Consider the following 278238-nt stretch of genomic DNA (forward strand, 5'->3'; position numbering starts at 1 on the left):
GATCAGGAGAGTACCAGTTTCCTGCATGAGAAAAAGGTAGGCTCTGGGTATAGAAAAATTAAATTCAAATACTCTGTTCCTTTTAAATGTGCACCTAAACCAGTGAGATAGCTCTCTGAAAAATGCTGGAACCTCATTTAATTAGCTATCTCCTTCACCACATTTCTGTAAACTCTGAGGGTAGACAAAAGGTCTCTTGCGGTGTGAGTTGGGAAGGGACCTGCACCCTTCTCCCTGCTAGCCTTGCAACACAAGGACAGTCATCGCTCTTCTCTGTCAAAAGCTCTAATTCCTAATTTAGGAGGTAATTCTAGTGCAAATTAGTGCGCCTTGCAGATAGAATTAGAGTCTGTGTGATGATTTGGAAAATACAATCAATTTACTCCAATTGTTTGTACATGTCAGATCTCTCCAATAATGAAGAATTTACTTCTCATGCATGAATACAAACAATGAGCTATTAGCCATGCGAGATGAGAGAGCCTGTCAGAAACAACAATCCCGAGATGCGATGTGCTACATCAGGGAGGTTATGCCCACGTCTGTGCCGTAGGTTTTCATGCAGCAAATCCTGCCGTGCGCAGAGGCTGCAGGTTTGAAGCGCTGAGTGTGTGAGGAGGGTGATTCCTCCTCGTTAGGGGATGAAAAGCTACTCCCCTGTCCAAAACGATGTGGGAGGAGAGTCAAGGGAAAACCGTGTGGGAAGGCTCTCAATCCTGCTGCTACAGCAGGGGAAGAGAATCCAGTGCTGGGTTCTGGGTGGCACAGGGGGATCGTCTCCTACCCCTGCCACTGAGCTCTGCTCTCGCAACGCGGCTGGAGCGGCCCCGTTACCCGGCTGTCGGCTTCTCCGCAGCTCCTGTGCTCCCCGAAGACTTTCTCTTGCCTCTGGAGCTTGTAAAGAGTGCCGCTGTGCAACACCTTTTGAAGTCCCATTTGGGCCTTTGCTGATGCAACTGCTTATTAATAGTGTAGGTGTGGTTTTTCTGTGGCAGTAAAACATTTTCTGAGATTTTTGCCCTGCGTGGATGACAGACGGGTTCAAAGAGCTATGGACTATTGCCCAATACGGTGATTTACATCAGCAGAGTGTGTCCGGTGCTCCTACCTCTTTTAGAACTCTTACAGACTATCCCTTTGGTTAGAGGGTAAATGGAGAGTGACAGTTGATCTAATCCTTAATTTCTCTTCTTCTCATGGTCTCATCTAAACAAGGTTTTTTTAGGAAGGAAACAATATGCACATTTCATTAAATTCATTTCAATATCTGTTTAATTGTGAACGCTCTCTGTCAGGCTATGAGATGCTTACTGCTCCTTGTGAATCATTTGAGCTAACAAACAGGGAAACTGAGAAACTGGTAATGAGTTTCTGAGCACTAAGCCTTCTTCAGCCTCCTGCTCATCTCCCTCTTCCCTCAGAAACTAGCTCTTTTGCCTGGCTCCAGGAGCCAAGGTCTGGCAGCCAGACCGCCTGATTTCTTTCCAGCACAGTTTCAGGTCTGATTTTTGGCTTTGGGTAGTTTCTAGCCCCTTTCTGCCTGATACTTCCCCATAGTTTCTGCACCCCCAGAGTTAGGTGGATAAGTACGCCATGTAAAACCTCATTCGTGCAGTGTTGTGCTGAACTGCTTGCTGCCTGCAACCTGGATTACTTGCTGTTGTTTCCAAAAGGGCAGTTTGGCAGGTCAGTTCTTCTTTAAGTCAAATGACAGGGAAAAGAATAATCTTAAGTCTTAGTGTCTCTCAGAAGTCCCAGGCAGTTACTATGCAAACTTCCTGCCGTGCTGCTGGCTACGTGGTATTTTTTCCTGAGTGGTGGTAATATGGCAGCTTGTAAAACGTGGTCAACCTTGCTCCTCTTTAGAGACGCGGCTGTGGAATCTTGGCTTTGCCGGAGAAAGGCGGTTGCCAGCAAAAGGTTCCCTTTAATCCCCATGATGCCTACTGGAAAAGGTGACTACTTTATCAGGGGCCCATGCTGGCTTCTGGGGCTGGAGGCCGGGATGCAGAGATCACCTCTGTGCTGAATCCAGGTAGGAGACTCCCGTGGCTGTAAATTACTTAGGCATGCAGATGTTTCAGCATATGTATCCTATCGCTGGGGCCAGCCATAATGCTGTGGGAAATGTATGAGATGGTAAAACCTACATTATCTGGGATTTAGGATGTTTGCTTTGCAGAACAAGGGATTAGAGAGAATAGAAAGCTGAAATGACCATCTGTCTGCAGAAAAAGGATCCTGTGAATTAAAATTTCCATGGTCGTTTTCCCTAATCTGCTTGACTTTATTTGATATCTTCTATCAGAGCTGGTGTCCTTGTGACCCGAACAGTAACATAGTTTATTTTCCACACGTGGAAGTTTTCTTCTACTTACATCTTTCTACAAGGAGTTGCAAAGTATGCATAGAAAGCATTTACTTATTTGTTGCTCTTGGAGTTTCCCATTGTTTGCAGCCCTATATAATCTTAGTGCTTCCAGCACCTTCTGTCTCCAAAGAATGACAGCTGTGAGTGTGCACCTGGTTTTTGTATTGCATCTACAACTAGTATTGAAATGCAGTTGCCTCTGGGGCGGAATGACTCATGCTGTTGAACCAAATCACTGCACGATAGTTTAGATCAGGAAGTAAGTAGTAATACTATGTGCTTATATACTAGACTTGTCAATTTTTGCAATGTGATTGTGGATCTAATGGTATTTAATGTTTCTCTGTAGAGCCTCTCTTCCTGGAAACATAGGAACCTTGAGCTTTTGTTTTTAAATAAGTTTCTAGGCCTTGTGACTATAGAGAAGAAATCTGGAAGTGTATTAAAAGTGTAGCCTACAGATTCACAATCCAGAAAGCTGAAAGCCCCAAGCTTATTAATTTTAAATCTCATTAATTTTATGAGCAAATTATATTTCCCTTAAAATAGCAGATACATACTACCTGCAAAGAGCCAGCAGATCCCTGGTTCTGGGGTGAAGCCGTGCCCTGTGAAATGCAGAGGCCTCTGCTCACCTAACATAACTGATACAGAGATGCTTAAAATCTGAACGAAATAAAGTTCTTTTCTTTGTTTTCAAACCTTTCCTTGCTCTCATTCTTTGGTGGATGTAGTTCTGAAGACAGAGAGCCTGCCAGCGAGAGCTTGATTCTGGGTATCTTCAGCAAGACAAAGAGGTTGCTGAGCACTAATCAGCGTTGGCAAAATGGCTTGCAGTTGTGCTGGTCTTAGCATGTGCTCTCCGGAGGCTCACAGGTGTCTTCAAACACACAAAATAAATTAGGGTTCTTGCCCTCGTGCAGGCTGTTTTGTGGCATAGGAGTTTGAGGGTTCTTTGCTATACTGTGTTTTCCTTTTTCTTTTCTTCTCTTTCTTTTTTTGTTAATTTAAGCACAAACCAGCACCGCCACTTAGCATTTCCTTGTTTACAGCAAGGTGAGTCGTATTTACAGTGCTGGGGAATTTGTCAGGAGCTGCATTCTGCTCATCATCTGTTTCTTCCCCATTTCAGAAAGCAATTAGCAGGCGAAGCATGTGAATAACAAAATGTGCTGGAAGGGGCTGTTCACCCAACTGTGCCGAACGAAACGGCTGCCTGTCAGTTGCTGCAAGCGACTGACAGCTCTGACACCAGGGTACAACCAAGGTCCTGTAAACAGAGATGCCCTGGGCGGGCAAGTCAGCAGAGGAGAGAAGAAAGAGATCCACATGAAATAGCCACTGGACTTTAGGGTGCTTGAGGACACTGTCTTGGGGCAAAGAGTGGCAATTAAGGGCATATACTGTAGAGCTTGGTCCTTCTTCTTTCCATATAAGCCGATCAGTTGCACACGCAGGCTTTTAGCAGTGTTCTGAGCTGTTACTATCTCAGGAAGAATAGGGGAAAAACTTTTGTGCTGGCACTTGCTACTTCAGATGCAGCCCGGGCTGAGATAGCATGTGTGACTGGCGTTTTAGCCAGGGGAGAGCTAAAAGATGCAGGACAACAGAGTAGTGTTTCATGGACATTTAAAAAGAAATAATCTACATGTGTAAGTTAATGTTTTACTTCAGTTGCATGGGACGTTTCACTGCCCTTGGAGTTACTGTACTGAGTTTGGATGTTGGATTCAATCAGAGAAGTGTGAAGCAGAGGGATTTTAGTCTGCTTTAAGTGCAAGTGTCTGTGCAAACTTAAACATAGAGCTGCTCCAGACTTTTCCATTATTCATGTATTAGATGTCTTGCTCTATGTATTGACTTGGTATCTCCAAAACTCAGCTTCTCCTCTATATGTGTGGCTTGGGAGAGGGATGAGATTACCCCTCTTGTTTTAGAAAAGGAGCATGGTAGGGCTTGTTGAGTTGTAAGACTGAAATATGTGTATGGTCTTTGTCCAGAGCTGTGCAAGTCTCAGAAGAGTAGGTCAGAGCAGTGCCTGGCAACCGTGAGGCTTGGGTTTCATTACTAACCTATTCTGGGAGCTTGAGCACACTGCAAGTCTAAAGCTTGCCCTTCTCGCTTTGCTTCGTGGAGATAGGTCTGGGCAATGAAATTAATTTTTTGCAAAACACTCAGGTTTTGGACAGGCCCTGTTTTAAAACAGAAAATGCTGTGTCCCCAGGGTGAGGGACCAAAGGTGAGGAGAGGAGACGAGAGGAGAGGAAGAGCATCCTCTATCCCAGGCATTTGGATACTTCCAAATATTTTCCTTCCATCACAGATTTATTGTGACGTCCTTCAAGTGAGTAGGTCGCCTGAAAAGCAGGCCCATTTCATAAAGATTTGCATCTATCCAGCTTACCATAAAATAATAATCATACCATTTAGAATATGAAACCCGTCAGTATCGCCTGAGGGTAGATGCGCCCTTGAAAAGGAAAGTTAAGAGTGTTTATTCAGAGCAAGAAGGCGGCAGGGAGGATGGAGCTGAATACAGGCAACAGCTCCTGAGCCTGATGCTTTCTGACGGGCAGTGGCTATTCCCTCCATCAGCCAGTACCTGCGGGAATCCATCAGGCTTCCCACCTGAGGCCATGGTGTAAGGGTGAGCAAAGGTTCGCCTACAAAGGCAGCACTGTGAACAACCTAGGCACAAGCTGGCGTGTGCGTGCAACTTTGTGGGTGGATCCAGAGCTTGGTCTCAGGAAGGATACGGACTGAAAAACAGCCTTCCCAGGAGTGGCTGGCGGCAGAAGCCCCCTTTGGTTAATCCAGATGTGTTTATGGCAGTAGTTTCCCTAGGGGGAGCGCCACTGTACATCATACAGGTTAGAAACGATTGTCTTCACCAGGCCATTTCCCAGTAAAGCACTGCACTTTCTCCTTTCATTGCAAGGGAAAAATGTTATTCCTGTCCTGCCTGTTTCTCAGCTGCTGGTGGAGAATGCTCGCATGTCTCGGAACTAATCAGGGCAATATTGAATTTACCTGAACAGGCGTGAGTTGCTGAACTGTCACAAGCAGCAAAAACATAGCATGGTGTCTTGGTGCTACAGCTCGCAGGCCTGAGGTGAAGCATCGTGACCATCGAAGCCTCTGAGCCCTGCTGTTTTGATTCTTCGTCTTAGGCTGGCGTTGAACAGCTGCATTTGTTGGAACAGAGATGGGAGGAGAAACTGGGTCAGCGTCGAACACAGCATTAAAATGGCTATTTGCAGACACAAGTTTGTTTAGTTCTAGGGACACTTTGGGCCAGTTTGAAAACGTCCTCTGTGTGAGGGGAGCCCTGTGGCCCAAGGAGGAGTCCAGATCTCGTTCCTGTCTCTGCCATCGTGCCTGTGTGAAAGACGCGTTGCAGCAGCTGTGCAATAGGGCTTTGAGATTCAGCAACAAAGTGGTTATTTAGAAGTGAGATGTTTGTTGTTTTTATAATAGTGCATTCCTTTGAAATGGTGGACTCAGCTCCTTGGCAGAGGATGCTGCAGGATGTGAATGGCACACACAGCCCGCACGTCCGCAGACACCGCGGACATAAATGCTCTACGTGCTGGAGACGGCCCGACTTGCAAAGCTCAGATCCGTATTCCTGCAGGAAGAGTGCGCTTGTGCGCGCCTGTGCTTGAGTCCAGATGCTGTGCCTTTTCCTGCCTGTGCGTATGTCATCGGTGTATGCGGTGAATAAGATCGCTCTAAGTCTGTGTGCTCCTGCAAGCACCGTAGTCCTTTAGGTTTCAGCCAGGGCTTGCTTTCCTTCCTGAAAGGACTTGGGCAGTCCCTCACCTGGAGTGTGGTCTGTTCATAGGTGGAGCAAGGCTTCAGCTCGCTTTTGGCTGGTCTGCTTTAGGAGGTTTGTCTCTGTCTTTCTAGATGGGAACGAGTAGCTGTGAGACAAGAGAGGAAAGACGAAAGGAACATCAATAATGAGTAAATGTTAAATTTCTGTTTAGGAAGAGGCTGTTTGGTAAGTTGGTAGCCATTTAAACAACACTCTTAATAAAATACAGCCTCAGAAAGGCCAGTTCAATTCCGTGCCATACATGGATTTGCAGTATCTAAGATGGATGAGGTCTCTCCTCTGCTTTCACGAGAAACAATCTATTTACAGGGTGAGGCTGTCAGACCTGCATGAACACTGCCAAACTTGGCAGATCTGCAGAATAAGCTTTTGTTTGGTTTGTATTTCTAGCTTCTTCCTTCAGCCAAAGTGGCCCTGCCTGAGCTGCAAGCTTTTTTTCTGAGAAGCACTAGACGGTCCAAAGACGGGCCCTGTTCTTGCCTGCCAGCTAGTCCTGACTGATGCTGTATGTGTTTGGCAGTGTGCTCTGTGGGATGGCTTGGAGCAGAAATGAGTACTGCAAAGGTGTTGTTGCTTGAACGTCCATAGAGAATCAAAGCCTGATTTCTCTCTTTAGCTGGGAATTAGTTCAGGGAGTGACTCACTCTGCTGTTGAAGTAGCTCGTGCTGCCTGCAGGATTATCCTGGTTACTGCAGCTTGGACTCCACGCTTGCATTGTTCCAGATACTCAAGTGAGTGGCACTTGGCCTTATTTAAAATTTGTAATTGTAGTTGCTTTTTCTTCGCCGCTTGCTAAGCTAATGAGGTGATCAAACAGAGAGGCGAGAAGATCCACTGGGAAAAGTCAGAGAACTTTCATGGCACTGCCAGAATGCCAGAGCTCAACCTAGTCTAGCTTGTGGCATCATTTTTTACCAGGAGAGGTGGAACACCATGAGCTTTGTATCTACTGTCTGTAGGAGATTAATGTTTCTGTTCCATTGGAGCCTATGGCTCAGAAATAATGACCTGGTGAGAGGCACACCAAAATAGCGCATGGAAAGGTCATGATAACAATTACAGGAGAGTAATAAAAACAATTAAGCATTCACAGCAGCTTATTCCTTTGTAAGGGTGGAGATAGCCATTGTAGAGAGGAACAGAGGTCATGCTATAGAAAGATGATGAGCATATTCGATGTGGCAGGTGATGGATTCCCTGACTTGAGCAGGGTAAGTGTCCTTTTTGTCTGTGTTCAGGGTGATGCAGGAGCAGGAATCAGCATAGATTATGAAGAAGCCTTCCCTCGCACCTGCTCTGAAGGCTCTGAGGCAAGAAGCTGCAGGACTTCTTTATGCTGCGGAGGGAAAACGAGCATCTGCACCAAATCCCTGCGGTGGTACCAGTCCTCTAGGGAGAGAGAGCAGCGGCAGCATGCTGGAGCTTTCAGCATCCTTAGTGTGAAGATGCATATCCTCTGTGGCTTCAGCATCTAATTCTGCTGCTGCGATGCCTCTCCATTCCTGGGCTGAATCTAGTGGGTTGGGAACATTCCTAACACCAGCGGCTTTATCTGCCACGCTGCAGGCTTCTTCCTCCATCTCTGCCAAAGGGTTTGTAGCCTGCATCCTCTAGGATGCGAAGGCAACGTTTTGCTGCCAAGGTGATGGTGTAACTGAGATTTAAGACCTGTGTGTGTGCAAAACCCTGCAGTGTTTGAAATGGAAGTGGAAACAGTCATCCTCAATCTGTTTTTTTGTATGATTCACAAGGGGACTTCTGGGCCTTGAAAAGAAAACGCGTATCCCATGCCAATAAAATGTTGCAATGCTTACTGGTGCATGAACAGTGTTTTCAGTGCACGATTGATACCAAAGCACTGGGGGGGTGTGCACATCCCATCAGCTTCATCAAGGACAGTGTTGTTGCGGTTGAAATGGGTGAGGAAACAGGCTCAGAGGTAAGCGCCTCGCACATTTGGTGTCAGCGGCAGAGCTGGAAATAGGACCCTGGTGCTTTGGCTCTCAATCCTCTGCTAATCACAGCACCGGAGGTGGAATGAAAGCCTTCTCCAATCTTCTACTGCTAGTGCCCAGGGCTCAGAGGCACGTCTCCTCCCTCCTGGAGTGTCTGGAGCCGAGGTAGGGATGGAGGGCTGTCAGTACTGAGGCTGGACGAACTGCTTGTGCTGCTCATCTAGGAAGCTGTGGGGATGTTGGCTGCTCTTGCCAAGTTGCAGGGACTGGAGCAACGGTCCCTGCTATTAGCCCTGGACTGCTTCCGTTTAGTTCTCTGATTCTATCAGAAAGCAGTGTGTTTCGCTCCTTTTTTGTTGTCAGTGGCGGTGGGTTTTTTGTTTAACAGAAATTTTGCCTTTGTTGCCAAAGCTGCAAGTAGGGCTGGGCCAAGCGGGGAAGTGTAATTAAAGTTTGCTCAGACAAAGGCGTTTGGTGACGAGATGCAGTGTTGCTGAATCCACAAGGGGCACAATTAACTGATAAGAGTAAACTAATTGTTATTCATATTAAATTAGGGCACAGGTGATTTGGAAAATCTATAGACACTCCCATATGCTTTGCGATTTTGCATTGCAGATTATGGTTTTATAAGGCCCTTCTGGGATTCAGATTATAGAGGCAAAGTGTGGAGCTGTATCTAAACTGAACATATTCTTTCCTGATTAACTACATGATAAAAACATAAATGTGCACATCAGAGGATTTATCACTGTGTTTGCATATTAATTTTTCTTTTCCAGGCATGAACACAACAGTTTTTTTATAGATCTGAGTGATTCTGTTTAGCAGCAGCTGGGTAAACCCAGACAAGGTGACATGATTCCCATGTTGTCACATAATAGTTTTGAGATGGAGGTTAATAGCAGGGAATGGGCATATGGTAGGAGATGGTGAGATATTTGCTGCTGGTTCTTTTGTGCTGTGCTGTCATGATCTGAATATTTGTAGGCAAGAGGCAGCAGGGCCATGCTCACCCTGGCAGGGTGAGGTGAGGTTGCAAAGAGGTACAGTTTGCCTGCACACTGCACGGGAATGGCAGGCTACTCGAGCTTTTGGAACAATTCTGCATCAGGCTCTGTTGGTTTAAAAGAGCTCTGAAATGAATATTTATAAACGGGACATGAAAAAAGAGTCTAAATTGTTTGTGTGATCTTGGGACATGTGAGATATTATGATTATTTATGCGCTTCTATGTCTCGCTTTATCAGTTCGTTGTGTTGGAATCCCAGAGTGTCACCAGCTTCTCTCGAAGGAAGTTCTCTCTCAGTAAGATCCAAAGCTGCCTGGTGAAGCAGTGGTAGAAAATGTGGGGACAACAGCAGGAAATGGGGCAGAGCATGTGTCAACAGCGTGGCTAAAGTATTAAGGCAGAGAGAAGTGCAGTCCTTTGGCTTAGACATGGTGGTAAGTCTCCTGAACCCTAAAAACAAAAAGCGCCTGTGACTTCTGTCATATGGGAGTCCCCGTTTGGGGTTGTCTCACTTACCATACCGAAAGACCCAGCAATAATTCCAGCGGTGCATGCATGCTCTTGCTTCCTCTTCTCTCTTCTGGTCTCAAGCTGTGGCATCCAGAGCAAAGACAAGAGTTTCTGACCTGTATGGTGGGGGGGTGGGGGGTTGTGTAGAGGGTTTGGAAACAGAGTTTAATTACAAAGCAGTGTGGAGAGAGCTGGATTGCTGTTTATGTTTGTTTTCTAAGAGGGTGCTTCCCAATAAATTAAAATCCCTCAGAGAACAGTTTGGATGTATGTGATTTAGCACCGCCTGGGTTGCGCTAGTCTCTGAACAATCTCTGCCTTGAATTCTGGCCAAGATAACGATCAGAGAAAGGCTATAGCTGGACAAGGAGTCCAGGGGTTATTGAATCACTCCTGCCAACTCCCAGCAATGTGCTAAACCATTTCCTTTTAGATGTTCCCCTGAGTTAGGTTTACATACAATGGGTCTTTAGCTCATGAAGAGTTTCTTCCAAGATGTTAAGAAGCACCACTCTCCAAGGGGAGCTCCGTGCAATGTGTGGCTCTCCTTTCCTGGTCTCTGAACTGATGCAGGCTCTGTCTCTCTCAGCAGTGCAGGGAAGAGGGGTCTTGCGTTAGGCTGAGGTATCTTTACTGGAGGAAATCCCAGTGATAAAATGCCAGGCTAGGGCTTAACTTGTTTGCTGATTTGAAGGGGAGAGCACCACCTGCTGATACCTCACCACGGCTTTTCTTTTGGTCTCCCCAAAGCTTACTCTGACCTGTTCCCAAATGTGCTTTGCATATATCTGTGAAGCACCCTGAGGGCATGCTGAATCCACACGTCAGGGTGTATAAATGCCCTCCATGCTCCTACAGAGCCTTGATGGGGTGAAACAGCTCCTGCAGGCAGTGCTGCCAGGAAAAGAGTGTCTCCCTGTCTTGGCTTCAAGGTAAAGACGGGCCGTACTCAGGGACTAGTTTTCCTCCAAAGGTCCTTTTGGATATTCATCCTATCAGGTGGATCAGTGCCCTGCCTGTCTTCCAAAGCCTGTTGTTGGTGTCCGGTCCCATGCATCTGTCTGAGGGCACTGCCCAGCTGGGAAATGCTGCGTGATCAGTCTGTGCCTGTCCACTGCTCACTTGGAGGCTGCTTGCAGAAGTCGAGCTGGGTGATGAGGAAGCATCTCTGATAGCTTATGTAGGTGAAGCCTATGAGATAGAATGTTTGAGTGGAGTGTAAGGAGATTTTGGATGGGATGACAGCTTCTATTGTTGCTTGCTGTACCTTTACTAGAAGAAAAAGAAACCTTGGCTTCAGAATAGATTTGTCACAGAATTATCTGCCAGTTTTCCCCCCACTGAAACCCAACGGAATAAAAGGCTGGTAACTGCTCTCTGTAGCACAGCAACAAGGGCAATAGTTGCTGGAAACAAGTCTGCACAAATAGCAGAACATGTTGTTCCACCCCATAAGAAGCTTATGCTCCGCTTGAAAACCTGTTGGCCTCTGTTTGGCACTTGGAGAATAATAACTGGGCGAGTGGGTGCTTGCTGGAGGATCTTTTTGCCCAGTATGCACATGTCAACCAAAGTAGGAGCAAGGATCCTTTCCAGAGTATGGGATGGACAGTGGTACTTAAAGGGAGCACCATAGATAGGTTGAGGGGTTTTGTTCCATGGAGGGTTAACACGAGTGGTTAATTTGATTTGTGGTTATGAGCAGCTACTGCTCAGCCCTGCTGTGGGAAGAAGGAGAATTGTCTAAGGTTGGCGAAGGGGCCAAACTTTGAGGGTTTTTTTCCTCCATGACCTCTCCCAGACCCTAGGGTCCCTCTCATCTGCATGACAAGGTAAGTGGGACTATCAAATGAGGTTCTCCCTTCCTAGTGTCAGGCTGGCTCCGAAGAACTCAGGCCTGTCATTTCAAAAACTGACCCATCTCTTTCCTCGTCCTGTTTCTGTAGATAGTCGTATCTCAAGTCCGGCACCACAAGGCGGTAGTAATCTGGAGCCCAGCCTACAAGTGGAGGAAACCCCTAGAAAGCCTGAGGCGAGGTAGTTCCCATGTTCAGGCTGCCTGAGGCCTGAAAACAAGACAGCTCTGCTGGAGGGAGTGAAGCTGTGATTTGGGGTAGCAGGGGAGGCTGCCAGCCAGGTTAGACGGGAAAAGTGGACCACATCAGACCTTGGGTTGCTCCAGCTGCTCTGCTGCTCCCTCCCAGCAGCCCAGCACCGGGCTTGTGCGTGCTCCGCTGAAACATACCCTGCTATTTGCCGAATATCTGCCCTTACTCTCTTCCTTTTGCCCTGCGCTGCCTTGGCTAATGAGGTTATTGTTTAGCCGGAGAGAGGCATCCGCTCGTGTCTGTGCCTGGCTGCAGCGTGGTTCCAAGCAGAGATCCTCCTGACAGTGCCAGATGGCGAGCTGCGAGCAGGGGGAAGAGGGGGAAAGGGAGCTGCAGCTCTGTCCCTTCCCAGGAAAAAAGCCTGGTGGGAGTGTGTCTGCCCCGGCTCTGCTGCTGCGTGGCTTTGGAGTCTGGAAGGGGGAGACGGAGCACGATCAAGGAGTGGGCCTTGGGATGGCTGGGGCAGGCAGAGTGCGTCAGGCTGTGAGCATCTAGTTTAGGTTTTCTTGTGCCTCCAATCCTGTGGTAATAAACCTAGCCAGAAGCACAGCTTTAATATTTAAAAAATGACATTTAAGGTATTGAATATATGCTACGTTCTCCAGAAGAATATCTATGTGTGTGTGTGTGTTTGTGTGCACACGCTTGGGGCTTTGTTTTCCTTTTATAGTGGATTGTTGTGTGTATGTATTTTACTCGGGGTATTCTGTGCTATAATAAGAAGGGGGAGGGAGCGGGAAAATACTGTTCTGTTTATATACACTGCTGTCAACAGCGATGCTGCGTGTTTCAGATTCGCATTCTCTGTGAAGCACTCTGGATTCCAGGCAAACAACACCCTTCCCCCTTTATCCCGAGATCCTTCGGGAGGATTGTCTGAGCCTCTCCTCCCATACCCCTCTTGCTGGCAGGCTTGCCCTCTCCTGGAATTTGGCTCTGGTGAATGTGGCACACTCCATACCCAGCATGCAAACAAGTCGATATGCTAAGGTTCAAAGGGACAACCTTGGAAAATGTCAGAGCAGCGTCTCTGCACCATTGTTCTACCGCTCTGATCACAAAAAGGAGCTCTGAGTGAGTCAGGCTCTAATTTTCAGTTGGGGGGGCAGGGAAGGGAGGGAGAAATGCCTCTCTGTATGTCTATGTCCCTCCTGAGCGTCTCTGACACTTCTCCCGATGCCTTTCACCTTTGCGAGTCTTCGGAGACACTGATGCAGGGCTGAGCCTGTAATGTTACTGCTCACCCATAATATTTATAAATCTCAGGTGTAGCACATCTCTGTTCCCTCCTCCCTGAGTTTTTATGTGTTTAGGTTTTGTGGCAGGAGCATTTTTATGTCTCTTCTCCCTCGTTTTCCCCTCTCTCACCCAGCCCTGAAATAGTCAATGAATGTGCCCTTTTTTATCTCTTGATATAGGCCTCAAGGGACAGTTCCTTCCTATCCATCTCCTGAATGCCGTAACAGCAGGTAGCCTGGGACATGCTGGAAAAGCGCTGGGTCTGAATCCGCCCTTTTGATATAAGTGGACATTATGCATTTTTAATACACATAGAGTTCAGTGAAACCCTTAGTACTAGCTGAATTGGCACAAAATTCCCAGACAAGTAGTCTTTGGAGCTGATCTCTCCCTAGGTACCTTGCAGAAAATGAGACCAAGGACAAAAAAGGCCATGTTCCCTTTGATTGCAAGAACTATTTTGCAGAGGAGGTGGCCGAGCAGAAGCTAGCCCAGCTGTGCAGTCTCTTTAGCTGTGCATGAAGGATTCTGGATTGGCAGTCCCTGTTCATCCTTGCTCATCCACAGAGTAGGCGCAGCTTGAGGGGAGAGGCTATTACAAAGGACCTTCCTTCAAGCATCACCCTCCGTGGGCAGTTCTTCAGCACTGGCCTGGAGGCATCATCTCGCTGGTTTGTCCAGTGCAGGCCTTGCCAGTCTCAGCAAAGCTCACTTCCACCTGAGGCAGTGGCTTGGGGCCATGCGTGCAGTCCTCCGGCTTGCTTCACTTCAGGAGGAAAGAGTATGGGAGCTGCTGTCCCTGGCACGGTGACGATGCAGTTAGGATTTGTCAGTGCATCTTGATGCTTGCTAATTTGTGGGTAATGTTTTGACTTCCAGACTACATAGCAGACATCCCTGCTCCCAGGTACCCCTCAAGATGCACAAGTTAAAACTGGGGTCTGAATGCTATAGGTTCAAAACAAAAAGCCCAGGGAAGATGGTGGGAATCACAGGTGAAGATCACTGAGATTGCTCCATAATATGGACCTCAGCTCCCTGAGTACTGAATCTTTTCACAGTAAGTGGAAGGTTGTGGTTTTGATTTGTTGTTCCTTTTTTTGGTAAAGCGTAAGTAAATCTGTCTATACCTCCAGGTTACCATGGCGCTGTAACCTTACCAGATCTGGAAGAGAGGGAGTAACAAGGGAGTAGCTGTAGCTGTGGATCTGTGCGTGTCCACTGTGGAACATGTAGCCAGGAAGAGATGGTGGTATATGGAGGGGGTTGACCTGGTTGGAAGCAGGTGAGCAGGCAGCAGTAGCAGGACAGGTAAAAGGCAACTTGCCCCCAACCTCAGGACTGAATTTTGGCTCTTGTTAAACTATACGGCTGTGAGCGTGGCATTCAGAGACATACGTGGTGTTCAGCCTTCTCAGAGAAATCTGCTGCTGAGCATGAGTCAGCCCTGCCTGGGTTAACTATTAAAGGGCAGTATCAGAAGGTAAGATCTTTACTCTGCTCCTCAGCCCCTTCAAGCCCCTCATCCTCCAGGTGGTCCCTATGAAGGGAGGGAGTATCTCTAGGGTCCTGCAGGTCACAGAAGTGTCCTGTCTGCCCGCTGGGCTTGGGGCAATTGTCCCCAGATTAGGGACAGCCCTAGTGACACCCAGAGCCTCCTTCCCGTGGGGGGGAAGCACGTTCCTGCTGTCCTTTGCCCAGTGCCAGGGCCCTTCGTCAGCTGCCAGGATGGACGTGGGGATACCTTGCTGTTGGGGTAGGGATGGCTGAGCAGGGCCGTTGAAAGACATGGTGCTAGACAGACGGGGAGTTGCACGAGATCTAACGAGTGTTACCCACTACTTGCAGAGCCCAAGTGGCTTCAGCTGGGGAGCCATCAGTCCAGGCACGGAGGCATGCATGATGAGGAGCGGAGGGTGATCCACTAAAGTGGGCGTGCAGAAAGCGGAGCAGAGCTCAGCTTGCCTTCCTGAGAGGCTGGAGGGGAACCTCGCTTTCCACCTCGCATATGGTCACTGCTTTCTCTCAGAGAGGTGCTGAGCCGCCTCGCCAGCAAGACCCTTCCCTAACGCCCAGCACTTCCTAGCCTGACACTTTTCCGTTTGCCTGCTGAGCTGGGAGAGCATCCCCCCCCAGCCTGTGGCTGCAAACTCGGTGGGTGATGCCGTGGAGCAAGGAGAGCAGGAACCAATTCCTTAAGGGGCCATCTCGGAGCCTTCCTCGGCTTTTCCTCCCGTCGCAGGGAGAAGTGCCCCTGCCTAAGTGGAATAAATTGGTACAGACCATTAGCAGCGCAGGTCCTCCTCTGGTAGGGAGGAGGGAGGGGACTGTCGGCACTGCTCTGGATACAAAGCAGCCAGCCACGCTCTGGCTCCTTCCTCCCGCACCCCGTTGGCCTCCTCCTCCTCCTCCCTGTTTGCACGCTCCCTCCCTCCCTCTCTTTCACTCTCTTTCTTTCCCTTAACGCCACGCTGCAGAAAGGCAGACCTGGGGAACCGGAGGTCCACAGAGGCAGTGGAGGAGGAAGGAGCTCTCCAATGCTGTTTCTTTGCAAGTGAAACGAGGAGGCAAAGAGGCGATGAAGGAGTGTCTTGCTTGCTGCCTGGATTAAGAAAGAATACATAAAAAAAAAAAAAAATTAAAAATTCCAGACCCAACAAACGAGGAAAAAGGGAGGAGAGAAGGAGGAGGAGGTTGCTGGGGGGGAGCCCACTCTGGTGGGTGAAGAGCCGCTTTGAATCGTACCCCTGTTCCCAGGGATTAAAGCATGAATGGGAGCAGCTTCCCAGCCACGATGGAGAGAGAAGGCGGTTCAGGCTATGGGAATAAGGTAACTCTTGCTTCTTGCAGGCATTGCATGGCTGAGCTGAGCAGGACAGAGATCCTTTATGCACAGGGCTGGGGGGTGGTGGTGTATGTGTGTATGCAGAGGCAGGGAGTGGGAGGAAGCAGGGAAGACTCAAAGCGATTTTTCTACCCCTCCCAGTGTATTTAAAGAATGCAGAATGGGTCCCGGGGGCTGCAGTACTGGAGATCACTTTGCCCCCCCCACCCCCCCTTTTTCAGGCTGGGTGCCTGAGGACACCAAGCTGCTTTGCCGGGGGAAGGCTGGCTGGGTTATGGGGAAATATGCCCGTGTCTCGCCTCCAGGAGCACTGTGCTCCCAGCCTTGCCCTCCCAGACCTGCACCTGCTGTGGGGCTCCCCTCGTGGGCTTGTGTGCGGCTGCGTGGGGACTACAACAGCCCAGTGCCCTTCCATCCCACCGGTGCATCTGTGCAGAAAGACGGGAGGGAGGTGAGAGGCGACTGAGAGTTGCTTTTCTCTTCCCTTGGTCATCCTGTGCCTTTTCTTTGCAACAGAAAGGGATGGGATTTAGGAGGAGGGGGAACTGAAATCCCTTTCATCCGTGCCAGCAGTGGTGAGAGCCAACTTTGAGGCTGCTTAAAGGGAAAAGCTTTCTGAGTGCTATCTTTTGGAGGGATAGGAGATGGCCAAGCGATGCTTTGCCATCTGAGGAGTGATCTCTGTGTGATGTTATGTTGTGGGAGTGGGTGGGGATGAAAAATAGTGATTATGGGGGAGAAAGTCCGTGGTGATCGATGAAGCTGTCCACAAATGATGCTTTCCTTTTCCCTGCTGGGCCTCTCTCTGACTCAATTCCTGGGTCTCTGACCCTGAAGGTCCTAATTTCTCTCAGTCAGACCAGAAAGCACAACTTCAAATAGTATTGGGAGATGGTTTAGCCCAGATGTTTGGGAGTGCACTGAGGAGAACCTGATGTTTACAGCTGCGGAGCCCATATCCAGTTAATCCCAGCAAGTAGAGGTCTTGGCTGGGCGTCCCTCACTATCTTTGGCAGGATCTTGTTGTTGCAATATCCATTTGTTCTTTGCTATCCGTCAAATACCCCCTCCTCCCCTTGCCTTCAGGAGCTTCTTGATGGGTCTTGGAATGGGTTTAGGCAGTATTTGCTTTGGTTACTTAGATAATGACGTGTCACAGAAGTCCCCACTTAAGTGCACACAGTGCAGAAAGTCATGAGCCCCAGCGTGCCATCAATTGACATAAGAACTTGTATATGCATCTAAGGAGCTTATGGTCCAGTGTTATGGACTGGAAGAGACTATGCAGTCTGTTGCATAGGTCTGTACGCACTTGTCTAAATTGCTAGTGTCCCTGACTATCTACAGTGAGGTGTCACCAACTGTGTATAAAAGAGTGGGGTTGGGTGTGTTTGTGCGTGCGCAGGAATATGGAAGAAGGGCTGTGTAAAAGCACAGTGGAGCTTCAAGCCCTTCTTTTGTTTTGTGAGTAATGCTTGCTCGTATGAGGAAATTCTCCTAACTCACCCAAGATGCATCTTGCTTGCCTTGTTCATGTAACTAGTCCTTCTCTGTACACAGATCTCCAATGTGAATGAATTGACCAAGATATGGCTAGAAGGTGACAGTGGCTGGGATTTTTTGACTTACCTGACAGAGTTGGGAACAAAAAGGTGTGGAAAAATGGAGGCACTTGGGAAAAAAGGGTAAAAGATCTTCTTTCTGTAGGTAGCACCCAACTCTGTTTTCCGTGTCAGCTTCAAAGCACTGAGGAATGTGGAGGATGTTCTGGTGAAGGAGTTGAATAATTAGACAGTGAAAAAGAAGGATATTTCTCCCAGGAGGGTTAATTCTGTGACAGGGGCCAAGAGCTTTGGAAATGGCCAAAGTCAGCAGGACAGTGGATCCTACTAGAATGGGAAGGTAGCTGACCAATCATTTTAGTTTCCTCGTTGATTATGTATGGGTGTGTGAAAGACAGAGGAAGAAAAATGAAATTGGTGATGTTGGCTCTGAGTACTTTCCCATTTCATGCAGCTGACTTGTAAATCCCTCCCTGCACGCCCCATAGGCATTCCACTTCTCCAGCAGAGGACTGTGGAGTCGTTAGCAACGCAGTAACAGCTTTAATGAGAGCTGGCTCCCTCCAAGCCAGGCTGATCGGAGGAAGGTGCAGAAGAGGGGACCCAAGCCTCGTGTCATTTCGGTTCTCTAGGACGGCAAAGTGAGAGGGTATCGGTAAAGGTGTCCCTTCACACACACGTGTCAGCAAGGAGGGAAAGGGGGAGAGCTTTCCCACTCGTTAGTTGGCATCCCAATGTTTCCTGACCCACTGAGGTGGCTCACGGTGGAGAGTGAATGCAAAGTGGGGATAGTGCCCCAACCCTAGGAAGGGTCTGTCACCTTGGATGTGTCACAGGCCTGATGCAGTGCCACTGGGGCCAGCAATTCTGTTCTCCTGTGGCTTTGTCCTCATCAGGGCAGTGTCCTAAGGAGCTCCAACCAACTACACCGATGCCTGGATTTGCTCTCTTTCCTCCCTTGACCTGCAGTGGTGTTCTGCATCTTTCTGGCTTTTGCTCTGCAATTATGTGTCTTCTGAGGCAAGAAGAGCACCAAGCACCTCCAACGTGCAGGGCCTTGTCCATTTTTAGCATGCTCACAAATACTGCATCTTTCTGGCAAACAATTGCTGTTAGCAGGGAGGTCTCTTCTAAGCTGACAAAGAAATCTTCCAGTAACGAAGTGTGAGCACACGCTCTTCCCTTGTGCGAAGCTGGCTGCTCAATGTCAAAATAATGCTTTCTGAAAGGAAAACAGTGTGTCTGCCCTTTTAATCTTTTTCCAGCACCCTCACGTTGCAACAGCAGAAACCTTGGGAAATTAAAAGAACTGTCTTTTAAGGGACACTAGGGCAAATGTTGCAATTCATTTTTTAGTGTTTCTTGGAGACTTGCCTTTTGCAATGCTTTTGCTCTCTCTTGCCCTTGTTCTGTTTCTACTAGCTCAAACAAAAGTTGCACAAAAGCAGTTTTCTTTCTTCAAACAAAACCCAGTGGGCAGATTTGAATCCATAGGAAGACAGGATATGGTCCTTCCTTGCATCACTGTGCATTTTGTCTTGCAGGGATGAGCAGTGCCAGAGGCTGCCTGGCTTCCAGGGCTGCTTTTCATATGGGCTTACCAGCAAGATCTCTGACTTCTGGGGACCTGCAGGCCTTGGTCAGCATCTTTCTCTGTGGGTGATGCCCTCTGTGGCTTTCTCGCCCTCCACTTTTTCTGCAGCCCTCCATTACATGCAGTAGCCTTGAAAAGTAAGGTGGGCTGTAGCTGTAAGTCTTGCTTGGGGGTATGGCTGGAGGTGCATTTGGTGTGGCCTCAACGCACCCGAAGGCAAAGCATCTTCTGGAAGCAATAACATTGGAAGGGCCCTCTACAGTGTCTTTTTCATGGGTCCTTGTTCTCTGTAACGTGTTGTCTTTTATGCTTTGCTTGTGGAGATCCTGAATTGGTTACCTGCTGGTGTTTTGCTTCTCTGCTGGAAAGAGAAGCGATCTTTGCCAAGCATAATGTCTGAAGAGTGAGGATAGATTCTTCCTTTTTCTCAGGTGAGACCCCACTGTTTGTGTTTGCTTTGGCAAGTTGACGTCAGGGCTGGATTCACCTTCAGAAGCTAATAAGGGCTTTGCTGAGTGGAGATCACAGGGTGTGGCCCATAATTAATCTTCATATCCTGATCTAGACACATGGCCCACCCCCAAGTGCTCTAAGTAATACAGTGTATTAGTCACTATGGAATATAACTTGGCAGTGACAGCAGAATAAATAGGAAATGCTCAAGATCCCCCTCCTGCCTGGATCTGAGCTATTTTCCTAAAGATGGGACAAAAGCTAAGCTTCTGTACAAGGCTTCCTGCTCTTCTTGTGCTGTTCTGTAAGAGCAGGGGATGTATTAGCTCTCAAAGGGTGTGTTAATGCATTGGTCACTGCTGGCCCAGCTCCACCCTGTCCACTGCCCTGGAATACTATTTATTGTTAGTTCCTGACATGTGGTTTGATACTCCAGAGTCCTTGGTTCTGTGAACATCTGGTCTCTGCACAGGAGCATACTATGTAAGTAAACAGGATGGACAAAGAAAATACTGCATGCTTGGTTTTGATGGAAGGGTACCCAAATGCTGTCAAGGGAAAGGCAATTGGCCTGTGATCACATAGGGAGTCCCCTGGCAAAGATATGGGAACCCAGGGAAGAAATTATGCCAGTTAGAATGGGACAATCTTCAGAAAGGCATTAAAAAAGCCCATCTCTGAAACCTCAGGGGGAGGGATTTGCATCTTCACATCATGATTGAGAATTCTCTCCGTTCAGCTCTGGGCTGTTGCAAAGACATGTGTGCACTGCAGAGCTCACAGAAGAGAGATGTCTGCTGATCCCCGAGTTCCTTCCACAGTGTCTGCTGGAGACTGGTTATCTTCTCTGAAATAACAACAGCTGGTGCCCTGCTAATGCAATCTGGAAAGTAGAGTTCAGACTCTGTCCTTCCATTCCTGCCTTGTGCAGTCTAGATCGGTGGGCTGGGTTGTCAGAAGAACTTGCTCTTCTGTGCTGTCTGCCATCTGGGAACTCTCTCAAAGCCCGGCGGATAGGGAACTGAAAGCTGTAGCTCAGAGAACAAAGTCTGCTTACCCCCCCAGAAAGGTGGGAAACCCTTTGTTTAAGTGTACTGAAGATGCAGATGTCGGCTTGTGTAGGTTCAGCTGCATAGTGAAGAGAAATGGGCATTTCCAGGGTGCAACTAATCTCATCTGAAGGCATTCATCTCAAATAGGCCAAATGAATTCTCCCTATTGATTGCAAAAAGAATCTAGACGGCGGGCTCTGCTGGGGGGATCTACACCTAGGGCACTGCAGGGGTGGGTGTCTCCCACCCTAGAGCCCTGCGGATGGGCGCTGCGAGGCCGGTGCAGCTCTCATCTGACCTTTTGTGAGTAGAAATTCACCTGGAGCCAGACGTCCACAACTGCAGCTGCGGCACAAAGATCTCCTCCCGGCCAGCTGCAAGGTCTCGCTCCTCCAGCCTCTTGAACGCCGCGCGTCACGTTGTGTGAGCGGCAGAGCCCCAGTTTCTGCAGTGCCGCAGCTCGCTGTGGTTACAGGGGCCAGAGCTCGTGGAGAATGAGACACGCTTCACTTTTTGACAGGAGAAAGGGGCATGGGATTTGCCTCAGCTGCCTTCCCGGATGTCATTCTTAAATGCCCTAGCACAGTTCTTTCCTCAGATTTGGCACCTGAAAGACAAAAGAACGCTGATCCAGAAGAAATACCTCGACTCTGCTTCACCTTCCATTCAGCTGGAAAGAGACCAGGAGCAAAAGGATGGGTGCTGATGCTCTGCTCTGGATTTCATGAATGGATGAATGTAGAGACGCAAGTGGGGATTTTGAGGGGATTTGGAAGCCTGCTCCAGGATTTGTCTGGCATGCAAAGCGTTTATAATACTTCCAGCATTATCATAACATAATGCCAGCATGATTCGGGGCCCACTCCAGCTCTCAGTGAATAAAAAGCGTAACTCTTACCACCATCAGTAGGAGAAGGATCCCACTTTTGATAAGTTGTAGTTTTGCATAGCCCATACTCTTCCCCTGTCCTGGTGGCACAAAGCGAGGGCTAAGATGCTTTTGTGTGCTGCTGTGAATGAGTGGGTCTGGTTCCATACGTGTGTGGGTGCTGAGCAACCTGCACGAGTAACAACACCTTAGAGCAGCGCACCGTGGCCTCTTGCAGAGAAACGCAAGTTTCAAGACAGTAGAGCGGGTGCCTGGGTTACCCCCACACACACACCCGAGCTTGTCTGTAAATACCACCTTGGTGCTGAAGCATTCTGGCTGAATACCTTAGATTTTGTCCTTCGTTTTTCCATCTGTTTAGTGGCTTCTAAAGCTAAAGGAGAGATGTGTACCAGTGCATTGCTCTTAACGCAGGTGGCCCTGTGGGTGCCAGGACTGTACTTATTGGAGGCTGCGTGAAAAAGTCAATGGGGGAGTCCAGCTTCTCAGGGAATGAGCAAAAGCCAGCAAGCGATGGGGAATGACATTGCTCTGGCCACACGGGACCAGGCTAGATGATCTTCAGTGATTATTCCATCTGAATCCCATAGACTGTGACACGGAGAGTAAACGTTGAGCTCTGCTGAGACACCGATGGCCCTGCAGCGCTTCTGCCTAGTGCATCCAAGTGAGCTTTTTCCAGCTTCCGCTCATGTCTTCCCCATCCAACCACAAAAATGTAGTGCCACCCTTGTACTGATGCAACAGTCCTATGGTAGGAATTAGTACTGTGGGAACCACTGTCCCAAGGTCTTCGGCCCATCCCTGCACAGGAGAAGCACATCAGAGTGCTGTACTTTTTTGGGTGCTCCAATGCAGGATTTGGGGCCTTTTTTGCAGTCTGCACTGACGTGCTCTGCTCATTTTTAGAACGGCTGCGGGTGCTCACAGTGCAACAAGAGATGCACTGAGCGTGCATGCTTCCTCCTGCCTCCTTCTCTCTGTGCCTGCCCAGCCAGCCTTGCCTGTCATCAGCAAAGGAGTAGCACCTACGGAAAGATTTTCTGTATGTGTAGTTGAGGGGCAATGCTGAAAGAAATCATTCATACTGTCTCATTGAGCATAGGAGCCATCCTCCAACCCGGGGTAGCTATTACACTGTCCTGAGCAGTCCGGCACTGCCACATTCAGATTGACTTGATGGAAGGGACCCGTAACTGCTATTTTGTGTGAGCCCCTGTGTGCCTGCTGTAGCTAGACGCCTCCCTGGTCCGTGAATAGCTCTGCAGGGGCCCGTGACAACATGCCACGTAAGTCACTGTCCTCCTGTGGGCACCACAACACTTCCCATGCCCTCCTTGTCCTGCCATCCCTCTGTCCCTGTGGGGAACTGTAACTGCAAGCCCAAGGGAAAGGTTGGAGTTTGTGGAGTGTACAGGAGGTGAGCTATATTGTGCCGTAGCCATTAACGAGGTACATTAACCAGATGATGAGGGAGAGGCCTGACAGGGTTGTTAACTCCTGTCCCTCACTGTAACAAAGCTGTAAAACCCTCTGGAGGGATCAAAGCAAGAGCAGCTTTGCACTCTTCTCACTTTAGTCCAGGCTGAGAAAAGAGCAGCTTTGCAGGAGGAATTTTGTTAGAGACTGGGTGCGGTACCTGGAACCTATTTTGGCTCATGAATAAGTTGATATTTCTTCTGAATAATAGATGCACATGACGGTTGCTGAGAGGCAGATCTGTGAGTAGGCTGGGTCTCTGAAGGAGGGAGTGAGACATATGGAGTAAGCTGCAGTCCTGTTCTGAACTGGGAGCTTGCTGGATGCCGTAAGCCTGGCAGGACTGTGCAGGGATGGCATTTGGATAGTAAACCCGGGTGACTGAGGCAGAGAGGTCTTTTCACATCTCCTGCAGTCGGTCTCTACCACTGCCTAGCTCAGGCTCTGGGGCCGAGGAAGGTAAATATTTGTAATGATACCATTTATCTGTCTCTGTGAGGGGCTTGGTGTGACTGTGCGAATGGGAGGAGAATGGTGCTGTGATTAAATCCTAGCACAGTTTATGGTGGGGGCCAGCAACCCATGACGTGTGTCTGCCAGGGCAAGTAGGCAGGTTTGGGACAGCACGAAGCAAGGCTGGACCCTGAGACCTGTGGCTTTTTTTTGGGAGGCAATGGCTGTGCTCAGATTAGCAGGATGCTTTAAGATGCTGCCTCACGCAGTGGTACTGAGAGGCAGTCTCTTGCTTCCTTGAGAGACAGCTTTCACCTGACTTTCTAGTGGCACGTTTTGCTTCTAATTTGGGAGAGAGAAGTATAATCTGGCACAAGCCTGCCACCCTTGAAAGGCTGCCAGCCAGTTTATGGCACAATGTCTGCATGCTCCCTACAGCCTTGGTGAGATACAGGAATATTCTGTCCTTCCCTTCCTCAGCTCTTGCAGTAACTGCAGGGATGCAATGCCCCAGGAGAGGCCGACTTTGGCTGTGGGGTTGTATGGACATTCAAAGGTTTATTCAGATGGGCTGTGATCCACTTGGATGAACGGCAGCTGGTTATGGAGATTAGAGCTACAGAAGTCACTACTAATGAATAATTCTTCCAGTGTCTTTCTTATAATAGTGGCACATCCACAAGGCATGACTCTAACATACTCATTTTCAGAGAGTGTGCAGCTCCTGGAATGACCTCCTGTGAGGGTTTGGAAGTATTTTGTTTCTCTTTGTCAGCTAGATGAGCATCATTTCTGGCATGATTTTTACCAGGAAAAAATGGCAAGTGCTACAATTGGGAGCATTTAAAAGATTGGGTGGAATCTGAGTGGTAAGGATGGGGGCCAGGACAACTCTACCTGCGTGGGAAGCGGTTGGCGTGCACGTGAGGTGTCTGTACAGTGGTAGGCTCTTCGGGCAGCGGGAAGGATGCTGATAGATTCGTATGCGCTAGCTCGGCCTGAGCAGCGAGATTCAGGCGCGGCAGGAGATTGTTAAAAGAGACTGTGAAGCAATGTGATGAGAGTTCAACTCATTCTTGGGTGGCTCAGTTTGAAGTCACATCTACCTTAGACAGGAGTTAGTTACTCTAAGTTATTAGTTACTTTAGCTCTGATATTCTCCAAGTGCAAGCAGCCAGCATGCAGCCAAGAGTATTGTGAAGGGGGCCTGGCAGGCGTAACTGTGAATAAATTTACTCGAGGATGAATCCCTTGGCAGCAAGGTGGAGCTGTCTGGATCCTGGAGGTGTAGATACTATCTCTGCCTCCAGCCTGGCAGACTAGCCTCAGGAAGAAGCAAAAATGGCAATAAAAGGTGCCTTTCTATAAATAAAGGCCAAAGGATGGTAGGAGGGGGAGCTGCCAATTTCTGCCCTTTGTGGAGGAGTAACTATCCATGGCATTGTGAGAGTGCTGGGATTATTGTCACCACAACCATGTGAAGAGGTGTGGGGGTCAGGAAGACATTGCATGCTGTAAACGTATCGCTGCTGAATACCTTTGGGGTTTTGCAGTAGCAAGACAGGTGTGTGGAACGGGTGCTTTGACCTGTGGAGCAGGGGGACCTAAGCTGTCTCCTTGCCACTGCCCCGTCCCCTGGCTTTGGGAAATTTGACGGCTGTGAAGCCCCTGGTGGCAAAGGATTTGTTACAATCCTCTGAAGCTGTCACCCCACACATACACCTCCCTTCTTCCTCCAATTTATCTTTTAATAATGCTGCCAACATTATTTCTCATCGCTGTCTCGTGCACTCTGTGCTCTGCCTGGCAGTCCTTTTCGTCTCACCCAGGCAGGCATCTTGTACCATAACGCTCTAATGGGAAGAGACTCTGGCTGCTGAAGTTAATAACTTACCCGACAGCCTGAGTCATTCTTCTTACAGAGCAAACTGCGAACTATGCAACAATCCAATCCAGGGCTGAGACCCCAGTCTGTGGGGGGAAAGTGGTTGCAGAGTAGGCGAGTGTTTGCATTCAGGTTGGGATCAGCACATGCACCCTTCTGCTGCTAACACTGTGGTGCACTTTTGGCTTGTAAATCTTGGGATGCTTCCCAAAGCGGTGTTACATTGGGAAGATGTGGGAAAATGGAGGATCAGGGCATCCGGGGAAGCCTGTTCAAAAGGGAGCCTGCAGAGGAGGCAGAATGAAATGAGGTCTTCACTCTGCACTGAGAGAAACAGCACATTCAGGAAGACTGAAAGAGGAAATTCTTCTCTTTTTTGTCAACATGACAGCAACTCGGAGGAGCAAGTGTGCCGAGATGTCCTCACAGACATGCCGCATCCCTCATTTTCATAGCCTGCACTCTGCGTTTGTCAGGAAGCCCCAGTCCCTCGAGCTGCAAAAAGGCTTTAGAGCCACAGGCAGCACTGAGCCCTTCTGAGTGCAGGCAGCTCTGATTTCTCCCTCTCTGTCTCAACCATCCTTACTGCTCTGGCTCATTATCAACTGAGTCAAAGAGTTTAGTAACTCTTGTTTTTAAAGATTAGTCATCTGTAAGAATGACATTTGAAAGACTGACAGTTTCAATCAAATGACAAGGGCTGCTCTTGTGCTTGATGATATTTGTTTAATTAAAAAAAAGGTAAAATCAACCCGACTAATTAAGTGTTGTACCTTGAGATACAGCCTAGGAAAGTACAGATGCAGTCCTAGTCACGTGAGGAAGCTACCAGGCTGCCATCGCGTGGGTTGGACAGGCCTGAAGGGAGTGCGATGGGTCAGTGCTGTAGCTCTGCTGGTGCTCTCCTTACCCTGTTCCCTCCTTGGGCAAGGGATGGCCTGCCTCTCTGTCCCTGCCACGCAAGGTTGGTGACAGTCATAATAATAACGATGTAATTTGCCTGGTTGATTTGAGATGCACTGTAATTACTGCATGATTACAATATTCTTAGAGCAGCCATTACAAAACCCTCCACTTTCTCAGAACTCCCCAAGGGCTTGTCTCACTCCTCACCTTGCAAGTAAAACCCTGGAAGGGAGTCTGTCTGTCCATGAGCTGTGTCTGCATCGCTCTTTGTGTCGGATTACACGTGCGTGCTTTTAGCCACTTGTAGGTTAGAGTTCCCTGGTGCTGAGACACTCTGCATACCACAGGGAATATTTCCCTCTGTCCCAACTAGTTTGGTGGCAGGATGGTGCTTGGCCAAGCAGGTCAAGCTTTTGCAAGTGATGAAGATGCTTTTGGAAATGGCAGGCGCTGGTGAGTGCTACTGGGGAGCTGGGCAGCAGGGGGAGGCACTCGTAGGTGCTTGCGAGGACTTACTGGTTCACTGCTTTTTTGAGTTGGGCTGTGGAACTGTTGGCTTAATTCTGTCTCCAGCTTTTGTTTGGCTTCTCCACTTCTCTTTCATATGGAGAAGATCTGGGCTGGGTTTGGCCCTTGGGTGATTCTAAAATTAGGAGAAATGACCTTCCCCAGGCATGCACACCAGGCTGCCAGATTGGTGTGAGTTGCACTTCGCCAGCACCTCAGGCATCGGTGCTTGTGCCATTTCTGTATTTAGCCTGTGAACTACATGAGCCTTGTGATTCGTGTCCAAAAGTAGGCAGCTATTTTCATCTCACCTCTAGAGCAAGCCGAGGTGCAGGTGAGCCAAAATAACTGAGCCGTAAGGGAAGCCAGAGTCAGAACCAGGCTTAGACTAGACGCTGGACAAACTGGTAGATGTAGCCCTTGCCTAACCCACTAAGAGACAAAACTAAGAGCCAAATCCCACCTCCCTGGGCAATGCTGTAATAACTCTGGGTTTATTGGATTGGCATATGGGGGGTTTATGCTAATAGAGGAAAAGAAATCGTTTCTTTCCAAATGCCTCTCAAATGGAAGATGAGCCATGTTGTTCTGACACGCCAAAGGTTCCGAGGCAGGCAAAAGCCTCCGTGTTCGCTGTGGAGAAGGGAGGTGAGGGAAGAAGGATGAGTGTGTCACGGGAAGCCCTGTGTGCTTCCTTTCAGCAGGCACAGTAGGGTTAGGAGACCCTGCCGAATTTCGACAGGAACCAGCAATTGAAGGGAGATAGTTTTAAAATGACCTTCCTGTTTCCAAGGAGAAAGTTGTGTAGGTTTGTGGCTGTGCTAATGGACTGCGGAACTGCAAGCGGCCATTGATTGTGTTGCAAGCTTCTGAATTATAGTTGGGCATTTGCTTTATCATCCCAGATCCGCCCCCCCTTCCCTTTCCACGCTGTAGCATGAAAGAATCAATGTTAATCCCTCAGTCCCATTAGTGACTTTTGCAGAGGTCACAGGCTGTTAGTCTCTCTCTGCCCTGTTTGACCACCCAGCACTGAGCAGGGCTTAGGATTTGAGTCTCATCTCTTTAAGGAAGTCACCTAATGGGGATGGGAGCTGGCGGTTTTCTCTGTGGGTTGGTGTAATGGTTTTGGCTATGATTTTTTGACCAACTGCTAACTAGGGAGATGAGAGAGCTCTGAGCGCCGTGCTGCATCTTTGCTAGATCCGTCCCACAAGGCCATAGGACAGAAAAAGTGCAAGAAATACTTCTGTGGCTCAGTGAATGACCCTGTCCCTCCAAGCACTGCTGCTACAGTGTAAATATATTTCTGCAGCATTGGGGTATGCTATGATGCTGGAGGGTTTGTTGCTCAGGCAGCAGCTAAGAAGGATTCTTGCACAGGCTGCTTGAGTAAGGTGCAGCAGCTAACCTGGGAACCCTGGCCCTGTTGCAGGCTTGTCTGCAGTGAAAAGGTAGTTTGCGATAAGGCAGAAATTTATATGTGAATTTATAGCCCAGGAGCTCATCGCCTCGAATTACCTGCACGCCTGCTCTTAGTGCCTCCGAAATACAAAGCAACTAATTCCAGGCTTCCCCAGCTGCCTCGTGAGCAGCACGTGTTGGAAGTGGCGTTGTGGGGAGGAGTGCGGAGGAGATGCCACGTGTGAATTCACAGCGTGCTGTGAGCACTCTGCCTCCCCTGAGCAGGAACAGCACCGTCGTGCTCCCACGGCAGTAGGTGCTCTTCGTTGCCTGGCCGGAGCACCTCGCAGCTCCCGCAAAGCAGTTTTTACTTCGGTGGCGTCTTCAGGGACTTGTGCTCACAACAGCTGGTGTTTTCAAAAGTAATGGAGGGTTTGGATGCCTGCATATTTTTTTTCCTCCAGCCTTCAAAAAAAACCACCTTTAAGATACTTGATGTTTGCTATTGAAAAAAAAGAAAAATTACGCTTTTGAAAACTAAATCCCTTTTTAAGGTGTTTAGGGTGCCCGGTGGTGGCATGCTGCAGTGGGAGAGGGGTAGCTTCCTCACCAGGTCTGCAAGGCTTCTTTTTTTCCCCCTTTTTAATGCATTAGAATCAGGTTATTAATAACTCTTTTTAAATAGAGCAGGATTTTTTTAATGTTTCTTTTTTTCAGGGGTAGGGAAGAACTCGGTAATTAAAAGTAAGTGCTGATGGCTATGAAGCTGGGTCTCAGGTACGGAGCTGGTGAGCTGCCTTCCAGCTGATACTGAAACGTGTGTGCCACGTGCTGCATGCCCTGACCCGCAGCTGAGTGGGGCGGTGGGCCCTGCTGCGCTCCCCCCGGCGAGTCAAGAGGCAACGGTGTGTGGGAGATGAGTAGTCTCATCTCCAGGTCTGAAATTGGGAACATACTGCAGAGCCAGCTGGGAGATAAAATTAGAGCTTGTGGCTTGCTGGGCACAGCTCTTCGTGTTTGATGGTCATATTTGTGAACTTTCCCAGGTGCCAGTGGAATGGGAGGCAGCCCCCAGCGTGTCCCGCCAGCCCGGGGTTCTAGATGCACCCACAGAATCCTACACCCTTAATTTAGACAGTATTTAAAAGCCTGGGGCTTCTCTCAACCACTAACAACAAAAGCTATGAATTGCATGGCGGTGAGGTAATCTTTACTACAGCATTAGCAAGCGTCGCAGTCTTTCTTCTGACAGCCATGTCCCTTCTTTCAGCACCCAACTGTGTCACGCATGTTCAACTTGTGAGGCTTCCTTGGGTAGGGGGAGAAAGGCAAATCCACAGGGAGCCTGGTGTTAGCTTGACATGCTTGGCTCAACGATTCAGGCTTGCAGATCCTGAGACAGGGGCCTTGGCTGGCCTGCTGGTTGTAAAGGTGAGGCTTGGTCGTTATGGCCTGCTGCCCCTCTTACATGAGGCATCACGTGGAAGCGCGTGTCTTCAAACCCTTTGGACAAAGCATATGCAAAGCCTATTATGGAGCTGTGGAATTTAGTCCAATCATATTGAAATTGGGTCATCCTTTGTTAATGTCACTTTTTAAGATCTATGGAAGTCAGCGGTGCACAAAATATTCAGTGCAATGCAGACCACAGAGGTGGAAATAGAGAGTCTGGAAATATGTCTGTTTCTGACGGTGTTGACTTTGTCTTAGCTGAGCAAAGGGGATAACTCAAGGTATCGTTGTGTCACCAGTTCGAGAAGACTTGATGGAGAAGCCCTTAAATGAGCTAATTGCTGGAGCACTCTTCTCCCAGCACTCATTCAGCGTTCACCCACAAGCAACCTTAAAGAAAGTCAAACAGCTCTTCGTGGGTGTCATCAGCATTTCCTCTAAGAAAACAACTCCCAGTTGTCTTTCTATTTTGGAAGTGGGCTGTAAGTCAAACAGCTTTTCAACTCGATAGAGATGCTTTTTAAAAACCATGTGTGAAGTGGAGCCGTTTATCAAAAAGTATTGGGTGCTGTAAACGCTTTCTCATCCAAGACCTGAGTCAACCCACAGCTTTCCTGGCTTGAGAGAAAGTCTGGACCAAGCGTTGCCAATCCTGACTGACAGACCAGTGCAACCTCTGAAAGCAGTAAGGGCAGCGCTGCCTCTGCCACAGACAGGATTACCTGTGTGGCCAGGCCACGACTGGCGAGACTCTCCCAAGCACCAAGGACCCACATCAGCCTTGCCACTTTCGGTTGCCAAGCCCATGACCCATTTGTTGCTTCTGCCTTGCTTATCCCAAGAAGATTGCAAAGCCCAGGTTCAACCCTGTTCAAAAGCGCTGTAATCAAAAGGATACCTGCCCCTTCCAAGGCATTCCCCGGGGTGTCTCTGGAGCAATGAGGAAAGGGAGTGCAGTGGCTGCAGCTAAGGATCTTCAAGAAATCCCACACAGCACTTGGGCACTGTGGTTATGATGGCAGTGTAAGAACCTGTACGAGAAAGCAAACGCATTTAGAACAGCACATTAAATCTTTTAAGGATTTAACAGAAGATCTGCCTTGCTGTTGGAAGCAGTGAAATCTTGGGACTAGGCAGTGGCGTCAGCGTAAGAGCAGTGCCATCACATCTCCTGTCCTGTTTCTAGTTCTGTCCGTTTCTACCGGCATCTGCAGAGGTGGAGCAGCACGGGGGGAAGATTAACCTGGAGAAGAGAAAGTTTCTGATGCTTGTTAAAATTTGTCTGAAGCTCTGAAATTCAAGGGTTTATACGTTTTCCAAACTGGTGGGTGGTTCATTCTAATTCTGGATATGCAGTTTATTCACATGCACAACTAATCCTTTTTCGAATCCTGTTAAGTTCTTGTTCTTCTTAGTATCCTGTGGCAATAAGTTACAGAAGCTAATTGTGCTTGTGTTGAGCTCTGTTGATCCATTTTGCTCATGCTTGCTTTAAATTTTAAGTGTTGTTCTGAGAAGCTTGGTTAATATTATTTTTTCCTGTGAGATAATCTATGTTCTTGATCCCATTTGTTGCAACAGGGCTCAAGGGCTCGGGACTGCAAGGGGAGCGTAGGTCAGGTTTTGCTTCAACTGTTGCAAGGTTGGGGAAATTCTGCAGTCTCTGTGCCTCAGTTTCTCTAACAGCTTGAAAAACACAAGGAGTGGCCGCTGTGTATGTAGCCAAGGCAAGTGTAGTGACAGAACTAGGGTTTGCAGGTGAAGCTGGAGAAAAGTATTGAGTGGAAATCAGCCTCCTTAAAACTAAGCTTCTTTTCCAGGCTTTCCCAATATTTCTGAATTTTCCTTTTTTGTGTGTTTAAAAAAAAAAAAAGAAAGAAAGAAAGAAAGAAAAAGGGAGAACACATTATTTCTCTGGTTTTGGCCACAGGAATTATTTTAATTTTTTAAAAGAAGGAAACAACCGCTGACTGAAGGGATGATGCAAACCCCCACCCTCCCTCACGGACTCAGTCTGCATTGGCTCAACATTTTTGATTCCCGTGGATGAATCCTAGCTGGCAGATTGGTAATGGTGGTCTGAAACATTTCTGAATCATTCTCCCTCCCGTTCTTGACTTGCAATTCAAGCTTCGTGTTGTACAAATCCGTTCTAGCTCAAGGGTGGTGCATTGCCCCTTGCAGCATCATGCAGCCTTCTGGGAGGGCTGGGCTGCAAAGCCTCTGTCCTTTTCTCCTGTAAATCAGGAGAATCTGAGGTTGAAGTTAGCACCCCTGATTAAATCCTCGAAGAACAAGCAATTCTGCGTGCTCATTACTCAGTTCTGGCTATGTTCTGCTTAATAACTAAACAGTAATTAGCTCCACGGTTTTGCTACTATACTTACAATCGCCCCCATTAAAGTTATGGGGGTTTTAGGCAGTAATGGCTTACAGAGTAATTAACGAGCAAGAGGCTTTTATTACTACCTTTATTTTTAGCCTGTGCTTTACAAGCCTTTTCTGCCAAATACCAAAATCTTAGACAGAGGCTTGTCGTGCCCGTCCCCTGCCGTGCAGGGTGGAGAGGAGCAGGGCTGCGTACGGAGCGCCCGGAGCCGGCCACCAGCGTGCCCGCGTGTGGCCACGGGGAGCCCAGTGGCAGAGCCCTTGTCCCCAGCCTCTGCTGTGCTGTGTGATCAGAAGGGAGAGTTGTAATTACCCTGTGCCTCAGTTTCCTCATCTGAAAAATGGACGTGGCAGTGCTGCGCTCACACGCCCGCAGTTGTTTTCTGTGCGAGACGACTGGCTCGGGCGTGTGAACTTGGATGTAAATTCGGAAGGGGTTTTGGGTCACGGGGGTTGTGGTCCAGGTGCTCGGTGGACTGACATGGGCTGAGCAGAGGGACCAGCTCTGGCTTGTGCATCATTTTTCAGCAGGGATCAGAACCAGTTGCTATTGCAAAGGTGAAAGAAACCCTGTGTTTAGTTTTAGGGGGTACTTCGCCCAGGGGGAAAAGCTATTAGTGAGAATATGCTTTGTATCCTGAAGTATGAGTGTTTATTTTCTTTGTAGAGCTTTTGTTGTAGGATTTGGCTGTGTGTCTTTGTTATTTCCTGGCTGTTTTGTAATACAAGTAAGTGTTTGGTATGTTTGTTTGGGGTTTTTTGTGTGTGTTTTTCTTACATCTAGACAATATTTTTACTCCAGTGACTTATGTGTATATACAAATTCAACTCAAGCAATTCTTTAGTTTAACATGTTCTAAATCACTTCTGTTCAATGCGGGAAAGCCAAGGAGTAATGACGCTGGGGCTGATCAGCCCCAAAGGAAGAAAGAAGGTAAAACTCACTATAAACCAGATTGCAGATCAAATCAGTGTTTCCTATGGTAAGTGTCAGAAGTGATGCCAATTAAAAAAAGAACTTTCAGCATTTAATAATCCAGCACGTTACTAACACATGGCTCCAGGATTTATTAAAGCTTTTTTATTAGATGAGTGCCCTTTTAATATTGTCATGCCTTGACACCATTGCCCTCTGCCGGAGGATGTGAAATCTCTTTCACCATGTGGCATAGCCCTTCTGCTTGCAGCATGTCAAAATACATTTCTGCCAAGGAAAGTCTTTCCAAACTATGCAAAACACCTTTGTTTTAGAACTATTTTAACCCCCAAAACGCTTAGATTTGAGCTGGTGATTTGTGTCTTTTCCCTGATTTTTCAAAACTGAAAACCGGAAAGTATACTTTCTGTAGTGGAAAAGGGAGTTTGATCCTTTTAATTAATTCATGTTTAAATTTGTTCCTCCTCCTTCTTTTCCCTGTGGAGGAGGAGATAGCAGAAGCCTAAAATTGACAATCTGAACAAAGCCAGGTTTTGTTTTGAACGTTTTCAGTGGGAAAAGGAGAGTGGTATTATGATGGGGCAGGGGTAGAGTGGATGCCATGAAGAGGAGCATAATTTTCCCCAGACTAATTTTTGGCCAGCCTCACTTGTGCCATAAGCAGCAACAAAAAGTGTCATTTGGCTTTGGTAGTAAGGGATTTTTTTGGATGCAGGGCAAGGCCTCTGTCTTGGGCTGTGAAGCTGTGACTTCTCTCACCAGCAACGTAAAACCGCAGGCGACCGTGTATTTCCTAGCTGATGTTGTTCACAGGAGAAAGTGGATTTCACCTTTTGCAGCTTTAGCATGTGACGGTGAGGTGGGAGCGTGGCTTTGTTACGCTGAGAACTGGTATCACCCTGCACCAAGGCCCTCCGTTGCGTTAGCGTTTTGAGAGGGATCCATACTTCGCCTGGATCCAGATTTCACAGTGCTCACAGCAGCCCCGAGTGAATTCTTACGACGTCCTTCATTCAGGCTTCTCAGGGTCATCAATAAAATCCAATCGCTTCAGGAATTGACAGTGACCAAACGTCTTTGCTGCAGATCAGAGTACGCGGCACGCCGTGGGTGCCGACGGGCAGCTCGGGGTCGGGCTGCGGTCTGCGGCTCCGCGTCCCCCCCCCCCAAGCCGACCATCGCCATCTGCGATTCAGATCCATACCGGGACTGTGTCCCTTTGGGCATGTGGAGCGCGCTGTATGTAGGGAAGGGAACGTTAATTACAGCCGCCGCGCACGGGGTATCTGATTCGCATCTGCAGCCCGCAATTGCCGATGGCGCAGAAGGGGCTCAGCGCTCGGCCAGCCCCAGAAGGACATGGGGAGGATGCGTTCCCACAGTGGGGACCGCCGTCCCCGGGAGCTCTCGGCTTGCCAGCCCGAGCAGAGCTGCAAAGCAAAGCCGACAGCTCTCTCTGCTGGGGCACAAGTGGGCTGTGTTGGCCCCTGGCAGCTGGAGCACCAACGTGACAGATGATTGACCAGGGAGCTGCTAAATGCTCTGTAGCAAATTAAAAGGAATCGATGCCGAAGAGACCAAGGCACAAATCGGTGGAGCCCGTGTTGAGTGGCTGGAAATCAGAGTAGCACCCCAGCCCAAAGGTGCCCATTCTCCATCATACGAAGCCCAGGGTCAGCCTGTCCTAAGGGAGGATGCTGACAATTCGAGTCCAGCTTGGCAGGAGGCAAGGAAAAGGCATCTTTAAGGTAAGAGCACTGTATTCGGAGGAAGCTGCCCTTGACAAACGGGGCATTTGATGCATGCCAGCCCACAGTGGCAGTTTGCCAGATGCTGTGAATTGACTCTGAGTGGCTCTTTTAGCAGGTCCTTTCCTCCCACCCCCTCTCCAGTGGCAGAGTCCTTTCCTTGGTGCATTTGCCTTCACTAAGGCACTTTAGTAGGCAAGGTGTTCAGTCTTTTCAGAGCTGCCCCTTACGGCTCTGCTCTACAGGGATGCTCAAGGGACATGTTCTGGATGTATTAGAGGATTCAAAGGATGCCAACGCTCAGCATCCTCTGTTCAGGCACTGACAGCAACTGCAGGGACAGCAAGGATGAGGCCAGATGCTCTTCCCTGAGGGCACTGTGTGCTTTGGCGGTGCTAGGCCAGCGGGATTTCTCTGGCTCTGAGAGCTGGACAGGGTTGCAGCAGAAGGCTTATGTTTGCTGGAATCATTCCTCCTCTTCCTCCCTGGTTTATTTTGTTTGGATGCGGCTGCTTTCTCCAGTTCTCAAAAAACCAGGGACAAATCCACATTGCTGGGAGATGCTTCCTTGAAAGTCTGCAGGGTGTCCGGCTGCACAGAGCATAACCTTGGGCTGTGAAAAGCTTTTTCCTGCTGGTTCCTCATACTCGACTGCAGGAAACCCTGCTTTCTGTAGAACCAGCTGTGTTCGGTGGTTGGTTTAGGAGTTTGTTGTCATTTCCTCCGGAGACCCTTCCAGAAGACTAGCTCCCTCTTATCACCCTCACTAGCTGCAGCTTGCCCTGACCCACCACAACCTCCATCCGTACCGCTTGGCCCTTGCCCTTCTTAAATGCCGTTTGCCAGCACATCTGCTGATTTCGTCCTCTGACAAGGGTCTCCTGAGTGAGGCTTTGCCCCCGTGCACGGTGCTGGAGGAGGGCGGGTGCACGTGAGGAGGATGGGTCCCCAGCTCCGTAGATGCTGGCACTGTGATCTCCGGCACAGGTTTTTGTATGGGAGGTGACAGGTCTCTCCCTGGTGAGAGAGCTCTGAGTGGGGAACTGGCTGTTTGCTGGAGTTGGCTGGAAATTTTTTGACAAGTTGCGCTTTTGTATGTGTGGGAAAAAACGGATTCACTGGAACTTTTGTTGAGGGACATTTACATGTCCCTTTTAAGGACAAAGGCCAACCTGTGTTTTCCCTACCCCTTGTTTTCCCTGGTAAATTATTACCTCTGTGATTGAAGTGCTAATTCGGAAGAGCCAGGTTCTGTCCAGCAACTTGAATATCGCTTGCTTGCACCTTAAAAGGACAACCCGCTGGTTCTTGGAACCATTTCACTTCAAGTCTTCCACTGGGCTCAGTGCCGGAGGCTGACTGTACAGCCCAGTGGTCAAGGCATGGCCAAGGGAAATTCAACTCAATCCAAATGAAGCTAATCAGGGATTTGAACCTGTACCTCTCTATGAGAGATGGTTGCCCCACGCAACCAAGAAAAAGCAAGCTCCAAGGGTCTCAGGAAAAATATTTGCAAAGTAGCATTGTATCTACAGCCCAGGCTTGAGGAGCTCCCCTCTGATTTAAGGAGGGGATCTGATAGTTTCCAGGGCACTGCAGTGTCAGTGACTGACCAGCCAGCCAGCAGCTGTGCAGTGGGAGATCAGTGCTTTTTCCCAGAGCAGACTGCTCCCTGCCTTCGACTGCAGTATTCGCTGGGCTCTCCCTTATCTGCAATGCAGCCCTTTTAGCAGTGGGCTAATGCATTCCCCCACATGGGAACAGTGGTACTAAACTGCTACCCATGTTTGCAAACTGTCCACCATCCGTGTCCCTGCTAAGTGATGTACTTTGCTCGCCAAGATACTCGGATAAAATACAGTCTGCTTAAATCTTGTATGTGCTTGTATTGAATCAAACTAAGCTATTGTGGCAGTTTAATATACTCCAGTCGCAACACCTCCGAGATGGAAGAAATGAACCTGAACAGGCCATTGGAAGCCTGAGTTAAAACTGGCTGCATCAAAGATGCCAGTGGGATGGCCTGAGCTGAGGAGATGACAATGACAGGCAAAACACAGGGTCACTACCTTCGCTGGAGCTATATTCCCAGGAGCGTGGGCGCAGTCAGCTTGAGTGCTCTGCCTGGCGGAGGGAGAGCTCTGGTGGGTCAGAGCACTTGCTGGTGTCCCAGGCAAGTAATGTGGTCATTATGGTCTCTGCAGCACCGAGCAACTTCTGCTTGGCTGAAGCAAAGGCCTTGCTTGGCAAGTGGATGCCAAGGAAAGCAAGGCTGTGGACACCCAGGAGTCACCTCTCCCTGGGGGGGGTGGGACACAGCTCTGTTGCTTACTGCCCCAGTTTGATTTGCTCTTCTTGAGGAGGATCTGTGAAGTCTGTGGAGCAGCTCCCTAGCATTTTTCTCTGCCTACTCACCTTTGCTCTGTGTTGCAGGTTTCCTTCCAAAGGAGTCCCTGAGGTTCCTGCTGGCAGCTCCAGCAGTGTCCTGTAGAAGTGCCCTCCTGCTCCTGGTCCCAGCAGCTGAGGCCCCTCCAAACCTGCTTCTGCAATGGGTGGGTTGTAAGCACTGGTAAGACCTACGAGTCGTGTCGCCTTCGCTGCTCTCTCCCTCTCTCGCGTTCTCTCTCTCTGTCCTTGTTCCTTCTTGCCCATTTATTTCTGTTCTCCATGTGCTCTGCTGTTCTGTCTCTGGGGTTTTCACTGTCAGGTAATGAGGAGCTGTGGGTCCAGTCAGTCTTGGAGATGCCGAAGAGACGAGACATCCTGGCTATCGTGCTGATAGTTCTGCCCTGGACGCTACTAATCACCGTCTGGCACCAGAGCACCATTGCTCCACTGCTTGCAGTGCACAAGGGTGAGAGAAATCAAACCAGCCCATGCCAAGTCTGTGCATCCCTCCCTCGTCCTCATCTCCTCTCTCATTTCATTTCTCCATGGCAGCCATGCTCATCTCAGCTCCCAGTCCATGCTCATGCAGAAGCCTCCCCACTTCTGCTGTAGGAACAGCCCAGTGCTCATAGGGGTTCTTCAGAGACATCAAACTCCAAGCCATGGGATGTGCTTACTGCACTTGGAGAGCTCTTTATGGCTGTCCTGGTTTCAGCTGGGATAGAGTTAATTGTCTTCCTACTAGCTGGTACGGTGCTATGTCGCCACAAGAGAATGGCCTGAACCCAGAATCAGTCAGAGTACTGAAGGAGGATGCGTTTCTTTGTTCTGTGATGATCCATAAGAGAGGAGTCCCTTCCTGCTGGTCTTTGCAGCATTCTGCACACAAGTTAGTCCGGCAGGAGAGCTGCAAAAAAGAGAGAAAACAAAGCTGCCACTTGAGACAGCTGCTCTGGGAGACATGAGGCGAGGAGCACTTTTTAAGTGTCCTCAGGAAAGCAGCAAACTGGTGCTCTTGCACTTGAAGGAGAAGGCAAGAGCCAGCACGTCACCTGATTGTTTGGTGGAGTTACAGTGCTATGGGAGAGTCAGCTTCCACGCTACCTGTCACACAAAGCATTAAATAGAGCCCTGGCCGAAATCAGATGAGTGCAAGGAAGTTCTGAGGAATCCTCTCTGGCCAGAGGGGTCCTAGTTTTTATCCTGCTCTTGGCACAGCAGCAATATCCAAGGGCTGTGAGAGCTCTTGGGGGCTGGAAGAAGCCACGCTGCCTACTGAGGTCTTTGTTCTTGGTTCTGCCCTTCTGCTGAGCACCAGAGCAGGCAGGTCAGCTTGGGGAGGCTTGTCTGTGGGGAAGAAGGCCAGCTCATTTTCCCTCTCTGGTCCCTTTCTCTGGGAGATTCTCTCCCCTTTTCATTTTATTTTTCGCGCCCATGCTCCACTGCTTTTGCTGAGCAGTCTGATTGTGCAGTTTGAATTGTCAGAAGTTCAGAGTCTGTCCTGAGCAGCTTTACTTTCCCCCCCGGAGGACTGACAGCCGCCCATGAGGCTTTGGGCAGTTCTTAAGAGAAAAATGTCTGTGGTGCCCTCTGGAAGGTGGACAGTGTTTCAGAGGATGAGGGATCTGCTGGGCTTTAAAACAGGACTTGAAAGACTACTGAGAATACGCTGTCTGTATACCAGTTATATTCAATGCCCTAAAAACGGGGAGCTGTTTCTTGTGAATGGCCACGGAGGCTGAAGTTACAGCGCAGAGACTGCGCTGCTCTGACTCAGTCCTGAACTTACCGATGCCCTTGGTAAGACAATTCCTCTGCCTCTGCTTCTCTGAGCCCCCAGTGGAAAATGAGTGGTGATAGAGACCAACCTGAAAGCTTTTGGGAGAAATCATTTTGTTCTTTTAATGCGTTTCCGAGATCCTTTGGTAGCAGGTGCTGAAAAAGGGATGTGCATCTCTACGCTAGCGAGCGCAGAACAGCAGTGTTTACATATGCCAGGATTTACAGCTGAGGGTTTGACCTGCAGGGGTTTGCAAACTGTCTCGAGCACCACCGACCTGGCTAATTACATTTGTGTCTGTGTCCAATGCATTTTGCAGGTTTATTTTTTAATTGATTCCAGTGTCCTCTGCTTTCAGAGAGCTCTGCTATGTGATGCTGATGTGCTTTGCCTTACATAGAGCCTGACACCAACATGCGCGGTACACCTTGTCCCTGTCCCCCCCACCAGATATACACCCTCCCTCCGTCAATGCCACGGAGTACGAGGCCTTCATTTGGTTCAGGGCTGGTATCAAAGTCTATGGTGCTGGAAGAGTAGCATGCTATGAAAAAAAACATGGGTAGTACCCTGCTGGGTCAGATCTAATGTCTGTCTGTTCCTGTTCTTTCTCATCTGAAGTTCCTGGTAGTAGCTGGTTTTGCAAACTCTGTGGCTCAAAGTAGTATGTGCCCGCTAGAGAGCAGCTGGCTTATATCCTGAATGCAGGTGCCCCTTCATCTCTCCCAGTTCCTAACTGTAGACCATGGTATTCCTGCGGGTCTACAGTGGTACAGCAGTGTGAAAGTCACACCCTGGAAAAGTCACAGGTGCATGAACTTTTTTTTTCTTCCTTGAGCTGATCATGAACCAGTCTCTCTTTGCAAGGATTTTATATGTGTGGATCAGTGTATCCTATATATATATATATATATATATATATATGCTGTTCATTGTTCACATCAGCACTACTGAATGGGCTGTTATGTTCAGAGACTGGTAGGGTCTTTTTGAGGAGAGGTTAGTCAGAGGCAGGTGAAAGACTCTGCAGGAAAAAGCCCACAGTTACAGCCTTTAATTTCTACTCTCCATTTCTGGATTGGAAGTGTGTCTTTCCCTGCGTCTCTGTGCCCCACCCCAAGCCTGTCAGGAGAGCAGTGGGGTACTGCAGTATCGTGGCCAGATGATGCTGTTGGGGGAGCTTCACTGACTTGGTATTTTCCACCAGTTAGTTCCCTGCCTCCCAGTCCAGGTGCTCCAGTGCCTGAGTGCAGAGCCGTGAATCCTGTCCCGCTGAGCGTGGTGCCCAGAGCACTGGAGCTCTTCAAGAACGACAGACTGTCAATCCATGTTGCTGTTTTCTTTATCTAGATCTAATTGCTGTACAAGCCCGTCTCTTCTGGGTGCTTTTTGAAGTTGCTTCTGAGCACTCAACTGCAGCATTGTCCAGGGCTCTCAGGCCTTGTTTGGAGCCAGTTTTCTAACAGCGGGAAATCCTTTTCTCATGTGTGTTTGTCCCTGATTCCTTTATTTATTTGTGTACTTATTTATTAAGCCCTCCATCTGAGCTTGCTTCCTTTCCTCTGAAACCATGAGGGTGACCTGCTATTAGCAAGCAGCCTGCTGGCTCAGTCAGGGGGTATTGGAGGACTGAGTCCATGCGGCTTTTTCTTCTCTCTCATACCCGTGCTCAGATGATGGTGGTGATTCCCGGCGTGATCTCGCTGCAGGCTTGGACTCCAAGGAATACTGCTTGTCGGACCGGGACATTGTGGAGGTGGTGAGGACAGAATATGTTTATACCCGCCCACCCCCGTGGTCAGACACCCTTCCCACCATCCACGTCATTACACCCACCTACAGCCGGCCCGTACAGAAAGCAGAGCTGACACGCCTGGCCAATACCCTCCTGCACGTCCCAAACCTGCACTGGATCCTGGTGGAGGACTCACAGCGGCGCACGCCTCTCATCACCCGGCTGCTGCGGGACACGGGGCTTAACTACACTCACCTCAACGTGGAGACACCCCGCAACTACAAGCTGCGGGGAGACATGAGGGATCCCCGCATCCCCCGGGGGACCATGCAGAGGAATCTTGCCCTGAGATGGCTGAGAGAGACCTTTAACAAAAATAACAGCCAGCCTGGGATTGTTTACTTTGCCGATGATGATAACACCTACAGCCTGGAGCTCTTCGAGGAGGTAAGACGCTGCTGGGGGGGCTCCCAACGGACTGAACACAGCAGATAGGCACGTGGGGTGGAAAAGATGCTGCGTACTGAGCTGAGCAGATGCCGTGTACATCCTCTCCTGAGCTCTGGACCAGGTCTTGTCTGTAGAACGGTCCTACTGCAGCTGTCCTGAAGTTTTCTCTGGGGCTTGGTTACTGCGCCGCAAAGTGTGTGTTTCCTAGAGTCAAAGGCATCCTGTGCAGGAACCCCAGTTTATCCTGTGGCGTGTGACCAGGAGGCACGTAGTTTTTACTGTAAAGGAAGCTAATGAGGAGCTGCCTTCCCCTGTGGGGAGCCCTGTTAGGGTTGGAACATCACTTGCTGTCCAACGTGCCTGTGCAGAAGCACGTGCCTAGCTAAAGAAACCTTAGCCACCCTCCTTCCATGCCCCACCCTGGAGGAGATTTCCAGCTGATTCCTGACCTGATGTTATCCACCTTTCTTCTCCTCCACTCCTATGTATTGCACTTGGCTGTCTGTTAATTCATGTTTGTTCTTGTTGGAGGAGTCCCTGGGGTTTCTCTTCCTTGCTTGCTGTTTGCATTTGTTTGCTCTCATCCCAGAGCGTCCATTGGTTTTAACCAGTATTTATACTATAGCTGTCAAGAGCCTGGCACCTGCTCTGCACAGATCCCCGGCCGAGGTAGCAGTGCCCTTTCAGAGTTACGCCTGAATGGTGTCAGCACAGTCATAGCGCTCGCAGGACATCTTGTTCAGAGATGCTCTGTGCGGTTGCCTCTGGCTTGCTGCACACACGAGGAGCGTGCGTTTGTCAGTGCTTGCTTCTGCTCTCAGAAAAGTGGTGCCCTTTGCACGCTGCCTTGGAGAGGGCTGTCTCTCTGCCGGGAGACATGTGCAGCACTCGCCTCTGGAGCTCTCCCTCATTGCAGCATCAGGGGACGGATGCTCTCTCAGGCTGTTGGAAGTAGGCAATGGGGCTGAGATCTCAGCCTGGAAGTTTGGGGCTCCAGGGGCTGTGATGGCAGGCTGAATTTCAGCATGTCCTGACAGTCCGATCAGGCTTGAGCCGGGGAAAATTCCCATGTACTTTCCCACCGTTGCTGTTTGTTCCACTCCTACTGGGGCTCTAAATGAACTCCTGTGCCTTTCCCTGTCTGCAGGCATGCAGTGGTCTTACAGCGCCAGGTACACTGTACCTCACCTGGCTTCCAGCTCAGAAATTACTTGTTCCCTTGCTCTCCTGAGGCCGAGCTCTTGCAGCAAGGGACAAGAAAGGAGGATTGCCTCCTTCCCCACCAGTTGCTAGTTTTCATACCAGGGATCTCCTATTTATTCACTCCATATATGCCCCCTTCCCCTTCCCTGATGGCTTTCACTTGAGCTTGGATAGCCACAGGAGTGTACACAGTTTCAAAGCTGAAAGCAAATTCAGACTCAATGTCTTTCTTCCACAGTCCCCTTTGAGGCTTGCTCTGGCAGCATCTTGAGACAGACGCTGCACGTTAATAAAGTAGAAAGGGTTCCTTCATTCACCCCTGTGCTTTGCTCGTAGAGGCTTCTCTTCTCTGATATGTAGCTGCCATTAAGGTCACATGGAGCCAACGAAATGTGCTGCGAAATGCAGAAGACACGCACTATTGCTCCCTGTGGACAGGGGCTGCCGTTAGCATGTGTATAATGCAGAAGGGCAAGTGCCAGAGCTCTTCTGGTCTCGTTTGCAGTAATTAGCAGTGATGAGATTAGCTCTGGGAGATCCCTGATCTAAGAGACTAGGCTGAGAGCAGAACACGAGGCTGAGCCTGCCAGCACAGCAGGACAGGGCACTGGGGGGTGAGTGGGCAGACTGGCATTCAAAGCATCTGCATTGGCAAGAGCAGGCATCTGAAGCGTCCCGGGATGGCTCCTATCTATTTCTGTTGACTCGGCAGGGAGTAGAGGCATCCAGCATTGCTCCACTGGGTAACAGGAGCAGCTACAGAGCACTGTCCTCCATGCTGGGAGTTTCTGGAGAGGCTGCGCATCTCAGCTGTCCCTGAGGTTGTGGGCTACAGCTGCAGTGCCTCATTCTAAAGATGCTTTTAGCCTTACTGAGGCTCAGAGGCTGAGATTGCAGCTCAAACTCCTTAGCTTTCAGAGAAAGCACCTTTCTTGCTCGATATGCCACTCCTGCATTACCAGGTGGCCTTGGACAAGGTGCTTTCCTCCTCCGTGTCCTGATTTCCCCAGCTGTCCATGTGGAGGACTGATGCCCAGCAGCTCTAAAGACCTTTGGACAAAAAAACACTCTTAAATCTCAGTTATGTTTATTATCGGCAGCTTTGTTTTCAGTGCTGAACTCATGCTTGGTTCCGTGGCTATCCGTTACTATTGCTATTATTAGCTGCCACCTTCCAAAGCACTTTGCTCCTCCAGCTCCAGAATGTGCATCCTTGTACAGGTGAGTAATGAGCTCTGCGGCTTGGTCCGAGCCACGGAGGGTGCCTGCGAACCTAACCCAGGCTCTTAGCTCTAGGGTTTGGGCTGAAGCTCAGGGGCATTTGTTTCTTGCCGGACAGTGAACAAGGTGAAGTCATTCTGCTGGCGTGCTGGTTTGTGTGTTGGAAGTCGCGTGCAGCCGGTCCTTCCGTGCGCACCCACCGTACTCTTCTCTTTCCTTACCTCCAGATGCGCAGCACCAGAAAGGTGTCAGTGTGGCCAGTAGCCTTCGTCGGTGGCTTGCGCTATGAGTCACCCAAAGTGAACGCTGCAGGGAAGGTCTATGGCTGGAAAACTGTGTTCGACCCCCATCGCCCCTTTGCTATAGACATGGCGGGGTTTGCTGTGAACCTCAGACTGATTCTCCAGCGATCTCAGGCTTACTTCAAGCTGCGAGGAGTGAAGGGAGGCTACCAAGAGAGCAGCCTGCTCCGGGAACTAGTGACCTTGAATGACCTTGAGCCGAAAGCTGCCAATTGCACTAAGGTATGGTCTCTTCCTCGTACGTGGGTTGTAAGGATCCAGAGGTAGGAGAAAGTCCGTTCAGTCACTTGTCCTGTGCGTTTGAAGAGAGCACATCCCCATTGCAAGGGAGCTGGGAATGGGCAATTATGTATTAAAATGTGTGGAGGGCAGTTACCTTTTGTGGTTGCAGGCTGCTAGCGGTTGCCATAGGCCTTGAACTATGGAGTCTTCTCTCCCCTGTAACTGTTCCTCTTTCTTGTATTACCTCTAGAAAATATCCTTATTATTTTCAAGGTGGGCTTACCTGTGGCCTTGCTAATCCCCTGGATCAGGGAATTCCATAGGTGAAATGTATGTCGGTTGGTTTACGTGAATTCCTGAGGGGGGCTTTTGAGTACTGGTACTCCTGTGATAAGCCAGCATCCTATGAGATTTGGCCCCCTGGAACCCATCTGAGCTGTAATCCAGGAGTACGAGCCACGGTGTTTCCCGGCTGCCGGGAAAGACTGTTCACACAGTCGCTGCCTTCCTGTGAAGTTGCCTTCTCCCTCTTGACACCTACGCAACATCGCTGCAGTTGTCCACAACAACCTGGATCTTTCTGTGCCAGAGATCATGTAGAAATGTTTTAATGCCTGGCATGTTGCTCTGAGCTCTAGAAGGCTTCCATAAAGCTTCACTCTGCGGGGGGGTTACTGCTATCAAATGACTGCTAATTATTTGACTGTACACATTGCCTAGGAGCCACCAGGTCATGGAGCAGGACCCCTATGTGATAAATAACGTAGAAATTCAGAACGCGATGATGGTTCTTGCCCTAAAGACTTCCCAGCCTAAGATGAGAGACAACAGATGGATATCTGTCTGGAATGACAGGGGAGCGTGCGAGACACAATGAGACAATGCTGGTTAGTGTGACAGGCATCAATCATAGCACGTCAGCAATGGAGGTGCTGTCAAGTGCTTTTGAAAGCTTTGTGAGTGGGTCCACTGAGCACCTCAGGCATGGAGGGAGGTCCCTCTGAGATCACAGACCCCTGTGTAGCACTTTCATGCCTTTGTCCGTAATAGGCACCACGCAGTCTGCTTTAGGGAGGTTTTGTTGTTTAATTGTCCCAGGGGGATTTTTCTTTTTTTACAAATGAGCTGTTACTGCCGACAGACCCAGAGTTGGACCCAAGCCTCCATTGCTTTTTGGGATAGGAAAAAATTTTGAGTAATAACCTTTGTCTTTGCTTTCCATCTGCACTGCTCCACCAGCCACAGCCACGCTAAAACAAGGATCTCGATGTTCAGCAGTGCTCCGGCAAGGAGTCTGGGGATAAGGAAAAGGAGCTGAGGGGGAGAAGGAATTTTGTTTATTAAGTGATACCTGCTGTGCCTCATTTTTTAAATCTCCATGTGTGTTGTTATGGCTGTCCAGCACTGGGATAAATAACACAGATGGTCTCCCAAGGGTGGGAAAAGAGATTGGATTAAAATTAGACCTCTTATCTTGGGCACTGCGTGCCCTACTAGCTAACAAAAAAGCACTGGCTGGAAATAAATGTGTTTCCAACAGGCCAAGGGAGATGCACAGGTTGCTTTTAGGCTGGTGTACAGAAGATTAGGGGTGTTTGCTTCATGGCCAGCTATGCAATCTTTGGTATATTGTCCCTGCTGTAAATAACTGTTTGAAAGAAGCTGTGTTAAGAGGCTGGGGATAGGAAATAATGGTTGTGGAGGAACACATGGAAGAAGGAGAGGATGGAAAGGGTTGTTTCCAGGCAGGAGGAAAAAAATGGTGCTGTCAGGCAGGCTGCTGTGTCGATGCTGTCACACAAGAGCTGCAGGTCAGAGATGGGGAGGAAGCAGGAACTGCTGGCCAGGATTTGAAGCAGACTGCATTTCTTTTTTGGCTAGGCTGTGGGGATCTTACAAGCGTCCTTGTTGTGAACTGAATGCTGTCTGCTCCTGGCAAACTCTGAGTGCAGCTTTGCGGGTTGAGCTTTGCCTTTCTGCTTTTAGCTGATGCCAGCAGCCTCCATTTCCCAATTGCTGTTTTGCTCACCCGTTTGACAAGGAGGGAAGTCCAGACAAGCAGCAGAGAAGGACAGAAGTCGGCTGCGGTCTGGGGTCCTCTTGCCCCAAGCTCAAAGCACAGACTTCTTTCTCATTGTGCTAGTGTGCTCCAAGCAGTTGTTATGGTTTGCTTCTGTTAAGCATAACCATACTCCTGCTTTGCAGTGAGATTTACATTAAAAATTATGATGTGCTCAGATAGAGTCATTAAGGAGGGATCAGAGAAGTATGTAAGATAAGCATAGACATCTGTTCTCCAAAAATGCTGCCTTCCCTGTGTGCACTGCTGGTATTTGTAATATTTATCAGAATTCAGCCCACAAAATGCACACTCCTGCAAAAAGCTTAAGCTTTGGCCAAAGACATATATTCTGCTTATTTTCTCTGATTTGGGAACTGCCCAAAATGAAGGAGAAAATTAAGGAAGTCAGTATTAATTGCCAAGGAGAAAGGAGAGAATTATCCTTCCTTAGCAGGAGGGAAGGGTTGGTTTATACTGGAGTCGTACGGAAACAAGGCTTCGCAAGCGTGCTATGTATTTCTGTGTTCTGCTGCTTCTGCATTTCCACATGCACACCCCCAAAGCAAACCGTACTTTCTTCAATCCGTTGACACAGGATAGTGGTCTGAGATTCTGTATTCCCATAAGGTTGATGTAACTGGGACATATTCTGCTCCCCATTTTCTATTAACACCTGAGGTAACAAGCTGCACTGTGCTCAACCAGGGAGCCCTTAGAGGAGGGAGACTTGGAGCGGCCCCAGCTATTGAAAAAGCCTCAGCGTGGGCTGGCACAAGAGGACGGACCACAAAATGCAAGGTCATTCTCCAGGGAGATAGGCATAGGTACGTTTCTTTGGGTGAGACAGGCTTTCATGCACTCGGGTGGTCTTGGTAGCAATCCACTGGGATTGAAGTGGTGGCTAAAAGCAGTCATTCCTCCTCTCTCCTTATCTCGTGGTTGAGTAAAATCTGAGATTAAATCTGCGGGTTAGCAGCTCAGTGTTTAGGTGGATGTTGTGAAAGGGAATCGGCTGGCAGCTTTGCGCTGGGCTGGGAATGGCTGTCTCTGAGCCTTAGAGGTGCTTGTGGGCACTATTAAATGCCACAGTCGCTATAACAGGTTGCTATCAGACACAGGCTAGAGACCGGGGAGCAAAGAGAGCTCTCCCAGCAGTACCTGAACCCCGCACCAACACTGTGGCTACGGTGGGTCTTGGAACTGGCTCTGGGAGGGGAATAAGTCCCTGTGTTTATGGAGGAGACCAGCCAGGAAATTGCACAGCAAAAGAGAACAGAACTGGCTACTTCGCGATGTCACAGGTGTAAAACAGCTAAAACTGGCTCAGAATGGGCAGGAGAGAGGGAAAATGTCAGCCTAAGGCAAGAAAGCTTGAAAAGGAGTACTTTGCTTCCTCCTGATTTTGTCCTGTGGTGCTACATACAGCAGGCAGGGGAATCGGCTTCACGAGCTCTTTATTTTCTTTGCCTTGCAGGGGCTGAGCAGCAGGGTACGGATGGAGAAGATCTGTCCTCTTTGGGGTTAGATTGTTCCTGAGATTGGGCTCCTCCTTTCATGTGGGTTTGTGACCAGTGGTTTGTGGTGAGCTTTCAGTATCCTGACTGCTATGTGACGGCACTTTGTGGCTTAAGCTTCACACGCACACCAGTGAAGACATCAGTGCTCGAGCTGTTGATTTTTACAACAGACATGCCGAACTCAGAGGGTTTTTTTGGCCTTGTCTTGTCCTGATTAGTCACCTGAACTGCTGTGCCAGTGCCATCCCCTGTACCACAGCTGAAAGCTGCAATTTCCATCAGAGTAGTTCGGGAATTGCAGCACGGTCTGCCTGCACTGCTCCATGGTAGACCCTCCGATCTGTGCTGCAGCTGCAATAGCTCAAATTAGACCGCTGTAACCTTTTCTTCTCTTGTGGTCTTCTGTGTTCCGCCTATAATACCCATCATCACAAAGCACAAATCTTTGAGTTGATGTAATTGCACAGTTGAAGATTACTGTTTAAGCTCTGGCTCATTTAATAGCAGTGGCCACAATTCTCTCGACATATGAGAAAAGCAAGAGTTATAGGGAGAACCAATGGATGTGCTTTTGGGAGAAGAGCCCACAATGCTTAAGAGAGCCTGCAGAAATTTGGTTTTGCACAAGCTGGGAGGAAGCAAATCTGTTGTTTCAGCTTGGTGTCTCTTTTTCTTCATGTCGTGTAGTCTCCATTTCACGTAACGATTACTGAAACCCTCCATGGAGGACCTGTGTGCTTAAAATCCTGTGACCCCCTCCAACTGTAGGTGGACTTGCCTGTTTGCTTTTTAATTTCCTGTTAGAAGACAATGAAGAAGTCTGCTATGGAGATGAATCCTTGTAATGTCTTAGATCTGTTTTGAGCTCTGTGATTCTGAATGGCAAGGCTGTAACTGATTGGAAGTGTTTTGAAATAGTAGAGATTTTTAAAGGAGACTCCCTCAGGTGACCTATATGAAACCACTGTTCAGGGAAAGTGAGATACTGTTTACTCCCTTGCAAGTTGTATTTTTTGCAAAAGCCAAAGCTTCCCTGAGGCATAAAACATCACACCGCTTGTGGAAAAAATCAAGCAATTGGCTGAGAGGAAAAGCAGGTGTTTCTGTACGAAATGGTGATGTCCCTCTCACCTTAAAGAACACAGCATGAAAAATGGTGGAAGCTGCTGTAGCAAGCTGCAAACTCTAAAAATTGGTCCATTTTAGTTAATATAACTGTCTTTTTGGTACTTGGCTGTAACAATGCAAAAGTGGGATCCAGTTTAAAGAAAAGCTAATCATGCAGAGTTGTGGTCTTCTATTTATGGAGTATGTAGTTAGAGTTGCTTAAGTGCGAGTCCCATTCCCGGCAGAGTGCAGCCCTCGGCCATCAGCAGGGTTGAGTTTTTATGTGTCAGAAGTGGAAAGAACTCTTACCTGTTCCTGCAGGAACAGGTAAAGATGGCTACAAGATTTTTCTAGCACCTGGACTACATTAAGGTTTATACATTCTGTTGGATGAGGAGCCCATAACTGATGCTTGCATAGCACTGAGCGCCACTTGTACAGACCTATTTGGTTTTGCCTTTTCATAGGAAAGTAACGCAGTAATTGCAGCAGTGTTGCTGCAGTGGGTGAGCAGGACTATAATAAAGGCTAACTTTGATGAGCGGGCTCTGAAGTGGTTGTGGGGGAGTGATGAAATGGTTTTTTGGACCCACTCCAGACAGCAGTTGGTCTCTACTGCCTTGGTATTAGCAGGTGAGATTTAAGCCCCGCACAGGAGGTGACTGCTCACATCAGAGACAAATTTGGTCAAACAGCTTCTTGGGAAGGTGGGGGTGCTCCTGTTTAACCAGAAGGGTTTGAAAAGTGCTTTGTTCATCCTTTGGAAACAGAACGTGCCCTCATTTTTCAGAAAAGCAGGGACTGCGTATGAAATGGTTTGCAGATATTTGGATTAAATGTGCAGAGTATTGTCATAGCAACAAGAGGGAAACCCCCACAAGGTAGGAAATATCAATGCAAACAGGTGAAGGGAAGCGGGAAACTGTAGCTCTGAAGGGATAAAGCTGCTCCCAGCAATTCAGGTTGTAGGAGCAAAGCAATGAGTATAATTGAGTCTAGTGAGGGGAGAGTATTTTAAACAGCTTCCAGAACTGTCTGTGCCAGCAGTATATAGCACAGCTAATAGAAACTATTTACCTATAATACTCCCCCCTCTAAAATTGTTATACCGCCTCTTCAATTTATATTTTTTTTCTGTTCTCCTCCACAGATGTTGATCTGTATTAAACTTTGCTGCTAAGACCGAGGAAAGCTTTTAGTAGAAGCTTCAGTTCTGTTTTAAGCAAGTTGGAGAGGGGGTTGAAAGTGATACAACCTATTGGACCTGGTACAGAATAGTGGATGGCAGCATGGGGCCAGCATTTCAAAGGAGATGCGGATGGGGCTTTTGAGGTGATATGGTAGATTAATGCTTGCTGGGTTATGAAAGGGCTGTGTGCAGCCCAGGGCACGTGGGAGGAAGAGAGTGTTCTGTAACTACCTCCTGCATCTTGCAGCTCTGAGATGGCAGAGGTTGCAACTGAGAACTGGAGTAGCAGTAAGTACTTCACAGATGAGCGTCGCTCTCATGTCTTTTTAGGGTCTTGAAAGAATTTAGAAGTGAAAAATAAGTCATAGTGAGATTAGGGAGCAGACTGATGTCTTCCCTCCAAAAATGGATTTTCAGAGGTGCACTGAAAAATTAATTTTAATATTTCACACGACCAAAGGCAACGGTGATGACTGGAGCAGCTGGTGGTACTCAGTTTAACCGCCTCTTCCCTCTAACGCATGAGTCACTATGTGACCTGAAGTGGCAAGAATTTGCATTTCCACTCTGAGCCTAGCAAGTAACTCCCACGCTGGCCAAGGGTGTAGCAACATGATAACCAAGAACCAGAGTAAGGAACTTGGTCGGTGAGGAAACACGTATGTGATTTTCTGGTTATGAGGGAACTGCCTTACATCATTGAAAAGGTTGATGAGCCTTTCGAGGAAGATGGTTGATAACTACATGGAAGGAGCAGGTTAATGTCCCAAGACAGTACACTGTAAAATGGGTAATTTCTGTGCACTGTGCATTTTGGATAGCAGTAGGCCTGCCTAAATTAAGTTTTATGCAAACCTCCTTTCAGCTGTGAATGCGCCATTAGGTTCCAGGGTAGATGGTTAAATTGCACTATTGATTTAATGTGCAAGAATATTTGTTAATGCAGTGAAGAAGTGCAGCTAATGACTTCTGTTGGCTTTTTCAGATTTTAGTCTGGCATACAAGGACAGAAAAGCCTGTGCTGGTGAATGAGGGGAAGAAAGGATTCACAGATCCCAATGTGGAAATCTGACTGTGGCAAGGCTGAATGGAGACCAACACCAGGTAAGAGCTCACATTTTTGAACAGCAATGAGAAGCAACAGTAAAAAAGGAAAGTACTAGACAATGACAGGGAAAAGCTAAGAGCTCTTTTAAACGTGCTTTTTAATTTCTATTTGTCACATCTATGACCTTCCCTCACTGCAAAGCTTCTTGAGACCATTAGTTAATCTCTCTTTTTGTATCTTTAAGAGAAGCTGCTAAAGGGTTTGGGGGGGAAGAAGAGAAATCCAGGGAGTGAGAGTTTAGGCAGAAGTTACATTGTTAAAAAAAACCAAACCCTTGTCTAAGCAAGAAGATTGCCTTCTTAACTGGACTAATATAGCTAAAGCATAAGGGTGAAGGATGCGGATTCATCCACCTGCAAACACCTGAGGAAAAGCTAAAGCAGTATCAGTGAAAGCATTTTTAAGTCAGGCAGAAGCTTTCACTCAGGGAAGAGTTTAATTTGTATCCACATCAAAGCCACACAAAGTCAGTGACAAGCAAGGGAGTGTGGGGATTAAACCCCACAAGAGGTGTTTGTTTACCTACGGTGAGCATGTAGTGTCTTCTTCAGTGGAAAGGAGGAAAGAACATGCACTTTGATGGCTGACATCCTGCTCATTTGTTCATGCCCTGGCTTCTCACCTTGAATTACCTGGGCACCCTGGTGCATTTAGTCTTCTGTATTTCCAGAGTGCACTCTGCAGGTGGTTTGCTAGATTAAAGGATGGGCTAGTCGCTTGTATCTGCACCCAGACTATGTTGCTGCACTTCGTTATTATGGGGAAAAAAAATAAACGCTCTACTCCCTTTAAATGGAGTGTAAACCAGGCCTGGAAGGGAGAGAAGGTTGCTGCTTGTTCTCTTTTCCTCTTGAATACAGAGAAGTAAGCAGCAAAGGAAAGGGGTAGATTTGCTCAGCAGTGGTATATTTTTAACAGTAATGAGCTCTCTTATAGCACATTCCCTCAGGCTAACTGGATGGAGCCCTGCCTGCTGCAGTGGCCTGCCTTTGCGGCCCGTTGGCAGGACAGCAGAAGAAAGTCTGCACTGCATATTATCGGCGCTATATATAGCGGCTTTGCAGAGAGGCCATAGCTCTTCAGCGCTGTCACAACTGCTTTTCACCAACACCCAGTTGCCTAGCAGCAGTACTCACAGATCTGCAATCTGAGATGGGTTTTGGGATAGTTCCAAGGGGTGGCAGCTAACTGCAGTGAGGCAGAAGGGTAATATACATGCTGGTTGTGTCTCTGTTGCAGAAGATTTCTTCATGCACAGCCTGCAAGGTTCCTCTCCACAGCATACAACCAGCCAGGACCTCTGCTGACTTCCAAGAGTTTTAGCATACTGAAAACAAGCAACACTGCATACATAAACTACCCGGATTCCCCTGCCCTTCCTCCTGGACTCGGAGCAGAACCAGACGCTCTGGAGGTGGAGAAAAAGCACAGAAAATACAGGACTGATGTCAGCTTCAGTAGAAGACCAGCTGCCTCGCGAGACGCTCAGTTTGGGAGAAGTGCATGCAGGGCACGATGCACTGAAGACGTGGCCCAGCTGGAATGGTAGTCGAGACTGAGGGGGCTGTTTTACAGGACCTGAAAGCGAGGGTGAGAATGCCCACGGGAGTGTGTTGGCCCCTGGTGACTTGTTTTTCCTGAGACACGTGTACCTTGTGGCTATGTGTGCAACAGCCTAAGCAGCTCTCTGTTCGTGGAGGGGACAGCTGCCTTCCGAGATGGCACCTTAGCCCTTAATTTTAGACCTACTTTAATCAGTGTTTATTACGCTGCACAAGACAGGAAGGTTTCGGGGAAGGGTGAAGAGCAAGGCAGGTTAGAACAAACCCATTAAGTATCTCTGTTCTCTTTGTATTCCCTCTCCTTTCCCTTCATTAGTTTCATGGTTTGGAGGGCACTCTGACATATACCTCTATGTTCATAGAATCATAGAATAGTTTGGGTTGGAAGGGACCTTTAAAGGTCATCTAGTCCACATCCACCCCCCCACCCCCCCCGGTAATGAGCAGGGACATCTTCAACTCAATCAGGTTGCTCAGAGCCCCATCCAACCTGACCTTGAATGTTTCCAGGGATGGGACATCTACCACCTCTCTGGGCAACCTGTGCCAGTGTTCCACCACCCTCATCATAAAAAATTCCTTCCTTATATCTAGTCTAAATCTACCCTCTTTTAGTTTAAAACCATTACCCCTTGTCCTATTGCAACAGGCCCTGCTAAAAAGTTCTTATAAGCCCCATCTTTCTTATAAGCCCCCTTTAAGTACTGAAACGCTGCAATAAGGTCTCCCTGGAGCCCTCTCAACCTTTCTTCATAGGAGAGGTGTTCCACCCCTCTGATCAGTTTTGTGGTCCTCCTCTGGACCCGCTCCAACAGGCCCCTGTCTTTCCTGTGCTGAGAACCCCGGTGCTGGATGCAGTACTCCAGTTGGGGTCTCACCAGAGCGGTGCAGAGGGACAGAATCCCCTCCTGGCCACACTTCTTTTGATGCAGCCCAGGATATGGCTGACTACCTGGGCTGTGAGCACACATTGCCGGCTCACACCCAGCTTTTCATCCACCAGTACCCCAAAGTCCTTCTCGGCAGGGCTGCCCTCAATCCCTTCATCCCCCAGCCTGTACTGATACTGGCGGTTGCCCTGACCCCGGTGCAGGACCTTGCCCTTGGCCTTGTTGAACCTCATGAGGTTCACACAGGCCCACTTCTTGAGCTTGTCCAGGTCCTTCTGGATGGTGTCGTGTCCCTCAGGTGTGTCAACCGCACCACTGAGCTTGGTGTCATCTGCAAACTTGCTGAGGGTGCACTGGATCCCACTGTCTATGTCACTGATGAAGATATTAAACGATACTGGTCCCAATACGGACCCCTGAGGGACACCACTTGTCACCGATCTCCACCTGGACATTGAGCTGTTGACCACCACCAGTTGACCACTGTTCCTGGATGGAGTTATGTTTACAGCATGTGGTTCCATTCATCCATGCTAAAATAATTGGAAGTAGGTTTTAATGAGACTGTTGTGGCCATACACTGTAATACTTCATCCAGGCTCAGATCTTGGTTCTGTTTAGCTCTAATTTCATGAGCATTAGCTGTGGGATTCTCTGAAGGGTGCTCCTACATCAACCTGAATTTCCACTCTTAAAAAATAAAATTAACTGCTTAAAACAAGGGATCGAATGTTAAAAGCTGATGGTGGTGCATTTACCATTCTACTGGAATGTATCCTTCAGCCCTAGCCCCTTTTTCAGGGCCATGCCATACTACTGCAGAGCTACTTGCGTGAAAAGCCATGCTGGAGCAGTTCGAGAGTTAACTTCTGATGGATAGAGCAGCACCCTCGTAAAGGGGATCCTGTGCTTAGTGCTCTGTTTCTTCAGCACTCGGCTCGAGGTAGGTTGAAAAACTATGTAGAACATTAGTCACCTCTTACCTGTTCTGTAACATCAAAGGACCTGAGATAGCGTTGATGAAAGGGTGTTCTCCGATGAAATTGTATTTTGCTTCTCAGCGAGATACAGGACTAAGCAATGCAGAAGAGGAACCTGGGTGCTACTACCTTGGTTGACTCCGTATTTGAGATGATTGACAAACTTGCTGAGGAAGAAATTGAGGTACAACAAACATACCCCTTCTCCCCGCCTCCAGCCCCTTTAAAAATCACCAAACTTACATCCCCCTTCATAGTTGTTGTCAAACCTTTGATCAACCCCCACTGTTCTAATTCTTTCAAAAAGGTCTGAAGCACAATTTTACCTTTGAATTAAGGGAAAACGTAAGCCTGGAAATGGACGTGGTTATTTTTAGCCCTAACATATAGAACTATTAAAATGCTATAGATTGGATTGTTAGCTTCACAGTGCAGAAGTCTCCCCTTGAACTAATGACATTGTGTACTTCCTAATATCTTTTAAAAAAAAAAAAAAATAATTTTTTTGTAAGTTATTTTCTCCCACTGTATATCAAAACCATTGGGGAAAAGTTTCATTCTTTAGTTCCCAGTCACAGAAGCCTTGCTATGTAGCCTTTACAAAAAGTTCCTTTAGATGCATTGGCTGAAGCGCTACTTGGATAGAAAGCATTTGATGCTACTGGCCACTGGCTGCTCTATGGGAACGGGTATTGTTATCTTGTATTAAAACAGTAGCTCTCTGCACTCAAGCAGATTTTTTCTGTTATTGTACTAGCTTTCCAAGTTCACTTCAGTTTGCAAACTCTAGAGTGGAAAGAGACATTTTTAAAGGACTATAAAGTTTTCATACCATTTAAATAGTTTCCAACTGATGTCCTCTCCTAGCTGCATGTTTTGTTTCACTAATCTTAATTCCAGTCCCTACTGGGTTGCAACCTTCCCTCCTTGGAAGGAAATAACTTTCAGAAAAACGCAAAGGATTGAGTCCTGAACACAACCCTGCATACATGCTCCACTCTCCTTGAAGTTGGTCACACGAGCCTGGGCCCTTCCAACTTGCACAGGGGCTACCGTGGTCCTTGGGAGCAGAGATACGTATGTTCAGTAAGACCAGCTCTGGCCAGGATGGACAGTTGCACTGCCTGTTCTCAGTTTTAAACAAAATGTATTTAAATTTGTTAAATAAAATTATGGTTTCTAAGAGCCAGAATACCCCGCAACTCCATTATCAGAGACAGTGCACATGTTTGGTGTTTCTCTCATAGCCTGAATCCTCTGGTTACTGGAACAGAAAGCAGGGGCTGAGCGACTTCTCGGAGATTCTGAACAGATTTGCAGCTTGAATTTGATCTCTTCCTCTCCCTAAAGAGATGGCAGCTCCTCAGTGACTGCGGAGCTGGTGAGTTAAAAAAACACAAGTCATGTTTTTCTAAATGCTGTGTTTTTCTGTTTTGAGGGACAAAAAGAAAGAAGAAAACAGGATCCAAGATCCCAAGATTTCACAGCAGGTTTAACTAGAAAGTACAGATGGGCTCTCCCATGTATGCAACCCCTTTACTTGTATCCCAACCAAAAATCTGATCCCTGCTCATTTTACAAGGGGGAATTTCATCTTTAGGTGCTTCACAGTGAGAGCAGGGCTGGAGGGATGACTGGAAGACTAACCTGTCCTTTTCTCCTCCTGCACCTCCTCCTCAGAAATTCTCATTCCTGCCTGGCCTGAAACGTGATGATATATTTGATATAGGACAAAACACATAACACTTTTTAAAACTTTTTTTTTCCCTTTTTGAGAGAGAGACAACCTCCATAGTAAAACTTAGTGGAAAAAAAAGCTTTGATTAAAGTCATTGGACAACCAACTTGACTTCCAACAAGTGAACAAGTAATGGCCTCTTTGCAGAGTAAGTTGCTAAATTCTGCCTGGAAGCACAACAAAATGGTTTTCCACACCTCGTTACTCACATGTTCACCAACTATTTTCTCCCTATCTAATTATAAAAGCAAGGAGGCCAGTAATAACACATTTTTAAAGTCACTGGAGAGCTGAGCTCAGCTTTCAGTTCAGATGGCTTCAGTTCTTTCCCTCTCTCTCTCTCTCTCTCCCCCTCTCCTGCCTCCAGCACCTTTTTACTCCCCCGCATTCACCAGACGGTCCATAACATCATGCGCAGCCATCCAAGCTGTGGGTCCTCAGTAGTGCAGGGAGATGAGCTTCCGCATCCATCTATGAAATAATGGACTCTGGTTCCTTCAGGGCCCATTCTCTCTTCTGAACTTACTGCCAAAGAGCAAATCCTTTACCTGGGTCTAGTGGAAATTAACATGCCCAAGTGCCTGGGCCATCATGTCCCCAGACATGCAACCAGGAATATTCAAGATGAACCAAACATGGGAAAGAAGCTCTCATCAGTCCACATACTGGGTCCTTCCTAAGTAAGGTATGTCGACAGATTGTATTATCCGTCCTGCAGTGCGTTCTTCAAAAATGACAATCTGCAGAAGAGAGGGATATATAAAGTTCTTCATACAAAGGCTGAGCTACTTTAAATATTTTTAGGAGGAAAAGGCATACGATCACAGCAGGGGAAGGAAGCATCATTTAAAGAAATCAATCAATATGTGAGTCTGAACAGTGACTGTGATTCTTCTTCAGCACCACATGATGCAGAAAATGAATCAGCATCAAATCAGGTTTGTCTTGATTGTGAACTCGGTGCAGTGCTTTGAAGTTTAGCTGCCATCATCATCATGTCTTAATGGTTGTCACAGCCATAGTCAGCTTTAGAGCAGCACCTTCCCTAATTTTCACAGATCTTAGGAAATAACAGTCTCCTTCCTCTTTATTGCGCTGGTTTTCAGCTAGAGATAGGTAATTAATATAATGTGTATGTCTAGCTCTTTGGGACATGACTCAGAGCAGGATCTTTAATAATACAAACAAGCAAAGAAAAATCCCACCAAAGCCTCTCACCTCATTGCTCCCTTTCCATAACCAGGGGCCAGGAAGATAGAGTGTTTCCTGAGGTCCGATTTTCCAGTAGCGGCCCAGGTTCTGACCATTGACAAACACAACTCCTTTTTCCCAGCCCTAGAATCAAGACAGTACACAGAATTACTGATGCAGCTGTGTCACCTAGTTAGCATCCCCACAGGAAACTAAGTCTACTTTCACACTTGCATCCTCTCAGGCCACTTTCTGCAGGTTTTCTGCTTGCTTTCCCTGTGCAACTCCCTGAAGCCATAACATTTAAGTAAGCCCTGTTAAACAGGAGTTATCCTTAATGTACTAGGATAAAGCTTTCAAAAATGTGCAATTCATGATTTCTGCTTGTACAGGAAACTTCATCCTTTTGAACAGACGTATCTTTACTTCTTCCCAAGCATAGAGTATCTCTCCTCACCTATTTCCCAGGTGAAAGAAATACTGTATTGCTACTGACTAGCATAATTTACAACAAAGCATAAATGGAAAAGTGAGCAATACAATAATGACTGGCATGAACCTTGGCTCTAAAGGAATGAAATTGGAGGAGGAAGTTTAATAATAGTTAATATCTCATCTTAAGTTCTATGCAAGAGCTAGCAATCTTCCACAGAAGGAAGATGTGAATGCTAAATCTCATGCCCTGTCTACAGAGAAGTGACTTTCCATATCACATGGAGGAGATAGGGATAAAACTAGTGCCTCCTTTATTTTTTGTGCCCATTACTCCTCTGCAACTAGAAAAGAAATAGCATTTGTATGTCAATAAAAAAGACTAACTGTTCATTAGGAGCTTTGCAGGGTCAGTATTGCACATGTTTTCTATCAGGACCACTACAGAGTGAACAGAACTACCTGCCAGCTTGAGAACAGTTCTACACCCTCAAAATAATTCTCTTTCTCCAAGATCAGAGGAAGACTACAAAACTACAGACTACAAGACAGAGCTCAGTCAGACATATTACACAAGTGTCTCTCTAACCAGCTTTTTCAAAATCTTGATCAAGCAAAAATAGGGGGGGAAAGCAAAATAGGACTTACCTGTAGCTTCAAGAAAGTGTCCTGTGGCTGATGCTCTATCCACAGCCTTCCGCGAAAAAAAGCCGGACCGACAAAGTAATCTGGGACTGCACTCCATCCAGCAATATGTCGCAAGCTGTAAGAGAACGACCAAACGCAGTAGGGAAGCACCAGGCAGCACTGAGAGATGCAACACTGGTCTCAAGATCATTTCAAATCACTGCTTACAATGGCAGATGGATTTTGTTAAAACAAGGTTGCTATTTCCTTGCATGCCTGAAATGTCAAGCAGTTGCTTTTTAGTGGTAGGTCCTAAATACTCTTCATGCTGCAAAGGGATGAAGTGTTTATCTCCAGTAAACATTCAAGGCAAGCACCTAGCTGATCTCTCCCCTCCACTTAAGATAAGTATACTAGTGGTACGTCTCAGTCTTCATTATCCTATGCTTGCCACATCACTGATGGGCCAATTTCTGGTACAAGAAAAGGATATGTGGGGCTATCACCATCTCTAATACTTTACAGAAACGTAAAAATGTCTGCTTCACATTGGCTGCTGAAGTGCCCATCCTCCTTCAGATGCGACAGTGCCATGGTGCAAGTTTTAAATGCATGCGGCTAGCACAGGCTCAGGGAAAACCTGCAGGGTTGATAGGATTCAAAACAGACATTCCTGCCCACGTTCCTATCGAGGAACGTGAACACACCATTACAAGTTTGCAGTAATTAGGGGCAATCTGGCATTATTTCTTACCTGTGGCAACAATTCAGGAGCAGGGGACAAACACAAGAAAAATAAGGAGCAAAGAAGTCCCACAGAAGCCTTCAGCTTCTGTCAGAACATGTTCCTTCTGACCCTTATGAACTGCACCTCTTGGATTCAGGGAATTTATTGATCCAGTGCAGCTTGACTGCTACTGAATTATTCAACTAAAAGCCTATGACAATTCCTTTCACAATACCATGCGCTCCGTCCTCCTACGCAGTGACTGTAAGCTGATTGTGTTTCACTGCTACTGGTCAATTGCCAATAACTTACTGTAGCATTGACTAATCTTGCTTTTGTTTGGGCATGGCAGTTCACTTGCTTTAATGTTCCTCACTGGAAATACTCTTCTAAAACCCTGCAGTCAAAGGTTATTGCGAGTTACCCCATCAATAAGAATCCTTCAAGTAGCCCCCCAGCACCTGTTAAGATTGTCCTTAGAGATTTAAAACTGTAGACTTTTTTTCTTTTAAAAGCCATTTCAGTTTAACATGGCCTCTCTCTCATTCCTACATGAAATGCAGGAGCTGTGATATCCTGGGGGATGCACATGTGTTACTTTCTGGTATTAACAATATAACTCAAAACAGTCTCTCTGGATCATGGCCAGAGTCCATAGGGCATCTGTTGCCTTAAACGTTTGCTAAGGTTTTCTATATCTACTAACAGAGGCTCCTTGACTTATCCCTGCTAGATTTCTGTTTCAGTCTTTCTTGAATTAAAGCAAAATAACTTAAAAGACAGGAAGCCATCTGGACTTGTTAATGGACTATTAGTAGCTTCCTAGAATTAATCCGTCCCTTGCGAGTTTGAATTACTAAATATATCAGCCATATAGCTAATTTCAAGAAAGACACAAACTTCTCCGACATGGGAGTGTGCTGGGACCCACCCCTTTGGGTAAGCCATGCTTTTACTTACCCCATCTAACCGTGCTGTACAGGCTATGAGGAAGTCTTCAAATCCTCCACAGTGGGAATACATTTCACCTCTGAATAATGGTATGAATAAAGTGGCACCATTTTCTGCACTGTTTCGGGCAAAGGTACCAGCAAGGAACTTATCGGTGCAAAAACCCACCTACCTACTTTCACCTTGTGCTGCCTTTCTGATACATTTAACTGCCACCTATTAGATTTTGTACTGCTGGTAAACAGTTGGTTTCAAATGAGGAAGAAATATTTTTAAATCCCCCAAACCTCTTCATGAAGCCAGGTTTCATCTCCAAACTGTAAATCTTGAAGTTCCTCAAGGGGGTTTTATTCAAGAAGACGTCACCAATTAAGCCTGCAAGAGCAATGGGGGTAATGAAGAGTTGAAAAACAGCTAAAGCTGATAGATTTTCCTATTTGAATGCGAGGAACAGCAGGAGATGGAAAGCAGCCACATTCTGCAATGGAATTAGAGTCCATATGGTCCCATTGCTCATCCAGATTGAGTGGGGAACATTACTATACTTTGGCCTCTCCACTCTCTCCTTTGCTTCAACTCACCAAGCCGTTAAACACCCTCCAAGCAGAAAACATTGTTGGCACACGCAGCAGATGGAGTTTTGTTGTTATTGTTGTTTTTTAGTTAGCTGTCCGCGTATAGATTTTTTTTAAAGCAGTAGATCAGTTACTTCTCTAATAGGCCCAGCAAAATATAACATGGGCAAGCACTAATGCCCAGTGCTGATCCACTGCTTTCCATCCAAGGATCTAAGACATTTCAATAAGTAATTTACCTTTAGCACTCTCTTGTTAGATAGTGTTATTCTCCCTGTAGCAGGCAAAGCCTAGGTCCTAATCTAGCCTCCTCATTATGGGACTGCAGTTGAGACTGCCTAAGCAGCGCAGAGGCTTTATGCGCCTGTTCTGCAGTAAAATAAAATTAGTAGAGTCACGTGCCTAACTCCCTTAGTCTATTTTGTATAGTTTTTGCATACAGATCCCCACTAAAATAGAATCCTGGGGTTTCAACCTCTTCCAGCTCCAGAGTTTTGTGTGATAGACGTCAACATTTTAGTAAATTCTGCTCAACAGGATGCAATTGATTCCTCCTGATATTGTGTGAGTTTTTAAATGTTGTGATCCTCCCCTATCAAACCCCCAGGGGAAAACACAGATTAAAAAAAGGTATTTTCCTTCTCTCACTGTGAAGTAACATGCTCACAGGGCAAAAGAAAGGGTACCCTAACATCACCTAGCAAATCTAGAGCAGAATAAGATCCATTGATGGCCTTGGGTTTAGTTGTACCCCTATAAAATAAGAAGCCTTAATGCAAACCATCAAGCAGTGACTATTTTTCATGTATGATCACTCCAGACAAGGGGTGATGAACTGTGTTTTTTGACAAGTTCCTTCTGTCACACCATTTCCCACCGACTCCCAGATGATAGTCTTGGCTAGCACTACGACAGCTGTATTGGGTCTTCAGTCTGGTTCTGTCTAAAGCACAGTTCTACAGCATTTAAACTCAGAGAACTATCTAGGAGAGTTTGAGAACAAAGAACTTACCTTTCCTCTGGTCATTCAATGCCAGGCCATAATTGACGCGACCGCGGTTCTCTACCAAGAGTCTTAGCTGCCTGAATCCCTGTTAAAAAAAAAAAAAAAAAAAAAAAAAAGGAGCATCAGCTGGACCAGTGTGCAGCATGTGCTGTATCAGCCACAATGTTTGGTTAACAGAAGTCAGTAGACGTGTTTAAGAGGGGAAGTGGCACCAGTACCTTTGCCAGTTACAATTTATCTGTTTACTTTAAAGTTCTGGATTATGTGACAGAACAGTGTCCCCGTATCTTTCAGCTACTACATAGTTATGCCACTGAGGAATTCTCAGCCTTTTCATAAAAGTTTTCTTTTTTTTCTGTTGAATTTTTAAGTACCATTTTGTTATCACCCACAGAGCCAGAAATGGAGTTTGACATAGTACAGGCTTATGTCATATAGCTCTCCAACAAGTCATAAGAACTATTAGTATATCCACTCACTCACCTACTCCTAGGAGCCATGCACAGCTCTGTTGATGTGCATTCAATCAATATACTAGTCTTATTGCCAACTTCTGCCAGGGTAAGACTACTCTCAGAGCTGAAGAGAGACATTTCCCCTCATTTCAATTGAGACCCAAAAGGTGCAAAAGCCCCCAAAGCCCCTTAAAACCTGCTTTGTGCTAAGGAAGATGAAGTCTACATGGACTTAATCTGCACAAACAGGGTACCGGTACTCGGTGTCTACAGTTGTGGGTGTGGCAAGGTGGCTGGCAAATTTTGTGCAGCAAGGACTACAATGACTTGAGTTTTCTCCATGGAAAAGTATTAAAAAAACCACTTCTCAATCACAAATAGTAACTTAGCAGTGAAATCACACTGTATTTCACTAGTGAAATAGTGTCTAATTAGGGTATAACCACCATTCCCTGTGTCAGGCTACCGTACCAGCTAGTTAAATGGATTAGGTGGGAGGTGCCTTCTTGACAGCTATGCCTCTTTAGTGGTCTTGGTTCTGTTATCCATACACTATTGCTGTGAGCAATCTCCAATTAGTTACCTGTCCGTCAGGAAGGGAAAGCTCCACTGTGTTGTAGTCCAGCTCACCAACATACATGGTGTTAACAAACACCTGCAGAACAGAGCACAAGAGAGTAACTTCTCATCAATTATACTATCATCAGTTGTTGCATAGGTTACTGAAGTTGTATTTGGGGAGGAAACTGTCTCTACTTGAAACTAGAGCTCAACGTCCACAACTGTGTCACTGATTCGGTCTAGGTGGGGAAAAAAAAACCCAACCCCACAACATTTCTCCGAACATTCCGTATTCTGATGTTTAAAGATATTGTAAGTTTTAGTAGACTGGAACCTCAAGCTGATTTACAAATGATAAGGGTTGGAGCTCAGCTGAGAACTGAAGAGAGCGAATCACACTTCTAATCTAAAACTTCACATTTTCCTTCATGGTCAACCCATTTCCTGCCTAGCTGCCAAGACCAAAGCATTTACAGCTGACTGAAGTTAGTCACAGTTGCCCTCTGCTCCTTACCTGTGCTCGGTCACGGACATGGTCCCTTGAATGCAGATGTCCACCACCAAAGATGACAGTCTCGTAGAGCACATATCCATACGACTGCCCACTGCTATCATTTAGGTGCAGATTCTCCATGTTAATAGGAAACTCTGACTTAATGGGCTGCAAAGGAGAAACAAATTTAACGGCACAAGTGGCCTCTCAGCATTGATAGGCCACATAGAGGCAATTTATTTAAGATAGGTGTTCCACTCTGCCACAGGTTACATTTACCCTGTCAGCCTCCAGAGGTCTGTTCCAACCTGAATTACCTTATGACTCTATGAAAGCTACAGCAATGAAGACAAGGTACCAGAAAAGGGAGCCAAGGACTTGCAAAACTGGAATTCCGAGAGAACAGAAGTAGCAGTAAAAAAGGTGAGATGAAAGATTTGCCTCCTTTGCATATCCTTGATGAAACATTCCCCAACCTTATCCTTGTGGGATAACAAGCCAGTGCACTAATCACCTTTTCCACCTAAGAGGTGATGCCTTTTAGTACTGAGATGCATTGAAATTGGTGGTCCTACCTGTAAAAGAGATGGTAACACATCCCAGAGAGAGATATATTGATGCAACAGGATTGCACCATATGATGCCTTGCTTTCAATCATGGGAGGGAGAGGAAGAGGCTGGCCTGTCATGCAAAAAGAAAGAGAAAGATGGAACAACTATTTCAGATGCAAAAAGCCAACACAGATTTAAGGCCCCTCCAGACCTCCTTTGGTCCTCCCTCCCATCTTTTGGAAAAAGCACCCAGCCAAACAACCAACCAGAGTCACAGGGCTCCAGCAGAAGGGCCACTTTAAACAAGTCTCTGACTTAACACTCTAGGTAGAACAGTATTTTGGTTCTTGGATTTATAATTACCAATGATCATGCTGAAGAGTTGTCGAAGCTTGAAAAATTTGGATGTATAGTCTCCAGCCTCTGTCAGCACAGCATCGTAATCTGAAAAAGAAGCACATATGTTTTAAAAAACATACAGCAGCTCTGGGACAGCCTTCAAGTACACTGTCATCAAAGAAGTAAAAGCCCAAGACACAATTTTCTTGGCACTGTCTATATTATGGAAACCTGTACACTTTCATCTGTGTGAATGTAGCTAGACAACCACAGAGTTGCTTAATTTGGAGAAGAGCCACTCACCAAGGAGCAACGTACTTTTAGTGATGTAATTTGCACGTATCCAGAATTTCACACAAGATAAAGTCAACGATTAACAATTTTAACAAAGGGCTGTTCGGATGAAAAGAGCTTTATGGTACAATTTGATGTGGTAAAATTAAAAAACAGAACTGTATCTTGCATCACCATCCTTCCCTAGAAAGAAGAGCCAGCATGGAGAGAACATGAAGCAAAGTCATCATCTGCAACTTCTATTTCCAGTTCAGAATGAGGGGATCCTCCACATCCTGGAATGGGTCTGGAAATAGGAAATGCTAAAGTAAGCCCCGTTTTAGACAGGCATTTGCTTCTAAGCTATGTTCCTAGTCGTCTCTCCATGACAAAGTGGTTGTACTGATCATTTCTCAATGAAATGAGAATTTCTCATCTCTCAATGCTTCTGTCAACTGTAACTAGCCCAAAGGGTGGTCTGAGCTGCAGTCTCACAATTGGTGCACAGGCAAGGCAATAAAAGAAAACTCACCATAACTGGTGACATCCGACTTGTACTCATCAGCCTCCAAAGCACCGTTCATGAAGCCAAAGTTGGTGCCTCCGTGAAACATGTAGAGATTGATGGATGCTCCTAATTTGAGGATGCTTGCTACAGTATTCACCATTTCTGTAAAGGAAGGGCAGTGCCAGGAAGGCCACAGACCAAGAAGCTAGGCTAACACTCTTCCAGTAATTCAAAGTAGACACAAACATTCTGGTCCTTGTCAGTCAGTCACGCCTGTGTAATTACAGTGATTTGTATTGTGATTTGTATTTTGCCCTCAGTAAGGGCAGCACATCTACTGACATACCAGCACGTATTAATACATTCAAATATACCTCTCCTATAGGTGAAAAAGGGTAAAAGCTCATGTACTTGAGCAGGAATTTTGCTTTTAAGCAGAAGAGTTGCAAGGACTACTCAATCGGACTCTTAAACTCAACACACTAATGACCCAATTACAAAGACAATTGCAGGAGGATGCGAGAGTCATTAAAATACTCTTACATAGCTCTGTTTTCACTGTACTTTAGATGCCCTGCAGGTTCTAGGGTTGGTGGGTTATATTTTTTTATACTAGTCTTCCTTCCTAATGAGCTTTTAAACTATAAAAAACCATGATACTTTTCAGAAGGTGCTATACTTGCAAGAGGCTTAAGTTCACCATATTCCCACAAAAGGTAAAATAATCCTCTCTTAATGAAGACTGTTTATTCACTAGACAAGTAATGCCGTTATGATGGAGGCTTCACAACACTTGTGACATTTTTACAAAACATAAAGTCTTCACAGGATTTAGATTAGCTCAGGAGGTGAAACAGATGATTTATATCACTGGGCTGCATTTTTAAAATCCACCTAGAGGAGCATGAGGCTATCTCTAATACCGAAGATGTTTGGCTCTCTGCACACCCCATAGAGTCCCTCTTCGAGAAATAAAAAGAAAAAAAAAAATAAATGTTTTTTTTAAAAGAGCTGCTGTTTAGTAACACTACTGAAGAAAATCCAAGGCACAGCAATGTGACCCACTCACTGAGAGATTATTCATTTACAAAGACTCACACAAAGCAAAGGTTACACCAGGACAGAAAATTTGAAAAAGTTGTATGTCATTTTTCCATGACTATACGTGGCACTCACCGTCTGCATCAAAGACATAGTGAGGGCCTCCCCAGTTATCAAACCATCCTGTCCAATACTCCATCACCATCTTTGGCTGATCTCTCTGTATCAAAACAAAACCAAAGAGTTAAAATGGAGACAGGGCAGTCTTGCACTCATCCCTATTTTCTGGAAGCATTGTTCAAATGCAGTTTGGTGACATCGTTTACAAGAGTGTTTTCTTCTCAAGTTGGCATTAAAAAAAGCAGCTAAGGAGTTCTGAACGAGTGAGGAACAAGATACTGTGGGTCAGCAATGCCCAGAACAGGCAAGCAAAGCAGAGAAGTACTCTGCTGGGCACAAAGCAAAAACAACGGCACACAATCAGGTAATACCAAACAGTTCTGGATATTGTTGTTTGGTAGAGCTGTAGCGAAAAGACAAACCGTCACTGTTTAGCTTCTGCTAGAAATACACATTTATAAATGTCTGCTTATCAGCTACGCCACTGCCAGCTGAGAGTTTGCAGGTGCACCGCAGCCAATGCTTGCCAAGGTAGGAACAGCAGACCTTAGTGGCTTAATGCCTTTTTAATGCCGCATATGGTGTTGGCAGGAAAGAATTAGCCTTTGCAGGAATTAGGTCTTCATTAAAAAGGCTCTGCACACAGAGCAACTGCTTCCCATTTGTCACCGCTTGCCAGCTCCCTTAGCTCCGGTAGAATTCCACCCAGCCCCATCACACCAGACAGGACAACATGTGCTCAGCCTGGCTGGCACTCCCTCCTCATGGTATTTATTTCAAGTCAAGGCAATCTTGCCCCTTATTTGATCAGGGTTTTATCTGATGCCACATGAAATGGCCAAGGTAAGTGGCATTAAAGAAACTTGTGTTTTATTAGCGGAAAACAACTGCAGGTGCCTGTAATAATCTAATTGTTCCAGGTTCAGACCAGCTCTTGGAAATATGTTTAATCAATCCATCCCCAGTAAACTAGTCAAAGAGTTTTATCGCCCTCTGGAATAAGAGATCCTAACAAGGAAAAGGCAACATAGCTTCCAAATCCTTATGAATATGAATGACAGGCTTCCTATCTTGTAATCAGTTAAGTGTGGCAAAGGAGGAGATCCTATTATTGGGCCATGTTGCATTTATGTATTCAGTTGGTGGGGGTTTCATTTGCAGGGTTTGGGGAATTTTGTAAGACCTAAAGAAGGTGAAAGCACATGCAGCATCGCCTCTTTTGCCCGTACAAGACAGAAAAACAAATTAAAGTGTTAGAATTCAACTTTCAGCATGCCAGCAGCAAGGTTTCCTTTCACAGTCCAGGCAAAAGCCAAGGGAAGAGATCAGAAGAGAATCGATCAGGGCCTGGGGCACACGTCAGTTGTTCACATCTTTCCAGGCTGACGTTTGGAGCAAGCAGAACAACAGGGATAGAAGAGGACCAGGGATGCAAAAAGAGAACCTGTCACTAAAAACCAAAACTTGTTATTCCCTCACTACTCCCTCATCACAGAATCGAGATACTTTTTGCATCAAGTGTTCATTAGGCAATTCCCTACCCCTGATTCACATATCTGACAGCACAGGGGGTTAAAGATGCTCAAGCAACACACTAAATTTGAATGCTTTTCTGCAGTGAGCACTGCTGAATGCCAGGTAGGCTGGGCTGCAGAGAAGGCAGGAAGAGTCTAGGACTGCACTGTGTGAAAGCTGTTTTGTGAAGTCGCTGTGGAAGCGTATCTAGAATCAAAGCGTTCCTCTGATCGGTTCTGCTGCAGGTCCTAGCAGAAACAGGACCAAATGCCTACTCGAGCCAACAGTCTCTTCTGCACAGCATGCCATTAATACAATTTCACGTATCTACACTGAATATGAGGTATTGAAAATGACTGAAACACCCATCACAGCGTACCCTGAAAGAACTGCAGTAGATCAGCACCCTGCATTTGAAGACTACAGTTTTCAAACATGCTCTTGGCATCCACAGCATCAGGATAAATGAGTTTGGGAAAAAGATGATTGAACTTCAAGAGAGAGGTCTGACAACTGCAAAGTAGGATGCTACTGGGTATTAACACTTGAAAGTGTGATGAAATCTAACCCGTAATGGCTAAACACAGGCGGCAGGACACAGCTGAATGGAAAGCCTTTAAGTAGGTGCTGGACGGCACCATACTTAAAAACTTCTTTACTTTCCAGAGCAATCATCATAAGTATTTTCACTGATTCCAGAAGGATTTCACCTAATGAGAAGGAAGCCCGAACATTTGTTCAAAAAAGCCCCACACCAACACACAAAACCAAAACAGACTATCAGTGCTTCATTTCTAATGCTGTCCTGGGAAACCTAGATGAACAAAGTTTTTCTGCATCTTACCTGTACCGTGTCCAGATATTTCAGTAGCCCGGGTTCCAGTTTCTGAAAGTTAACAGTGGCCAGTGCTATTGGGAAAATAAAAAGTTGTTATTAATTTAGACAGCTACAAAATGCTTAGGGGACCACCTCCTTAGGGATCAGCCCAGCACAAGCTCAGGGGGAACTGGAGCATCTTCTGAGCCACCAATACAACCTCCTCAGAAATTTCCTATCGAAGTCTTCACTTAGTATGCAGAATCTAACTGGACCGCAGCACACAGTGGAATTACTTGCAGGCCATCTTTTTAGCTCTAATGTTCAGAGATACTAGAAAGAGAGAGCATCAGAGCAGCTCATGGGGTGACACAAGCTTTAATTAGAGGCTGTAAAGCACTTGGAGATCCTCAGATAAAAGGCACCACATAAAGGCAAACTTATTACTACAAAGTCATATCTGGATGCCACACTGATCTCCCAGGCTTTAGCTGCAGGAATCACTACCCAGGCAATATCTTACAGCTTCTCATGTCTGTGGGGGTGGGTGAGAGAAACCACAGTGCAAGTGAACCAGATAGAAATTGTAATTGGAAGACTTATCTGTGCTTCTGCCCTGTGCAGTGTGGGGGAACCAGCAACTAGTTTGTGTGTGCTGCATGTATAGTGAAAGTCACTGCATGATCTTCAAGTGCTGGAGTGGGAAGACCTGTCTGCAGAAGCTGATGCATTACAAGACACTAATCTGGTATCAGTGTCCCAGCCCCCGGTACATGTTTGAACCGTTTTCATACTTCTCTAGCCTTCAGACACACTGATGGTATTTCTCCCGAGAAACTTTGAAAATGCAGGAGCAACGTTATGATTCTGTATTAAAACTTGACTTCTTACAAGAGAGCTGGTATCAAATCCAGCCCCAGTTGTGTCAGACAGAGCACTTCAAAGAGAATACTTACAGAAGCAAAAGCTCACTTCTCACTATTTATACCTTGATTTTAATAGGCTGACCTACGTAGTGTGCTGAGCTGAAGAATTTGGCACAGGCAAACACAGTGGGAGAATAAAATAAAACATGGATTTAGCATTGATGTAATACATTAGTTGGCAATCCTGAAGGTGAACATGCCCAGTTCTGCTCTTCATGCAGATTAACAGCACACCATTGAAAATGGTGTAAAGGTGTGGAGAACCAGTCCCCAAAGCCTTATTAATCTTTTCCACAGTAGGCAGTTTTCACATAGACACAGCTTTCCACCACGGTGCTTCAGGCATGGACTGGAGAGAATCCAGAGGTTTTATTTTGTCACCCATCAGCTCCCAGAAGGGCTGTACCAGGTCAGTTTAGAGCCACCTGGCTTGGGATTCTTGCCATTGACCATGCCAGTGAAGGGAGAAGGATTGCAGGAGCTGCACAGGTACTCTGAGACCGACAGAGTAATTTTCCCGACAGCACGGGACATCCCACTATACCTGCGAGCGTGAAGGGACCCACAACAAAAGCTTTCCCCCTCATCCCCTGAATATGTGCTGCAACCACTGAATAAGGGCTACAATACTGTAGTCTTAGATCCTTCTACAACAGAGAGTTTTCTCTGCAGAGCACCAGACCGACTGCTCCTGGCATTAACAGAAACCTATAAACGCTTCTTGGAAAGAAATTGGTACACCACTGATGAACAGAATAAACAACAGAATCACTGCATTAGTTTTAAACTCCAGCTAGGAGCCTTCTCTCTATTCTCTTACGCACTCCTACAGTGGATTTTGTTCTCTCTCCTTTAGCGCTTTCATAACCACCTTGCTGCTATACCGCTTTGAGCCCTAGTTATTCCACGCATCTGATTACTTGACATGTTGACTCTAATGAGCAGATTGTTATGACATCTAAAAGGCAAATTGGTATCAAAGAGCTCTCAGCATGCAACATGCTGGAAAAGACAACTCAAAACAAGAACGAGCTCTGAGGCAGTAAACATTCTCACAGAAGATGGTGAGGGCTAGACAGGCATTTCCACACCAGCCCTCCTGCAATGTTGGCTTGCTGGCAGGGAGAGAGTGACTCTATGTGGTCAAGGCTGAAAACTGCTGCACACCAGAAAAATACAATTGAGAAGACCACCATACTGGTGAAAGCCCATGGACTTCAGAGTTATTGAATTTGTCCCTCTCATACTCTCATATAAAAACAAGAGAGGGGAAAAAAGGAGGGAGAAATCTTTCCCTTTAATTATCTCCATGTCTGATTTTAGAAAATTAAACAGTATTTACGACTGAGCGATGACAGGAGCACTCAAAGACTTCACCCTGCAAACACTTCATTCAGGGAAGCAATTACTACTCAGGCAGGCAACTGGCAGAAGCACAGGAGAGGTCAGAGGCCAAGTACATAGTAAATCTCAGCTGAACTGGATCTGGAAATCTGGAAATCTGAAAATCAGTATCGCATTATACCCCAAACAGTCAGATCTAGGGCACAGTGAAACTCAAACAGCTCTACCTCCATTTCTTCACAGTGAAAAGCAGGAGGGGTGCTAAGCAGCATTTTTAAACACTTAATAGAATTACACTTTTTAAAAGGGAAAGGGAAAATGGACATCCTTTTGCATTACACACATCTGATACTCTCCTTTACCTTACCTACCAAAGGCTGTACACCCGAGAGCGAGCTTGCTGAGAAGACAGGGCTGCCCCGCAAACTACTGCTAAACTTACAGAATGTAAGATTTCAGAATCAAGGTTTTGATGGACTTTTTTCTTCTCTTTCTAATTGCAAAGCAGGTATCTTAAGTTATTACTGTTAGTAATTGCTGAGGTATTTGTTTAATATATATTCACATGAAGCAATAAGAAGTAGTACTTTCAGCATCAAGAAATGCTAGGCAGCGATGTATTTAGTCTGCACACATTTAATATCCTTGAAAGCAGAGAGGCTGCCTCCCCATGGAGCAATCCTGCTATCACTGTGTTACACCTTATGTTGAGAAAAACACTCTAAACCTTTCTGGGAAGGGACTGGCTTTGTTCTCTGTGTATACCATCCAGCTAAGGGGGAGTCCCTCCCTGTGGCTGAAGCTCCTGTCACAAACAGGGTACAGCTAATGGGTGCAGCTTAGCGCACGAAGCGTACTGCTCTCATTCAAAGGCTATGTTTTATCAGCTGCCCCAGACAAAGAACATGGTCTTACCTTGCTCTCCTACGAGCACATACCTCCTTCCACTAAGCCAAATGATAGCCCGTTCTTGTTGTCTGAGGTCATTAACAGCTCCACAATCCCTCTGTTTAACAGGGCCTAAATCAAAAAGAGGAAAAGCCATTGTGTTAACAGCCTGGGTTTAGTATTTGTCAGGATATTAAAGCATTAAAGTACATTACCACCTTCTCTGGGGATAGCTTGAAACTGGTAGTGGCTTGGTAAGAAATATTATTCCTGTGACATCTCCCATTCCTCCTGAAGCTTCCCTGCCTCCTTTTTCCAGCTTGAAGACAACTGAAAAAATCTTATTTTGTTTTAGAAACCTGGATCAGTTTCTCACTGAGGCATCAAACTTCAGGATTTTATCATCTTCTTCTGAGATCAGTTTAATAAATAGCTTCACTGTTTTCCATCAAAAGAGGCCTTCAGGTGGAAGAAGAAAAAGAAAAGCAGCTCACCCTTCCTGACTGTCTAACAATGGAAGCTGAAAGGAGAAAATAGCTGGTTTGCCAGTGAATGCCATCACAGGACAGCTCAGGTACCTATGTTCTTGAACAGTCAAGTCTAAATGAATTTACTGGTTCTTCAATACCACAGCACTGTATGAAATGGCACTCTAAGATTTTTAAAATGCACACGCACACAAAAGGATCTTCCCATTAGGATTGTTCTCTTACAGTTGTGTTTTTACAGAACAGCCGCTGATGTTTGAAGGAGAGATTAGGAAATCCTAGTTGCAAATGATCCCCTCTTTTCACTGTACCTGCGTCGGAAGTCATTCCTTCAGCTTCAAAAAGCTTTGAAAGCAAGCCTCGGTCTCTTAATTCTAAATTACTAACTGTAAAATGGTGATGAAGACGCATCAGCTCACACACGAGTTACCTGTGTCATGTGCACCGACTAGTTAATCTGCTGTGTGTTTAAAGAAACCTTTGCATATTGCACGTGCCTGCACAAAGAGCAGACTTGAGCATTTACACACAGTCTACATTGGAGAAGCATTACAACACAGTTTAAAGACGAACCCAATTCAGAGTTAAGACAACCTGGTTAGTTTATCAACCTATCATGACTAAATCGATACCTGAACAGATGCTGGTTATCTGACAAAATTCAGCTACTGAGGGAACCAGAATTTCTAACAGATTTATTATGATAATTCTTAAGCACTGCATTAATACTAAGTTTCTTCACCTTCTTTTCAATATAAGTGCAAAATGGAGGAACAGCAGGGAACTGCCACACATTGAAATGCATTACAGGATTTCAGGGTGCAGCAGACAAACCAGGAATAGAAACAGCATCTGAGGCAGACAGGGGTGTGTGCTCAGCTAATACCAGCTCATGTACCGTGTGGGGCGGGAGGTGTCAATAACCCTTTCAGGGCCTTCACATTTTGGAAGGCAAAGGCACTGCACCCAGAAGAGTGAGATAAGGACAGGGATTTCAGGTTTTGTGTGAACTGTGGGGTTTTTATAATGGGTATATTAACTCCAGGAAGATTGCAACATTGTCATATATGCTAGCTGCACATGTGAATTAATCAGCTTCCCACACTCAAAGCTCAGGGCCCAGCCAGAACAAAGACCAGGAGCTCCACCTCACATTAGATCCCACTCCAACCAAAAAATAAGCCCTGCAAATCCTGCTTTCCCACATTTTCATCTTTAACCACTATAATACACTTCCTCAGATGTAAGTTGCAAATAATACCAGAATATGACGAAACAGTACTGCAAAAATACACCCACAGGCCTGGCAAGGAAATCTGTTCTGACAAGTCTGTGAAACATCACAAGCCCTTTCATCACTGAGATATGGAAAAGCAAGCACTGAGTCGGCACACTGTTCAGACAGAACAGAGTCTCCATGCCCCATTGGCTTAGGGTTCTGAAAGCCACTCGTTTATATGCTTGCCACTGGCGGGACATAGGGAGGGAAACTATGAAGATATAACAGACAATTTTGACATTATCAGTTCAGATTGGCAATTAACTCTAACTTGTTTGTATGCACACTTCATATTTAACCTTCTAAGCAATGTGAAATCACTCCACAAGATGGAGTTTGTGCAGGAGTGGGCACCTCTCTAAGCAGATTAGGACTCCTGCCATGCAATTTATTTGGTTGAAGAGCCGCTGTACACCTTGAGCATTAGGACAACCTGAGCCAGAGCTGACCTCAGGGTGCTCAGGGCAAAGCTGGGGTATCCGAAGGGTTTCAGAAGGATCTGATAATGCTGCAGCAGAAGAGCAGGGAACATACAATTTATAGCACGTACACACCCCGGGATGGGTAACCTCTCCCAGTGCAGCAACACTTTTAAGCATTCAGTGACAAGAAACTAAACAATGAAACTTGTAAGACATACTGCAGATCTTGTTAACTGTCTGCCTTGCAATTGTACTACGGGCAAATGAACAGGTCAGACTCATGTTAGATCCACCAGGATAACCTGACCTCCTTGGGCACTGGCCAACTCTTTATCATTCGGTTCAGAGAACGGAGCCAGGGCACAGTCTAGTCTCCATTTGACAAGGGTAAGGGAGGCATCACGCAAATTAATCTGCCTGATGCTGAGCTCCAGATTACACAAGTTGAGGAGTGTGCTGGTGGCTTGTTCACATAAACCTTCCTCCCAGGAAAGTCAACAAAGAGAAACCTTTCTCTAATGTCATCTAAGAGAAGCAAAACAGGACCAGCAGGAGACAGGTTCTTCAAGGCCAGCTGTGTATTACAGATAGTCCACCATTTCCCTATCACCGTCTTCTCTGGAAGACATAAGAACACAGGCTTATCAGTATTGAGAGGGTCATATGCCATCTCTTCCACTCCGGGAAGGAACATCAAGGGAAATGCAGCTGGATTATGCACTGACGCTTTCAAGGTTTTCCGAAGCCATGCTCAAAAGTTATTCAGAAGAAAGAAAATACTATAAGGAAGGTAGTTTATGAGAGAGATTCACCACAGAAACAAGTAAATGTGCCAACATTACCATTTTAACATAGGTCATGTAGTTTGGGTCTTTGGCGTAGGAACCATATTCATTCTCCACCTGCACTGCAATGATGGGACCTCCCTTCTTGTACTGTTGGGAACAAAAGGGAGAAGTTGTGCACCATGATTTCTAATCAGAGGGACTGAAATCACTGTGGCATTAGCTTGCAGGAAAGATGCACGAGCCTCAGACGAACCCAGCTCCACCCTCTCATCCTCCCACAGTCTATGCATAACCAAACGGCTGGATCTAGAGAGCTGACACAGACAACTACAGTCCATACTGGTTCCTAAAGCGAAGCTGGTAGATCTGTTATTGCTTCAACCTGCTGCCATTACACGAAGTTCACTCTCCTCTGTGCAGACGGTCCCTGCTTGTGAGCAGAGAGGGTAATGGATTGTACTTGCCTGAAGAGGGACAACAATAGGCATTAGATGATCAAAATAGGCATCCACAGCTTCTGTGAAGCCCTTGTACGTTGTCCTCAGTTGCATCTCTGGGTCTCGCAGTAGCCAACTACGAGAAAAGCATCAACCAGAATCTATTAGAGTCTCCTGTCCAGTCAAGGCTGCGAGAGGTAACACCACCCATTGACATCACGTCACATCTGGGCAGGAATCATTGAACTTTCTGTGTCACTTGGCTAAGCCCGCAGTGCGGGTATGGACAACATCGTGAGTCAGTGAATGACACCACGTCAGGCTATCTACCACTCAGACTTTTAACTGAGTCCAGACTGCAATTGCCAAGCTGTTCCCCTTCTTTTTGTTCTGTACTTTGGGCCTAAGCTCATTTCATTAACTTTCCCAATAAGATTTCAAGGGCTAAACTTACCTCTCTAAAGGTTACTCTGGAATTCCCTGCTTCCCCAAGGGCACTCTACAACCAAGTGCTCCCGCATAAAACCCCAACCATGGCTCAAAACAAAGCTTCTGGTAATGGTTCCCATGGTTTCTACTGCTGATTTACAAGACTAGGGGTTTGCTGGTTTGGGGTTAACACAGAAAAGGGCAATTTGTTTCAAAGCAGAACAATGTAGTGCTATAACAATTTAAGCAGTGTGAGCTTGCACCTTCCTTGTCTCTGCAAACGGAGGCATTAACTACTAGAGCTTCCAGAGCTGAGTCTCCATTGAGTCTGAAAGACTCAACTCCTGTATGCCATAGGCAGCTCGGTGGGCTTACAAAATCATTGCCTTTTTATCTGTAAAATAAGAATAGTACTGGTGCTCTTTATCAGAATCTTTTATCTGTCTGATAAAAAAATACATGGATGACGTGGCAACAACTGACGATATATGCACTTCTCAATCTAATGTAGAGCTAGCTACTGCCTCTGATCACAAGTAGCCATGCTCTCATAAGTAAGACCCTGACACACCTCCGTGGTTCTGCACCTGAATTCTCTGATGGCAGAGGCAGGGCATTCTGAAAAACAAAAAGAATGAAAGAAATAATCCCCAAATTTTGTCCAGTGTCTCCACTGAGGTTTATGCTCTGTGAACGTAAGGAAAACAAGAGGTGTGTAAGCTGGCACTGGTTCCTCCGGGATCTAGTAACCAGGCAAGTCTCAATGCTGACGTATTCAACTCGGCTCTTAAAGTCTCTTACAAGCAAGCTGTGTGCTTTACAAGAAAATACAACAACAGGAGGTTGGAAAAGTTATGGGTCTTTATTACTGCCAGCCATATAGTACACATGTTCTAGCAGGACTTCCAAAATGGACCTCAGATTAAGTGAATTCTTACATCAGGCTGCAAATACTACTATTCTTATTATACAGAGAGTCAAGTTGTAACAGCAATAGAAGATGGGTTTCCCCAATTCTATTTTCTTGCTGTAACCATTATGCCATAACACAACTATTATTTTAGAGAATAACCACTCAAAAAAAATTCTGGTTCCAGGCTTACTACCTCTCCTGCTTAGGAGAGCTCAATAACATAATGAGTATTCACCTGCTTTGGGGACACAGAAAAAGAAAGATTCCCATCTAACAGCCAGCGATTCTAAATCTTTGAAGGACACTCAACTGTATGATCAGGGGGTTTGGGTTTTTTTCCGCAGTCCCAACACTTACCTCAACTGAACTATTTACACGCTTACCTGGGCAGACCACCAAGGTCCCATTCAGAGCAGATATAAGGTCCAGGACGCAGAATCACCCACAGTCCATTTTTAGCTGCCAGTGAAAGGAAGGCCCTAGAGATCCAGACAGCATAATTATTGTCTGCCTGCAGAATCCCTACTCCATGCACTCCTAATACACCAATCAGCATGAAATTTAGGTACCAGAACCAGAAGAGAATTGCTTGATGAAGCAACTATACTGGATTGGTACTAAACCTGTAAAGTTCCCAGGACTCCAGAAAGCAGGAGAAGGACTGAGAGTCTCCATTGCCTGATCAAGGTACGGGCTCCGCTTCAAGCTGGAAATGACCTCTTCATCCAGAACCAACAGGCACACCCTCCCCTCAAAACAGGACTATTTAATAATAGAGGTGGCTGTACCACATACTCTAGATCCAGGTTTTGACTGAAGTCAAACTTCCCTCTTTCTTGCTCATGAAGGTTCCATGGCACGTACCTGAAATGCAGAGTTAGGGCAGTGGAGGTGAAGGGCCGAAAAGGGCACTGCATTTGTGAAGCACAGAAAAAACTATGCACTCGCTCTGTTAGTCAGTAACGGATCCAGAGATGACTGCATGTACACGTTACAAGTGTCTATTTACAAGTTATCTGTGCCTTTCTTTCATTTTTCTGACAGGTCCTTACTTTGTTGCACTCTTTTCCCGTACTCTGCAAAATCCGAGTTTCTCGAGACCATCAAATGTGGTCTCTCTCTAGGTATATCTTTCACTCTCCACACAAGAGCAATTTCTACATCACAGCCGTGCTGAATGGCTGTTTCAGAGCCTGACCCTTCCTCTCATCAGGTCAGCATTAAGAAGGCACTTTCCCAGTACGTCTGATAAGACATCTGTTCCAGTCGGTATTTGAGGATACCGCAGTGTGTGATGGTCAAAGAAAACCTGAGCCCCCACTACTCTTTTCTGCGTCTTTTCTCCTAGTAACAAGTACAGAAAGACACTGTTATAGCCCACTGGGATTAACGACAAAGTCCCACCAACTACTGTGAAAGAGGGGAGAGGCTGCAAGGTACTTGTGACAGAGCCGAGGGACTGAGGACACTTACGTCGTGAGGGTGTTTAAGCCACATGCTTTCATCTTAAGCATGCGGTCTTCCCAGTATTCCCTGGGGACTCGGAAATAGTGCATTGAACCTCCAAATATGCGGAACGGCATGCCTTCCAGGATGAACTGTGAGTTTTCTGTCTGCAAGCCTAAGGTCCTCCCCCATAACCGCAGAGGGATCAGCTCACTCCAGTTAAACCTAGAAGAGATGGACAGACGTATGAGCATCCAGTCTCTAGTAAAAAAAAAATCTGTGCTTATTGTAAAGAAATCTGTCCCCCTAAGAGAGGCTGCTCATTTCACCCTACCTGGCAGGATGAGCTCTGACCTTCCTACTTCTTAAGAAAACCATACTCTTTGTCATATAGAGCATATAGATTTTTCAGAAGACCATAAAACAGAGAGAAGACCTGCCCAAGATGTGTATTTAATATTCATTTCGCTAGCAGCTTCCATCCTGAATGCCCCAAGCCACCCTGCCATACTCTACAACTGAAATGCAGCACTACTCAGGCAGAGATCATGAAATGAACTTGCTGAAAATACACAATGGGCAAGTTTTCACTCAATACTAGCAAACACCTTCATAACTTCGGAAATGTAAGATCTCCCTGTTTTGCAGTAGGATGACATACGCTGGCTGATTTCCAGATCCTTGCTCCAGCAGTGGCTGCATTTCAGTATTGCTACCCTGAATGTCTTGTGGTCTCTGAGACCTTCCCACTCAATGCACAGAAAAAATAAACAACCCTCACCTGTTCACTGTGAACAGAGAACCTTCTCCTTAGTTTAAAGAAAAGCCCTGGGCTGCATTCATCACTCAGGAAAGATGAGGTCTGCCATCATCACAAACTTACCTCTGCCTGCATTATTGCTTAGATTAATTCCTTAATATGTTATTTGCCAAAAGAACCGGAGCAAAGGAGATACCAGGTTCCAAAGCACTTACCAGTTTCAATATTCATGCCATCACAGTTCCATTTGGGTCTATTCCTGCATGCAAGAAACTGCTTCCTACTGCCTTACATGGCTCCCCAGTTCATTTTGGCTGACCCAAGAAAACATACCACCAACTAGTCCAGATCCAAAGCAGCTACGCTGCCTCCATCAGACCATCCCAGTTCCACAACGCTGAATACACAAAAGAGTTGGACAATAGCAGCTTGTTCCTCTGAGACGTTATCACAGCCAGATGCGAGGGATGAATTCCCGTCTCAAGAAAGCAAGGGTGACCCACACATTTGAGAGAAATGTCACATTCGGAGAAGAGGGAAATACCTAAGCCTCTGGCTGTTTTCTAGACTACATGTAGAGCGGGTATTAGCAGAGGGTGAGGACTTTTCAGAACGCGTGGCTTACAGGGATTGCTAACCAGGAGCCTGCAGCGATTACCTGTCGTCCAACACAAGACAAGGAGACTACAAGGGAACTAAATCTAAGACCTCCAGGATACTGCACGGGCTGGCTGACAAGCACAGAGGGTACCTGTGTAGCACAGCATTCTCACAGGGCTCTGAAACAACCGGCAGCAGGCATGGGTAATACCTAGAAAAGGAAGTCTAGATTAGATACTCACTGCCTTCACTCAACGAGCGCTCACGTGCATTTATTGTCAAACCATTTGCAACAATAGTGCTGAGCAAGGAGATTGTAGTGTATCCCGTTCAGAAGGTGGTGCAGTAATAGCAAAGCTTTTAGGAAGGTAACGCAGCACAAAGTAGGAGAAATAAGCGCAAAATACCTAACTGCCATATTTAAAAGGTGGCTGCCTGAGTAGCAACAGGATCAAAAACGTCACCTACACAAGAAACCAGGCACAGCCAAAGAATGATGACGTGAGGCTAGGGAACGGCGGCATTGCTCCCAGGGAATTACTGTGAATTTTACCAGCAGGGGAGGAGGTTCTCAATCCACACGCAGGATATCCTATGGCTACCTGCCCCTCCATTCTGCTAGAACTACATCTCCCACAGATTGCAACTTTCGCAAATCAGATCCTGAAACTGCAGCTGTATCTCTCTATTTCTATTGCTTGGTGGCAAGCCCAAGGCAGAAAGCTCAAAGGGGTCTGGAGACACAAAGCTCCAATTTTTAAAGATTAAGTTGGAAAAAAATTAAGTTTCCAATCTGTTTCTGAGTTAGGTAAAGCCCCTGCACACAACAGTACTGCTAACTGCCACTGGTGCCAGAATGAAGGCTGTACTCAGGAAGCATACACAGCCAGATAAAAATAAACAAATCACTTAAGCTCATCTTCTTAATCCTGGGCACAACTTAGTTGGCAAGTTTCCATCAAGCTTCCTACCTTAAAACTCCCTGGCGCCAGTGTTTTTTCTCACCGAGAAGGACTGGTAGGAAGCTCCCAGGCTCCCAATATTTTCAATGTATTATCCTGGATATCCTGAAACTCAAATCTCTCACCAGGACCTGTTCAAGTGGCTTCTGAAAAAAACTTCCGTGACTCAGCAGAGCTTCATCCTGTTACCCTGAGCTGGATTTCCACAGCTCAAAGCCCACCTGGGCTCTGTGCTTCCTCTTGAGGGCAATGTATAGCTCCCAGTATATTTTTTTCTCACTTCTACAGTGACAGCACAGGTTGCAAAGAATCTTTTTTTGTCTCTCTTAAAGGTTACTGGCCTACTTTGTCCCTATGTAGCCATCTCCTCCCTGCTTCAGGGGAGTCTCTTTTTTTGCAAAAAAATAGCATTATATTACCAAGTGTCCCGTCCCCCGCCCCGAACAGAAGCTTCAAAATTGGGTTGGAGAAGTTAGTCCTTAACGAAATGGTCTGTCTTTATAAGACGTAAGTTGAAGTGCAAAACACTCCAAGCGGAATAGGAAAGTCGCAGTTAACTGCTAAACCAGACAGCTATGCTAAGGCATTCATGCCTGTAAAACAAAAACCTAGCTGAAGTCCTCTCTGCACAAGATAAGAGATTTAGCTTTGGTATTCGTCTGCTACATACCCAGAACAGATGGGGGGAAAAGCTAACAGAAAAGAAAAAAGTCAGAACAGGGGATGAAGCGTGGAGACCATCAGCTTGCTTTGCCAATACTAAAGGACACGCTTCAGAGGACAAGGGACTTTACAGTTAATCCATAAACCCTACTGAGACCTGCCTTGGAGGGCTTTGCTGTTTATTCTGGGCTTCCTCTGGCCAGGGAAAAGTGAAAGCTTTGAGCTGCCTTCACTCATGACTTGCTGTCTTGCAGCAACCGAGGTCCTGTGTCGGTCAGACGAGCCCCAGGTGCACAGCGAACACAGCCGGGATAACGATCACTGTGTTTTGTAGTACAGTTTATTCTCAGGGGACTGGGGCCACAGAGAAAAACACTGGGCACCAATGGAGACTGTGTTCCGTAGATACACTTTTACAGGAGACAGACGACTTTGCTTTTATCAGGTATCGGTTTGCAATAATCCTCTGCTAAGAACGTATGTGGCACGACCCCAAGACCAGCTAGAAAATAATTTTGCTTCCAATTATGCAAAGATTTATCAAGGCTTTTCTATAGCTTTGAGGATTGGGTCACTTCCTACTATGAATTTAAGAACCCACCATAAAATATCCAAGTTATAAAAAGGATCCGAGCGGTAATAAATAACTGCACCTTCCCTTGCGGGGACGCAGAACGGAAAGAACCAGACCCAGAACAGGCTGGATGGAGCAAGAGGGAAACACAGCTCTGGCACGAGCGCGTCGGAGGCGCCCGTGGCGGCTTCAGAGCTGGGTTAGATCTGACGGAGCGATTGATTTGCAAACGTTCCTCATCCGTCAGAGCGGCGATGATGTAAAGCCTTGCGAGGGCCAAGGTCGGCAGGGGTAGCATCAGCCCAACGTAGAATCTGATTTATAGCTCCGGCAGTTGGTCTTTCCTCGTCCGTTACTTTTTTTTGCGATAGACAAGAAGTGGCGTACGTTACGCGTGACGCTCACAGAGAGCTTTTACACCATTTTTGAGTGGAGGGAGCGTTCCTCTCCCCGGTCCTCCCCACGCTCCCGTCGCACGCTCTCTCCGCCAGCCACGGATGCGGAGCGGTCTTTCTCTACGCGTTCCGGTAAGAAAAGACGTGTAGATCGCATCGAGCTTGGGTCGCCGTCAATTAACCTCGGGCAGCGAAGTTAATTACCGTCTCCCCCCCCCCCTAAAACGAGCCCCCGGCTGCCATTCAATCTCACCCGCAAACCCCCGTCACGGCGGCAGGCCTGCGCTCAGGCGTGCAAACCCCCTGCCGCCCCGGGGGAGCCCGCACACGCCGGTTCCCCGCTGTCCCCCCTCCCCGCCAACCGGGGCGCGACCCCCGCCACCCCCGAGGCGCGGCGGAAAGCGGAGGGGGGGGGGGGGGGGGGCGTGCCGCCTCTCACCTGCGCAGCAGCAGCCACAGCACCAAGATGAGGAGCGCGACGCCCCCGAGGCGCCGCTGCCGCCGCCCGCCGCACGGCCACATGGCGGCCGACCGCGACGGCCGCCGCCCCGGAACCGGTCCCGGTCCCGGTCCCGGAGCCGGACCCGGAGCCGGCCCGCCGGCACCGCCGCCGCCGCGAACCCCCGCTCCGCCCGCCGTTCGCCCGCCATTGGCCGCCCGCCGCCGGGCTCCGCCCCCTAACTCCCTTCGGCGCCCTCCAATTGGTCGTCAGCCTCCCGCCCGCAGGGTGGGGCGCTGAGGATTGGCGGCGTCGGTGCCAGTCATGAGGCGGGCGGGGCCGGGCGGGCCTGAGCGGCCAAGCAGGTACGGACGGGGGTGGCGAGGGCCCCGCCGACGCGGCGGCCGGGCCCGCCCCGGGGGGGGGGGGAGGGGGCAGCGCGGAGGGATTTTTCTCCCCTCGGCCGTTACCGCCGTCTCGCTGAGGGAGCAGTCGCGGCCGCGGGCCCGTCCCCCCTCAGGCCGCCTCCCGCCCTGCCCCTTGCGGGCGGAGGGGCCGGGTCCGAGCCCCGCCGGCCGGGCCCCCGCCGCGGGCAGGCGGCTGTTTCTGTCCGAAAGCCGTGAGCTTTAAACTGCCCTGGCCGCCCTGTGAGAGAAATTAATTCCCTATGAGAGAAATTCATTCCCTACGAGACGGAGGGAGCGGCCCCAAGGGCCTCTTGGCGTGCAGGGCGGTCCGAGACCCAAAACCACCCGTGTCTGCCGCCAGTGCTCTGTCATCTCCCTTCCCCGCCATAGGCTGAGAGAAAAAAGGGGCTGGTTCATTTGAAGAGGTTCACAGAGACACCGCGACTAAAAAAAACCACCCCAAAACCTCAGAAACCGAACCGTTTTGCAACACCACCCCCCCCACCCCCCCACGCCCCCCGGCTCCGAAAAGCTGCTCTGGTTAAATACCTGAAATACCACAGAAGAAAATTATCACGACTTCTGACACTCTCAGTAAAGTTGCCATCATTGCTTTATTGATTCTGAATCTGAGGGGAGGGAAAGTTTAATTTACCGGTGTTTTTATTCCCCCCTGCACTGTGCACTGCAGGGATTTGAGGCAACAGAGTTTTAAGCGTTTCTGTGCAGGACCTTAGTTCTTGATTTGTACCTCTGTACTGGAAAGGCCGCTTGGAGATTAAGCACCAGTATGTTGGTGGGAATAGGGAGAACAACAAGCAATCGGTACATTAGAAAAGGTGTGCCGGGAAAAGAGAAAGAGGAGTGCTTGTAGATAAACAAGAGACAACCTGCTCCTCAGTTAAAAAGCCACTGCACTCTGCCAGTGGTTAGAGGTGCAGCGCTTGGGGCAACTCATTCCCAGTGGTTGCAGCCAGCACCCAGGAGGACAGGTTTTTAAGCAGAGCAACTAGTTCCCTCGACCTAAAGATTTCACTGATAGAGGAAGAGTCCTATGGGATCAGGCTGCACCTCTGCCTGAAGCTCCCGCTTCGGTCCTGACTCAGCAGAGATGACCAACACCAGGTCTGGTGTTTCTTTTTCTGAGAAGGATGGGTGCCAAGCAGCCCATGATCAAGATTTGGAGACAGAGGCTTGTATTCACAAGTGTGATTTATATCTTCAGGCTGCACAATACTAGGCTAGTAACAGCAGCTCTGCCAGGCACGGAGTGCAGCTGTGGCAGCATGTGGGTGGCGTCCAGCTGCGATCCCGGTCAATGTAAGGCAGAAAGACTGTTTCCACCCAGGTATCCCCCTCTCCACTCCCGGGGAGAGAGTTGGTGAACAGGGGAGGGAAACAGACTGAGTTGTAACAGACAAAGGAATTTTAGGGCTGGAGACTAGCTCCTGGCTTCAGCCTTGTAGCAGATTCCTGGCCACAATCATCCGCATAACCTCATTGGTACCTGCAGCAGGATGAGGGTGCAAAAGAAGGACAGTTAGGAGATGGTCCAATTCTGCCCCCAATGAAGGCAAAGAGAATTATTCTGCCCTGAGCTGCAGTTTACAGCACAGAAAAGCTCTTCCCACCAATTGAGGTGGCATTTAGGAGGTGCTGGGCCAAAATACAACTGCCAAGTGCCAGCATTTTGCTTGGGAAAGGCATCAGAGTGGCAGATCCTGGTGCTTCTTTTTATTTGGGCATTGAGAGGATGCATGCACCAGGCGTTGAGCTGAACTGGATCTGTGCCAACACCTGAGTTCTCTGCTTTACTATGTAATATATACACAACACACAGACAGACCTGTAGACCCACTTGGTATTGGAAAGAGTATGTCCCTTATCAGGTACCCTGGTTGTAGGTGAAGGGATTTCAAAGGAGAGAAAGCAAAACGGTTAGGAGGCCGAAGTGAGATTAGAAAAGGCCAGACACCGTTACAGACACAACATCAAAGAGTGAAGATAGATGGGAATCACAGGAAAGGAATTTTTGGGGAGCATCAGCACATGTCTGTAGGAGTCACGGGATGAAACTGGACAGAGGCCCCGCTAACATGACAGCTAGGTATCTCCCTCTGCTGTAAGACTCTTAAAATACACAGTTACTACTCCAATACACCAAGAGCTCTTGGCCAGGAGATTCACAGCCATGACATCCAGGGACGCCTTGCACTCAGAGCAAAAATTCTTAGGATTCTGAAACCCAAGAATCAGAGAGTCATGTGGGAAGGTGGGGGCCTCTGGAGGGTCTGTTCTCTCCTGGCTTCACTGCCAAGTCACTGGTAGTAAGAGTGTCTTTTACCTTCCAGGATCTGGTGGACTCTGATGTCTCGCACAAACTGCTGCACAGCATAATCCTTCAGGTAGCCATAGCCCCCATGCATCTGTAGAGCCTGGTTACAGATCTAAGAAGACAGCATCGCTGAAATGCCTTGCATGGTGTTGAGGACAAGTCAGTGACAGAAGCTCGGTAAGAACCTGGGAACTTGGGCTCTTTTTTTTTTTTTTTCTGATCACCTAATCTCATCTTTTAACAAAGTGTGGTGTGACGGCAAGGCACTCTCAATCCCCATCAGTGCTATCACGTTACCCAAGTGCTGTTTCGCATTAATGGTGCATTTATGTGAATGTGATAGCATAGAAATACCCAGGAAACGCTTTACTTAACTAAGGCCATTTTTGCTGCATTTCTATGGTGCTACTGATGCAAAAAACCAAAACGCCAGATCACCATCTAGCGGTCAGTCAGGCAAGGAATCTGTTCAGGGCTCTGGTTTCTACTGAAACATGACTCCATGCATCATTATCTGTCAACCTGGGACATAAAACGTAACAAATAGCAAAAATGCAGAGTGCTGAGAAAATACAGTAGCTTCTAAATGACACTGATCTAGGAAGTGTCAAGGTGCAGATTTCTTTTTCCTTTCTTTTTCTCCCTTCTTGCTTTCTCTTTGCAGCGACATTTTGTGATAACATTTTATTTCTCAGTGGTCTAGGAAAAAACACTTTTTACCTAGCAATGATCAGCCTGTAACATGCATATTATCACTTGGAAATAAAAACGCTCTACTCCCTTGTCCTGTCTCCCTGCTTGGTCCCCTAGAAAGTAGTGTAGAAAGCACTAGAGGCCAGGAGGCCTGAACTGTGGAGAGGCTAATACTGCAGCCTCCACAGGGTGCAGAATTCTGTCCCGTAAAACTTCCTGGTCCTGAAATGAGGCTTCTGGCTCAAAGAACGTGCTTGAGTCTGGGTCCCTACAGTGTCAAACTTCCTTCTGACATCCTGGGCACCAAGGAGGGTCTCCAAGCTTGCGGTTATGATGCCAACTGAGCTTTGAGTAACGTACCGCAAAGCATTCATCAGTAGCAAAGAGCTTGGCCATGGAGCAGAGCACAGCCGCGTCCTCCCGTCCCTCCTGCAGTGCCCGCGCTGCATTGCGAACCATGAGCCGTGCTGCCACCAGGCGCGTCGCCATCTCCGCCAGCCTGAACTGCAGGTACTGCCAGCAGACGGCACGAGAGGAAAAATTAGGTCAGCATCTTTGGAGGGACCTGGGTCCTGAACCACTTCCCCACTACCTTCAGGCAGGTCTCAGGCCTGACACGCTTTCTTACTCAGGAAAAGCATGTTCCTGACTTCTCCAGGGAAGACCCTGTGAAGTGAGTGATGGGACCTCTGGCTGCTTGGTCCGTCAGGATCAGAAACAACAAAGCTCTGGGAGTGCAGATCTGGTGGAGAGGTTACCTGATTGTTTGCTAGGGGTTCTCCAAACTGTTTGCGGACAGTGAGGTGTTCCTGAGCCAGAAGAACAGAGGCATGAGCAGCTCCTAACGAACAAGAAGCTGGTGGGAGAAACCAATGACACAGCATGAATATGAAGATAGCGGAGACGGGAACGAGATGATCCTGCCCTCCTCCCTTGGCTCTCAGCTGTCTTCCTTACCAATGTTTATCCTGCCTCCATTCAGTCCCTTCATGGCAATGCTGAAGCCCTGCCCTTCGGCTCCCAGCCGGTTGCCAACAGGAACAACGCAGTCCTCAAAGATCACAGCCCGAGTTGGCTGGGAATTCCAGCCCACCTGGGGAAAAACCAGAACACCTTCCAGGCTGCCTAAGGAGCAGCACACCTCCAGCTCCCAGCAGAGAACTGCCCAGCCCGCTCTCAACCCCTCAGTCTCATTGCCAAGCTGCCAAAGAGTGCCTGTGGTCTAAGTGGTCTGGCCTCAGTGTGCTGAGTTGGAAACTGGAATGCCTGTATTTGAGAAGAGGCACAGATCCAACAAACCCTGATGTTCCCGAGATGAAAATCCTTCACTTACCAAACGGAGGGGTATTGTGCAAACTTCACCAAAGCTGGACTAGGCTTAGAAAAAACATGCCAGGCTGGGACTCCAGTTGACACCCAAGAAGAGATCTCTAATGCCTTGCACAGACTAGCTTGTCTCTGTCCTGCACTTCCCTCAAGCGCACAGGAGGTGAAAACCAAGCCTCTTACCTTCTTCTCTTTCTTGCCAAAGCTAAGCCCTGGTGTCCCCTTCTCCAGTACCAGGCAGGAGATGCCCTTGGGGCCTGGGCCTCCCGTGCGACACATGACCACGTATACATCAGCGTCACCTCCCCCACTGATGAAGGCCTGCAGAAGGACACAAGAAGAAAGGGGCAGCTTTCGTATGCTACCCCTGACCCTGCAGCAGCAGCTGGGGTACAAAGACGGAGAGGCAAAGACCCCAGGGCCAGGAAGTATTTAGGGACGCAACTGTACTAAGGTCTGGTGAATGCTCTGCAGAGCGTGTCCTACCTTGGGAGAATACACAGAGATGAGGAGACAGTAGGAAATGGAAAGGACGGTGAGACCCAGGCCCCCTTGTGCATGCAGTGCCATCCAGCAGCTTTAAGAGGAGCAAAGAGGTACCTTGGAGCCATTCAGGACGTAGGTGTCCCCTTTCCTCTGAGCTGAGGTCAGCAAGGAAGCTGCATCACTTCCACTTCCTATTCGAGAGGTAAGGAATCAGCCAGTGAAGCAGCCGGTCCAGACCCTACAACATGTCCCGGGGATCATACCCAACAGCGCTCGCACGAGCATCTTGGCAGTCATCATCTGCCCCTTCCCAACTTCCTGGTGATTGCCCAAATGAACATGAAAAGAAGCTTTTCACCTCCAGCTCCGTGCAATGCTCACGTCCAGTTAAACAATGTTAAGAGTATGGGAAGGGAGAAGATTTCTTGTTTGAGGACGCTCACCTGGCTCAGTCAGGCAGTAAGATGCAAATTTTTCCATGCTACAGAGCGATGGGCAGAACCTGCGCCTCTGTTCCTCATTGCCAAAGGTGTCAATCATCCAAACACACATGCTGGAGCAGGAGAAAAGGAGCAGCATTACAGGAATTGAACACAGCCCTGGGAGGAAGGCAGGTCATATAACAATATCCCTGCCTGCACAGAAGAACAAAGCTCCATGGGGTTCAGTCAAGAGCACAGAGGCTTGAAAGCGTATTGCTCCACCTCAAAACAGAACAAAATTAGGTGCCATGGAAGCCGGGAGGAAGAAGATCGCCTTCCATTCACCACAGACTTGCTGCCTTGTGGAACAGCAGCTTCCTATTTAATAGCCTCAGCGTTCCTCTCAGCGCCAAGCCCTACTGTCTCTTCAGAAAACTGCACCTGGAAGAAGGAGGTATCATCACTCCATCTTTCTGTGCAAAGTGAGCCCGTCACTGAACATGTCTGTACAAGCAGGATAGGGCCCCGGTATCAGCAGGTGCCACTGGGCTCTGTCATAGTATGACCAAAGCACAAAGGTTACTATCTATAGCCAGCTTAAGTGGAAGAGCAGGGCACAAAATCCAGAACTTAATCCCATCTTGCATGCCACAAAGCTAAAATTACTTCTTGGTGGCATCTCAGTTTTTGTAGCCTATTTGTTTACTGGCATCGAGAGATCCTCACAGGGACACGTCTACTTGGGGTCCCAACTTTAAATAATACGCGGCACCAAGAGACCTGTCTCCAGCTGGATTTAGAGCCCGCAGAAAAAATGCGTTTTTCCGCCAGGCCGACACCATCCACCGTTCCGCAGACACACTCACTTGTGGATGCTCATATAAGCAGTGGTGCTGGTACATCCTGTTGATAAAGCTTCAAAGATTATGGAGGTATCAAGTCGTGACAATCCAGAGCCGCCGACGTCTGGTTTCACATAGATCCCACCAAATCCTAGCTGGGCTGCCTTCCGCATTGTTTCCACAGGGAATATTTCCTATTGGGAGAGGCAGAGACATCACAAGTGAATATTCATGATCAACTAAATCTCAATATTCAATGCCTTCTTTCCGGTACACCTGGGCTACCAAGTCTAGTCCCAAACTCCTGCAGAGTTAATTGGGTGGGTTACAGAAGAGGCGGCTACCTAGGCAGGTACATACCACCTTCAGGAGTAAATTCGGGTTTTCATATGACTGAATAGCCTGGCTAGGAAAGCTTCAAGGAAATTTTCATGGTTTCCCACCCCAGCTACAGCAGCAGCTTCAAAGAAGATCTCTACAGATGGCATTACAGCACTGAGGAGCTATTGCAGGAACCCCTCTGATGAGACTCGAGGATTGTGACATCCTAAGAGAGGAAGAAGTGAGCAGTACAACCCTTCTGTGGCTGTCGTACCTTCTCATCCCACTCTGCCATGTGAGGAGCCATCTCCTTGGTAGCAAAATCAAGGGCAACTTTTTGGAATTCCTTCTGCTCCTCAGTCAGGCCGGTGGATGCTAGAAAAGCAGGAAGAGATCAGAGTACGTGTCGGTTGCAGGAGAAGCAAGCACTACCACCTCTTCTGTAGCCCAAACAATTTCAAAGTGTCCCGTAACTCACACAAACAGTTCAGAGTCTTTCCTGCAGAGACCGTTTCTCTGTTCCCTGGGGCCACCATGAACTGTGCTGATAGAAAGAGGGCGGTGGGCTTTGGGAGGGGGCTTTCTTAGGACAAAACAAACCCAGGGTCCCAGCTATCTCTGTCTACTCAACGCTAACTACGTTGCAAGACCGGGACAGGGGCAGCACAGTCCACGGCAGCTGCCACTCCATCTCACTAGGTCTGTGCTGCAGAAATACAAGGACTTCAAAGAAGTGACACTACACTGGGAAGCAAGCAAAGAATAAAGCAGCCCTTTGGAAACAGCATCTAAAGTTTTAGTTAGATCCGCCATTTGAAACCTCCTGCTTCACTTGCACATCGATCCAACATTGTTTTGCTAGTTCCTCTCCTAAAAGTCACAGGGATGCTGCTGCTTCCACCCTAAACGTTGTTACATTTAAACATGGAAGCAATTCACCTGGGCAGTGGTCGGGAGCTCCGCGGGAGGAGTCCGGCTCAGACACAGCTGTTTTCCTGGCCACCAGAGACCACGCTCGCTCAGCCACCAGGCGATGACTTTGATCGCAGGACAACCCAGACTTACAGATGGCTACGGAGAACCGAGCCTGCCCCCCCCCCCCCCCCCCCCGTGAGCCCTTTGCAGCGTTTTACCCAGTCTTTTTGAGATATCGATTCACAGCCTAGCTTGAAAACCCGTCAAGGTCTAGCAAAGGGGAGGGGATGGACCTTTTGGCCGGCCGGTGGGCAGCGCCGGGACGGCCGGGGCCGCCTGCGCGGAGCCGGAGCAGGGACGTGGACATCTCCCCAGGCCACCGACCTGCTTTCGACCTTCACCCGAGACCGCCTCCCTCCCTCGGGCAGCCAACATTGCGGGGAACGGAGGGGGCGGCAGGGGTGCGTGTGTGCGATCGCTGCGGCCGGCTCGGCCCCGACTCGTCCCGCGGGCGGCAAACCGGGCCAGGACCGGGGCTTCCCCCCCCCGCCCGCCCGCCCTGGCTCGCCCGGCGGCCGCGGAGCCTTACGGTCAATGCAGGAGGCGATCCCCCGCCGCAGCCGCCGCCCCGCCGGGAGCAGCAGGCGGGCCGGGACTCGGAGGGCTCCTGGCCAAGCCATGGCGGGGGGCGGGCTGGCCGGCCGTGGGCCGATCGGCGGGGCGGCAGGAGCCCGGCTACCGGTCGGCGGGGCAGGCTGGGAGCTGTAGTCCTGCTCTCGGCGCCTGCCCGCTCTCGCGGTGGCTGCGGGGAGGGAGGCAAGCCTAACAGGCCGTGCCTTATTTTATTATTTAATTTTTTTTTTTTTGCATAACGGTCACCCACTTCCGACTCCAGTCGGGCGAGGGGGGGGGGGGGGGGGGTGGGCGGCGTGTTTCCTCCTCCTCTTCCTCCTGCGCCGAGGTGAGAGCATCCTTCTCCCCGGTCCGAGGCGAGGGGGGCTGCTGCGGCCAGAAGGCGGTGAGGGGGAGCCTGGGCTGGGTGAGTGGGAGGGAGGGGAGAAGCTTGGCATTGAGGGTGGAAAAGTTGATGCCAGCCGCTCTGGCGGGAGGAGGCCAGCTCAGAGCCAAGTAACTTCTAACGGGCTTGCTGGCAGAAGGGGGCAGGGGTTGGAGCAGCCAGCTCGCTGCCTTTCCCGAAGGGACTTTGCGTGCCTCATCTCTGTGAGCAACAAGCTGAGCCGGACACCCCTGGTGGGAGGCTGGACTGAGCTCTGGAGGCAGGCTGTTCTCCCTTTTCCAAAAGCACGTCTCCTCTCGCACGGCAGAGAGGGGCCAGGCTTACCCCAAGCACCTTCGGGACTTTTCTCCAACAGCTGCGCCGCTGTGGAGAAAAGCAGCCCTTCTGCTAACGTCCATCAGAGCAGTGCTGTGGAGGGCCTGCCTGCCTCCCAACATGCCAAGGGTGCGGCCCTCAACCAGTGCCAGCATTTGCACTGATAGAGGAAATGGCTGAGCCCAAGGAAGGATATTTATTTACTCTCCACTTACTCTACAGCTTTTACAGTTCTTTGTCTCGGACATCTCCGCTTTTTTCAACTTGGCTGAATAAGCAGTAATGCTTCTTTCATTCAACAGGTGCTTCTCAGTGAAGAGAAGAGAATTCGGAGACCAGAGATGCCTTGGCCAAGCAGAAAGAGAGACAAAGGAGCAGTAGCAGGTCTGTGCTGACACCTGAACTAATTTAGCATCTCTCACTTGAGGTTCCAAGCTCTAGTGAAAGTACAGTCAGTCATCTTAACCGCCCGTCTTTCAAAGCCACACCTCTTACAGACAGCAGTTCCTCTCTAAAAATGGGCTGAGCATCCATGTGTGACTGAGACAAGTCTGCTAGATATACAATAGGGACAATGATGTACTCTCAGGACACGGTGGTTAAGAAATGCAACTCACACACGTTCATGAAGAGCTTTTGGGTTCTACCCATTAGAGATGGGCAGTCAAAGCATACCCAGCGTAGTGGCAGGAAGCTGATGTGGTACTATATGCAAAAAAAACGAAAAGCAAAAACCTTGCACTTGAGGCAACGTTATGTGGTGTTTAAGGTGCAAGATGAAAAAATTACACAGTTAGCCTCATCCGTGCCACTCATCTGCTTAACTGACTCCAGCAAATAACCACCTTCTTATTAACTGTTTTTTACCGTCTGGCTCCTGGATGCACAGGGATACAGACCCCCTCTGAACAGGTAGCACAGCGGAGGCTTAATTGAAGGTTTCCAGCTACTGCAGTAATTGAAATAGCTTGCTTTGCTGCTGAATTTTCCTGTTATTCACCAGACTCACCTAAATCAACTTTCTTGCCTGCAGTTCATTTCTCAGGGGTTAATTAAAAAAAAAAAAAATTCAACTACACTTCATGTGGACAACATAGTCTATCCTGGCTTTTTTTGTGATTAACTATGACTATTAAACTACAATTGTGCACACCACACACACACCAAAAGATCCTTATTTCAGGTGCCAACTAGAAACACTCAGAAATACTGGTGTGTAATGCTACTACCTTATGCTACTACCTTGCCCACAGGATCTGGGGTGCAGCAAACTTCTGCTGCAGTCAAATACCAGTATGCGAAACCAGCTTGGACAACTAAAAATGTTTCAGCGCCAGTCCTTAGCAGAAACAAAATGTGTTTTATCTGAATGGTTTGGGGTTTTTTTTTTATTGTTTCTTTTAAGATAAGAAAGAGCCTGATGCTAAAATTGCCAAAACTGAGGAGGAGACTTCAGATAAGGAGGAAGAAGAGAAGTCCACAAAACCTCCAGCTGGGAGTTCCAAGTCTGGATGGAAGAACTGGAAGAAGACAAAAGAATCTGACTCCGGTGGGGAGGAGAGCAAGATAAAGTATTGTCACTGGCTTCTGAAATCAGAACCAGAGAGCAGGCTCGAGAAGGGAGTGGATGTGAAAGTAAGCACCAACAACCATCCTTACGCAGCAAAGTATAGAAGCAGTTTCACTACTATCTAGAGCATTAGTGCCTGAATGCTGAGCTACAGGATCAGACAATTCAGCTTGTTTGCAATATTAACACTGTTGTGTCTTTATTTCTCAAAAACCGTTTGACTTCCTGGAAATAGAAAGACATAACTTTGTTCTCTTCCAGGGTGACAACCTTGGGGTTTGATACTTGTAATAAAAGAGGAAATCAGGTCCTCAGGATGCTTAGCTGTTGATAGCAGGGGCAGCATCTATTTCAGACTCTGCCTTTACACTGCTGCAGTGTTCCTCCTTTGTGAAGGCTTTTCTTTAGCCCCTGTGGGAACCAAAAAAATTGTGTCACGTTTGTACTATAATTGAAGGAGCTACTAAGGAACAAACGTTTAGGCACAATGTAGACAATGAGATGATAAAGAGCAGACTACCTCCTGAACTTAACCTGTGTTTTCATTCCGTTTGGCAGTTCAGCATTGATGACTTGAAAGCTCAGCCCAACCAGACAACCTTTTGGGATGGAGTAAGAAACTACCAGGTAAGGAGCACATGTCAAAGATGGAGTCACTGAAGTAGCACTAGAAAAAAGGTGGCTTTCCCCACAGATGACTTGTTCCCTTTGCCAGAAGAATTTCCTTTTGAGGCACTCTGCCTGTTTTTACAGGTACATTTTGTCCAGAGTCAAAACTCCTGCTTAATTGCCTCTAGGTCAAAGGTAGATTCAGCCTGGGTAATGTTCTGTCAAATCATACGGTTTTTCTTTAGCTGAGACCAGCCTTTATTTCCCTTGACACCTTTTAGCTAGTCTGTACTTGCCCAAACGCTATGCCTTGTCAGTGTACAGCTTTCTGTTCCAGGTCTCTCTGTGAAGGAAATCCATGTGTGTTTCCCCTAATATATATGATCTCCCCACTATATGTCCTTCCCCCTCTATATATGATCTGCTCTGCTGCTTGTTTGCTGACAGTTAACTTAAGCCTTCAGCTGTCTCTGAACGAGGGTGGCCGAGCTGTTGAATTCCCACGTACTTTCTAACCAACAGGACCTTGCTCTTCAGCCTCGTTTTTACTTCATTTCATTGCAGCACAAAATGTGTACAACTGTAGGAAACCTTACCTGAGTAGCTCTGAAGCACACATACCTGTCTTGTTAGTTCTTGTCCCTAGCTGCTTATAATGAAACCCTCAGAGCTTGATACAAAGAGCTCAAAGTCTCTCGTTCACACCTGACAGGCAAGGAATTTCCTGAGAGCCATGAAACTTGGGCAGCAGGCCTTCTTCTACCACAGTAATTGTAAAGAGCCTGGCATTGTCGGCATTGTCAAGGTGAGTCCCTCTTTCTCGTTCTGTGTTTCAGGGGAGGGGGGGAGGGAAGTAATAAGGGATGGCTTATCAAAGAGCTCATTAGCCCTACTTCTGTCCCAGCACCAAAGGAGTGCAAAAGTTGTCCAATCAGAGCAGCGAATGAGCCTAGGGCATCTGGCTCAATGCTACATATCACAGCAGGGCTGACTCAGGCATCTTTCCCCAGAGAAATGGAACCAAACTGCTGCTTTCTTGCTGACATTTCAGAGCTTTTCCAGCCAAGTGAAGTGTTGCTCCACACTCTGATTAAAATGTGATTCACTAAATTCTAGTCAGCTGAGCCTGCAAGGCAGTAGTATAAAACCAAGGGCACAGAAAATCTTTTTCTTTAAGAGGAAAACTCGTCACAAAGACTATCATCATCTAACCCATTTTCCTCTGTTGCCTGTGCTCCTTCCACATTGCTCTCCAAAGAGGTGATGATGCTTCAGCCATACTCTTCTGCAGTGCTTCAACCCAAGAAATGTAAAGGAAAGAAATATATCGCACCATTAGAATGGAGCTTGGGGAAAGCAAGGCTGATTTTTGCACCAGGATTATTCCTTAGGTCTAGTCACAGCTTGCTCAAGGGCGTTTCATACCCTTTGCTGACAATAGTTTTGAACTGATGGGAACTTGTCTCACATTCTTCTCCCCTTCTGCTTCAGATCGTAAAGGAGGCATACCCTGATCACACACAGTTTGATCAGAAGGATCCTCATTATGATTCCTCCAGCAGAAAAGAGAACCCCAAATGGTCCATGGTAATGTAGTAAACTAAATGCTGCTGTTTCAAGCTCTGTGTGCAAGCCGAGTGAAGGTAGAAGCCTCTTCGCATCATACTGCATATCTTCTTAAGTTTCTGTCCTGGCCTAGCTACCTTTTTCTCTCAAGAGAAAATCCAATCCTGATCGTTTGCTTTACCTCTTCCCCTCTCTCTTCCCGAAGGCTGCCAAAATGCATCTCCCTAAATTTTCAGATCTTACTTGGATGCAGAGCTGACCTCCATGCATGGCAGAATTCTGGGTTAGGAAAGAGAACAAGCATCTTTAAGAACAGCTCTCAGTCTACAGCAAACCAAGCTGTAGTTTTGAGGCACGCTAAATTATAGGGAGGGTACTGTTTGCAGGCTGGCTACATCCCGCATCTTAATTTTGTATTGTCTGTGACAACGTGAATGTATGTTGCTAGTGCACAGTGCTAAGATTCATGTAAACAAGTCACCTGCCAGGAGTAGCTGAAAGTTCTTTTAGCCTTGAGCGAGGAAAAGCCTCCGTACCATTATAAGGTAGTACACATCAGTCATTTGCTTCAGTTTAAAATCTTTATCCCCCCCAAAGATCTTATGTGACATCTGGAGGCTATATCCTTCTCCAACCATGCTTCTTTACTGCCCATCGCTCTCCAGGTGGATGTCCAGTTTGTGCGGATGACAAAACGTTTCATCCCCCTTTCTGAAATCAAGGCTCACCACCTGGCACATAAAGCAGATGGAGGCCCCCTAAAGAACATGATGCTCTTCACAAGACAACGTCTTTCCATCCAACCACTGACACAAGGTAAGAGCAGCCTTCTCTAGACTCTTGGTGCCATTCCCTCAGAGGCAGCCCTCACTCAGACAACTTGGAAGTTCCACTCATGGCTTTTTCTTCCTTACCTTTTCAACACAGAGGAATTTGATTTTGTCTTGAGTTTGGAAGAGGAAAAGCCACATTGAGAAACTGACAGCAGCACAGCTTCTACCCAGCCCGCTGATGCCTCCTCCTAAACCAGCGTAATTCTCAAGTTTACTTGCTCAATCTCAGCACCAAGAACATGCCCGCACATGATTCGCAGCTACATGTCCCTTATTCTGGCACACTGTTATTTTTGCTTATTTTTAAATAAAGCCTTTTAGAATCAATTGCAGCTACTTATTTTTAATAGTGGAAAAATCTGCAGTTTCTCTCTTGAAGGATGAAACAGTTACATCCTCCTTGAGGGTGTTTACTACAGGATCTAGTGCAGTTCCATGTACTGCAGAGGCACGTTCTTCTGCAGAAAAGTATCACTAAGCTGCTGTCTAGAACGAGAAAATTTAGATGTATATACATATCCAGCCTGATTGCTGCAAAGCAGATCACAGTTAGCTTCCTGCAGGTACAAAACTTCCCATGTTATTTTAATACTGACATCAGGGGAACAGAAGAAAATAAAGCTAGCTTGCTAATTTTTAAGCTACATGGGTCCTCCACCAGCACAGCTTCTAAGCAGTGACATAGCTTAAAGAAAGACCAAGAATTTACAAAGATAACAATGGACAAACTCCTTGAGCATGTTTGGAGGGCTGCACAGTATGGCGCTAAAGAAAGATGTCTTAATACTGTGGAAAAAAACCCAAACAAAAACAACAAACCCTGCCCCCCCGCCCCCCAACCAAAACCAGACCCAGGCCAGGCAATATAAACCATATCAGACAAAGTCATGCACAGCATTTGACAGCCAGGGCTGGCTCTTTTTAATTGGAGAGACAAAAAAACCCAAGTTTTAAAATACAGCCATTGAAAAGACAACGAATTAAGAAACATGTAAACACAGCAGAGGCTTAATTACAGGTTGCACTGCTTGGTTTAGTACTTGTACACTCCCCCCCTGCCTGACTCTGCCTGGGAGAGAGGGAATGACCAAAGTACTTAACAGAACCACCTACCTCAGGGGTACATGACTTCTCAAATAGTGTCTGCCCCTTACCATGCTAATGAAATGCTCTTCTATAGTACCTTGTCTTGGAGTGACCTTATGCTGCAACTTCTCTCTAAAGATGCTCAGCCCATCAGCTCCACCCCAGACAAAGAGGGCCTAGTGGGTAACAGCTTGAATGGTCCATTTAGCTTAAGTAAAAAGAGGGATCATTTCTAAATTCTGGTTCCACAAGTAGGGATGCAGGGGAGAGGGGCACAAAGTAGGAAAAAAAAAACCAAACCCACAACCCAACGTATAGGCTCATGTACCTTTTCCGACTAAACCCCCCAGAAGTAATGAACAGATGTTTAACAGAAATCTCCTTAACAGTGCATTGTCTTGTCAGACAATTATCTTACATCCAGGAGTGATGCTGTTGGGCCAGTAAACAAAACACTCCTGGAATGCAGAGACATCTTCCTCCACGGGGTTTCTTTAATACCACATGGCCTACAATCAAGAAGAATAGGCAAGGAAAAAAAAAAATTCTAGGTGGGATGGGAGTTGAGGGAAAGCTAGAGGGTGGTTAGGGTGCTGCTGTGCTCAGCTTAGCCATGGAAAGATAGTCTGCTATCCCCAGGGGCTCCCAATGGGAGCTTTGCTTGTCTCTAAAAGATTGTGTATTGCCACAGCACAGGTGGTTCCCCCTACACAGAGCAGGGAGTAGAGTGAGTGTCGAAAGTAACATCCAGATTGCTTTGCCGTGTGAGACCTGCAGCAGGTTACCACCTCTTGCCCTGGCATAACAAGGTAGTTATCTAAAGTAAGCTTTTGCTTCAGTCTTAGGAAGACACGGCTCCAGCCCATGGCACAGACTTCTCATGTAAAGAAAAGCAAGCCACGTCTTCACTATAACAGAGCAGAAACATGGTGTGACACAAGCATTCAGCAGAGATGAGATCATTAGTGTCCTCTACAACAGAGTGAGACTGTCCAGCTCTACTAAAAACCACAACCTTACACACGGTGAGTAAAAGTTAACTTACTTTGGCAAGCAGAAACACACATTTATCACTGAAATACAGTAGCTGTCTTACTAGATAAAAAGCTCCCATTCCCACCCAGGCCCCACTCCCTCCACCAGCACTGTTCCACTAAACAAAGCAGAAGATACTTCTATTTCCCAGCTGCAAGACAACTGTTCTACATTCAGCTGTAGGACAGAGGCAGAGGACAGTCATTCCAGAGTCAAAAGGAAGCTGGACAAAACCCTAAAGAGGCACAAACTCACAGGGAAATCCAGACAAATCCCACTTGATAGAGCTCATATCCCAGCATTTAGTGCAGGCTTGTCTCTCCATCTGGTGGGAGGTCTAACCACCTGCTTCCTTGATGAGCATCTAAACAGGAGGGACATTCTCCAGACTCAGTCAATCAAGTCTACAAAGCCACATCTAATTTTTAATGGAGGAGTGACTCCCTTCTGGGAATGTTCTCATGATTCTACTTAGCTGAAGACTAAAAGCAGCTTATCTTAGAAAAGAAAAAACCCGCATTCAGGTTCTCAGTTCATGGCATACCCTCAGACCTCACTGGTGACTTCAGCTCAGGGGCCTCGGGAATACGTCTCTGGAATCAGAAAGCTCTACCATCTTTCCAGTTGCTGCTTGGCTTCATCTAGCAGCACACACAGGCCATGAGCTTCTTAAAACAATTGCATCCACTTTTCTGTCCTTACTAATCCTCATCCCGCAGGCGCAAGGGAGCAAACAAAACAATACACACGTGTTTCTATACTGCCGTCTGTCCCTACTACAAAGCCTGCTCTGTCACAGGGACACAGACACGAGCAGGGCAGCGTGCGCAGCGTAAGCCCGCTCCCAAGACAGCCCCCATTTATTTCCCATGTTCCAAAACTATTCTCTAGACCTCTCGAGGCTGGTCTGCCCCTGCTCTGCAGCAGCAACTGGGACCTGTATGAGTGCGGCAACCAGAGAGACCGAATCTCAGGGGCACTCGGGCAGCTGCCGGGACAAGACTAGGAAGGCACTGCTCTTGGCCAGGAGCCTTCCCGTCCCCACTTCTTGCCCACCCAGCAGCACCGAGACCTTCACCGCTCTGCCCAACCTGTGCCACCTCCTACTGCAATTGTATGCCTCACTCCCTCCTACCGACGCAACGTGCAGTCGGGAGCTCCACAGCAAGGACACAACAGCACGCCTGCTGCCCGTGCTCCGTGCGGCAGTCCCCGGGCTGAGTCAACTACATTGTGTAACTGTTTGTGACAAGGAATCCAACACCAGCATGAAGAGGAAGGGGAGGCAGCGAGGGGATAGCGCTAAGCCGTTTCAAGTAGGCCGCACCTCAGTCTCTGACTCCCTCCTCTACCTTCCAGCTAATCACTGTGTCATTTTCCCTCGTGAAGGTTTCAGAAAGGCAAGAAAAATATCCATCCTACACAGCCCCAAAGCAACCTCCACACCGCTGGGAAGAAGCAGCAGATTTGGCCTTCACTTGCTCTCTCCCTCCCCACTGCCACACTAAAAGGGTCTCGGGGCAAAGAGGAGATCAGGCAGCTCCGCAGCCTCTGGACACATGCCTCAAAGCAGCCGACCCCAGAGGAATGTAGTTGATTGGGAAGCACTGAGGTACCTTCAACTCTGCACCACCAGTGCTCCAGCTTGCCTTGCCCTCCCATCCCCTTCCCACCTACGAGTCCTTTGAAGAAAGGAATTAAGTCAAAAACGGATATTTATTTTCCATGAAGTCTCTGAAGTGTTTTTTTTTTTTTTCTTCCTCCTTGCTGCTGTCCCAACTGGCTCCACAGCAGCCTTTCTCTGCGTGGCCTCTCACTGCCGGCCGTTGTTCTCTGCAGTCTGGCTGGGGGTCTTGGCCTCGGTGTGTGAGGATGTCCCCTCAAACCGCTGAGAGGCGATGGCTGCTTGGTGGGACATGCTCTTCCTCACTATGTCTCCTTTCCGCCAAAGCACCACCTCCTGTAGTAACATAGCCAGCAGGGCTTGTCAGGGCTTGTGAAGACCTTCTCCTGGCCCCACCCAGACCCAAAGGGCTGAAAGAAGCCGCCAGGCGAGCAGCTTGCACCCAGGGAGAACTCGGCCCGTGCTGGCACGTTCCACCCGCAGGTGCACGCATGAGGCCACTTGCAGCTCAAGCAGAGGCCTCGCAACGCAGCCTTCCTGGAAACGTGGGTAGAGCGCTCCTCCCCAAGATCAGAGGACGCGGGGCAACCCACTGGACATCTAGGGCAGCTCTGTCCTATTGCCGTTGGCTACCACATTGGAATTGACGAGCTGAAGCACAGAAGCTCCACCACAGGCAAACAGAGCAGAAAAGAAGTCCCAAGCAGGGACCCCCTACATGCATCCCCACCACCATGCACATCCGACCTGCGTAGACCATTTCTTCTAGACCGACTTTCCACACTCTTAATTTGTCTAGTCCTTACAAGTATTCAGTCATGTACATGATTCTCCCACATGGGAATCTCAAATTCCCACAATGTCCTTATAACATAGCATCCCAAGCGACAGTCTACAGGTCCAAGAAGAACTAACAGCTCTATTTCTCACCTGCTGTTTAAAGTAGCGTCTCTCTTCCTCATCAATCAGCACCAGGTTGAGGTAATAACGTACTGAGAACTTCTTATTGATGTCCCTCATCGTCGGAGTCAGCTCGTAGCCAGCCAGAAAGAGTCTGATGGGAATGGACTCCCCTACAAAGTGCACAGAACCATCAGCACAGACAGAATGCACAGATATAAATGAGGAGAGCACAAGCAAAACAAAATCTTACTAGGCCACAAACTTTGTGACCATTTCCACAAGTGGAGTAAGAGGAGCTAAAAGACCTCAAACTCCCTTCAAGAATCAGCATGCACGGTCCATAGCCAGATCCTGCCCTTGCTGACAGCTATTCCATCTCCGCTTTAACAGCACAGGACTCGTTTGTGACCTGCATCAAAACAGCACTGCAGGAAAAAAGGAGTAAGGTGACATTTTCTCTGGCAGGTGACTCTGCTGGGCAATGGAGCTGGAAAACAAGTGGCACAGAGCTAGAACACCATCTTTCTGCTCCAAGTTGCAGCAATGCCAGCTGGTGGCCCATGCCAACAGTGAATTTACATCTATTCCTGTTCTGTCACTGCTTCATCGAAAGAATCAAGTCATTGCAACTCATTATGCCTCAAGCCCCTTCATCATACCAGAGAAGGAAGGGGATCATATTTAATGACCTATATAACTGCCGTTGAGTCCACCAGTAAAATAGGATGCATACTACTACTGAGCGCACAGATTCAGCTGAAGATACTGCAGGACTCGCATTCCCACCCCAAAAGACTTCAGAAGAAGAATTCTGAAGGGTTCATCTGCCTTCTCACCTCTCACAGGTGCCCCATCCATGATCTCATATTTAGCTATTGTGTCATTCTCATGATATACGTTGGGTCCGGTCCCTGTTGTTTCTCTCTTGATGATATCTATCTCCATGTGTTTGATCTTGATTCGCACCAGCAGGAAGTAGATCTTCCCGACAATCACATCTTTTAAATGATACCTAGCACATGAAGGAAGAAATTACCACAATCAACCACTGTGCAGCAGACCAGAACTCAGACTGAAGCGCAGGAACTTGCTCGTCAGGCACTTTGCTCTTATCCACAACCCCAGCTGTAAATTTCAGATAGCATATCCACTACCACCTCCACTAGGCTGCTGTAAACAGCACTTCATCTTTCATCCTCCAGTCTTTTGGAAAATCGACAAGAGCATGATCAGATAAATTAAAAAACAGAATTTCAGGCTGAATATCTGCAAGAAACCCCCGCGACAGCAAAGCCTCCAAACCCAATTTTTTAGGTCAACTAAAACTAATGCAAATGTTACACCACAGGGAGATTTGCTAGCATCAGCTGGGAAAGATGCATTAAAAGTACTTTAAAAGAGCCGTTTCCAACTTCTGTGCCTGAATTAAGGTCCCACTTCAGCTGTATTGTCTGGGAAAACGCAGACGTTATTCTTTGAAGACACTTGGAAATACTGGTCTTGCCAAGGATACAGGGAATGTGAAGTTACTGCAACAGCCTCACGCTGTGCTCCAAGCTCAGTAAACCACAGCCATTGCTTCACACTCCTTGGTCCAGAGAGTACATCTATGGGGCAAGGAGAGAAACCCACAGATCCTCAGCCAGGATCCAAACTGTCTGCCAGCCTCGCTGGAGCGCATGAACAAAGAACCCCTTTGAGGATCACATGCAAGACACTTGCCTTGGCTTCGAAACCAAGCCATCCCCTGTAGCAGATGGTTCCCCACAGCCACTGGCTGCTCTTGAGACACTTACTTGGACTTGTTATACTCGAACTCAATGTGCAGGCAATCCTCAATCCCCACCTCCATCTTAATAGAGGAGTTGAGCTCTGGGTAGGTGCTCAGAGTGTGCACAACTATGTCCATCTCCTTCACCACATCATTCAGTCTGCGGCTGACAGTCGCTCGGAGGAAATACCTGCAAGGAGAGTCCCCCTCCTATTAGGGTTGTACAGGTAGCAACAGAGACAAAGCAGGGCGGGACATGGGGCTGAATGGATTGCACTGGGGTATCTAAGCAGTCTTACTGGTACCCTGGCTTCTGGAGCAGCCAATACAACATGTTGGAAAAGACAGAATGGAATTTTCAAATGGAAAAGCAGACTCTTCTAAGACTTCTCTCAGCTTTCATGCATTTGTGAGCCTGAGTTACAGCAGCACCATTTTGGGGATCTGAATAACAGCTCGCACATGTTAAAACCACTGCCCTTTTGCAAGAGATTAGATCATACCAATCTCCACAGACACCTCTTTCTGCAGATCTCAGAATTTTCCAACCCCTCCCTTCAAAGCCTGTGACTAGACTTCAAGTCAACTGGAGTGCCTAGATGTGAAATACAGTTTGCAACATATGAAAAAGATACAAGCTAGGCATCTGTTTGCATATAAAGCACAATTAAAGTCAACAAGACTGATTACAAAACAGCAAAAATGTCCCCATTAGAGACTAAACCAAACATTTTCTTTTAGTTTTTGAATTACCAAACAAATTGGAAAGTATTTAGTTGATTCAGAAGGGACTGATTTCTCTTATCACTGAAATGGGGCAAAAGAAGTTCAATAAAGCCTGATGCATGCTTATAAAAGTAGAGCCCTCAAAGACAGCCTTTTACAACCCAGCCCACTGAGACTCATTTGGAGTTACATTCTAAGCTTGCAAGGATGTCTAGGAAGGGATGGTGCACTCCAGTATCATCATGGTAGATATCAGCACTTGCACACTGCACAGAACCAAGAACTGGGGTCAGCAAGTGGAGGAGACTCACCGTAACTTCACATTCTGCCCCGTGTAGGACTCATAAGGTTTTTCCACGTGTGTGAATTCGAAGTCAAATGTCTGCGATTGAGTGAATTCACCAGGACGGGCCAGGTCTTTCACCAGAGATACAAACTCATGGTGGTTTCCTCGGTCATAGTAGAGTTCTAGGAAGACATAAGTCCAGGTTAAGCAGTGATGCTTAATCCCACGTGACGCAGTGAGGAAAGGCAGGAGATTTCACAGCTATGAGCAACTCTCTTGTCCAGATCACTACTTCTTTCACCACCGTTCAGAGAAGCTACAAGGGGAGCCTGTGGCTGCAACATACTGCACTTGTTGACCACTCTCCATCAGAGCTAGGTGCAGGCCAGAACTCTCAGCCCTGAAACAGGAAGGAAGAGTTCTGCACAGCTTCACCTACTACAACAAATCAGGAACTCAGCTTGCCTTAGAGTGACATGCGTCACCTATCATCAATATTAATTACGTTCAGGCTGTTTGAGAAGAGGACCCAGCAGCTCACACAATCCCTTCCAATAATTTTCTACACAATATTCCACACCAAAGGCATTGCCACTGTAAAGAGAGGAAAAAACACTACAGCTTCTCTGGAACAGCAAACAGTGACAGAGCAAAAACGAAGGGCTAGGAGGCTTCCAACTGTTCCTGCTTATCCTTTGACAACAAAGACTTTGAGTGGTCTTGATTCGCACCAGGGAATAAGTAACAGCAGAGATCCTCACCAATTCTACATAAAGCCAGTGTTCAGTGCATGACTACCAAGTGTGTGGGGAGCTAGTTGAGTCAGCCGTTCCACCAGCCCCTGGATAACACATTAACGGCCACATGAACACTGGTGAGGGAAGAGCATTCACCTTTGGAAGCACCGTTCAAACCAGCTCAAGTAACCAACATGGTCACATTGCTTCAGTTTTCCCCACAACCTTCTTGCATCAGCAGGAAACAACTACAGGTTTCCTCGTTTAATCAAAGCAATCCTCTCTACAGGTCCACAAAGTTTTCTCCCTTAAGTCAAAGCAACAGAAACTTAAAACTCTGCAATTTGCATTAATAGCTCTGCATTACACGTAACCGTCAATGAAATCTGCCCTTCCCAACCCTGCGTGTGAGCTCTGTGACTACAAGACACCCACACAGTCCTTCTAAAAGGTAAAGCCTTAGCCAATCTGATACAGCAAGATGAGGAAAGAAAAACCTAAGTCATCAGACAAACATATACAGACAAGTTCACTGTCAGCACTAAACTGTGCAGAGGAGGCTTCTGAGAGGTATCAGTAGCATTCAGCAACTGCAGTGAGACTCAGTTCTCTGCTCCTTGAGATGCACGATGAGATTTCAGCTTTTAAGTAATGTCTTTTCCTTACACCTCTTTGCTCACCTTGTCTCTGTAATGGAAATATTGGCACTAGAGCACCCCTCACTTAGGCAGAACAGCGAGTGCCATCAAGCCCTTTAGGCTGGGCAGGCAGGTGACATAAATAAACCAACTGTCTCTGCATTGAATACATGTCCATTGAGAGGAAAGTGCTTGTTGATGTGACAGGGAGAAGCCACACGCCACATAAAAAGAGGAATATATCATCTGCCCACACGATGCAGAAGGCAACGATCGAATTTAAAGCGAGGGGAGGCAAATGTCAGTGTACTAAGCAAGTTCTCTGCTACCTCAAAATGGCACAGATTGGCATTCTGCAGCCTTAGGATTGATGTTTCCCACACTTCAGAAGACATGAGCGTGTCAAACAGGTATAAGCTGTAATTTCAGGTTTTCAGAGCTATAAGGCTTCCAGATGAAAAAAAACCATAACCTGCCAACATTTTGGTGGCATGCTCAAGACACAGTAACCGCAAGCAAACCAAAATCTTAAGTGGGTTCTGTGCTCACCAGAGATCGTGCAGGACAGTGTTCAGAGTCTGGACTCTGGTACCCGGTCTGGAACGGCCATCTTCCCTGTGACACATCACTCCTTTTACATCTCAGTCTCCCCACCTGTTAAATTGTCTCATGTAGATACTGACCTCATGGCAGCGAGAAGTCAGAATATAAGGCAAGCTGTTTTGAGACGGAAAGCACTAAGGAAGCGCCGTCAGCGGTACAAACTCCAGTGCTTTATTAAAGCTGCCTGATGGGCGAAAAGAAAGGCCTAACGTGCAGCCACAGCAGCTCCTAACACACCCCGCTTGGGCAATAATGTGAATTCAAAGCAGTTATTCTAAATACGTATGGCTCAAAAGTCTTCCAAAATGGGGAACGAGAAGCTGGCGAGGCAACACAGAGGAGACAGAGTGGAGCCAGAAGCAAAGTTCATGCTTAATTTCTACTGACGATCACGATCAAATAGCAGGAGGTCATAAGCTAGCTCCTGGCAAACAGGCTTAGACTCTGTCATTTACAGGCTCCCTCTGCCTGCCCTCCCCTTTCTTTCCAAAAAGTGGCGTCATAAAACAAACGAGGCCAGCGGAAATATTAAACGGTGGTATCGGGGCTGGGTGGGAAAACCTCTACTTCACTCTACTTCACTTTCCTACACCGCATGATTTGCAATGCAAAGGTTGCAGGCCCACAGCTCGCACAGTGATTCTGAGGATTAAACCTGAGTACGGAGGGCCACAGACGCGAGGCATCGCGCACGCCGAGCACGGTTGCGTCACTGGGAACATCTTGAACTTATTTTGGCTTGTGGCATTTAGGTGCATCCATGAAACACGGCCATCTCCACTCCGATCGAAGGGTGGGCGTGGCAGCTACCTTTCTTCTAAGAAAGCAGGAAATATTAAATCTAAATCAGTTGCACGCACAGATAACCACAAGTTGTGAACCACTTGAAGTCACCCAACTAACCGTCCCGGGACGCGTGGTCACTCACTCGAAGAGTAAGAGAATAAAAGATCGAATCAGCTGAGCTGAGCCCGTCAGCCTCACGAAAGATGCTCTACCCAGGTAAAAATGCGTGACGGGGTAGGGGCTGGGAAGGTGCAGTTAGTGATTGGAGACATATGGGCAAAACCTACCCGGTTCACCGTCCTCAGCAGAGCCATTGCTTCCCTAACCGAATCAATAGGCATGCAAGAAATGCAAACAGCTCGCAGAGCTGCAAATAAAGACAGCCAGCAGCGTACCGCCCAAAAGCTGGCGTTGCTAGGGTGTCCGGGCTCAGACCCGCACCCGCAGGACAGAAACCGAATCTTACCCTACCTGCGAGCGTGTGCATTTTAGAGCTGAAATCGGTGGCCGAGCAGAAGCGAGAAAATAGGCCGAGAGAACAATGACCTGGAAAAGGACCGGAGCTCCCTCCCTTCTGTCAGGGCTCAAGCCCAGAGACCGGACCGGGTCTCCCAGCTTGAAGGAAGGGTGGAATAACACCCGACGGCCGCAGGAATTCTCCTCCCGGCAAAGCACTGCTCAGGAACGAGCGTAACCCGCTTCGCGCCGGCGAGGATTCCCGTACCGTAGGGCGCGGCGACGTTCCCGGCACTCGCTCTAGCGTGCCCGCAAACCGGCAGCGCCACGAAGGCCAGAGGAACGCGCCGGCCTCTGTGCGACGTGACGCTGACCCCGAAGGGCAGGCTGCCGGGCAGGGGATGTCGGGGGGCGGCAGGCCAACCTTCCCCCTCTCGACCCCACCACAGGGGACGAGCCGCCACGCCGCGGGCCCCCCGCCCCGCTCACCAATCTGCCCGATGAACTCCACTTTGATGCCCTGGTGCTCCAGCCGCTTGTTGGGGTTCTTGAGGGTGAGGACCACCCGCCCGGAGACGGTCTCCCCGTCGTAGAAGAGGAAGTATTTCTCCTTCTTGCCTTCCTCCGTCTTGTGCTCCACCCGCCGCCGGCTCTCGGCGTCGCTCAGCACCAGCTCCAGCTCCGCGCTCTGCCCGAACCCGAAGAAGCTCATGGCACCGGGAAGGGAGGGGGGGCGGGGGGATGGCGGCGGCCGCGGACCCCGCCGGGTCGGGGGGGGGGAGGAAATCGCGGCCGGCGAGTGCCGGCCTGCCCGCAGGCACCACGGACAGAGCCCCGCGGGGACTGGGCGGCGGAGGCGACGGAGCGGCCCCGGCCCTCGGCGGAGAAGGGGCTGGCCGAGCCGAGCCGGGCGGAGCGGAGCCGGGGAGCTGCCCGGCGGTGGCGACGGCCCGGCAGCGGCGTGCGCTCAGCGCCCGGGGCAGGGGCTAGGGGCAGGGGCCGCAATGCGGCAGGGATGCCGGGGTCGGGGCCCTGCGGCCCGGCGCTTCCCCGGCTGCCGCTGAAGGAAGCCCGGGGCGGCCCCGCAGCCTGCCCCCCCCTCACCCCGCCACGCCACGCCACGCACGACCGCTGCCCACCTTCCCTCCCCGCCCCCCCCCCCCTCCTCCCTCCTCCCTCCCCAGTCGCTTCGCTTCGCTTCGCCGCCCGAGCGCTGGCGCCGTCCCGGGCCGGGCCGCGCATGCGCCGCCCGGCCGAAGGCCGGGCCCGCGGCGCTCTTCCCCCGCCCCGCGTTCCGGTACGACGTTCGGCGCAGGCGCCCTGAGGAGGTCGGCTCGGTTGTATCCGGGAGGCCGGCGGGTGCCGGGAGGGGATTGGCCCGCCGTTCAGCGGGAGGGCGCGATTGGCCGGTTCGAAAGGGTTCCGTTGGCGGCGGGATGGCGGCGGCGGAGCTGTCGTGCGCCCTGGCGGGGTGGCGGTTGCGTGACGTCGGCGCAGGTGAGGGGTGAGGGTCGGTCGGTGCACCCCGAAGGGCGGGGTGGAGTGTGGGGGGCACTACTTACTGCTTAAAAAAAAAAAACAAACCTTAATTAATTATGTTTTCTTTCTCTCAGTCTGGGTGAACGCGGCCTGGGAGCTGGATTTCACTGAGGCCGAGCCTCTGGATTCCAGGCTAGCGGAGGAGATCACGGGAGATGGACTCGATGCTTTCACCGGGCTTTACCGGTCCCTGCTGCCCTTCGCTGCGGAGCACCGTGAGAACGGAGAGGTGAGGCCAACGGCTTCGCAAAGGTGCGGGTCCTGGGCTTTTTTGTCCTGCCTTGAAAATTTGCAAAGCGTGCCAAGACGGCCCCAAACGATTCTTGGCGTATGTGCCGGAATGCTTCAGAGGCAAGCTGAAGTTTAAAAAAAAAAAAAGGGCCCAAGTTTAAAAATAGGCGTTTACAATTTAACGTCATAGAAATTATACACAGTATTATATATCATATCATTATTAAAGCCTACTGTAAAAACACGTATCATACAATATATATATATAGGGGGTTGGCTGCGGTGGCAATTGTTAAAATGTGAATAGTTGCGACTAGCAGAGAGCTATGTCATGACGGGATTTCTCACTGTGGCTCGTGTATTTGGCCTCAGAATATCTGGATCCTTTTTGCGGAAAACAACTTCTCTCCTAACGCTCTCGTGGCTGTGTTGCACCACTTTGTCCAAGCGGGCCAGCATAAAAGAGCTAATGCACAGCAGAGGGTTTACGCTCTTCATGCGGCTGGGTTGTACTTCTTGCTGCTGGAAATCCCAGGTGAGCAAAGGGTTGTGCCTCTTTATTGCTGGATAAAACATAGTTCAGGCAAAATCAGCTTTCTTTCATTTGAAAGAATTCCAGGTGGAACAAGTGACGGCTTTTGAGCTGTTTGCCTGATCTCCCTGTAATCCTTGGGGATGAAGCTCAGCTGCGGTGTTGAGCGCTGAACAGCTGTTGTGGTCTGATAGCAGCTTGGTCTCCTGTCATAAAGTGGCTTGATGGTCTCCGTCCGGGTCTGCGTTGCCATGCACCTTCTGAGTAGTTCTGTGACAAGGTCGACAGAGGAGTCTGCATGGTACACAGAGCTGGAACCGCGCATCCCCCTCTGGTTTGACAGTAACACACAGTGAAGGCAGAAGCTTATTCCTGTTCCTGCTCTGTAGCTAGAGAGGATTTCACTGTGCAGTGCTTTTGGACAGGCTCATTTGTGAAAACAAAAGTATTTGTTTAAAATAACCAACAGTTGGAGTTTTCTAGCAGGTTGACTGACAGCAGTATCCTTTTGTGTTCAAGGCTGGCACGTACCCTAAAGTTTTGCTGATCTTTGTTGTGCGGCCTGTTACCAGCTAGAAGGGGTCAGTCAGCTGGTGATCCTACTGGAGAGTGTCGTCGCTGATGACACGTCATCCTGGTGCAGTTTGGCTTTGTTCAAACAATTATTTTTTCTTCGTCTGACCTCTCTTAGGCTCCCAGGACAATGCCTTTGTCCTGGCCATCTATTTGGCTGTCAAAGCAAATGGAGAGATGGTCAGATGGTTTGATGCTCTCTCTGCATTTTGTCTGGAAGGTGCCTGATGTTGTCTTTTCTGGGCAGGCAGCATAGCTAACCAGCTGTTCCATCAAGTGATGTTTGATAAATGTCTTCGTACCCTGACAAAAAGTTGGCCTCCAGAACCAGATCTGATGAGGAAAAGAAAGAAGGTACACACTCAAAGCTCTCAGGCTGATGCAAGAAGAAATAGAAAGAAAGGAAAACCATACAGGAATGGCAATGTAAGATGTTTGTCTAATCTCTTCAGATATAAATCTCTATTAATAAGCCAATCATTGGCAAGCTACTTCACTTGTAGGTCAGTGTGATAATCTTCCTCTTTTCACCCTTTTTTTAACTCTTAACCTTTTATTCAGCTGTTCAGCTGTGCTCTTGATCCTCTACCTGTTATGAGGAATTTCAGAGGTCTGATGATTCAACATTAGCTGCAGTTTCCTGGCTGCTGAGTAATAGAAAAAATACAGCTTATTTGTCTTTGGTGTATTGTTAGAAAGCTCAGTAGCGGAGGGAGAAAATAATTTGTATCAGCTTCTTCAAGAGACCTTGAAGTTAGCATGTGACCAGCTTGCAAATGGCATTTGTGTTTCCTTGCCAACTTACTGATGGGAAGTTAAGGGCTAAATGCTTTGGTTATCTGTAGTCAGCTGCTCGTTCTAACAGCTATATGATTTTTTTAAATTTTTTTTTTTTTTAACGGAAATGAGGATTACGCGTCAGAAATCCTGAGAGAACATTGGTGCCTCAGAGTCATGACAAGCAAGGAAAGCAGGTCATAGGCACAATGGGAATTACTTGAGATGAATCTCCAAGTGTCAGATTAGAATTCAGATAATTGTCTTCCGTTCTGATGGACTTTATCCTTCAAAATGAGAATAGGCCGTGTTGGAGCTTTTTTTTTTGTGTCCAACTTTCATCTTTCTGTCTGTTTGGTTTTTTTTCCCCACTGTTAAGTGCACTAACTAATCTGAAAGAAAAGATTTAGAATTTTGGATGTGAAATCATGGAAGGACCTAGCCTGAGAACACTGTGAAGTGCCAAAATGTGCAAAGAGATCAGCCAGTGCTGTGGGACAGGGTGGTGCTATTTCTCTTTTCCACCAATATAGATGGACGAGATGTTGGAAGAGGAGGAGGAGGAAGAGGATTGTGAAAATGTTTACTTTACAACGGAGGATCTTCTTAAAGTTCGCAACTCAATCTTCCTTCTTCTGAAAAATTTCTTAAGACTTCTACCTAAGTTCTCCCTAAAAGAAGAACCTCAGTGTGTGCAGAACTGCCTGCAGGTAATAAGATCCAACTCAAGGATCCTTATGTCCCCCAACACAAACTTTTGGTGGATGCGGAGCGCTCCATAGTCATGGGAGTGATGGCAGCCCTGCCTTTCATAAACTGGTCCCCTGATTAGACATTCGAGTATCCTCAGTGTAAATCTTGGTGTGGGGTGCCTGCTCCTTAGCACTTGCTGGCTAGTGCCGGCTGGGCAGTTTGTGTTTTGTTCTGAGATGCTTTAACCCTCACTGTACCTGGGGGGAAGACACACGGTGTTGAGCCTCTGGGCTTTGGGGTCTGCTTCAAGGGAGGTGCTGCGGTCTGAAATTCAGACTCAAGTTCTCTATGGTCTGACCCCCAAGCATCCCAGCAGACCTGCACGTCTTGCCCTCATGTGAATTAGCTAACCTTGTCTTTCTTTCCTTGCAGATCTTTGTTGAAATGACAAGCTTTGAGGCAGCAGCACATGAGTTTGCTTTTTCCCCAGCAATGTGAGCAAGTAGTTCTTAATGTTTATACCGTGCTTTGAACAAGTAAAGTGCTCGATGCTTATGTTGTTGTTATTCTGTGTATAGGAAAATGAAAGCAGTGATTTCTTTCACTAAAGATAATTGGAACATGTTCCACCTCGCTAACAGTAAACAACACTTAGTGAATATTGAATGTTTTCCAGTCAATGAGCACATTTACTTGTAATAGTTGTAGTAAATGTTTCTCTGATGAGAGATGAAGACATCTCTTTGCTTTCTTTTGCTTAGGAATCTTAACGAAGCCAAGTACATTCCCGAGCTGGCCTATCACGGACTGCGATTACTGTGTTCCCCTCTGCATGGTCCAGAAGATAAGGTAAAAGTTGGACCAAATCTTTAAAATCCTTACTGCAGTATTGAAAAGGAGTAGTTGTTTCTTTCCTTCTCTGCATGTCATTTTTGCTTGTACGCTTTTTACTTTTTACATTAGTTTTACTTTTTGTGCATGTGCTGGGTCAGAGGCAAGATGCTGTTTTCCACACCAGTCCTTATTTCCTTTGACATGTATGATGATGCATTTTGTGTGCATTGAATTCTGTGCTCCAGTGACTTGTGGCAAATGAATCGAAAACAGAGGATAGCTACAGCGGCATTAGATTTCTGTATCTTAAAAAATAAAAAAAGAATTCCAGGTCACTGCATTTGCCTGGAATTTTCCTGTTTCCTGCTAGGTGGAGCTCCAGCACTGCTTGGTAGCGTGCTGTGGCATTGGGTTGTGCAGCAGCGAAGCATGATGGGGAAGTGTAATGCGCAGATGATGGTAAGCAGGGTTGATTCTTATTCAGAGAATAGTCTGTCATCATGGAACATCCAGTTCTACCAGAAATGTGTCTGCAGCTTTACATTTTTTATTTTGTGAAATTGTCAAGCGCACTGTGTCAATTCTCCCGCTTACCTGTATGCTGCTCCTGTGGATGGGCTTTTGAGCTTTGGGTGTGACCGTGCTGCTGTGTTTGCAAGTCTGTGCAAATCCACCTGAACTAGTTCTGAGCTAGCAAGCCAGGAGTTTTAGCGGCTGTCTAGCCAGGAAAGCCTGGAGCTTAGCGCACGCCAACCTGACATATATACCTGTGTGTCTGCCCAGCTTTAGCAGCCTTAGACCTGTGTGTTTCAACCTCCTTGGTTTCTCAGTGCAGCACAAGCTTTTTGGAGTTGTTGACATTTGTGGTATCAGAAAGATGTAGTAGCTCCCCTTCTCAGACCTGCCTCATCTTCCCTGCCTCTCCTGTTTTGACTACTCGGTGAACATCAGGATAATGAGGCATGCTGTCGTCCCAAAAGTGTGGCAGGGAGGAAGAAAGCTCCAAAAGTTCACGTCCATGTGGTGATAAAAGCATGCATTTAGCTTAAGTTGTCTTCTCTCCAAAAACCAATAAATTTCCCCAAATTCCAAACGTCTCTGGTGAGTTGAAGTCCACTGCTTTGGAGGGAATCTGTTGATGTTTTCAGGAAGCCCTTCTTGGGCCTTACTGAACTTGTACGAGAACATCACAACTAGGAAAGATGTTGTACGAGGACATCACAACTAGGAAAGATGTTGTGTTTGTTAATGAATGGGTCCTCTTTGAATTATTCTGCTAGGTTTGTTTCAGAATTTTTTCATAAACCTGGTCAGGATGCTTATCCATGGGCTCCAGTTGCTACTGAAATGAACCTAAAAATAACCTTTTCTTTCCAGATTCTTCGTTGTGTCTTCCAGCGAATCCTCAATGTCATTCTAATGCTGGAAAGTGGTGCGGGTTCCAGACGTGCAGTCCTTGCAATCACATCAGCTGTGATCAGTGCCAGGAATCAGGCTATAAAATTCATCAGGTGAAGTACAGAGCTCTGGCACTACCTTTCCTGTGTATGTCTGCTCTTTCTTCTGGCATGCCTTCGCTTTACTGTTTCGTTGATAAAGGGATGAGACAAACTGGCACTGACTTTGAAGTTGTTTGTGCAGATGAGGTTTAATTAAAATGCCTGTGATGGGAATTTACTGAACTTGCTGGCAGAGGGGAGAGAAGGTGTAGTTTGACAGAAGAGTGGCAACGAATGGAAGGGACCCATCTTCTGTATTTTGTTTTGTGTCAGTTTTTCAGGTCTTGTGGTTTACTACAAAGTGTTGCCAAGGAAATGAGAGATTAATACAGAGTTCATTTCTCCTTAGTTCTTTGCATTCTCCTGCTTAAAGATATGTTTTGCCTATGTTTATTATTCCCCCTGTGTGGGGATCCACGTTGTTGGAAAGCATAGTTTGTGCAGAGATCCCCAGACAACATATAGTAAGTCGACTGAGAATAAGGAAGCCTTTCATATTGTCCTTGTACTTGTAGAAGGGTATTGGAAGAAATGTTTTCTGCCTGCAAAGCCAGGTTAATGTGAAAGTAAGCAGGTCTGCTCTCTGACCATATCCTGTTGCACTAGTGCTCATGATTCCAGAATGCGCGCGTTTCCTGACTTTTGAAATGCATTCCAAAAGGAACATCCTTGACTTGATTTTTCGCTTTGTTATAAAACCGCCTTATTAAAATTTGCTTCTTTTTCTTCTGTGCAGTTCTGTAGCAGATGAATTGAAAGAAGTTGTTTTTCCTGTTCTTCGAATATTACTGCAACATATCTGTACCAAGGTATGCTCAGCTTTTTTGCATCTTAAGCTGAAGAACTCATGTGTGGCTACATTGCAGTATAGTTAGGAAATCCGTTTTCACAATGTTTTGTAAGGAGTGGAAAGATTTTCATCACTTGCAAATTTCTTGACAGTCTGATTGGGTTTTGTGTTCTTTATTGGAGTTTTCAGACATCTTAAAAATAGTGTCACACTCTAGGAGAATACTGAGGGTGAACGCTTCCCCCTCTCATTCACAATTGATTGTACCCTACTTGTGACCTTTCCAAAATTTGCAGTTGCTTTTACCACTGCTTTGGTAGAGGAAAATGAGGGTTATGAGAGTTCTTTGCCTAGCTAACTATCTGAAGACTACCATGTAGAAATAACTGCCCCTGGATTTAATCTAACTCCACCTTTGCCATGGGGAGTTTGCTATGTGACTGTGGGTGAGTGCTGAAGTAGTGACCAAGGAAGCTGTGATTGTTCTCCCAGTCATTGCTGAATGTGACCGTATCACCTCATTAAATAAAAAAATTACTTGCCTTAAGCCCTGAAATGCCATTTCTGGCTTCTAGAGCAGACCATCGAAATATCATACCATGTAATTGCCCTTGATTTTTAGGTCCCAGATAAGGCTGATTATCGTACATATGCTGCACAGGCCGTGGTGAATTTGCTGAATAAACTCCCTTCTATAGAGTTTGCTGACTTCATGGCTTGGCTTTATAAATACTCACGCAACACTAAAGTAAGTATACCTCCTTGATGTTTCAGGGTGTGGATACAGGAGTATTTTGAAGACGAAGGTTCAATATCAGTACTGAATAGTATTGTTGTTATTGCTGGTACCTGAAGGCAGGCAAACTGAGAAGGCAATGCCTGTGTCTTTGCTCACACTAACAGAGAACCTTGTGTGCTTTTTCTTCCAAACAGGTTGTCTACAGAGTGTTTGCTCTTGATGTAGCGTTAGCTTTGTTGGATGTGCCCGAGAGGAACTTGGACAGCTCCTTGTCCCTGGATCATCAGAAGTTTCTAAAGCATAAGTTTTTAGTACAGGTCATGGTGTTTGGCCGCTGTTCGGACAAAGCACCTGTGGTCCGTAGCAAAGCTTTAAGCAGCTTTGCCCACTGTCTTGAAATGAAAGCTGCTGCTACCTTGGAGAGTATACAGGACTTATTACAAAGCTGTAAGTATTAAGGATAAATTAGATAGTGAAAATATTTCTTGAACTTTCTGGGGAATAATTACTGGGAGATAGGAGAACTAGTTGTCAGGAACTTAAAAATCTGCACATACTGTCCTTGTGTCTTGTGTCATAATGAGACGTAATAGGCAAGTCTTGTTACTCATGAAGCCTGATATTTGGAAGGGATTTATCCTCGTATATCGGTTCTAAATAGATTCTTCCATGAGAAGCCTTTGAAGGATATTTACAGATGACTGAAATTGCTCATTGGAAAAAAAATATAAGTTCATTCTTGCCTGACAGTTGATTAAATCTTGAGTTGCCTTTTGCTTCTGCTAAGTTGTTTTGTTCGTGATTGGCATTCTGAACTCCCTCAGGTGCGGTAAAGGCCAGATGGCACAATTCAGAAGTATGCACATAGCATCCTACGGTTAGATTACTTGCCTGAAAAAAATTTGGAATGACAGAATATCCAGAATTAAAATACTTCATTTAATTTCTTTTTTTGTTTCTTTTTGGCAGCCTCTGACCATACAGTCTTGGAAGCAAACACAAACACTGCGATTTCAATAGTCAGTGCAGAAGGTATAGAGTCATTCTCTTATAGTAAGTCTCAGATTTTTCTTGGCATGCCATTTTTTAAAAACATGCATATCTGTAAAACCGAGGGCATGCGTGAGGTGCTCTGTTTAACAGTAAACCATCTTGCTGAGTGCACATACGCCTTTTTTATTCTGAAACTTTTAACTTTTCTTTCAGCTACATCCAACCATCCACTGAAGACCTTACCAACTTTCAAAACTATTGAGTTGACAGATAGCAGCGATACTGCTGTACTTGATGGTAAGTCAAAATTATACTAGCCTTTTCAGATAACTTTTCAAAATCTTAATTGAAATTAGACTTTCTGAAGTGTATTCATTGTCCATTTTTCAAAGAAAGTGGAGAGAGCTTTTTGTAGAGCTGTTAAAAAACACTTATGGGTGATGAAGGGGGTGGAAGTGCCAGCCATAAAGAAATACTCTTTCCACTCTAGTCTGAAAAAGACATTTAATCTTGAAATACTGATGTTCGTTTGTACTAATGTGGTGGCAACACTTGTTGAAAAGCAGGTAATTTATTCTTTCCAAAAAGGATGGTAATTGATGTGGGATATAATACTTGTAACTCCATAAATTTAAGGGTAATTAAATCTCTTGCTCCGGCGCACAAAGAACTAATTCATTTTTGCTACATAAAACACAGCACCTTTGACTAGCACTGTCAGGTAGGGAAGAATTCACTTCTCTGTAGCATCAGGTATTGGCTGGGGTTGAAAAGAAACTGTGAGGTTAAATGGACTGGAGCAGAATGGCCAGCGGCTAGTTCTAATTTTTGATAGCATGAAATCAGCATGTAAGTTGGCTTTTGTGGCCACAGTGTTCCTTCTTTGAATCTCTTCCTTTCTTTTTCCTCTTCCGTGTAAAAGCTTTTCTTCCTAACCTTTAGGCCTCTGCCAGTATGTTTGCTCTCAGTTCTTGCTGTTCACCTCTCTTGAACTGCTGACAATTCAATTCACTGCTTGGTTCGTCTTCTGCATTTGTGTCTTTGTTACGCGTCTCATGCTGCTCTTCACATGGGATCTCTCTCCCTATCTCCATGAGCCAGGCTCCAATCTTCTCCACTGAAAGCTTTCTTTTAAAACATTTCACTGATAAATTTTGTTAATCTGCTCTCTCAGATAGAAAAGGCCTCCAGGCCACTTAAGGTATTGTGTATTCCCTGTTTAGTTGCAAACTCCTTGTGGCAGAGGATGCCTGGTTTTGTATCTGATACCCAGCTGAGGATACACTTGGCAAAACAAATTAAGAAAAGGATTGGAAGAAAAAGGACTGTCTGGAGCTCAAGAGGATAGTGGAAATACAGGGCTCTCCTAGTCAGTGGAGGGGCATTAGCAAAGCTGTCTGGCCCGTGCTTGTGTTTGGCTTATGCCTGTGCTAATTTTGCACTTCTGTGAAGACCAAACAGCTCATATTTTAGAAGCAAAATAAATCTTAGCCAAGGGTAGTCAAAACATGCTAAATGCACAAGGGCAAAGATAAGAAGGAGGGTGGGGATAATCTGCAGGGTGAGGTATGCACAGCAGAATTACTACTGCCCAACAGCATACAAGCATTATGTTCCCTTGATAGTTCTCAGCCATTTAGAACTCATGTTTTTTGTTTGCTGGTGGTTTGGTTTGGGGTTTTTTTTCTCTTTTCTATGTCACTGTGAGTAAAATCAATGTCAATTGGCAAAGCGTGATTATTTTAGCAGATTTGGTCACCTTTACAAGACCTGGACTATTTTAATGGCAGAATCTTGCAATAAGAAGGTTCTGTGCTTTTTCTGTCAAGCTGTTCTCGGGAGGAAGATGCAACTGCAGTTAGCTGCCCATTAAGAAAGCACGGGTTAAAGTCCCTTTTCTTTCTTTGGTAAAAAATTATTTTCAATAGTTCCCTGTGACTACTCCTGTTTCTTAATGGTAACAGAGTGGATCTCCGCATGAATCGCTCTAAGTAAGAGATCTCTGAATTTGGCATATATTTGAGAAATCTTACTTAATGCTGTAAGAAATCTAACAAACAGCAGTAAACAGAACCTTAAAAGCAACGGTAAAAGTCCATTTGAATGATTCAAAAGGTGAGAAATAAGTGATTGTGACTCTGTGTATTCAGTTGTGTGTCATTTAATAAACTATCATCTCTATTATGTATTTTTCCTGAGAACGTGCAGAAATAAGGATGGATGGCTATGGAGAGTAAAATTTGAGGCCTAACTTGACATTCAGGGAGGGGAGATGTGTTTTGGTTTCCTTGTAGACTCTTAGGTTCTTCTTCGCAGCTGCCATTCTGCAGCCTCAAGGAATTCAGTCAGTTCATAAATGGAGTCATTTCCTCTCTAAAACAGAGAAGTTCATATATTAATAATTCATACTCTGTGGAGCTCTGAGGCATAACTCACAAAAGCTTGTAAGCATTCTAAGCTCTTGGCATACAAGTCTGTTAACCTGCCTTGGGTCTGCGTTGGTTCCATTTGTCTGTGGTCTGCCCTCAACATGCTTTTCCCACAGATGGCAGGGTTACCTGTGCTACAAAAGTTCTACTTTTTTTTTGCTGTGTGTATCAAGTGATTTGGTGTCTCACTTTCTTTTGTGGTATGTCCTAAGATATATTTTCAAATGAAAGAACTTGGAAAAATGTTTGGGGTTTTTTTTCCCCTCTGGCTTGTACCTCATTCTAAATTATTTTGGGTGGTTATTTGTTGTGCTTTGTTCAGTCCTCCTCTCTTGCCCTCTGAAAGTCTCAGGCAAAAAAATGTTGTTCAGTTGAGTTCAGAGCTGTATTCCTCCTAGTGCTGCTAAACAGTGATGCGGGTACTTTATTTTTGTCATGGTTTTGGATAGGAAAAGAAGTCATGGCCATGCTGAGACTGAGAGCCAAGGATGAGAAAACCAATGTGAGGAAATCTGCTCTACAGGTATGGTGGTTTTTTGCATGCTTCCCTGTTCTCGGTGATTACCCAGAATGCCGTTAAAATAAATAATTAGGCCACAGTACTGTAGTGAACTGTATGTAACTTTGCCCACCTGTAGCTTCCTGCTATTCCTGCAGAGTGCCTACAGGGTAAATAATGCAGGCATGATGATGGAAAATTTTTCTAGTACTCTTGCTGGCATTCTCTTATTCTGTCATTTAGAAAGAGAGGCTCTTTTCAAATGTCAATAGGCATTTCAATTAACGACTTCCTTATAAACTGAGCATATTATCTGCTTAGTTTTTTGACCTTGTTAACAAAGAGATTAGGTTATATCCAGCCTCCTTTTGAGGTATGCATTGCTTTGCTTTTTGCTCAATTTTTTTAATGAAGTCATTAGCTTTTAAAGAGATACGCTTCAATGAAAATTTCATAGTTTTGAAAAAAAATATACGTTAGCTGTTGACTGCCTTCCTCTGTTAGTCAACTTCACCCCAACTCTTCCCACTCAGTTCACACACTGATTTGAGCTTCCCAGTTAAGGCTTTACAATTGTTTTGTTTTAATGCTTTTTGAAAAAAAAAAAAATCCCCTCTTCCTTATTACCAGGTAAAAGACATGGTTCATACAAGAGACACATTATTTTCAAGGGGAAGTTGTAACACTCACTCTATCCAAATGCTGTTATAAAATCAGAATGACTGAAAAGATTCTTTCTGTTTTATTCTACATCTCTGGTTGTGCCCAGTCCTCGTAAACTGAATGTGATGTTTCACTCTCGTTGAGATAAATTAATCTCTAGTTACAATTGGTAGGGGGTAGGTTGTAGTTTTGATTTTCTACTCAATGCGCATGGCCTGTATTCCCAACAAAGTTATGCTGGTATTTGCTTCTAGGTTTTTATGACCATCCTGAAGCACAAAGTCATCCCTTGTACTGCAGAAGATTTGTCCACTCTTCAAGATCGTTGCCGGGACCCAGCTGTTTCTGTGCGGAAGCAGGCCTTGCAGTCTATAACAGAGCTCCTTGTGGTGAGAAAAAAAATATCATGAATTCTAATACAGACCAGAGATGAGCTAACTGTGGGTTAAAAGAAGGAGGAAACAGACAAATCTGGTACATGTCAGTTGTTCGTTCAGTGAATTTCATTTTATGACTGTTTTAATTTTTTTTATTACCTTTTGACTTGGAAGTCATGACTCATTCTTATACATACTTGTGATTTATGTAGAATGCTTCCAACTGTTGGAAACGTTTATTTTCCTAGCTGTTGATTTGTGTGTCATGGAGAAAATGTTTATGTTGCTGGCCTTCTCAAGTTAAAAAAAAATCTGAATCACTTTACGAAGATGTAATGTGTAGATAATAGCACTGCAATATTTTTCTTTCTTTTCTATTTATTCACAAAGGGTTAGTAACTTAGGTTTGGAGCATAGGGTTTATATTAAGCGAAGCTAATTTTATTTTTGTGTGTGTGTGTTAAATCATCTGCTGTACAGCTTTACTGCAATACTGTTATTTATAGGGTTTCAAAACAAATTATTGAAGTACTTTAGCAGAAGCACCAAGTAGCTTGGTCATAGATGCGATCAAATACATTGTGGTGTCAAGGAGATACAGGTTCCCTTTTCCCATATGCTGCCACACTGCAGTGCTAGTTGAGCAGTATGCTGGGGTTTATTAAATTTATTTTCAAAGTTAGTAGCTGACTCTGGAGGTTTCTAGGCCTTTGCTGATCTTACCCATGCATACAGGACCCTCTAATGATTTAAAAATGTTTCTAATACAACGTGTGTTTCTCTCAGTCTCAGCACAATAATGTTCTAGTGCAAAAGGCCTGGTTAAATGGAGTGGTGCCTGTTGTGATGGACCCTGAAAGTTCTGTCCAAGAAAAGGCCTTGGATTGCCTTGATCAGCTTTTGTTGCAACATATAAAAAGTTATAATAAATTCAGGAGTGAAGATGGAAAGCAGGCTCTAGCATGGGATCTCCTTACCCTCTTGACATCAGAAAGCCAGGAGCTGAAGTAAGTGCATTTTTCCCTTCATTGTGGGTTCTGATGGCTTTTGTGTAATAGCCCTTTGTCTGGTGCGTTGGATGTTTTCGTTGCCCTTACTGTGTTAGCATTCAGGGACAAAATCCAGAATTTCTTTTTACCTTTAATCCCATTAGAATACACAACTTTTCCTTTACAGAAGGAAATTGCCTATTGACTGGAGGACTAAGATAAGAGTATGAGTTTATACTCTCAGTGCTCTCATTCACTGTGTGGCCACAGACCGTTGGGTATCACAGTTTACATATTGTTTAAATGCACGTGCTGTCTATTGTGCAAGGACAAGAAACTAAATTTATTGGGTGAGGTTTTTTTAAGCTACTTGAATTCCCTGCTTGAAACAGTCAGTATAAGCGCATATTACTGCTAGAGATAGAAACCATCATGTTGTGAGGTGCTTGTTTTGCTCTGACAGTTCTTGGGACGGAGGAGATGTCAAGCATGGACAAGCTGGCAGTTGGTGAGAAGAGTGCAGTTTTGCTTTGTGTCTTTGTATTTCTGCTTGCTGCTCTTGTTACCTGTGCTCTCTCCCTGAACTCAAGTGTTCATATACAGGAGTGTTGCATGCTGTTCTTGATGTGTTGATAGCAGCATGAATATTTAAGTCAAAAGGAGGTGTTCTGATGACAGAAGTAAGAGAGGATATATAAAGAAAGGAGAACATTGCCTTTTATTAATTCTGATGTATAATATGTTACTTGTCTTATGACAAATAGAGTTATTCTGCCTTTTGCAGAATGCTGTGGGAAGAAGCAGAAGAAATGGGATGACACACAGTATGACAAGGACACAACATTGATTAAAGACAGCTGTATGTTTATTACTCAACAGGGCATAATAGCTCAGAAATAGAAAATGAGATACTGGTTGTGCTGCCTTGCCAATTTGTGAAACTGTCAGTGTTCTAATTTGGGCTATTTTATAACATAGTTTGCAGATTCATGGTACCTTCTTCTTAATGACCTTAGAGTACCCTGCAGCTTGATAAATCTCAGAACTCTTTCAACGTGAAGTAGGTAACTAGGGTTGAATAGAAAAATGAGCAAGTTATGGAGCCTTAACATTACTGTATCCTGTCCCATTATGGGTATTAAATAACAACTACTAGAAAGTCTTTGTTACAGATTGCTGAAATTATATTTTCTTGATGTGTCATGGTACCAGTTGGACCTTCTATTTTACTGACACAGAGCACTACATCCATGCTTGTATGCCAGGTCTGTAGAGCGTCAGGACTGTGAACAGAAAGACTGGAAATATTGCTAGTAAAATACTTAGTAGGAATCCCTATGTATTCTGAGTAGCGGGAATGACAAGCGATAGCAGCTTTGTTACATTGCCCAGTGTATCCTGGACAGGGATGTTGTTGTTTACTGCCAGTGTCTAAGACCAAGTGTTTTGTTTACTTGTCCTTTAACTTACTTTTCTTTTCTTTCTTTCTTGTAGACATTACTTGAACAAAGCTTTTCAAATGTGGTCCGGACAGAATAAGTTCACCTCTGCTTTCATTAATAATGTCATGTCTCATGTGGAAACGGAGCATGCTGTACCAGCTTGGATGTTGCTTGCCAAGATGGCGGGTTCTTCACCCAAGCTGGATTATTCCAAGATCATTGAATCCTGGGACAATGTCAGCAGGTATGTGTGTGCTTTGAACTCTGTGCTCCATTCTGGAGGAAAGAGATGGGGATGAAGAGGAGGAACAAAGCAAGTGAGCACTTAATGTCCTTCCACAGGCAGATTGCTGTTTAGCTTCTTGGATCACAGTTCTTTATTCAGGCAATTGGTTCTGCAGCTAGGAGGCAAGGAATGGCCTGCAGATTTGTGCAGTAACCAACTCTTAAGCTTGTTGAGCTTTCATTTGGTTTGACAGGTCTGCCTTAATAATGCATATCCCAGATGAAAGGATTTTTCTACTGTGATTTGGTGTTGTTCCTTAGCTTAATGTTAGTTTGTCTGCTCTACTATTTTTCAGGCAGCAGAACATGAGCACTGATACTACAGGGAATATACTGTGTGTCATGGGTCATGTTGCAAAGCACCTCCCTAAAAGCACCTGTGAGAGGCTGATTGGTGAGTGGGCCTGAAAAACTGCAGGGGGGAAGGCAGGGTTCATGCCTCCCATCTTAACAGTTATTTTTTTCTCCATAAGCAGTTGATAAGCTTAGAAAATGCTCATTTTATGTGTGTGATCTCGTTTTCAGATAATATCGAGTGCTGGCTGAGGGAGTCTCACTGTCCCTTGGAGGTGATTAGCCCAGCTGTAGAAACTCTGCAGAAGCTCTGCCATGCCTCTGCACATGTGCCAGAGGAGGCACAGGTGTGACTTAAAATATGTCTTAAAATAGCTTGTTTCACACGTAGAGGGGCTGTCTCTTGAAGGCAGCTTCTGTCTCCAGTCTGTAGGTTGATTAGCTCTCGAAACAAAGAGGATCTGACTCCAGCAACTTGAGTCTTTTCTGCCCAGCTCTCTTACTTGCTTTACTGCAGTTGTGGTGGAGAGTATCCTGTAGCTAAGGACAGACTTGTAAGAAATCTTTCTTCAGAAGGATTTCCCTGCCCCCCTTTCCCCCGCATTTGCCTTCTGTCAAAGTTTACAGAATTCCTAAAGGAGACCTGTTGCTGTGCCTTTATGATAGCAGCTATTTCTCAGGCTTGGTCCAGTTTGAAGCTATAGGTTTATACTATAAGCTCTGATTATTCTATATCAGAGCTGCTGAAGGTACACATATTTCTAGACTTCTTTCATGGGATCAAACACGGAGTTAATAAAACATCATTTGCGCATTTTTCTTTTCTGCCCCCACATGTTCTATGCCATAGCTTTGTTCCATTCCTGTAGTGAGAAGGTGGGCTATCTTTTGCTGGTAAAATAGAGATCTAAGCCTGAGCACAGTCGCAAAGAAGCTAAAACTGATGCAGGTCTCTCTTGCTAATGATTTTTTCTTTGTGTATGTGTTATATTTCTCTTTCAATATAGATGACAGCTATTTCATAATAGGCATCCCAATAATGTTTAGTAAAGAGTATGCAAAACGGCACAGTCTGTGCTTCAGAAACCAGGGTGGATTAATGGCTTTTGTTTTCTCAAACGGGCAGTCAGAAAATCCTCCTTTGTAGGCATAGTCATCACAGTATGTTGGCTTAAAACCAAATGCAGGTGTTCCTGTACATTGGTCACTTTAGCAGTTCTAACAGCTTAGCTGCCATACATATATGTATTTGGTTTCTTATGTTACCAGTTTTAGATGATAGAAAAAGAGAAATGATGCTTTATTTTCATCACAATCTGGTAGGCAATTAGCTTTTTTGTTTCCCCTCCACCCCTTGGAATTTGCCTTGTGTTTTCATTTGAATGGAACTGCATTTTCCAAATATTTAAAAATCCACAATCTCAAGTGTATTGGATATACATGAAACAGTCATCTAAATCCTTTTTGTTTAAACCTGTGTGATATCTATAATGAAGTAAACTTGGGCCTGTAGATCATTAAAAGCCACATTCTCCAAGGTGTTTTGACACTTGTACACATCCTTTGATGTGCAGGAAGAATTTTAAAGCTCTAAGGCACTGTCTGATTTATTTCAATAGGACTTAAGATTATTAAAAGCGTATAAGGACTTTCAGATTAGGGATTCATGTGTGGACAGGTATCACAGCTACATTTTGTTTAATTAATAAAGTGCCAAATTATTTTTTTCAATTATGGAGCAGGAGCTGCTCAATCGGGTGTATGGAGATTTAGTATCCACCTGTGAAAGCTATATTTCGAATATAGTCCTCAAAGAGGATGGAGCAGAGCAGCTGCAAGAAGATCTCTTGGTAAGTTTGGTTCCCGTTCACAGATTGGTCCAAATATGTAAGTGTACTTGAAACTGGTGTTCCTGGTGTTCACGCCAATAACTGTGTTACGTAGGAAAATACCGATGTGCACACCTTGTGTGTAAGCTCATCGTGAAATCTGGTATTTATGGGCCTGGGAGCATACAACAGTTTTATACATCAGCAATAGCTTTAAGGATATGATACCCCATGTATTTTTAATAGAATGACACATCTTTTCCTTTGCTCTTCCACTCATACTTCTTAGATGAGCTGTTTGGGAAATAAGTCTGTAAAACGTGTGGAATGCTTTGAGGATTATTTCAATATTATTAGTAGATGTGAGGGGGTTATAGCGTATTAAACACACCCACACACCATTTCTGTTTCAAAGCTTCACCTTCTGTTCTCTAGCCACTCTCTTGAAAGGACTGAGGGAATTTTAAGTTGTTTTTGGAGAAGTACCATACCTACTGCTGCTGATTTAATTTGCAGCTCAGCCATTGCCTTTTGACTGCAGTGTTGCTTTTTCTCTGTAGGTGAGACACCTCTTCATCTTGGGTGAGGCTGCACAGCTGTGTCCAGCCAAAGTGGAGAAACGCATCTTTCTTTTGATTCAGTCCATTCTGGCTGCTTCTGTCAACGAGGACCAATGTGAGGGTCTCTCCATACTGCCTTTAATTTTGCATTTACAGACAACACTGTTTACCAGAAAAGTATGTTTTCGTTCTCGACCTGTTCTTTCCTAGTGTCTCGTTCTCCAGATGGTGAGGCAATTCCAGCTTCTCAGCCACTGTCCCAATTCAGAGGATCAGCCTTGCCTCCAGTGGTCAGAGCTCATGCATTCATTACTCTAGGCAAGTACCATCCCGCAATAGAAGCGTGACCTCGTGTATCCAGTTCTCAGCCTTTCTGATTAAAGTTCGGCTCAAAAGCTGTGTCGGTTGTAACAGATAGCCACAGTGTTCAACGTTTGCATTGCCTCAGCTCACAGCTTTTAGCAGTGCAAATATCCATGGTAACAAGTTGCATAAACCATAAAAATTCTGCCGTCTATGTGACTGGTTCTCAAGGTGGTTAATGCATTAATAGTGATCAATAATTGGCAACGTCCTTCAGAATCGTACTGTCCTTGTACTCGGAGTTGGTTGCTGTCTGGCTGAAGGATCATCTTACATGTAGTAAGGTGCTCAACAGAGGATGAAGAAAACTTGATGCTTTTGATGCAGTTTAGAGCAGAATGCCTGCACATAGTGACTTGTTCTCAGCATGAATGAAGAGCTTCTTTGAGAGAAGCCTGGTCAAGCTGCATCTCCGCTGTTTTGGAGAGTACTAAGTGAAAGTTCTGGTTTTGAAGTACCACTGTGGCTAGGAACAAGTCTCTTGAAGATAGATAGTATTATTTTTTCCTTAACTGCTTTGGAAAGCTTAATACTTTTGTACAGAGCTTAGAAACAGTTAGGGAGAAGTAATGTTAGAATGCAGGCTATTTTATATTAAGTTGGTTTAGTGATGCTCTTAGAGGTGGGTGTCTCCCTGCTATGCCTATGACAGCTGGGGCTGTTCTTTTTAGCTGCTTTGAATAATACCCTGTATACAGAAATAGTTCTCTCTGAAGGAGGGAGTTTGGCATAGAGACCCACACTATAGGTCTAAGAGGAGTTTGGAAGAACTCCTTGAAGTATCATTTCTTTGAGAGATTGTGCAGATTGCTCATCAAGTTTCAGCATGTGTTTCTTGTTTATTCCCCTGTTTACTTCCTGGTTCCTTTCTTGGCCCATATTGGACTCAAAGGAGGCAGTAAGCTGGGCTGTGGTGGTTAGGAGCAAGAATATATTCACAGCACTGACAGTCTCATCTCTGTTTCACAGGTAAATTGTGTTTACAGCATGAGGATCTGGCAAAGAAATGCATTGCAGCTCTAGCTCGAGAACTAGAGGTGTCACGTGATGTGGCTGTTCGCAATAACGTTGTCATCGTTATGTGTGATTTATGTATCCGCTACACATCCATGGTGGACAGATACATTCCCAACATTTCATTGTGTCTGAAGGATCCAAATCCCTTCATCCGTAAGCAGACGCTGATCCTGCTTACCAACCTTCTGCAGGTAAATAGGGGTTCTAAGCCTGTATCTGAGAACCTGATTCAAGTACCTCTGTTGGGCTGAATACTGGCTACCTGAGCAGTGGGTGTATTGCTTGTACCTTGATTAATCTACAGTTAATCAAGAAGACTTTAAACTATGTGTTTTGTTACTGCTGGTTTTGGGGTGTTTTTTTGCTAGCTAGGCAGAAATCATATAGAGGACACTTAACACAGTTGGATAATGAGATTATTTTTAGTCAATGGTTACCTCTTTTCTTGTCTTCTCTTTGTTTCTTTGAATTCCTTTCAGTTTCACTCCTATATGAATGAATATAACAAGCATCACAGCACCTTTTTCTCCTACTGTCTCTGCTTATTGTTCTAAAGATGTAAATGTTGAGAGGCTCAAGGTGTTTACTCTCCCAGTGTTCATATGAAGCCAACCAAGGCAGATTTGGAGTGCATTTGGCTCTGAGAACAGTGTTGAAGAGCATGTGTGCCTTGGGATGGGAGAACAGATTTTTCATGTTTTTACTTTTTTATTGATACCTGTGGTAAACCTAGATGCTTGCCGCTGTGGCATTTAAGCTGTTTAAAGCATCCTCCAAAACATTGTCTCCTTGGGGTTTATTTTGTGCGCCTCCAGCTGAAGTTGTATGGCTTGCTCATTTGCCTGATGTACATTCTGCGAGGCTCCATGAGATACTGTCCTGACTATAGTCTGAAGGTTCATACTAGGTTTTTCCTGATTGAGGTTGAGAATTTATTGTCTGCCAATTTCTTACAGGAGGAATTTGTGAAATGGAAAGACTGTCTTTTCTTCCATTTTGTCAGCGTCTTGGTGGATCCAAATCCAGATATTGCCAGGTAAAATACTCCTCTGTAAAATAATAAAGGAGTTGAAGATCAGAGATGTACTCAAAACCAGTCCCAGTCTTGCATGTGCAGCGTGCAAAGAAAAATTTCAGTGAGAGAGCAGATGGTTCTCCCATTAACCTCTTCACTCACACAGTTGTTCATGCTTTAGGGTCTGCAATGGTAGCAAAGGAGTGGTGAACCTCTTTTCAAGTCATTTGAAGGTCCCAAGATAGCAAGCTGTGTGTTCTTGGCTGTCTTCAAAACATGCAGCTCTACTCTATTTTTGACTCTATTATCCAGAAAAAAAGGAATTTTTGAAACAAGCCTTTATGAAATCTTCCTCATGGTTTTCAGATAGGCTCTGTCTTGAGTACTGGTTTTGTTTTAGGAATAGGATTAAATAGTCTCTTTTTTCTTATATGGCATGCCTTGTATTTGTAAACCTTCTACCACATTTTGTAATACTTTGACGTGTACGCGGAATTATGCATGCTGGCTTTAAGTGCATGTTTATGAAGTTTTTGTAGGTTTCAAAGGCTCAAGCTGCTCTGTTACATGAGAAATGAGTGTGGCACGTTTCTCTAAGGATGGTAGATCATGCGGAGTGCTGGATGCAGAGGAGGCTTGGACACCTTGCTACTTGTTTCTACCTGGAACAATCAATCTGAAGATTGGTGTTTCCAGGGCCATCTACCTATCATTGCTTACTAGTGCATATTTACACATTCTTTTCTCTTCAGTGAGTTTTTGCTATCTAAAAATGTCTTTCCAGTAGATGGTGACATTGCAACATCATGTTCCTAGAGCTTTAGCTAAGGAACACGGTGCTATTTCTTTGGGAGCGTTTTTCTTTGCATCTGCATTCAGTGACTGCATCCAGACAAAAACACGTTCTTCGAGTCTGGGATTGACTTGCACCTCTTACAGGACTTCTGGTGATTAACTTTTTTGCAAAGTACTGTAAGACTCTCAAACACAATGGAACTTAAGTTATTTAAATAATGAAAGTGTTGTGCCTGGATTCAAGTTAAAATTTATTTCTGTCTCTGTTTAATGGCAAAAAAATGAAGTAATATTGTGGATGTGGAAAACACGTGTCTCTCTCTGGATGAAAAAAGGCTTAAAGTCAATGAGCTGATATCCTTGCTCAAGTCCAAATGGAGCTGGGCAAGAATTAAATTTGGTATGGAGGGAGTCTTGGCAGAGGAAAACCATCCTCCTGCTTTACAGCTTGTGAACCATACACTGTGTTTCAGGAGTGGCTTCTAGAAGCTACCTGCTGATAAGTTCTTTCTTTTCCTCCTTTCCAGGTTTGGAGAGTTCTGCCTGGTGCATCTCTTACTGAAGAGGAATCCAGTAATGTTCTCCCAACACTTCATTGAGTGCATCTTCCATTTCAATAGCTATGAGAAACATAAGAAGTACAACAGGTTCCCCCAGAGCGTGCGGTCAGTTGAGCACATTTGTATCTCCTTGTTGCTAAATGATGGGCTGTCTGGCCATACAGCAAAGTGCTCGTGGCGCTTATAATTATGTATGCAGTACAGGGGAAACAGCTAGGGGAAACAGTGTTAAATTAAGAGTGTCCTGCCTTCCCCCTGACACTTTTGGGAGGACTTGTACATGTAATTTGTGGGAGTGTGTGGTTATCCTAACAGGTGTATGGGTCTTGAAAGTGACATTCACGTATTCCTTGCTGATTTAAAGTCTTGTTATTTCTGTGAGTTCGCATAATGTGACTTGGCCCTTGTAAAATGTCTTTCTCTGCCACAGAGCGAAGAATCTCTTCTCTCTGAAGGGAAAAGTTAACAAAGAAAAAAGAATGCGTATCTACAAGTTCCTGCTAGACCACTTTACAGATGAGCAGAGGTTTACCATCACAACAAAGATCAGCCAGAGCATCCTAGGTCAGGATCTGTCTTTAAAAATCTGGCAAACAAAGAGCTGGTTTCTATATAAAACCATTAGGCTCCCACTCCAGCTGTGTTATCTTCCTGTCTTTACTGGCACTGCTGTTTCCAGTAAAATGCTTCTTATTTCTTCCCTGTGTGTTCCAGCATGCTTTGTGGATAACGTCCTTCCTTTGGACCTTGAGGCCAGTGAGCTGCTCTCGGATACATTTGCAGTCCTTAGCTGCAAAGAAATCAAGCTATCAACTATGAGATCAAAACCCGATGAAGACATTCAGGCTGATGAAGATGAAATGGCAGTGGCCAATGCTGTCATGGAGGCAGCACAAAAAAAGCTCATCTCGCAGGTGAATGGCACTTGATCTGGTGCGGGAAGAGGGCTGGCCACCATGCTGGGAGGAATTTTACCTTTCTGTGATGCAGAAACTTGTGCAAAAATTATCCAAATAATATAGTGATGCCAGTGACATACTATGTCCATAGGCTGTTATTCAGGTTCTGTCTGTAGGTCCACTCTGATCAGAGGGCACCTGTGGAAGTGCCATGTGTTGTAAATTAGAACATTATGGCTGGATTTGTGAAGGATACTTGTACTAGAGGGGTTAGTTGGAGTGATCAGAAATGCATTTCTTCTGAAGTCACTGAAGCTATGCTAGGCTACATTTGTTCTACAGATTTCTTATTGGTGAAGCATTTGAGCATAACAATAGTTTTTGGTGCACCTTTTGGCAATTTGCCTTCAATGTGAGAACTGACTGACTTGGTGATGTATCTTGAAAGACGCCACTTAGGTTAAAAGCCTACGTACATGCGTGCAGTGTAAGAGCAGGCTTAATTGTGGTAATTCCATTGCTATGGAGCAGTAAATCCTCTCACTTAGACCATTCATCTAACCACAGAATGGCTTCTCCTTTATTGCATTGTATAACTGTTCATGCCTTGTTCAAACAAAGGTTCAAAAGAAAAACTTTGTAGAAAACATCATCCCGGTGATCACATCACTGAAGTCTCTGATGGAGCAGAAGAGGATCCCAGCTCTTGGGGATCTTATGAAATACCTACGGGTAAGGGGAAGTGTCTTCTTGTTGGTTTTTTTTTTTTCCTTTCTTGAGTTAATGTGTTGGATGTGCAACCAGTAATGGAACGAACAGCCTTCTTAGAAGGAAATTTAGAAGGCATATGATGTTATAACATTGCCACTGTGTTAAATAATGTAGGAGGTGGAGGGATTTTAGATAAGGATCTCACAGTGTGTTACGTGTGAGCCTCCTCAGTGGAATGTGGGCAGAAAGCTTGAATGCTGGAAAGCTTTTTCATGTTCTGAAGTACAAATTGGAATCAAAACTCTTTAGTCTGTTAAAAACACCTCTGCTCTACCAACTGGTATTTCCTTTTGCACTTAAGCAGCTGTGATCTGAATGAAGACGTGAATCAGTAGTCAGAAGAGATTTCTGAAAGAGTTTAAACATTCCTTATTGCTCCAGGAAATGATGCAAGATTACCGAAATGAAATCAAAGACTTCTTTGCTGTGGACAAGCAGCTGGCAGCCGAGCTGGAGTACGATATGAAGAAATATGAAGAGCAGCTGGCCAAGGAGAAGGAGTCAGACCAAGAGCAGGTCTCGGCAGCACAGGCAGAGGTTGTTGGTGCCATTAACTCTGTACACGTACTGTCTCCTCTGCTAAAGTTTCTGTACGCAATAACACCCAGATTCTGTATGTCTGTCGACCTTGTTACAGCACTTTTAACAGAATGGTTATGTCATGTTCTCCTACCTCTTCGCATTTGCTGACAGAAGCTTTGGTTTCAGTTATTTAATACGTCTAGAATGACAACAAACAACACGCGTTAGGCAAAGACGAGCAGCAAACAATTAATGTAAAAAGAATTCAATTTAAAGGGAAAACTAAGTCTAATTTGCCACTGGCTGCGCTTACGTGTTGTATTGTTCTCTATTCCCAGAGTGATAAAGATGATAAACGGGTCAAAAAGAAAAGGGTTCATTTTGTCTGACTTTAGGTGTATACAGAGTGGAAACTTTTATCTGTCCTAGTCATGCCGATCCTCTCTTAAAGTCAGTGTAAAGAAATAAGTATGTGCTTGGGTCAATTGTCCTGAACTATTTTAGATACCTACCCTTACGATGAGGTGACTTCTACCCTGGAAGTACCGTTCTCTCTCTGCTGACTTTAAAAGAGCACCTATGTGTAGACCTCTAAACTAGGACATATGTATCCAATCAAAACTTCCTATTTGCATCTTGTTAAAATTTTGGCCATTAAATTCTTTCTCTGTAGTGCCCTTTTACATCCATCACACAAAGGGCAGTTCTTAATCATGCAGCAGGTAGTTCTAAGCATCTTGTATCTAGGGTTTTCTACACTTGTATCCATTGTTAGACATATGATATTTTCTCCTGTTTTCTATAGCAACCTCCATCTTTGGAGAGAGCTGTACTTTCTGGTGGCTGGAGAAATAATGCTCAGTCTCCTCTAAGTAGAAGACAGTCCTTGCCACCTGGATCAAGTCCTTCCTCTGTGCCTTCTGAGTGTACTACATCTATTACTGATGTTCTGAAAGAGCCGTTACTCAGACACAGGTATGGGTTTCTGTTTGTGTTACCAATTACAATATTCTGCTGGGCTGTTGCTTTGCTTATTCACTTCTTACTTAGTGGTACGAAAGTCGCCAGTGTTGCAGCATAATCTCCATTACATCTCGCATTTAAGGGATTGGGAGGGGACAGGTTGCTCTCCTTATTACACTCATCTCATCTGGGCTTGCAGAAGGAAATCACTTCACTGTTTCTGTTACGGTTTTTGCCCTGTAGGCCAGCATCCTTGAGCACACTTGCCATCCTGAACTCTGCCAGGAAAGCAAGGGAAGCCAAAAGCAAGCAACGCAGCAGGAGTGTTGGAGGAAGCTTATCGGCTGTATCACTTCCATCAAGCACAGCTGGCAGCAAGCAAGGTAGGAAGCTGAGCTGGCATTGGACTAGACCAGCCTGATTCTTAGACTTGAGGTCTCTGAGTGAATACATTTCTATTCTTAATTATTTCCTTGTTACTTCTAGTATTCTTTCAAAGCCTGAATCAACAGTCTACCAGAGAAAATGTTTCTGTGGTGGGCCGCGCAATCAGCACACCAGAGCGTAAGTATAACCCAAAGGAACCCTTTCCAAATTGGGCTAAGCACTCATTCTCTGAGACAGGTAGCAATGCATGGCTCCCCTAAAGAGCAGAAAAAATTAGTCATTGATAGCTGTAGATATTTATTCTCTAAATGGTTGTAGTAAATATGAACCGTTCTGAAATAAAAGGTCTCAGATGAATGATGTACACAGGAAAAGTCAGTCCAATACGGTCTCCATTGACATGTCACAGGGTATTATAGCATTGAGTCAGTGCAGGAGAGCATTTATTTTGGGCTGCTGAAGTAACAGAGCTACTGCCCTTTCTTCCTTTATCAACTCTGGGATGCCGAGGAGGCATGTTGTCGTGGTTCCTTAATAGTATACGTTGCCCAAAGCGTGCAACGTTCTGTTGCATTGAGACACTTCCTCTCCTGAACTCTGGAAGCATAGCCTAGCATTTTTAGACTGAATTACAGAACCCTGCTGTGGAGGGAAATACTCATGGTCTGGTCCTTTTCAGCTCTTAAGATAGGGGGTTCCTGTTGTCCAAACAAAGGATCTCAGGTGAGTTAGGACCTGCTTCTAGAGCAGGCAGTGAGCTGTGACAATTGCAAGAGAACACAGAGATCTGCTCAAGTGGGATTAATAACCTGCACAGTTACTTCTGAGTGTGTGTGTCTGTTCTATCCTAAGAAAGAACTGAACTGAGCACTGGAGAAGGAATGATTTGGTTTTTTCACTCTGCTGAGGAAATTAAAAATACAGAGAGAGGAATCTCTAATACACAAATTGTGAGAGTCTGCTGCGCTTATGTCCATTGTGGCTGAATTGCCATCTCACAAAACCTGACCTTCAAAAGTTAGGTTTTATTGGAATGCTTTCTGACAGCCCCGCAGCATTTTGCAGTATCGCCTTCTGCAAGCGCAAGAGGCGGTTATAGTAAAACACAAACGGAGCTGAGCTCCAGCAGCAGATTCCCTTCCTTTATTTCAGTTCACTGCTGAACTCCTTTAGGGCATCTCTGTTGTAGTGCGAATTTTCAGTGTGATGAACACCCTCATGCGCTCTGGAGAGAGCTCCAATTAAGTTGGGGAATATAGGTAAGTGTCTGACAGGTCAGCTCTCGTTAGGCAGTTGTGAATTGTTGCGGGGAGGGGTCGATGTTCCCGAAGCATAGCTATCTGACTGCACTCTTTGCCTGTATCTGTGCAAATACCTGAGCTGCATGCACGCACACAGGAGAGCAAACGACATGCAGCCAATAAGGCAGTCGGCTGTGCGGCAGTCTGCAAATACCTGACATCCGCGAGCAGGCAGGAGCAAACCAGCGGCAGTGATGTGCATCCACTGGAAAATCTGACCCTTCTCTTCCCTGTATGCTCCACTGTTTGGCTAGATTCGTCTGCCTCAGTGTTTCTCTTTGCTGTCTGAGCAACAAGCAATGATCTTTGTGCAAAGAAATTGGGGGCATGTTTTTAGAGAGCAGAAATCTTTAAGCGCCATCTCTCTCTCTGGAAGCTTGCACGGCTGTTTCTCTTAAGCACCATATGGTGGAAAAGGAGGAAGAACGTTAATCTCAAGTGGTACTAAGGCTGAATTCCTAGTTTGCTTCAAGGCAGCACGTGTCCTTCAGTGGGGACACAAACTGTACAGAGCAGTATCATCACTTCAGTTAGCGTGTGTTGAGCCATCTGCTTGGTGGCGCTGGGTCTTGCAGGCTGGTTGACAATCAAAACATTTTTATTTCTCTGGTATATCATTCTAAAACTATTGAAGATGCAGTTCTTCGTAAACCATTTTGTACTTGAGAAGTTAGGAACATCTGTCTCTTTACCTTATTCAACTGTTCTGGCTGTCACTCTCTCCCCTGCCATCTTTGGGTCTCCTCAACTCCTGCTCGTTACTTTGAGAATGGCTAAGTGGGTCTGGGCAAGTGGAGGTTGCTTCACTGTGGTACATAAACACACGTTGTGAAGAAACCACCTTTGATGGGATGGGAAGCCCTACTTGATGACAATTCTCTACCATTTCCTTTTGTCCCTTCCTTCCTTTCATGTAAACTTCTCATTAACCAAGATAACTTGTTAAGGCACACACTGCACAAAGTCAGGACACTTGCAGGTCAGTCTTGAGAGAGGTAGAGACCAACTAAGGCAGATAGATCAAGTTGGATTTCCACTATAAGCTTCAGTGGTTCCCTGCCAGAACAGGGAAGCAGTTAAAGAGCAAAACCAGTCAGTCTGTAGAGAGAAGTCCTTTTAGCAGAGTTTCCAACTCTTGCTGTATAAAGCACTTTCTACCTTAATTCCTTGTGAAAGATTCTGGGAAACGTGAGCATAAACCAGAGCATTGAGTAAAGTAAAATCTGAATACTGTGACATCTCTTCTGAGATAAATGACAGGAAAGCGACAGCTGACAACTATGGCCTATTCAGGCAAGCCAAATCCTACCTAGCTTCCTTGTCAAGTGATTCCTCTTGTCTGGCTGCAGGCAGTTCCTCACAGAAGGGCTGTTCAGGTCCTCTGTCAGTCTTCAGGGGCTCCGTATTCTGCCTTGACTAGGCAAAGCAACTGGTCTGAATCTAACATGTTGTGAAAGATGGCAAAGCTTTAATGGAAGGTGTGGCTCTCCCACCTAGGTAGCTTAAGGAGGTGCGTGACTGAGGTCCCGTATTTAAATTAATTTCCTCCACATACAAGGAAGGCTGTAAGTCTGGAGTATGAAGCTGATGTCCACAGATGGCCCAAAAAATTCAGCACATAGTTTCAAGGCTGGACGGCAGACACTGACATCTGCTGGGCTGGAAAAGAGACGTATGTGGGCTTGCAATTAACTGGATATACTTACTCTGTGATACTTAAGTGTTCTACTACAGCATGCCTTGCCCTCTGGCTGTGTCACAAGCTGACTGCTAATATGTGCTTTTTCTTTCAGAGCCCATTAATAACTTGACTTTTGGTGCTGAGGTCAGTTACATCAGCTTGACGCAGACACCCAGTTCAGCTCCAGGCAAGTTATTTTTGTGATTCTAACTTGAGGGATGGTAGAAACCCCAAATGATCAAATCTGTGGCATTTTTTAAAATATTAAAATATATGCATTATTTGCAGGGAAGGTAAAGGGTGAGGACAAGCCAAGAGATATTATCTGTTTGACATCACTAGAGAAACTGTAAGTTCAATGCAGGTCTGAAACAGCAATTGCAGTGAGAAAGACTGGTAAAGTGCTTTAAAATAAACGGTCATTCTGCTTCCTTCTTCTAGGCCATCCCTGCCACAGGAATGGAAAGTAGAATCCCCAGCAAGGGAAAAAAGCAGCCAACGTGTCCCTCTGAGACGGTCCCAGCGGAGAACTCCACTGAAACCAGACAACTGATCCTTTCATTGAACTTTTGTACAGAATCATCATGTTGCTTGAAATCTGTCATCTTCCTCTGTAATTATAAATCATCAAGGGCACATGTCCTGCCTTCCTTATCTATTCTTATTTGGTTTTTACATGAAACTGTCTAGAATATGGGCATACAAAGCCTGCATTAACACATGCATGTATTATAAGCTGCTGCTGTTGACAAAGCTCGCTGGAGTGCTAGAAAGCTGCAGTATAAGGGAAGGCTTGCTCTTCACTCACAGGATGTATAATTTGTCCATTTGGAAAAGTAAGGGCATAATGTTGCCTCAAGCTTAGCAATAAATGCATTTATCACAGCTTGCAGGGAAGTGAATGGCTCAGCTTATTCACTCAGTCCCTCATTGTCCCTCTTGGTTATATACTAGAGTTGCTTTAATTTGAACAAAGGTAAAACAGCTTGTCACTGCCACACCCCTAAATCTGGTAATTGCACGCTACATCACCTCTTATTTGTTGTGCAAACTCCTGTGTGTATGAACAGCCTTAATGTTCTTTTATATGGAATATTTCCATTCTTGAACTATGTTATTTCCAACTATTAACATTTTATGAAAATAAATGGTTACAGAATTAATTCCACCCACAGCTTCTCCCCTCTTCTTGATGTGACAGAGAAATTATTTTTTTATATAGCTTTCTACAGCCTCTAAGTCTCTTCTACTACATCGCTGGTATCTTAGGCACTCAGTTCAATTAATGTTGGACCCAGTAGCTTTTAAATGTAGACTGTAATTTGACTGCAAGCAGGATATGAGTAACTCACTAAAATCAAGGTTGCTAAGTCATATGCATAGCTTTGTGCTCCACAGAGATAATTTATCATAAATACACTGTGCAAATGGTGGAATCTTGACCATTCCTGAGCCTCTCTGATGCCATGTGAACCTAACTGAAGTTTTTCTGTGGTTAACTTCTATTACAGAGCTCTCGCCCTAGATTTCATTGAAACTTGAAAATGGAATCTGTTTTATTCATGCTGGTTTGTCTTTCTTGGGTGTGAACAACAGGAACGGAGTAGGCTTTTCCACACAAGTAGAAACAAAGAGGCTGAGCGTGCTTTGGCCACAGCCCTTCCACAGGCACTTACCTCCTGCACTGGAAACCCATGATTTGCTCTCACTTTCCCTGTGCTGTTTTGAAGATCAGAGAAACCTTCAAGTGAGCTTAAACTTTAGTCTCAAAATCAAAGTAAAAACCTGGGAACAGGAGATGCATAGAATGGCTTTGGCTTAAGCGATGGTCAATTGTGGCCACATCCATGTATTTTGTACCTTCTCTCCTGCCTTAAAATACTGTTTAACTGCTTTGAATGGTAAATTGGAATAGTTTATTTCCTAATCTGTGCTTTTCTTGTTTTTGTTCTGTACTCGAGCAGCACTGAGATGAGCCCTGTGCACATTAATCTGTCTTCTCTAGAGAAGAACCAGGGATAGACAAATGTCCAAGAATAAACAGCAGCATACCTTGGACTTCCTGTAACCTTCAGTCCAATGTAAGTAAATGAGTGCTCTGACAGAAGAGACTCTCCCTTATTTCACTGAACTGAAAACAAAAGCCTCCAATAATATGGCTGTTTAAAAAAACAAAACCAAACAAAAAACCCTACAAGAATGCTTTATAGCTTGGTATTTATGTAAAACATTCTTGGCAAAGTTAAACGTAATACATTAGTACAAACCTGAATATTATTCACAATGATACAATGAATTCCATCAATCAGATCTCGTGAGCTGTATCAGGGGGATCATCTCCCCTTTTCTCGTTAGAGATGCCACTGTCACATTTTAGAACTGAAAAATAAGTCTTGATTCTTAGCTTGCTGGCTTTTCACGTGAAGGCTGCCTTTGGCTCATGGTGAGACTGTAGATTGTGCTCCCATAGCGCCCAGAGCTACCCTGATTCAAACCTTTTCTTTCTGTTATTGTAGGTATCCTAAAAGCAGCATAGAAAAGGAGTAGTGGATATACAGAAGGTGCAAAGGAATGTTATGCTCACTACTGTCATAATGATTAGAGGCAGCGCGCAGCCAGTGAACAGTACTGTGTGGCTTGGTTGAAGAGCATGTCCTAAGAAAGTAACCAAAACGGAGATGCAAGATAGCAGTGGTAATGTCCAAGTTACACAGAGAACATATAGTTATTGCTGCCCCATCCTTATTTTTACTTTCATTAGCAAAAGGAGAAGTGGTTAACGCTTTGTTTAGGCAAAACAAATGCAGCAATGGCATGTCCAGCGAGGCCCCTAGGAAACAAAGCAGATTAATGCAGAACACTAAAAATTAACACTGACAGTCCAAATCGTCAAGTATCCAAAATACTGTATACAGGAAAAGTTAAGACAACTCAATTCATATTGGAAATACAAGAACACTAAATTATGCTACATTAAAAAAAAATTCTTAAACCACAGCACAGTTCTAGTGTTGCATCCACATCTTGCAGTCTTATATTACCCAATGCTGTTCAACACTATCAACATGTGTATTTCTGGGAAACACATGTTTCCAATTATTCTCTCTAAAGCCAAGAGAGCTAGATTTGTTTGGGGTTTTTTCTTTTCTTTTCTTTTTTCTTTTACCATCTAGAGAAAAGTTGCAATTGACACTACAAAAGTGCTTGTGTATTGAGCTTTTGCTTTCCCAACTTGAGAGACAGTTGCCTTGGCTATGCAGTTTAAACCTGTAAAGTTGCCATAGCTGTGACACTGTGTTAGTGCTTTAGGGAACTTGCAGAGGGGTAGCAAACATTGAAGTCACTCTGTCACCTTGTTGGAACTGAATCCAAAAGCCATCCCTCGATATTTCTTGCAACAACAAAAACAAAGTGTTGGTCACTGGCAAGAAAACTAAATTTTATATATAAAAAGTTGATAGCTCCTGCCATAAATTTACAAAAACTATCCCTGAGTGACTCTGTTCTGTGTCTGGTAAGACCTCTTGTGACAAGGAAATTGCTGAAGCTATCTTAAGAGGAAAGAGATGCCGTTCCACCTGCAGTTTTTTATTATACTTTGTAATAATACTGATATGCTCTGACAGTGCCATACTATAGCAACGTTTGAGCTCCCCTCTGTAGCTTAAAAAGTAAAAAAATAGCTACGTTACTTAAAACACTGCTGGCATCACGTATTTACACTTTAAATAGAAATGTTACCTTTTCTGGAGTAATCAAAATATATCTTTGCAAAAAATTTAGAATGTGGGATTTTACAAAATAAATGGAGAAGGTAAAAAAGCTTGAAGATATCTCAGTACCTTTTATGGCAATCTTAGCCCATGAAAGTATTTGGCTTTAATTTTCCTGAAAGGGATGTCTTAGCACTAGGTTCTCTGCCTCCGCTATAAGCCTCTTTAAAACACCAAAAGACGCAAGAGGCAAGCCTGCTTTGTGCAGATTAGAATGAGAGGTTACCTGCGTGCAATGAGTTTTCTGTAAAGCAGTGAACAGGAGCAATCCTTCTGGCCTGATGCTGCCTGTGTTTCATGTTAAATGGAGTAACAAGAATTCAGCAAGTTTACAAAAGGGCTGAGAACATTAGTTGCTTTTACTGTATTGGTATCTGTCACTGTAGGCTTAGGCTATTCAGATACCCCGTTCTGCACCTGAGCAGTCAGAGTCAAAAGCGCAAGACAATCACAAATGTGTAAAAGTCACCAGCCAGGCCTAGGCAACAAGCTGCTGAGAGGAAGACTCCCCCTTGCACGGATAAATCTTATTCTTTGAAGTCCATCTATTGCCGTATCAGCACCTTTTTTTGTCTACTAGTATTATGTACTAGTAATGTCTACTACACGTTTACCTAACGCTGTTCCCCTGGTTGGTTTGCACATTGTGGCTGTGTCCCTGCAGCACAAATAGAAGGCAATTCCACAAGCTTCCACAGCCCAGTCTCTTGGGAAGTATTAAAACGCTTCCTTAGTCCAAGGACAGGTTTAGGTGATCCTGTTGGTATCTCCGGAGGCAGGGGAGATGCAAGTTGGGCAGTGAGGAGTTACTTTAAACTTTGGCAAAGAAAAAAAAGATATACAGATAGCTAGCTATCAAGTTCTTGTGTGTTCCAAACTCTTCCAAGCGCACTTAATTCATCTTTTGCTCTCGCTTTGAGTTCCTGGAGGAGGTATTTTCACACTTGCTTTTGCTGGTTTGCAATATTCTTTTGGTGTCTTATATGACAAATGAAGACTTGTGTCTGAAGTCACCCTGCAACAGAACAGTTCTGGATGTAGGAAGGATCTAGTGGCCTTCCGGGCAACTCTTTGTTGCTGCTGCCCCCAAATTGCAACATGCCCGTGAAAGGTAGATCCAATCTGAATAACTTCCAGCATTCTGTCTAGGTAGCACCCCCTTCCAGCTGGTGAGGAGAGGGAGATACCAGTCATACCGGCCGGGGGCTCCTTCTACTGTCCTCCTCGCTTAACCAAGGCATGGCAGGGGACTTTCTCATTCCCTCTTCAGTATCTCTGCTACTAGGGAGAGGCTTTTTCTGATCTTAAGCTTAGTGATCTATTCAAATCCCAAAATGCAAATTCTCTTGTAAAAGCATCATGGCCTGCCCACTTAATCCAATGAAACTCATCCTAAGGGGGTCAAGCCATAAGATAACTGAGACAGAGCAGAGCTGCATTTGATCGCTCTTGGCATCAGTCACTTAAGGCAACTTAAACTGTTCATCATTTTGAAGGAAATGACTCAGCCTTCACCCTTCTGTTTTCTCTCTGTTCTACATCCTTGCTTCTGAGTGGTGCCCACTCTAAGAAAGTCTGTAGGCCCTAAAAAAGCTAGTAGTCCTCTGCCCACCCTCTTCCTCTCCTAAACAGAGAGATGTTAAATGCAAATCATTCGTTACCTCATCATCTGTCCGGATATAGTTAACACCATCAGGTTTTGCCGGAGTCTTGTAGCTGAAATAAAAGAAAAGATCTCATTTCTGGGACAAGAAGACTGCAGGATTTGGGAGGGGAGGTGCTGAGAAAGATGAAAATGAGGAAGAACAGCCGAATGAAAAGAAAGCAGGGAGAAACGCAGCTCGTTGCTCAAACGATAGCTCTGCTTATTCCATCATGCATCGCGACTAGGATTTTTTCTAAATTCCCCTTTAGTGCAGGGTAACAAAATTGCTGTATGTTTCCACAAGACTAACTCTGCAAAGAGATTAACTGATTCTTTTCTGGGCTTTCCTGCTCTGGTCCCTGTGCACTACCTTTCTGTGTGCCTCCTGCATTGTTTCCTGTGGCAATTATAAAGTTCATTTTAAACCTTCACTGCCAGATGCCTTCAGCATTTTCCTTAGTTGTAAGGAAGCGCCACTTGTTTGCAATCCCATATGAATTCGGAATTTATATATGACTGTCAAGTCCAGTGTATGCGAACCCTCAGCTGCATTTAAATAGGATATTTGGAGCTTTTTCAGAAAAACAAACCAAACCAAACAAAAAAAGACAGGACTTCTGCTGCAAAGCAACATTTAACATGGCACAGATCTATCTGGTGAGAATCTTGGGTTTACATATATTATCTCTTCTGCAGATTCTGTAAGGACATCAAAGCTTGTGTCTGATGCTAATGCTGTTAACGTTTTAATGTGCATTCTAAAATGGTTGTTTTTAATCCCAAATTTAGGTTCTCACTAGTGAGATTTCCTGTAGAGAGCCTACTCTTCTGCATATATTTTCTATGCATGTCCTGATGGTTTAAACTAATTGTGCAGTGAGCTCTGTTCATTAAATTGTAGACCTCATTATACCAACAGCACATAACCTATTGGACAAATACCTGTAGGCATTCAATTGTGCTGGTTCCCCCTCCCCGTGCAAAGTACGAGGACATTAGAGCACAGCTATCACTCCTCTGTCTGGTCTTGGCAGCAAGCACAAGAGGAGCCATACCAAAATTCTCCCTTAGGCAAATAAACCTTCACCATGGCGCAGGGCTTACAGCGGGGGATTGGAGATACTTCCAAGAACTGGGTTGGCCTGTAGTCTTTGGTAGGGAACTAGGAAGAAATATGTCCAAGTCAGGCACCGAAACGCATTTCAGCCACCAATTTCTGGCATCCTTCAGACTACTTCATGCTAGCTGTGGGCGCAGGGACTTGTATACGAACACTTTGGATCCCAGCTTACCTTTCCCCGCTCTCTTTGCTGTTTGCAAAGTAACCCCTTCTGTAGGCACAGCAGATACCAAGAGTGATGAGCACCAGAACTGCTACGACCACCAGGACTCCACCGATTATCCCACCAATATTGAGGTCATCTGGCAAAGAGAGAAGCTCTCATTCAGTATTTCTTTAAGGCAGTAGCAATATTCTAGCTTTACATACACTGGAATGACATATCCTGAATATTTTAAGCCAACCCCCATAATTCATAGGGAACTAGTGAGTCCCTGACTCCAAGAATAAAACTGTGCAGGAACCTGAACAGTGTTTTAATGTTTCCCTGAATCTTTAGATTTTTTTGTCTTCCTGGGTTAGGGGCTCTGAGAAAGCAGGAACGACTTAATGCTCTAGGATGTCCCCCTTCTTTCCCTATGGTGATGACAATTTATTTACGGTGATATATTAATAAACATTGGTGAAAAGTACGTAGAGCCACTCACAGACTTCCATCTCCTGCTCCTCACACTTGGCAAAGCCAGCATCGTTTGTTGCTATGCAGGAGTAACGGCCCGTGTCGCCTTTGTGCACGGCATGGAAAACCTGGTGAGGAGAAAAGGCAGGGGAGCAGGACGTGAGAGACAGAAGGCACCGTGAGAGAGGGCATAAGGATGTACAAGCAACTCTCCGTCGCCCAGGCTTCACAGTGGGCCGTGAGACACCTTCCTTCCCTCTTTCTAAAAAGGCATGTGGTATCGGCAGTGATCAAAAGCATCTTCTTCCATCATTAATCTTCCCTTTCTCACGTCATTCAGATCCTAGAACACCTAACCTTCTTCAAATTATACCTTCCTTGAAAGCCGTGCAATGACTTTTTTCTTTGACAAGCGACCTTAAAAATAACCTGTGCAGCAAAATAAATCTCCAATATGTCTGTAAGGGCATTACCAGAGTGCCTGTGGTGGGGTTCAAGGTGTAGGAGGAATTCTGGAATTTGGCATTTGATTTCGTGTCTGGTGATAAAGGTTCACTGTTGCGGTACCAGCTGTAAGTGGACTTTGGGAAACCTTCATTCTCATGGCAGTGAAGAGAGGCTGTCTTCCCAACAGGTACGGCTTTAGGCACAGTGCATCTAGGAGTCATAGGTTTCACTGTGGGAAAGACACAAACCACGTGAACGGCACTGCTCAGTAGAACTAAATAATTTCTGACATACTTTCTAAGATGGCTGTGCTACAAAGGCATCGAAACTTTCCGCTATTTCCAGCTGGTTTTAAACAACAAATTCCAGAGTCTGTTGAGTGCCACTGTTTCAACTCTGGGAAGACTCACAGCCTCTTCTGTTAGCTAGCAGTGCTTGCAGGGGTATCTGGATTTAAAGTAATACCTTGGACTGTAAGCTGGATATTAATCTCATCTATGGTTTTAGTATCAGAAGGTGCTGCCACTTCGCAGCGGTATGTGGCAGTGTCCATCCGGGTGGTGTTTTTAATCACCAGCGATGTCCGGCTCAGAATTTCTGCACGAGTTGCAAAGTCTCCTGATACAGAGGAAAGAGAGAGAAAAATTTCAGGGTAGTCACACAGACTAACTTTAGGTATCTGAATTAAGTGGTTGATCTTGGACTCTTTCTGGGGTCAAGAGAACCACCTAAAAGGAACTTGATGCTTGAAAGGTAAAAGCCTTCCTTTCGCTAGTGACCACAAAGGAAACCAATGCTGCTAGCCATCTAAGAGGATGAAATGGAAAGCACCACCCCAAATCTCAAAAACTGGCAAAAATGGACTTCCAAGATAGCCTCAGGCCTTGTCTCCTTTGGAAGATTCATTTGGATGTGGCTGTGGATCCCACCTAAAGCGCTGGAGTAATTCCAGACGGAGTTAAGCACTACTGGCCGTCCTGTGTTTCAGATTCACTGTCAAGCCAGAGTCTGCTTCTGCTCACAGGCTCCCAGGATGCTGCAAAGCACTGTGCTACCTCAGCAGTAAGCGCTGACAGCTCAAGACGGAGATCCTCTCCGAAGTGCAGGTGGAGCCCTCGAGTGTCATATGGAAAGACAGGAGGGGTCAGTGTCTGGTCCTGAGAGCTCAGACACCCAGTGACCATGCAAGGACCAACAGGGTCTGGAGAAGGGAAGCTGTGGCATTTGCTTTCCTACCCAAGAAGTATCTCCTACCTAGGATCTCACTCCAGCTCTTTGCGGCTCCCTACTGTGAACTGTCAATAATGAGGGCAGAGAGCAAAGAACATCCTGCTCTCTCTCCATCTTGTACTTCAACTGCTGAACTCTAGTTCCAGAAGAAAGCGGCAAGACAGCCAGACGTCCTGCCTTTTACAGACTTGTTTGTTCTCAGCTGTATTGTTTCTGAGGCTGTTTTGGAAGTCTAAGAACAATGAATCTTCATACCCTGCATTTTATTGTCAAAAAATACATAAGAGGTTTCGCCATCTCGGATTTTCTTCCACTCGATTCTGGGATCTGGTGTTATGGTGGATTTAATGATGCAGGACAGCTCAACACCTAGCAGGAGAAATAAAGGAAATACAGATTAATAGGAAGCAGCTGTATTTTTGCTCTGCTTTAAGCAGTCTTGTGCAGTGTTTTATTAGGAGATGCTGCCCACAAAGCAAAGCCTTCTCTTTCATCTGCCTCACAAACAGAAACACTGCTGGATTCCAGAAGCTATTGGGGAAGATGGATTTTGGCCAGCAAAAATAATAGTCGAACAGATATCAACTATGGAGAGAAATGAACACACTGTTCTCTACAGGCTCTAACTTATGCCAAACAAGACCTTATGACAGGGTGAGTCCACAGCACTGTCTTGCTGCTAATCAGAGCCTACAATGTGAGTCAGGGATGCAGAATCTCCCTGGATCGTGTCTGGTAATGTACTGAGGACCACGATGCCTGAGGATAAATCCAGCAGACCCACTCCCCTTTGAAGTAGGCATCGTCATCTCCATCTCCTCTACAGAAGAGGGCATTGCAGCAGGGTTGAGAAGTGGCTTACCCAGTATCGCACTGCACGTCTGTAGAGGGCCCAGATAAAACAGAAATTTCCCGATCCCCCTTTCAGTATATTAATTGCAAGGTGACCGCCTTTCCTCCTTTTGGGATCCAGTTCAAAAAAGCACTTAGGCAGACACTTTGCAACGCCAATGGCTTGCAGGGGACTTCAATAAACCATTTCAGTCAAGTGCTTTGCTAAACAGGGAGCGATACAGACACATTCTTAAGCACTTTTCTGAATCCCAGGCTCTCGGTAGTCCTGCCTCCCCCAAGAAACCAGATACCATGAGCAACGAGCAAAATTTTTCTCAATTGTTTGGACTGATGCAAATCCCCGGGCAGAGGGCAGTGCAGCCATCATGTCAACCAGCCAGCGGTCCCCCGCAGCACTCACTCTGGAATTCCTGCACCACGGGCTTGGTGTTGCTGGATGTCAGTTCCACAGCCAAGAGTCTGCAGCCTGGAAAAACAAACAGAAGGTAATAAGAAATAGCACAGCTCATAAGTCACCCAGCTAGAAACACGCTGCCTGCTGAGAAATCTTCTCAGCCAGCTACAAGGACTAACTTCCCTAGATAAAACCTATTCCTAGCTACTAACGCCAGTCCAGGAGGCCTAAGTTTATTTAGGAGTTGTGGTGTAAACACAGGAAAATGTAATTGTTAGAAGCAGCAATTAAAGAGGAGGATTAACATAATGGCACAAAAATAGTGCTAGCACAAGCCATTTCCTTGTGTCTTATGCTTATTTAGATGGTAAAGGAACTCTGATAATGCAAGAGTGAAAGTATTACTTTGCAAATTAATTTGATGAACAGGAAAGGACAGGAAGCAGACCAACCTCAAGAGTTCCGGTCAGTTCCTAGAAGATGAAATGTGCCAGGCCGCTAACATATGCCGATTACATCTTCAAGTATTTTAAGACTCAGCGTGGTAACGTAAAATGTGAGGTAGTAAATCGTGAAAGGACTGCGATTCAGGAGAAAACAGAGGAGTTCAGCCCTTTGGGTAGAGTCCCAGCCAGGCTGACACTGGGACAAAAGTTCAATCACACAACGCTGCAAGGTATCCTTATACCACAAGCTACTTCCCTTTACATCCTTGCTCTGAGCACCAAAATATTTCCAATTAATACAGCCATTTTCCCCTTTCGCCTATTATTTTATTTTGAAAAATCTGCCTCCCCTGCCTTTTCTGCTGTGCCTTTCATCAGAACAGGTACCAACAACATGCATACGCTACTGGATACCCCCACTCACCAACAACTCTCTTGAGGGAGAAGGAAACAAGCTGGCAGTTTCCAGCATGGCGCAGTAGGAAGAAAGCAAACCAGGCAGCAGAGGCAAGCCGTGCCTTCATCATAGAGGGTATTTTGGAACTGGGTATTTTGGTTGTTGCAAAGCCCATCACGTCTCAGTCAGACTATGGTATTCACAAAACACAGGCTGCTCCAAAGCCCTGTCTTACAGGAGGAGGATACATACTCTAATTGGTGCCAAATAATCAGCTACAGGGATACACCATGGCCCCATATGCAACTTTGCTGTTACAAATCCAATCAGAAGTTTGTTGAAATCTAAGGGAGGATGGCCACTGACTTCACTGGGCATTCAATCAAACAGCAAGCTAAAGATGATGGAAACCAGTGCCTCGGTGACACGAGAAGAGATGTATCTAAAGGTTAAGACTGTCATACTCAGAGCAAAAAAGTCGTAACACACCTGAAGAGAAAGCAGAAAAGGCAGCTGAAGGGAGATGTGGAGAAAGAAAGGCTGTTCAGCATCATGACAGACAGTTGGAAATTCCTGTGTGCTGGCCTTCAGGGCGGAAAACTTCTGGGCAGACAGAATCTGACAATGCAGGGGCAAAATTCCTCTGGTGGTGTGGATCAGACAGCGTAACAGAGCGAGGCAGCAGTCTGAGAAATACCCAAGAGCTGCGAAGTCACTCCCACTGAAAGCTCAAGGGTCTTGAACACCTAAAATCCTTTCAGCATTTTTTAAATGTTCCCTGCTGATTCTTGTCCCTCATTGTTAAATGCTGAGACTTTCCTTGGTGCCTTGGCTCTCAGCGCTTATACCCCAAAGACCACAGGGGAGAGGTGGAGTTTGGCACGGTTCAGAAGCTACCTTTGTACACAGAAATAACTGTTATTCACATAAAAGCCACCGGCTAAGGCAAACTAATAGTTGGCCCAGCCAAAACTGCTCTTAGCAGGACCCATCCACCCTTCCCCCATCTGCACTTCAGACATTCATGCAGCATTTGGGAGAAATCCAATACTGAACTAAGATGACAGTGCTCTGGACTATAACGTAGCTATTTGGGAGAAGCCTTCTGTACCAGAGCTGAAAGGAGTAACAGGGCTGTGCAGTGAGCACTTTGCTTTCAGTCTGCCTATGCTTTACTCCAGCGAGCCAGGAGAATGCCATTTCCAGAGCTGGCTCCCAGCAGGCTGAAGCAGGTGCTCTGGTCTGGGTTTGTTTCAGTCAGGATGTGGTCTAAGCAACCACGAGTGATTTGTTCAAGTCTGCAGTGAAAGAGAGTCCGTTTTCATCAGGCCTGGTGCTTCCAGACTTACTCCTTGAAGAAAAGTAATGACGCCACAAGACGCTGAGATGTTCGTTTCCCTCTGTTCGTCCTTTGATCCTCTCAGGTGTTCTGTCTGGGGTTGTGATCCTTGCTTTGCTCCCTCATGAGCATAAACAGATTTCGCTCATCCCAGCAAAACCCCAGAGCATTAGAAGCAGCTAGTCACCACAAGACGAGAAAACAATCTTGGGAAAATCCTTTTGAAATCTCTGGACGGGTTTTCAACAATAGCGTAGGGCGCTTCTTACCAACGAGGCATTTGATTGCTTCTGCTGTGCGATTCCTGCTTCTGGAATCAAGAGAGCTTTTCTGGAGGACCCAGGCTTGAGCGCTCAGCTTAACTGTGGAGATCCTGGCTGGCTTTCTGCTTGGGACAGGTGGCTCCGATAATGCGCGTTTGGCTCAGGCTTCAAAAAGGGGGAAATTGGAGGTTCTGCCTTCTTCACAGACAGCACCCTCCTTCATCAGGGAACTGCATTACACTTCCACAAATGATAGCTTTCTTCCAAGACCTGAAGTAGCAGATGACTACAGAGTTGCACTGCACCTGAAGAGCTGCAGAAGGCAGCTTGCACAGCATCTATCTGGTCTGTACTATCCTATAAATCTCCATTTTCGAAAAGCTAGAGAAAGATGAGGAGGGAAAGGGTTTCTCGTTCCTTAAAGGAAACTTGATGTACCAGTTTGGTCTTTGTTACACATTCTTGCTTACACAAGACCTTTTCTCAGAAAAATTGTGTTGCATCAAGTAGATGGCATGGTAACAGTCCTACTGAAGTACATCTACTGTAGCTACAATTCAAGTTCTGTTGAAGCTGGAGATAGTAATACCACAATGTCGTGTTATTCTGAAGGAGTTATGACTCTAGGTACTCGCTCTAAGACAGTGGGACTCCATCAAACTCCGGCCCCATCTCATTTCTCGGAAATTGTTCACAGCAGGCTTTTTCCCACCCACCAAACACGAGAGATTTAGGCCTATCCCTTAGGCACAAAGCAGGATGTCAACAAATTTTAGACAGAAGCTGGGTCCTTGGAGACTGTGTGAGAGGTTCTGACATTATTACATGGATTGACCGTGGGCAGAGATCAATGTGGCTGCTTAAATCACTGCTAAGACAGATTTATTCTTCTGTGTGTGGCAGAAGAATACTGCAAGCAGCATGTTCTAAACTACAAGAAAGCTACAACTATGCAGGGAACAAACCAACCCAAAAACCTCAAGTGACCATACAGATTGTAGAGCAGGAACAGAACACCTTTCCAGCTCTTCTTAGCATTACTTTGGGGTGTCCCTTGTTCTCCAGACTCCCAGGGGCTGGAGGAATCTGCACCAAGCCAGTGCTTCCCAGCTGTTAGCACTCTGCTGTTCAAGGAGCTGGGGCATCTGTGCTATGTCACATTTCCCTGCTGTTGGCAAGTGTTTCCTCTTTGGTGACCACACGCTTATGGGTCGCTTTTTTTTGCGTGTTAAATCATCAAGTTAGTGGCAACCGCCACCTTTTAGAAAGAGTATTCCAAAGATGTTCCTTTAGGCTTCTTTCAGCCCAGTGCAAATAAGCAGGAAAGGGTTTGTGTTATGTAAATCTCCCTTTAAAGGCCTCAGCACCCAGGATTTGGAGAACAGCCGGGCATAGACGTGCATTCCTTTCCAGAGCAGTATGCATGCCACAACAGACGCACCTACCAGATCTGTATGTGCTACATCTCTGAATACCTACCAGATCTGTATGTGCTACAGGCTCAGCCAGACATATGGTTGAATCCCAAATGCCATCAGTTCTCCAAAATAGAATCCAGGACAAGGCAGTGAAGTCTATAGCATATTCTTATGGCACCTCTTTCAGCTAAAGAGATCCAGCCCATGCTTGTTACTGTGACTCATGTTATCTGAATTATTTTAAAATGCTACACCGAAACTATAGTTTCAAAAAGCCCCTAGCAGCTTTATAAACAACTATACTGCATTAAATCTCCTCTCTCTGTACCAGGTTTAAAGCAAAGTGTGGCCTTCCATCTCCTTCCGCCCCAATCTCTTCTCTGTTTAAAAGCTCTAGGCAGAAAGTTGAAGAGGAGGTGAAATATTGCTAAAGTATTACAGGCAAGGTAAAAAGGATGACCAGGAAACAGTTCAAGTAAGTTGCTGCCAACAGTCTATGCTGCAGTATCGTTCCATGCTGCTTTGCCGATATTGCAGTTATCCGATACGGTAATTTTAGTTAATGCACTGTCAGGCACACGCAGTACGAAAACATGCAGCTGTATTTAAACACCTGCCCACTAAAGCAACAAAAATATGCCTTGCTTGAGGTGTCTATCATCACTAAGCCATTGCTTGATTTGCAATTCAAAGTGCATCTAAGCCATGTGGGAATGCTGCTATAAACCACACGCCTTGTTAAGCATCTTTGCTTTCTGGATGGTTACTCTGTGTAGCAGGAGTGCTACTGAGTGAGAGTGAGTGATATATTGTTAGGTGTTAGAAACACGTTAGCTGAACCCTCTGCATGTCAGCATGTTTATGACTGCTAGTTTGGAGATACCCCCAGAGCATCCCTCCTCGATACTGTGAGCTGCAGTGAAAGAAAGGGTGACAAGGACAGCACAGCACAGATGATCAAAGCAGCAGGCAGGCGACGAGCATTGCTGTTAAGGGCAGCCTGGCTGACCCCAGGACTGTCCCTGCCTGCCTTAGAAGTGTTGTGTGTATGCAGGAGAGAGGAAGCTAACTGTAAAATGTGTGCGAAACCTCCAGAGGAAGAGCAGAGGAAGCCACGCTGTGCTGGACTGGATAAGACAAGGAAGAGGGAAGCCAGGTGTCTGCCCTCAGCTTATTTTGAGGAAATCACCATAAACCCTAACTTTCAGAAACATCTGACCATCTGCACCTCAAAACACCCATCCTTTTGTCTCTCGGTGCTTCAGGCTTTTTATCCTCCCTCCTCTCTATCCTCTGTGCATCTCATTGTGATTCCGCAACCCAACTCGTGCCAGCGTAGACAAGGCGGTGTGGGACAGGCAACACGGTATGGCATAGGAACGAGACACCAAAAAATGCGTAACCCGCTCTGTTAGGTTTTGGGGGTTTTTTTTGCCCAACTGGCTGGGGTTTTGGGAATAGCTTCGGGGACTTAAATGTACTTGTGATATACAAAGACCAGATTTATAAAGGGTGCATCAGAGTTTTGTCGTACTTGGTCTTCACTTTCAGACCTTGCCTCCAGCCCAAGGAACTGGCTGTATGTTTGCTCTGGCATCCAAGCTGCAGGTTAAAAGCCCCTTTGAGCTAATACAAGGGAGGAGGCAGGTGGACCATGCTGGTCAAGTGACCAGAGCAAGCTGTGTGCCTTTCTTTTATTCCAGTTTTCCATGGCACGTCCCAACATCAGCAAGCCAAGCCTGGTGGGCTGCCCTGCTAGAGAACAATGTAGATGTGCAGCGAGAGATTTGCGAACAAAAGCTTAGGAGTGTCTCCATTCAAATTAAGTAACAGATGGACCTGGTCTGTGTGGGAGCTGATAACGGTTATAAAAAGGCCATCACCAGACTGTGGCCAGCCCACCCTGGAAAAAACCCACTCAGTCGTAAATCCTCTGTGCTGTTATAGCTGCTTGAGCTAGTAAGGCTTTATTTTTACCAGCTATCATGAAACAGCATGACTTATTTTAGATGCAAGGCTTGTACTGCTCAGTGAAAAGGGTGCCAACTCTCCGAGAGGCACCTACAAACAGAGGAGATGTGCCCGCCTGGGCAGGGAATGTGAAGCATAATTAACCTAGAGAAGGCAAATGCAACATTACAGAGCAGAGTTTGGCATTCCACATGGTTCTGACTTTTGCTTTTCTCCTCTCTTAGGTAGCTAGCTGATGGCACTCGTTTCTTCTGAAATGCTGATAAGGGAGTCTCTGGTGGTCTCAGCGGGACCAGGACCCCACAGGACAAAGTTGTGTGGAAGACCATTGAGTATTTGCATTCATCTGAAGATGTAAGAATTCCAGATTTTGCTCTTAATTCACTCTCTTCCTGCTCACCACTAGACAAGGCAAGGAGACGCCTGTCTGTGAATAAAGTACGTACAGCTCTGGAACAAAATCTTAACCTGTTTAAATCTCCTGATTTAAACTAGCACCTTAAAGACCCGACTGTATTTGCTGCAGAGAAGGCCCATTAGCATCCAGACCATGCACGCAGTCTTTTTTCCTCCTTCCCCCCCCCCCCCCCCCCCCCCTCTTTTGGGCAGGAGGATTTACTGTTCTACCTTCTAATGAGACTGCAAAGCCATGGGTATACACAGAGCCTCCACACCCACACTCTGTAGCGAAACAGGTTGCTATCAAGGAGATACGGAGCCCTCTTAAGACAAAAGCCTCTCTGTAAAGCAGCCTCCTTCCACAGACAAACATTCCTCCTCTCTCCCATGCAGGGAGGGCAGCGTAGGTGTTGCCTGGTGAAGACCGCACACCGCTTTCTGATGGTTTCCCAAAGTTTGGTTTCATCACGTTGGGATGCAGCTGCAGACACGCTGCCTCAAATATCCATCTGACAAGGGTTTCTGGAGGTAAGAATTTTGCAATCTTTGGTTGCCATTTTGCTCATGGCATTGCAGCGTGTTTAGAGATGAGATATTAAGGCCCGGCATATCTGCGCCTTCAGAAATGTGAGACAGCCTATTCTCAGATCAGATTTGCACGCCACCCACTTTGCAAATCCTTAGGTCCTTGCTAGGAGAAGGCATCATGAGCCATGCTCCAGCGCTGCCTGAACAGGAGGAGTTCAAGCTTATTCACAGTCTTAGCGTAAGTCTGAGCTCTTGGCTGGACATGTTGAGCTTGGACCACGTCCACTAGCAGGTTCTCATGCTCTGCTCTCCCTAAGGGAGCACAGATGGTTTAGGAGAGAGCCAGAGCTGAGCCAACGGCTGGCAACCTGGAGAGAAAGCTCCCAGGTTGAAGGGCCTAGCACGCTTAGCCCATTTTATTGAAATAGCTTTTCACCCATCAGAACAGACACGGCTCGAGAGACCAAGAGCCGGCTCCACAAAGGTATCCAAATGCTGTTGACCTCAAGGGGAAGATGGGCATTTAATGCTTTGCAGATGTGGCTGTACGTGCCTTGCCCAACACCTTAATCTGCACATGATCTGGTCCTAGCTCTCCTGTTTTCCCAAGCTCACACCCCGGTTTCTGGCTCTTCTCCTGGAAAGCACTGAATGTACGTGCAAGATGGGAAGGAAGCAATGCTTTGGGTGGATGACTAATACCTAATACTGAAAAGAGTTTAAGATGGAAGCAGCAAGGGCTAGAGAGTTTCCAGCATGTCAGATTGCCTCTCTTTCTGTAATATATTTCGGGCCACCTTCAGCTCAAAGAAAAGATGGAAAGAGTTAGAATTTGCCCCCTCAAAATCTGGGATGAAGGGTAATGGAGAGGGAACAGAAAGGTAACATGAATAGGAAAGCCGTGCATAGAAAGGGCTATTACCAGACCTTGCATTCCTGAATTGCTTCTCCCTTCCCAAGAAAGGAACGTGAGGCTGAACTGAAAGCCTCATTTTTCCTTGGGTAAGCAACGGGGAACAGGGTCAGAAACAGGGAACAAGCTTCTGCATTGCATTAGATACCACTAACCAGGGAATTAAGTCCTGCCCAGATCGTTTATTTTGCCTGGCTACTGTCCTCTGAGGTCAAGCCCCTACCACAGATGCTTTGGGCTTGCAACGTTCCGCTGACGCTCCAGGAGGAAAAACCAGGGGCAGGTGGCCTTTCTGTGTGGCTCTGAGGGAAGGCCATTAGGCAGGAGAGCTTCTAATTATGTCTGCACCAAGTCTTTGGCAAAAGCCAGAAGAGAAATAAGGCAACAAGGAAACAATTACAGATCACTTGGCTAGGAATATATCAAAACAGTCACATTGTACAGAGCGCTGTTCTCGCCATTTTCATTAACAAATGGACAGCATAATTACATCTCCAAACTGGTCTGGCTCACAGCCAATACGGACCATGAAAATCAGTGCATTCACAGAAAATGGGACACGAGGGGATCTCAGGAGGTCAGCTCATCCCCACCTCTGCTTTTGGGCACGAAAACCCAAGGAATACAACTGGCTGGACCTCTGGGTGTCTGCTGAGGTTCTCACATGCGGTGCTTCCCCCTGATTGTTTTCATCTGTTAAAATGCTGCACATTTATCAGTTCAGCCTCATCCCTTCAAATTCAATGTCTCCTGCGATTCAGTAAGGATGTACAGTTCCAGTTCACTGGAGGAAAAAAACTGAGGAATGGGAAGTCACAGGAAGAGTAAGGAACACACCACCTCAGCCAGCAGTGGATATACCATTCCATGATCTGTTTACTGGATGAGAGTGCCTTACAAAAAAGCAAAAGCAAAGGCCAGGAACGAAAATGGTGAGCACTGAAGGGAAGGGGGAATATTTGCACAGGGCAGATCTGAAACCAACCCTTCCTGCCTATTCCCACTTGCCTTCCATTGTTTCCCTAGCCAGCCCCAAGAATTGCCACACAGGCACATCCTACGTTACTTCTCACTTCAGCAAGTCCCTTTCCTCCCCAAAGTGGCAGATGCTGATACCAAATTAGTGCAAAGTGGGAGGTAACCAGCAGATAACTGTGATAAGAGCCAGGGGCGATGGTCTTCCTCCTGTCCTCTCCCTTCCTCCCAGCAGGGCTCTCATCGCAGCAGATGGATGCTAAGGGAAGTCTCCAGGGCCGAGTCAAGTCGGTGAGACATGGCAGGGATCTAGGGCCAGGATCAGGGAGACAGAATGAACTGTAACGGGAAAAGGGGCGAGCTCCTTTATTTTTGTCTTGTGTGGGAATTTGACTCAAGGATTGCTGAGAATCCCACAAGCCAAAGTGACATTTTCCAGGCTGAGCGCCAGCCAAGGCACAGACTTGATCTCAGCAGGTATTTGACTTCGACGGGAGCTAGGATGCTCGGTACCTGCCTGACCCTGGCTTTTGATGAGGACATATATATCAAAAGCTGCCTGAAATGCAAAGACAGGAAATAAGCGGATATGCTATCAGCACCAGGCTTTGCAATACTCTTTAGCGTCTGGCTGTGTCCCAACCATCAATACAGAGACTCGCAGGGTTTTAGCCTATAATCCTCTATTCCTCTGTCTGTGACTCTAATCTCTTGATCCTCCGTTCTCCTCCAGCCTATAGCTTGACCAACAAAACACAGATCCGAAGTTCTGCTTATCAGAGACCAACCATGTCATCTTCCTGTGGAAAATGGGAGTTGGGAAGACAGTAGTAGTCATCAGAGCCAAGAGCTGAGAGTAGGCTAGAGAAGGGAACAGGAGAGGGCGTGAGCAAGCACGCAGAGAAATCATTTATGACAAGGCTGAAAACAGCTCCCTTTTTAAGAACATTTTTTCCGATTTTACAGTATCATTTTTGTCTTTTTCGCGTGTATAATTCTAGCCTCGGGTATAAAACACAATTGTCTAGCTAATGCGTTGCACGAAACGTGTACAAATGAACGCTGCAAGAGACTGACTGGAGGCACCAAGGGAACATTCACATCTGCCTATGAGCCTGCGACCAAGAGCCTGTGAAACTACTGCCGTCATTCCACGCTGGAGAGGTGGGGCCGTCTTCTGCAAGGCGGCTTTTGAAGCTTTACGGTGAATCTGTCAGAACAAAGGATGCAGATCTACAAGGGAAAAAGGCATTCAGTAGAAAGCTGCTCCAGCCATGTGCAGGCTGAAGACATGTGAGTTGAGGGAATATCATTCGTAGGGGCAGCCCCGAATCATGCAAACAGATCTGAAAAGACTTACCTTGTTAACATCAGCCTCAGCATAGGCTGCAAACCTGCAGAGGGAGTTGCGCTGCAGGGTTCAGCAGAGATTATTTTCTCAGGAAATACATCGGGAATTAGAGGGAGCCCAAATGAAGTCACACACAGATAAAGATGGAGAGCTTGACACAGAGCACTATTAGGAAGATGCTAGCATAAATGAGCGGGGGAAGAGTGAGGAAAGGAATGCTGTATCAGAGCAAAGAGGGAGGACGAAAGCCATTCTGGCTTGCCCCAACCTGGATTCCTGACGAAGGCAAGCTTGTTTAGCAGAGCAGAAACGAGCCTTAGCACGGAGGGGTTAAAAGATTACTTGTCCCGGGGGAGCTGAATTAGCCACATATCTGGGAACTAACTTCTCCAGACCCTGACTTGTTTTGCTCCTTAAACATCTCCTGCTGCTATTTTTAGCAGAGAATTTTCTCAGCTGAATGCTCCCAGTTGAGTCCTGGTCAGAGGCCCTTTTCCCAGAGAGGCAGCGTGTGCTGGTCCCCAGTTCAGCTCAGCTCTGTTCCATTGTCCTGCCGGCTTTGGGGTATACGTGTCGCACCGCCAGGTCCCTCCTGAGGCACGGGGGACGATCCCCCCGCCAGCCTGGTGCAGGCACATTAAATGCTCTCACAGACCCTAAAAGCCAGGGGAGGCGGCAATCTGGTCTGCAGTTTCAGAAGCAAGAGGGTGGACTGGACTTGATAACCGCCTGCAGGCTTTTTAGGAGTCTGAATGGCAAAAAAGGTGGGAAGGAGAGAGAAATGATTAGGCTGACATTAATAACAGGATCTGCTTCTCAGCACTAAAATCTATTTGGATTCATTCCAGTTCCTCCAAGGGAAACCGTGGAAGCCTTTATTGTTCATAAAAGTCACAACTAAAATCGGACTGGATAAAGCTTAAGGAAATAACCTCTCAGAAGACAACCCTGCCTTGGCTGCTGGAAACCAATGAGGTAACTCCCTTCCTCTTCTCTGGTCTTCTTGGGGCCCTGATTCCTCCTTAGCCAAAATGCTAACCTGTCCATCCATCCATCACTCCCTTCCCCTGGCTCCTCGCTGCTCAGCCTCCAGCCCAGAGCAAACCGCCTGCCTGCTGTCTGCCTATGTGCAATTAGCAATGTGTCAGCGAACGTCTGGGGCGGTTCACAGGGAAGCAACGCTCGTAACTTCTTTTATCTACAGGTTGATTTACCTGCCTGCCAGAGATGAGCATGTAAATCAAAAGGCCGGATCAGGGCACGTGGATGGATCAACTGAGTCAAACAGCGATGAACCCCTGGCTTGTCTGCGCTAATGTGCAGTTAAAGCTGGGGGACCCGGGAGGATCAAGCGCTCTGGATGCTGTGAACGAAGCACGGGTAAGGCCGCAGCCCAGCGCCGGAGAGCGGCAGCGGTCGGTTGGCTACAGCGGAGCCTCAGTCAAGAAGGTCCCTCTAACAATGGCCCCTTCTTGGTCAGCGTATCTGTTGCCTGTGTGTCTTGGAGTCACGTCAGTGAAGCAAACAGATTGGGAACATATTTGTACTCCCCACAGCAGTACAGAAGCCAACCCAGACGCAGAAGAGCAAGCTGGGCTCTTTTCTGCTCCTTGCCTCGGTGCCAAGTTTCCAGCTCTGCTTGAAACCCGTGGCCGAGCCCTGCTTTGGCAGGGGTGAAGGGAGAGGACAGGCAGGGTCAGGCAATACTCCGCTTTCAGCGCCTGCTTGCAGAAGTTGGCAGCGGGCTACCGGAGAGCGGGGCCAGGCTGAACTCAGTTGCGCGCCTCTGAAGGCCCCCGCGAGAGATCAAACCTGGCACTGCGTGGCTCTGCCCTTCTGCCCAGCTATGCCGAGACAAATGGGGCCGAGAACAGCAGTCACCTGGACAACCCACAGATGCTGCACAAGGGCTTGTCCCCGTGGACGAGAGCTACCTTCGGAAAGCTCCCCCAAGCCCGGCAGGAATCCCAGGAGCCCAGGATTTCTCTGTTGACCTTCACGTACGCGTTCCAACACATGGGCGCTTAACCTTTGCGGCTCCTTTGAAAATCCCAGCAACGGCGTTTTACGGATGAGTATGTTTCCCCTAACATCTGCCCCCTGTATCGGATGCTGCCAGAGCCGCTCTCTGCTGGCTCTGCTCCCAGCTGAAGGACAGACAATAGGCATTTGAAGGCAGTCTCCACTTCCCCTCCCAAACAGCCTGGGGGAGATGGCATATCAGAGCCAAGACAGCATTGACAGCACAGCTTGCCAGCCAGCGACAAGTCTCTTTAGACCATGGCCTGCCTTTTCTTTCCCTCCCAGTGTAGCTGAACCACTGGCTACAGTTGTTACTGGGCATGCAGGCCAGCTCTGCTGGGCAAGTCCTGGCAGCATCCAGCGAGCCAAACTGAGGACGTCTTTTCTCAGCACACTGCCGCTGGAGCCAGCCGGATCCCTCTCCGAATGCTGCCAAAATGGACTGATGTCCTCGATTCCTAACCCTGCTGACCAGAGCACTGATTGATGGACCTCTCCTGTATCTCTCTGCCACGCCAGCTCACCTGGAAACACAGCGGCCACCTCTTGGACTGCCCCTTGCTCGCCCTTAATAGCATCTAGCTGCAATTAACTGATCCAGGCAGCGCACGGGGCACAGAGAGGAGCAGTTCCGCCTGCAGGAGGTTTGACAAGGGTTCAGCGAGAGCCGGCTCGGATTCTCCCGAAGAACCATTGTTCCATCTTTCTAGAAATAGCTCTGCTTCTCGCATCCTGGAGCCGTTCAGCCTGTTTGGCACCGTTTCTGCTGCTTCAGAGACAACAACAGAGAGTGAGAAAAACCTGCCTAGACACCATTTACCTTCCATGGACTCCCATTGCCACATCAAAGCACCACTTCAAAGAAACCTGCAAACTGGCCAAGTAATAATCCCCAGCTCTCCTGTACCTGCTCCAGCTAGAGGCGGTCAGACCCATCCCACCCTGCTTTGGAGTTCATCTCTAATCCAGGCCCTTCTGACAACAGGAAGAGAGGTAGGATGAAAATTCTCATTACAGGAACATCAACAGAAGTTACCTGGCCTCAGGCTACTCAAGTGGGGGCTACGTCCTTTCTCCTCGGCATCCAGGAATAAGGAGAAGTCTCACCTGTCTCCTATCAGCGATCTACAAACCTCCAGCTCCTTTCAAAAGCAGCCATACAAGGCTCTCCTCCCAGCAGTCCCGCTTGTCCCACCTGCTCAGGTGATCGATCCCTTGCCTTGCCAAAGCCATGCACGTGAATGCTGAGCAAGCTTTGCTACAACCCAGAGATCAAAGAATATCTTCCTATGGCACCCAAGGCAACGGAGGTCACCGACAGCTACAAGCAGCCTGTCCACCGTGAGGCAGCAAGTCACTATCAGAGCAGGACAAAGTCACAGGAGCACAGGTAAATGCTCAAGATACACTGAAACCAAGGGAGCTGGTGAGGTTTTTAGGTCACTTGAGCACAAGTTGCTTGAAGTCACTGCTTTGGGGAAGCACCTGGCACTAACATCAAGCACTGACCCTATGCAGCCACCACAAGAGCAACATCTAGCTCATTATTTTAATAAGGGTCCTTTGAAATACCTTCTGTGTAAGAGACAGCTAAGAAAATCCAGTCTGGCTTTATTCTGTCTCCGGCAGAAACAGCCTTTATTTAGCAAACTGCTGCTAACAGCTCTGTCTCATTAGTCAGTGTTTAGGGAACCAGGCAGCAATTGTTCTGAAGTCTGGCATTGCAGAAAGAGCCTTGATAATGAGGTCTACAGAAGACGGATTCCTCCTGACAGGCCCACAATGACCTAGAAATCCTACTTAATTCCCTGTCAGCGAGAAGTGCTGAGTAACAGCGAGGTGCAGAGGCACCGGGGGCCGATTTGAGAGGGAGGCTGCAGCCTCAGTTCACACTTTGGGGTGGGATGCAAGAGCTCTAGGGTGGAAAAAGCCAGCACCGCTCAGCACCTCCCCAGATAAAGCAGAGGGGAGGCTCGCCAGGCAGATAGACGGGGGTTTGCTACGGGAAGGCGTGTAGCCTCATCTGTAAAAGGCTTGCCACCACATAGAGCATGCAGAGCACTGAGAGCAGAAATCTCTGTTTAATGCAACAGTAGAGGCAGAAGAAGGCACTTGGAAACAGCCTGGCGCTAGCTAGGGCTCCTTTGAAGCAGCACCTGGATGCGGTCTTCCCATAGGCATCGTCTCCTCTGGATGACGCTTGCTTGCAGACTGTGCCGACACCCTGCCAAAGGCTCAACCAGCCTCAAATAGCTCAAATTTGAGCCCCGTGACTCAAATAGCTCAACTTTTTAACTATGTTCCTAGGCCTAGAGCACCTCGCCAACTTCATCTGTGCAGCTGCCGCTGCTACCAACAGAGACTGCGGTACCTACTGCGGTGGAGGCAGCCTCTCCCGCTGCGGACTAGAGTTGTGCAAGGTGCTGTGTCCTCTCACGGGCATGTGGGATGAGCTCTCCGCTGCACCAGGCAGCGTGCGTGCCTCGGAGGCGTTACTGAGCTTTTGACACATTCTGCCCCAACCGCTTTTTCCCCGTTTCCTCGGAGGAAAATGCAGCAGGCTGGCACAGGCTGGGGCCGCAGACGCGGTACTTTCAAGTGGTTTGTTTTCGACGAGCAGAGTGTGTACCATGGTTAGGAACCTCTGGGCTGGATGGCCCAGAGCCAGCCAGGCCAGAAGATGAGGTACTCAGCTGGAATGTGGGCTGGATACGGCTGGCCTTGAAGACCACCCCCAGTAAAGACCCTTACAGGCATGTGCTTGCCACCTGTTTCAGCCAGCAGACGAGGGACTAAACCAGGAATCCTGGAACTGAATGCACAGTCTGTTCCAGAGTGGTCCGAAGACTCCCACCCACGTGAAGCTGTCGCTGATGTGTGCTCTCTTACAGACCCTCGCAGAGGAATGCATCTTTGCCCATCACGTGCAAGACTGCTACTCCCATACTCCAAACGCAGCCCTGTTTAAAGTACAGCTCAAACCCGCAAAGGACCGCTGTAAAAAAAGAAACGCGGAAATGAAATCACCAGCCGAAACAGTGTCTAGAGGCAACTCAAGCCAAGTCCCTCGAATGTCAGCACCAGAAGGAGGTTTCTGAAATGGAGAACCTAGCTCACTCTGCACCGGCTCTGCTGGCACAGACAGAGGATCTGCCTCAGAGACATGAGGAAAAAACATATGCTGAGAAAGGAAGGACCAGCTTTATTTTACCAGCCTGTGTTCCCACCAGAGATGTGCTTTAAAGACTGCCTTGCAAAGTAGGAATTAAATCCAAAGGTGCCTATGCATCTTCCTTGCTGTCATCCCCTTATCAGTTATCTCCAGCCTGCTCTGAGCCAGAAGATGAAAGGATCGTAACACCACTTATCTTCCCACTTAAGAACATGCTTAACAGCTTGCTGTTAAAGAGGAGGACACTCATGCCTCGGGAAGCAGCTGTAAATTCTGCAAATGGGTTCCCTCGCATTTCTTTAAAGGAGCTACTGCTTCTCAGTGAGGGACACGATAGGAAAAGGAAACCAGGGAGTGAGGAAAAGAGGGAAGGGAAGGCAGCCTTTGTAGCAAAGAAAGACTTTGCCTCGCATCCATGAAGCTGAGTGACAGATGTGAGACGTACGGCATGTGTGTCTCAGAAGTGACCGAGGATAAGCCAGGAATTGAAAAGCTCTCGGGAAATATTTAAGCAGCCAGAATTATGACATGTTTGTCAGTAGACCACAAGAAGCTCCAAAAACACGCTCGCCTCGAGACTGTGCAGCGTTACAGCCAAGAAGGTTAGGGATCCCCTTACACGCTGCAGGCAGAACTGCTGCATGCAACCCAGCTCCGGCTCTAACAGTTGAGGCCGGGTCACCGCACGTCCTCTGGGTCTCTCCCACAGAACCTGCTGCCTCATCTCGGAATTTGACCCTCGTCTCCCCTCTTCGTAGAGCTACTTGTTATCACGGTGAACCTGGGTCCAGCTTGCCTTTGTCATTTACCAGCTGAGTCAAACCGTCGGAACAGCCAAACAGGATCTGTTCCAAATATTTGCAGAAAGAGGACGATGAAGGAGCCTCCAGCAGAACACCAGGAGCCTCCCCGGGCAAGGAGAACAATCACTATTGTTGACCAACAGCGGGCTGCCGGCGGGCGACGAGCACGCCTCGGCGCGATGTCGGGAAAAAGCCCCCGAGTCCTCCCATGCTCACAGAGCACCGCAAATGAACTGGGATCTCTGGCAAAGCCCCAGCGATCCAGCACTGCAGACTTATCAGCCCTGCTCGCAGCTCAGCTGTTGACTTGGAGAACTCAAGGCGCAGTTGCCAACTGGGAGATGGGGGGGGGGGGGGGGGGGAGGACCAGAGTGCCTTAGAAGCTGCTGCCAGCCCAAACGCAGGCATCAAAGGGCTTATCCTGGCCTGTTGCGTGGGAGAGCATGTAGTGCCTGTGGATGAGGACAGCTGTGTGTCGGCCAGGCCCACCAGAGGATTTCTGATGGAAGAAGAGAGAAGTTAGTACCTGGTTTAACCTCCCCTCCAGCACGCACAAGGCAGCTTTGGCAAGCAGAGCTTCACGCTGCCCTGTTATTTATGGGGTGTTGAAAACTGGCCAAAACGAAGGGAAAACACCAGATACGTGAGGATGCTTACCAACTCAAACAGCCAGTTCTGCTTGACCCATGAGGCAGACTCAGGAGGCGATTAGAAGGCACTCTGCCTTTCATCTCCAGATCGCCAGTTCAAAGGCGACTCCATCAGCACTAACCAAGCTGTAGCCATTATTAGCTATTTGTTCATGCACAAGAAACGAGATAAGCCGTTGCCTCCTTGCTCCCTGAGAAATCAGACCAGCCCCATGGATGTACACTACACGCAATCCCAGCGGAGTAGCTAAGACCAAAGAGGGAAACAAACCAGTACCGCCTCTGCCGTAGGAGCTCCTAGATCAACAAGGAGATCCATGGCGGTTGAAGCTAACTCGTTTCATAGCACGTGTATCCAGTCCTGTCAGCAAAGCACAGATCGTTCACACTAACAGGGAGCTGTGTATTACTCCTTCCACCTTGGTTGTTGGTATCTAAACACCTCCACAAAACCAACCCACTCTTCCAAGGACGGGGGAGTCCCACTGGCCGGGGAAGTCAGGGCCCGTCCAGAGGTACAAGTCACTGTTGTTCAGAGAGCTGGGACTTCCCTTTCTAAGGTATGTAACTGATGCTCAGGACCTCGCTACTACAGAAGGGATGTTTTCCAGGCTCTAAAAATAACTAACCCCAAACAACATGGTGGGTATAAAGAAATATTTATCTTCGGGCTTTTGCAGAGATCGATGCAGAAGAAAAAGATTAAAGCAAAGATTTAAGTGGGTATTAAAAATAGCCGTTGATAAGATCCTTTGAGGGGATAAAAGCTATTTTACAGAAGCAGCAAGAACTGCAGGACTTCGCAACACCTTCCCTGCCGTTAAGTGTGTAAGCTCTCGGAAATCATTCAAGAGAGTGTTAGCAGCCAGAGCGCCTCAGGAGGAAGTCCATTAGCAGGCAGCAATCTCCTTAATGGACCCTCGGGGTATGTGGTAGACGCTGCCTTGCCTTTGGACGCTCGGTTCTTTCCACTGCTGTGATTCAAGGGCTGCTCACGCAGCCATTATCATCCAATACTCTAAGGAATGCTCCTCATCTATATGGTAGCCCGATGAATTAGTCTTTTGGGTAGCTTTCACTGAGTGAGGACACAAATTGGGATACTGAGTTTTTTCTTTCTTTCTGAGAGCACCTAGCAAAGTCAGACGCTGATCTGTGAACAGAAGCCATACATGCTACTGTAACGCAGGTAAAAGCTACAACATCTATCAAGGCCTTTGTTTTCCAAGGGTAACATCCTAGCAAAAAAAAAAAAAAAAAAAAACGTCTCCATGGCTGATCTCGCCCTAAAAGATCAAGCAGAGCCTTGTACATTGACGTGCAGAAAAAAATCATTAAGTCCTCAGCTGTGTAACTGACTCCACTCAAGCAGGTCCGAGAGAGCACGCAGCCACCCTGGAGAGATGCGAAGTGGCAGGAACCTTTCCACTGGGAATAAAAAGCAGGAATGCTAGGCAGAGCACTCACTACTGGCTCTGTTAAAAGGTAAGCTTGGTTTCTCAGAACAGCTCTCTTCCATGACATTGTTTGCCAGTCTTTTTCCTTATTGCTAATGAAACAAAAATTCTAGCTTACTTTGGATACGTAGAATATTATGGGCTCCTTCAGCAACCATTGAAGGACTTCGTGGTTATACATCTTGAGACATACCGGACAAGACTGTCAAAAATGGCAAGTGAATTAGGTGTCTTAGGTGGGGGAGTGAGCAGGGAAGTCAGACGCTTTCAATGGACCTGAATTTTAGAAGTATTATACTTCCACCCTCCAAAACAGAGTCTAAAACAGAGTGCCCCAATTTACATCCTACCTGTAAAATGCTGGCCACTTATATAAGGAATTGCCCCAGAGTTTATTAAGGCAGGGATTTTCAGAAGAGGCCATAGGCGTTCGAAACACAGCCTCGTAATGGGAACAAATCCCCTTAGATTTCAGTGGATTTCTCCAGCTCAGCAGAAAATCTTACCTAGTCCACCAAAATACATTTTTAATAGCGTGATTAAAAAATCTTGAAATACTGCTGAACATTGTCCACTGCTACCTTTTAGCCGCATGCCAAAGATATACTACGTCCCTGGTACATTGCAGTTTTAAAGTTCAGTGTCTCCAAATAAGGCAGCTGGGCCCAAATGAATTAAGAGGACTCTTTAAAAACCCACTGATCTTACATTTGTGTTGTAATAATCAGGTACGTTGATGGGAATAGGTTAGAGTGTGTTCTGGCTTTAACTCTGAAATCCCTGGGATTTGTGATTTAAAAAAAAAAAAAAAAAAAGAAAAGAAAACCTCAAGCATTATCTGAACACAATTTAATTTCATCTACTTCATCTATTGCTGCGCTGAAACCTTCATTTCCCCTTGTAACTGATGCGGTGTTAAGCCCTGTGCTCCATCCCACAAGGGGCACTACATAACCCAATACATCATATTATTTATACTGACAAGTGATTCTTGCACGACAGAACAATTCCCATTAATTTTTCGAGCTTATCTCAAGTACCTGTGGGCTGCCAGGTTACAGCATGTATGTGGCTGGTTTTCTTTTTAATTAGTTAATACCAGCCCAGTGTTGACTGGACTCCCATTTGACAACTCTCAGCAGCTTGCAGGTGAGTTCATGGGAATCCTACCCAACTGTGCTCTCAGGACCAGAGGAAATTGCAGAGATTTTGGGTTGGGTTTTGGGTTTTTGGGTTTGGGTTTGGGGTTTTTTTTTTGCCAACTCCCATTTATAAATTTTGCTTCTGCATCGGCTGCTCTTTTCTCTGCCAGGTGTCTGGTTTGGAACATGCACCGAAAGCGATTTCCTTCAATACCCAACGCAGCAGAGAAAAAGCTTTGACAAGACACTTAAGAACTGCAGAGGAACACCCTCTCTAGACCTCGCTTCTTGCATATTAGTGATTTTTCTAAGAAATTGGAAGGCCTGGCTTAGGACGCTGCTCTAATAAGAACTGGGCACCAGCTCAATTATGCAGCTGTCTTGGTTTTGCACTTCCAAGCTGTGTGTTAGACAGCTGAACTTCTGCACAGGAGTCACACAAAGCTTTCTTACAGTATGAAATGCAGCAAGGCAATCAAAGTTAGCGACTGCTGAGGAAGAAGTGGTAACAGAACCTCAGCTGGCCATTCTTGTGCAGGAAACATCTTTAATATACACCTCCCTCAACATTTATCCCCTGAGGAAGCCTGCTTGACCTCCACTTATCTAAAATGAGAAGCACAAGTTTGTGAGGAGTTGGTTGTCCTTAAGACCAAAGTCGACGGAGTGCCTTGCTGTCCTGTTCCCCACAGATGTACTCTTTTGCTGGTAAGTCTCTAGAAAAAAGAATTAAACTCTCCAAACAATAGCTCTAAGCTCAAGTCAATACTGAGGGTGTTAACACTCTGAAGGGACCTGAGCTTTCCAGCCAGAAAAAGTCCTGTTTTTCTATTACTGTTTATTTTTCCGAAACTGAAAACTCTCCTTGCCAGCATGGGAGTTTTGAGAACTGCAACCCAGCAGGTATTTCCTCTGCCCCAAGCACAGCTATTGACAGAACTGCACCCAAACGCCAATCCAGCCCCTTTGGGTGAAAATTAAGACTGTGTCCAGAACGTTCATTAGTGCAATTAAAGCTATTAAGTGGTTCTTAGGCCGTGTCCTGACTCAGCAAAGGAATGGGTTTTGTTGCATGGCACACACCCTTACCCCGCCACTACCTGGAACTGATGTTTAGTGGTTGAATTTGGTTTTGATCCTGTGTCTCGTAAAAACATGATACTCCCTAGGGGTTCAGAGGGAAGGCAAACAGCCCTTATCAATTGGAAGAAGATGGTGCAGTTCATATTTCAGTTGATAGAGAAGCCAGATTGAGAATGTAATTATCCTAATTAATTTTATATCTTGAATTCATCTCTCTTGATATAAACAGCAGTTTCAAAGCAGGCCACCAGCTTTTACGCATAGAGCAGTTGTTTAATCTTGTTGAGGGGCACGTTAGCAATACACACTTCTTGTTTTGCAGAAGAGGACTCTTGAGGACTCAGGATCCCGTTGGTCTGTGGAAATCTTTCCCCTCGCTAACTCCCTCCCACCACTTCAGGCCTGCTCTGTAAGGAGTTCACGAACCTTCTCCGGATCATCAGGGCTTGATGCAATCAACTGTGAAGCATTAGCTCTAAATATACAACTGGGAGGCCAGTTCTGCTTCAACACACAAAGGCTCATCGCAAAGGACGATAAAGCAGCGAGCGCAATTTGCAAGAGAAACTTAAATAATAATCCAAGTCAGCTGCAAGGAAAGCAGGAGCAAGTGGGGGCTAACCAATGTTTTAGCCTTTGGAGATGGCTAAAGTTAGGGGCAAACTGGCAGGAGCCTCAGAAAGCAGGCCCACCCACAGCCGTTATGTGGAGCAGCTTTTGTCCTTATCTGTGAAGCTAAATGCAGAAGCTCATTCCGCTTTATTTACTTGTTTAGGTGATTTTTGGCAGCTCACCCCGTGTTCCTGGTGCAAATCCTCGGTGCGTGGACAGATAATTGAAAAACAGCTGCAGCGGGCCAGGAGACCCAGAATTCAACTTGTACAAGGAAAACAAACAGGTCGGTATAAGAACCTAAGTTCACCGTCAGAGCAACATCTCAGTCCACAGCTCTTTCTCCTCACTAAAGAAAACACATTTTACTCTCTGAATCTACTTGTGCTTCAGTAACCAAGTAATTCTCAGAAGTATTCAGAGCAAGAGAGAATGTGCTGGTGTGTCACGTTCTTTGTCAACAGCTGTAAAGTAGATGTGCATCCAACCACTCTTTGGTGGTGATGCCAGATACTGCTTACCCAAATAGGAACACCAAGCCCTTCCTAAGAATTTTTTTGAAGATGTTATTAAGCGTCTGATTTTGGCATGGCTCTCAAAGCTGTTTGTCCCGATTTTTTACTGCCTGTTGAAAAGAAAGCAATACTGCAAATACTTCCCATCAGAAAATACCAACAAACAACTTATCATAACTCCAACAGAGCTAACAACATTTCCACCGAGTGATTTTTGGCACTGACAGCTGACTCGGAACAGTTGTTGGTGGCTGGGACAGATGGACTTCATATATTAAAAAAAAAAAAAAAAAAAAAAAAAAAAAAAGGAAATGAGAACTTCTACTCCGTAGATTTTGAAAAGCCTTTTGCAAAATCCAACCTATTACCAAAACCCCAGAATTAAATCAAAGGGAGATTTGAATATATTGAGCTTTAAAACTGAAATGTGCCAGGGACTTGCTGTATCTCCCCATCAAGGACTAAAAGGTATCAACATGTTTTATTTTCAACAGGAAATACTTGAGACTTTTAGGAAGGTCTCCCACAGCTCTGCCCTCAGTCCAGTATGTGAAATCCTCAAAACCCAAATGCCCATTTCCACGGGGAAGCTTGCAACAGAGACCTCAAGGTGGGACATAACATTGATGTCAACTGTAAAGCTCCACTTTCCAACACTGATGCCAGTAACTTCCGCTAGTATAATTATGAGCATGGCATTTCTCTGATGTGCAGAATCTTTAGATGCTTTTAGTGCCTAGAGCTGGGTATGCACTGAATGCTCCATGCTTCACTGGCTCCTGTTTCGTGGCAAAGTTTTAAGGCCACGATCAAGAGCAGGGTCCGTTCTGGCACTAACACTGCAGGAGGAGGCAATCCCTGCTCCGCAGCGCTTATAGTCTAAGCAGCACCCTATAGTCTAAAGCGTACAGGTCAGAGTTTTGCAGCTCGGGATCTCAGTATCGTGTTACCTTTGTCAGCTTCCTTTTGTGCCTTTTTTTCCCCCCCCCCCCCTCCCCAAGTAGTCGGTTGGCATCAACTGCATCCTTCTGGTCCCACTCCTATCTCCCTAGCCAGCACCAACTCCGCACGCTTCAGCACATGTTTAATTTTATGTACTGCTGACAGCGTAACCTTAACTTAGCGGGATGCCCCCCCCCATACGTAAAGTCAAGCATAGCGGAACAAACTTTTTTATTCTCAACCTACCTGGCTTCTGCCCGCTCTCTGGGGCTCATGACCTCAAATTTGAAAAGAGCTGGAAATCAGTACAGGACGAGGCACTTCGATTTGGCCATAAACCATTGTATTTAAATGGAGAGCAAACCCTGTTACCACTTGGTTTACTCACCAGAGAAACGTTCTCAGGCAGAGGTGTGAAACTAGCGCTGTTTGGCTGTTTTTAGCAACATTTGTCTGTCTAAAGAAACGTGGAAGTATCTGTAGTTCGCTGTGAGTCTTGCTATCTTTTAGGCCAGATTCAACGGGAGGGACACTTAGGCACTGCTCCCGTAACAGAGGAAGGAAATGGGGGACCTCTCTGCCTCGCGGCCCAACTGTAAGGAAAAGTTGTGTTAAGTAAGTCTGTCATTTTTCTCATTCAAAGGGAGCATCCGAATCCAGGGTTAGCACCCGGAGGACTCTGCGACGCTCCAGGATCAGGCCCTCCCAATTTCTCCCGCTGAAACTGTTTCTGCTACAAACCACAGTAAAGCAAGCGAACAACAGACCCTGGAGCGCGTGCCAACCATCTCCTCATTGCGGATGAGCATCAGAGTTGTCTTCTCACCCCTCCGCTCACTTTTTTGGTAAATAGTGCACTTTATTGGAGGCCCGAGAGGCTCTGCGAGTTATTTGGAGTCATTGGAGATTTGTTTTGTCCTTGGGTAAACTGCCTGAAATATTTCAATACGCTTCAGCCTTGAGTTGACCCAAAACAGTTATTTGTGTCTGCCGGCGCGTACGCAGCCCCGTGTATTTTAGTAATCGGTTGCTGGTTGTCACCCTAACCCCGCTCCATCCCATTTTCTCCTTCTGCCGTCTGGGCAAACGGAGAGGGGGAGGAGGGCGATGCGAGCCCACCGGCTGCTGTTCCCCCCCCCCCCCCCCCTTCCCCCAACTATTAATAGCCAGACAACAAATGAGCCCAAATTCATTCCTGAGCGGAATTAGCAAATGTTTTTGCAATTAAAACTGCGAACATTCATGCGGGGCCCCCCGGAACAATAGGCGCCTGTGCCGGGTCTTGAATAGGCACTAGTGTCCGCCCTGCCCGCCTGCCGAGGCTGCACATTCCTGGCACCCTCATCCCTGGACCCGCTCCTTGCTGACCTGGGCTTTTCGGCCGTGTTTCTTCTCCACCCCCCACCCACCCCCCAACTTCAGCACCCTCCTCCCAGCGGGGAAGCCGGCGACTCCTTGCTGCGGGGCTGGCACCGTCCCGTCCCCGCATGTCCGTGTCCCGTCCCGTCCCGTCCCCCCACCGCCCGGGGGTCGGGGCAGCGCATCCCTCCCCACCCCGGGACCAAGGGTGGAGGCAGCGCATCCTTCCCCTCGCTCCTCCCGCTTTACCGAGCCCCGGGGCAAGCGCATCCCTTCCCCGGGATCTCCATCGGGGCACCGCATCCATCCTTCCCACCCTCCCCCGCATCCCTCTTTTTTTTTTTCCCCCCCCCCTAATACGCGGCCGCGGAGGGTCCCACCGACGGGGGAACCGGGGGTCTGGGCGGGACGGGACGGGCTAGAGTCGGCCTTCGGGGGGATGGCAGAGGGCTCCGGTACCCGGGACTCACCGAAGAGGGGCAGGAGCAGGAGGACCGCCGGCCGCCCCAGCGCCATGATGGGGTGTGCGGAGCCGAGCCCGCCGCGCCGAGCCTGCGCACTGCCCGGGAGGCGGGGGCGGGAGGAGGACGAGGAGGAGGAGGAGGAGGGAGGGGAGGAAGGGGGGGAGTGGGGGCGCCGCCGTCCCGTCGCCGAGGAAACCGGGTGGGGAGGCGCGGATCCCGGCGCCTGGCACCGCGGAGGCGGGGGGGGGAGTTTAGGGATAGGGGGGACACCGACCCCCGCGGGGGGTCCTGCGGCTGCTGGAGGCGGCGGGTGGGAAGAGGAGCTCGGCCAAAATCCTTGGGTCCGCGGAGGGAAACTCGCCGAGAGCGAGGAGCTGGGAAGAGTGGAAACGTTCTTCCAGCCCAGCAAAAGGTGGAAACGAGCTGGAAGGCAGCGCTTTGGTTATGCGAACCCACCCAAGTGTTGCTCGAGGGTGGGTGTTGTCCCCCCGTATTTAATGAGAACCCCTAAAGAGAGCGATTCCCTGGTGAGAATGTTTCCCCCCAAATTCTGATCCCCCCCCAAAGTCTCACCCTGACCTGTGCATTTTAACTCTAAACTTCCCACCGACTTAAAGGAAGCGAGAAACGCAAAGGAGCGCGCTTCTCTGGAGGAGCTTCCCCGAATCCTCGTGCTGTACCAAACTCCTCCTGATGTGGCCACGGGCTTGATGTAGCGGTCCTGCCCCAAAACGTGGCTTTGCACAGAGAGCATCCCGAGCATGCTGTGCGGTCCTCGGAAGTGTCCCGGGACGTTTTTCATTGATTAACTGGGAGAAACAAAAATTATTGGCACCGGACACTCGCCTGCAAATCAGCGAGTCAGCCTGGGTTAATGCCGGTTCATGCGTCACTAACTGTCAGTAGCGTGTGATGGGGATGTAATTAAGATCCTGGTGAAGATCAAGCAGCCGGAATGAAAGCCGAGCTCTCCTCTGTTCTCGGCAGAGCTGGTAGAAATTAAGGGATGTAAAAATGTATTTAACTTGATAATGTAGCAAATCTAACTCAGGATGCTAGTGAGTAGATTTAAGGGGCTGATCTGAGCCTGGTGAAATTAATACAGAGATTCTCATCAATTCTAATGGCCAGATGGGACGTTTCCCTGAGGATGAAGGGGAAGGAACCACCTAATAAGACTATATGGCTTAAAACCCGACTCCAGCAGTCTTTGGGTTGGGTCCCTGCTGAGTAAGGAGTCATTTTAACACAGTCCCTTTGGACTGAAATGACAGGAGATGTAAAATATGATGACCTAGAGTATAATCGGCCATAAAGTGTAATCACTGAGGTGACGGGTTCCTCTTTAACTTCCAGCAGCGGCTTGGCCAGGGAAGAGTGGAGCCGAGAAAGAGGAAACAAGAACGGATGGGAGGCTTCCGAGCTCCTGCGCTCCTTCTGGCCGCCTAAATTGTGTTTACATGGCCAGGTAAAACACAGACCTGCCGATGGTCTGCAGCACCCTGCACTGTAGGATTTCCATCTACCGCTGGCCACGGAACCCCCCTGGAAACCAGGCTAAGCCTGGCCACGCTCGACTGGGGAAGGGCCGTACTGGGAGAGCGGCGGGTGGACGGTGCTGCAGTGCTCTGCCTTCCCCCAGCCATCTGGGCCACTCGAGGGGGAGCTGGATCCGTGCTGAGGAGCTCGTCTAAGCCTCGATTTCCCTCTCCAGGCTGCTGGAGCTTAGCCTAGGCGTGCATTGAGAGCACGTTCGTGACTAATCGATGCAGACAGAGGCCGGGGTTGAAGTCAACTGGCGAAGCAGATATGACCTTAGCGGATACCACCAAGGCATGAAGCCTTGAACATCACCTCGTACATACATCCTCGCACGGGACACACGTGCCAATCGCCAATCTCAGGCAGATACGGCTAGCGCCAGCTCTTCTCTTTATGCTGCTTCCATGGTTTTATTACAGCAAAGTTCTGCTTTTTAATCTGTCATCGCCACTGAGGAGCCATTTGAAACGTGAAACTCAACAAGCAAAAGGAGTCATAATAAATTTTATACAAGAACCGTAGCGCCCATCAAACCAAGACGGCAAAGCGCTGCAGTGTAAAACATTGATTTTCACACACAAATGGAGCTCCCATTTCATTATTCAATGTTGAAACAAGTAACTAGAATAAAATATGCGCTAAGAGCAGCCCCGTGGAGCGTGGGGACGTATTCAGGCATGATGAGGGGCAGCATAAACCTGCCTCTTCCTATGATTTCTTTGTTCTCTGAAGAGCTTCCCCTCCGTGCACAAAACAAGAAGAGGAATCTGCAGGATGAGAGGGAGGGAGCACGTGTCCTGCCGAGGAGCCCTCCCGAGATCCAGCGAAGGCCTGCGGTGGGGAGTGGTGGAGAAGAAAGAGCTGCGCGACCCGGCCCAAGCGCAAGCAGCGGCGGTGGCAGCGGAGAGGTGCAGGATGAGGCACTGGGACCTCGCTCCTGGCACGCTGGAGAACGGAGGGAACGTGACCGAGGACTAAACTGGGGAAAAAACCACCTTAGGGATTTCTAATGGTTGTACGGAGCATGTTGTATACCAAGTGTTTGGGATCTGAAGGCAGCCAAAAGCAGCTCAGAGAAAATGGATATCCTTTTGATGCTTGTAGTGCCTGGAGGCCCAAGCTGAGGTTCAAGCCCTGCTGGGAAGAAGCTGCTCCAACCTGTAATAACAGGCTGTGCCTGTCACGATGAGTTTTCAGTAGCTATACACATGGCAGACAGGAATGTTATTATCTGAGGCACCGGGGCTCCAAGGACGCTGCCAGTGAGCTGAGACGTACCTTGCGTGCGGAGGAGCAGCCTGTCTGAGTCCTCAGGGCTGTCCATCTGGACCTCTCCCAGCCGTTAGGTTCGCTCCAGACCTCTTTAACTTGGAAGCTGTAATTGCGGCAGGCTGGTCTGCCGTCCTGTGAAGAAGGAGGTCCTGGCAGCCACCTCCGCCGCTGCAAGAGTTTGGCCGCTCTCGGGTGCGGGAGCTGATTGCGCTGGCCCGGCGGGAGGACAGCAGCTTTGGTCAGCGTTAAAGAAAAACTTCTTCACACCTAAGAGGAGGGCTGTGGGCCACGGTGTTTGCTCAGGGGGCAAATGCCAGCAGACAGGGTTTTGTTAGACGACCTGAAGCGTCTCTTTGCGTGCGGCAGGGGGAAGGTCATAGGCGACATCGGTAGTAGGTGACAGAATCGGCCATCGGAGAGGGAAAGTCTCCCCAGAGCTCGGGTGAGCGGGATGCCACCACCGCGTTCAAGTGGAGCTGTATCCCGCCCCTGGCTGAACGAGGCTGTCTCCCTTTTGTAGGGGCTGGACAGGACCTCTCGGTCTAGCTGGGTAGGACGTTTGGAAGCAAAGTCCTGCCTTGTCTTGGAGAGTTTCTAGAGTGACTTTAGGCTCTGCAGATGAAAAGACACTCGTATTTATACATATCGCTTTTGATCGGAGGATCGCAAAGCTCTTTGCTGGTAGGCCATTTACCCAAGATCGTTCTCAGCAGCTCTGGGAATAGATGCGGGGATCTGGCCTGCGTCCCTCCCTCTCCTGCGCTGCTTCTGCTGCTAGGGCAGCTTCCTATGGATGCGCTCGTGCTGCAGTGCCTCTCACTCCCAGCTTAAGACAGCATCTCTTTTTTTGTCTGCTGTAGTCTAGACAAGTTGTTGATTCCCTGGTGTCACAGGCCATGACCCCACTCCTACACCAGTCCCATCATTTTTCCCTAGTTCATCGCTCAGGCATATGCTCATCTATTTTGAATCATTTGTATGTGTGAGGCTGAGTCGCTCCTAATCTCGTCTCCCTCCCGGGGCGTCAGTCACACTGGCATGCGCCTTTTCCCTGTCTGCCTGCCTCTGTTTATGGACTATGGGTATTTTTAACGCCACCCTCTAATTAGAGGTAGTTTTCTCTGGGTATTTTGCGCACAAGGGCTCTCACGTCTGTGGTCAGCAGGGCAGGCAGTAAGCGCTGGGGACTGGCCGTGCATGGAAACCTTCCTGCTAAATAAATACGCTGCCCTTCACCTCCCAGCAGCCCGTTTGCAGAGAGACCGGGGATGGAGGGGGGAAGGCTTGCATTCCTCGGGGGTCTGTCTGCAGCAGGGCGGTGGGATAAGAGCTATATAGAGGAGCCAGCTAACCCCCCCGAGGGATGGACACAGCTGCCTTCTCGTCCTGCAGCCCGCTGCCTATGGCTGCTCAGAGCTGCCGGCAGCTGCTTCCAAGCTGTACCGTTAAGCTGGAGGAGCCTCCGTCCCCGGGGATCCCCGAGTCGAGCTCACTTACCCTGTGCTGGTCCAGGGATGGAGAAGAGAGCGATACTAATTAGAGATGGCCTTGAACTAGGTTCCCCAGCAAGGAACCCGGTCTCCCTGGCTTCCCAGCACCACGCTGCCCAAAGCATCGCTGTCTACCTGGCTCTCGGCATCCTCCCAAACCGCAGCCGGGGAGGAAGCCGTGATCCCACCGGCAGCCCAGAGGCGCGAGGGAGCCGTCGCACGCATTTGGTGCGTGCAGCCCTTTTCTCCCCTCGACGAACAAACAGCATCTGGCTGACCCATTAGGCAGCGAGCACCCCTCGGGCTGCCTGCATCGTGCCGCAGATTTCCTTTAGCTCCGTTCACAGCCAAGTCCTCTCTCTCCTGCCCCATCCCCCAGCAAACTGGAGCTACAGATTACAAGGCCAGCTGGTCATTATCACGTTACACTGCTCTCTTCCCTTGCCAAGGCGAGCCCGGGAGATGGCACCGACTCGCAGAGCGGCAGGTTGGGCGCTCGGGCTGGTGACCCGGCTCGGGTCTTAACGCTAGCGGACGCGTCGCCGGTAATAGCAAAGTGCCGCTTCCCCCAGGCCAAGGCTGAGTGGAGGAGATGGATGCTACTCCCTTTTCTTCTGCCTGGGGTGTGGAAACAAGGTTTGACTGTCAGTGGGAAGGGGATGCTTCCTCTCCCTCCCGGTCCCACCTAGGCGCTGGTTTGCAAACAAGCTAATAACTGCTAGAGCTAACGCTCTATTGAATTTATCTCTATTTTGGAAAGAAGGCCAGGGATAAAGAGGGAAAAATATTTGCTTAAGCAGAGTGAGGATGTCCTGCAAAGCTCGGGGCTCCCGCAGCCCTGATCTTACACTCGGGCTGCTGATACCCTGCGGCTGGAGGAGCTGCTCTGGCTCCTCAGCATCACGGCAAGAGGGCAGCCAGGTCTTCAGACCCTTCCTGTGCAGGTACGAACAGCCTGCTTTTGCAGTGCCTCTCACTGCCTCCCAGCAGACCTATCCCCCTGTAATCACCTTTGCTCGTTCTCTTCCTGATTGACTGTTTATTCTGGCTCTGAGGGCTCACGCTGATGTGGTGGAGCAGTCTTGTCTGCGAGCTGAATTTTCCAAACTCTCCAAGATTGTTTTGACATGCTTGACTAGCAGTCGGCGTGTCAGCCAAGGGTCTCCCACCACCCAAGCAGCATCTTGCTCGTCAAACAACACATGCCCTGGGGCGAGCAGTTAGCCATGCAAACACCCCCGCCACGCACACGCCTATTGCACGGCTCCAGTGTTTAATCACGAGCCTTGGGTTTCACCATTCCGGCTCTCCTCTGCGTGTCTCCAGCAGACAGCGCTAGGTTCCCCAGCTAAAGCCGGTTTTAAAGTCTCTTGATGACACCCATGGAAATCAGTACTACATCGGGCTCTGGATTGGCAACTGTGCTCAAGTACAGTAGGTTGCTTGGAAAGGAGTCAAGAATTTGGTTCTTCTTGATCTGTCAGGCACCTGCTAATGCTATTTCCTTATCCCCATCTACCTGACGAGTTAACTGGGTGACGGGCGTCCCATGCCTTGAGATCTGAAGCAGTCAGAGAGAAGGGCTTGTCTCATGATGTGAGCTCCCCGAGCTCCCTTGCCAGCTAGTAGGAACGGGGATTTCTTGGTCCGAAGCCTGGCTGCGTTAGGGCTTCGGGTTTCTGGAGGCCTGCGAGGGCAGGGCGGGCTTGCTTTGTGTAGCTGGGTGCCATCCTTCGTACCCTCCCTCCCCGCTGTCCTTGAGCAGCGGGTAAAAGCACCGTCCTCCTGCCTTGCAGTGAATTGCAGTGCTTGGTTTGGAGGAGGAGCAGGGCCTTAATCTCTGCCAGTTGAGTTGCGCTTGCAAAGACGATTAGACATATGCCAGCTAATTCATAGTAAACAGGATGGAGGGAGAATTTGCCACTTATAAATGGCAGACGAGCAAGCCCATCATTCCTGTCACTCTCGGGTAATACATGCTGACATAAGCCCAGTTTAGCTGCGAGTTTATCGTTGCTAATCCTGCCGGTCCATGCCTCTCTTCTCCATCCTCCTGGCATCTTTCTTCCCCTTTCCCTGCTTTGCCTTTCTCTCCCTCGCTCCTGGTACTAGCATCTCTGGCCTTGTGTGGCAGACAAATTCCCCAGCATCCCCCACCCCTCTCCCAATACATTAGTGTTAGTTGTCTTCCAAGGAATGTTTTTCCTTCTCCTGAAAGTGTCCCTGTGCAGATTAAAGCCACAGGGAAATCTTGTCATCCCAGGGTTTTGGATAGACAGCTTCCCGACCCCGTTGTAGCTCTCGTCACCTCTATTTGCCTGTCTGTCCCCCTTGGTGCTACTCCTCCATGCGATGAAGCATTGCCCGCGTCCCTTCCAGGCGTGCTCGGCGCCCTGTCACCGATGTGTCGGTGACGTTCCTGCCAGGACCCCAGATGCAGGTTTGGGGAGCTCAGACAGCAGCCCACAAGTGGGGGGACCCCGCAGGTGCCGAGCTGCTGGCCCAGGTTGTGGTCGGCTGCGCTCAGCGCTGGAACCTGCCCAGCCTGGAGTTTATCCGATACTTTTACCTAAACAGACACTCCCGTGGGCTTCTTGCGAACAGCACCACGGGGAGCTTTAGCCTGGAACTGCCCTGTTGTTTGGAGAGCCACGTAGCCAACCTAAATACCGTGCTCTTCTGCCGGGGGGGGTGTGTTGGAGCCTTCGGGGAGGTGGAGGGGAAGACGCACATCCGTGCCCAAAGCTTGACCTGGCTTCCAAGAGCTGTTGGGGTTATAAGCTGAATGGCAGGACTGGGGACCAGTGCTCAGCTCTGGTGGCTTTTATCTCTGCCCCGCCAAAGGACCCCGGGTCCCCTCCTGGGTGCTGCAAGTCCTGCCGGGATGCAAAGCCTGCTCCTCATAACGCCTCTGTGGGTGCTACAACCGGAGCCAGGCCAGCTACGCTTTCCCTGGAAATCCTGTTGGCTTTCCTTGCACCGTGATGATACGAGTGTCCCAGCTGTCCTTGCCTGACTGATTCGCCCACGCAGAATATGTGGCTTTTTCTTGTGGTACTATCAGATGCCTAGGAAACCTAGGAAACCTTGCCCTGCTACGCTCCCTCGTTGCACTCAGCGCTCCCCTGCATCCCGAGCGCGAGTCGCGTGTCCTGCCTGACCCTCATCACTCGGATCAGATCAGCTGGGGAAAGGAGGTCAGCGGCAGGAATCCCATGAACCAAAAACCGGGTCAGGGCCACGTATCCGTGGGACCGCATCTCCCCTGGGGCAGGGTGACGGGAGGTGCTTGCAGGTGGTTTGGGGCAAGAGAAGGGGTCCAAGGCTACTTGCCAGCGAGCTGAGCGAGGGGAGGGCATCCGTGCTCAGCCAAAAAAAAAAAAAAAAAAAAAAAAAAAGAAAATTCCCTCTTTGGCTACAGGGACTGTGGGTGCAAAGCCGTGAAGCAGCTTTGGGACGAATTTCTCCAGCCCAGGGGTTCCCTCTTGTGGCAACCTGCTCCTGGCAGCCGGGCGCGGAACCGGTCCCTAAGCCCCACCGAGCAGGGTGGGGGGGACCTCGGGGTGGGCTGAGCACCCCCAAACCCCTTTTCCAACCCCCCCCCCAGGGCGCTGGGGAGGGTCGGCAGCGGCCGCACGCCGGTGCTTGTACGTGCCTCCGGCTAAAGAGCAGCACCCTTGGGTGTTGGGGTGGGGGGCAAGGGGGTCCAGGGTGCCTACAGCACTCATGGAGCGGGTATGGGTGTGCGATGAGCTACCAGGATCCAGAGCCACAGGGATGCTTTGGCTCGGCTCAGCATTGCTCAGAGCTCTGCAGCCCCCCCCCCTCCCCCCAGCTCCCCTCCCGCCTCGCAGCGGGTGATGAACCCGTTTGGGATGCCCGTCAGGGGGTACCTCTGCCCCCCATCCCTTACTGGGGGGGGGCTCCGCCTCGACACCCCGCGTCCTCCATCGCCCGTGTTCGTGTCAGTGCAGGGATGCTGCGGCACGCGCCTGCCCTGGCAGCACGGAGAGCCGGTTTATGGCAGGTAACCCCGACATTCCCAGCTGTTGGGGGGGGGGGGCTGCGTGGCACAGCCAGGACCCGAGAGCAGGGGCTCCTGGCTCCTCCATACCCGCCTCTGGGCGGACGAACTGGGGGGGACAGACTGGGCTTCCCTCTTCCGTAGGAAACCAGATGCTTTTTGCAGCTTTTGCGGCTGCCTGATGATGTTTGTGGAGGCTGCAGCAGCCTGGCATAAAGAGGAGGCCTCCGCGGGCTCCCCTGCGCCAGGCTGGAGGTCTGCGTAGCCCCCTCCGATCCCCGTCCCTGCTCGGCTGCCGGGGGGGACGAGAGGCTGGAGCTGAGGGGAGCTGGTTCCCCATGAGCCGTGATGAGTCGGCACCTCGCTGCAATGCTGAGCAGGGCTCAGCACGGAGCGGAGGCGAGCAGCACCCGGGTGGCATCGATGTTTATTAATGACTGTATTGGGGATGCTGTTTAGTCACCGCTCCCACGGAGCTTGAGAAGCAGCCTCCCCTCCTGCCACGGGGTGGGAGGCTCCTTTGCTGTCCTCAGGAGACATCCGAGGCACCCAGGCACCCGCACCACTTAGCACACTTATAACCAGGTCCCACGAGAGGCCTCGGTGATGCCACCGCCGCTTCCAAACCCCCCCCCCGCCAGATGCTGCCACGCTGCCTGGCACGTCGCTCGCCGCCTCCCCTCGCAGCAGAGCAACAGGGGGATCTCTGCTGGAGAAATGGGGAAACTGAGGCACGGCACGTGGTGAGGGGTGACAGCAGGACACGGCCCGGCCATGCTGATCTCCTAATGGCTCCTGTGCTGGCATTCCGCATCTGGCACGTTGAAGGGGGGGGGGGATTTATTAATGCGAGAGTGCTGCAGATTTAACTAGGAAGAACATGAGCAAAGCCATTAGAGGATGGGAGCGGGTGGGGGGGTGGCCTTTAAAGTGCTGGGCAGTGGAGGGGGGTGCTTGGCAGAGCCCTCCCCGGTCAGGAACCCGTTTAAAGGCCGAATGCTGTTATTAAACTCTCCGACAGGCGTTTTCCCGCTCCGCCATCTGCAGTGCCATGAAACTTGCATGAGATTTGAAATGAAAAGTCTATTTCTTTGAATGAAGTTTTAATAAGATCAAATTGGAAAAAGAAAATAGTAACTCTTCTCCCCTCCCCTCCTGATTCCTATCAGATTTAGTCTTCTGGCGGCAAAAATCCTTGCAAACTGGCCGTGCCCTCCCTCCAGCAGGCCAGTGCTGAGTGGGGGCTTGGGCTGGGCGCTGGGTACATCCCGGGGGGGGTCTCTGCAGGGCGGGGGGGCAATAAAAGCTGTGCTGTCCGCAGCATTGCAGCAGTCCCCGTGTTGCAACGGAGGGGGCTGTCCTCATCCTGGGGGTGACGGGGGCTTCACAGCCCAAAGCAGGGGTGCAGCAAATTGGGGAGTGGGGGGGGCCAGCTTGGAGCATGGGGTCCCTTAGGGTGCTGGGAAGCACCCAGGTGCAAAAGCCTTAATTAAGGCCCCTCTTTGATGATTTGAATGAGCTTAAACTGAGTCTCTGCTGGCTGGAGATGGGGGGGGGGGGAGTCTGGAGATGGGGTGCTGGTGCTCTGGATCTTCGGGCTTGGCGGTGGGGCTTGGGGGGGGGGGGGAGCGGAGGATGCTGCCGATGGGGGGATGCCACCCCTGCCCGGGCCGCAGGGCGCTCCGGGGGGTCTCGGGGGGGGACCGGGGCGGGGGGGGGGGGCGGCGCCACCAGGGGGAGCCCACGGCCGCGGCGTGCGGCGAGCGACATCACCATCATCACCATCATCATCACCATCATCATCACCATCATCATCATCATCATCATCATTCCCCGCCCAGCCGCGCCCCCCCCCCCGCCCCGGGCTGGGACACGCTGCCGGGCGCAGGGCAGAGCAGCGGGTTATCCCTGCCTGGAGCTGCCGGGATCCCGCAGGGATGCTCGGCCATGGGCTCAGGTTGAGCCCTCGGTGTCCACAGCACGGTGTGAGGGTCGTGCCCTGCCCCACATCCCCCCCCCACCCCCTCCCTCGAGTGGCCTGGACCCCAGATTAGGCCAGAAACACGGCTAACGTGGTCCCCGGGGGCGGGGGGATGCGATGGGGACCCCAGATACGCAGAAAGAGCCGAGGGGAGCTGCGTGGTCCGGTTTGTTCTCCGATAACCGCAAAGCCCAGCTGGCATCTTGTACTTGCCCGGGTCACGGCTGCGCCCCACATGCCGGCAGCGTGGCGTCATTTTGCTTTTGAGCAAACGTCTCGACATCCTCGCTCCGGGGGGCTGCGAGCTGGAGCCAAGCCCCCGCGGGAGCCAGCCCTCCGCCACCTCTGCAAAAACCAGGTCCCAGGATTTGCAGGTGGGTCCTCCGGGCTCCCGGAGGAGGGTAGGCAATGTCTGACAGCTAGGAGAAACTGAGGCACAGCCCGGCACGTGTGCTGGGCACGCGTAGGGAAGAAGAGGGGTCGCACCCCAGCGTGGCTCGCTTACGGGTGCCAGCCTAAGGAGCAGGACCTTGAGACAACCGTGCCCAGGTCTGCTGTTAACCCGTGAGTTTTGTCTCAGTCTAGCATCAGCCCTGCAGAACGAACGTCTGTGGTGTTTGCGGCAGCCTCTGGCCACAAAAGCACCGTCCCCTGCAGGTCCTCTTGGCCATATCTGCCAGGAGCCAGCTTGTCCTCCGGCGTGCATGCCCTGGCATGCTGCTGCCCGGCTGCTGCCTTTTCGGCACGTTAATAAACCATCTCTCGCCGGCCTTCCTCGCCGCTGCCAACTTCTGTTTTGACGCCAGAGGGGTAGAGCTGCCCTAGCTGGGAGGGGAGCGGAGAGGTACCTCCGGCATCACCTCTTCCACCAGCTGATAAAGCCGAGGGAGAAGCAAGAAGCGACCTGGAGCTCAGGGAGTCTGTCAGAAGGAGCGGCAACCCTGCCGGGTGGCATCGTCGTCGCTAACCGGCGGGTGGCTCGGGACCGATGTGGTCCCAAGGAACAGGCTGGGGGTGCGATGCAGAGGGCTGAAAAGCTGCGAGAGATCGGGAGGTGTCCCCAAGACCCCCGGGGCGAGGGCTTGGCGGAGCAGCCCCGGGGGCAGAGCGAGGCGAACGGCCGGCCGGTGGTGCGTGCGCCCGCGTCCGAGCACTCTGGGCACTTTTCCCTGGCCCCGGCGGGTTCCCCTTTTCCATGTGGTTGTGGATGCCTGTAGATGCGTTTTAAACCCTTGGATGGGTAATAACTAGAAGCAGGCCCGCTGCCTTTTGTTTTGATTGATTCCATTTGTTCTGCATAAGCAGCTCCTTCCCCTTGCCAAGGCTCGGCTCCCGGGAAAGTAAGATGCTGGGAGCCGGAGGGCCCCAGCTGGGCCGTGCTGGGAGGGTCCCTGGTGCTCCCAGCATTGCCGGGGGGGGGCTGAGGTGGCCCGAGGCTGAACAACGATACGGGGGAAACCGAGGCACCCGACAGTGCCAGGTCTGCCTCTGTAGCGGGGGGGTGCACTTGGAAAAGAAGGGAAACTGAGGCTGGGAAGGGTGATGTGCCGTGCCCTGGGGATACGCGGCGAGGCGACGGTGGCTCTCAGCTGCAGAAGCTGCCTTCTTCTGGTGCTGGGGGGGGCGAAGCCACCAATGGGCTGGGCCAGCAAAGGGTGATCCAGTGACCTTGGCCGCCCCGCAGGTGACTGGCGCTGTTCTGCCGGGAAAAACAACTTTATAAATGAGCTTGGGATGAAGATGAACACAGGAGCCGGGACTCCTGGCTTCCCTCACTGGCTGTGTCACAAACAGCAGCCTCGGTAAGTCTGCTGTCTCCCTGCCTCAGTTTCCCCAGGCAGGAGAGGCTGTTTACCCATGGGGAGCTGGGGAACCGGCAGGTTTGGCAGCAGGAGGAGCTCCGCGGATGAAAGGCACGGCTCAAAACCAGGGCGGCCGGTCCGTGGGCTCCCCGCGGGGCAGACCCAGCAGCCAGAGCCCGAGCGCCGGGTGATGGGTGGGAGCTGGACGGACCCCAGAGGCATCATCCTGACGGTGCCCCAAATGCAGCCCCACTTTCTGGGGCTTTGCCTCTTCGCCTGGGAGCCTCTGACAGCCCCATCCCCAGCAGAAGGAGGAGGGATGGATGGATGTACCCGGGGAGGGCTAAAATTATCCCCCTCCCCGCCCCGGCGCTGCCGTGCCCCCCGGGTGAGTCAGAGCAACCGGGGGCGCGTGTGCCCGCACCCCAGCTGCGGTGCCGCGTCAGGGGGAGCGGGTGTAGGCCCGAAGGACGCAGCTGCCTCCCCGCCACGTCCGCTCTCTTCTCCTCTCCTCCTTCTGATCTGCCTCATTATCTCCTGAGTCATCGCTCCCACCTCCGCCGCAGCCACAGCCGCCCGCAGCCGGCACCGCACAAGGGCTGCTACCCAACCCGGCCGGGGGCTGGGGGGCTGCCGAAAAGGCGAGGGAAGCCGGTGGGCTCTTGCGTGTGACCTCTTGGTCTCCACAAGTGGCCCGGTGGTTCGGGGTAGGGGGTGGGTACCACGACTGGGCAGCGCTGCAGAGCATCTTCCCGACAACGTGCCGCTGGACGCCCGGACGGACAAGACGGGATTGCGGCTGATCCCCGGGCGCGGGAAGCTGCGGTGCTTGTCTTGCAGTGATGCTCTTGGGCTGGGAATCAGGCTTCTGTGTGCCAGGCAAGGCTGCAAGCTGCTTTCCAAGCCCTGCATGGGGCAGGAGCCGGGAACAGAGCTGGTCTGCCTGCTGAGAATGAGCTGCTCCCCGAATAGGTCAGGATCCGGCTGCTGGCGTCGCTAAACACACGTTGGCGTGGTGCGGATCCTGGGTTTGGCATGTGCGGGCTGTGGCGGGTCCTGGGCACGGCTGTCCCCCCCCGGGAGAACCTGGGGGATGCTGCAGAGGCTTGCCCTCTGAAGGTGCTGGGATAAACCAGGGCCAGGGCTGGCTCCCATTTTGTTGCCGAGACGGGAGATGCTGCTCCAAGCTGAGCGGAAACCCAAGGACGTGCCTCTCTCTTCCCCGTGCCCCTTGGCAACCTCTTCTTCCCAGCGTTAATCCCTCTCGCCGCTAACAATTTGTGCCTTATTAATTCTAATTTGTGCTTGCCTGGTTTTCTCTCCCAGCCATTGCTCCTTGCGCTGCCTTTCCCCGGCAGACTGAGGTGCCTGCAGCGGGCAGCGCTGCTCCCGGCGCTATCGCAGCCCCCATATCTCCGCTCGGCTGCGTGGGTGCAGCAGTTTAAGTCTCTTGTCAGAAGGTGTTTTCTCCCGGCTCTTGAAATGTCGCCGCGGCTCTTCGCCGGCTCGGCATCACCGACGGCAGGACGAGCTGCGGCGGCTCAGAGCCAAGGTCCGTCTCGTGGACCGTTTCGGAAGCTCGCTGGCCCTGGGTTAACTTGTCCATCACCTGTTTATTTCTCCATCTCTGGGCCTGGGCTCTTCCCCCACCCCTCTCTGCTTTGTGCTTTACCTCCCCGGCTAATAACTAGATCGGGAGTCCTGGAGACCGGAGAGCAGCAGCCAGGTGAGCGGTCATCTCCCATCTGCTTTCACTCCCTTATCTCCTTTTCCTCCTGCCTTCTTGGCTGGTGGGGCAGGGAGACCCTCCAGCCCCCTCCTCTTCCTCGGGGCTGCGGAGGGGCAGAGGCCGCCGTGTCCATGGGACGTTCAGGACCTGCCTTCCACACAGGGAGGTATTTTCACACGGTAAATGGGTTATGGCCCCAGCAGCCGGGGCCGTCGGTGTAGGGATGCCGTAGCCACAGCGCACGGTTGAGCCAGCGGCTGCGGGGAGCCCGTCCTGCCGCGAGCATCCCTTGGGTGCGCCCCTCCCTGGTGGATATTCCCCAATCCCAGCACCGATGCGGTACTGGGGGGACCCAGCGGGACACCGCTGGGCGTGCAAAGACAAGTGGCCGGCGAAGGAGATGGCAAGCGGGAGGATGCTGTGAACAGAGCGCCGGGAGCCGCGTGGGTGACGGTGAATCGGCATGAAGGTAGCGAGCGGCTGAGTGACAGTTCCAAGGGCGCCTGAGGGCCAGCCGTACGCTGCTGGAGGGCCTGGGAGCCAAAGGCTTGGAGGATGCTTATGTCTGCAGGCTCGGAGGAGAAAGGCTGCTCTCGGGAGGAAGGTCTCAGATGGAGTCGCAAAGGCCGACTGCTTGCAACACTCCGTGCCAGCGAGGACTCTGGGTGACATTGAAAAAGCTTTCGGCAAAGCACCTGTGTCCCTTAAAGCCCCCTGCAAGGGGATATTGCGGCCCCTGAAAGGTGCAGCTCCCCCGGCAGCGAGAGGCAGGGGGCTGCGCAGGGCCGTGGGGGTCCCGCAGCGGCATCCCGTCGTGCTGGCAACCGCTGGGAAGGCGTTAGCATCCCTCCGGGGAGCGCGGGTGCCTCCGAACAGGCTTCCCCTTGTGCGGCGAGGACGGCCGGCAGCTCTGACCCTCCGCCGGGGAGCGGGGAACAAGGGCAGCTGTGTGTGCCCATCGCGCTCGCTGGCCCATCGCCCCGACACGCATTCCTGCAACGGGCAGGGCTTTCCGGGCTGCCGGCGCTGGGATGCAAGGGGGGATGTGCTGGCTACTGTGGGGGGCTTGTTGTGGGTTGGGTTGGGTTTTTGGGGGTTTTTTGCTGTTTTTTTGTTGGATTTTTTCTCCCTTTTTTCTTTTATCAGCAGCCTTTGGGTGTCTTATTGAGCAATCGATCCGGGTCCTGACATTTGCCAAGCAGATCGGAGGGCCTGGGGCTCATTAGCACCCAGCCGAACGTCGCCGGAGAGATGCTCTCGGTAGCTCTGCGCCTCTGCCTGCTTGTTATTCTGGGCGAGTCGGGGGCTGCAGCAGCGGGAGAATCCCCTCAGCGGGGACCCCCACCGCACCGCTGTGGGCAATGCAGGGGTGGCCGGGGTCCCTCTCCTGCCGCAGCGGCGTGGCCGGAGCGGGCCACGGTGCTGTGTTGGCGCTGGGGTAGCCGGTAATGGGCAGGCAGCGCTGTGCTGCATGGCTCAAGGACTTTTGAGGGTCTCAGCCTCCCTGCTTCGCCTTCCACTTGACTTTATTCCCTTTCCCATCAGCATGCTCGAGTCCTCAGCAGCGACCCGCAGCTGCCGCTGCACCAGCACCGAGAACGGCGTTCGGTCCAGCCCTTCACACCAGTTGATGCCGCTCCGCTCCCCGTCTCCCAGCTGGGGAAACCAAGGCAGGAGACCTCGCCTGGCCCCAGTCCAGCCACCGCAGGGAATTGGTCTGTGATTCCCAAGCTGGGAGTCGTGTCCATCTCACGGATATTTCTTCTGTGGGTTTGTCCGCCTTTTGCTTTCGACTTCCACGACGCCCCGTGGCCATGAGCTGCACCCAAGTTTCTTGTCCCGGCCGCTCCTCTGCTGCAAGCCCTGGCCTAAAACCCCCCCCGGGGTTTGCCCCCCGAGCCTCTAGCCTTCACACCTTCCCACCGCCGACCTCCCCGCGTGTCTCGGTCCCCTCCGCAGGACGGCGAGGAACCTCCCCGTGCCTGGCTGGCTGTGGCGCAGCATATGTGCTGGGATCTGCTCCCTGCCTGCTGTTTATCCGCTTCCTTCGAGTTAACTTATGTTTCCATCGCTGCCCATCTGTCTCCTTCTCTTCCTCTCTTCCCTCCCCTCTTTGCGCGCTGGCAGGCGCCGGAGGAGCGCGGGGTCCCCATCCCCGGCAGCTCCAGCTGACCCCGGGGGGGTGGAAGGCATTTCGCCTCCCTCCACCGCTCCTGCACGGCTGGGTGCTTGCCAGGGCACTTTTTTTGGGGGGGGGGGCGGGGATCCTGGTTTGAATGCACGCGAGGCTGAGAGGCGTTGAGCTCCGGCAGTTCCTTCCATCCACCGTTAACTCTGGTAGCAAATTTTGGCTGGAGGATTCCCCCCTCTGGAATTAACCCCGAAGCCGCTGGGGCTGCGTTGATGTCGGCAGCCCCCTCGCAGCCTTCCGTTCCCTCCCTTCCTCCCTCTTCCTCGGCTCCCTCCGCTTCCCAAGCTCGGCGACACTCCCGTCCCTTCCGCAGAATATTTGCTCTTCAGACATCTGTGCCTTCCCAGCTCCCGGGAGGGAAGCCTGGCCCCGCTCCCCGTCGACGCAGTGCTCCCACCCGGAGCCCGGTTATTAGGGATACCCGGGCTTCTTCTTCGGGAAACACAAAGGCATCGAGTGCCGGAGCCAACGTGCACCTGCTTTTCTTGCTGCTTCAGAAAGCCCTTGTGGCTGCTGCCTCCCACTTCTCCAGCTTTTATTTATAGCCTGTCTTGCTTGCGCTGGTTTTTTTTTTTTTTTCTTTCTTTTTCTTTCCCCGGCGCAGCTGAGCTGCTGAACTCGTAACACCGCGGAGAGGCTTCTCCTGCAGCTCGGCTGTGCACGGCTGTGGCAAAGGGAGTGGAAGAGAATTCGGATCTCCCCAGGAGCGGCCAAGAGCCTCGTCACCACACTCTTCGTTAGCGCTGATCGCCCGCTGGCAGGCGGCTGGGGGGGGGTGTTGTGCATCAGGTCGCTGCTCGCAGCCGTGACCCACATTCGGGACCTCATTAGGTGCTGTCGGCATGAGGGGCATCGGTCCTATCTGTGACGACGGGATCTCGGAGACCCTGTGAAGGAGAGACCAGGCCCCAAGGAGGGACATCCCTCCAGCTGTAACGTCAGTTTGGTGGCACCAGTCCATTGCAGGCTGAGACCTGGCAAACTCGTGCCGCTGCTGGCCCTTCAGGGTGGTGCTCAGTGCCGGACCTCTTCACCGGCGGTCCCGAGACCCGTCCCCTCACTGGGGCACCCCAGGACGTCCCTGTGCCCAGGGCCACCGTCTGATGTGCAAAGGAGCGTGTAGACCTCAGGTGGGGGACATCAGCATCATCCACCTCAGCCGGCCGCGGTGTCAGGGCCGTGGGAAGCTCCAGGGCTGACCGGACCCCCAGTGCACCAGCCAGTGCTGTCCCACGTGGGACTGCCGGCTTTCCATGTCCCACAGGGAAGCCACCAAGGGCTGCAGGGTGGCACCGAAAACCGTGCTCCCTCATGCAAAAACCGGGTGCTCACCACAGCCGCCCTCTCCTCTCCTCCCGGGAGGAGGTTGCAAGGGGACATGGCAGGGGGAAGGGAGGGAGAGGGGGCCGCGGACTGAAATAACAGCCAAAAATTTAAAAAAAAAATAAAAATAAAATCACAAGGCGAGAGGCTTGCCATCTGCCGCGTGGGTGCCAGAGCAGGAGCTGCCCGCCAGCCCCACGCTGCTGCTGCAGCCTGGGTACTGCCGGCACCAAGTGACTCAGCACCAGGGAGGGAGAGATGCTCTGGGATCCCTCGGTGCTTGGCCCCGCACAGCACCCCGGGACATGCCCTGGGAGGGAGGGACAGCCGGGGGAGAAACCCCCCACCCTGGGGACAACCGCAGGCTGGAGCTGCCAGCAACCCATCGCGGCTGGGGTCAAACCCTTCACACCTCCGGCGTTTCCTCGGGAAGGAGGAAAAAACCAGGTGGAAGCGGAGACTTTTTTTTTTTTTCCCCCCACAGGAGCCATGTTTCCATGGCACCCGGTGGGGAGCTGCTTGTCCACGGACCTGATGCTTCGTGGGGTCCAGGAGTGCGGCAAGGGGAGGCCGGGATGCCCCTCCATCATGGGCACGCCAACCTGGGGCTCCCACTGCGAGAGGGAACCCGGTCAGAGGATGCTGCCCAGATGTCACCCAAATGTCCCCAAAATGGTCACTCAGGCCTTGCCACGACACCACGGGCGGAGGTGGCACCGTGCGGCGTGAAACCGTCGCGCGTCACCCCCGAGGCGTCACCTCCGCGATGCCGCCCCAGGGTCCCATCCTGCCTGGTCCCGCGTGGGGCAGGAGGGCTAAGGCGGCCACGGTGCTGTGCCGGGAGTGCCACATCCCCGGCTAACACCGTGCCGGCGAGGGAGACAAAAGCACGATTACTCACTGCCGGGGAGGAGCGGCTCAACGCATTACTCAGCCCCGCCAGCAAATGGGTCTATTCTTTGCGCATCAAATTGGGGGGACCGGGGAGGAGGAGGAGGGTAGGGGGACGGGGGACGGGGTGTTCTTTTTTTCCATTGAGCGATGACAGCCCACCTCCCCTCTCTGGCCCCCTCCTTCTCCCCCCCCCCCCCTCCACCAGGGCTCGTTGGAGATGATTAATCCAAGAAGGAGACGCAGGTTGCAATGGGAGGTTCATGTCGCCGTGGGTCATGGTCCCCCGCTCCGCAGCACTGTCCCCTGGGGGGGTGGCAGACAGTGTTGGGGAGGGGGGACAGCAAGCACCAGGACCCAGTTTTCACCCCTGCGTGCTCCCAGGGCTGCCCGTGTGCGCTTTCCCAGCAAGCCCGAGCCAGCAAGGAAGGATTTCGGTGATGCCGATGGTCTGAAGGGCCACGGCCGGACACCGCTGCCCACGGGCACCCCACTCTGGGGATGGGTGTGCAGCCTCCTGCACTCCTATCCCCTGTCCCACGTTATCCCCGGGTGGCTCCCCAAATGATGTCCCCAAGCCCCCGTCCCTGCAACGTGCCCGAGGCTGCGTGGTGGGGCTTGGAGCGCAACTGGGGCTGTGCCGGTGCGAGATTTGCCAGTGGGTGAGGTGCACGCATCTCCCCCTGAGGCTTACTCTTGGCTTAGAGGTCTTTTAAGGAGCTCTTGGCCAGGCTGATGCCGGGACGGATGGAGACGCTAATGGAAGGGTGCTTGAGAGGGCAGGCAGGGGCGAGGGATGAGCCACCGGCAGGTTTGCAGCTTCTTAATGCAGGAAAATAATCAATTTGGGTTCAAGTGGGGAAGGGATTTTTAAGTGGGCGAGCACATCGCCACCCTGGGTTGGGAGCACGGGTCCTCCCAGGGCTGAGGGGGACGAAGGGGGACGGCATTCCCGAGGGGACGCCCGCCAGCAGGAACAGGATGAGGGGTGGGGAAGGATGCAGGAGCGACAGCAGCCCTGATGGGGAGCACCTGGAGCCTCCCAAACCTCAGGGGGGCTGCAGCTGCGGAGCATGAAGCTTCAAATAGGGGAGCGGGGCCCTTCTTAACCCCTTGGCTGTTCTGCCCTGGCTCCGTGTCCCCGTGGCTCTCCTGACCGGCCAGGTTGCATGATGATGGTGGTGGTGGTGGTGGTGCACTGGTTGTGTTTGCGGGGTGCTGGTTGCAAGAGGGTGTCCCCTCCCCTGGGAAACAGGCCTTGGCGTGTGCTTTGGGGTAGGGAGAATTGGCAAAGCGGGTCCTTCCCTCAGCAGCACCCGGCTTTCCACGGTGTCTGAGATGGTGCGAAGTGGTTCGGGTGGGGAGTCTGGCTTGAGCTCCAGGGGATGTGGCTCCGGGGGCTCTGGGCATGGAGTGGATGCTCAGGTCTGTTAGGAGAGACCTGTTTGTTCGTGGCGTTGGTTACGGGCAGGAAAACGTGCTCGTGTTGCTCAGTATGCAGGAAAATTATGTTTTACTCGGTTACCAGATGCGAAGGGTAATTTGGGTCTGGATGAGACCTTTTCTGGCTGGCTTGGCATCGCAGCTCCTGCTAGCGCCTCTCCGCAGGGTCCGTGCAGTGCCCTTGCAGCCGTGCCTCTCCACGTGGCTTCGCAGGCACTAATGAACGTTCCCCGTGCTGTGCTCCCGCTCCTGGGGAGGAAAACCTCGTTATCCAGAGAGATGCGGTGCTGTGTTCCCAGATGCCCCGTGGCTGAGCCAGGCAGTAGGTCTGGATGCCCGGCTGCAGTGCCCCGGATTACAGCGGTGGCTGAGGAGCTGCTTTTACCAAGAAGCGGTGAATTTGGGCGAGTCGAGGCCCAGCACCCTGCCGCAGCGCCGATGGGGGGGTCCTTACTCGCCGCCCTTGGTGCGTCCCTAATATTGCTCCTGTTAATGCACCTGCAAGCCCCTACGAAGCAATTAAAACTGCAGCTACCCAGAAAAATTCAGCGTAGCGTGCCGTGCAACGCTGCTCTCTTGCTGATGAGCTTGTCCGTGCCTGGCCTGGGTGGGGGGACGCCCCGTCCGTTTTGGAGCCCATCCGAGGGGAGGGCTGGGTACCACTGCAGCCGGTTGCCCCAGCAACTGTCACTCTCGCGCAGCATCCATCACACCAAACATTTTGGAGCCATTATCATGCCTTCAGTACAACGAGGCTGCGGTGATGGAGCGCTGCTGGGGGATAAGCGTCACCCACGTCACCTTGCTATTTATCTCGCAGCAGTCATAAATACCCGCTGGCATCTGCGTGTCCCACCGCTCTAATCCCCTCGCAGTGCTGCTCGTGTGAAGAGTTACCTGAGCAGAGACCCGTGTCCGTAGGAGATTCGGCAGAAAACCAATTAGGATTTTTTCGAAGCGAAGGGCCCTTAATTGCCTCTATCCTTGCAAATTAACAAAGCGTCGATGCTATTGTTTAACTCTGAGCGTGCGTGCGTGGCTTCAGGTACAGCCTAGGAGTATTGGGGGGGGGTGTGAGGGATGGGAAGGGCTGTGAGGGTGATGGGGCGGAGGGGGCTATGCCACCCTGATGTGAAATATGGGTTGTGGAGCAAAGAGCTGGGGCTGTCCCTGGAGCTGATCTGTATTCAGGGGGTGTCTGCAGGGTGCCAGGAGGCTTCCCTGAGGGGGTTTCTGGTGGGTCACAGCTGTGCCCCGCAGCAGGCTGCAGCCCCCCTGCTCGGCTGCTCAGCTTGCAGCAAGCCTTGGAGGGCTTGAATTATTTTTCTTCCTCGAGCTCCGCCAAACGGGCCTCGGCTCCTTGCTCCCGCTCCCGCCTGGCAGCCTCGAGGTGTGATTGCCATCGCCCGGGAAGGATCCCTGGAGCACTGCACCGCATCCCAGCTTGTTCCAAGGGTGGCTGTGCTGAGAGCACGGCCCTACGCGCTTACGAAGCGAGGTGCAGGCACACGTTAATAGCTAATAACAGCTACTGAATATCAAAGTGTCTCCCAGAGTCCCTGTCCCAGCCCTGCGGGGTTTCCCGTCAGGGTGTGATGCCGGCTGAGGTCCCCGTCTCCCTGGCCCTGCCCAGAGGACAAGGCAGCACAGGGAGGTGGTTTTTCCCAGAGCCAGCCGCGGTCAGAGGCAGGACGAGGCGCTGGTTGCCCTGGTTTGGTCTGTCCTGCCCTGAGAGTCCCTTGGGGGCATCCTCTCCTGTCTGGGTCCCCCTTTCTCACTTTGTCATCCTCCATCTGAACGTGCAGTCCCCAAGGATGGCTCATGGGCACCCGGCTGCTCTGCTTGCTCCTTGCCCTATTAAGGCAGAAAGTGGACTGAAAACTGTTCTGACTTTTTCCTCTCTTCAGGATATTTTTTTTTTTTTTTTTTTTTTACTGTCTTTATTCCGCTTTCCCTGTCCCCTAGCATCTAACCCAGCTCGTGCTGGGGGATTCCTGCTCCTTTTCTGAGCCTGCACTGCTCTTGATCTGGCGCTTTGCGTCGTTTAAGGACTTAAAATTAAGTGCAAAAATATACTGTGAAAATAGGCTTGACTTTTTCAGTGCTGCCTAAAAATAAGCAGGCTCTGAGGGTCGGAGCTGCAACTGGGGGGAGCAGCAGGTGTCTGGGGCTGGGCTGATTTATCGCAGGGGGGGTCAGTTCTCCTTAATTAAGTTGTAAGGCCTTCTCTTGTGTTTTTACAAAAAAAATACATGGTTTTGGCTCACAGCATCCCTCCCGAAGGGAAGCCCAGCGTGGTGCGCTGTGGAAGACACCCGCTCAGCTTTGAGGTTTGTCCTTATCCAAGGTTTTGCAGGGGATGCCTGGAAAAAGCGTGAATCAGCCATTCTCTGAGCACAAAGCAGAGCAGGCTCCCTGCGTGTGTGTCCCCAGGGGTTGGCTGGGATGGCTCCTTGCTTGCTGCAGGCAGCTTTCCTGCAAGGGGGGGGTGTGTGTCTGCGTGTAATTTCTTTGGACCCCCTCAGGGAATCAGTCAGGAGTCTCCAGGTCTTCCAGTTGGGATGCCCGTGCGGGTAATTTGGGAGCAGCGAGTTGCTCTGCCTTCCCCTGATCCTGAAGGATGCTCGGTTCTGGGGCGTTTTCCCAGCTGACCAAGGATATAAGGGTCATTTCTCTGCCGCGGCTTGCTCTCCGGTGGGTCAGAAAGGCACTGGTGGGTCCCCACGGGTGTTCTCCTGTGGCCCAGCCTGCCTTGGCTTTAGGTTGCAGAGCTGCTCCGGTTGTGCCTGGTGCCGCATCCCCCCAGCCCGTCTCTGGCTTTGCAGCACCAACAGGGAGACGTTTGTATATTCAAACGCCTTTGCATCCTTGCCAGGGTTCAAGGAGCTGGGGCTGTACGTTTGTTTCCATTAAAAAAAAAAATAATAAAATCATCTGCTGTGATTCTTTCCTCCCTTTTTTGCTGATGAGGAGTCAGGCCCAGGCGGCGAGAGGGAAATGCAAATGCTGGTGGAGGAAGGAGCACATGGGGATGGGGAGCCGAGCCGAGGGTTTCTGTCCTCCAAACCACGGCACGGGCAGTGCCCGGCCGCCCTGGCGAGGCCACGGCACGTGGAGCTTGGTGCAGTCCGTGGAGCAAGAGCGAGCGGGGCTGGGGGAGCGGAGCGAGGCCCCTGCAGAGGCTGCGCTGCCTGCAGAAAGCCTCGTGCAAGGCCACCGTGTCCTTGTCAGCCGGGGGGTGACGCAGGTACGCGTGGCTGCTGCTTTCCGGCTGTTTTCCCTGTGGCTCAGAGCTCCTGCTCGCCTTCCCAGCCGCCCTGCAGCGGTGCTGGGAGCCGCGGCCGCCGTGCAAGCCACGGTGCGGTGACCAGAGTGCCGGCGGAGCTGCAGCACAGCAGGGAAACGGCATTTATTTGCTGCGACAGCTTTGCAACAGATTCTTTGGCGGAGCTGACTGCAAACTGCAATCCTAAACTGTCGGACGGCTCCTTTTTCCAGCCTGGGAGTGTGAGAAACAAATTTGTTTGGGTTATAAAAACATATTAAAAAGCAACACATTTTGTTTTGCAATATACATAGTTCTTCATGCCAATTTTTTTTTTAATGAGTGCCATTCTAATCCCTTCCAAAGACATTTCTTAATAACTTTTTGTGGAGGTAATTGCTGGGGAGATGTTTCGGAGCGCTAGGCAGGGAGCTGTCAGTCACACAGCCTCCGGTGATGGCTGTGCATCACTCGGGTAGAGGGGAAGAAAGGAAGGATGAAAAGCTCTTGGGTATCTCCAGCCCCAGAGAGGTGGTGCCCGACGCTGGCAGTATGGGAACCGGGATGTCAGGAACAACACAGGCAAGTGGCTTTTTGCTCATCATGTGCGCCCAGATGGTTGGCGTCTTGATGCACATGTCTTGATGGCTACAGTTCTCTAGCGTTTTACTGACTGCTGCTTAGCTGTTCCCAGATCCTGGGCTAGAAGTGCCTGGCTTTGAGGAGCATCTTATGGGTACCACCAGCTTCCTCTACCCCTGGACCAGGGGCATAGCAACCTCCTGCTTTGGGTCCAAGCGACAGTCAGGACCTCCAGCGCTGGGTTTCCCTGGTAGGAGCAAAGTGTGAGGGACCCCCGGCAGCTGCAGCGGGTTTGGACCCCAAACCTCCCGGTCTCTGTCCGCTCCTCTAAACATCCACCTGACAAGAGGGGCTGGGGGGGGGGGGGCAATGAAGCAGCTCTTCACCCAACATTTTAGGAATTACCGTATTCCACCTGCCCTGTTTTAACGCTGGCAATATCGCTGCTTGACGGAAAGCCATCCCACCAGGCTAACCAGGCACTGCCATAAAACATCCATCTATTTTCCAAGCGGTGCATCTCCTCCTGGCTTCCTCAGTGCCCGGGGGTTAAGAGGGGGGAGGCTGGCATCGTTTCTGCCCTTCAGCTCTTCGTTTTCTTTACGGAGCTGCTTTTCCGTGTCACCTCTGCGTGCCGATGCGTGCCTGTCTCTCCCAGTTCCCTCTGCGTTTGTGGCCCGACCCGGGGTCCCTCCGAATCGGCTTTGGTGCCATTACAAACGAGTGGGTCCAAGCTTGTTTTTCTAAGTCGGTGTCAGCTGCTCTTCAAATCAAGGCGAATGCCTGCAGGTTATTTTTTTTAAAATGGCACTAACTTTGATTTGTAATTAAAACGCTCCATTTAATTAGGCAGGTACCACAGGACCTTTAGAAACATGACTATTTTTATATATTTACTGCCCCTGTGTTTTTCTTAGTGACTGGAGTTCCAATCAAAACAACCTCCTTATTAAACTGTTGGCTCTTAAATAAAACCAGGAGCTAAAAACACAGCAAGGCTGCTGAGCTGCCCTCCCCATCCCCACACCTCTCCCTTGGACCGTCACCTCTGCGTTGGTTTTCTCCCCAAGAGCTTCTCGAGGCGCTTGATAGAGCCGGTGCGATCCTGGCGCTTGACTCCCTGGCTTTGCTCCATCAAGCCTTCTCTTACCTTGTGCAAACAACTTGCCGGCTTCGGCCTCAAATGTGCCCAGAGCAGCGCGATTGGGATGTAAGGATGGGTTTACTATGGGGTTGGGGTGGGATGTTGCAGCTGCTTTTCTCCCACCCCATAACTTGGGGAGGGAGCTTTTGGAGGTGGCTTCACCCTGAAAAGCCCATCTTGACGTGCCTCTAGCTGTAAGACGACGCTTGCCATTGCTGTAGCAGGACTGGGGGGAACAGTTTGCTTTCGCTCAAAACATTTGCGTGTGATACATGCATTTGCAATGTAGGAACAATAGCCATCCTGCCAAGCTAAACACGAGCTGTTCCCAAAGTTGTTGGCATTTTGCTTTTTGCCGTGGGTCTAGAGAGGAGGTGGGTAAACAGCCATTTACTCTGAGCTGCAGCAAAGAGGTGGCTTGTTCCTGTGAGTTAGAAGAGGGGAGCTCGGGGCTGGAGAAAATCCCCCTCCGAGCATCCAGGTTGCGGCAACTTCAGCAGCCGTTGCTTCTGCGTTTGCCCTGGGAGCCAAGAGGGCTTTGTACTGGGGGAAACCGAGGCGCGGGGACCTTGGTTTCCACGCACAAACGTGTGCATCCAGCACCCTCCTGCCCTGGTTTGCCCCAGCGAGGCCAAATCCTGCCCGGTGGTGGCTTTGCCCGGGCTGCCGAGCTCGCCCCTCAGGCGCCGCGCTTGCTGCGAGCTCTGTTTAAGGGGGAGGTAATTTCCCAGAGGTGCCTGAAGTTGCCTTAATGCGAGCTGTCAAAATGATGTACAATTGCGCTGGGCTCCCTCGCTCCCCCTGCCTCTCCCGTGACAATTTTGTCAAAGCTCGTTTTTGAGAAGCTGTTTTGACGGCGTGCTAATGGCTCCTTCCTCATCAGGCAATTGCCAGCGCGGATGTCCCCAAACGTGCCGAGCGGAAGCTGCCTCTTTCTGTGATAATTAAGAAAAATGATAATAACAGGTTTAAAGGAGAGCAACTGGGGGTCAGTACGGCTGGGTACGTTGGCGTGCCCCTGGTGATGCTCGCAGCCTGCAAAAGCCGGAGGTAACATCTCCTCAGTGGGTTGGGGTCAACCAGGATTTTGGGAGCATTCGGTGTCGTCAGGGCAGCGCACGTTGCACCGCTGAGGGTTTGCTGGGGGTGCAGGGCTGGGGCCGCCCCTGCAAACAGGGAGCTGCCTCGGCTTGTCTTACTAAAATGCGAAGTTAAAAATAAAAATCAATAAATGCCAGATTATCGAGATGGGATTAATATCAATTTTAAACACCCCCCGACATAAATAACGACTCAGCGTAGCCCAGCTAATGAGATTGGGAGCCTCAGCAATCAAGGCGGAGGATTAGAGATGATCAGAATAAATCCTAAATGATGAGGGACGTTGCCAAAGTCTATCCTTGGAAGACCCCACCAGCACAGACCTGGCCAGGGGGGATGCTCGGGGCTCGCTCTGCCCTGCCCGAGGCCAGGATGCTCACACCTGGCTGTGGATTTGGGCATGTGCTGCAGTGCTCGGTGCCTGCTTGGGTGTTGGAGCCCCAAACCCCATGACACCTTATTTTTGCACACCTTGGTCAAATCCCACCTGTCCTGCAGCATCCCGTGGGTTCCTACCTCCATCCCTGCTGCCTCGGGTTCTGAGGCTGGATCAGGGCACTGGGACACTTAGACGTTGCCTAAAGCCTCTTTACCCACAGCCCTTAGGTAGCCCCAAGCATCTTCTCCTGCAGCCACCCGTGGTCTCCAGCTGTGTTCTCCCTTCCCACTTCCCAGCTTAATCCCCATGTGTGTTTTTAATGCCTCTGCATGTCTCTAAGCTCTTCTGTACCCAGAAGCCAAATGCTCCTTGTAGGATTCAGATGTCTCTCCTGTGGATTAGATGGGATGGCTGCAAATTCCTTGTAATTTCCTCATGCGGGGTCTATTATCTGCTCCTGGGAGGCACAGGAGGAGGGGGTTCAGGGCCAGCCCCCCCTGTTTCCCATCTGTGTAACACTGGGCCAGGGGGAGGTTTAGCCAGCGATCCCTTGTCAGGGCTCTGATTCAATTATTCCCTGCTGCAGCCTTGCCTGCGGCTACCGGGGAGCACAGCTCCGGGCTGGGGTTTGGTTCCTCGCGCGGTGTGATGGAGAAGGACAGCTCGTCCCCGGGCTGGGGCAGGGGGAGGACCGCAGCCTCCCCATCCCATGCAGGGCTGACTGCTGCCCGGGTGAGCTCTCCCCCTTCCCAGGCTAGCTGGTTCATCAGCTGCCCGCGCTATTAAATAGCGCTGCTGCTTAATTCAGGTGACGGGGATGCAGCCCTGGTTACGGGCTGGATTTGCTGATTCAGCAGGTTAAGAGAAAAATCCTTTCCCTCATGGATGGGAGTAGGAGCTGGGCAGAGCGGGAGGAGGTTTCGGGAGGGAAGTCCTTCGGTGCCCGGGATTTCTGGCTGATTGGGGCTGTGTGGTCCAGGAGCTTGATCCCTGCTGCTGGTTGTCTTGTATCCAGTGGCCGGACAACAAGCGAGCTGGTGCTTTCAGGTCCTTAAAAGGCATTTGCCCTATCCATATGGCTCTGGGGACAGAGAGCATCGAGCGAAGGCAGCCCTGCGCATCCCACATCTCACCATGCACGGTGGCATATCCCCCCCCCCCCCCCCCCCCCCCGAGGCTGCCGCCGCCTTTCCGGGGTGGGGAGCCCAGATTTGTCTTTCTGATGCCTCAGTCAATGGCATTGATTGGGCTGGAGCGAAAAATCGATCGTAATTTGGTCGGAGGGCCCGGCGCTGGGTGCGAGAGGAGTAATTAGAGCAGCACAGGCAGCGTGGGGCCAGCTGCCGTGGGGTTGGGGCGCTGGGGCAGCCGCTGGAACCCACCGCCTGGGGAGGGATGGATGGATGGACAGCGGGGAGGGCAAGGGGCCGGCAGGCGGGATACCCTTTGGCACCCAAAGCCGCCCCCCCCCGGCTGGCAGGAACAAGGGGGTTTACACTGCTAAGGGCTGGTTGCTGAAGCTAAATGGTTTTCTAGCGTGCTTTCCCTCCCTCTCGCCACTGGAGCAGCATCTCCAGTCCCAGGAAGAGATTTTTCCCAAATTGGGCTGAGGCTGGGTGCTGGAAGGTGCCCGCAAGGGGGGAATCTCGGCGACCCACTGCACTCCCCAAGGAGCGAGTGATGGGGGATCCCGGCAGGAGTCAGGTCTTGCTACAGGCAAGGGAAAAGGGGAAAGATTTCCCTGCAGCCCAAAGAAGCGGCACCAAAATGCCCTGAGCTGGGCTGCAACGCCGTGTGCCGAACCTTTCCCGGCTCTCCCTTGCCCTTCCAGCCTCCCTGCAACTCGCTGGCAAATCCCACCCACACAGAGCGAGCCGGCTGCTTTCCCCGGCTCTGCCTTTGCAAGGGGCTGCGGTGAAATGGCCTTTCTGTTCTTCCCCAGCAAGAATTATGGGGCCATCTGGATTTCAAAGAGCAGCCGGGCAGCTGGTTTAACTGGAAGCTGTTCCTTGCAGAAGGAAGGAGGGGGCTCGTGCCCGACGGACACCCCCAGCTTTGTCCTCCCGTGCTGTTGGTGGGGATGCTGGAAAACCGCATCCCGGCTGGGCCTTGGGGGATGTCTGCACACAGCCGGGCTTGGGAGAAAGCCGGGGGTGGTTTTCAGCGCTCGGTGGGTGGAAAGGAAGGGAAAGGAGGATGTAAACTTGGGGAAAAGGTCAGGCATGCTATAAATAAGTGGCATCCGAGGAAAGAAATGTCAGTGTGTGGCAGTATCGACACACCAGTGCCCGAGATGGGGAGGGAAATGGTTGTTATCTGGGGGATCAAATCCGGGAGAATCGGGACCAGGGCAACAGCAGAGGGGGGGGGACTCCCTGAATTTGGCGGGTCAAAGCATGGCTGTCATGTTGCCCAGGTAGTTATTTGGGATGCTATTGCAGCCGAGCGGGGTTGGGGCACACGTCAGTCACGAGTCGCCCAGGGTCTCGGGGCCCCGAAAGGTCTCCTGATGCTGTCTGATGGGGGGAGAACAGGCCTGGAGCTGAGTGTTTCCAGCTGCTCCCCTCCCAGGACCATCCTCAGCCCTTTCATCAGCGAAGATGGGTAGATGGGGGGGCCTTTTCATGGTCCTTCTGCCCGAGCTGGGAGCTCCTGGGTCAGGAGGATGAAGCAGGAGTGGGTGAGCATCCCAGGGGAAGGTTTTGCTTTTGGGGATGGGGGACAATCAGCAAAAGCAGGGTGCCAAGCTGCCCAGGCTCGCAGCCTGCTTCGGGGCATCCCTGGGGCTGCGTCGCCCTTCCAGGAGAGCAAGGCGTGCTCCCAAGGGCTGATTGCACATTTGTCCCCAAAGTGGTCTGACTCGCTGCTTAATCATCTTCCCAGGCAGCCCTCTGAATGCAGGGCTGATTGCTGCCTGGCGGAGAGGGAGGGTTGGGGGGGAAGCCGACTCGGGGCCAAGCCCAGCTGTGGGGAAGCGATGCCGGCAGCTCCCCGGCCGGGTTGGCTCGCTGGGGTGGTTTCAGCAGCAGCGAGCTGAGGACTAGCCAACTCATCCCTCTAGTTTGTGCCAGCCTCCTGTGAAGGGACAGGCGTGGGAGCTGTGCGTCCTGGTGGTACAGGACCCCCACATCTCCCGTGGAGCCCCGGGAGGCTCTCCCCTCTCCCCGTGATGTCTTGTGTCCCCTGGGAGTGCCATGGCAGGGCTGTAAAGGGGTGACCTGGGGGGGTCCCTGGACCCGCAGGCAGGTATCGCTGCCTTCACGATTTCTGGCTGGGGGTTTCGCCCCCATCACTGCAGCATCCCCTGAGCGCCCAGGTCCCTCCTGACCCAGGGAAGGTTTCGGGCTGTCGTTGCGATGCCCTGAGCTTGGAGGCACAGGGTGCAGAGCTGGGAGCCTCCGGCGGGGCTGAGCCACCGGTCCTGGGTTGTGTGCTGTGGGGCAGCACGGGAAACGGGCACACTGTGTTTCCTTGAGCCCTTCGTTGTGGCATCTGGGCGGCGGCTGGAGCGGACCCGTGGAAGGGCCATGGTCTCTTTTTCACTCTGCCTGGGCTCACTTGCATGTGCAGGAGCAGAGGGCTTGGAGGGCTGTGGCCTCCAGTAATCCTGTTACAGGTAGCTCTCTGATTGTCAGGCAGTTGTTTACGGGAGGTGAGGGTTTGCCCACACGTTGTGGGGCAGGGAGCAGCGGGGGGGGTGGGGGGGGGGCAGCTGGGGCTGGAGGCGCACGGCTGGTTCCCCCAGCAGTTTAGGCTCTGCCTGCTCCCCCCCCTCTATGCAGACCCCCCCCAGGTTTGCTCCCCACAGCTCGGTTTCTGGGGGCTGCTTGGCACAGCTGTGGGCAAAGTGATCCCGCAAGGGACAGTCTCGGGCTATTCAGTCCTTGGGGGCAGCCCTGAGACCCTGCTGGCCCCTGACCAGGGATACTCGGATTGAGGGAGAAGCACAGCAGGCTGGTGCAGCTTGGGCAGGGAGGTGCGTGGCTCCAGCCCCCTGCAGCCGATGTCTGCTCCCCTCCGAACAAAGGCTTCTCTGAGCCTCCTTTGCCTCTTGGCACGTTACAAGAGAACCCTTTTCTCCGGCAGCAAAAGCCCTTTCCAAGCCTGCACCCACCCCCCCACCCCCCCCCCCCCCCCGCCTTCAGCTTCCCCGGGCGGGCTGCAGCCCCCTTTGCTGCTGGAGCCCAGCCTGGCACCTGCCTGCCCGTCCCCTTCCCGGGGTGCTGCGGGGTCCAGCTGTGGAGGGGACCCCGACAGCCTTGTCCCCTGCTGCAGCTGGGCCAGCACATGCCCTTGTTGCTGGGATTTTGAGGGAGGGGGGCAATACTTGCATGGCAGAGGGTCCTGCAGCAGCCATGGGTGGGCTCTGGCCACGGGCACTGGGGACCCCAGCGTGCCTGGCTGCAGCAGGGAAGAGCTCGGAGCTCCTGCCGCTGGAAATTACCGACGAGGTTGATGCCACATGATTCAGGGACGTCAGCAGAGTGTGTCACAGCTGATGACACGCTGCATGTGCAGGGGCTGGAAAGGATGCCAGAGCGAGAAGTTGGAGCACCAGGACAGCAGTGTCTGCCTCACGGTGCTGAGCCAGGCTCACCGCCCGACCTTCAGTGAGTCACCTCTCCTCCCCAGTCTGCCGTAGCACGTTTGAAGTGGCCCAGCCTGTCCCTCTCCCTCTGGGAGCCCAGCTCTCCGCCAGGGCAGCCGTGCTGCCGAACCTTCGTGCCTCAGTTTCCCCACCGGTGCAGGGGAGGTGGTAGCTGAGCAGCTGCCATGGAGCTGGGCTCCCCCCCCCCCTTGCAAGGAGAGATGCACGCTCCCGGCTTTTTGGGGACGTGCTAGGGGAAGCCAAGACAAAGTGTCATTACTCACGGCGATGACAGCGCCGATGACAAGTCCCCCAGCCCCCAGGAGCACGTGCTGTGCCCATGCTCCCAGTGCGGGGAGGTGTGTTCCCAGTACCAGAGAGGCCCAGTGAGTAATGGGGTGGGCGGCAGTGCTGGGGTGCTGCGGGGGGGTGGGGGTGGGGGGGGGGAGTGGCAGTGCTGGTGCTGCCAGGCTGGAGGGGGCTGCAGTTGGTGGCACCGAGCAGAACACGCTCCGGCATCTTTTTAGGATTGCGGGGGGGGGGGGTGGGGGGGAGAGACGGCCGCCAGCCCCAGGAGTGCTGGGGGGGACGTGGGGCAGTAGGATGGGGGGCTACGGCACCAGTTTGGGGATGGTCTGCCTCGCGCTGAGGGTGAGGTGGGTACCCAGGGAGGTCGGCAGTGCCTCGCTGCCCCTTGCTCGGGGGAGCAAACCCCAGCCCATGGTGCCTGGAGGTGGGTGCCGTGGGTCTGGGGTCTCCCAGCCCACCCGGGCGGCATCTGCCCCAGCCGAGGTCCCGCGGAGCGGTGCCGCGAGGCTGAGCCCGACGGTGTTGGCTTCCCCTGGCCGGCACTGGGCTGGGGATGCCCTGCACTGAGGAGAGATGTATTTTGGCTGGAGAAGTAGGTGACGAGACAAGGATGGGGTATCGCGTTGCCAGAGTCGGATCCTTCTTTGAGGTTAATAAGACAAGACAGACAATGGCTGCTGCTTGATCCAGGGAGTGCTGTGTGAGTGAGTCTATTAGTGGGCTGATGAGTAATCAGCTACGTTGGAGACCTGCTAACAGGAGGAAAAAGTTGTTAACGTGACTCAACTGACCCCTCTCCGCAGAAGTTAGTGTGTCTTTTCTGAAATGCCACAGGTGGATTATTCCACGACTTGGATGTGGAGCCGGGAAGGCATGGCGGGATATTATTCCTTGCTTGCCAGCTGGAGTCACGCGCCGGTGATGAGCCACCGGCGATGGGAGAGGGGACGGGGAGGGAATGAGCCTAACCCCGGCTCGGCGTGAGCCGAGCCCATCTGCCTGCTCATCCTCCAGTGACTCCGTCGAGGGGCTTTTTTGGTCTTTCCCGTGGCAGGCTCGCCGTGCGTGCAGCGACGCTGCAGGCTGGCTCAGCATTTCGGTGCTCAGTGCCCGTGTTTTCAGGGTTCCTGCGTGTCCCTGCCCTGAAGCTCTCTTCCTCGCCTCGGTGGCAGGGATGGGGTGGGCTCCCTTGTCCAGGTCCCCGGGCAGAGCGGGGAGGAGGTGACAGCTGGGCGATGTGGGATGCCGTGAGACACCGAGTCCCACTTTCCGAATGTGGGCCGTTGCCTCCCGAAGTGCAGGAGGCAGCTCTCCCGGGAGATCAGGTGTTGTGAGACTCGTGACTCCACCATGCAAATGCTGGAGGCTGTGAATAATCATGTACTTGTGCAGGGAGACTCAGCCCCGTGTAGGCTGGAGCATCCCGCGGCCAGGTGGGAGGCAGCCGAGTCTGGATCTCCTGCTCTCCCGGCCAGGTTGCCGGCAGCGAGGGGCTAGGAGGAGAGCGGCAGTGACCCGCACCCCGGGAAGCCCTGTTTTCACGTCAGCCCCTCGCCAGCGGCAAGTAGTTTCGCTGCCCCGTGTAAAGGTTGAACCAGGACCTCACTGCTGCGAGGGCTGGAAGTCTCTCAATGTCCAGCCTGGATTTGCGGTTCGTTCCCGCTTTTCTTGTGCTGATACCCAAACCTAAACCTCCGTCCCTGACCCCGAGAGCCAAGTCCCAGGGAGCTGGCAGCAGCGCTCGACCAAGGCTGCATCTCTCCCAGATGACCGTACGTGCGATGGGGAGAGCTGCATCCCCCAAGTCACTTGCTCTTGTGCTAATCTGAGGACTCCTGCCTCATCGGCCAGAGTTTTCCAAAAAAACCCAAAAAGCAACGACGATTTTATCCCTCTTGTTAGGCAAAGTGGTAAATTTATCGCTGGGCAGTTGTCAAGTGACTCAGCTGTGCGTGGTAGGCTGTGCTCTCCGTGGCTGAGCGGTGGGGTGGAGGGCAAGGGCAGTCTTACCGAGTCCTGGTCTGCAATGAATTTTTTTCCCCTTTCCATCGCCTTTCGAGCCAGAGAGGCCACGGGGGTCCCCAGGCCAGTGGCACAAAAAACAGATACGGCTCAGCCCAGAGAAACGCTGCTTGCCAGAGGTGCTCCACCTCGGAAAGAGAAGGGATTCACCTGCGGGGTGGGAAGGTGTCGGCTCCGGGGCCGCCCGCATCCCATGGGAGCTGCATTGCCGTGGCCGGACGGGGTCTGGGACACGTGTGGGTCTGGGACACGTGTGGGTCTGGGGCGTGCGTGGCTCGTTTGGTTCCGGCTCATTCCCTGGCAGCTCCCATCTCGGCAGGGAGGGCTGCCTGCCTGCCTGCCTCCCACGTGGCGGGCAGGAGGTGGCCGCGGCCGAGGACCTGGGTACTCCTTGCCTCGCTTTGCTGCCTGCTGCCTTCACCCGCTCCCAGTTCTGCCACCGCAGACTGACGTGAAAGTACACGGAGTGCCCTGCTCATGTAAATAAACCCAGCTATAAATAGAGAGGGAGAGAAGTGTGAAAACAGTGGGGAATGGATTTCATAAAACCAGCAAATTAGTCTGGAGAAACAAGGGTGTGAACCAGCCGCCGTGCTCCAACCCAAGCCCATATTTCCAGTTTCTTGAGGGATGCTGGCGGGGCCCCCGCGCTGTGCTCGGCTTGGGGACGTACGCACTGGGAGCGGGGCTGGGGCTTCTGATGCCTCCCGGGTTGGGCTGTGTTAGCGTAGGTGTCCTCGATACCCTTCGTTATTTTTTTTCCTCTTTGAAATTGTGGCAAAACCCAGCTAAAGACACGAAGATGATCTGGCTGGTAACATGGTCTCCAGCTGGATGAGAATATATCGACTCTCAGCGGCTGGGCGAGGGTGGATGGAGCTCTGCCCGCCTTGGGCTTGCTCCCTCACGGGCTCCGGGTGATGGCTGGGGTTTTTCGGGTGCTTTGCAGCTGGCGGGACCGGAGCGGGGAGGGTGCTGGCCAAGGGGCTCTGCCCTCCCGGGCTGCTGCAAACCTGACTTCCAGGAGACAGGCTGCACTGACCCGGAGAGCAGCTTAGAGAGCAAATCTGCCCCAACGCAAGGGTCATCCTTGGCTCTGCCAACCCCGCCAACCTACCTTGCGGATTTGCAAGCTTTCACTTCAGACCTTAGGACTAAGAGCTGAGTCAGACTTTTATGAGGTCTTGGATTTTGCTGGGGAAGCAAACTGCCCGAGAGCTCGGGCTGGGCTGGGGGATGCTCTCTGCCGAGCCTCGTGCCGCCTGCAGGCTCTCGCCTCCTGCCACGCCGATGCCTGACCCTCAATAAACGTAATTGCGGGGAGAAGGTGTGGGATGCTCCTCGCGCTCCTCAAACGCCTGCATTCTCTACAGGGTTGGGGTTTTTTTGCCTCTTCCCGGGACGCGCATGGGAAGAGGTGGGAAGATCGGGAGCTGCTCCAACCTCTCCCCAGATACTCTCCTGACGGTGTGGGCAAGGGAAAGATGGTGAGTGCTGGGGACAAAACGGCGTGCCCCACTCTCCGCGCGAGCCTGTCCCCTCCCGGGCTGCCTGTCATCTCGGGGGAAGTTCAGTGGCCCGTTTCTCCTGCTGGCACGCTCCTCAGGGAGCGAGCCCGGCTGTTTGCCCATCTGGCATCACCAGAGGTCTTTGCAGGGAGGAGAGGTGGGCTGAGGCGGGAGAGCGCAGGGGGACTTTTGATTTTCTACCTGTTTTCCATTGGAGCGGACCGCAGCTGATTCTTTTTTCAAACGGAGGGGTGGGCTCAGCAGGGCACAAAGCTGTGCCAGGGACACGGCCTGGGGGGGGGGGACAGGGCGACACAGAGCTGTCACAGGGCGCAGGGGGTTAAGGATGGGGGCAAGCGGTGTAGAGCAGGAGCAGGGGGAGGTGACCCAGGTGGCACAGGGTGACAGGAGAGGGTGGTACAGCTGGTCAAGGGGTGGCAGTGGCACCGAGCCGGTGCTGGGTGTGAGGTGGCAGGTGGCGAGGAGGTGACTGAGCCGTGCAGGGTCCTGGCAGAGATGACAGTGAGCTGGTGCAGGGGGCAGGTGGCACAGCTGATGCGGGTGGGGGGGGGGGGGGGGGGATGTGTGACGCCAAATCTTTGTTGGGGGCACAGATGGCGGGAGGCATGATACCCCGAGCTGATGCAGGGTATAAGGTTGCAGTGGCACCAGGCAGGTGGCAGGGATGCGACCCAGAGGTGGTGCAAGGTGGCAGGGACAGATGGCACAACTGATGTTGGGGTGATGCGGAGCTGGTGCAGGGGGGGGACGGCGGCTCAGCCCATGGTGGGGAGGTGACCAAGTGGCATTGGGGGGGTCAGAGAGGTGATGTATGGCAGCAGGGGCAGGTGGCAGAGCTGGGAACAGGGAGGTGACACTGCACCAGGGCAGGGGAAACATCTGGGAGCAGGAAGGTGATGCTGAGCTGGTGGAGGGGGCACATCAGGGGGCAGGGAGGTGACGTGGCACAGGGGCAGCGGACATATTTGGGAGCAGGGATGTGACGCTGAGCTGGTGCAGGGGGCACATCAGGGGGCAGGGAGGTGATGCTGAGCTGTTGGGGGGGCACATCTGGGAGCAGGAAGGTGATGCTGAGCTGTGCAGGGGTCACATCTGGAGCCAGGGAGGTGATGCTGAGCTGGTGCAAGGGGCACATCTGGGAGCAGGAAGGTGATGCTGTGCTGGTGTAGGGGACACATCTGGGGACGAGTAGGTGATGCTGAGCTGGGGGCACATCTGGGGACTGGGAGGTGATGCTGAGCTGGTGCAGGGGGCACATCTGTGAGCAGGAAGGTGATGCTGTGCTGGTGTAGGGGACACATCTGGGGACGAGTAGGTGATGCTGAGCTGGGGGGGGCACATCTGGAGCCAGGGAGGTGATGCTGAGCCGGTGCAGGGGTCACATCTGGGAGCAGGGAGGTGACACCGTGCCGGTGCAGGGGGCCCACTTGCGGACCGGGAGGAGACGCCGCTCCGGGGCGGGTGGCAGAGCCGGTCGGGAGGTGACCGGCCGTCAGAGGTGACCCCGAGCCGAGCCGTGCCGTGCCGTGCCGTACCGAGCCGTACCGTACCGTACCGATCCGGCGCACCGCCCGCCGCTCCCGGCAGTGCGCATGATACTGCGGCGCAGGGGCCCCGCGCGCGCCAACCCACCTTGAAACGGGCCCGGGCCCCACCGTCGGGCCAATCACCGCCCACTCCGTCGGCGAATCGTCCAATGGGAAGAAGGCGGGGGCGGCACCGAGCCGCTAAAGGGCGCAGGCTAGGCTGCGCCCCGCGCCGTGCGGCGGTTGGAGGGCAGGTGCGGCTGAGGCGGCTGAGGCGGCGGCATGGGCGCGGGCATGGGCGCAGCGGCGGTGGCCGGTGGCGGCCGGCCCTGAGCCGCCCCTCCGGCCCGGCCAGCCCCGCTACGGCCCGGGGAACCTAACCCCGGCCCGGGGGAGCCCTGCCCCGCCCCGGCCGGGCCGCCCGGCTGGCGGAAGATGCTGCTCACCGGGGACCGGTAGTACTATGATTTGGTATGTGGCCGCTTTGGTAGCAAGTGTGCTCGGTGCCCGCGGGCTGCCCGTACAAGGTGAGTGGGGGGGGGCGGCGGGACGTCCTCCTCCGGGGTGCCCCCGTGGTGGGGGTCGGGGGGGGGGGTGTCCACCGGGCTCGGCGAGGCCGCCTCTGCAATCCTCCCCCCCTCTCGGTGTACCGGGGGAGGGATGGGGATTGGGGGGGGGGGGGGGGGCACGTCCCGGAGTTTGCACCGGGAAAGGGGGGAGCACGCCCCGGGGGTGCGGCGCGCTGCGGCTCGGGGGGGGGGGGGGGGGGGTTTGCGTCCTCTCCGGCGCCTGTGCGGGGAGCGGGGGGGGGGCTGAGCGCTGCCCGTGTCCCCGGGCGCCGGCGCTGCAGCGTAGGCGCTGGCTAGTTCGTTCTTCCTCGCTGCTGGGGTTTGTTTGGTTTTTTTTTGGGGGGGGGGGGCTGTTGGGAAGCGGGGAGCCCCCTCCTCTCCCCCCCCCGCCATGCATCTTCCCCAGGCGGTCGGGTGTTTTTTGGCAGTGACCTCCCGGAGGGAAGTCGGGAAGTTGAGGAAGGAGGAGCCGGCAGCGGCTCTAGGGGGGTTTTTTTTGCGGCAGGTTTTGGTTCTTTCTTTGCTTGCAAATTCCCCTTGGGAGAAAGGCAACCTTGCGAAGGGGGGGGGGGGGGGAGGAGCCGGGCAGCGTGGTCCCCTGGCCGGGCAAGCGTTTCTCCTTCTCCCTTTTTTCTTCTCCCAGCCTGGGTGGGGGGGAAGCAGCAGGCAGGAGCCCCGAGGGGCGCGGGCAGCGTTTGCCCTTCCTTCCCTGCAAGGGTAGCCCGGCTGGGCAAGGAGAAATGCAAAAGGGATTCGGTGCCTTTCCCTGCAGAGCCCCCCGCTGTGCTGTGCGGGTTTGGGGGTGACTTTGCTCCCCTCTGCCCAGGGGAGGCTGTCCTCCTTCCCCCTCCGCTGCAGGCAGGCTGCTGCGCCAGGGTAAACTGAGGCACAGGGTTGTCCAAGGTCAGGAGGGAGACAGCGGCGGGGAATAACCCTGATTTTCCTGCTCCGGCTTCTTTTTCTTTAACTGCCAGCCCCCTCCTTCCCCCCCAGCCATCCCTGCAGGAAGAAGGGGAGCTGCCCGCTGCCGGTGCAGCACCGTCTCCCGTCTCCGCTGCCGGTACCTCGACGGGCGCGGGGTGGCTCTTGCCACCCCGGTGGTCCCTACCCGGGCTGGGACCCGGGACCTGTGCCCTGGGCGTCACCGAGCCCTGCCCGTGGGGATGCGGTGGCCGCCGGGCAGCAAGCGATGCCTGGCTGGCGGCCACCGCCGCTCCCCACCCCACGGCACGGGGGAACGCCGCCTCGGCGGGCGCGGGTGGGCTGGGAGAGGGGGCACCTTGGCGTGCGCCGGGGTGCCGCAACCTCCCCCGCCTCCCCGCTGCATCACGGCGCTCCTGGAGCGCGCGGGGTCGCATCCGCACCCTGCCACGGACCCTTGGCGTCTCTGCCTGGCAGCCGGCTCCTCGATGGCAGGGGGGAGTGGGATGGTGGCGTCGGGATGGGGCTGCCCTTTTCTGGGGGACGGGGCCCCCCTCTCGCTGTTGAGCGGCGGCCGGCTGCTGCCTGCCTGAAATGCATCCTGCGGCGTGGCGAGGCGGTGGTTTGCAGCAGGGGTTTGTGGAGGGAGAGGAGCAGAGCGGCGAGCTCAGTGCCTGGGAACTTGGAAATACCTTGGAACCGCTTGGATGGGGCTCCCGAACCGGTGCCAGGGCGGGTGGTGGCGCGCCGGGGACCCCGGGCGCGGGGGTGCCGCTCGTACGACGGAGCGGCGTGTACGTGATGAATGAGCGCGCCGTGAGTAATGCGTGGGTGGGCGCCGGGCGTAGCGGGCGAGGGGGTGCTGCGGGCCGGCGCGGCCCCCGCGGGAGGGCTGCGTGGGGACGGGGGGAGCCTGTGGGACTCGCCCCAGCACCGTCCCCTCCTCGTGGGGGGCCGTCACCCCCCGTCGCTTGGGGACGGGGCTTCGGAGCAGGGCTGGGGCTCGCCACGCGCCAGCGCGCTCGCTGGGGCTTTTCCCGTGGCCGTGGCCTTCCTCCCACGCCGCCTCCTCCTCGCTGAGTCGGGCTGAGATGCAGCAGCGCTGGCCCTGAGCAGCCCTCTTGCCTGGCCTGGCTCTCCGGGGGCTTTCCAGGCGTTAATCGGCTCAGAGAGGGAAGGAGGGCACGTTATCCACTCTTACGGCGTGGGGGAGGAGTGCTGGGACGTGACCGCGCCGGGAGTGGGTGTCGGAGGAGGGATCCGGCCTCCTGGCATTCCCAGCGGTGCCGCGATGCCGAGGGGCTTTTCCTCCCTCTCCCACGAGCGTGACGCAGCGCCGCACGGGGATGCTTGCGGATCTGGCAGGCGCGGTTTGCGGAGCGAGGATTCGGCTTTGCCCGTCCTGGGCGAGGGCTCCCGTCGACGAGGTGTCCCCCCGTCCTGGATGCAGCGGCAGGTGATGCTCGCGGCGCTGACCTTGGCCGGTCAGAGCGGCTCGCCGTGGCCGTGCCGGTGCTGCATCCCTTACTCGCTCCCGGCACAGAGCCCTTGCACGCGAGGGCTGGTGCCTCGTCAGCCGTGGAGGGGTTTGGACCGGCAGCCACCGGCTTTGACACGTGCGGCTTTGGCCCCACTCTCCTCTGGCAAGGGAATGGTTTGGCACTGGGAGCGGCCAAGGGGCTTGGCCCAGCTCCCGTTTCCATCCTTCCCCGGAGGATTTCTGCTCCTCTGGACCTGTTGGATGGGAGCGCGCGTCTCGGTCGTCGACTTGGCTTCCCTGAGGGTTTTTGCGGTGATGCTTTCCCGGCTTGGTTGGCTTTTGACTTGGAAGATGCGGCTTCGCTGGTGATGGGTGGACCCTGCAAGTTCCTCTCCGGAGCTGTGGCGCGATGGGTTAGCTCCCGTTCACCTCCAGTCCTCCGTCTTGGAGGTCGTGGCTTCAGGCTGGAAGAGAAGCCCTGCAGATGGGTGAGCAGTGGGTCCAGCCCCGTGCCGTGCCGATGGAGGAGTTCTTCCCTCTCCCTTCCCCTGCAGTAGGCATCTCCCGAGCGGAGCGGCGGGCCCTGGGCGACCAGCTGGCCTTTGGAAAAACAACTCCCTTCCTCTTGCTTCACCATGGAGAGGCTGGCGCTGGTGGGAGGGCTGCCTGAGCCAGGAGCAGCGTGATTCAGGAGCTGCTGGCGGGCAGCTCAGAGCGCTGCCTGCATCCCAGTTACCATCGGAGGGCTGCGAAGGCATCGGGGTGGTACGCGCCGCTCCGCGGGAAGGGCGATGCGAGCAGCCTGCCCGTGGGTACCGGCGCGATGTGGGTCTGGATGCGCTGGGTTGAGGGGCACAGTACCGCCGGCAGCGCTCTCTGGGCGCAGGATTTCTCGCCTGGGAGCGATTTCGGCTCCAGCCTCCTGCCGCAGCTGCTCCGCTCGCTCGGCCCTGCGGCGCGTGGAGGGAGCTCGCGGGGAGCGCGCAGGTAGCTGCTGGTCGTTGCTGGGAGATGATGGCTCCCACGAGGCGGCTGCTGTGTGGCACGTGGGGATGCTCTACGCTGGACCGGTGGCGTTTAGAGGGAGGGGGTGCCGGGGACACCGGGGTGCCCCCAGGGAAGTAATTTTCTTGCACGCTCCATCTCTGTGCCTCTCTGAGCACCGACCTGTGCTAGCACATACGCTCGCTGAGCCGTCACCCAGCTGGGCACCGTCCCACCTGTGTCATCGTGGGGAGTGGGGACCCCACCGTGGGAGGTGGGGGGCTGCCGTGGGGCAGCACCCTGGGCACGCGTGCTCCCCTGGGGGTGCCAGGGCAGCTGCCTGCCTGCGTGGGGATGGTGTTGGCGGTCCCACGGGACACCCCTTGTCCCCGGGGACGGGGGTTTGAAGGCACCGTCTTGCCGTGAACGGGGTGCCGAGCCACCCCTCACAGCTAATCCTGCTCCTCCGCTGGCCCCGCGTGACCTTGAGGCACGTCACTTGACCTGCGCGTCGCCCTCCATCCATCTGGAAAATCGGGTTTAAAACGCAGAAATCGCGCTGAAAGCCCAGATGCTGCTTTCCCGCTGGGGGAGGGGGCGAGGGCTGTGTTCCCAACCCCCCACCCCCCCCCGAGGTTACCCCCACCAGGGGACAGGCGGATGCTCTCGGGGACGGGGCTGCGGGTCCAAACTTGCAGTGGGGGGCTGCAGCCCCCGCTGAGCTGTTTGGGGGGGGGGGCAGGCAGCTCTCCCCGCATCCCATGCACTGGCTCTGGGGGCTGGGTCCCTGGAACGGGTGTCCCCCCCACCCCTGGTGCAGGCTGCGGTCGCTGCCCTGCTTCTTTCGTGGTGCTGGCTGCCTGCTCTCCTTCCCTGCTGGCCTCCATATGCCACGCCGGTGGCCTTGTCCTCAGAGATCCCCGCCATATCCCGCCTCCGCTGATGTGAGCAGGATGTGTCAGAGCAGATCGTGTCTCCGCTCGGTGGGAAGGAGAGGTCCACAGGCTCTTTCAGCCCATCCCCATGGGAGGACGGGGATGGGGACACAAGCGCCTGGGGTGGGGGGTCAGGTTGGGATCCTCTCTCTGACCCCAGGGCATGGGTGTCCGCTGGGCAGGGCAGCCTTCCCGGGCTCTTCACCATCGTCCCTCGGCTGTGGGATCGGCGTTTATCCCCACCGCAAGCCGAGGTGCAGTGCTAGTTCATTTGGAAACCCGCTCTGCCACGGCCGCATCCTTCTCGCGGAGCATCTGCAGGAAGGGTCCCGCTTCAGCGAGTGCGCCTGAGGTGCTGGGTACCACCAGCTTCACCGAGTCCCCAGTTGCCTTACGTCTCTGCTCTCGGGATGGGAGGAACTGGATGCCCGGGCCTGGCCGAGGGTCTTCCCAGCCTTGGCAATCGCCATCCCGGGAAGACCCGCGGTGGCACCGTCTCTACGTGGCAGCAGCTTTCCCTCCTCTCCCTTTGGGATGCTGTTCAACTCCACCTCCGCATCTTGTATTCTTGCCTCCTGGCACACAGCGTGCTTTTATTTTTCCTGGATCTGCTTGGATGACGAAGCCTGTTGATTACTTGTTTTTCTTTATGAGGCATCCCCCAGCTTCGCGCGAGTTCCCGCACCGAGGGGGGATTTGGGGTTCGTGTCCCCGCTGCGGCTCCCCGATGTTGACCCTATTTCCAAACCACACGTTAAGCCTTGAAACCCCCCTGAACTTGGCTGGGAAAAATCAAGTGGGTTTAAAAATACCTCGTCTGTTTGCGCTCTGCTTCTTCTGGCGTCTGTGGATTGTTTTCAAGCGTTTCCCCACAAACGTGGGGGCGAGAAACACTTCTTTGACTTGCGAGCTGCGGTCTCCACCGCTCACGTGCCTTCAGCAGCCAGGACTTGGGAGGAAAACCTGGTCGGCACTGGGAGCGCAGTGTTAGCAGGTTGGGGAGACCCGAGGAGGGGTCTGTAAAACACCTCCCCGCTGCGTTCCTGCTGTCTCTGGAAACGGGGACAGGAGGGCACGGGGGCCGGTGGCGGGTGGGTGGCAGCTGGGGAGAGCCGGGGGCCGGTTAGCCGCCGCGGCTGCCAGTCGGCCGTGCGTGTGGGGAGGCGATGCTCAGCCGTGCGTGCAATTCCCCACCGGCCTCGCGATCAGACACCGGCGCTGTGAGCTGCTGGGGCTGACCTATTTTCCTTCAGCCGGGCGGCCTTGGCCAGGCGTGGGTCCGGCAGGGTGGCTGGCTCGTCCCCTCCCCAGGGGACGTCACCCGCTGGTTTGCTGGGGGAGCCGGTCAGGGGATCCCAGTGGAGGGCTGTGAGCGTGGCTCCCCGGTGCCCATCCCCAGGGCATCTGGGTGGTCTCTTGGGCGGTGTGCTTCTCCAGCCGGGTAAGCGTCAGCATCCCAGGCTCCATTTGGCGTTGAGGAGCTGAAAACCAAGATCCCACCTTGGTACCCAAAGGAGCTGGTGGGCTGGGGCGGGGGGGCTCGGGAAGGGGCTGGTGGCACTGCCGCCTCCATCCTCTGCCGCTGCTGGAAAGCAGGACTGTCCTTTTGAAGGCGGCGAGGTGCCGGGGACCCGCTCGCTCCGGCGAGGTGGCCGGGGAAGCGTGCGTCCTTGGATGCTCTTGAGCAGCATGTGACAGCCGCTGTCCCTGATCGGCGCTGGGGGGGGGGGCCGTGGGCAGGGAGGGGGGTTCCCAGCCCCCTGGATGGGTGCAGTGGGGTCGGGATGCCAGGGGAGGGCTGACACTGTCCCCGCTGACAGGGTGCGAATGCTCGAGCTCGCCAGCGATAAGGAGGGATGGAGAGGTGCGAGAGCCGTCGTTGGGGTGATGCAAAGGGGGGTTCGCGGCTCCGCATCCTGGCGTCGCCCTCCCCGTTGCCACCAGCCAGCCCTCCCGGTTTAAACGGCCGCCATCCAGCCCCGGTGCTTGGCTTGCCGGTGCTGCGGGCACAGAGGACGCCTGCCTGGCCCACGGGGCTCTTCTCCTCTACAGTGTCACACCTCGCAGGGGGTTTCGGCAACGGTCCCGGGCTGTCGGCACAGCCGGCTTTGCCCGTTCCCCTTCCCATGGGGGCGATTCGGCCGGCGTGCCCGTTGGGTGGCACGGCGCGGGCCTCTTGCCGGTACGCGCTTGTGCCAGAGCCAAAAATAGCCGGTGATGCTCGGCTCCCGTGGCGGGGAAGCGGTGATGTCACTCGCCGCCAATCACCGGCAGCCCCGAGGAGCGGAGCGGAGGAGTGGGAACGTGCTTCCCCGAGCATCCCCCCCGGAGCAGGCGGTGGCCGCGTGGTGCCAGGAAAGATGGGGGGGCCCCTTCCTTGATGGGAAGGGAGATGTGGGGCTGAACCCTGTGCCTGCAGTTTTGGGGACCTCCCCTTGGCTCCCCCCACCCCCCCCAGCCTTGGGTTTCCCTCTCCCTTTCTGAAAGCCGTGCTGAGGATGCAGCTTTGCTGCTGATGGCGAGAGCAGGATGACGACAGGCTGCAGCTGAGCGGGGAGGCACGGCCGGGGTGGAGCGGTGCCTTCATTTGAGGCTGAGACCAAAGCCCTGTTTAATTACCCCAGCCGGCAGGGTGCCAGACTCGATGCACAGGTTGCAGCCGGGTTTCAGGCCCGGAGCTCTTGGGGATACCTGAGGACGGGTGGGCTTGGCTTGGAGCATCGCTGCTCCGGTGGCTCTGCTCACCCTGGGGCAGCTCCTGTGGGAAAGCTGGATCTGCGGGTCGGTGGTCCCTGCGTGCTCGATCCCACTCACCGGAGGATGTAGGGGCGCAAGCGGGGCTGCAAAAGCAGCCTTTTCCCCGCTGCAGGGACGCGGGGCAGCCCTGACGGAGCTGCTAGGTGGGGAGCAGCGCTAGGCGTGCTCCAGGCACCCCCTCTGCTGAGAACAGGGGGGCCCCGAAACCCCTGCAGGGTCGCTGGGCACCACCCTCACCCCGGTGCAGGGGGTGGGAAGCCATCCCAGAGCAGCAGGTACTTGAAGGTCACCCTCCTGAGTCCTGTAACGGCTTGGGGTAGCCCTGGAGCTGGGTGGAGGGGCTTGGGGACCCCCCCCGTGGGTTTCAGGGTGAGGGAGACCCAACCCTGGGGTGATACCCTCCGCAGAGCCGCGTGGCCAGGGATGGGCATCATCTCCGCTACGGCCCTCCCGGGAGTCCCGGTCCTCCGGCTAACGCCAATGCCGGCATCCAGGGATGGGATCAGCCACAGTTTCTTCCTTCGCCCCCTTGCAGGTGCCCTCGGCTCAAGGGAGGAGCCCGAGTTCGTGACCGCTCGCGCTGGCGAGAGCGTGATCCTGGGATGCGACGTGATCCACCCGCTCACGGGGCAGCCCCCTCCCTATGTCGTGGAGTGGTTCAAGTTCGGCGTCCCCATACCCATCTTCATCAAGTTTGGGTTTTACCCTCCCCATGTCGACCCGGAGTATGCCGGTGAGTCCGGGGGGCGTGGGTGGGTACGAGGGGGACGTGCCAGGTCCCGGTTGCGGCGCAGCCTGGGATGCGCTGCTCCGCTCCATCCGCTCCTCTGTCGGAAACCGCGCGGGGCTCTTCCTCTCGTTGCTCGCTTTCCACCCAGTTGGTTTTAATTAAGCAGCAGTGCTAAGAAGCCAGCTGGGCTGCGTGGGACGGGAGCAAGCAAGGCAGAGAAACCCAGGGTAATGCGTGGTGGCAGCGGCTGCCGCTGCTGCCGCTGCACCCCAGAGCAGCTGTGAGCCTGAGAGGGGGGATGCTGGGGGGACGGTGGGGATGGATCCGGGGCCACGTGCTGGGCAGAGGTGGCAAGTTGGAGCTGCAGAGGCCATGTGGCAGCTCGCCAACGTGCCACCTGCCCAACGTGGCCGGTGGCTTCTGGTGGGGTGTCTGGGCTGGGGACCAGCCCTGAGTGGTGGAGTGTGAGTGGCGTGGTAGGACAGACCCGTTTCTATATGCCATTCCCTGGGGAGCACCATCCTGAGGACCTTCCCTGGGTCTTATCCTGCTTCCAGGCTCTGTGGGGCTTCCTCCACTGAAATTGCTGCCCTGGGAAATCCTGCAGCTGGGAGGATGCCAGCACCTGAGCCTGGGCTGAGCCCTGCCAAACTCAGCTCATGCTTGAGCAATGCTGGAGCCCAGTGACCGCCGGGCTAGGGTGTGGGTTCTTGGCTGCTTTGCTGCCAGCCCCAGTTTCCCAGGCTGTGCACGGGGTCAGCCCAGGGCCACCCTGCTTTTTGGGAGGCTCCCAGACCGGGGATAAGCTTTGGGGCGCGCCTGCTTGCCGGCCGTACCGCCGCCAGCCCCCGGATGGGAGCAGAAGGCCGGCATCGCTGCGGGCAGACGCCGCTCGAGGCACCTTGCCTGACCACCACAGCTCGCTCTGCCCTCCCCAGATGGGCGAACGTGTCACCGGCCGGCTGCAACCAGCCCTGAAAGTGGGTATGGTGGGATGCTGCCCGGTCCCAAAGGTGCTGCAGCCGCTCGGTGCCTGCACCGGGCTGGGGCGTCCCTTGCAGCGATGCTCTGGGGGGACTGGTCTGGTTCTGGTGGTGGTGGTGGGGTCATCGTGTGGAGCCGGGGGCTGCCGAGCCGACGGCTGTGATTTCCCCGCAGGCCGGGCCAGCCTGCACGACAAAGCTTCCCTGCGCATTGAGCAGGTCCGCTCCGAGGACCAGGGCTGGTACGAGTGCAAAGTGCTCATGCTGGACCAGCAGTACGACACCTTCCACAACGGCAGCTGGGTCCACCTTACGGTCAACGGTGAGCCCAGCGCGGCGGGGGGCGGTGGGGAGGCTTGCGGCGTCGCCGTGGGGTAGCGTGTGGTGCCGAGACGGGTTTCCCTTTGATTTCGGATGGACGCCGGACCTCGGCGGGATCTGCGCCTTGCAGATGAGCGAGCCTGAAGTCATCCAGGCTGGCTGCTCCAGCTGGGGCGTGACTTAAAAAGGGACAAACTTTTATTAGGGATTGCGCAGTTTTAATTACGCGGAGCTTGTTTGAAGGAGAGACATCAAGAAACGGGGCTGGGAACGAGTGTCCTCTTAACAAACAGATCAGAAAATCAAATCTTTGTTTTCTTGAAATTCAGATTTACTCAAATTACTTTTTCATTTTATTAAGGCTGCATATTAAACTAATTAGCAAACTGTCGTTCTCCACATCAGGAGAGGTCTTTATTTTTAGCCCAGCAGCAGGGCTGTGCCTCTCCTGCTGCAGCAGGGTGGTTGGAGAAGAAATGTGGGCACCGGCAGCTCCTCGCTGGTCTTGCCTGACCTTGAGCAATTAATTTAACCTTTCCTGGGGACGGCTGGGCTGCGGCACGGAGCAGAGCCACCTAATTGAGCCCAATTAGCGAGCGGAAGCTTTGCAAGCAGGGCCGTGCAGCACGCCAGCCCTATCCCTGCCTGCCACCCTGCCTTGCCGCTGCCTCCTTTCCCCCTGCCTGCCTGCCCTCCTCCTGCCTGCTAACGAGCTCAGAGGGCTTGGGAAGGAGGGAGAGAGGGAAGCGAGAGGACGAGGAGGAGGATGGTGCCTGTTTCGCTCCCACGGTGCGCATGGATCCTGTGAACTGCTGGCCCAAGGGGCTGGAAGTGGCCGTTGGTGCCCCAGGTGCCCTGTCCCTCCCCAGGCTCGACCCCCTGTGCAAAATGGGGTGCTTTTGAGGTTTTAAAGCGGCACAGGGCATGCAGGGGCTTAATAACAAAATAATAACTGTAATACTCACGGTCCGAGGAATTGCTTTCAGGGGGAAGGCTGCGGCTTTCCCCCGGCTCATTACAATGCTTAATTTTCTTAGGGGAAAATAAAAATCATTTGGGGAGAAACAAAATATAATTCTTTTTTTCCCCGAGCAGATTAAATTGCCAACCTGTCTTCCTCGAAAGTGGGCTTTAACAACTGCTGGTAATTAGGGGCGGGCTGTAATCCTGCCAGCCTCTTTAATCAGGAAGGAGCCTTTCGATCTGCACTGCAGTGTTTTCTCATGTTTTGACAATAGCAAGTTAATGTGCAATGGGGGGACGACGTGGTGCTGTGCCCTGGAGCTGCTGGGGGGGAGAGGGGACAGGGCTGGGATGCGATGTGGCCCAGAGGGGATGCCTTCGGTGGGTGTCCCTGGGGACAGCCCCCCCCACCCCCCCCCCGCCCCGTGACAGCCGCTGTTGTCCCCCTCCCTGCAGCCCCATTTGCCTTTGGGGTGGTCCCAGCCCCGCCGCGGGGATGTGTGGCTTGTCCCCCATTTCCAGGCGGCAGCCCCCCCGTCTCTGTCCCCCTGGCCACCCCCCTTTGAGACCCACAGCAGCCACGTGTGAAACGGGGGGGGTCACCACAGTCTCCCCCCTACCCCACAGCTCCCCCCACTTTCACGGAGACGCCGCCGCAGTACGTAGAAGCGAAGGAAGGCAGCAGTGTCACCTTGACCTGCATGGCGTTCGGGAACCCCAAGCCCATCGTCACCTGGCTGAAAGAGGGAGAACTTTTGGGTGCCAATGGCAAGTACCAGGTAGGTGGGCGGTGGGGGCTACCATGGGGGGCTCCCGGGCTCCCTGCCGGCGGGGATGGTATCGATGGGACCGCGACGGCGGCAGCTCTACCGTGCCTGGAGCCAGCTGTGCTTTCTCAGCACTTCTCCTTGCTGAGATGTCCATTCCTCCCCCCCACCATCCATCTCTGCTGAGCAGCAGCCTCTAATGCTGCCTGCCTTCGGGTGGGGGCTGGACACCCCCCCCCCCCAGCATTTAGGGCACCCCAGCTGCTCCCTGGGAATGCTTGTCCTCCGGCCAGGCGCTGTGCTGGGTCCCAGAGATGGGGTGGGGGCTGTAGCCTGGAGAACAGGATGGGTGCTGCGGGGCTGGGGCAGGTTTGGGCAAGGAGGATTTTTCCCATTCCCCCCCCCTCCCAGGACCCTTTTTGCATCCCAGAGTCTCCCGGGCAGAGATTCCCCCCTGAGCTGTAATTGGTAAATCAGGCATTGGAATCAGCGCAGGCACTAATGAGAGTAATTAGGAATCATTTGTTACTAATTGAAATAGAAGGATGAGGCAGAATGAGGGGGGTGGGGGGTGGGAAGCCTGGCTGGGAGCAGGGCTCCCTGTGCGTGGGGGGGCTGCTACCCCCGGGGTGACCATCCCTTGCCTGTCCTTCCTTGGCTGTGTCCCCGGGGAGGAATTTGGCCGCTCCTCTTGCAGCTGCGAGGTGGCCCCACGGGGAGGACAGCGACCGAGCCGGGGTCTCCCCCTGGTACTCCCACCCCAGGGGTGGAGAGGGTCCCTCGGGAGCCGGGGATGCTCCGGCGAGGCATTCCGCTCCTTGTGAAGCGCTGATGGTGCCGGGGCGCTTGGCAGAAGCGCTTTGGAGTCTGCCGCCTGCCAGTCACTTCTGCAGGAGATGAATATGTTGTGAGGGTTATTTATTTATTTTATTTTTTTTTTTCCCTTCCCCTTGGCGTCGAGCAGAAACGCGTGTGTTGGTTTATTAATATCCGAAGTCTTGCAGAGCGGGGAAACCCATTTCTCATCGGGCCCTAAAAGCGCTGGCAGCTCTCCACTGTGGGGAGAGCCAATGGAGGGAGGGTGCTGAGCTGGGGCTAGGGTTCACCCCCCTGCCCCTGGGGTCCCTGCCCGCGCTCCAGGGTCTTCCCTTGTCATTCCCAGGTGAGCGACGGGAGCCTGACGGTGCTCTCCGTCAGCCGGGAAGACAGGGGTGCCTACACCTGCCGGGCGTACAGCATCCAGGGAGAGGCTGTGCACACCACGCGCCTGCTCGTTCAAGGTGAGATCTTCCACCTGAGCCCCCTCCGGCCCATCCTCAGCCGCTGGCAACCCCAGGGGGCTGGGAATGGGCTTCGTGGGGGGAACTCGGTGGGCTGCGGTGCCGCCCCGAAGGGACCCGCAAGCCTTGCGGGCTCGGCGTCGTGCCGGCTGCCCTGTGGCTCCGCATCCCGTTTGTAGGATGGAGGAATCCACTTAATTGGGGCAACTGCGGTGGCCGTGCCGATGAACATCTGGGCCCTGGTGGCAGCTTGGTTTTGTTCGGGAAGCGGGGAAAAGATTGAGGCTGTCACAAAGCGCCTTGTCAGATAGCGGTGATGTATGGCAGGCCTCCCGCTCCTTGCTCCCTCTTTTATTAAATAAATCTTTAATTAGGTCAACAGCTACTGGCAGAGAGAGGAGCGTGGGGTGTCATCTGCTCCGCTTTCACCGTGTCGGCGAGCTGTGGACGCTCGCTGCCCGCTCCTGGCAGTTTGCTGTTTTCCCCCTGCATTTTTCCCCGTGGGTGATGTGATCCGGGAGATGTGCTCGGGATGAAGGGAGGTGTGAGCTCGTGTGCCCTGGGAGCAGCAGAGCTGTGCGCCACGGGCCCCTCCCCAAAGCTCCAGAGATTAGGGGAAAGGGTTGGGAATAACAGAGCCGCCGTGCCCCTCGAGGTCAGCCCCTGCACCCTGTGGTCCTGGGGGATTGGGGCCAGCTCTACCCCAGAGCCCTCCAGCAGCTGCCAGCCAACGATGCTGCGATGGAGCTGAGCCTGAGCGATCTTTGTGGGGATGCCTGTGCTGGTGGGGGTGACGTTTTTCTCTTCCCCCCCCCCCCCCCCCCAACTCCAGGACCTCCCTTCATCGTTTCCCCTCCGGAGAACATCACGGTCAACATCTCCCAGGATGCGCTCTTCACCTGCCAGGCCGAGGCGTACCCCGGGAACCTCACCTACCTGTGGTACTGGGAGGAGGAGAACGTCTACTTCAAGAAGTGAGTTTGCAGCTGGCGTGTCCTCCTCCTGCTCCCAGATCGTGCTGGGGCCACCAATGGTGTGGGCATTGCCCCCGGGGTCTCCCCACGATCCTTGTCCCCTCTTCTCTTGCAGCGACCTGAAGTTGAGGGTGCGGATCCTGATTGATGGGACGCTGATCATTTTCCGTGTCAAGCCAGAGGATGCTGGAAAATACACCTGTATCCCCAGCAACAGCCTGGGCCGCTCGCCATCAGCCTCTGCCTACCTGACGGTGCAGTGTAAGTGCGGGCAGCGGGGCCTGATCCTGCGTGGTGGGGCCGGGATTGATGATTCCCAGCTCTGAGGCAGCCCCAGAGGTTCTGTTGTCCCAGTATGATGCTAGGCGGCTCGGGTTGACGTGACAGCAGCCTTTGGATGAGCATGCAGTCATCCTCAGCAAAAGGCTGAGAGCATCCCACGTGTGCTTGTAAGGGTGCGGGCAACAAGCAAGCAAGTAGCCTGAGCATCCTGGGTACCACCGCTCGGCTGGGACCGGTGTCCACCTTTGGTACAAGTGCATTTTGACTAGGTGGGCATCTTCCCACCGCTGCTGCTGGCACGCTGTCTTCATCATTGTGTTGGGCAGGGAAACATGGGATCAGGGCTCTTGCTCTCAACTGCCTACTCGTATTTTTTGGTGTTTATTATGGGGGCTTGTTCCCGCGGCGTGGTTTTTCTGTGAGCTCGGTAGCTTTGCGTGTCATATTTTTCAGGCGGTAACTGATCTAAACAAGCTGAGGAGAAGGGGCTGTAGCAGGAGCGTTGCTTCCCACGCTTGTTCTCTCTGGCTCCCCAGGCGGTAATGGGTAGTGTGCCACCGGCGTCCTGTGGCATTCGACAGTAATGGCCTCAATTGCTGCCGCTCGCAATTGCAATATTGCTCTGCTGTAAAAGACTGCAATGGTTTTATTTTATAATGAAAGACAGGCTTGTGCAAAGTGGCCTCGCGACTTGCGTTTTGAAGGCTGCCTTAGAGCTGCCGCCTGTAGACCCAGCGCTGGTTAGTGGGAAGCCCCACGCTGGCAGGGAGCTGCTATGAGAAGGGCTGGTAGGTCCCGTCGTTTCCCTGTGGGGATGGATGAAGGGGCAGGGGGACGGTGCGACTGGTGCTGTGCCCAGGCAGAGGTGTGATTCGGGGCTTGGACGTGCCCGGCTGGGCAGCTCTTGGGAAAACATGCAGCCTCAGGCCATTAAATCTGCCCTGCCGCTAATCCAGGACCACTCGTCAAGGCTGATAGCTGTTAAAAATAGCTCTAATGGCAGGAAAACTGGCGTTTGGACAATCTGCCGGTCAGACGGCCCTGCGAGGCTTTGGTGCAAGGGGGTGTGCTTGGCTTTTTGTGCTGCAAACCCCTTTCCTCCGGAGCAAACCTTCTCATTTGTAGGGGGGCCGATGCCTGGGGAGGGAGGCTTCCCACCTACCGAAGCAGCTGTCGGATGGGGACACGGCTCTGGGTCATTAGTGAGCCGGGCTGGCCCCCAGCCAGTGACCTAGTAGTGAAAGGCTCGATCCCATTACCCTCTCCCACGCCGCCCGAGCCCTTGATTACATTTCCTAAGAGGTGGAGTTAAGCGGAGGGGGGGGTAAAGCCTGCTCCATATGCAGTGCTTGGCAATCTGGGTTATGGTGCCATTGCCGGGGGCGGATGGTTTCAGGGAGCGGTTGGGGTTATGTGTTTCGGCAGGGAGGGAGCAGAGCTCCCCAACTCGGTAGCTTTTGCCCCAAGAAAGCAATAAGGAGAGGGCACCCCCGCATCCTCCATCCCTTCCTTCAAAACAGCTTACCTTTAACCCCAGCTTTGCGCTTTTGCATCAGCAGCGCAGGGAAGCTGCTCCCCCCCACCAAATGCATTCATTCCTTAATGCAGTGTAAGCCCCATCAGGATTTTCCCATAACCTCACACTGCCGGTGTCTAGACGAGATTGTAGAAATACTCGCTCTTCTTATTAAAAGTAACTTTTTTTAAAAAAGCTTCTTATTAAAGAAAGTCTAGATTCTCTTCAACCCACTCACACTTAATTAAAAAGCTCTTAGAAGCACTGTTAATGACACATTCTAGACTGGAGGATTGTGAGACGCCTCTCTGTGTGGGTGGTGCAGCGCGGGGGGGGGTTAGGTATGTATTTTAAGCTTTTTGCATCCTGTTGGAAAGGGTGGAGGTGTCTGATGCTCAACGCAACCCAGCCTCGATGAGGCGCGAGCTGCGAGTACAAACAGGAGGTAAAGGGCTCATGGCAGCCTGGCCACGGATCTCTTCTCCCATCTCGTTGCTGCAGTTGGTGTGTTTTAAGGCTTGGGAGTTGAAATAATAGTTTTTATTGCTGCTGTGCAAAACCAGGCTGCGGGGCAGGCGGGCGGCTTACGGGGTATGCATCGCACCTTGCACGTGCGCCGCAGGCCGAGTGTGATGGAGCAGCTTGGACTTCAGCAGGACACAAGTTGGTGGGGATGTTGAAGCAGGTGTATTTAATGTTTCTTCTTAAATGCAACTTTTAATGAACCCTGGGCATGAGTAAAGCCTCCCAGAAATGCCAGGTATTATAGTAGATTTGTGTGTAGCAAGCCTAGAGATGACAGCCTGCATGAGCCAAGTTGGTGTTTGGGTTTGGAATTCATTATAAAAGCAATGTAGATCCTCTGAAGCCGGGTGGTGGGGGAGAGACGGGCTCTTTCCCCGTGCTAACGCGGTGCTGCTGCTCTCCCAGATCCTGCCCGCGTGGTGAACATGCCCCCCGTCATCTATGTTCCCATCGGGATACATGGATACATCCGCTGCCCGGTCGAGGCAGAGCCCCCGGTCACGCTGGTCAAGTGGAACAAAGACGGACGTCCCCTGCGAATCGAGAAGGTAACGGAGCCCCTGGGGAGGGATGCGTGGGGGCGCAGAGGGGGTTCAGACCTTCGTGTCCTCTGCAAATGCCAGTGAGCATCACCGGGCACCCTGCGGGTCCAGCCTGCCTGTCAGGAGAGAAGCAGCCCCGTGCGTGGGATGATGCTGTGCTTCCTTATCAGCTGTGGGCAGAGTTAATTCGGGTTCTTGTCTGGAGCCCTGGGTGCCTGTAGGCGCACTGTCTGCATCTCCCAGACCTAATGCCTGCATCCCTCTAAAGTCACCTCCTGATGGCCCTGGGTTTTTTTCCCAATGGCAACTGATAGTTAAAAGACCCTTTTAACAAGTCTCTGTCTTCCTATAATCATGGTTTGATAGTCTGAGCAAGGATATTAGCCATTAAATATTTAAAGAAAACGCTCAGTATTTTAAATTTTTGCTTAAATATTAATGATCCAAAGTTTTAATTCTGTTTAAACCTGTTGCTGCTGTGGGTTCCTGGTCCTTGGTGCCCTCAGCCCCTTGAGTGGAGTTGTCTCCTTGGTGCCACCAGGACGAGTTTTACTTGGGGTGTGATAGATTCTGATGTTAAATCTTCTGGGCTACTTGAAGAAGCCTGGCTGTGTGTAGGGAGGAGGGCAGTTGCAAGATAAACCTGCATGTCGTGGGGTGCATACAGAGCAGGGGAACCCTTCCCGGGAGGGCTGCGTTTGGACGGGCTGATCTTGCCCATGTTTCCTCTCTCTGCAGTTGAGGAGATGGCTTGGATACTGGGAATTGAATTGGGCATCGTCCAGGGACATGACAGCCGCCCTGGGCATAGGCGGGGGGCTTCGCCGAAGGGAGAATAATAAGCTGTGGTGGGTGTAGGATAAGTCAGCTCTCTCTTGCTCACTGCTGCAGTATTCTGGCTGGAACCTGCTGGAAGATGGGTCGATCCGGATAGAGGAGGCAACCGAAGATGCTCTCGGCACTTACACCTGTGTGCCTTATAACGCCCTGGGTACGATGGGCCAGTCTCCCCCTGCCCGACTGGTACTGAAGGTAACTTGCCTGCTAAAATCCTTGCTTTGCAGCCGGCATATTTGCCGTGAGTTGTGTCCTCTCGTGCCAAGAATTGCTCCCATGGTTGTGCGGGGTGCTGGAGCCCCGGGCCAGGCGGCGTGAATGCGTGCATGCTTTGCAGAGGTATCTCACTCTGCAGTTAGGCTTTTTTAACGTAGATTTTTGCAATGTGCGTGTCACTCGTTCTGCCTTCCTGTTCGGCACAGAGCTGCAGGGATGGATGAGGTGGTGGGTTTTTCTCTCCATGCTGCTTATTTGGTTGGTTGTTAATTCTGTGCAGAAATTCAGATTTTACTTTGGTTTTTCGAGCCCTTCTCTATGAAGAGAGCTCAAGAAGGGCTCTGTGCCCCCAAACTTGTCGGCTTTTCCACCTGCATTACTCAGCTTAGCAAAAACCTGTCGCCTTTTGCTCTGAGCCTTGTCCCTTACCTGTGCTGAGAAAGGCGAACGTGGGCCCTCGCGAGCATCCTTGAAGGGAAACAGCAGAAGCTTGAGCACGAAGGTGCATCTGTGCTGTGGATGGAGGTGTGCTTCCCACCAGGACAGGCAAACCTGGAGTGCACCCTGCCTGGCATATCTGGAAATAACCTGCCAGAGCAGGGGCACGGGTTTTGGCATGGGCTGGGCCACAGCCGGTGTATGATGAGTATAAGGGCTTAGTAGCGCTGGACCGGGGTAGGCTGAGGAAACGCGTCCCTGGGATGGCCTTTTTTGCCAACAAAATACAGCCCTGGTGACCTGGGCTTGGGTTCACGGAGGATTTTAATAAATGGATGATTTGAGCTCTAGAGATGCTCCACGTGGTCTTGCTGTGTGCAGAGCCTGAGGCGTGCTGGGCTCCCAGTGCAGTTCCTGGTGTTGCTGGGGTGGGAGCGGCTGCCTCTTCCTTCCCTGAACAAAAAGTCCTGTGCTTGTGAGCGGCAGTGATTCATGGTGTATCGCTAAGGTTGACGTGATAACGCTTTCTTTATCATAGACACATCCGCTAAGGCGGCTGCAGAGTTGATGAAATCGGGTTGATGTCTGATGCGATGTGGGTAGTTTTTTTCCTGTTTACCTCCTTAAAAAGGATGCCCTAGTGCAGCGGCTCTTTGAAGAAAACTTCCCTCTGGGTATATAATTTGGTGTACCGTAGAGCTTCCGTAGCGCACGCTCTCTGCTGCGGCTTTCCTTGCAATGTCTCGACTTTACCTGGACCGGTGGTTCATTTGTTTTGGAAAAGGGCTGGGTTTGGTGGTGGGGAGCCGCTCGTGCGTGGTGGTAGTTGGCGCGAGTTGACGCTCCTTGCTTTTTCCCTCGGCTGCAGGACCCCCCCTATTTCACGGTGCTACCAGGCTGGGAGTACAGACAGGAGGCAGGGAGGGAGCTGTTGATTCCTTGCGCTGCTGCCGGAGACCCCTTTCCCATCATCGCCTGGAGAAAGGTACCCGGCCTGCCAGACAAATCTGCAGTGCCTTTGGCTTTTGGTGAATATTGCAGACAGAGAAGCCACACTCTGTCCCGGTAAGAACAAACTGCAGGTACAGCTGCTTCGCTTTGGGCTGAGCCACTGCCGTCCTGTCCCGCAGGTGGGTGGGGGAAGCCCGGCTTGTGGCCACCGAGTACTTTAATCCCGTGAAACCACCACGGCAGCATCTGCAAGGCTGAGCGCTGCCCCCACCCTGGCCCCCCTCCTCTTCCTCGCCAGCGCTGCCCGCCGGACACCCTCCTCCTTGCCTGCCTGCGAGGTGGTCGCCGGCAGGTCGTGGCAGCCCCGGCGATGCCGTTCTCGTGGCGTGGACCTCCCGCGGTGGGAGGGGACGTGCCACCGGAGCGTGTCCGGGGGGTCTCTTGGCTGTGTTTCGGCAAGGGGCTGGAGCAGTCGGCAGCTGCTTTGCTGCCCTGTGACTTCGAAGACCCTGGGAAGAAGCTGGTTTAATGATGCTGGACGTAATGATTTCAGGATGTCCCTTTCTGTAGAGCAGGATAGGATCCGGCATGGTGGCGCAGCCTGGGAGCAAACAGGGCTTTCCAGTCCTCCTCCAGCCTTCCCTTTGCTTCCTACCTTCACTGCTCCCGTAGGAAAGCCACCATGCAGGGGACCTCCTGGGCTCTTTGTCCCCCTGTCAGGATCTTCTCTCCAAGCTTCCCATCCCCTTCTTGGGGCTCCTGAGAGTGAGCGGTGTCCCTGCGTTGCCCAGTGGTCACCATCCTCAACCCTTGTGGTGTTAGATGCTGGATCTCTTTGAGTTCCTTTTAATAGCATGAGGAGGACTATGACTTGCACAGATTGCAAGTGACTTGTTGCCTGGTTAGTCTTTTTCTCCATCTTATTTTTCTCTTCCCCCCCCCTTTTTATTCAGGTTTCTTTTCAACCCCTATTGTGCCTTTTGGCGGTCCTCCTCATCTCATGACTCTGGGCTTATCCCCCTGCTGACTCCAGTTAGGGCTGGCTTGGGCTGGGCTCCGTTTCCCAGTGGCAGAAGCAAGCTCCCTCGCTCCCCGTCAGCCCACCAGCGCTGACCAGTCTCTTGAAAGACTCCTGACAACTTGGGCTTGGCACTGGTAACCCCACGTGCCCGTCCGCTCCTCTGCTCGTCCTGCGTGGCATCGAACCGTGGATCCTGGTGTCAATCAGCAGAGACCCCTGCGTGAAGAACGGCTGAAGAGGACTCGGGACAACGTGGGATTTGCACAACTTTGGCTGCTGGGCATAGACATGAGTTGTTACAAGCTCCATTTTTCTGCTCGGCTTTGAGAGCTCCCGGGCACCTCCACGCACGCCATCCTCCTGCGTCCCTGTGGGGCCCTTGCTGCCCAAACCTCTGATGTGAAGGGTCCTGCCTCTCCTCTGCCGCTGGCTGAGGCTGAGGGGCAGTTTGGGCATCTCCTGGGGCAAGCGGTGCCTTCCCTGGCCCGGGAGGGTATTTGCCAGGGGTGGCCAGTACACCTCCCTCCGCAGCGGTTTCGGCTTTGGATGCCGGAGGTTGAGTCCCGGCGCAGGGCTCGGTGTCCGTGTGAGTGCTGTGGGGTTTTCCGCTTGTGTGCGAGTGCTGAGCATCAGCCTCCCTGACGCGTGCTTCTTGCGTTGCCCCGCCAGGTCCTCTCGAAAACGGGGGAACCGGCTGCCTTGCCGCGACCGGAGAGACCAGATCCCTTGCCGGTGGCCGGCGGTGTCCCCTGGGCCGCGCAGGTAGCTTAGTGACCCCACTGCCGCCTCACCCTGCCCCACAACCCGCTTCTGAGTCGTGTTTTTTTTCTCTCTTTGCCCGGCTCCCCCCTGCTCCTTGCCCAAGGTAGGGAAGCCCAGCAGGAGCAAGCACAACACGCTGCCCGGCGGCACCCTGCAGATCCGCTCCCTCGGCAAGGACGACCATGGCGAGTGGGAGTGCGTCGCCACCAACATCGTCGCAAGCATTACTGCCAGCACCCACCTTACCGTCGTAGGTACGGGCAGGGCAGGGGACGGGTCCTTGGGGGACGGCCAGCGGCGGGTGCCTGGGTAGAGTCCCCCAGGCAGTGTGTGGGTAAGGCAGGAGATGGGGATGCTCGCTGCGAAGAGCAGCGTCTCCTTTAAATGTTGCTGACTGGTGGAGCTGCCTTTTTCTGCTCTGTTATTTCGGCCACCTGTGGACGCAGCTGTCCTGCTGCTATTTCTAGCAGAAATTCCAGGTGGCTTTTGCTTGGTGCAAGAGGAGTCCCTTTGAACCAAGGCTGGGAGCAGACTCCTTCCAGCCCCCTTGCCTAGTGCATGGTCTTGCTCCCCTTTAACCCATCCCTTTCTCCCCGCAGGCACAAGCCCTCACGCCCCGACTGGCGTGCACGTTGTGGTCGCTATGACCTCTGCCAATGTCTCCTGGGAGCCCGGCTACGACGGTGGATACGAGCAGACTTTCTCAGTTTGGTACGGCCCTCTGTGAGTCATCCCGGCATGCTTTGCTCTCTGCTTCTTTTCTTTCCTAGCCGACCCGAGCTTCGAGCAGCCGGCGGGGAGGAGGGTGGTGAGGGTGGTGCGCCCAGCTCTGTGCCTGCGGGTATTAAAGGGCTGAGCTCCCGTTTGGTGCCTCGGAGAGATGGGTGGTGGTGGGATCGTGTAGTTCCTGTATTTCCTCTCCTTCTGTGCTAGCCAGTACCTCCGTCTGCCCCAGCAGGTTTTATTCTGCTTGTGGTACAAGGGAGACGCTTAGCATTCATGTAACTTTGCCTCTGGCATCTAATTTCAAGATAAACTGTTTATGAAGCTTAACAGCCAGGGAGAGGATGGAAAATGCAACCTTTATAGAGTGCGTCCTGGAAGAGCTGTGACTAAGCAGAAATGATCTCTCCTTGCTCTGCGGCTCCCTGGAGGTGGTTAAATCCCAGCTGAGTTCACAACCAGCCACTGAGAGATGCTGGCCGGGTCTGAGCCTCGTAGGGCTTTGCTCCCATCGCTCCTGTGCCAGCCCGCGCTACCCGGTACCCAAAGCCAGTGGGTGCGTCCTGCCTTCCCGCAGTGGGGCTGGGCTCATCCCTGCAGGCTTTTCCCCGGGGCCGGGGAGGGTGAAATTTAGCTGCAGCGAGGTTGGGGTTCGCTTTGGGCTCTGCACTTGCTCTTGTCCTCTTCCTCTTCTGAAGAGCTGTCCTTGCAAACGTGGAGGGGATGACGCCATCCCTTCCCAGGCCCGGGCTGGCATTCTTCAGCCTTTGCTCTTGCTCTCTCTTTCCTTTCTTGCCTTAATTTAACCCGATGGAGACTGCTGATAGGGTGGACGCTGTCTGTAATGATTTCTGCTGTGCTCCAGCCCGAGGCTGGACACTTGCGGGGTGGGGCTGGACAGTCTGTCGGGAGATGGAAAGAAGGAGGAATGGAGCGAGCAGAGGGGAAAAATGAGGGAGCGAGCAGAGCGGTGCAGACCGTGCTCTGATGAAAAAGTCTTTGGGAAGGAGTGGTTAAACCTCTCTGCTCTGGGAGACATGGCTCCCAACCTTGGAGGGAGGTTGCAGCTGCTGCTGCTCTTGCTCTGCAGCCTGCTGCTGGGTTCCTGCCTCCTCAAGGCTCTTCCAGACCCCACACTGGGGAGAGCAGCCAGCGGCAGGGAAGGATGTTTGCCCGAAGCTTGCCTTAGGTAATTTACAGAGTGCAGTGGGGACCTGGGGTAGGGAGACAGAGACCTGGTTTTGCCCTGACTGTACGGTGTGAGCCCTGGAGGCTGTGGGACCAGGGATGCTAGCCATCCATGCGTTTTCCTCCCTGCTGTGGCTATGGGATGCTCAAGCAAAACATGGCTTCGCCTCCTGTGGAGTTCATGCTCTCCTCCCGCTTCTGCCGTTGTTGATGCTGGAAATGCACACCCTGCTCCCCAGGGATGGCCAGGGCCACCGCAGCATCCCACCTGCGTACACGCTCTCCCTCGGCAAGGGTGGTCTCCCATCCCCGCGCTGCATTTACCCTCCGTTCTCCCCACCCTCAGCCCCTTTGCCATTGCGTGCCTGCCCGCAGCAGCGCTGGGGAGAAGGGATGCGAATGTGGTGGGGTTAAATGCTACAAGGAAAAACCTGCTCTGGGTGATGGGCTGCTCCGCTGCCCTCCATGCCTCCACTGTGGCGGCGAGGGATCCTGGCAGCTGTAGTCCCAGCCGGAGCCACGGTGATACAGAGGCTTTCCTGCCCGCAGCCGCTCGGTTTGGTGGAGGCACGCTGCACGTGCATGGCTCTCTGCCGACTCGCTTGTTTCCATAGCTTGCTGCTGCTTTTCCTGCCTCACCTTTTGCTCCCTTTACAGCGGCATTATTTGTCTTTGCTCCATCTTTTACTTTCTACGCGATGGATTTAGCTGGCTGTATGCCAGTAGCTACAGATATGCCCACTTACCTATGCAGAATAGACTGGCTGCAGTAATCCTTCCCAAATCCTCTGTGGACACCACCAAAACCTGCAGCCAAGGGCTGGGACTTCCTAGAGCATCTCTCTAACGTGGGCACCGATACTTGCAATATCGTTGCAGTGCAGTGATGCTGCTTCGGGACATGGGGCTCTTTGACTGTGCTGATTCCCAGCGGGGTTATGGCTTGTGGGGGTGGCTGCACGCTCGTGTGTGCTGGGGTCGCACTGGGGTGGCTCTGGGAACTTTTTTTTGCCCTGGGTTTGAGGGTTATAGACCCCTGCAGAAAGGCTGTGTACTGTGCTCCCCGCAAGTGCCTCTGCTGCACTGCCAAACCCCAAGTTATGCCCTGGGCTGTGCTGGCAGCCCCCGACTTGTGCAAATACGGCAAAAATGGTGATTTAGTTAAATGTTTCTTGGGGGATTGCATGTACGGGGCTACAGCCGAGGGAAGACTTGGCTCTGGCTTGGGAGCTGTCAAGGTATAAATGGGAACAGGGCCCATCTCCTGCTCCAGCCGTCCCCTTTGCAGCACTCACCAGCGTAAAAATGAGGCAGCTTCCACTTTTGCCCATGGGAATCTGATGGAGATAACCTCAGAGTGAGGCTGTTGGCACCGCCTTTGTCCCTGACCCTGCTCAGAGGGTGCGGGTGGTGCACGGCAGAGGGGAGGGCTGGTGACAGTGTCCATATGACTTGGGGGATGCTGGTGTGGCACAACGGGATGGTGCCCCGTGCCTGGCAGTCCTCGCGTGCGCTGTCCCCAAGCCAGCTCTTGGCTGGCAAGCGGCTGCCCCACGTCCATACACATTGCTGCTGTCAAACCAAATCATTGCTCGGGAAAGCTCCATTTTCGCTCGAGAAGTTAATGCTGCCTCTTTGTCCTCCCTGCCAAAGGCACCTTCCCTGAGGAGGATCCTCCCTTTTCTCTCCGCAGGATGAAGAGAGCCCAGTTTGGCCCACATGACTGGCTGTCTCTCCCTGTGCCAGCTGGTTCCAGTTGGCTACTGGTGGATACCTTGGAACCCGAGACTGCATACCAGTTCAGCGTCTTGGCTCAAAACAAGCTGGGCACCAGCTCCTTCAGTGAGGTGGTCACTGTGAACACTCTAGGTGGGTCCTCTGTGGACACAAGGGGAGGAGGGAGAAGGGATTCAGGGGGTCCATGGGGACAAGTGGCCTTTTCCCTTGGTCCGTGTGCCCTATCTGCTGGGGACAGAGATGGTGATCGGCAGCAGTAGTTTCCAGCTGCGTAGAAGATTGTTCATGGAGGGTCCTGGATGAAGCTTGTAGACTTTGCTGGATGCATGAGGCTCCTGAAAGCTTGTCCTAAGAGACAGTGTAGGAGAACTGTGCTGTACCAGTCACCTTTCAGATCTTCCTTAAGTTCAGCTGGGGTCAGAAGGTATTATTAGAGCACAAAATCACTTGCGTGCAGCTCAGAGCGGGAGCTAACACAAAGGGCCTTGCACTGGTACCTGCCTTGGGGCTGTCTCGGGCGGACGTGGGAGGAAGCAGGAGGTTTTCTAACGCTGTGCCCCTTTTTCTTGGAGCCACTGCATCGTTAGTCCCCTGCTTTTTGGAAAGCCATTTTTGTATCTCTGAGATAAGAGCACGCGTCTGAGATGTGCCCTTAACTCCTGAAAGGTGGGACCTGCCGCTGCTGCGGTGGTCATCTGCTGCTGCTGAGGCACACGTAGGAGAGCATCTCTTGCCCTATCTCAAAGGTGTCCCCTGTCCCATCTGCTCTGTCTGCAGCATTCCCTGTAACAACTCCAGAGCCTCTGGTGTTGGTTACCCCACCGAGGTGCCTAACAGCCAACCGGACACAGCAAGGCGTCCTCTTGTCGTGGCTTCCTCCCGCTAACCACAGCTTCCCCATTGACCGCTACATCATGGAGTTCCGCGTCGCGGAGAGGTGGGAGATCTTGGATGATGGTATCCCGGGGACCGAGAACGAGTTTTTTGCCAAGGACTTGTCCCAGGTAAGCCGGGGCTGCCCACACCATACCTCTGGTGTTGCACCGTCTGCTGCAGCTCTGGGGAAGCTTTTGGGGTGGCTCGGTCCCCGTGCCGGGATCTTCAAGGAGGTGGGTAAGGTTGGAGGCTGTGGCAGGGAACCTGATGGACGTGCTTGGTGTTTCAGGACACCTGGTACGAGTTTCGGGTCCTGGCGGTCATGCAGGATCTCATCAGCGAACCCAGCAACGTTGCTGGCGTGTCCAGTACAGGTAAGGGATGGCTCCTTCTTCTCTCCCCAGCTGTGGGAGCATCTCTGCTTCTGCAGGTACCTAAGCTAGTGCTCGGGTCATCAGTACTTGCTTACGCCAGCGATGGCTGGTTTTGTGCTTTTGCCCGAGATGCTGGGGCTGTGAGCTGGGCTGATGGGCATACGGTTAGGATTGGTGTCCTGGACACGCTGCTGGCCCCGTGCCACCTCCTGATGCAAACGGACCAGCAGCACTCGGAGCGGGCGAGGACAAACCGCCCCATTTAGTCCTTCCCGTGGAGCACAGCGTTGTCGGGCATCCGCTGTTGCAGAGTGGCAGCCCATTTCAGCTCTGCGGGGTGCCCAGAGAACAAAGCTCTGACCGGGCACTGCGCAGCCTGGAAATGGGAATGAAAGGTGCAGAGAGGGAAACGTAGCACTGCAGTGCAGAGTCCAAAGGGGGGAAAAAAAGCTTTGCAACAGGAGACTGCAACACACTGCAGCTCGTGCATGTACCCTGCACCCCGGTCCAGCCTGGAGGATGCTTCTTGAGCAGGGGACAGGCGAGGGTACGTGATTGCGATGGAGAAGGCAAGGACAGCAGGGAGGAGATGGGGATGCGGCGGGAGAACCCTGCTTTTGTGGCTCTCTGGAAAAGCTCAGGAGCCACCCAGCTCTGCTGCACGCAGGAATGCAGCAGTCTCTCTCTGCCCCCAAGTGGTGCTGGCACGGTGCGGAGAGCCTGCCTGCTGCAGACTGCCTGCTTGCTTGCCCTTGCTTCTCTTGCACAATTTTTCTGATGGGGTTTGGCAGTGCCCGCGGGGCGTGCGTGCACCCCGGCCCCAGGCAGCTGTCCTCCCAGGCTGGCGAAAGCGTTCTGAGCCTGCATGCGAGTGCACGGCAGGAATGCTGGTGCGTGTGGGGCTTGCGTCTGCAAAGGGCTGCAGCTGAGGTCTGCTGGTGGTTCGGATGCGCTGGGGGTCAGCGAAGGGCCGTCATGAGGGTTCGGAGCCCAGTGTTCATTGAAAAGCTGAAATGAAGCACTGACAAACAGGGTAAAATACCTTGTGCTGCTGCAGCGGGTTATTCGGCCAGGAGGTAACCGCAGGTTTGGTGCAGTTGTGTGTGCGTGCTTGCACATAAGTGCGTAGTTGTGTGGCGTGGAGGTTTCTTCCCTGGGGGTCTATCAGCTAAGACAAAAAGGTCTACCTGGTGCAAGGTTGCTAAATCCCTTGGCAGTGGCCTGCAGCAACGCTGACCGCTCTCCCCAGGTTGGAAGCAGGGTCTTTAAGTAGAGATTATCGTTCCTGGTACCAGTTGCCTTCACTGCTGCGGTAGGTCCCTGGGGAAGGCAGCAGGCAGGGGTGTGTGCATAACACCTAATTGTCGTGGTTTTCCCCCAGACGTATTCCCTCAGCCTGACCTGACAGACGAGGGTCTAGCCCGCCCGGTGCTGGCTGGTATCGTTGCCACCATCTGCTTCCTGGCTGCTGCCATCCTCTTCAGCACACTCGCCGCCTGCTTCGTCAACAAGCAACGCAAACGCAAGCTCAAGCGCAAGAAAGGTGAGCCGGTCGCCGGTGTGCTTGCTTCCTCCCTCCCGCCTCCTCCTCGTTTCTCCTCCCTGGTTGTGTTGTGGTGGTAACCTTCTTCCCTGTCTGTCTCTTCTTCCGTCCATGCGCGTCCTCAGGTGAAGCCCTGACTTCATCCCTCGGCTGTGCCTGAAAGCGCCCGTGGTCGGGAGCGGGAGAGGCAGGGTGGGTGAAGAGGCGACAGAGAAACTAGCCTGGGATTTCCGAGGGAGCGCTCTCGCGTGGTGATAACTCCTAGAGCCGGGGGTTTAGGGCCGGGGTGTCCTCTGGGCCAGAGATGGGGGGGGGGACCGCTCAACTCCTCGAGGTCCCCCCAGAGCTGGGTTCTCCAGCTGCTTTCCGCCCAGCTCTGCCCAACCCGGAGCGGGCAGTGCCCGATGGCCGCGCTAGGCTAGAGAAGACCCCCGCAAAGGAGAGAGACCCTGCCGCTCTGCTTCCCGAAAGCTGGGACTGCGGGCACCATGCAGGAGCGGCCGTTAGGGAAAAGGGCGGCTGGGGAGCCGGAGAGGGCAGGGGAATTGGCTCCTTCTCCTCTAGCCTGCGAGACTGCGGCAGTAGGATGGGCAGGACCCTGTGACGGGAGCTGTTTGTTGTCAGCAACCATTAAAGCGCTGGAGCAATGAAACCTTGGCCTCTTGTTGAGTGTCTTTTGTTGTCTTGATGTTCAGTTTGTCTTGTCTCTGTTGTGTTGCGCCTCCTTAGTGTTCTCTCTTCTTTCCCCTTTTTATTCTCTTCCAGACCCTCCTCTCTCGATAACCCACTGCAGGAAGAGTTTGGAGTCCCCGTAAGTATCTGTCTTAGCTGCAGCCACCAGGCTGTGGGTCTTCAAGGTGCCTCCTTCCTACAGTTGTTGCAAGGCTCAAATGGAAATGTCTGACCTTGTTCGGTTGCTTCTGATGAGTTGTTTTGGGTTTTCCCTGAACTTGTGGGAACACAACGGTTCACAGGAGACAAACGGGCTTTGGAGCAGAAAGCAGCAGGGACAAATGCAGCAAACTTTGAGCTAAGAGATGACCCCGTTGGATCTGTGAACGTTGACCAAAGGTGGAGCTGACCTCTGGAACTCAATTACACACCCAGCCTGAAGGTGCTCCTTAGGAGAACGGCTGGCCGGCTGCATACAGAGTCCTTTGTACAAGCTCAGTGTAGTTTTTGGGTCGTTCTCTGTTGGCTCTGGTTTTTCTTGGGAAATTCGGAGAATCTTACATCGGTGTCTTTTCTTTTCCCATGAAGCGTGCCCTGCTGAAGCCTCTTTCCACACGTGCCCAAAGGTGGTGGTTCATGCTGCTGCAGTAGCCATAGCTCTTTGCAGAGCCCATCAAAAGCATGTATAGCTGCTAATGAATGGGAGCATCTTCCCGATGTGAGCGCGAGAGTTTGAGATGTGGACGCCTGATGCTTTGCCTCCTGGACCATTGCAAAATCTCCTTTTGCTGGTGGATCTTAATCTTGCTTTTTGTTTTTTCAGTTTATCCACTGCACTGAAATAACCATGCCTGCACTGTCTGTGTTGGATCTGCTGCCTTTTGCCTTTCAATCCTGTTTGTCCGAGGCTTTCAGATAGGGATGAGTGATGCTTTCTGCCTTTTGAGGCTCTCAGCCTTAAGTTTGACTGTTGAGAACAGGAGAAAAAGTTGGTCTGAAATGATCCATCGGCATCTCCAAGTGAGATGCTGAGTTCTCCGGGAGGGGACGTTTGCCTGATGTCCCTCCTCTGGGGGGCTTTCCTGGGCATGGATAGCTCAGGTGAACATAGGAAACCTTTGAAGGAGTTGGAAGTGGGCTCTGGATCTGTCTTTTGTCCTGCTGGGGCTGCAGAGCTTGTTGCAAGGCGTTGGGAGAGCTTGTTGCAAGGCGTTGGTGGAGCTTGTGTTGCAAGGCGTTGGTGTGAGCTGCCTGCCCTGGGGGGGGATGCCGAGCGTGCTGAGCTCCGCTCCTGAGGAGCGGGGATGACGTGTGCTGCTGCTGGTCCTCTGGCCTGTGCCGTGGCCGGGCGAGACTGTGCCGTCCCGGCTAGCCCCCGCAATTCTCTCCCAGCAGTTCCTCCTTTGAGAGCTGGTAGCACTTTGTTTTCCGGATCTGACCGGCGGCTCTTCTGGGTGAGGAGACCTCCTTTCCCCTCCGGGTGACCGTCCCCTCTCTCGGTTTTTCTCCCCTGTGGTCCAGGTTGTCTTCCGGCAAGGTGAGTCCCGAGAGCATCCGCACCCTCCGTCCCCCCTCGGAGTCCTCTGACGACCAGGGCCCGCAGGCCAAGCGGATGCTGAGCCCCACCAAGGAGAAGGAGCTCTCCCTTTACAAGAAGACCAAGCGAGCCATCAGCAGCAAGAAGTACAGCGTCTCCAAGGCGGAGGCCGAAGCCGAGGCCACCACTCCCATCGAGCTCATCAGCCGCGGGCCGGACGGCCGCTTCGTCATGGACCCGGCGGAGATGGAGCCGTCCCTGAAGACGCGGCGGATCGAGGGCTTCCCCTTCGTGGAGGAGACGGACATGTACCCCGAGTTCAGGCAGTCGGACGAGGAGAACGACGACCCCGTCGTCCCGGCCTCGGTCACCGCCCTGAAAGCTCAGCTCACCCCTCTCTCCTCCAGCCAGGAGTCCTACCTTCAGCCACCAGCATACAGCCCCCGGTTCCACCGGGCGCTGGAGGGTCCCGGCGCCCTGCAGGCCACCGGCCAGGCCCGCCCGCCGGCCCCCCGGGCTTTCCACCACCAGTTTTACGGTTACCTCAGCAGCAGCAGCCCCGGGGAGGTGGACCCGCCGCCCTTCTACATGCCAGAAGTCAGCCCGCTGAGCTCGGTCATGTCCTCCCCGCCGCTGCCCCCCGAGGGGCCCTTCGGACACCCCACCATCCCCGAGGAGAACGGGGAGAACGCCTCCAACAGCACGCTGCCCCTGGCCCAGACCCCCACGGGGGGCCGGTCCCCCGAGCCCTGGGGCAGGGCCGAATTCCCCTTCGGCGGCCTGGAGCCGGCCCCCGCGCCGTTCCCCCACCAGCTCCAGCCCTGCGAGGCGGCCGAGGGCGCCCAGCCCACCGGTTGCCTTCCTCGGGGGCCGCCCCCCTCCTCCCTCCAGGTGGTCCCCGCGTCCTACCCGGGCATCCTGCCCCTGGAGGCACCAAAGAGCTGGACCGGCAAGTCGCCCGGCAGGGGCCAACCCTCTGTGCCCACCACCACCAAGTGGCAGGACAAACCTATGCAACCCATGGGATGTCAAGGGCAGCTAAGACATACCAGCCAAGGTATGGGCATACCCGTGTTGCCTTACCACGAACCGTCCGAGCCCGTCGGCCCCAGCGGCGCAAGCACATTCGGCCTGGACACCAGGTGGTACGAGCCCCAACCCCGACCTCGGCCCAGCCCTCGGCAGGTCAGGAGGGCCGAGCCCAGTTTACATCAGGTGGTGCTACAACCTTCGAGGCTTTCTCCTCTGACCCAAAGCCCCCTCAGCTCCCGCAACAGCTCCCCGGAGCTGACCGCCCGCGCCCGGCCCCGGCCGGGCCTCATCCAGCAGCAGGCGGAGGTGTCGGAGATCACCCTGCAGCCCCCGGCGGCCGTCAGCTTCTCCCGCAAGTCCACGCCGTCGACGGGATCCCCCGCGCCCAGCAGCCGGGGAGGCAGCCCCAGCTACCGACCTACCGCCGCCTTTGCCTCCCTGGCCACCGGCTACTCCGGCTCCCAGGGCTCCTCCCTGCCCGTGGACACCATGGACGTCTTCGGAGACATCCCCTCTCCCAGGAGGGCCGGCGAGGAGATTCTGCAACCGGAGCCGACATCCACCACGGTAGCCGCCACGGGGTAAGTGCGTGAGCCCCGTGGCGCTCCCCCGACCTCCCCGCCCCGGCCCCCTCCCGGCTTCCCCCACCCTGCCTCACCTGCTCCCTCCGACTCCCTCCCCGCCATCGCCATCCCAACTCGTAGGGTCTCTCTGGGCGCGCTGCAGCATCCCTTTTGGAGACGGCGTCCCGCGGGCTTTGCTTTAGGAAGAGGCTGGTGCCGCGGGCGCGGGTTGCATGGCCGCTGCCCCGGAGAGCCGGGTTTTAGGCAGGCGACCTTCCCGGCGCCGGCGGCGCGCTTGCCTCCTCCCCGGCGGCTCCTTTGGGGAACCCGGGAGTGCCGTGACTCGGGCTAATGGGCCGTCTACCAGGCGTGCAAAGACCTGGCTCCTGGCTCGCGTAGGTAAGTGTCCTGGTGTCACTGGCGGTTGTTTCCTCTTCTAGCTGCTGGCTCTTGGCTTTCTTCGAACGTTAGGGCCGCCGCCGCCGCGCCTCTGTCTTCCTCCTCTTCCTTCCCGCGGAGTCTAGAGAGCTTTAATGCATGACAGAAACAGCTATCACGGTCACCGCCCCACCTGCAAAAGGGATGCTGCAGCCCCAGGACGCGGGCAGGGAGAGATCAAGGACTTAGCCACACCAGCAACATGTCAGGAGAGGAGGAAAAATAAAAATAAACTAACCCCAGCGGAGATCGGGAGGCTGCCGGCACGCTCAGATCCTGCCCTAAAGAGGGATGTGGCTGCACTAGAGAGTAGCGGCTGGTTTTCCAGGTACCAGGGTTGCTCCAGGCAAAAAGCGTCTCTCTCTCTTTCTCTCTTTCTCTCTCTCTTTCTCTCTGTATTTCTCCTCTTTTCCTCTGTCTTTCACAGCACCTTAGACCCCGTAGCCGTGCTTTCGTCCCATCCTTTCGTCTCGCTTCATTTCGGCTTGTTGTCTGGCGGGGTTGAAACACCGCCCGCCCTGCTCCGGCTTGCAGCAGAGAGGAGTCGGGGGGCCGGGGCACCCGGCCCCGCAGAGCCGGCGCGGTCGGACGCATCCGGAGAAGTGTGTTTCGGGGAGGGGGGAGGCAGCGTTTCACCCCGCAGTGCCCTCCGCATTTCACTCCCACCCTCTGGTACCTGGAAGCGTTATGGCCTTAGAAAACCCCTCTGGCACGGCACGCCTGGGGTGCGCAGGGGGGGAAGCAAGAAGAGGGCTCAGGGGGAGAGGTTGGGGAGGGAGAGGAGCTTGAACGAGCCTGAAACGACTTCTGTGTGCCTCTGGAAAACACAGCTATGGAGCGATGCAATTAAGTATGTAGACGTATGTCCACGTCTCCTAACCAGGGCACCCCAAGGAGACCCAGCTCCAGGACAGATCCGTGTTAGAGCAGCACTGTTGTCCGTGCTTTTACGCAGTGTATCCATTCGCTTTGTTGATTATTGTTTTCGTTTCTTCTTTTCCTTTCTCTTCTGTTTCTTTCCCCCTTTCTTCTCCAGCCTCGTTTCGTTTATGTTTCGGTTTGGTTTCTTTCCCTCCTTTTCCTTTGGAGTTGTTGACGTGCTGATGTGTTGCGGAGCTCGGCTCCTTGCGGGTGTTGATAACTGCTTTGTTTTTGATTAATCTCAGCTATCTGGGCAGTGTTGTCGAGACAAGCTTCTCCTCAGCTCAATAGGTAAGGGTGATCCATGTCCGAAAGGATGGTGTGGGCGCTGTGGAGGGTGGCCGGGAGCGGGGCATGAGAGGGGACACGGAAGGGGCTTTTCCAATACCATCTCTTCCTTTAAAGGGGAATAAGGAATCCGAAAACACTAGGAAACACCTCTGGACGCACAGTCTCTGTGGCTTTTGGGTTTCCCCTCCCAGCGGCACGCTGCTGCTCCCCTGCCTTTGGGGTGGCAGTGGGGCTGGAGAGCCCAGTGCTGGCAGCCGTGTCTTCGTGTTGAGGTTTGGGATGAGCCGAGCTGCTGTCTCCCCGTGGCCGTCCTTCCTTTCTTGGAGGATGGTGACACGCGGCACCCCTCAGCCCTGGCAGGGCTTGTGCGACGCAAGGGTTGTGCGGTGTTAGGGAGGTGCATGTCGAGGTGGGCTTGTCCCGGATGATCCAAACCAGGAGGAGCTCGTGGCTACCCCCTGGAGCCAGGTAAAACAGCAACATCTGGAGCAACCAGCCGTGGACAGTGCTTTCAGAGTGGGGCTCTGAAAATCAGTCTCCAGCTGCAGTCCAGGACATGGAGAATTTTGTTCCCAGGAGTACCTGGATCTGTATTCTTTTTCCCAAGTCTCCTCAATCATGGGAAATGGGAGAAGTCTTTCTTTCAAGACGGTCTGTGTGGTTGGCAGCAGCGTAACTACAGTTTCAGACTGCCGGTGAGGTGTTTTATCGTTCCCATCGCAAGTGTAGTCATAGTAAAAGCCCTCCCTCTCTGAAATACTCCTTGGAGAAATCTTTAAGGCTTCTTCTGACCCACCTGTAATTAAACACCCACCCCTAAGCAGATCTTGAAAGACTCTCCCAAGAAAATACTTCTAGGGCTGCCTTCATGGGACCAGTTTCCTAGATGGCCATGGGCATCCCTGGTACTGGGATGGAGTAATTGGGAGATGGTTTTCAGACCTTAGAAGCAGAGAATGTCACTAAAACTGCTAAAGCCAGATGGGATAATAGTCACTCCTGACCCCAATGATTGGGAATGCTGACCTGTTTGGCTGTCAGCCAGGCTGGTTATGGAAGGAGAGGTGGGATTGGAGACGGGACCATTTCTAGGGCCTGGCCATGCCCAAGCTTCCTTAGGACAGGTCTTAACAGAAACTTAAGCCTTGCTGCCTTGGATGGGAAGAGTCAAGGTCCTGGCCGATGCTCTCTTAACAGCCTGAGGAGCCTTGTTGGCGTGGAGAAGAGCCTCATAACAGAGAGAGAGATGAGATGCCTAGAGAAATCAGGTGGATGTTTCCAGGAGAGTGGAATTCCTTCAGCTTGACATGTAGGGTTGTCCCGGGGTGGGGAGAGTGGGAGACGTGAGGAAGGAGTGTCGGGTCACGGCCGATGAGAGCAGGTACAGGATGTGTGCTCTGTGGAAAAGCCATCCTCTCAGTATGGCAAAACTCCTCCAGTTTGAGCCTTGCAGCCTTCCAAAGCTCTTGAGCACTTGGCCACCTTCTGTTTTCCTCTTCTGATCCTAGAGAAGGGTGTCCCATGAGGAGCAGAGCTAGCACCAAGCCTTGGTGAGATCTGGGCTGTGCCAGACTTCTTGAGAAATGGGGAAGCCCTTGCTGAGGACGTTAACTGTTTTCTCTATTCTTTTTCTGTGGTGCTTCCCTGCTTCAGGAGCATTAGGGACACGAGTGAATGTGGCTTTAGCACAGCAGAGGTGAGTCCAGGCTCAGGTCCGAGTTTGGCGTGGCTGTTGCACAGATCCTGGCTGGCTCCTGTCTCCCGTGCTGGGTGCTGTGGGCTGACGGGGTTTCAGGAGCGGGGTCATATTGCCCAGCAGGATGCTTGTGGAGGAGCAGCCCTGTGTCTTACTCGGAGATGCTGCCAGGGATTGGAGTTGCAGGAGTGACTCCAGAGTCATTATCCCCAAAAAGGGGAAGGCAGAAGAATAAATCTCACTTTAATAAGCGAGGAATCCTGTAAAGAGCCCAGCCAAGTAATTTCTTGATGATTTGGGGTCATAAAATTGTCAGTGCATGCAGAGCATGGGGATTTTATACCAGACCAGCCAGATTTCTGTACTGCAGTAATAAAAGTTGAGAGGAGGAGAGGGAGGCGCAGTTTGCGGGGCCTGGTGGCGGCTGCAGCACGTTGGCTTTCGCTGAACGAGGGTCAGGAAGCTTTTACCGATGGGCAGGGATCCAAAAAAATGCCGTTACTGAGTTGGCACGAGCAGTTTTTCCCATCTTCTTCTCTTTGGATGCAGCACGCAGTGGTGCATTTCCTAACGGGGAAGAGGGGGCTGTCTTCTCCCTGCAGAGGGAAACCCAAAAACCACAGACAAGGCACCAAGCACCCATGCCCCTCGGCACTGCAGCCCGCCCTGGGCGGCCACCCCAGCCTCCCCCTTGCTGGGGCAGCGCTGCCGACGCCGGGAGTTCGGGGGCTTGGCCGTGGCATAGCGTTGAGTGATGAAGGGACGTCGGCACCTGGTGTGCGGGAGGAGGAGCATCCCTCGCTCCCCGCTTGAAAGAAAACAGGTTCCCCTTTAAAGACTGTCCATGTGCTGATCCTCTGCATGTGTTTCATGCTGCCTCCTGCTTGGAGAAGTTGTGAGTCTGCTTGTCTGAGTGCGTTTTCCTTTTCTTTCTTTCTTTCTTATTATTTTTTTCTTTTCAGTCTCTTTAATTTACTTATATATTTTCTCACTCCTGTTTTTCATTTATCTTCCTCTCTTCCCCCCCTTCCCCATGACTGTATCCCCCTCTTCCTCTCCAGTCCGGCCCCTTTTCCCTCGCCCTCTCTCCTCCCCGCTCCTCTCCCGTCAGCATGGTGAAGTCCGTTGTGTAGATGAGTCGTGGTGTCTGCAGACCTGTAGAAGGGACCCCCTTGCCCGGTGTGCTCCCTGCTGTGACCAGCCCCTTCCTCCGTCATTGCGGTGCCTTGGCAGCAGCAGCTCTGGGGCAAGGGGCCGTCACCGCTGTGTTTCTCTAGCACCTCTCGCGCTGAAGGATCTCAAGCGATGCGCGATGGCATGCCGGGATGGAGGCAGCAGCCGGCGCTGCCTCAGAGCAGAGGGCGAATTCCGACTTGCTGGATGTCTCGTGGGATCGCACAGGACTTGCTTGAGACGGAGCCTCACGTAGGTGAATTGAGCTCTTCGTCTGAGGGAGGGTGAAGGCTTGAAGGACACGGTGGCTGAGACACAGTGGACTCTGGCCCAAGTGGATGTTTTAACATGTCCATACGATTCCTAGATGTCAGTGTTTTGACTCAAGGAAGGGAGGAGGCAGGGAATGTGTGTTGAGACCTCCACAAGGTGAAATACATGTATTGTGCCCTTGAATCTCCTGGACCCTTTGTTTATATAGGTTCCCCCTTTTGGGTGGGAAGAGGTTAATGATGCTTTCATGGGCCTTCTGCCTTGCATCTTTGCTTTGTATGTAGAAGGATGTTTGAAGAAGAGCAGCTTAGATGTGTGTTTGGGTTGGATAGTTCTTCTCCCCTAGCTACCTCCTCCTGTCCTGGGGCTCTTTGGGGTCTCTCAGTACCTTTGCGGTCTCTCCAGTACCTCTCTGTCCACACAGTTCAGACCCTTGCTCGTTCAGAAGGGTCGTCCTTTGAAGACTTGAGGAAAATGGCTGCTCCGGGTGTTTGTCGCACCTCTGGAAGGCTTGAGTCAGGAATTCACATGTGCTTCTTGAAGCCCCTTTGCTTGGCTCTGCACTGCAGGCTCTAGAAGAAGTTCGCCCACCTCTCTGAACCTCTCATCTGCTGGTGCTCAAGATATCTCTCGTGCACGGGCAGCTGCCCAAAATGCTAACTCTGGGGGCAGGAAGAGGCTTTTGGCTGAGCTTTAAATGCAAATTAATTTGAAAGAATTGGAGTCCTTTGAAGAAATAAAGGGTGGGTAGAGCAGATAAAATTTGGCTGGTGAGTAACATCGTTTCGTCCTCTGTATCTCTTCCTTGCCAGAGGTCAGACAGTATTTATAGTGACACATGGGTTCAGTGCGCTCGCTGTTTATATTTGTGTGTATAAATACAAGTCCAATTATGGAGAACTAGTGGAAACGAGCTTCAGGCAATTTCCTCATAATCCCTTGCGTAAATCTGTCTAATTTTGTCAACATGCCACAGTAGCATCTTCTTAGAAAGAAAAAAGAATGGAAAGAGCAAGAGCCTTTTACAAGTTGAGCTTTAATAATATTGGCAAAGTTGTCTGGGTGGTGGGAGCAGGCGGTAGAAGACAGATGCCGATGGGCAGGACAGCGGCAGGATCGTCAAGCTCGCTGGCATCCAGGGCTTGGCACACGTGAGCTCCACGGGAGATGGACCGAGGCTGGAGCAGCTGAGGTCACCGTTAGCCGAGTACCTGCCTGAATGTAACCGTTGTGCAAATCACAGAATCATAGGATGGTGGATATAAAAAGGGAAACGCCTGCTATTGACCATCCAAGCTGAAGCTGCTGCAGGGATGTCCTGTGCTCTTGGCCCTTTGGCTTACTGTGGTCTTACTCTGAGCCAGCGTGTGTACGCGGTGCAGTCCGTCGGCTGTCGGCGTTGGTGCGTGCAGCTCAGCGGGTAGTGCCCCAACGGAGCCTGGAGCCGCTGCTCGCAGCATCCCTCATGAGAGGCTGGTTGCACTTGGGAACAAGGCGTTTAAGCACTGCGACTCAACGGGCTTGTAAACGTCGTCTTTCCTACAAGGGAAAGCTCTCGCTTGGATCCAGCCAGCAGGACTACCAGCTTGTCTAATGAGTTGCTTCATCTTTGGCTGATGTGCTGCTCTGCTGGCAGCTGGAACAGAGGCTCTCCAGGAGCATCCACATCTTGATGTCTCTGTTGCGATGGGAGATGCGAGAAGGGGCTTTTCTATACCCCAGTCTTTGGGTTTCCGTTGCATCTGCTGCGTCCCAGCTGCTTTATCAGCTTATGCTGCACTTTTCTCGGTGCTCTCCAATGCTGACGGCAGAACTGAGAAGCTTTGCCATCACACGCGTCTTCAAAAACAACCCTGTCTGCTCCCCGCGGGGAGAAAAATCCTTTGGGAGCTCTTCGCCTGTGCCGCTCCAGCTGAAGTACCGCCGCTCCAGCAGCCGCTCGGGATCTCAGACGTAAAGCGTTGCTATCACGCCGTGCTCTCCGCAGTGGTGGCATGAGTAGGGACTTGCAGAGGCAAAAGCCTGTGGGGTATTTTCGATGCCCGAGAGGCTCCACCTGGAACCCAAGGGAGGTGAGAAGCTCCAAAGCCACCGCAGGTGGATGTGCTCTTCTACCACAGCCCTGGCATGCTGGGGCTCCATGCTTGAGCCCGTGTGCTCGCTTGTTCCCTGCCGCTTCCACCGGCAGCGTTTTTGCAACGCTGGATGGGTCGTGCCTTACTCTGATGGATCAGGAGCGAGGTGGATGTGTTTGGCCGCGGCTTTTTGGTGACAAAGCAGGAGTCTGAATGCACTGATCCTGCCTCCTTGCAGTCAGTCGAGGTGACTCTTCTACCTGCCCATCCTGCTGCCTTGCGAAGAGCCTGTGGCTTGCAGGGTTTCCTGATCCCTACCCCGGTCACAGAGGCCTGAAGATGCAGGAGTTGCTATCAGTGCTGTCCTCTGCATGGCTGTTTTGTAAAGGTTTGGTCGCTGACCTCCGGTGACGAAGTTGTGAGAGCAGAAGAGTGTCATCTCCTCTTGAAGGGTAGGACAGGCTTGTTAGAGGCACGCTGGTTTAAATCTCCAGGCTTTTCTCTCCGGAGCCTGGCTTCAAGCATTGGCTTTATTGCAATGAAGGGCGCTTTGTGTGGATGCTCCCCGTCAACTCTGGGCACCTCATCCGCAGGGTGCTCTGCGGTGACTCGGGTTGATGCCAGGTCATTACCTGTGGCCTCTGCTGCCTTGACTCAGACTTCTCCTTTTGCGGCATTAGGTGTTGGTGCAATTTGGAAGGATGTGAAAACAAAATAGAGAAGGGAAGGAAATGGGAAAGCAGCGATTGGGGGGGGATGCTGTGCTGTGTTATAGATAATAAGAGCTGGACCGACTGCTCTCCTAAGGAGGTGGTTTTCCTCTACTGCCCTGCTCTCCACAGCAGTCGTACTGTCCGATCCATGGATGGGAAAAACAGGTACAGTGAAGTAGAGCAAAAAAACCCTTTGCAAAGGGGAGACCACTTAACCTCGCGCTGGCTCCTGTAGAAGAGTTACTCGGGCTAAGGCTGGAAAACTACCACGTAAAACTGCTGGCTCTCCTGCAGGAAACATCCCTTTGCAAATCCCCTCCTTGTCTCTCGCGATAAAACCTTGTTAGTGTTTTCGTTTCACTGTCCTGTCCCTCAGGGCAAGAAAACCCAGCTCCCAGCCTCTTGGTGTTAAGGAATAGACGTTTCCATGCTGTTGCGTTTCTGTTGTCACTTACAGCAGGGACCTGGGAACGAGGTACCGCTCCTGGCTCTGTCGGCGTATGCCCTTCGTGTCCCTGTCTGTCGTGTGGCCCCTGGTTTTTTTGGCTGTGGGAGCAGGGCTGGGCAGGATCCTGCCTCTCTGCTGTTTGTGGCACCGGTGTTGTCCGCCCTGGGTTGGCTCATGGTGCCCGTCTCGATGCTGCTGTGCCGCTTCTGCCTTGTCTCTTCCTCTCTCTCCATCCCAAGGGGTTTCCCACCACTTCCCAGAAATGCCTTATCGGACATAGGATCTGCCCCGTCCTTTTTTGTTTAGTGACGCTGGCATGGCAGGCAGGTGAGCTGGGGTGCCGGCGGCTCTCTCGCGGGGCTGGCATCGGACGTTGCCGGTGGGACCGGCCGGGCTCGCGGTGCCGCTTGGCAAGGCGGAGGAGACGTAGGGGGATGGCGGGGACCCCGCGGAGCGGCACGCACGGGCGCCTCGCTTCCTCGCGCTCCGGCACGCCTGGCTGGCCCTGCTCCCTCGGCCCCGGGTTTCTCACCTTTTCCTTTTCCACGGCAGAGCTGGCTGGGGTCGACCGATCCCCCACCGGGGACGTCCAGAGGCCCGAGCGTGGTTGAGAGCCACTGACGGTGCCTGTCTGCTTTTCCTTCCTAGAAAATGTCCATCTCCGTCCGGGGACGCTGCTGCACCTGAGAGGCTCGAAGCTCTGAAATACCAGCGGATAAAGAAGCCCAAAAAGTCATCCAAGGGCTCCTCGAAATCCAGAAAACAATCCAGTGAGTGCGAGGACCCTGCGGCTCCCAACAGCATCCCCTCTGTCTCCCCGTGGGCAGAGCTCGGGCAGGTCCCTGCCGGCTCCAGTGCCGGGGACGGGTCTCCAAGCCCATGCCTGGATGCTGCCCTCACCCCTTGCCCCCCTGAAGGGATGGCTGCCCGAGCTGCTCACCCGCAGGCTGTCCCTCCCCTGCCTCCAAACCAAGCTGCCCTTCTATCATGCATCTCCCATCTCTCGTGATTTGGTTTGCATTTTATTTTTGAGCGTTAACTTAATTTTCCCTGATGCTCAATGCGCTCCCTTCTCGCCGAGCGGCCGGTTTGGGGCCGGGCTTGCTGTAACCTCCTTTTCACGGCACGCAAAGCGCTCTGCCTGCTGCCGGTGTTGCCGACCGCTGCCAGCTCTGGTCCCATCTCTCTTCTCTCCCCCTCCAGACGGCTCTGCCTCCCAGGTTCAGCACCTTCCCAGCTCTCAGGTACTGTGGCCTGACGAAGCTGTCTGCCTCCGCAAGAAGAAGAGACATCCTCGTCAGGACCCCTTCGCCCGCCTCTCGGCGCTGAAGGACGACCTCTGCCACCGGCAGCTCCCCGAAGACCAGACAGCCATTCTCAACAGCGTGGACCATGACGACACCGGCGGGCACGCCACGTTGCTTTAGCCTAGCGCCGGCCCGAGAAGGTTAAACAGGAGGGGGGGGAGCCGACGTCGCGCCGCCGGGGGACGGAGGCGAGGGGACAAGGGAAGGGACACCCCTACGCTGCCGCCTCTGCCGGGGGGGGTGTTCGGTGGCTTGTGGTGGGGATGAGCTGGGGGGACCTTGGGGCAGGTTGGGGGGATGGGGAAGGATGCCTGGGACTTGGGCGCTCCTTGGATCTGCTTGTCCCCCCACCCCGGATGGCTCCGGTGGGGTGGGAAGGGGGGGGGGGGGGGGGCGTTGCACCTCGGTTTCGGAAAAGATCTCTAGGCTTAAAAAGTATAGACAGAGCTTTTGACATCTGCTTCTGCAGCGCGCGTTTAGGGAGAAAGTGTGGAATTGAGCAGCTGGCCCTCAATCGCCGGAAGAAATTAAATGACACAGGGTGTAATTAATTGACAAGAAACTAACAACCTAGATGGGAACTGGTAATCCTATGAATCTGATTATGATAAAAACATGACCAAATAATCCCAGGAAAGCTGTAATTGTGAAAATCTCCCTGCCTTCCCCTTCCCAGCCTCCTTTTGTGTGAAGATAACAGCAACAAAACCATCTGTGACATCTTTCCTTACCTATCTCTGAAAGGGAAAACCAGAAAGACCCCGAGCCTTTGAATTGGTCTGAGATGTGAGAAATCGCCATTTGTCTGTGCAAATGCATTTGAACCTTGTTAACGCGTACTCACCACTGTGCGAGCACGCAGGTATGGGACTGTTTTCATCCAGGGGTGTTTTCCCCCAAGTATGGTGTGTGTCAGCTTTGATGAAGGGTGGTTTTGATTAGTTCTTCCCAACACACCGTATATCGCTGGCGAATGTTCTTCAGTACTGTGTAGTAACGTGATTTCTTACTACCGTAACGTTTGTAATCTTTATTCATAACTGTGAAATGGGGAGATGCTGCTGCAGGCGTGCGGGCGAAGGGGGTTTGGCTGCGTGGTCCCAAAAGCCTCTGTCGGCAGATGCTGAGCCCAGGCGAGAGCAGCTGGAAAATCCCTGGCTCTGCGGATGGAGATGGATGGCTCCTTGGTGCAACCGCGCAAAGCTAAGCCCAGCGTTTCGCGTCAGCTTAAAATGCATTGATGCTGGTTTCACTGTTTTCCCCTTCTTTCTCCTGCTCCAGCCTGTCCGTGTAGGCTGTGACACCCTCCGGGGTTTTATCCTTCCCTTTGCCCCATCCAAGGAGACCCGCTGTTCCCCTCTCAGTAAAGCTGTTCTAACTCTTCACCAGAATGTATTTCCTCTTCAAAATACTTAGGGTAGGTTTGGCGGCCGGTGGTTTTCTGGATTGCATAGGCCTTTTTTTTTTTTTTCTTCTTTTTTTTGGTCTTTTTTAGCAGGAAAGGTGTAGCCTGCTCTGAGAGCAGCCGGGCTTGCTTTCCTGCTCTGCCTCCACTCTCTGACTGCGTGGCCTTGGGCAAGTCACTCAACCTCTCTGTGCCTCAGTTCTCCCATCTGTAAAATGGGGATAAGTCATATTTGAGCACTTTGGACAAGCACTTGGTTCCTACAGACTGCAAGTGCTATGTAAATGCTGAGTGCTAATAGCAAGTGATCCCTACCTTTAAAATACTTACAGATATTTTTTTTTTGAAATGGTAAAATCAACCGCTGCATCCAGGTTTGCACATTTCTTCCTCTGCGGTAAAGTGCTAAACCCTCCAGCCTGCCTGGGAATAAAATACCAAATGTTTCATGTGGATATTCTTGTTTTGAGTGGATTCAGGCTGTAAAAGAAGCGTCAGGAGAATCGAAGAGCCTGTAGGCATGTTTTTTGCCCCAGGCTCTCCATTTGCATAGGAAACTTTTGTTTATTCCCAGGTAGAATTGCCAAGAGATTCTCCGCAATCTCGCCTTTAATTCTGCTTTGCCTTGGTTATTGCTCTTGCTGCTGGTTGAACCTCGAAGGGCTTAGATGTTTGGAGAAAGACGCCAGCTCTCAGCCGGACGGTCGGGTTATGGCCACTCCGACCACACCGCACTCCCCGGGAGCTTTTAGGTCGGAGCCTGTTTATCGCTCTGCCTAGAAATACCTGGTTTTAGAGGTTGTGCTTCCTCTTCCAGCAGGACGCTCAGAAACCTGCAACCACAAAAAGCAGAGCACCGCGTCTTTTCTGATCTCGAAGCCCTCACTTAGGTTTGAACCGCTTGACAATGAATCCTCTAAATCGATAGCGAGATATTTCCGAGCATTAACAACTTTGTGTAGGTGGTCTTCAGACCGTGAGCAGGTTTGTCTCAGGAAGGAGGGAGGGTCTCGTGGAAATGCCCTTCTCTTTCCAGCCTGCGCCAGGGCTTTTTATTGAGTACGTGACGAGTGACCTGATGTAAGACCCTCAACTATCAGAGTGAGAATTCAACTTCGCTAACAGTACGACTGCGAATTTCTTTTATTTGAGTGTGTTTTAGGGATATCCCTAGAATCCGCTCGGATCTGACTTGAATTAATGCCATTCGCCCGCTCGGCAGCGGGGAAAACTCTGCCTGGCTAACTTCAGCTCGCCGGTAACTTCAGCGGCGCGGTACGGCGAGCCGGCGGCAGCGGTTCTTGCCGTGCGGAGGCGAGCCGGGCTGCTCCCGACGGACAGGTGACAATCGGGGCTGGGGAATGCCCCGGCTGGGGGGAGGCATGGAGGCTTTGTGCTGGCTGTGCCGCAGCTGACTTGCTCTTCCTTTTCGCTCTCGTTGCCTCAACCTCTCTAACAGAAGGTTGGTTTTTCATTTGAGTGCTTTCCAAACTATTTATGACGCCCGTTTGCGCGGGCAAGGCGGTGTCTTCAGGCTCTTGAGGTCGCTACCTCGGGACCGTGCCCCCATCCCGTCTTAAGGAGCTCTAGAGGACTTGGAGCGCAGGGAAGGTTGATGGAGTGTGCCGGCTTGCTGGGTCAGTCTTTTGAGAGTTGTTTTCCTTTTGCAGGTGTTTTGAGCCGCTGGGCCCCCTGCTTTTCATGGTCTTCGACCTTTAGAGGCTGGAGCTGCAGCCCTCTCTCTTTCAGCCGTGTACCTGCCACGCTGCTGGAGTGGGAAATCCCGCCCGGGCGCCTCATGGAAGCGGCTCTTCCCTAAAACCATCCTTAACTCCTTTTCCCGCTAGACCGAGTTACCTTCCGATAGACTCGGGCTGTGCTTTGGCAGACGGGCTCGCCTCTTGCTTTGGTAACCTCCTCGCTTCTCCCAGCCCTCTGGTTTCCATACCCTTCAGGGGGTCACTCCTCTCTCCTCCCGTGGACCTGGGACATCGAAGCTGTGTCAGACGATGCCAAACGCTTCCCCCATTTCATCCCTGTTTGAACTCCGTTTCGCTTTGGTGGTTTGCAAACACAGCTGCTGTTGCTTCATTATTTTTTTTTTTTCTTTCATGCTGCAAAATATATCTTGATTTTTATCTTCCTGGGCCAAACTCTGTTATTTTGTAAGCTTGTCTGAGGTAGATGGCTCTTGTTTTATCAGTAAGCGTACAATTCCTCCTTGCACGTTGCGAACATGACGCATTTCGTTAGGTCCTCTGGAAAACCCTGGGCCACGGTGAAAAAAACACCTCCTCATTGCAAGTATATTTGTCTCCGGGCTCTGCCGAGGCCTCAGTGCAGTGGGTGCCAGCCCTGCTTTGGGTGGTCCTTGCTGGTGCCTCCGCCTGAGAGGTGGCTGTGGTGGGGATGTTCCAGCACTGTTTTCATGCCGCCGTGGGGGTTGCAGGATTCAGCCGCCTCGGGCTGGGGGTGATAAAGCGGAGAGGTAGGTACGGGGGTGTTGCTGGGGTCCCTCGGAAAGAAGGGGTGGTCGTGGGGTGCCGTCCCTCGCACCCTCTCCATCAAACCTGTGCTTGCAGGCAGGCGGTGGGGCAGAGCGAACGCTTCGCCTGGTTTTCCAGCGGGAGCTGCTGAGCAATCGAGGCCACCTATTTTTAAGGTGACTTTGCTGTGCAAACCCACAGAAGCTTGGTTGTGCAATGTTGACGTGAATGAAAAGGCAAGTTAGTAGGTAAGGAGAGAGGGAGGGTTTAGGGCTCGCTTGCGGGGCCCCGTTTCTGTGCCTGCCGTTAATTGCATCCGTGGGCACTTGGAGCGATGGGTTTTATAGGATGCGGGGAGCTGGAGGGTCCTGGGGTCTCTTCCCAGCTCTGCCACACACCTGCACCAGGAACCTGGGTGGGAGCCCTTGGTGGAAGGCACCGGCATCCCCGGACCACCAACGCAGTTTGTGGGTCTCGCTGGGTGGGTGCGTAGGTTCCCCCCCGGGCAGAGCGGTCCCCGTGAGCTGCCGGGGTGGTGGGGAGTGTCGCTGTGAGCAGGGATGCTTTTCCCAGGCTAGGACGCTCACTGGTTTTGCTGTGTGTCGGTCACTCGTGACTTGGAGGCTGGTTTCGGTCGCTGGTGGGCTCCAGGCTGTTGATCTGGCGTTTGTCTCTTTGTCAGCTGGTTCGGTGCCACCCGCTTCAGAGATGGTGTTTGGATATATAAATGTAAAGGGAATATAAAGGGAATAACAGCTTTGCCATACCTACCTCTAGGCGTGTTTGAGGGATCAGGGTTTGTGTTCAGCAGCCCAGGCACGGTCCCGGCAGGGCTTAGTCGTGTCTTGGGGCATCCGGGCATGACACACGCATTTGAGACTTACTGCTGCAGTCTGTATTAAGATGAAAACTGCCTGGCATTTGGGTTTCTCCTGCTTCAGGCAGTGATGTAGATTTGGGAGTTCTCCGACTTCTGGGTTGTAGTTCTTGGCCGGGGGTATTTTTCAGCAAGGCTGGACCGGCTGCCTTCAGGGATTTCCACACATCCCGCGTGGGCTCGCGGTGGCCCCGAGCTGGCAGAGTCGATGCTTTTTGTAGAAGGAAATCTTTTCAAGGAACCAGAGTAAAACGCAACTGTATATATGAGATATAAATACATAGAGAAGCGTAGGACAAAGATAGATAGGTATGCAGAAGTCCAGTAGATTTGCATGTCGGGGGTGTGTTTGTCTCTAGGGGAGAGTGTTTAGAGCCACAGTGGAGGGGGGGGATTGGGATGGGTGAAGCCGGGTAGGGGCTGGGAGCAGCTGGAGCCTGGGGGGGATTTGGGAATGGACAGGCACAGCTGTCCCACGGCAAGTGTGACCTGCACTGCATCCCTGTTGCACACAACGAGATTGCTTTTTTTTTAATTTTTACCCCTCCCCCCCCCTTTTTTTTTTTCCTGTGTTCATTGTATGTGACTCACCCTTGGGCTGTGATATTGAGAAGCAGGAATGACAGGTCCTCTCCTCTGCATGTCCGACGCACGTGGGGCATGACATGGGAAAGAGACGTCACGTTGCCTCATCTCTGGTGCAATCATTTAAAGAAAAAGCACCACTACGCAGAAACCCTTCTCTGAAGTCCCTCTAGATGCTGCTCTCTGGTTACTCATGTGTAAGCATTTTGCTTTGCATCTCTTCTTCCCAGAAAAGCATGAGTCAGAAGGGATAAGAGGGATATGGCTAAATTTGTCCCTTGGGCTGAGGAACGTGGCGCCAGCCGTGCCAGCCAGTCCCAGCAGTGGCTCCTCGGCAGGACAAGATGTTTTTCACAGTGTCTCTCTTTTATTTTATTTTTTTAAAACCTCATTAGCAGGACTTTTCGGGTCTGAAGCATATAGAGAGGGGATTTGTTCACCAACAATGCTGGAGCCCGTACAGCCAAAGTGTCCAACGGCTCCTGACACAGGGGTGGCCAAATTCAGGCTGCGTGCCCACTGCTCTCCAGGAGCCCATCCCTGTGCTGTCTGGGCATGGGGTAACCCTTAAAGAACACAGGATGCTTAGTCCCATTTCCCCTCTTCAGCTTAGTGGTTTTTTTGGTGGTGGTTGTTTTTTTTTTTTTTTAATTTTGCCGAGTATCTTTACTCCTCCCTGCCTGTGTTAGCAGAGGAGGAAAGGCTGGGAAGCCAATTTGTTCCTGTTAGAGGTGACTGCTGAAATCTGTTGGGGAAGCACATGAGCCAAGTACTAGAGGCTGAGGAAGCAGCGATGGCATCTCTGACTTGCCCACGCCTGCGCCAGCAAAAGAAGAAACTTGGCGTTGCACTTAATTTCCATCAGCCTGTACATCCCTGCACGGTGAGGACCGGTGCAGAGCTGCTGGTTTCTGGGAAAGGGGCTGGAGGTGGGAGCCTGTTCCCCTCCCTGGGTGCCAGGTTTCCCTGTTTTTCCTGTTTATATGTGTTTTGGCCTGACAGGTTTGTGTTGTCTAAGCTGTCTGTTCCTCATCGTTTGTGTGGCAGTAGGCGTCTTGCCCAGTGATGCTGGGTAACCTCAGGATATGTGCCGACGAGCATCCCCAATCCCCGGGGCTCTGGCTGTTTTTTGATACGTGCATGGATGGACGAAGGACCGTACCTGGGGGGGGGTGGGGGTGGGCAAGAGAAATGGGGGGCAGACAGGCTGGTCCAGGCTTAGGGGGTTCTGCTGTCAAAAGCATGCACTATAGTGGTAGCTAAGGATTTTTATACTGGTTGCAGTGGGGCAGGACACGCGGTATGGAGGGGCTGGCATCCCCCAGGGAGGAGGGTTTGCCCAGATTTTTGCTTTACCATCAAAATGACAATTTCTGTCCCAGGGGGGCTTTTATTCTTGTTCTCCTGAGGTTACAGGGGACCAAGAGGGCTGCAAAGGGGGGTGCCCAGCTTCCTGGGAGAAGGCAGGCCTGTGGTCTGAAAGCTCCTCTGATTTCCACCCACTCCCCCCCCCCAGCACTTACGTTAAAAAAAAAAAAACAAACCACAAAACAACTGACTTGCAAAATGAGCCCCAGTATCTCTATCTAAAGAAATGATATTGGTGTATTGAAACTGCATTGTATATAAAATGAAACAAATATATATTTACTTTCTATTTTAGAAGGGGGGGGAGAATAAATATTTAAAATAATTCCTTAGTAATAGGTGTCAGAAACTTCTGTGCAGCATGAGAGAGGCTGTCAGAGGTGGGGAGAGTCTGAAGAGCGGGAGCAGAGCGAGTATTTTTACATTATATTGCGCTTTGGCTTCGCTGCTTCTCCATCCACCTATAAATAGACAAAAATATATATACAAATATATATATATAAAAAAAATTATATATATCTAAGTCACATAGCTGTTTTATTTTTGTATCCATGCCTAGTGCTGTTTGAGCAATACGGTGGCGAGGGAGAGGAGGGCTGGGCAAGTCTGGGGGGCTCGTGGGGGTCCGCTGGCTCCGGCTGCCGTCCCGCCGCCGGCTCAGAGTTGCTGCTGTTTGCTGTCGCGTTGCTGTTTCGATAGAGAAAAAAATTGAAAAGGGAAAAAGCCCGGCGATGGGGGGGAGCCCGGGCACCCCGTTTGCTGCCAGCTTGCCCTGTGCCGCAGCGAGGTGATGGTGTTTCCACTGAGGGCTGTGTCTTGCTTGGGGTTTGTTTTTGGTTTTGTTTTGGTTTTTTTCCAGAGAAATAAGATGAATTTCAGCTCCAAGGGTGCTATTTTCGGTGGGAAGGACCAGGCCGGTTGCAACCCGGTGGGGGTGGCCCAGGATGGGGAGGACTCTGCGGGGACGAGCTCCCCACGCTGCTACCTCGCCGGGTGCTGTCGGCCACCCATCCTCACCGCCTTCATAAATCCTTAGGGTTTACGAAACCCTCGTACGGTTTATGGAGCCCCGCAGAGCCGCCTGGGTGACCCCGGTTGGCGTCTCCCCGGATCCCCGCGCCCGGCCGGAGCAGGTCACCTTCTTCCGTAGGCACGTCAATACCTCTACAACCAACAAAAGATTTCCGACCATCAGGGTTTTAGTGGTGTCGTGGAGGCTGCCGGTACCAGGCTGGGTGCCGGGGTGGGATGCGGGGCTCTCCCTGTCCCGGTGGGTGGGGAAGGTGCCAGAGGTGCTCGGGGCTTTTCCCGCAAAAGAGTCTGGACCCGCCAGGCCCCCCCCCCCCCTCTTTCCTCCCATGCACACAGGCAACGAAGGGGAGAAGAGCCAGTTTTTTTGGGACCGAGCGATGCCGGCGAGTGGCAAGCCATCCCCTCCGCCTTCCTCGGGGCAGGATTTTGGGGATTGCCTTTGGGCAGCAGTGACGGGGGGGGGGGGCGTCTGCTCTCCTCAGGCTGGGTCTCTGTGGCTCTCGGCCCCGTGCGGCACCCAGATTTTGGGCTCAGATGGTTTTTGGGCTCAGATGTCCCTGCGGCGAGGCAGGGGACGGTGGTGCAGAGCCTGGGTGCTCCCATCCCTCCAGGATCGGGCAGAGGTCCCTTGCCGTTGTCATGCCGTGTCTGTGACCGGCTGAGGCACGAATGTAATGCCCAGGAGCTGGCCCCCTCGCAGCGGCACCGTGTCCTCCATAGGTGTCACCCGTATTTTCCATGATATTTCTGTCTTCTTCGTCGGGGGGGACGGGGAGGGGGGGTTGGGGGGGTGATGTTTCTAATATCGAGCCAAGATTTGTTCAGCACCAATTCTTGATATCAAAGCAAAGCATGTTTGATGGGACTAACTTGCATTTATTAGCAGTAAATACATAAGTGAGTATTTTATATGTTTAAAAAAAAAATAAAAAAAAAAAAGAAAAAGGATGTGAGGAGAAAGAGAAGGGATGAGATTTCTCACCGGTTGGTGTCCGGGCTGGGGGGCTGCATTGCCCCCCAGCTGGCAGGGCTTTGGGGTATTGCTGAGGGGGTGGGCTGGGGGGCGGGCAGCTTTCTCCTTTCCCCATCTTCCCTGGAATCACTTACAGAAAAAAAACAGGAAAAAAAAACCCACAAAAAAAATGTTTACAAAGCACACTTGCCACAGTACCGTTAACCCTCTGGATGCCAAACAGACACATAAAGAGCCGTTCCTTCCCGGGCACTGTGGGACGAAGGGGCGACTGTGCCATCGGCATCGTCCTGCTTCCCTTGGTTTTTTGTTTTGTTTTTTTTTGTACATGCAACCCCGCTTCCTCCATCCACCGCAGCTGTGTGTATCTGGCAGGAGCTTGCTTTTTCGGGGGGGGGGGGGGGGGGGGGGGGGGTGGTATTTGCTTCCTGCCCCCTCCCAGGCTCTTCCCACTCGGCTGTTGGGAGCGGTGGGAAGAGCTGTGTGGGAAAGCACCTGTCTCCGCTCGGGGAGATTTCGGCTCAGTGGGAGATGCTGGCACCCCCTCCCTGCCCTCCCACATGCACTTTAAGGCCAAACTTTTTTTTTTTTTTTTTTTTTTTTTTTTCTTCTCCACAGGGCCAGCGGAGAGCAGGCAAGGGATGCTCCCGCAGCCCCAGGGGAATGCAGGACCTTCCGTACGGCTGTGCGGGCTCCGGTCCCTTTGTGTTTCCCGCCTGGGAAAACCCTATAGAAATCCTCCTGGAAACACTTACGTCGCCGTAAGTTTGTTGAGCCATCCTTTGGGCATTCGGAGATCACACCTGTGTGCCAGCTCCCGGGAAGCATCCCTGGATCCCCTGGGGACCATCCCTGGCTCTCCTGGGGAGCCTGGACTTTTTAATCCCCTTTGATAGGTTTGTAGAGTCTCTGAACCCTGGTAGACCTCCATAGGTAGCTCTTGATTTAATTGCCTCCTAACTTCATAGTGTTTTCCCCTAAGGCAGGATCTTCTTCTGGACCCAACAGGTCTCTGGTTGCATGGGACAACTTTTTCCTCTTCTTAAGAAGAATTTCTTGCCTACGGATATAAAGACTAGACCATCCAACCTCGTTTCCATTTCTTGAATGTCGAGTATTACAATGTATAACACACGTTAGGGTGCTCTTTGGTGCTGTTTCAATGGTAACCAGTGGAACTGACTTTTTTAAATAACAATAACAATAAAGGAAACTTTAGTACCACTGGTTCCATAATGTTTGTCGTCGTGACTTTTTTTTCTCTTTTTGTTGTTTGGTTGTTTTTTTTTTTTTTAATTTTTACTAAAAAGCGAGTAGCGATCAGCTGCCAAATCTTTGTGGTGTTGATTTTACTGACTTGTGCACTGCGAACCGTTGGCCGCTGCCTGGCTGGGCAGTGTGGGCGGCTGCTGCGAGCTGGGCGGGCTGTGTAACAGGTTGGTGGGAGTTGGGTTCGAGTTGCTTTGTTTTTAAACTGCACGCAGCAAAAATAGCATTTGATGGGAGCCCAGACGGCAACTAGAGGGTTAATTTTTGAACTTCAGGTATGTTCCTCAAAAGAAGAAAATAATAAAAAAAAAAAAAGAAACAAAACACTATTTTTTCAGTAAGCTTTTTTTTTCTGTAAACGATTTACAAATAAATCTGACATGATGGTGCTGTACCAAAGCCTTATACGAAACTTATTCCGTGCTCTATATAATCTCTCTGTATCTGTATCGTTGCTCTTGGCCTCTGTGCTCGCGAAGGCCGGTAAAATGCCAGCAGGAGGGACCGGCGATGGCGTGCTCGGCATGGGCATCCCTGGGAATGGCCAGGCTCCTGCCCGGAGCCGGTCTGGGACCACGGAGGGGGGGAGGAAGCCAAATTTCAGCATCGCTCCCCCAGGTGTGCGATAAGGGGCACCAGTGGGGGTCCCTCACCCCAAACTCTCCTTCCGACTGGGTGCTAGCCTGCCCTCGGCAGGCAACCGAGACCTCGCCGGGAGCACTGCCTGCTCCTCCTGGCTGCCCTCCCGGCTCCCCCCAATTGCAGGCAGCGGCCGGGCAAACTCTGAGCTCATCTCTAAGGGGATAACGACCTGCTGAGCCCCCTCAGCCAGGAGGTTTTTACATCTTCCAGCTCGGCCCGACCTACGCAGCGCTTGGCCAAGGCAGACCTCTCCTGGCTCTCGCCCTGCGAGCCCTGTCCCTGCCCTTCCCCATCCTCCCTGGGGACAGCCGGGAGTTGGGTCTGCTTTGATAGCTCTAAGCAATAATCCCACTCTGCCAAGAAAGTTGGGTCCCTTTGGCTCTTGGACTGTTGTCAGTTAATGAGTAAATGCTAATAAGCCAACAAAAATTGGAAGAAATGAGAGTTTGAAGCCCTGCCTTACTGAGAGTAGCTGGTCCCTCGGTCTCTGCCTGTTGGGATTTTAAGGCCTGCTGAGTACTTAACAATTTATCGCTGGTAACATGGCATGATCATAGATTGACTTTTTGGTTGTTTTTTTTTTTTTATTTTAATGTACCCACTATAAGAAATTCTGGCAGTGTTGCAATGTTACGTACAACTAGCCATGCTGTAGGAGAATGATGGGTTTTGGAATCGATTAACTTGCTCCTCATGTAACATTACCCTGCTTCAGAAATGTTTTGTATTTTGATATAAATAAACATTTGCTAAAAAAAAAATTAAAAAAGACTTTGTGTCATTGGTTTAGGTTGCGGGGCTTTCGGAAGGAGGGGGGCTGCCCCAGGGCTGTTTGCAGAGAGGACGCTTTTCCCTCGGGATGTGGGAGGATGCTGGGCTTTTCTTTGCCCTGAGCATCCCGTGGGGTGCAATAGGATGTAAGGGGGGCACTCCCGTGCCTCGGAGTGCCCCAAGGTTTGTTCTTCTGCTGGGTCTCCTGAGCTACGCTGCCACGCGGGTCTTTCTAACCTTCAGCAAGCCTTTTTGCTCCCTGCTATCCCATTCAGCCACGCTCGCAGGAGGGCTTATGAAAAAACGCGCGAGGATCGCACCCTGCATCCCCCTGCCCCGAGGCTGGGTGCCACAATCTTGGCTCCCATGGGTGCCCTGAATTGGGATTTGCTTTCTGCACCCTTCCCTTGTCCCTGTTGCTCTGGGAACCCCGTGCCGGCACACGGTTGCTGCGGCACCGGTTCCGGCTCTGACCCAATAATGTGCCAGGCTTGGGGAATCGGTGGTGCTGCCCTTGTGAGCCTGGAATGATCATTTCCACGTGGCTGGTGTACCTCGTAGTACAGAAAAGCGTCGGTGCTCCCTTCCCTTCTGCTGGTGCCCCGGTAAGTGGTGGGGCAGGGAAGGGGCTTTGCCAGTGGTGCTGGGGGCTTTGCAGCGGTTCCCCCCGCTGCTGCGGAGAGCCAGCTGGGGTGGGGGGCTCAGCGGCTGCCTCTTTTCCAGGGAATCCTTGCGGTGGACGTGGGAACGGTCTCGTTGATGGAGCAGTGGCTGCACAAGGTGAGGCTGAGGCACGCGAATGCCGATGCCTGGGATTTAAATGGTCCAGGGAGGCTTTTCCCAGGATTTCGTGCCAAGGCAGTGTTGGGGGTCGGGATGCAACGGATGGTCCTCCCACCGGGGTGCCGGCGGTTAACGGCAGCTTTGCTGCCTTTGCAGGTTGAAGACAGGACCTCCAGGTTCTTCAGGTGGACGCCGGCTGGCGCGGTGGCACAGCGGGCAGAGTCCACGTCGGCTCCACCGGCGTGCCAGGTGGAGAGCGCGCCGAACCCACAGGTTGTGACCCACGGGCTGAGCGCGGCGGTGCCCCACAGCGGTGTCTGGGAGCTCGGCGAGGTGCTGGGGATGGAGGGAGTCCCGGGGGATGCTTTGGGATTATGCACACCCTCAAATGAGAAACCTTCCCCATTTGCAGCCTGGGAGGCAGCAGGCTTCAGCCACGCTTTGTCTGTGCCGTGACCAGGGTCCTCCACCCCACGGCTCCCAGTACCAAGACCCCGAAAGCCTCGTCCCTCTCTGCTTTTTTGCAGGATAACGCGGGTCTCATTGCGCATCCGCTGGGACGGTCACTCAGCCAATCCTTCCTGGAGGACAGGACCACGATCCAGCTCTTCAGGCGGAGGTAAAGCCCCGTGGTGCCCACCAGGACCAGCTGGGGATGGGGTGGGATGCGCCGCCGCGCCGGGCTGGGGAGCTCGGCAGTGGCGGCTGCAGCACCTTGAGGGGACCGGCACAGTTCTTGCAGACAAACCCAGGTCTGCTGCGTGCTGGCCATGCCAGGGGACGAGGCGGCGCAGGAAGGGCTGGAGCAAATACAAAACTGGTGAGCATCCCCCAGCACAGCCTTTGGGGGGGGACTGCCACATTGCCTGGGGCTCCCCTCGCCCAGAGACCCCACGTGCTCTGGCTTGCCGGCCCTCGGCAGGTTGAAGCCCAGGCTCCCGTTCACCCTCCTCCTGGGAATTAAAGCCTGCGGGCTTCAAGCCCCCCCACCCCCTGCAGGGAGAAAGGGCTGGTTGATCCCGGTGGAAAGCCAGCCCTTTCGCTGCCTGCCCAGGGCAGGGGTTCCCGTGCACCCCCCTCCCCTAACCTTGGCTTGCTGCAGCATGTCCCAGCTGGTGCTCCAAGACAAGCCGGACACCATGCCGGGCACCGAGCCGCACACCGATGCCCAAGTCCTGCTGTCGAGCAAGGACTAGGAGGTAAGAGACCCCCAACACCATCTGATGGGGTGAGGCTGGGCAGCGAGCTGGGTCCCTCGCCGTCTCCCCTGAGGCCAGGGATCCCACCCCACCCGCCGCCGCAGTTTCCCTTTCTCACTCCCCTCTTTTATCCAGGCTGACCCCCGCTCTCCGCTCCCCTTTACTGGCTGCTTTTGAAGTTTTTTGCCACCTTTTCGGCGCCAGTTCATCCGACGGCAGCTCCCCTGCTAATAAAGGCTGTGTACACCGTCAGAGCGTGTGCCGTGTCCAGGAGTGTGCGGTGTGCGGTATGCGGTGTGCGGTATACAGTGTGCAGTATATGGTGTGCGGTATACGGAGTGCTGTATATGGTGTGCGGTATACGGTGTGGGGTATACGGTGTGCGGTATACGGTGTGGGGTATATGGTGTGTGGTATATGGTGTGCAGTATATGGTGTGCTGTATATGGTGTGCGGTATACGGTGTGCGGTATATGGTGTGTGGTATACGGTGTGCGGTATACGGTGTGCGGTATATGGTGTGCTGTATACGGTGTGGGGTATACGGTGTGGGGTATATGGTGTGCGGTATACGGTGTGCGGTATACGGTGTGCGGTATATGGTGTGCAGTATACGGTGTGCGGTGCCGCACTGTCCCTGGCCTCGCCGGTGGCCGTGCCACGAGGTGGCGGTGCTGGCTCAGCAGCTCCCGGCGCTGGCGAAGGTAAGGTGGCAAGGATGCAGGGAGAAGAAGCCACCTCGACCTTGGACCACCTCCAGCATCTCTGCCGTGCCGGTATCCCTCCGTGGAACTGGGATGGAGGGGCTGCTTCTGTCCGTCCGTCTGTCTGCCCACCCGCTTTCCCTGGAGCCATCCCTGCTGCTCCCCCCGGGCTGCTGGGATCCCCATCGAGTCCCCCCCAGCCTCCCTGCAATGACGGTTTTTAGGGGCTGGCTGCTCTGGGGGAAGGCGGCGCTGCCCTCGCACCCCTCGGCGCGTTCGGGATGCGGCTCGGGGCGGTGCAGCATCTTTGGGTACCAACTCCAGGGCTTCCCAGTTAAACCCCCTCAGTGGCCGGGATGTGCTGCCTTTCTCCACACACCGCTCCCCAAAACTGAGTGCGAGGGCAGCCCCTTGCCTTTCCTAGCTTGCCCCAGGGATTCCCACCCGGACCCTGCACACCCCCGCTCTGCCGGTGCAGGGGCCTGGGACCCTCCTGTGGTGGGTGCCGCAACACCCTGTGCCCCAGCAAGTGTGGGCAGAGCCCGGCTGCTGCCCCCCCACCCCAGCCTGCCCAGCCGGGGGCAGCTCGGCAGTCCAGGGTGCTCCAATCCAGCTTTGCTCCACGCTCGATGAAGCCCTGTGGGAAGGAAGAGGGGTGAGGTGGGGGGCCAGCCCCCCCAGCTGGATCCTCTGTTAGGGGGGAACTGATTCATGCTGCATTAGAGGGAAATGAGCGGGCAAATACGAGGTCATCGGGCCGTGACCGAGGCGTTTGTGTAGCTAAATGATGCTGCGGGAGCTCATCAAGGGGTGCGCGGGTCAGGGGCTGGAGGGGCAGGGTGTCGTGGGGATGAGGGATGCTCGCCGGGGTGTGGGAGAAGAGCGCCGGCGTGCACGGCAGCTCTAAGTCCTCGGCACCCCCGGTGTAGGTGGGCAACTCATCTGTGCTGATGGGGCTGGGGTGGGGGTCACAGAGGTGCCCCTCGGCAGGGCTTTAAAGTCCCGCAGGGAGACCTGTGGTTTCCTGGGGGTGGTTTGGGCTCTCTCCAAGGGTGCAGGAACTGAAGAAGTCCTGGGTTGCAATCACCAACAAGCCAAGGCCTTGCCAGGGTTTTGAATGTCCCCAGGTAACAAATTTGGTTTTCCTCCCATCCCCGGAGCCAGGCAGCATCCTCCTGTGGGGCTCCGGGTCTGGCCCCTGGCTCTTCCCCAGCCCCGGTGGGGGCCAAACCTCTGCTGCAGGGATGGGCGATGCTGGCAGGGAGACGGGAGGTCGCAGCAAGGCGAGGGGATGTACGTCTCGCCCTGGGGGGGGGGGGGGAAGCACCGTGCCCACCGCAGATAGGTCTGGCTGGAGGCACAGTTACTGCCTATCAGTGAATTATTGATTGGAGTTACTGCTACGGCTCTGACAACACCATTACTGGCTTTGACTTCATGTTTAAATCATCACTCCCGATAGCTCTGAAAGATGCAATCTTTTATTTAAAATGCACTTGGTGGCTTTTTCTGATCCCCTGGCTCTGGTGTGCTGCTGGCGGGGGGGCCGGGGAGGGGTACCTTGAAGCAGCGCAGGAAGGGAGGGAGCGGTGGGCGCAAGACTACGGGAGCTTGGTCCCTGCGAGAGGGGCTTCAGGGGTGCTCAAGGTCACCGCTGGCCGGCGTCTTCCCTGGGAGCTGTGCAAATGGGCAGGGGCTGGGTGGCGGGGAGCCGCGCCGCGTTTGGGAGCGGATGGCTCGGAGCCGAGCACCCAGGCAGGCTCTGAGGTGCCCCTGTCCTCCTCACCCCCCAAAAAAGCTTTCCTTGTCCGAGCTTGCAGGGCAGCTGGGGCTCGGTGGGCTGCATCACGGAGCTGGGGCTGCTTTCCCGTGCCTCGCTTCTCCCCGCCGGGGAATGGGAGTTGTGGGGTGCTCAGGACAGCATGGGGCAAGGCTGGGCAGGGAGGGTCCCTTCCAGCCTGCAGAGGTGGCTTTTGTGCTGGATTTCTGCACTGAGTCCTAGCTGTGCCTCTGCTACCAGATCCCTTGCTCCGAGAGAGGCTGTACGAGACACCAGCTGCCATCGCCGTCCCTGCCACCAAGAGGTCCCTTCCCTCCTCTGTCTCGCTCCAGCCGCACCAGGACGCAGGAGCTCTCCTTCCCTGAGCGCGGGAGAAAACAAACTTCCACCTCTCGTGCTCAAGATCAGGTGAGAGACCCCGCAGGTAGCTGCGGAGGCTGTGCCGTCCCCTCCGTGCTGCTCCTGCCCTCCGTTCCACCCTGCCTGCCTGCGCCTTGACCTGCCTTTGGGACGTGCAGGGCAGCCGCTGCTGCTCTGGGGCTGAAGGTTTGGGGCCACAGCAGTGGGGGTAGCAGCCCGTCAGGCCAAAATTCACCCCACGCCAAGCCGTGGGGGGTCTTTGGGATGCCCCATGGCATCCCCCGCCGGGGAAGCAGGCACGCAGCTGCAGCGCTTGCCCCGGCAGGGCCATCTGCAGCATGCTGTTGAGATGGTCCCGGTTGCATTTTTATCAGCGTTACCATCCAATATTCCCCGACTGCTTTGTCTTTGCTTTACATTTATCAATATTACCAGCTGATCCTCCAGTCCCCCTCCACGAGTTTATTAATATTGCCCTCTGATCTGCAGGAAGCAGCTGCGCTTTATATTCCAGCCCCATCCCCAGCTCCTCCAAGCCCCGACGCCATGTTTAATTAGATTTTCTCCTTGGCTCAGGCAAACACAAATTGAGCTCCTGGTATCTCTCTCCCGCGCTGGAGCTGGTGCCTGGCCGAGGCGGACGGCATCCTCCATCGCATTAATATGCCTGGGCTGTCCGGGGCTGGCGCGCATCTCGGGGCGGCGCAGTTTGTGGGGGCTTGCCCATGGGAGGTTATTATTTTTAATTCGCCCCTCACCCCCACCCCCCCCACCTGTTTTGTGTGGATGGCATTTAACCTGGCAGGGAAATACATTTGCTCGTGGGGGTTCAGGGTGGCTGGGTTGAGGGCTGCTGATTAGGAAGCAGCCCAGGGTTCCCAGACCAGAAATCAGAAACCGAGCTCGGGGCAGATGCTGCTGAACCCTCTCCCGTTGCATCATCCCTCCCTGCTGCTTTTGGGCCATTAATGTCATTTCTCGAGGGGTCCTTCTGGGTTTGGCTTTCTCCAAGTCAGCCGCCGGGCAGGGCGCTGGGGACCGGCGCTGGCCTCTCCTGCTGCTCGGTGGCAGCCTTTCCAGATCAGAGGGAAGGAAAATTGTTTATGCAAAGTTTGTCGGTTCCTCCAGGCATGAAGGGAAGCGCTGATTGTTCTCCAGCTATCTCAAATCTTTTGCCAATTTCCAAGATTAAAAATTTTCCCTGCATCTTGCAGACATATTTGGTGTTCGCTCTTTGATTTCCAGCCTTGCTGTCCAGCAGACGCTTGATATTTTTTTTTTTTTAATTTTTTTTTTTTTTAATTTCCCCCACCCTGGATTTGTCTGCCTGCCATGGTCTCACCTTCCGTGTGTTTCTCCTAGGGAATACAGGATGGAATTTACTCGAGGGACACTCACCTGGAGGCCAGAAACCCCCATCCTGGGGCTGGACCTGCCCTTCTCACCCAACCTGCGATTCCACAGGGGCAAAGACCTTTTTAACGCCCGCAGTCTGACAGCGTGGAGCCCTTCCCGCTGCAGAGCCCGTTGTGCCACTGGGGTGTAGGATCTGCTCCCTGGGGCTTTATTGCCTCTCTTCTCCCAGCCGCTGCCTGAGGAGTGTTTGCCTGAGTCAATAGAAAGCTAATTAAGCTATTTATCTGGGAAAAGCAGCCACTCCTGGTAAGCACTGCTGTCAAGATGAAGGAAGAACTGGCGCAGTGGCGAAGAGGGGAAGGCAGGGGAGAGGGAAGGCTGTCGACAGCCCCTGGGAGAAGAGAAAATCTCAGCCAGGAGCAGCCCAGGGGCTGAGCGAGGTGGGTACCATCTGCAGCATCCCTAGCGGGGCCGCTGCCGACCCCCAGGCCGGCTCCCTGACTTCCACGCGCTGCATGAAACGAGTCCTCGATGATGCTGAAATGCCTAATAAAGTACTTTTTCCATCTGAGAAGTCGGCGTGGTTTTATATTAACGCCTGGTGCACCCAGCCATAATGAAGGATGGCATTTGCTCCTGGGTGATCAGAGCTGGGCTGTGGCTTGGTGCCACCCTGCACAGGGGACCCAGACCCCTCTCCCCCCACCACCACCCCCAAACTCTCCTCTTCAGGCAGGCCAGGCTTGGTGTTTGCCGAGCATGGCTCTTCAGCTAAGCAGGCTGCACTCTAATTTTAAATTGACTTTTCTTAGCAAGGCCCTGGGAGGTTTTTCTGAGGCATGCAGTCTATTCTTTGGGGCTTTTATAAGCCTTTAGTAGCTTAAGATGCAACTAAGTTTGCCCTAATCCCTCATAAAAACATGTAGGTTTTCTTGCCCTTCTGCTGCTTCAAGGTCTTAGCCCAGCACTTTCCTTCACTGTTGTGTTTGTCTCAAAGATGGGAAGGAAATACCTCTCAAATCCTCCTTTTGAAATACCCAGATCTTCAGATAAAACCCATCAGTGGTGGCTGGGGGAGGGCACGGGCTCCCTGGGACGGATACCATGTCAAACGGGGATGGATGTGATGTCAAACGGGGGATGACATCTTTGATGGGGTGACATAACCCCCCCCCAACGTTTTCACAAAACTGCAGCACCCATGAAGTTCTTTTGCTGGATCATCATTGAACGCCCCATCCTTCCAGGGTGATGGGGACAGCGTAAATATTAGGGAAAAACACATTTCTCCAGAAAAATAGCAGTAACCCTGCAGTGAGAAGGCCTGGGGGGGGGGGGGGGGGCCGTGCGGCTCATCTCTGCTCCCCGCTGCTTGGCGCTCAGTGCTGTGCTATGGGTGAGTTGGCTGATGGATGGCGCAGCATCAGATGTGTGCAGAGGTTTTTATCAATTGCTTTGTAAGAGCTTCTCAAATTTTGGCTGGGGTTTAGTCTCGGAGACGTTGATGGAAATGGCTTTTGCCGGGTGGAGATAAAGCTCTGCCTTGAAGATTTGGAGAGGGGTGGGGGCTGAGCAGGAGAGGTCAGTGCTCGGCCGGGGGGCTGGCAGGCTTTTACTCCCCAGAAAGCAATTTTCATGGGCACTTGCGGGCTGAGCTGTGCCTCGGTCTCCAGCCTCTTCCAGACCTCGGGCTGCTCCCAGGTCACTCTCCGGTGGGGTCCTGCGGTCCGTGGTTGCTCTAGACCCCAAAAGGAGGATTTCTGCAGCCGGAGCAGCCTGCGCGGGAACGAGCGTGGTGCTGGATGCGACCCGCCAGCGTGACACGAGGGGTCGGGGTAGGAGTAGGCTGAACGCAAATGGCGAGGGAATATTTTCTCCCCAAAGCGATATGGGTTGCAGCTCAGTGGGAAGCGATGGATCGCAGCCACCGGAGCCGAACCTGCAAACCAGCCCATTGCCCGAGCGACAGCTCCGCATCCCAGCACCGCGCACGAGGGGGGCTCGGCACCGCTCACCGTTTCGGCACAGCCGCCTTCACCGTCGCCTGTCCCCGACGCGGCGGCTACCGGCGAGGAGGGAGCCTGGCCCATCCGGGCCAGCCATTTGCATATTACTGGCGAGTTTATGAATTATGCAGCCACCACGGCACGTCCAGAGGAATCGGCTGCAACATGCAAGCGCTGAGAAGCGTATTTATCTTTGTGTCTTATTGATTTATTTTCCTCACCCGTTTTTCGAGCTTGGGCAGCTGCAGCGAGGAAGAGAAACCAGCCCAGGCGGCTGGGAGGCTGCTGCATGTGTGTCCCCCCCCCCGCCGCCCGCCAAGCAGTGCCTTTGGTTTCTCCACTTGCAGGATGAAACCACAAAGCTGAGCGCTGCTTTATAGCCATCGACGTCTTCTGAGTACTCTGACGCTTGTTTTGGTGGAGATGAGGGGGGGTAATCATTTTTGGTGACAGCAAAGATGCTCGTGAAGGGTGTCCTGGACTGGTGGGGCAGGGAGGGTGAGTGGGATGGTGATTGCGGGCTGCTGGGTCTTCGTGTGTGTGAGAGCAACACAGCCTGGGGATGCAGGAGAGTGATCTGCAGCCGGTTCGGGGAGCTGGGGGTCTGACCTGGCTTGCCAGCCTCAGGCAGGCTCACCGCACCGCGGTCGGACCGAGGGGAGGTGCTGGGCATGGCTGTGCTGCCGCAGAGGAACCAAAGTCCTCTGCCGCTCGGCTGGAGGGGGTCCCGCTCCCCGCTTTCCCAGTAGCTTGCTGTGAGAGCCAGTCCTCCGTGGGTAGCATCGCCGGCTCCTGAAGAGGAGCCAGGCTGCGAGGACACATCAGCACGTTTGTCCTCATCCAGGTAGAAGCGCAACCATCAATTACCACATTTTCTCCGTTGTCTCTTTGTCCATCCATCTACCCTTTCCACTCATTAACTCCACCATCTGCTCCTTCATTTATCTACTATGCCCATCAGTAAATCATCCCTGCCTTCTCCCTCCCTCCACGCAGGGGAGAAGTACCCCTGGGTCCCCTCCGCATCCCAAACCCCAGGGCCACAGCTCTGTTTTGAGCTTGAAATTCAGGGCTCCATCTAGGAGGAAAACTCCCAAGTCCCTTGGGGCTTTATTTTACCTCGTATGATGGCTCCGAAACACTCAAGGACCCGGGAAGGGAAGGGGACCCACTCCGTCCCCGGGTGACGGGCTGTGGGTACCACTCGCATCCCCGCTCCGCCTGCTTTCTCCTGCATCCATTGAAGCATTCCCGGCTCGCAGCCCTCCCGGCTCTGCCCTTCTTCCCCTGGCAGGAAAGGTTAGCCGAGATCACACAGCCAGCCGGCTGCCCAGATTCCTGCTCCCTGGGGCTAATTATGGAACAACATTAGATAAAAGTCAACATATGTTGTAAAAGGCACTATGTATCACTGCCTGACAGTTCCTAACAATGTGCTCATGTAACAGCTGTCAGACTGCAATGCTCGAAAATGAGTAATATGTTGATTTATGGATATCAGATCTGCCCTTACGTTCACCAACAGCAACACGCGAAGGAGCGCGCGTTTTGCAGAGGGAGCGAAGACGGGCTGTTTCCTAACGCTGCGGCGTGAGACGGACTTGGCTCGGCCTCCCGCTTTCTCCAGCGATGCTTCATTTCCAGATGTGCCTGTATTTGCGTGGCTGCTCGTACGCAGAGCTGTCACTTCTGCACGGCGCTGCCAGCAGCAGGAGGAACCGGCCCCTCTCCATGGGCTCAGATAGGACTCAAGTTCATTTCTACGCTAGCTGTCATATTTTGCTTCAAATGCAATCAACAAATAGCTGCCAGACCCATTAAGCCCTCTCTCCCCACCGTCCCCCTCCCTGTTTCGGGGCTCTGAATGCTCAGACCTCTTTGCTTCGATTAAACGAAGCGCCGGACCGTTTTGAACCCCTGTGGTCAGAGGGGAGCTTCAGGCACCAGCTCGCAGCCCCAAATCCACCCCAAATGCTTGGACCCGAGAGCAGAGGCTGCACCGGGATCGCTCGGGGCTGGTGGCACTCGTGTGTCTTCGCCTTCTGCGGAAATAAATACTGGTTCTCTGTCCCCTTATGAAACCCTTGAACTGCGGCAATGCCCCAGACCGCATCCCTTTATTCTCTGTGGCCCCAAAGGCTCTGTGTTTTGGGGTAAAATAGAGTGGGATTAGGACTTGGGCGAACTTTGCAGTGTGGGAGGTGCGGTGAGCTGATGGAGATGGGGGGGGGAGGGGGCAGATCTCCCCAAATCCTGCAGCCCGCTGCTCTCCTCCAGCTTTTGGGGTGAGGCTTCGCTTTTTTACTGTCTTCTCCCCAACTAGGATTGGCGGGGGACGACGACACACTGAATCAGCGATGTTCCCGTTGCGGCAAAAGGCAGAGACCCAATCCAGCTGCTGGCAGAGGCTCTTCAGTGGTTCACACTAATCAGCTTCGATGGGGAACGGGGAAGCGGGGGGGGGAAATTCCTCCTTGCCTTTATTAGGCACCCTCAGAGGGATGTTCTCAGGTATGGCTGGGTGTGTGGGGGGGTTGCTTCTCGCTGCTGCAGTGCTTTTGCTCGTGTCTAGCAAGGAAAGAGCTTTTTGGAAAGTGTTTCTTTGCTGGGCAGAGCTCGACTCAGGTGGGGCTGCTGGGGAGGCTGCTGCGCTGCTGGCTGCTGCTCGGCATGATAAAATAGACCCAAACTCATTTAATTTAAAATATATGTACGGGTTTGTTTTTCTTCCTTGTTCTTAGCAAACCTTAAGGCTTGCTTGAGTTGTTTGCTGGAGATATTTCTTCCTGGGAGTGGGGTGGGACTAGGTGTTTTTGGTGAAAGCTGGGTTTTACTCCCCTCCTCTCTGCAGAGGGTGGCTGGGGGGGAAGGTGTTGGGGTGGCCCCCAGGGCTGCAGTGGGCAATGCCGCTGGGGATGCAGCGGGTACGGGCTTTAAACAGCCCTGCTTGTTGGGAAGGCAGCGGATCCAAAATGAATTTGAGGTGGGGATGTGTTCTCAGCTCTTCAAGTCAAGAGACATCATTGTTTTTTCCTTCGCTGTTCCAAATGGTGATTTCTAGCAGGATTTTGCATCCCCCTCTTTAATTTATTCCAACTCACAAGACATGCTTTCTTGTATGTGCCTGCTGGTTTTCCAACCTTTCGTGGGGCTGTTTTTGTGTTTTTTGACAAATATGAATAAAGATATGAGCTACAGTTGCTTTGGCTCTTTTTTTTTTTTTGGTGCCGGGGTCTCATAACCTGTAACAACACTGTTAAGTTTCACATGCTGCAGGGGAATGTGTAAATTCCAGTAAAACTGCTCATTTCATTGAGATTTGAAAAATATAATGAAACTGGTTATGTCATTTTATAAAAAGTAATAAAAAAGAAGGTTAATGTCCTTCCTCAACTAGCAGCCTGTGTTTTTTAATCTGCAAAACAATAATGGAAAACTCCATTTATGGAGCTGCTGAGAGGGTTAGACCGAGCCTTCACAAAACCTCGCATAAGACTAAATAAACTAAGGCTTCACTGCAATTTGCTCTTTATAGACTGATATTTACCAGCCTAGCAACTACTCCACTTTCTAAGTGAATATATTTCATTTTTTTCTAATCCATATTCATTATTTACAAACTTGTTTCCACTCTCATTTTTGTTGCTTTCTGTGATTTCTTGTGGGAATTCTTTTAATATGCAGATTTCCTATAAAAATATTTTATATATAGGTATTTTGGCTATGTAATTATCTAGTTCTATTGTGTTTAATTCCAAATATAACTTTTAAATTCCCCAGACAACGAATCTATTTTGGGTTTTCCCCTCCCGTGGAGGTTGTATTAACCACAGCTGTGTGTATGTGGGCTGAGACCTGCGTGCAGGCACCGCTCTGCTTCCAGCCCCCTGGGAAGCCGGAGGTGAGAGCCGATGACTTCTCGCAGGTGGTGCTAGGAGGGCTTTTAGCTAGCCGGCATTGCTCTGCTCCCACATCCCTCTTGGGATGAATGATGGGTTTGGGGACCGGCGAGAAAGCCGACGGGGGAAAGCATCCCAGCCTCCCTGTGCGGGGCAAATAAACCCAGCCCGGTGCCTGCAAACATCCCGTTTCAGCGGGAGGTGGGCCGAGGGAAGACGACCAGTCCTAGCTCAAGCCTGGTGTAGAAAACAACTTTCCCGCTCGCTTTAGAGGCGGTGGGAAGGTTTGCACAGCAAAAGCCATCCCTAACGTGTTAGCGGAGGTTGCATTAAACCCCTGGGGCTGTTGCCTGCAGCGTATCTGCTTGCCCCTTCATGTAGTAAGCGCAGATAGCAGAGGGATGCTGAGCGGTGCTGGAGCGATGTGCGCGCAGCTGTCAGGGGAAAGAAATGTGTAAGACAGACAGGGCTCCGCGTGTGTGTCTGGCAGAACATCCCCTCAGATGTGTGAGGGATGACTCAGAGGGATGACTTAGAAGCTCATCAGCTCGTCCCGGGTTAGCTGTATTTGTTCCCCAAGCATAGAAGTAGCTCCTGAATTGCTACAGCTAATTCCAGCCTGGGAAAATACTCGAAACCATGACCAAAGCCAAGGGAGGGCAGCCTGAGCCAGCACTTCTTCCACCACCAGGCTTTTGTGCTGCATCCATGAGACGGGGAGATAGGAAAGCAGCTCTAGGCTGATTCCCTCGTCCCACGGGAAAAATAAAACTCTCAGAGTCCCGGCTTTGCCCCTCTTTGATGCTGCTCTGATGGGGAACGTGAACCGGTGACCACTGGAGGAGCGAGAGGCTTTCTTCTCTGGTGGGGTATTCATAAGCCATGGCAAAAACAAAACACACGTTAATGGGCTTTGGACGCAGAGCCTGTGATTCATCAGGGCCAGACCAAAAGCCCTGTGGCATTTGTAATGCAAATCATCCAGCCATGCCTTAATCATTACCACAGGGAGACAATTAGGGTTAAAATATAGATTTCTCCACAACAAGGGCAAACAATAGAGAAATAAAAAGAAGAAAGACTTGATATGATTCATTTATAGCAGCCTGTTGCTTTGAGGCTGAGGATGGCTGTCAGGGGTTTGAGCTGGGCTGCTTCTGCTGGGAAAACAGCCCCAACCCAGTATTTCTGCCCCAATATAGGGGCTAGTTTTAGGAGAAAAGTGGGGTTTGGGTGGGCTCCCCCACCTTGGGGGTCAGGGCTGGCTCTTCCTGCAGAGATCCCCGCCCCGGGGGGGAGTCCCTCTGGCACGAGAAGCCAGCAGCAAAATGGGTTAGAAAGAGGGAAATGAATCGGCTGTTCTGGAATCTGATCGAAAGTGCAAAACAAAGGACGAAGGAGGTGAAGAGCAAATGGCCTTTTTTGCATTTTTATAATCTTGCGGGTTTTATGGTCAAGGTAAACTTAATAACGTGGGACAAGAGCCTTACTCAGCACTGCCCTGAGGTTATGCAGGAGCCAGAGCAAGGAGAACGGGGCTGGGGAGGGCATATGGGGGGGGGGGGGTGCTGCCAGGACCCCCAGGAGCTGGGGGTGGGCAGCTGGAGCCAGGCTGCACTTCTCCTTTCCCCCCTACTTGCTTTTCTGCAGGGTTTTATCGCCACCGGTCCCCCCAAGTGTCTGAAACTTCATGAAACTTTTTTTTCCCCCACAATTTTCTGGTCTTGGGGGGGCGTGTGGAGAATAAAAAGGCTGATTTCACATGTTATTCCTAATCACATCCCCTGCGGTATCTCCTCCTCGCGCAGCTGTCCTGCCTCAGCACCATCACCCAGAGCTGGAGGGTGGGAATGATGCAGCCAGGGTGTATCGCCATCCACCCACACAACTATTTTCCCTGCCTTTTGCCTTCCTTCCGCTCTCTGCTTTCCCAAAACAAGCGCAAAGGGTGAGGAATCGGAAGCGACGTGTCCTGCCCAGCTCTGCCCATCCTCTGTATCTTGCAATGCCCTTTCCAGTGGCCAGAGCCACAACTACGACTTTGTATAACACTTACCGAGATTGCATTTAAGACCATCCCTGTGGGGAAAATGCAACAACAACAGTGCTCTAATCTTTAATTAGAGAGTTAATTAGCCTCAGTAGCTATGTACTGCATTGTGAGGGGGTGGTTGGACATGGGATGAAGCTGCTTTGTGAGTATAATAAAGGACAAAGACCTCTCTTTTTGCTGATGCTGTGGGGTTTTTTGTTTTGTTTTGTTTTGTTTTTTTTTTCCCCTTTCCTTCTTCTTGAGGCCCAAACACCAGAATTTTGCAGAAATTTGCTTTGTTTACATGAGTGGCACCGGTGAGGGGTTGTGAATATCCAGTTGAGGATGTCCCAGGGCCTTTCTCCTGGTGCCGGGTGGGGAAGGGAGATGGGCAGGGTGGGGGTGACTTCTCTCACCTGGGTTAGGAGGTGCAGGGAGAGGAGAACTCCCTGCACGGGAGAGAAGAATACTTGGGCAATTGCACCGATTTGCAGCAAGTCCTAACAGCGAGACAGGCAGCACATACGTTGCCCCCCCTTCGAGCCTATGCAGCCTGTACCACGACAGTCATTCCACAAAGCACAATAATTTCAGTTTTAAAAGCCGTGGCAACAACAGCAAAGAGCCGCCCCCGCCATCCACCGGTTCCAAGCACCCGTCCCATCCCCGACCAGGGTGTAGAGCAGCGCTGCCGTCGGTCCTTGCCCCCTCACAGCCAAAATAATCCGGTTCAATCACAGCCGCTCACTACGCCGCGCAACCGGACCCCCCCTCAGCACCGTGCCGTAAGCAGCATCGCTGCCGCTTTTGGCTGGACCGCAGGCTGTCCCTCCGTCCCCTCTCCTGTCCGCAGGGATGGCTCCCAGCCGAAAGCCACCTCTCCGCTCCCTGGAATTCCTGGTGGGGCGTGGGGGGGGAAGATGCTTTTCGTGGCCTGGGGGTTTGGGCATCACCAGCCTGGCGCAGTCACTCGTGACAGCAAATTTGGGACTGCTGGGGACACGGGGTGGCTGCTTTGGCCACCCGCTTCGTCACCTCTAAGGTTAATTAAAAGCAAAGCAGCAGGAGGATGGCGGGTGGGGGCGAGTCCAGCACCCTGCGCTGTGCACAGGACACGGCCCGTCACGGGTGGGGGGGGGTGGGAGTGCTGGGCTGCATTTTGGCCAGAGGAGGGTGCTCTGGGCTCACAATTGCCCCAGCAGGGCTCTTGCCTTGCTTCGACTGCAAACACCCCTTATTCCCCCCCCACCCCCCCAAAACCCCCCAGGTCCGGGGCTCTGCTCGGGGTGAGCAAGGGGAGATGACAGAGCAAACGAAAGGGGCTCGGGTGTCAGGGAAGGAGTGTGAGTGTATTAGTGGGGGGGGGGGGGGGGGGGGGGAAGGGAAAAGAAGAGTGAAACTAGAAAATCAACACAACAAAGTTGACTAAACCAAATGTTTCCATCCCTGCAGGAGGGAGCCGGGCTGACTGGAATGCTAAAATCACCTCTATTTGCATCTTTTTAAACAGGAGCCGATAAAAGCAAATACTCCACCGCCAATAATTATAATATTTTAATTGTATTTCTTCAGGGCTTTTGTTTTTTTTTTTCTTTCTTTTTTTTTTTTTTTTTTCTGAGAGGCACAAGGGCTGCCTTGCAAACTGGCAAAAAAAAATATCCCTGCCGGTGCTGTTTTGGGTGAGCTTTCCATGGGGGTCCTGCATGTGCTCCCCAGGACCCGCAGCACCCTTCGGGGCTGCTCTGACCCAGGTGGGGTGCGTACCCCCCAGCCCAGGCACCCGCTGTATGCAGGGGGGACGAGTGGGTGAATTTGGCTCTGCAGCCCCCCTCCCTCCCAAAGGGGTTTCGGTTGCAGGGGTCCCCCCATTTCCCTGTGCTCCTCTTGTGATTCTACAGTATCTTTAAAATAGCTGAGCCTGTGGTTTTTGGATCCCCCCCAGCACCCCAACCCCCAGGTCTGGGCAGGCTGGTGGGCTTACACCCTTTGGCAGGGAATTCCTGCAGGCAAAAGTGAAACCCCAACCCTATTTTCTTCTGCAAAACTGAGCCTCTCACTAATAAATGCATGATAAACTCGAGAGTAAGCTCTCCTCGTTTGCAGCTCAGGATGCCTTTGGAGTGATACTCCCATGCTTTTTACTGTAATGCAATTTTTTCTTGCTAGCAGGAGGTGCAGAGGAGGTTATGGCTGGGTGACTCTGCAGGGGGGCAGCCCATTTTCAGGGAGATGTGCAAACCCTGTGTGCCCCCTCCCCAGCCCTATCACTTTGCTTTGGAAAAAACTGAGCCTCTCCCTAATAAATGCAAGTTAAACCAGAGGGTTAGCTCTCTGCATTTTCAGCCCTAACAGGGTTTTGGAGGTGATACTCCCATGCTTTTTACTGTAATGCAATTTGGTTCTTGCTAGCAGGAGGTGCAGAGGAGGTTATGGCTGGGTCACTCTGCAGGGGGGCAGCCCATTTTCAGGGAGATGTGCAAACCCTGTGTGCCCCCTCCCCAGCCCGATCACTTTTTGTGAAAACCCGAGCCTCTCACTAACAAATGCATGATAAATTCCAGGGTACGCTCTCTGCCTTTTCAGCCCTAACAAGGTTTTTGGGGTGCTGTTTCCATGCTTTTTTTTTCCACAATACATTTTTTTACTGGCTAGCAAGGGTTGCAGGGGCTCAGTGCAGAGCTGCCCAGCTGCAGGAAATTTGGGATGATTGCCCTGGCCCTGCCCAGCTTAACTCTTTGCAGCTGGCGGGGTGCTGCGGGTGGGCTGGGGGCTCCCAGCAGCCTGTGGGGGTGTTGAGCTCTCGGGGGATTTTGCACTGCAGAGTGGGAGAGCTGGAGACTCCGGAGGAGGTTGGGGTGAGTAGTGGTTTTCTTTCTTTTGGGGGCTTCATTTCTTAGCTGCGATAGGAAGGTTGTGGTTTGTTTGGTTTATTTTTTTAATAGGTAAGCAATTGTTGCTGTGTGCAGCAGCCTTCTCTCAACTGTGGTGTTTCAATAAAGGGGATTTGGGTGGTTTTTTTCCTCTGGGAGTGAGCCACGTTGTGCAAATCACCCCCCAAACTGCTGTGGGGTGCCCAAGAGTGGCTGCAAGGCTCCAGTGAAATAAACGCCTACCGTTCACCCTATGGCTCGGTACCCCTGTGGGTGCCCCCTGCAAAAATGGGGTGGCTAGGGCTTAGGGTTACCAAGAGGTGTTCCCCCAAGTCGTGCCCCCCCCCCCCCCCCCCCATTGCAAGTGGAAGGCTTGTGTGTGGGTAGTCTCACTGAATGTCCCCATCTGTTGTCCAGCTCCCTGGGGAGCTCCCCGTCTTGTCTCAGCTTGGGGACTGCTGGAATAACAAGTTAATACCAAATTCCCAGAATGCTAAAAGTCCTTCTGAGGTTGGTGTAAGCAGATTTGGTTTGGTGGGCTCTGTTCCCTGCTGGCTCTCAAGCTGCTAATGACTCCAATGCAGGAGAAGGGCTGGGTCCTTTGCTTTGGGGAGCCAGGGATGGAGGCTGCAGAGCTGCGTCCTGGGGGAGAGAAGGTTCCCCCCATTGCCGGTGTACCCCCAAACTGCAGGCGAAGGAGGGAGCGGGGCTACGCGTGCGAGATGCTTCTGAGCCCGGGCTGCCCTGCTCTCGGTTTTGGGTGCGCTGAGGGTGAAACCTCATTGCTCTTGGAGGGGGCGATGGGGCTGGGTTTGCTATTTACTGCCCAGGAAGGGGTTTGGGTTTTTCCCCTATTTCTTGCTGGCTTGCCTGATACTGAGGTGTTTGTAGGGTGCAAGGTGGGAGCTGGATTTCAGGGCAGCGATCCCGGTGAGGGTGGTTTGGTTGGAAGGTGTAAGAGTAAGGTGCGCTGCCTTGTCCCGCAGCGGGCAGGGACTGGCAGCTTCTCTAGAGCTGCCCCCAGAGCAAAAACCCTGGTGGGATTTGGGGTGGGGGGGTGTCACGCTGGGTTTTGGGGGCTGGGAGGGAGCTGGGCCCATCTGCTTCTGTGGGGAAGGTTAAAAAGGAGAAAGAAAAAAGGGACTGAAGGGGGATAGGAGCTGGGTGGTTTGAAGCTAGGTTTAGCCTGCTGCTGTTCATTGCTTGTGAACTGCCCCCAACTGAACCAGGCTTGGGGCACCCCAAAAACACTGCCAGTGGTCCCCAGGGGAAACTGCCCCCCCCCAGTACGTGAGGCAACAGAGCCGTTCAACTGCGAGGTGTAAATCTAGAGGAAAGCAGGGTTCATTTGCTCCGGTGCTCTTGGAATGACTTGTTTTATTTAGGTTTTCATTTCAGGAAAGAAAATGAGACTTTTTTCTTTTTTTTTTTTTTCTTTTTTTTTTTTTTTTTTTTAGTGTTTCAGCTTGATACAAAACAGCTGTTTTTGCCATTTTCTCCGTGTCCCATCCCTGAGCCAGTGACGGCTGCTGGGGTGGAAGGGGAGGGATGGAGCAGGAGGGGAGTTTTCCTCCTCTTTCCCTGGTGTTAGCACCCCCCGTGCTGCTCTTCCCTGCGCTCCTGGGACACTGAAACAGCCCCCAGCTTCTCCCAGAGGTGTTAAAGCTGCTCCTGACCCTTCGCTGTCCCATTTCCAGCCTGTCCACCAAACTCGAGGGGAGCTGATGTCTTCAGGGCTGGTGCAAATAAGGCTGAAATTGGCCTTTGTGCTGGGGGGCTTATCAGCAGGGACCATTTCTTGTGGGTTAAACTGCATTTAGCTACACCTGGGTCGCGGGCTCTGCTCACACCTGCAAATGAGCCTGCGGCACGTCTTGCTTGCCTGCACGAAGATCCACGTGCAATAAGATATTTGCAGGGTCAGGGACTAATAATTTAAACTGCTGCGCAAAATAAATAAGTGTAAAGCAAAACCAAACCCAGAGCGCCGCAGGAGCAGGCAATATTGTTTGCTTTTCAAATAGACACACAAAAAATACAAACAGTAGCAGGAGGGATACAGAGATTAAAATTTTTATAAAAACAAAATACCAGAAATCCCACCAGGAAGCAGTGTTGCCATTTTGTATGTGCATAAGATTAGCAACACTTTGCTGCCTGCCACAAGTGTCCCGCTCCCCCTCCCCCTGGGAAACTTTGATAAAACCCCATCTTTTTTCTGGTTGGAGGGGGGGTGGATTGAAGTTTCCTGCAGAAAATATTGACTTTTTAAATTGGAAACTGCCCCCGCTCTGGCCTTGGAAGGCAGCCAGGAAACAACCGGTTTTTAGTTTTTCCCACACAAAAAATGAAAATTTGAATGGAAATCAGATGCTTTCCCTGTAAATCTTGATGTTGTCATAAACCCGATATCCATGCCACCATGAGGGAGAAGAGGGATGGCCTGGCTCCGTGAAAGGGAATTGCAAGGCGTGCAGCTGCATCAGGGGTGCAGGATTGCTGGGGCTGGGGGGGGGGGAACCGCAGACCCTTGGCTTTTCCTTGCGTGACCTGTGTATTAGGATTTGTTCTTCTGCCCCGCAAGGCTTTGCTCTTTCTTGCAAAAGTTTTGCTAAGCGGTTTCTGCTGCAGCCCGCGCTCTGCCCTGTCCTGCTGCTGGCGCGGTTTGCTTGCACGCACAAAGATACGCGTGCAATAAGATATTTGCGGGTCCGTGCGTTTCCAGGTGGGTTTCTGCTCCCGTGCTGGCCGGCAACAGCCCTGAGTCAGGGCTCTGTGTTGCTCGCTGCTGTAGCTAGGGGATATGCTGTGGGTTTAGCCAGATTGGACCCTAAAAAGCAGGCAAGCACCAGTTTGGGGGTGGGAGAGGGAGAGCTTTGCTTTAATGCCGCAGGGACTCAGCAGAGGAGCCAGGAATTGCATTTCACAGCCAACTTCCACAGCGGCGCTTTAACCTCCCACCCCTGCTTTCCTTTGTGCACGCTCGGGACCTGAACCCCAAAACCGTTTAAAACGCTTTGCAGTGTGTTTTCAGTGACTATTTCAGGGACGTTTTTAGAGACCGAATGTGCAAACAGCATAGGTGAAGACCAGAAGGTAGGCTTTTACTTGACCACAAGGCAACCAATGCAGCGTATGAGATTTAAGGGAAAGGTGCTGGGGAAGGATGGGGAGCGTGGATGCTGCCAGCTCCAGGGAGGAGAGGGAGGTATGTGGGGGGGCTGCAGCGCTCGCAGGAGCTGCAAACCCTCGCTGAACAGAGCCGGTTTAGTCTGACAACTGCACGTGTGTGGGGGGTTCTGTGGCGTTAACACATGGAGCCAGAAATTAAATATATGGGGTGAACCGGGTGGCCTCAATCAGCAAACTGGAAATTACGTTTTTGGGCTCCGGGTGATGCGTTGCATCCCCTGAGCGCTCGGTGTGGGGACAGCCCCGATTTCTGCCGGGATGGTCTGTGTGCTGAGCCGAAATCGCACCAAGACGGGCTGTAAATTGTGATTCCTGGAGTGTCAGCGTGGGGCTTTTTGGTGCCAGGTCCCCCGGTAGCTTGTGCCTGAGCATCGCTGGCAGGGAGCCGTGCCCGCAGCCCTGCCTGTCCGCCTGCCCCGAGCCCGCCGCTGTCCTTGCAAGTGCTTCCCCTTGGTAGGGGAATGTTTCTGCCCGGTATATTTGTAGGATCTCTGGATGTTTGACTTTTGAAGTTTCAAAAGCATTTTACTGCATTTTAAAATAATAAGTGATGTCTGTTTTGAAAGCAGAAAGTCATTGTACGGTAAGCAAAACTGGAATTTCTCCTTTTTTCACTGAAAACAATGCTGAAATGGATGGTTTGACGAAGAGAAAGCTCAGATTGATTTGCTTTTCAATTTCACTTCTGCCGTTTGGTCCAGTAACGCCTTCTCCTGGTGCTTTGAGTCACTCCGGAGCCCCCGGGGCTCC

General features: G+C 51.2%; 8 protein-coding genes across 26 annotated transcripts; 4 read left to right on the forward strand and 4 right to left on the reverse strand.

Annotated features, from left to right (window-relative positions):
* The first annotated feature begins 15379 nt into the window (after window positions 1–15379).
* B3GAT1 (beta-1,3-glucuronyltransferase 1) lies at window positions 15380–52877 on the forward strand. 5 transcript variants are annotated; one of them, XM_049801184.1, is made up of 7 exons: window positions 15380–15864; window positions 37022–37157; window positions 37296–37442; window positions 40430–40938; window positions 43593–43889; window positions 50750–50868; window positions 52112–52877. In XM_049801184.1, exons 3-6 carry the CDS (start codon window positions 37331–37333, stop codon window positions 50834–50836), a joined length of 1005 nt encoding a protein of 334 aa, XP_049657141.1. In that variant the 5' UTR covers window positions 15380–15864; window positions 37022–37157; window positions 37296–37330; the 3' UTR covers window positions 50837–50868; window positions 52112–52877. The 5 variants fall into 5 exon arrangements, with proteins under 5 accessions (XP_049657141.1, XP_049657139.1, XP_049657140.1 ...); XM_049801182.1 differs by having other exon boundaries at window positions 37022–37140; XM_049801183.1 differs by having other exon boundaries at window positions 37022–37140; window positions 40466–40938.
* A 3174-nt stretch (window positions 52878–56051) lies between these two features.
* LOC126038856 (beta-galactosidase-1-like protein 2) lies at window positions 56052–82174 on the reverse strand. Its single transcript, XM_049801195.1, has 20 exons — window positions 81979–82174; window positions 79097–79156; window positions 77613–77810; window positions 76935–77003; window positions 76523–76618; window positions 74825–74933; window positions 74415–74507; window positions 71434–71515; window positions 68253–68317; window positions 65909–65993; window positions 64757–64894; window positions 63976–64056; window positions 63636–63742; window positions 63082–63228; window positions 62590–62661; window positions 61558–61636; window positions 60258–60345; window positions 58314–58428; window positions 57261–57377; window positions 56052–56782 (listed from the first exon to the last, which is right to left on the reverse strand). Exons 1-20 carry the CDS (start codon window positions 82059–82061, stop codon window positions 56696–56698), a joined length of 1971 nt encoding a protein of 656 aa, XP_049657152.1. The 5' UTR covers window positions 82062–82174; the 3' UTR covers window positions 56052–56695.
* An 806-nt stretch (window positions 82175–82980) lies between these two features.
* On the reverse strand, window positions 82981–90452 carry ACAD8 (acyl-CoA dehydrogenase family member 8). The gene is made up of 11 exons (XM_049801175.1): window positions 90315–90452; window positions 89085–89185; window positions 88514–88683; window positions 87669–87778; window positions 87340–87416; window positions 86923–87060; window positions 86371–86506; window positions 86172–86269; window positions 85774–85926; window positions 84730–84832; window positions 82981–83892 (listed from the first exon to the last, which is right to left on the reverse strand). Exons 1-11 carry the CDS (start codon window positions 90403–90405, stop codon window positions 83840–83842), a joined length of 1230 nt encoding a protein of 409 aa, XP_049657132.1. The 5' UTR covers window positions 90406–90452; the 3' UTR covers window positions 82981–83839.
* THYN1 (thymocyte nuclear protein 1) lies at window positions 84796–95963 on the forward strand. 5 transcript variants are annotated; one of them, XM_049801192.1, is made up of 8 exons: window positions 84796–84897; window positions 91361–91442; window positions 92464–92693; window positions 93187–93255; window positions 93950–94042; window positions 94729–94824; window positions 95469–95619; window positions 95731–95963. In XM_049801192.1, the coding sequence occupies exons 2-8, from the start codon at window positions 91400–91402 to the stop codon at window positions 95775–95777; spliced, it is 729 nt and encodes a 242-aa protein (XP_049657149.1). In that variant the 5' UTR covers window positions 84796–84897; window positions 91361–91399; the 3' UTR covers window positions 95778–95963. The 5 variants fall into 5 exon arrangements, with proteins under 5 accessions (XP_049657149.1, XP_049657148.1, XP_049657151.1 ...); XM_049801191.1 differs by lacking the exon at window positions 84796–84897 and adding an exon at window positions 90600–90686; XM_049801194.1 differs by lacking the exon at window positions 84796–84897 and adding an exon at window positions 90639–90764.
* Window positions 95964–96524: 561 nt separating this feature from the next.
* Window positions 96525–107419, reverse strand: VPS26B (VPS26 retromer complex component B). Its single transcript, XM_049801188.1, has 6 exons — window positions 106777–107419; window positions 103093–103249; window positions 102081–102245; window positions 101121–101296; window positions 100312–100454; window positions 96525–99717 (listed from the first exon to the last, which is right to left on the reverse strand). Exons 1-6 carry the CDS (start codon window positions 106997–106999, stop codon window positions 99571–99573), a joined length of 1011 nt encoding a protein of 336 aa, XP_049657145.1. The 5' UTR covers window positions 107000–107419; the 3' UTR covers window positions 96525–99570.
* A 227-nt stretch (window positions 107420–107646) lies between these two features.
* Window positions 107647–136323, forward strand: NCAPD3 (non-SMC condensin II complex subunit D3). Of its 6 annotated transcripts, none has more exons than XM_049801164.1 (35): window positions 107649–107784; window positions 107901–108055; window positions 108430–108592; window positions 109410–109588; window positions 110473–110649; window positions 111065–111126; window positions 111394–111481; window positions 112844–112977; window positions 113702–113774; window positions 114378–114503; window positions 114689–114941; window positions 115464–115547; window positions 115701–115784; window positions 118366–118439; window positions 119333–119467; window positions 120242–120462; window positions 121939–122130; window positions 122468–122565; window positions 122697–122812; window positions 124208–124315; window positions 124855–124969; window positions 125065–125172; window positions 126187–126425; window positions 127191–127270; window positions 128572–128709; window positions 129035–129168; window positions 129319–129518; window positions 130125–130235; window positions 130656–130790; window positions 131602–131771; window positions 132003–132142; window positions 132246–132323; window positions 135241–135315; window positions 135417–135477; window positions 135570–136323. In XM_049801164.1, the coding sequence occupies exons 1-35, from the start codon at window positions 107724–107726 to the stop codon at window positions 135679–135681; spliced, it is 4479 nt and encodes a 1492-aa protein (XP_049657121.1). In that variant the 5' UTR covers window positions 107649–107723; the 3' UTR covers window positions 135682–136323. The 6 variants fall into 6 exon arrangements, with proteins under 6 accessions (XP_049657124.1, XP_049657121.1, XP_049657119.1 ...); XM_049801162.1 differs by having other exon boundaries at window positions 130656–130811; window positions 135570–136322; XM_049801163.1 differs by having other exon boundaries at window positions 107650–107784; window positions 115464–115526; window positions 130656–130811; window positions 135570–136321.
* Window positions 136324–137214: 891 nt separating this feature from the next.
* On the reverse strand, window positions 137215–169544 carry JAM3 (junctional adhesion molecule 3). Its single transcript, XM_049801189.1, has 9 exons — window positions 169439–169544; window positions 145218–145283; window positions 144218–144331; window positions 143198–143350; window positions 142759–142961; window positions 142314–142413; window positions 141839–141968; window positions 140563–140617; window positions 137215–139916 (listed from the first exon to the last, which is right to left on the reverse strand). The coding sequence occupies exons 1-9, from the start codon at window positions 169482–169484 to the stop codon at window positions 139881–139883; spliced, it is 903 nt and encodes a 300-aa protein (XP_049657146.1). The 5' UTR covers window positions 169485–169544; the 3' UTR covers window positions 137215–139880.
* A 36424-nt stretch (window positions 169545–205968) lies between these two features.
* Window positions 205969–251035, forward strand: IGSF9B (immunoglobulin superfamily member 9B). Of its 6 annotated transcripts, none has more exons than XR_007506108.1 (22): window positions 205969–206092; window positions 213747–213944; window positions 215100–215246; window positions 216836–216987; window positions 218138–218255; window positions 219088–219229; window positions 219345–219490; window positions 221958–222100; window positions 222986–223126; window positions 224454–224570; window positions 226227–226319; window positions 226423–226573; window positions 226919–227042; window positions 229924–230099; window positions 230745–230971; window positions 231133–231217; window positions 232599–232760; window positions 233526–233571; window positions 234954–236582; window positions 237005–237330; window positions 238169–238214; window positions 245241–245304. XR_007506108.1 is itself a non-coding variant. In XM_049801168.1 (22 exons), the coding sequence occupies exons 1-21, from the start codon at window positions 206029–206031 to the stop codon at window positions 246017–246019; spliced, it is 4407 nt and encodes a 1468-aa protein (XP_049657125.1). In that variant the 5' UTR covers window positions 205969–206028; the 3' UTR covers window positions 246020–246039; window positions 247020–251035. The 6 variants fall into 6 exon arrangements, 5 of the variants coding, with proteins under 5 accessions (XP_049657125.1, XP_049657126.1, XP_049657127.1 ...); XM_049801168.1 differs by lacking the exons at window positions 237005–237330; window positions 238169–238214 and adding exons at window positions 245796–246039; window positions 247020–251035 and having other exon boundaries at window positions 245241–245362; XM_049801169.1 differs by lacking the exons at window positions 237005–237330; window positions 238169–238214 and adding exons at window positions 245796–246039; window positions 247020–251035 and having other exon boundaries at window positions 226919–227030; window positions 245241–245362.
* The last annotated feature ends 27203 nt before the right edge of the window (window positions 251036–278238 follow it).

The sequence above is a fragment of the Accipiter gentilis genome, chromosome 5 (genome assembly GCF_929443795.1).
Source record: "Accipiter gentilis chromosome 5, bAccGen1.1, whole genome shotgun sequence".
NCBI classification, from domain to species: Eukaryota; Metazoa; Chordata; class Aves; order Accipitriformes; family Accipitridae; genus Astur; species Astur gentilis.

What these genes read in the sequence shown, in the direction of transcription:
- B3GAT1 (XM_049801182.1), top strand. An exon ending in ACTGCTTGCAGTGCACAAGG is followed by an intron (nt 37,443 to 40,429) that starts GTGAGAGAAATC and finishes ACCCGTGCTCAG; the next exon opens with ATGATGGTGGTGATTCCCGG. An exon ending in GCCTGGAGCTCTTCGAGGAG is followed by an intron (nt 40,939 to 43,592) that starts GTAAGACGCTGC and finishes CCTTACCTCCAG; the next exon opens with ATGCGCAGCACCAGAAAGGT.
- LOC126038856 (XM_049801195.1), bottom strand. Translation starts at nt 82,061, where the DNA reads ATGTGGCCGTGCGGCGGGCGGCGGCAGCGGCGCCTCGGGGGCGTCGCG. An exon ending in ACATGACCTATGTTAAAATG is followed by an intron (nt 71,516 to 74,414) that starts GTAATGTTGGCA and finishes TTTTTGATTTAG; the next exon opens with GCCCTGTTAAACAGAGGGAT. An exon ending in GTCGGATGTCACCAGTTATG is followed by an intron (nt 64,057 to 64,756) that starts GTGAGTTTTCTT and finishes CTTCTTTTTCAG; the next exon opens with ATTACGATGCTGTGCTGACA.
- ACAD8 (XM_049801175.1), bottom strand. Translation starts at nt 90,405, where the DNA reads ATGGCTTGGCCAGGAGCCCTCCGAGTCCCGGCCCGCCTGCTGCTCCCG. An exon ending in ACGTCCTGAATGGCTCCAAG is followed by an intron (nt 87,061 to 87,339) that starts GTACCTCTTTGC and finishes GTCCTTCTGCAG; the next exon opens with GCCTTCATCAGTGGGGGAGG. An exon ending in CTACTGATGAATGCTTTGCG is followed by an intron (nt 84,833 to 85,773) that starts GTACGTTACTCA and finishes CTGTCTTCTTAG; the next exon opens with ATCTGTAACCAGGCTCTACA.
- THYN1 (XM_049801192.1), top strand. Translation starts at nt 91,400, where the DNA reads ATGCCTTGGCCAAGCAGAAAGAGAGACAAAGGAGCAGTAGCAG. An exon ending in ATGGAGTAAGAAACTACCAG is followed by an intron (nt 93,256 to 93,949) that starts GTAAGGAGCACA and finishes CACACCTGACAG; the next exon opens with GCAAGGAATTTCCTGAGAGC. An exon ending in AGAACCCCAAATGGTCCATG is followed by an intron (nt 94,825 to 95,468) that starts GTAATGTAGTAA and finishes ATCGCTCTCCAG; the next exon opens with GTGGATGTCCAGTTTGTGCG.
- VPS26B (XM_049801188.1), bottom strand. Translation starts at nt 106,999, where the DNA reads ATGAGCTTCTTCGGGTTCGGGCAGAGCGCGGAGCTGGAGCTGGTGCTG. An exon ending in TTCGAGTATAACAAGTCCAA is followed by an intron (nt 101,297 to 102,080) that starts GTAAGTGTCTCA and finishes TTCATGTGCTAG; the next exon opens with GTATCATTTAAAAGATGTGA. An exon ending in GACGCTACTTTAAACAGCAG is followed by an intron (nt 99,718 to 100,311) that starts GTGAGAAATAGA and finishes ATGTTACTACAG; the next exon opens with GAGGTGGTGCTTTGGCGGAA.
- NCAPD3 (XM_049801162.1), top strand. Translation starts at nt 107,724, where the DNA reads ATGGCGGCGGCGGAGCTGTCGTGCGCCCTGGCGGGGTGGCGGTTGCGT. An exon ending in TTTGCTTTTTCCCCAGCAAT is followed by an intron (nt 111,127 to 111,393) that starts GTGAGCAAGTAG and finishes TCTTTTGCTTAG; the next exon opens with GAATCTTAACGAAGCCAAGT. An exon ending in TTCTGTCAACGAGGACCAAT is followed by an intron (nt 124,970 to 125,064) that starts GTGAGGGTCTCT and finishes GTTCTTTCCTAG; the next exon opens with TGTCTCGTTCTCCAGATGGT.
- JAM3 (XM_049801189.1), bottom strand. Translation starts at nt 169,484, where the DNA reads ATGGCGCTGGGGCGGCCGGCGGTCCTCCTGCTCCTGCCCCTCTTCG. An exon ending in CGTGGTGCAGGAATTCCAGA is followed by an intron (nt 144,332 to 145,217) that starts GTGAGTGCTGCG and finishes TTCTCCTGCTAG; the next exon opens with GTGTTGAGCTGTCCTGCATC. An exon ending in ATATCCGGACAGATGATGAG is followed by an intron (nt 139,917 to 140,562) that starts GTAACGAATGAT and finishes GTTCTGTTGCAG; the next exon opens with GGTGACTTCAGACACAAGTC.
- IGSF9B (XM_049801168.1), top strand. Translation starts at nt 206,029, where the DNA reads ATGATTTGGTATGTGGCCGCTTTGGTAGCAAGTGTGCTCGGTGCCCGC. An exon ending in CACCCACCTTACCGTCGTAG is followed by an intron (nt 226,574 to 226,918) that starts GTACGGGCAGGG and finishes TTCTCCCCGCAG; the next exon opens with GCACAAGCCCTCACGCCCCG. An exon ending in GGTCACTGTGAACACTCTAG is followed by an intron (nt 230,100 to 230,744) that starts GTGGGTCCTCTG and finishes CTCTGTCTGCAG; the next exon opens with CATTCCCTGTAACAACTCCA.